Source organism: Barbatula barbatula (assembly GCF_947034865.1).
Source record: "Barbatula barbatula genome assembly, chromosome: 23".
NCBI lineage: Eukaryota > Metazoa > Chordata > Actinopteri > Cypriniformes > Nemacheilidae > Barbatula > Barbatula barbatula.
Genome location: NC_136786.1, coordinates 15576029 through 15797651, shown reverse-complemented (window position 1 = coordinate 15797651; position 221623 = coordinate 15576029). Strand labels below are relative to the sequence as shown.

At 38.5% G+C, this 221623-nt stretch overlaps 20 protein-coding genes across 40 annotated transcripts; 12 read left to right on the top strand and 8 right to left on the bottom strand.

Annotated features, from left to right (window-relative positions):
• Window positions 1-4985: 4985 nt before the first annotated feature.
• On the top strand, window positions 4986-17270 carry LOC306912140 (uncharacterized protein; the record flags this gene model as incomplete). Its single annotated transcript, XM_079488008.1, has 8 exons — window positions 4986-5214; window positions 6807-6907; window positions 8325-8912; window positions 10613-10669; window positions 13208-13246; window positions 13529-13585; window positions 14462-14680; window positions 17242-17270. The coding sequence occupies exons 2-8, from the start codon at window positions 6808-6810 to the stop codon at window positions 17268-17270; spliced, it is 1089 nt and encodes a 362-aa protein (XP_079344134.1). The 5' UTR covers window positions 4986-5214; window position 6807.
• Window positions 17271-22284: 5014 nt separating this feature from the next.
• On the top strand, window positions 22285-30049 carry LOC306889024 (uncharacterized protein). The gene is made up of 14 exons (XM_079447679.1): window positions 22285-24647; window positions 25207-25429; window positions 25518-25674; window positions 25783-25941; window positions 26020-26139; window positions 26223-26268; window positions 26359-26465; window positions 27391-27515; window positions 27863-28134; window positions 28215-28314; window positions 28532-28815; window positions 28959-29060; window positions 29176-29292; window positions 29409-30049. The coding sequence occupies exons 1-14, from the start codon at window positions 22319-22321 to the stop codon at window positions 29507-29509; spliced, it is 4242 nt and encodes a 1413-aa protein (XP_079303805.1). The 5' UTR covers window positions 22285-22318; the 3' UTR covers window positions 29510-30049.
• On the bottom strand, window positions 29541-34588 carry LOC306889025 (gamma-aminobutyric acid receptor subunit rho-3). Its single transcript, XM_079447680.1, has 9 exons — window positions 34203-34588; window positions 33146-33258; window positions 32335-32402; window positions 31946-32169; window positions 31765-31847; window positions 31307-31444; window positions 31061-31213; window positions 30767-30975; window positions 29541-30322 (listed from the first exon to the last, which is right to left on the bottom strand). The coding sequence occupies exons 1-9, from the start codon at window positions 34340-34342 to the stop codon at window positions 30020-30022; spliced, it is 1431 nt and encodes a 476-aa protein (XP_079303806.1). The 5' UTR covers window positions 34343-34588; the 3' UTR covers window positions 29541-30019.
• Window positions 34589-36180: 1592 nt separating this feature from the next.
• hhla2b.1 (HERV-H LTR-associating 2b, tandem duplicate 1) lies at window positions 36181-40018 on the top strand. Of its 2 annotated transcripts, none has more exons than XM_079487705.1 (8): window positions 36181-36268; window positions 36741-36834; window positions 37571-37879; window positions 37960-38247; window positions 38424-38732; window positions 38960-39064; window positions 39133-39195; window positions 39303-40018. In XM_079487705.1, exons 2-8 carry the CDS (start codon window positions 36756-36758, stop codon window positions 39368-39370), a joined length of 1221 nt encoding a protein of 406 aa, XP_079343831.1. In that variant the 5' UTR covers window positions 36181-36268; window positions 36741-36755; the 3' UTR covers window positions 39371-40018. The 2 variants fall into 2 exon arrangements, with proteins under 2 accessions (XP_079343831.1, XP_079343830.1); XM_079487704.1 differs by having other exon boundaries at window positions 36191-36268; window positions 38427-38732; window positions 39270-40018.
• Window positions 40019-40856: 838 nt separating this feature from the next.
• On the top strand, window positions 40857-46405 carry hhla2b.2 (HERV-H LTR-associating 2b, tandem duplicate 2). Its single transcript, XM_079447621.1, has 7 exons — window positions 40857-41106; window positions 42275-42580; window positions 42750-43016; window positions 43111-43371; window positions 43462-43731; window positions 43842-43957; window positions 44132-46405. The coding sequence occupies exons 1-7, from the start codon at window positions 41046-41048 to the stop codon at window positions 44228-44230; spliced, it is 1380 nt and encodes a 459-aa protein (XP_079303747.1). The 5' UTR covers window positions 40857-41045; the 3' UTR covers window positions 44231-46405.
• A 2191-nt stretch (window positions 46406-48596) lies between these two features.
• ttll6 (tubulin tyrosine ligase-like family, member 6) lies at window positions 48597-56469 on the top strand. The gene is made up of 14 exons (XM_079447649.1): window positions 48597-48675; window positions 49669-49839; window positions 50281-50318; window positions 50862-50980; window positions 51071-51201; window positions 51283-51439; window positions 51563-51706; window positions 51907-51992; window positions 52084-52309; window positions 52412-52779; window positions 54912-55062; window positions 55248-55487; window positions 55578-55860; window positions 55944-56469. The coding sequence occupies exons 2-14, from the start codon at window positions 49670-49672 to the stop codon at window positions 56186-56188; spliced, it is 2358 nt and encodes a 785-aa protein (XP_079303775.1). The 5' UTR covers window positions 48597-48675; window position 49669; the 3' UTR covers window positions 56189-56469.
• Window positions 56470-56740: 271 nt separating this feature from the next.
• cip2a (cellular inhibitor of PP2A) lies at window positions 56741-66352 on the bottom strand. Of its 2 annotated transcripts, none has more exons than XM_079447313.1 (21): window positions 65921-66352; window positions 65550-65697; window positions 65343-65455; window positions 64290-64384; window positions 63638-63734; window positions 63435-63557; window positions 63128-63273; window positions 62967-63042; window positions 62614-62841; window positions 62352-62514; window positions 62081-62213; window positions 61885-61984; window positions 61242-61360; window positions 60805-60985; window positions 58572-58646; window positions 58378-58488; window positions 58066-58262; window positions 57862-57975; window positions 57705-57787; window positions 57458-57576; window positions 56741-57330 (listed from the first exon to the last, which is right to left on the bottom strand). In XM_079447313.1, exons 1-21 carry the CDS (start codon window positions 66020-66022, stop codon window positions 57178-57180), a joined length of 2676 nt encoding a protein of 891 aa, XP_079303439.1. In that variant the 5' UTR covers window positions 66023-66352; the 3' UTR covers window positions 56741-57177. The 2 variants fall into 2 exon arrangements, with proteins under 2 accessions (XP_079303439.1, XP_079303440.1); XM_079447314.1 differs by having other exon boundaries at window positions 56766-57330; window positions 58572-58640; window positions 65921-66336.
• A 669-nt stretch (window positions 66353-67021) lies between these two features.
• On the bottom strand, window positions 67022-70193 carry LOC306911961 (SH2 domain-containing protein 1B). The gene is made up of 4 exons (XM_079487694.1): window positions 69855-70193; window positions 68396-68459; window positions 67941-68121; window positions 67022-67765 (listed from the first exon to the last, which is right to left on the bottom strand). Exons 1-4 carry the CDS (start codon window positions 69986-69988, stop codon window positions 67722-67724), a joined length of 423 nt encoding a protein of 140 aa, XP_079343820.1. The 5' UTR covers window positions 69989-70193; the 3' UTR covers window positions 67022-67721.
• A 286-nt stretch (window positions 70194-70479) lies between these two features.
• Window positions 70480-75521, top strand: plcxd2 (phosphatidylinositol-specific phospholipase C, X domain containing 2). The gene is made up of 4 exons (XM_079487693.1): window positions 70480-70926; window positions 71394-71860; window positions 73484-73725; window positions 74966-75521. Exons 1-4 carry the CDS (start codon window positions 70827-70829, stop codon window positions 75117-75119), a joined length of 963 nt encoding a protein of 320 aa, XP_079343819.1. The 5' UTR covers window positions 70480-70826; the 3' UTR covers window positions 75120-75521.
• Window positions 75522-78291: 2770 nt separating this feature from the next.
• On the top strand, window positions 78292-116578 carry phldb2b (pleckstrin homology-like domain, family B, member 2b). 11 transcript variants are annotated; one of them, XM_079488324.1, is made up of 21 exons: window positions 78292-78612; window positions 83489-83557; window positions 83767-83890; window positions 86697-86879; window positions 91056-91175; window positions 93028-94157; window positions 96845-97186; window positions 98889-99026; window positions 100264-100401; window positions 102372-102500; window positions 103215-103370; window positions 103508-103618; window positions 103991-104080; window positions 106510-106653; window positions 106948-107053; window positions 109071-109269; window positions 112065-112152; window positions 112792-112938; window positions 113033-113252; window positions 113339-113424; window positions 113848-116578. In XM_079488324.1, exons 1-21 carry the CDS (start codon window positions 78589-78591, stop codon window positions 113986-113988), a joined length of 3885 nt encoding a protein of 1294 aa, XP_079344450.1. In that variant the 5' UTR covers window positions 78292-78588; the 3' UTR covers window positions 113989-116578. The 11 variants fall into 11 exon arrangements, with proteins under 11 accessions (XP_079344450.1, XP_079344454.1, XP_079344453.1 ...); XM_079488323.1 differs by having other exon boundaries at window positions 78369-78612; window positions 98886-99026; XM_079488328.1 differs by lacking the exon at window positions 102372-102500 and having other exon boundaries at window positions 78367-78612.
• Window positions 116579-121812: 5234 nt separating this feature from the next.
• Window positions 121813-125078, bottom strand: amer2 (APC membrane recruitment protein 2). Its single transcript, XM_079487738.1, has one exon. It carries the CDS (start codon window positions 124938-124940, stop codon window positions 122988-122990), a length of 1953 nt encoding a protein of 650 aa, XP_079343864.1. The 5' UTR covers window positions 124941-125078; the 3' UTR covers window positions 121813-122987.
• A 3581-nt stretch (window positions 125079-128659) lies between these two features.
• On the bottom strand, window positions 128660-136432 carry mtmr6 (myotubularin related protein 6). The gene is made up of 14 exons (XM_079447787.1): window positions 135905-136432; window positions 134413-134532; window positions 132787-132949; window positions 132420-132577; window positions 132220-132348; window positions 132010-132144; window positions 131798-131930; window positions 131597-131706; window positions 131385-131510; window positions 131214-131263; window positions 130930-131130; window positions 130677-130811; window positions 130469-130595; window positions 128660-130174 (listed from the first exon to the last, which is right to left on the bottom strand). Exons 1-14 carry the CDS (start codon window positions 135926-135928, stop codon window positions 129854-129856), a joined length of 1932 nt encoding a protein of 643 aa, XP_079303913.1. The 5' UTR covers window positions 135929-136432; the 3' UTR covers window positions 128660-129853.
• Window positions 136433-136591: 159 nt separating this feature from the next.
• On the top strand, window positions 136592-146854 carry nup58 (nucleoporin 58). Of its 3 annotated transcripts, XM_079487774.1 has the most exons (15): window positions 136595-136667; window positions 136789-136963; window positions 137250-137410; window positions 137880-137912; window positions 138020-138289; window positions 138390-138552; window positions 138649-138714; window positions 140627-140801; window positions 140873-140952; window positions 141055-141173; window positions 141289-141371; window positions 141535-141736; window positions 145178-145261; window positions 145481-145576; window positions 145860-146654. In XM_079487774.1, exons 2-15 carry the CDS (start codon window positions 136881-136883, stop codon window positions 146027-146029), a joined length of 1785 nt encoding a protein of 594 aa, XP_079343900.1. In that variant the 5' UTR covers window positions 136595-136667; window positions 136789-136880; the 3' UTR covers window positions 146030-146654. The 3 variants fall into 3 exon arrangements, with proteins under 3 accessions (XP_079343901.1, XP_079343900.1, XP_079343902.1); XM_079487775.1 differs by lacking the exon at window positions 145481-145576 and having other exon boundaries at window positions 136592-136667; window positions 145860-146854; XM_079487776.1 differs by lacking the exons at window positions 145178-145261; window positions 145481-145576.
• Window positions 146855-148048: 1194 nt separating this feature from the next.
• zdhhc20b (zDHHC palmitoyltransferase 20b) lies at window positions 148049-158529 on the top strand. 2 transcript variants are annotated; one of them, XM_079487831.1, is made up of 14 exons: window positions 148049-148210; window positions 148694-148720; window positions 149193-149287; window positions 149504-149624; window positions 150055-150124; window positions 150229-150261; window positions 150676-150796; window positions 153759-153794; window positions 153972-154104; window positions 154958-155084; window positions 155946-156035; window positions 156147-156262; window positions 156360-156407; window positions 156492-158529. In XM_079487831.1, exons 1-13 carry the CDS (start codon window positions 148093-148095, stop codon window positions 156401-156403), a joined length of 1131 nt encoding a protein of 376 aa, XP_079343957.1. In that variant the 5' UTR covers window positions 148049-148092; the 3' UTR covers window positions 156404-156407; window positions 156492-158529. The 2 variants fall into 2 exon arrangements, with proteins under 2 accessions (XP_079343957.1, XP_079343958.1); XM_079487832.1 differs by lacking the exon at window positions 153759-153794 and having other exon boundaries at window positions 148052-148210.
• A 1019-nt stretch (window positions 158530-159548) lies between these two features.
• slc51a (solute carrier family 51 member A) lies at window positions 159549-167073 on the top strand. Of its 2 annotated transcripts, XR_013788278.1 has the most exons (9): window positions 159549-159791; window positions 160704-160855; window positions 162587-162660; window positions 163482-163640; window positions 164300-164411; window positions 164501-164647; window positions 164750-164855; window positions 164998-165313; window positions 166047-167061. XR_013788278.1 is itself a non-coding variant. In XM_079487580.1 (8 exons), exons 1-8 carry the CDS (start codon window positions 159710-159712, stop codon window positions 165150-165152), a joined length of 987 nt encoding a protein of 328 aa, XP_079343706.1. In that variant the 5' UTR covers window positions 159549-159709; the 3' UTR covers window positions 165153-167073. The 2 variants fall into 2 exon arrangements, 1 of the variants encoding a protein (XP_079343706.1); XM_079487580.1 differs by having other exon boundaries at window positions 164998-167073.
• Window positions 167074-167545: 472 nt separating this feature from the next.
• On the top strand, window positions 167546-172925 carry pdk3a (pyruvate dehydrogenase kinase, isozyme 3a). Its single transcript, XM_079447759.1, has 11 exons — window positions 167546-167893; window positions 168829-168970; window positions 169055-169126; window positions 169533-169717; window positions 169809-169898; window positions 169995-170084; window positions 170223-170299; window positions 170432-170533; window positions 170620-170727; window positions 170821-170934; window positions 171012-172925. Exons 1-11 carry the CDS (start codon window positions 167791-167793, stop codon window positions 171153-171155), a joined length of 1227 nt encoding a protein of 408 aa, XP_079303885.1. The 5' UTR covers window positions 167546-167790; the 3' UTR covers window positions 171156-172925.
• Window positions 172926-173941: 1016 nt separating this feature from the next.
• pcyt1ba (phosphate cytidylyltransferase 1B, choline a) lies at window positions 173942-179528 on the bottom strand. 4 transcript variants are annotated; one of them, XM_079447761.1, is made up of 8 exons: window positions 179337-179528; window positions 177291-177390; window positions 176289-176405; window positions 176045-176196; window positions 175888-175966; window positions 175667-175809; window positions 175385-175573; window positions 173942-175063 (listed from the first exon to the last, which is right to left on the bottom strand). In XM_079447761.1, the coding sequence occupies exons 1-8, from the start codon at window positions 179373-179375 to the stop codon at window positions 174851-174853; spliced, it is 1032 nt and encodes a 343-aa protein (XP_079303887.1). In that variant the 5' UTR covers window positions 179376-179528; the 3' UTR covers window positions 173942-174850. The 4 variants fall into 4 exon arrangements, with proteins under 4 accessions (XP_079303887.1, XP_079303889.1, XP_079303888.1 ...); XM_079447763.1 differs by having other exon boundaries at window positions 175667-175782; XM_079447762.1 differs by having other exon boundaries at window positions 173980-175060; window positions 179337-179495.
• A 1660-nt stretch (window positions 179529-181188) lies between these two features.
• On the top strand, window positions 181189-202781 carry crhb (corticotropin releasing hormone b). Of its 2 annotated transcripts, XM_079447706.1 has the most exons (3): window positions 181189-181385; window positions 191197-191344; window positions 201846-202781. In XM_079447706.1, exon 3 carries the CDS (start codon window positions 201868-201870, stop codon window positions 202351-202353), a length of 486 nt encoding a protein of 161 aa, XP_079303832.1. In that variant the 5' UTR covers window positions 181189-181385; window positions 191197-191344; window positions 201846-201867; the 3' UTR covers window positions 202354-202781. The 2 variants fall into 2 exon arrangements, with proteins under 2 accessions (XP_079303832.1, XP_079303831.1); XM_079447705.1 differs by lacking the exons at window positions 181189-181385; window positions 191197-191344 and adding an exon at window positions 201433-201533.
• Window positions 202782-203984: 1203 nt separating this feature from the next.
• trim55b (tripartite motif containing 55b) lies at window positions 203985-212672 on the bottom strand. The gene is made up of 8 exons (XM_079487632.1): window positions 212339-212672; window positions 211155-211324; window positions 208917-209094; window positions 208671-208766; window positions 207242-207475; window positions 205032-205054; window positions 204824-204948; window positions 203985-204509 (listed from the first exon to the last, which is right to left on the bottom strand). The coding sequence occupies exons 1-8, from the start codon at window positions 212456-212458 to the stop codon at window positions 204343-204345; spliced, it is 1113 nt and encodes a 370-aa protein (XP_079343758.1). The 5' UTR covers window positions 212459-212672; the 3' UTR covers window positions 203985-204342.
• A 1036-nt stretch (window positions 212673-213708) lies between these two features.
• dnajc5b (DnaJ (Hsp40) homolog, subfamily C, member 5 beta) lies at window positions 213709-217776 on the bottom strand (the record flags this gene model as incomplete). The annotated part of the gene is made up of 4 exons (XM_079487829.1): window positions 213709-214005; window positions 214875-215049; window positions 215367-215580; window positions 217670-217776. 4 exons carry the CDS (start codon window positions 217774-217776, stop codon window positions 213920-213922), a joined length of 582 nt encoding a protein of 193 aa, XP_079343955.1. The 3' UTR covers window positions 213709-213919.
• Between the last annotated feature and the right edge of the window lie 3847 nt (window positions 217777-221623).

The window sequence follows — 221623 nt, the reverse complement described above, 5'->3', positions numbered from 1 at the left end:
TCACACAAAATGTCTCAGTATCATTGTAATTAGGAATGCACCGATATATACATTTTGGCCGATAACCACTAATCCTTTAACATTGGAAGCCGATAACCGATATTTTGGCCAATATACAGTATCTAAATATTAATTTTAAATTCCCAAAGCCTGAAATTGATTGAATTATCATGACAAAAAGATAATCCTGTACTGTATTTTAACTGCGTGCAGCTGAAGAAATTTAACCATAGGACAGTATTTATCCTTTATCGGCTACAATATCTCGGCTTAAATTTGTATTATCGGCCGATATAATGACATTAAAAATGACCATTTATCGTCCGATACTGATATGGACAAAAATGTATTGTGCATCCCTAATTGTAATGCACGGTGAGCCTATAATTTAACAAGGCATTAGACCTAGCAGCTCTATTCATATCTGCTGATAGCCATGAGCTTAATGCACCTGAAGTCAGCTTTTCTCAGAGAGAAACCAGATGTAGATGTTTTAATGAGAACATATATTTGTCTCTGGGGATGTAGTGGTATTAAAACATTGAAAGGTTCAGGACAGAATCATCCATTATCATTTCACCACTGACCGTGGTGGTCACCTCCCCCACCCTGACCGTGTCTCAGAGGTATTAAAGGCTGATATAAGGAAGATAAAAATGGGAAGAAGAAAAGAATGAACAGAATGGGGGGAGGAAAAGAGATACAGGGAAGCTTGACAGGTTGATATGCGGTGCAGTGCTTCCATGGTAACCCTGATCACAGTTTAGTTGCATTGTGTGTGTATGGTTTCCCACTCCCTCAAGTTCAGTATGGCTGGTTAACAAATACATTTGGAGCTTAATCTTTCCCAGGATTTTAACCTCGCTTCTAAAAATGTTGAAAATCACCTTGTCACAGACAACACTTCTTATCAATATGCATGAGCCAGAAGCCCTGCGTTTTCCTTCTTTTGCCCTCTGTGTATGAGAGGCTTTAAGAAAGGGCATATACTGTAGAGAGACTGAGAACAGCGGAGAGAGGGAGATGAGAGAGAAGGAAAGCACCGGAAAAGAGCAATTGGTTGAAAAAAGCCACTTATTTTTCACATTCTCCTCAGCCAGGAGACAACAGATGTCAAATCAATCAAACAGATGTCAATCAATCTCACTGTATATCGTCAGTAGTTCTTGTTAACCCAAGTCTGCAAATGTGTGTTTTTGGTCTCTGTTTTTTCAAGTGCATAAGTGAAGTGTCGATGTCGGGGCTGACAGGTTTCTAGAGACATACAATCTGTGTCTGTCTACATTATATGTGAAACTGCTACGTGACATACATTCAAGAGATATTTTATTTTTAATGTAACGTTAAGTGCAATGGGATGGGATGTTGGGCCAGTCAGATTTCACAGTGGGCAGGGTAAGCCAGTGCAATGTTGCAGAAATACAGTATAAACATAGTGGCAAACTTCCCTTTCACTTGTTGTACTATAGGTCAGGACAACTTTTATTGTGTCATGCTTGGTTAGGGCACGGTTTGAAACCAAGTGTATTTCTGATGTCTGCTAGGCAGAATAGAACATTATTGCAAAGTGTCAGATGTCTGGTTGTAATGTTTTCAGCAAATTCATAGGCGTGTTTTGGTATCTCACAAACGGACTGAATCTTTGATTGATGTCAATACAGATCTCCCACTGATCTCAATCAAGCTCTCTGAATGTATCCTTTTTGTTGTGCACTTTCAGTCCCTAATAGCACTTCTCTTGAATGGGTTATAATCATTCACCAAATCTTCGGATGCATCTGAAAAATCTGCCAGTTTGTCTGTCCGTCTCTCCACTGTCTGTCTATCCTTCTGTTTTGTCTGGGTATACTGAACCGGTCTCGACTGCATTTGAAAGTGTGTGCCCTTTAAGAAAAATATCATGAATATGATTGACAAACGAGAATGACGTTCATCTGCTTATCTTTAACCTGTCCTCGTTCTTGTCAGTTCTGCTGGATACGAACATTCGATGCAAACTCCTTCTCATACCTTTGCTTTCATACCGATACACTCAGGCTTGCATCATTTCAGTTTGTTTGCACACCTCCACTGTATAATTCAGTCCAGATATAATTGCTGTGAAGCAGTATTGGCACCAGGCCCTTTGATGATGTCAAAAGCCAGTGGAAAGACTGAACAAAAAAGAATCCACCCACACTGGCTTGCACGCACATACACACACACACATACACACCCAGCAAAAGAGTACAAGCATTCTAACTGATATGCCTCTGGTGGAGATGATTGTTGCTTTTTTATCTGTTTCTATGAATTTCAGATGAATAAAAATTAAAAGAGGGTAAAACTTAAAGAGAACGGCTCTGTTTGTGTTGTAGCACTTGTTTGTGTCATGAAAGGGGTTTAAATGTTCAGTCAGTAAACAGGACCAATTGCCCTAGGTCTAGATTCTAAATTGCATCCTGCTGCCATCTCGTGGCGAATTTTATTACATGACAGATTTGAAGAAGCAGATTTGTTAATGGAGAAATACACATAAGCATGAGACTTTGTGTGGTTTAACCAGACCAAAGAAAAACCAAAGCAACACACATAGACTAGAAGAGAGTGGGGACTGAATTGAAATACACTCACACAGTGTGACATGAACGGCAACCTCCACACATTAAGAGCGCTCAGGTTCTCAGAGGACTTCTTTAGTGTAGAGAGCTGTGAAAATTGCTTGGCTGTCATTGCCATTAGTAAAGGGTTCATTACGGCAGCGGTGAGGGCCATCGGAGCAACATCATGACTGTGTGTATGTGTCTGCTAAACAATCCTTTGGGGAAAAATGGTCTCCTGAAGATGAGACAAACAATTCCCGTAGGGACATTTAGGATGTTTTAATTTCCACGACTATATAAACAAAGTAAACAATGCTTTTAAAAAACATTTTAGTTAGGGTTTGGGTTAATTTAAAGTAATTATATTGATCTACTGTATGTATAACAACAAAACAATTTTAGCCAAGAAAATGTTTGCATTTGCACAAAGAGACACCAAGATGGGAACAAATATATCAAAAAACAGTATTGCATTTCACATGACACAATGTCTTCTGCCACCGGCGGTCACGCAGAGGCTGTGGACAAAACAGGGTGGGATCTATTCAGAAACACAGAAACTGATCATGAGCAGAGATTATATTAGAAAAATGCGTTCAGGGGTGTGCCACTATAACCACAGTAACATAATGCCGACTGTGCAGCTGAATTTTTTACAGCTTACAGTATTTAATATTTCCATCAAACAATCCAAGGAGAAAAATACATGGGACACTCTACAAGAAAAGACATATAGTAAATAGATAGGGAGGTGAGAAATGCATCAGCACTCTGTGTTTTTACTTTTTTCAGGTGTCATTCATCTCCATCAGGATGAAGTTATAAGATACCTATTCAATACTCAAGCTTTTGTATATACAGTGGTTTTCCAAAGTCTTAAACTACATTGGAAATGCAGGATTATAAATCCAATTTACACCGGTCTAAAGTAGTAGGTTTTTGGATTTAATTTAATTTAATGCAAACAATATTTCTAAGGAAATCTTAAGGAAATCTGTGACCTTGATCATTTTAAATCTATTGTACAAACATACAGGCTCTGTGGAAAATTCTCAAGCTTGTGGTTCATCAGGTTTTGCACAGAGTAATATGAAGTCCCTGTCAGCCCCATATAAAGAAAAACAGTAATGGAAAAAGGAGATATATCAAATGCTTATAAGCCTGATGTTTTAATTTAATGTCCTGGTAAGATATTGTGTAATATTGACCAAATTATTCATGATGAAAACCTGTATTAAATAAGGGAAATGCATTTGTGCAAAAAAATCTACAAATAATTAAACATAACTGGCAAGCAAACAATCTAACTATGAAGATGCTGAAACACAAGTATGCCAATAGACATAAAAGGGGCCTTTAGGCATCCACGCCCTGCATAAAAGAAAAGATGATCCACTCTGTGTGTAAGGGTCATTTTTGGATCTTTTGTTCGTCTGTGTGTGTGACCTATGGAGAGTTAAAGAGATGTTAAACCGGTCTGCAATCTGCACATCATTTATATCCATTTTCACCCACACAGCCCTGTTTATTATTATGCCGGATGCGACCATAACTATGTTCATATCATTATTCAAAGAGTTTACCTAAAATGCAAACTCATTTTTAAATAAGTGAATAGCAGCTTAAATTTCAGTCTGTTGCCTCAAACAAAGCTATCGTATGATCTCAGAAGTTCATGAACCTATATGATACTTGTATATGATACTTTCATGGTGGTTTTGAAAACAGACAACTCAAGTTCTTGTTCACTTTCATGATGATATAAAAACAATTTGTTTTATACAAACATAACAATAAGTAAATTATAAATGTGTTGGGCAAATGATTTCGTCACACAGACTTTATTTCTAAACAAACTGTGTGTAAAGATCCTCCTTAATAAAAGCAATTGGCTCTAGCTAAGTCATGGAACATGTGAGCTGTCCATGTGACATAATCGTCAGTCTCAACATGCGAAGGTGTCTCACCCTAACTAAGAACCCTGAGAGGCAGACACAAGGCAGCCACAGATGGGCACGATTTCCCTCCACTGACATGACGCCGAGGGTCCAGGAAAAGTCTGACTCCACATCCTGGTCCCCGTTGAGCCTGAAAAAAAGAACAGGTGCCACTAAATCCCTTTTAATTGAGTTACCATAGTAATAGACAATAAGAGTGGTTATTTAAACACAGGAATACCATCAAACGAACAGTTATCTGAGGTCTTTATATAATTTTCATTCAGGACCATTTGGGAATCCAACAAATATACAAGAAAAACATTTACACAGTTGGCGAACAGGCTAGAGTTTAGTTATGTAGATTCATAACAAAGTTAATTGTTTTCTGAAATGTAACAAGTCCCAAAGTGAACAGAAGGCGTGACATCCTCTTGTTGCTACACTAATTTACTCACAATAATGGGAGTGTCGCAGCAATTTTCCTAGAGTACTTTTTCTAAACCTGACACTGCGTTTGCTTTATTGTTTTTCGTTACCTGTTTGTGGAAGTTCTTGAATGCTAAAGCCTAGATCGTCCAGCAACTGTTTAGCGGGATTTATTTGATGCGAAGTGTCTTAATGGAGTTAGGAACGCAAGGAGAGGCTCGGATTTAGGATGTGCTCACGCGCATCACGCGGCGCGACGGCATCAGGTGAGCGTGAGATCATACATTCAGAAATGTATATTGCACGAGCTAGATAAGACAAGTTACATGTGTATGCGTTTTATAATCAAGTTTTATCACAAATGGCAGAAATACATTTGTAAGCTGGGTAGAAATACACATAGGCTACAGAGCCCGAGACATTTAGCCTACATTCTGGCAGCTACACAAGTTAGACGAGTTACGTTGAATACATAGAACATTTAAGAGTTGAGCTCAGAAGAACGAAAACATTTAGAAAAGCAGACAGACAGACAGACAAAGCCTATACATACACATAAAAATATCGACAGATGGATAAATACATGCATCACATGCATCCATTCATAGACGGGCAGGAGGAAATATAGACATATAGACAGATATGTGGCTGCTGTTTCTCAGAAATGAAATTTGCATTGTTACCCCCACATGGAAGGAAATAAAAGAATATTGAAATATCAAAAGGCTAGTTCAGTTTTATGTAAACTGCCTTTAAAAAAAGACATACAAATGTCTAAAGATTAAAAGCAAATCTGGTCCAACCTGCTTGCATACCAGAAATGACAATGCTGTATTTATTTTTGAACTCTACTTGAATAGTTTGGTTTGCCTGTTTTATTTATTTAGACTAACCTTGATTTTTACACAGAATGATTACAGATTTTTACTGGATACATATAGGACCACTAGATCTGTGCATTCACAATGGGTAGTTGACAAATAAACCGTAACTGTGTCCTATGGTGTGACAGCAAAAATACTTTTTTAGAAAAACACTATAAGGAATCTCTCTTGCTATTGTATATGATAGATATTAATATTAATACAATAATATATTATGAGCTGTTTGTTTTTAAGTTTTTGCTATGTCACACCATAGGACACATGTACAGTAGGTTATATTGGTCAAATCTTAATGTAAAATTTTGCAGATGCTTTAATGCAAAGTGACTTACACATAAGGCAAACAAAGAAGCAATCACATTAGCAAAAAGGAATGTGCAAGAACATTGTTTCCTCGAGTCGGTTTGCAAACTATTTGTATATCTTTTTGCATAACTTTCCACAAAACTCTATAAATGGTAGTACTATAGTCATGCAAAATATGTTAGCATGTATCATTATTGTGTTATGGTAAGGAACCTGAACCCTTGTTTATAAATGCTTTGGTTTCAACGCAAATTACTTACAGCTGACTTTTATTAGAGGTTCCAGGGAGCTAATGAATATTTAAGCTTAATATTTTCATATTTCAAAGGGTTTGCTTTATTTTGTATTTTCTTTAGAAATATGGAATTCCAGTGCTGTCAAGATGAAATATGTACTGTATATGTGTATCTATATAAATATTTGTTTTATATTATAATCACATTTTCATCCGCATATTGCTCGTTCAATATTAAGTATAATAAGTAAGGACCAGAAAAACATCTGTTTTAGGGAAAGGAGACTTGAAGCTCATGCATGCATGGAGTTGTAAGGCTATATAGTGGTGGGCCGTTTTAACCTTAAGCAGCCCTCAATGTTTCACCCTGTTATTGTATTAGATCAAAAACATGTTATTTTTCTGTTTAATTTTCTTTCTGCTTTTTTTCAAGGATGCTTGACAAGAACAGCAAGCACCTAAGTGGACAATATAGAAAGTCCACACATCACTTTTTCTGGTTCTTTATTCTCTGGCTTCACGTCTTACCTCAAGGTTGGTACACAATAATACTATGCTGTAAAATATTACACTGGACATGGCATTGCAACTTTCAAAGAAATACACCAAAAATAGAATTTTATATAAAAACAGGAGCAGAATATACACAAAAAATAAGCATAAATACCAAAAGATTAAAATATGGCAATGTGATGTTCATTAACGATCAACTGAGACAAAAATAGATAGAGATTTCCCATGCTAATAGCTTCCTTAATGAACCTTTAATATTGCTTTACATAATTTAGCCAATATCTCCTGTTCCTCAAAAGCGCACATCATTTTAAACATGGTTCTGTCCTGTTACTGTACACACGTTTTCCCCCCAGAACAACCTCCAGGAAGTTGCATTGCTGACAAGCAGACTGGTTTTGTGTGCAATATCAGGCGGGAAAAGACTGAATTGTGCTGTACTGAGACTGTATAGTACATACTGTACATCCATGTACTCCATTATATTTAAAGATGAACAAAGAATCGATGAAGTGGGAGATAAGAAAACTATAGTTTGGCTGAGAATTTGTCCTAAAACAGGGCAACTGCTCGCTAGCACTTCTGTAAATTCTGACTTACTGAATGACTGAATAATTTATGGTTTAATATTATATAAAATATAACATTTACTAATTATCTTTAAAGACAAAACGATATTGTAGAATGGATTAAATGTAAAACTGTCTTTTTTTCTTGTTGAGGATCCTATTTTACTGTGACCCCCAACATGTAACTCGAGATCTGAAAATGTATACTGTAAGTGTCATTGCATGAACAAAATATAAAACCAAATGAGTTCAGTTGAAGGAAAGATTGAATCATTTGAATGAAATCATAATTCAAATGTCAAATGCAATGAAATGCATACATTTGTAATATTGTCAAATATTATTTAAAGCCACTGTATGTGCATTTTCAAATAAGTTAAAGTTCAGTTTCCAAAGTTTGACAGAACTTACGTTTTTACTCTTAAGTACATTTTAAGTATATCTACTTTTACTCCACTGCATTTCATATATTCATAGTTTTATATTAAAATCAAGATTATAATAGTAAGAAAGTGGAGATGCACCGATATGTACATTTTGGCAGATACTTGATCATTCTTTAACAATGGAAGCCAATAACTGATATATGGGACAATAGATGATCTCAATGTTAATATACATTTTTCTGAGCCTGAAACAAAGGCAAAAGATGAGAACTGGACTAAAGAAAAGGCTTTATAATGTAGTGAGGTAAAACTTTTCCAAATTGGAAACACTAATAAAGTACAGATTCTTAAGAAAAGTTTCATGTTGATTTAAATAATGTGGTATCAAAATGAAATGCTCATTGGTTTTCTCCTTTTAAACATATGCTTTAAGGACTACTAGACCTTTTTATGTGTAAATAAAATTTTCATCTCTTTTCAAAGTGAATGGCGTCTTTATGTCTGACACCAAAGCCGTCCTTCAAGGATGTGATGACTACTGGACTTTCCAGTCACAGGTGCATATTCCTGTGCTCTTTCATACAACAGTATGTGTGGACGTACGGGTTCTTTCCCCAGGCACATGGACTGCATTTAGCTATGTGTCGGCCCCTGCAACCCGCTACGAACTAGCACTTCAGGGTGATGGAAACTCCCTGTATGCCTGGCTGTTGGGTGTACGGCATCAGTTCCCCGTCCAGCTCATCCCTCTCCGCTGGTACCACCTATGCCTGCGATGGGACTCCCCTCACAAAAGCTTTAGCCTAACAATAAGGGGCCACCCGGAAGTGTATCAGCGCACCGCCATCGCTCGTGCAATCCCCCCCTCCGGGCGGCTTCTGCTCGGCTGTCAGCTGAAAAAGGCCTCCCCTGGCGTCAACATGGGCACGGTGGAGCTCTACCTGTTCCGCATATGGGACGATGTGGGGGAGCACCAGGCCTGCGAGGATGGCTCGGTGGTTGGCTGGGATTCGCAGTTTTGGACCGTCACACGATCCCAGGCCAGAGTCCAAGATTATACTCTGCAATGTGGTGAGTACTAGAGGAATGTAGTACATGCAGAGCTTCAAGCTTGTCCAACTGGTAGTGGATCGCACGGTAGGGTTGAAAATAGCAACGATAATATGCACAATTACCTTTATAACCCATAAAAAGCCTGCAGTACTTTCTTTGAACCAAACAGTTCTTGGACCCATTGAGTCCCATGGTAGGAAAACTTGCTTTATACATTTCTTTGTTCTGTTGAACACAAAAGAAGATATTTTGAAGAATGTAGTAAACCAAACAGTTCTGGGGAACTTTTGACTACCATTGCCATTTTTCCTACTATGCTGGTCAATGAAGGCCAAGAACTGTTTGGTTACAAGCATTCTTCCAAATATCTTCTCTGTGTTCAATCAAACAAGAGAAATATAGAAATGTCTATAGGTTTGTAGAGTTAGTCATTCATGACAGAATTTAAATTTTTGGGTGAACTATTCCTTTAAATAAACACCCACAATTAGGTTTCACCAGATGCTAAACTCAATAATGCTGCACTTTGATAATGTAGAAAGTAGTTCATTGTCATTATTTTCAGTACAAATAAAATTCTTCAGAGATAAATTAGGATTAATATAGATTAACAGAAACAGAAAATAACAGAAAATGTTGTTAGATTATGTGACCCTCTCTTTAAAATCCAGGCTAAAGTGTCACTAATATAATTCTGAGATTAGGAGCATCAGTTTAATCAAAATCAATAAAATTACTTATATATGGGAATACACTCGAAAATATAATGCAATATATTGAATAATACATTTCAATATATTGAAATCGAGTTCTTATATTTTTCAATATAGTGGCAATTCCTTATTTGTTATTCAATATATAGTAATATTGCTGTAGCTATTGCTATCAATATTATCAGTGTATTATTCTCTATATAAATCCTTTTTAAATATATTTAAATATTAAATGTTATTTGTAATAACAGTTCATATATAGGAAAACATATTTTCTTTGGGTGAGGTCACTGATTTCAATATTTAGAATGGTTTTACTCTAGTCAATTTTAACAGTCAAGATATAAATGTAATTTTTTCAGAGAATGTTGTTTACATTATGAAGGATGATATTATAGAAAAAATTACTAGTTGGATTTTCAAAGGCAGGGTCACACACAGTTTGTTCAGACACAATGTGTAGACAAGAATTCTTCCGAGACATACTGTACACTCCCTGTAAAGTGTACAAGATCACGGAAGCCATAACCTAGAACTTCAGAAGTATCTGATATTCAGTACTATTTGATAGAGTAAAGAGAATGCTAAAACACCCCAGACTGTGTGCAAATAAACAACGCTGTAAGCATGATGTTGATGAATGATACATTCGGTGTGCATGTTAGCTCATTTACTAATTTAAACTCTTTTATTTTTAAAACTTTTATGAAATGCATGAACAAACTAGATTAAGATTAAGTCAGTAACCTTGTCTGTTCCTTGCATTAAAATATTTCAAACATCTGGATTTATTTTAAATGATGGATTTAGTTGAAATTGGAATACCTCTCTCTCTATTTTTTTAACACAAACAAGAGAGCTTTGCTATTGAGACCCTATCCAAGTTAAAACAACTTAAATGATCATCAAGATCAGATCAACTTTTTGATGCAGGGTACAAAAAGGTCTGTAGTATTTACACTCTCTCTGTGCATGCCAATTCTGTTTCTATATTTCATCTTCTAGGCCTAAAGCATCTGCGTAAGAAACGCAATGCAAATGAGACTACGCCGAATTACATCAGTAAGTGTATTGTTTTGCAAGTGTGACTTCGCTTCACTCATAGTTATAGTGTGGTGTTGGGTAATTCAATTCAATTTTATTTATATAGCACTTTTCACAATGTGCATTGTTCCAAAGCAGCTTTACAGGAGAAAATAAGAAAAACTGACAAACACAAAAAAATTCAAACACAGCATTAATTAACAAGTTAAATTATTCTAGTAAATAATATCTAATAAATGCAGTCTCCCGTTGGTTTATTTTGTATATTTTGCGAATGCTTGGTTGAAAAGATGTGTCTTTAATCTAGTTTTAAATTGGGCGAGTGTGTCTGATCCTCAAATAGTGTCGGGAAGGCTATTCCAGAGTTAAGGTGCTACGTATGAGAAAGCTGGACACCCTTTGGTGGATTTAGATATTCTAGGTGTCAAAAGTCCTGAGTTTTGATATCTTAGAGAGCGTGATGGGTTGTAGTGTGATAGAAGCTAGAAGAAAGCTGTTTTTGTGACATTTGAGATGAGATTTTGAAATGACAGGTTGTTGTCAAATATAACGCCTAGATCTTTTACTGTATTTGTTGAAGTACAGCCTTTCAACTTGCAGGTTATAATCTGAAATATTCGGTTTACGTGTCTTTGGTCCTATAAGTAATATTTCTGTTGTATAAAAATGTTAAAGAAGGAAATTACAAGTCATGCAATGTTTTATATCTTCGTTGCACAACGATAGCTGGGAGGATTCATCTGGTCTTGATGAGATATATAGCTGTGTATTATCTGCATAACAGTGGAAGCTATTTCCATATTTTCTTATAATGTTTTCAATGGGCAGCATGTATATGGAGAATAGCAAGGGTCCTAAAACCGATCCCTGAGGTAATCCATAATTTACTTGCGTTGGTTTTGACGACTCTCCATTTAAATAGACAAATTGATATCTGTATGATAAGTAAGATCTGATCCATTGTAGTGCCTGTCCCTCAATACCGGAATAATTGTGTAAGTGATCTAGAAGTATGTTATGGTCTACAGTATCGAACACAGCACCAAGGTCAAGCAGGACTAGGAGTGAGATGTTACCTTTATCTGATGCTATAAGCAGGTCTTTTGTAATTTTAACAAGCGCAGTTTCAGTACTATGATGCGATCTAAAGCCTGACTGAATGTCATTATTTTGTAAGAAAGAGCTTAACTGAGTGGACACTACTTTTCTAGAGTTGATAATGTTATGAATGTGCTCTTATAATAGTTTAGTTGGTATGGGGTCTAATAAGCAAGTTGTAGGTTTACATGTTGCAATAAGTTTAATTAAATCTTCCTGATTTATAGGTGAAATACACTGTAGCCTTTTTTTGGTGGCGAAGGTTGGTACTAATTCATAGGACAGACATGGAGGTTGAGTTTTCACTATTTTGTCTCGTATGTTTTAGATTTTCTCTGTAAAAAAAGGTCATAAATACATTGCTACCAAGGTGCGGCGGAATAACCAGGTCAGATGATGTCTGTTTATTTGTAAATTTTGCAACTGTACTAAATAAAAGCCTTGGATTGTTTTTGTTAGTTTCAATGAGGTTACGGAGGTGCTCAGCCTTTGCTGCTCTTAGTGTCTTAGTGGCTCTTGCTACTCTCTTTCCACTAAATTTTAAAGACCTTTAATTGGGTCTGTTTCCATTTGCGCTCCAGTTTACTTGTTTTCTCTTTAAATGAGCGAGTGGTGCTACTGTGCCATGGTGCTCATTAATCTTTGAATTAATCTTTTGTATTGGAGAAAATAGTGGCCAATTTGCTGTTCATGTCATCGAGCGATTCTTTATTATTGGTATGGTTATTAAAGGAGTCAGATCTGGCAAGCTCTTTGCAAACTAATATCTTTAGCAGTCGAAATAATTGTCCTACCAGGTTGATAATGAGTTAAACGGTTGATTCCTGCAGTGAATTTAGTTATCTAATATTAAGTAGGCCGAACTTTATGAATTGGTATTGATCGTTTATTACATTGTCTTCAGGTTTAATCACGATCAGTTTTTTATTCTCTGACTTTTGTAGTTAATTTTTGTAGTATTATTGGGGGGGACAGATACGGTCTCTATGCATTAGGAAGCAGTGACATTTATAACAATTGAGTGGGAGGAACACAGACTATGGTCCAAGTTTTGACTTAAAAATTGATTTACAAATATGACGTGTCACCTTCCACTCTGCATTCTTTAAACGTCACTGTTGTTTTGTTTGTGATCTCAAGGCACGCTGCACTTAAAAGACATCTTTACACTCTTTGACGCAAAGAGATGTTTTAAATTCCAGAGGTGGTACGTAATCGTGCAGAAAATTAGGAATGTGTTCAAGATTAACGTATTAACACATCAAGATACAAATCATTGTGTAGACAGGAGTCACTCTACTAAACTTTTGTTCATTTTGTTCATCGTTTGTTCATTGTTTGTGTCCTTTCAATTTAGTGACATATCAGTATTTGTGTGTTTCTCTTTCCTACACTTTTCAATAGTGCGGATGCTAAGGTTTAAAGGTTAAAGCTGAAAATCTCTTTATGTATCCTCAGGGTCAGATGCCAGTCAAAACATTTCCCCGACGTCTAAAAGTAAGTGAACATGATCTGTACATTACCAGAGACTGTTATGTTATTTTTTTACGTCTTTCAGTTAATAAAAAAGTACATTCATTATTAACAATATTGACATAAATAAAAAGAGAAAAGCCTTGAGATTAAGATTTAACATTGTTTTGGCATGTAAATAAACATGGCATTGAATAGACCTAGCATTTTGTATCTTTAAATGTCAATATAAATATATATTTTTTGGTAAAATTATATTTTTTACATTCAATAAAATATATAATATATGTATACTTTATCCCAAAGGTCCACTTTTCTCTGCTTTGGGATCAATTATAACCAACACACTTAGAGTTCTCCAAGGTCAGTTAACAGCTTTAAAATGCCAATAAATTTCAAAAGACTGAATGTGAGGTCCTACAATTATCCGAAGTACAGTAGGACGCTCACTTTATATTATATTGGTATTGATATTATAATAACGTTATATATAAATAATATGCAATAATATGTTTTATCATAATTTGTTATATAACAATAATAGTAAGAAGAATAATGTTTTATCATATTTGTATTTTTAATGCTACGGTCAATAAAATATTAATTTTATTTAATATCTGTATATCACCCATATCGAAATTACAACATTCTGTCCTAGATGACATCAGAGAAGGAAAATATACATATTACATTACAAATATATAGAGTTACATTATATTTTAAGATGGCTTTTAATTTACTTTTTAATATTATTGTATGTAAAGTACAGCCACTTTAAAAGGCACTATATACTAATTAAATATGATTATTTTAATATTTTTCAGTGTTACTATAGTGACTTTAAGCTAGATGATGCAGTAAAAAAACTAATTTCGATTTGTTTCTGTAATACAGAAAATTCCACCTCAAATCCTCCTAGAAGTACCTCTATTAGTACAGTCACCCTTCCACCTCAGGGTCACATCACAAACACAACCTCTGCTTCACAGTCACAAGCCAGAACCACCCTAAATTCTTCCCAAGTCAATGTAGTGGCTTACTCAACCCCAAGCACTTCTGAACCCATTACAACACGTACTACACCCGCAGTAAATCAACAAACACAAACTCCCCTCACAAAAACTACCACCCCAGACGAAACCATCACAATCCCACCTCATGCTCTGATTGGCTCAACTGTAAATACCACAACCATTACGTCACACAATGGTTATTTCAATATCACATTGCCAACTACAGACTCGCCATTCTCCAACCAAACCATCCGGCCTACCCATAACACATCTGCCCCGACGCTTTCAAGCCCTGCCATCAACGGCATCGCCTCTTCTTCTAATCCTACCTCTGAACCGACCAATCAGACAGTGGCAAACCTTAGCGCAATGCCTACTGTCAAGGCTCAAGTAGCCAATCAGTCAGCAGTTCTCCGGAAAAAGCGGTCCACTACATTAATCACAGGTACCGCCATTATCACTACGTTCTGATTATGTCTTTTTTCATCTTCTTTCGAAAAAGACAAATGGCTTCTATTTCTGTGATAATTACAGGATATTAAATTAAACTCCTTACCTTCATTTTCTCATTCTGCCACATGTTATATAATTTATACATTACATAATTAATGGGTTTTTTCGCATTGATGTGTCTTTTCATTCATTTCAGAGTCATTTGTGGTGTCGTGTAACTTTTCTCAGTATTGCTCTGGTCAATGTAAGAAAGATTTCTTTTTACACAAAGCGTAATTTAAGATTCAATGTGGAGATTCCTTGGGAAGTGAAATATTTATTTTCTCAATTCACAGCTGCATACTACTTGATGCCTGTGGAAGCGACTGGGTCTAATGTAACTGAAGATATAAAAAAATGGGTAATCAAAAAAAGTATTTGTTCTTTTTTTTACCGCTAAACATCCTTAGGCTTTTTACATAATTAAAAGACATCCATCTTTTGTTATCAGATCTGTATTTCAGGAGGTGTGTGTCCTTCTAAATAGTCTAAATAAAGATTTTATCGCTTAGAGTACCTTCTCACAGAAAGTATAGCTGAGATTTAAACCCTAATACTTGGAACAAGAAGTCAGATTCTTTCCCCCTCACTACATTGTATGTTCAATTACATTGTTCTGTGAAGTAAAAACACTAAAGAACTGTATGATGCACTCAGTTTTCAGATCTTTTTAAAACCTGCTTTGAAAATGATACTGCACTATGCCAAGCATTTATGGTAAGTATATTAGCAATTCAATAATAGTTCTGTGCTGATATTTGCTGTAGTCAAGCTTGGAATAATTTTATTTTCTATTATACAGAATGCTGATGTTCAATGTCAGGACAATTTGAACATAAAGTAAGTCAAAACTGAATCTCTAAAATACTTAACAATAAGTAGATCGCATGTTACCACCAACTACTGCAATCTTTCTCACAGGCGGACTAACTGCACTGTGCTGCTAAAATTGAGCCAACCTGAGAATACTTGCAAACTCTATAAACTGGTGGAAAGCAGGTCTAGAGGCACCTTTCTTGAAATACGCCTTCTGGGAGATGTGGAGAGAGTGGGTGAGTAACAACTTCTGACCTGAGACGTTAACATTGACAGACTCATGGGTGATGTCAATCTTGTTATGTAATTATTAAAAAAATGATGTATAATGTAATATCAAGTACATATGCCTGTTTTTTCATATAAATAAGTGTGTTTATTACAGTTTTAGAAATATGCACTGATTGATCTTACACAACTTTGTTTGTTAATTAAACTAAAACCTAGAGTTAAAGTTGGTGTTAAACGTACAAATTAATTTGATCTGATAGAGTTAAATGTTTTAGAGTCACACAAACCAACTAATACATAGAACTATCACAAATTCACCCAATCCATTGCCAATGCTTACTGTTTGTGCTGTTGTTGTCACAGTGAAATGATGTCACTTCCTGCAGGATGATGTCACTGAGAAACTAGCTTGCGTTATAGGAATATTACAAGAATGCTATAGTTTTCTTTAAAAGTCACTCTACTGAATCCAAAAATATGTTTACATCCAGTTTTCAGTTTAGTGCTGTGTATACTTTAAGACATAAATGATAATTAGAAATAGAAGAATATACATTAACAGAGTAGACAAACAAACTCACATAGATATTTCTCAGCATTTCTTATTAATACCTTGTTGGAAACAGGAAAAACTAATGTATGATTTTATATTTTAATAATCATAGTTTTTTAAAAAAAACAATCATTTTGGTTTATTTACAGAAAAGGGCCTCTGCGTGGATCAAAATATTTTAGCCCCTGGTGGAGGTTTTGTGCACTGCACATCTTCTATGTCTTCCGACGAAGTCTGCCAAAACCAAGGAACTGTCAATGCCACATGGTAAAAGTTGCTAGTCGTCTCAATCTCAACACACTCTTATAGACTTGTTTGACTGTATTGTAGACTATAAATGTACTTTACTGTTTTTCATTAGCTATTATGGAGAGAATGTCTTCATCCCTAATGATTTACCAATCCTGCAGAACCAATCTTGCAATGGTGAGAATGTTTTCAGATTATTACTCTAAATATCACAACTGAATCCTATAGTCTATAAATGTTCTCCAGCAGATACTGTATACATACTGTCATCACATTTTTGTTTCTTACAAAAATAAATGTTTGCTTTTAGCTGAAATCCAGCAACAATGTGAATGTCACGCATCTGTAGACAACAGTAAGTGTTACACAATGCTGTTTTCATGTATCATATCATGAATGCAAATATTTGAAACAAGACTCACCCGCCCACCTCCTCTGTGTCGTTTAGAGGAATATTTTGCCCTTCGTTTGAATATTTCGAGCCCGGACGTGAATTTCACGTCTATTCAAAACATGGTGAGTGTATGAGAAGACTTTGCAGACAAAAACAGGAATAAAATTGAGGCGCACTGTAATTCAAAAGAAAGTCATTCAATAAGTAGAAAATAACGAAACATTTAATTTAGTTATTTGTCTTTGTCTGTTTTTTCTTTCTGTTCCAATAGGTTTTAGGGTGGAGCTCTCCCTGCACTGAATCCAGCGTATCAGGGTATGTCTGCTATTCCGTAATAAAATAAGACATTTTTCTAGATACATTTAAGAGACATTTTACTTGACTTATTCATGTGTGAAAGTTGTAGTGCATTTATCATGCCATCATTTTTTATGGCACATCATGTTCCATTCCCGTAGGTGTCATCCTATTGTATCCCAGTTTTATCAGGTAAGCATATATTTATCTGTTGTTTTCAATAAACTAATCTTGTAACAAGTAGGTGTGATTGTTCTAAAGGCTATGTTTGATTTTCTACAGGGAATGAACCTGGAATGTTTTGGTGAAGGAGCAAGGTATGATGCACCGTGACTGTGTGTGCTTCTGTAAGCAGGAATGTATTTGACTAACTACTCTATTGTTCCTCAGGCTCTACACCTGCATGTTAACTGTAGAGCTATCGCAACAGGTAGATGTGTGTACTGTAAGCGCTGCCATGGCCGTTCTTTGGAACGACAGCACCAGCATCATTTTTGACGGGCCTGTTCATAAAACAGGTGAGTGTTTTGAACTATGTTTCCTACAATTACACCTCATCCATGTGTTTGGAATAACAAAATGTGTTGTTTGTCTCCTGTACAGCTATATGTCGATTGTCCGCTGATTCTATAAACATACCTTTAAATTCTACATTTACTTGGGCCTATGTAAATATGAGTGCCAGCCAGATCAACAATGTCAAAAACCAGCTGACATGGTAGGTGGTGTATTCAATCAAATCAACATTTCTGTTAAGTTTGGTATAATCGGCTAAATCTACTTCATTGAATAATTGTTATTTGTTCCACAGTAAACAGGGTCAGACGTTTGCAGTTCTTTTGAATGAGACTTGTGAGGTCCCTAACTCTAAACCCTACACTACCCCATCTGTTCCTCCCAGCACAACCACAGAGAGCAAAGCTACATCTATAAATATCACATTTCCATCCATAACTACTACAGATAGGTCATTGAACAGCCATACCAACATCACACCCAGCACTGCCCACTCACAGCATACTTCTGATACACCAGTGAACACAACAGTCTCAGTATCCAATATTAGCTTCACACCCATTAACAGTACAGACGCTCAAACAAACACATTGTCACTCAATACAACAGGCTTGCCATTCATTCAGTCTGTCACACCGCCCACTACATCAGCCACACATAGAAATACACCAGGCACACTGGAAAATGCAACTCTAACACCACACTATATATCAGTCCCACTGGTGAATACAGTCACACCACCTGATACAACAGCCACAACTTTAAATTCAAAAGAAACACAGTTTAATACAACTGGCAGAGCACTCATTGCAACTATCACAACACATAGTACAACAAATACAAACGAAACATTATTACCTACAACAGCCACACAACTCAATATAAAGGTCACAACACTCAATACAACTATCACAAGACTCAATACAACAGTCCCCACACTCAATCCAACAGCCACACCAACAAATACAATTAGCACAACACTCAATGCAACAATCAGACCAACCAATGCAACTATCACATCAACCAATGCAACAGTCACACCAACCAACACAACATTCACAACACTCAATGCAACAGACACACTTTTGAAAACAACATCTGTACATTCAGTCAGTACAACTATCACAACAGTCAATACAACAGTTACAACACACCATGCAACAGACACACTTCTAAATTCAACAGTCACACCAACCAACACAACAGTTACAACACTCAATGCAACAGTTACACCAACCAATCCAACTATCACAACAATCAATGCAACAGTCACACCAACCAAGGAAACAGTCACAACACTCAATGCAACAAACACAATCTTAAATACAACATTTACACAAACCAATACAACTATCACAACACTCAATACAACAGTTACAACAAACAATGCAACAAACACACTTCTAAAAACAACAGTCACACCAACCCATGCAAAAACCACAAAACTGAATACAACAATAGAAACACTCTTAAAAACAACATCCATTAATCCACTTAGTTCAAATATCACAACACTCAATACAACAGACACAGCACTCACTGCAACAAACACAATGTTAAGTTCAACAGTCACACCAACCAATGAAACAGTCACAACACTCCATGCAACAAACACAATCTTAAATACAACATTTACACAAACCAATACAACAGTAGACACGTTGTTAAGTACAACAGTCACACCAACCAATGCAACTATCACAACACTCAATACAATAGTTACAACACACAATGCAACACACACACTTCAAAATTCAAGAGTCACACCAACCAATACAACAGTTACAACACTCAATGCAACAGTTACACCAACCAATCCAACTATCACAACAATCAATGCAACAGTCACACCAACCAATGAAACAGTCACTACACTCAATGCAACAAACACAATCTTAAATACAACATTTACACAAACCAATACAACTATCACAACACTCAATACAACAGTTACAACAAACAATGCAACAAACACACTTCTAAAAACAACAGTCACACCAACCCATGCAAAAACCACAACACTGAATACAACAATAGACACACTCTTAAAAACAACAGCCATACCAACCAATGCAAATATCACAACACTCAATACAACAGTTACAACACACAATGCAACAAACACACTTCTAAATTCAACAGTCACACCAACCAATACAACAGTTACAGCACTCAATGCAACAGTTACACCAATCAATACAACTATCACAACAATCAATGCAACAGTCGCACCAACCAATGAAATAGTGACAACACTCAATGCAACAGATACAGTGTCAAGTACAACAGTCACACCAACCAATACAACAGTAACAACACTCAATGCAACAAACATAGTCAAGCTGTTAAATACAACAGTCACACCAACACATTCAACTAATACAACACACAATGCAACAGACACACTTCTTAATACAACACTCACAACCCTCCCTGCAACAAACACAGTGTTAGTTACAACCGTCACACCAAAAAATACAACTGTTGTCGCGCAGTTAAATACAACAGTCACAGCAGTCACTGCAACAAACACAATGTTAAGTTCACTAGTCACACCAACCAATACAACAGTTGCACCAACCAATCCAATAGAAACAACACTCAATGCAACAAACACAGTATTAAGTACAACAGTCACACCAACCGATACAACAGTAGTCACGCTGTTAAAAACAACAGTCACAACAACAAATTCAACAAATACAACACTCAATACAACAGACGCACTGTTAAACACAACATCCGTCTCCCCACTCAGTTCAACTATCACAACACTCAATACAACAATTACAACACACAATGCAACAGACACAATGTTTAGTACAACAGTCACACCAACCAATACAACAGTAGTCACACTGTTAAATACAACAGTCACACCAACAGATTCAACTAATACAACACTCAATACAACCAACGCACTGTTAAACAAAACATCCATCCCCCCACTCAGTTCAGCAGTCATAACACTCAATACAACAAATACAGCACACAATGCAACAAACACACTTCTAAATTCAACAGTCACAACCCTCCCGGCAACAACACTCAACGCAACAAACACAGTGTTAAATACAACAGTCCAACCAACCAATACAACAGTAACAACACTCAATGCAAAAAACACAATGTTAAATACAACAGTCACACCAACAAATTCAACCATCACAACACTCAATACAACAGACACAGCACTCACTGCAACAAACACAATGTTAAGTTCAATAGTCACACCAACCAATACAGCAGTCGCACCAACCAATGCAACAGTAACAAAACACAATCCAACAAACACAGTGTTAGGTACAACAGTCACACGAACCAATACAACAGTAAATACACTCAATGCAACAAAGACAATGTTAAGTACAACATTCCCACCAACCAATACAACAGAAACAACACTCAACGCAACAAACACAATGTTAAGTACAACAGTCCCACCAACCAGTACAACAGATGCACCAACCAATGCAATAGTCACAACACTCAATGCAACAAACACAATGTTAAGTACAACAGTCCCACCAACTAATACAACAGTAACAACACTCAATGCAACAAACACAATGTTAAGTACAACGGCCCCACCAACTAATACAACAGAAACAACACTCAACGCAACAAACACAATGTTAAGTACAACAGTCCCACCAAACAGTACAACAGGTGCACCAACCAATGCAATAGTCACAACACTCAACGCAACACACACAATGTTAAGTACAACAGTCCCACCAACCAGTACAACAGATGCACCAACCAATGCAATAGTAACAACACTCAATGCAACAAACACAATGTTAAGTACAACAGTCCCACCAACCAATACAACAGATGCACCAACCAATGCAATAGTCACAACACTCAATGCAACAAACACAATGTTAAGTACAACAGTCCCACCAACCAGTACAACAGATGCACCAACCAATGCAATAGTAACAACACTCAATGCAACAAACACAATGTTAAGTACAACAGTCCCACCAACCAATACAACAGTAAAAACACTCAATGCAACAAACACAATGTTAAGTACAACAGTCCCATCAACCAATACAACAGGAACAACTCTCAACGCAACAAACACAATGTTGAGTACAACAGTCCCACCAACCAGTACAACAGATGCACCAACCAATGCAATAGTAACAACACTCAATGCAACAAACACAATGTTAAGTACAACAGTCCCACCAACCAATACAACAGTAACAACACTCAATGCAACAAACACAGTGTTAAATACAACAGTCCCACCAACCAGTACAACAGATGCACCAACCAATTCAACAGTAACAACACTCAATGCAACAAACACAATGTTAAGTACAACGGTCCCACGAACCAATACAACAGTAACAACACTCAATGCAACAAACACAATGTTAAGTACAACAGTCCCACCAACCAATACAACAGAAACAACACTCAACGCAACAAACACAATGTTAAGTACAACAGTCCCACCAAACAGTACAACAGATGCACCAACCAATGCAATAGTCACAACACTCAATGCAACAAACACAATGTTAAGTACAACAGTCCCACCAACCAATACAACAGTAGCAACACTCAATGCAACAAACACAATGTTAAGTACAACAGTCCCACCAACCAATACAACAGAAACAACACTCAACGCAACAAACACAATGTTAAGTACAACAGTCCCACCAACCAGTACAACAGATGCACCAACCAATGCAATAGTCACAACAATCAATGCAACAAACACAATGTTAAGTACAACAGTCCCACCAACCAATACAACAGTAACTACACTCAATGCAACAAACACAATGTTAAGTACAACAGTCCCACCAACCAATACAACAGAAACAACACTCAACGCAACAAACACAATGTTAAGTACAACAGTCCCACCAAACAGTACAACAGATGCACCAACCAATGCAATAGTCACAACACTCAATGCAACAAACACAATGTTAAGTACAACAGTCACACCAACCAATACAACAGTAGCAACACTCAATGCAACAAACACAATGTTAAGTACAACAGTCCCACCAACCAATACAACAGAAACAACACTCAACGCAACAAACACAATGTTAAGTACAACAGTCCCACCAACCAGTACAACAGATGCACCAACCAATGCAATAGTCACAACACTCAACGCAACAAACACAATGTTAAGTACAACAGTCCCACCAACCAGTACAACAGAAACAACACTCAACGCAACGAACACAATGTTAAGTACAACAGTCCCACCAACCAGTACGACAGTAACAACACTCAATGCAACAAACACAATGTTAAGAACAACAGTCCCACCAACCAGTACAACAGGTGCACCAACCAATGCAATAGTCACAACACTCAATTCAACAAACACAATGTTAAGTACAACAGTCCCACCAACCAATACAACAGAAACAACACTTAACGCAACAAACACAACGTTAAGTACAACAGTCCCACCAACCAGTACAACAGTAACAACACTCAATGCAACAAACACAATGTTAAGTACAACAGTCCCACCAAACAGTACAACAGATGCACCAACCATGGCAATAGTCACAACACTCAATGCAACAAACACAATGTTAAGTACAACAGTCCCACCAACCAATACAACAGTAGCAACACTCAATGCAACAAACACAGTGTTAAGTACAACAGTCCCACCAACCAATACAACAGAAACAACACTCAACGCAACAAACACAATGTTAAGTACAACAGTCCCACCAAACAGTACAACAGATGCACCAACCAATGCAATAGTCACAACACTCAATGCAACAAACACAATGTTAAGTACAACAGTCCCACCAACCAATACAACAGTAGCAACACTCAATGCAACAAACACAATGTTAAGTACAACAGTCCCACCAACCAATACAACAGTAGCAACACTCAATGCAACAAACACAGTGTTAAGTACAACAGTCACACCAACCAATGCAACTATCACTGCACTCAGTTCAACACTCACAACACTCAATACAACAGTAACAATACTCAGTACAACTACCAAACCACTAAATACAACACTAAATACAACAGCCTCACCAATCAATGTAGGGGAATCACAGACAACACAACCTTTTCAGGATACAACCAAATTCATTACAATGTTTCCAGTCAACACAATGCAATCTCTGGATGGTTCTACTTTTGACACCACAGATGCTGAAAATAGTTCCCCTGAGGTAACAACAACATATACACCCAAATTCAACACCACAACACATATTCCTAATTTCACCACTTTCAATACAGCGACATCTTATTCTGATACAACAACCCCTCAGTTTAACACAACACAACCAAGTACAACGCACCTTCCAAGTACAACCCTGTTCACCAATGGGACTGATGTTGACCATAGTTTCAACACAACCTCCAACAACACATCAGAAATGAATACAACATCACCTCCTGCAGTTAATACAAAACAGTCAAACACAACAGAGTCATACATCACCACCTTCCAAACACCAATAAACAGTTCCAGAGCGCCAACTGATTACATATCAGAAAATATTACAACAGTCAGTCGCCACAATGCAACACAGTTAAACAACACAACAGAAAAAAATGAACATACAGTCAACACAACCACAACAATCCACCCCATCATCATTTCCCATAACACAACAGCAGATTCTGCCGCTGTTACCAATGACAGTAAAGCTCACACTGCTGTTCCAGCTACACAGCCAAGCTCTCCTCACAACAGCTCCAATTCATCAATAACAGCTTTACCTGTCCATCACATTACACAAACAACCAGCGGAGGAAATTCAACAGCAAACAACACAAAGCCTGTGGATCCTGCTTTGCCAACCACTGTTGCCTCGGCAACAACTTTAGGTTTGAAAAAATTTAGATGATTTATTCACCATCATGTCATTCAAAACACTTATCACTTTCCTTCTGTGGAACAAAATAAGATATTTTGAGAAATGTTCATTTGGAAGTCAATGATGGCCAATGTTGTTAGGTTACCAAAATTCTCCAAAACATGTTCGTTTGTGTGAAGAAGAAAGAAAGTAATACGGGTTTAAATTGATAAGTGATTAAATGATGACAAAATTTTCTTTTTGGGTGAACTATCCCTTTAGCAGCATAGAAATAAATCAAACAATACACATATTGACCTTTCAAACCACGTTTTGTCTGACACCAAAATGTAATGTTTTCCAAACCTTTTTATTGCTTACTATGAAAGCACAGCTAGTGTTCAATAAAGGTTTGATGGAAACTTTGTGTGTGGTTAACGTTCTATAAGCTGTGAATACATTGATATGTGTAGAAAAATTCACGTGTGCCAGGATACGACTTTACATATTAATTCCTTAAAATGGTAACGAGATTGTTGCATTTGCACATGGTATCTAAAAGACTAACATTTACTTTCTTTTTTTTCCAGTAAAATTAACAACTGAAAATCCAGGTGCAGTGGCTACAGATCTTCTGGATCAAACAAAAGATGTGTCATCTTTAAACTCGACTCAAGTGAATAATTTGGTCAACCAGCTTGAGAATCTGCTCCTTGCACCCAATATTAGTCTGAACGTGGGCCGGGCGTTGCTGTCCGTCATCAACAACCTGCTAAACGGCTCTGCAAATACTCTGGCGTCCTCCTCCAACCGGTAAGTCACATGCGTAACACAAGCATTCATGGTTTTGTAGCTTAAACAGACAATTCAAATATTAATATTTGGCTGTGGTGTTTTTCAGATTAATCAAAGTTGTGGATAGTCTGGCTCTGAAACTGGTGATTCGAGACCAGACAGAAAACATTGCGTTTGAATCACTTGCATTGACTGTAACCAAAGCTGATGGCACTAACTTCAAGACAACATCATTTTCGATCACAGATCCCTTAAACCCACAGGTAATGACTATTGAAATTATGTGCAACTGCTTTGCATTTGTGGAATGTTTGGGAAGTGCCAAACACGTCAAATAAGTAAACCTCAACATTTCTTGCATGTTTTCGCAGGTGACCAAAGGTTCTCAGAGAGACACAAGAGCAGCAAGTTCCTCTCCTCTCGCCAAAATAACACTGCCAGCTTCCCTAACAGAAAACCTCTCTACAGAACAAGAAAAGATGGCCTCCAGAATTCAGTTCACATTCTTTCAGAAAAGCACATTTTTTCAGGTACACAAAGTCGATTTCAAAGCAAAAATTGCCCTGGTTCAGACTTTATTTCATTTTCTTAATTTTTTGTTCCTACAGGATAAAGTGAATAAGCACATTCTAAACAGCCACATTTTGGGCTCTAGTGTGGCTAACCTTTCCATCAAAAACCTGAAGGAGAATGTCGAGTTTACTCTGAGAAATAAGGAGCCTGTAGCGGTGTGTTCACTATTTTTTTTACATTTTGTCATTGTTTACTAAAACCGGTTTGATTTTTGACTTTCTTAACTCCTTTCCCACAGGGGAACTATGTAGCTTCATGTGTGTTTTGGAACTTTGAAACAAATGGTGAGATGAGATTACTCCCTGTCATTAAGATCATTGAATATAATTCTGTGTATGGTGGGACCTAACTGTGATGCGTTTCGGCTTTTCTAGGAGGTTCAGGAGGATGGAGTTCTGATGGCTGTTTTGTCAAGAACAGCAGTACTGAGAATGAGACCGTCTGCAGCTGTAATCACCTAACCAGTTTTGCTGTGTTATTAGTAAGTGTGCTTACAATTAAAATTCTTGTCAGAAATGTCTAATCATTCTTTTATTAAACGTCTCGCTGGAATGCTTGATTCCGATTGGCCAGTCGTGACATTTGCAGGTTCGTGATTCCCGGATGACAACCTCTCAAAACTAATAACACACGGTAACCCGGATGCAGCAAATCATTTTGAAAGGTTTTTTGGTCAAATTTAATATAAATATATTTTAATAACATACATGACATTATATTTACAAATGATTAAACCAAATTGCCTGTTCGTGACTTTAGAAAGGGAAAAATGAGCTAATAAAATGTAGAGTTATTTTCTCATGGGGCAAGTAGCCGTGCACTAAGCGTGAAATTGTATAAACAGCCAGCGAAATAAGCCTCAGATGTCACAAAGTCATCCAGCAATGTGAAAGACTTGACAGCATAACAAGACACATGAAAACTGTGATATTCAGGTTATCAAATAAAAAAGTAATCTTTGAACTTTTCCTAAAAACATGTACAAATAGTACTGTTGTATTGCTTGAAAGTGAATATGAACTTGTTTTTATTGCAGTATTTAAGGTTTGAAAAAAACTCATATAGAGCATCTTTTCTGTTATTCTGACCTGTTTCTCCAGTATTCATTTTTATTAAATACATGCAAATATTTGACACCTTTATACTTTGTAAACACTGTATAATGATAACATATCTTACAACATTTCCCTAACTTTTCATTTTCAGCATATTTAATATTTTTCCTTCTGCTTCTACTTTAAGTCACTCTTGCAATTTTAACCAAACTTTATTTACAAACTTTATTATACGCTAGATTATGTTACTTCTAGTTCGCAGGAACTGAATGAAACTATTTTACACTGGGATTGTTATCAAGTGCATTTATTCTTTCTTGTAAATTGGCATCTTTTTCTATTTGTTTGAAGGATATTAGTCGGCAAGGCCAAAGTGACCGTGTGCAGGCCACAATCCTAACATTCATCACTTACATCGGCTGTGGAATCTCTGCTATCTTCATCGCAATTACTCTACTCACCTACCTCGGGTTTGAGTAAGCCTTCCTTAATGATGACTGATCTTGAAGACCTCAAAAAGATCTATAAAATACAGCACGGACATTATACAAAGCATATACAGTACATCCAGTGGTTAAGTTAAATAAACACATAGTTGTTCATTTTAGATTTTAGGTGTATTGTTTTTCCTAATGGCTGGACCGATTTTTCCCATTTGTGTATATAGATGCTCACCAAATGATATTTATATTCAGATTCGTAAACAGCAAAATTAGTTGTAAATGATCCTTCAACACATATATTGTGGGTCTAAAAAATCTCTATAATTTTTTGTTTTATGCAAAATGAACACACATCAACCAAGTCCTCACTATGTTCACAGGAAAATCCGCCGTGACATCCCCTCAAAGATCTTGATTCATCTGTGTTTCGCTCTGCTCTTTCTGAACCTGGTGTTCCTGGTGGACTCGTGGCTGGCTCTGTATCCGAATGCCGTAGGCCTGTGCATTTCCACTGGATTTTTCCTGCACTACTTCCTGTTGGTCTCTTTCACCTGGATGGGTCTGGAGGCTTTCCATATGTACCTGGCCATCGTCAAGGTCTTCAACAACTACATGACCAGATACATGCTTAAGTTTTCCTTGGCGGGATGGGGTGAGTTCAGCTGTGTGGTTTGAGGTTGTTAAATTGGTCTGACTAGACGATTGTTGATTTAATTCATTGATGTGTTGCAGGAATCCCATTGATTGTTGTGATCATCGTGATTGCGATAAACAAGGACAACTACGGCATTGTGCATTATGGGAAATATGTGGATGGAACAACAGATGATTTGTAAGTAAATGGTGTATTAATGATAATATTTTACAATAACAGCTTCATTTACATTAGTTAATAGATTACATACAGTGTAACCAAGAAAGTTTGATTTTGAATATGTTTTAGTAAATATGAACATGTACAGTACTTAGATTAATAAATGCTGTAAACATATTGATCATTATTAAGCAATATATCGTAGTTTCAGTAAAACTACAATTGTCCCTCACAGCTGTTGGTTGACAAACGACATGGCGTTCTACGTGGCTGTGGTGTCGTATTTTGCCGTGATATTTGTGTGGAACATGTCCATGTTCGTGGTGGTGATGGTGCATCTGATACGAATCAAGCGGCAAAATCCCCACAATAATTTGTACCGGAGCGGGTTGCAAGAACTGCGGAGCATTGCGGGACTCACGTTCCTGCTGGGTCTCACCTGGGGCTTCGGCTTCTTTGCGTGGGGACCCGTCAACTTGCCTTTCACGTATCTTTTTTCCATCTTAAATTCCCTGCAGGGTGAGAACTTTTCAAAGTAGAAAATATATCAACATTAACATTATTATCATATTTTCCGTTTTGACTACGCAGAAGCACTAAACACTGGCTACTTGACCTTTCAAGTAATATCCGATTTCTCTTTCACGTTTTCTTTCACTCAGGCTTTTTTATTTTCGTGTTCCACTGCGCGCTAAAGGAAAATGTCCGTAAACAGTGGAGAATGTACCTCTGCTGCGGCAGATTACGATTGGCTGAAAACTCAGGTATTACCAAACCAAAGCATGTCACTGTTTTTAGATTAGACACAGATTTGTCATTTTACAGTGCTATAATTTGTTAGTTTACAATGCCTAAAACCTCTTAACTGTTTGTCTGCAGACTGGAGTCGAACGCTGACACCCAACCAGCATACTACGAAATACACAGATTCAGAGCGAACCAGCGCCCCCCGCAGTTCAGTGAGCAGCGATGAATCCGTGCAACCCAACGGCATCGGTCAGTTTTAATGGAATTGCTCATCTTTTAAAATCTCTCAGTTCAGTAACAAAAATGACTTTCTGTTTGCACTACATGTCATATTTTAACGTATGGTTGTGTATGTGACATTACAGGCACACTGATGGATGAAAATTTTATCACGTTTGGGGAATCGAACGATGTGATTCACAACGAGATGAACAGTCGACTCCGATCACGACTCAGATCTGCATAGTGTTCAGAGAGGAACAGGGAATCATTGGGGTGACGAACAATAGAAGAAGATTTTATTATCTAGCTATGCTGCTCTGAACTGTCCACAGGAAAATGGATAGCAAGAGCAGGACCAATGGGAGCCATGGTCAAAAATATTCCATATTCCTGGGGAGTGTCGAAATGTAACATTGGATCCCTTTCCTTTAGTTCAAGGGATTTATTAAAGGACTTCTGTATATTTTCAAAAGACAGTATTAAAAACCTCATCTTCACTACTGTATATGAAGGAAGTCACCTTAAACCTTTTTTTATATTTTACTTTTAGCGTCTTAGCCAAAGTTTATCATATGCATTATTGTATTTTGATACATTTTATTGTTGCCAATCACAAGTCTTTTATGGTTCTGTAAGTTAGAATATGAGATTCTAAAATTAAGAATTTATAATAAATTATTTTCATTCATTTAAAAAAATGTCTTGTTGCTCAAATTCAAAGGGAATTTTTATGGATGTTGAATTGTTCTCTCGTTCAAGAGTAGATGCTCCAATAAATGATATTAAAGAACATGTACGTCACAGGAAAGAATATTCTAGAGTAGGAGTCTATCTTGTAACTGTTGCTCATGATATGGTTGACACTTTGGCGAATGGATCGTCGGCGACGGAGGCGTGTGCCCATGATACGAGGTAGGTCTGGTACGGCAGAGTTCAGGGATGTCATGCACGGGTCAGAGTTCAGATCGGACATTGGAGGGAACGTGCTGAGCTCTATGTCTGTGTCGTGGAAACAGCCGTCATACGCCATGGCCTGAGATGCATCGAATTCTGACAGCTGTAACAAAGACACAAATAATTCACTTAAAAAAAACACTTTCAAAGAAAACTCACATATATTTTTCTATAAGATGAGAGCCGACAATGCTGACAAGTGGATTGGCAAAAAGCACTATAAAATTACGATTAAAACTCTTAGAAGACTTGAGAATACAACAAACCTGAAATACTTTCCCTAGAGCTCTTTTGTTCATTTTGGCTGGTAACTTATTTTTTAGCGCTATAGAAACTCATACACTGCTGTAATAACATGAGAGAGTAAACAGACCTATGAATGAATGTTTCCATTTCTTTTAGAGATTAACATTGCAATATCTGATCGACAGGGGGCAGCATTTTAAAGAGCCAAGCTTTATGACACTTTCCATTGCATACAGACAAAAAATCACAAAACTAAAAACATATGGTGTAAATGTAAGTCTAAAGTCAATGAACTGTTAACCTCAGGATCTCTTATCTTTAACTGCTTAAGTTTCTTCATCTCCTCCTTGGTGGTGAAGTAGTTGACAGCGGCGTACTCGATGACCGAAAGAAACACAAACAGGAAGCTGGTCCACAAATAGATGTCTACGGCTTTCACATACGACACCTGAGGCATGGATGCTGACACTCCGGTTATTATGGTGGACATTGTCAACACAGTAGTGATGCCTAGATGTAGAAATACACGCTTTAAAAAGAGCTTAGCATTGCTCTCACTGGTGCATGCGCTCGTATTTGAACAGGTGTTGCATACCAAGTGAGACACGGGCTGGTACCGCCCGCCTGTCGATCCAAAAAGACACCCAAGAGAGCACCACCATCAGCATTGTGGGAAAGTATGTTTGAAGCATAAAGAAGAATATGTGTCGTCTCAGGATGAAGTTGATGTATAGTCTGTTGTACCAGCCTGACAAAAACACACAATGTGTGATCATCTGAAACAGATATGACAAAGATATCAGTGACTGCCAATATAAAAGAGACAGAATACTGTATGTACCTGTACTGCTGTACATTGCCAGACCATGAGACGGATGAAATTCTTCAATGAAGAATTGAGAGAGAGCAATCTCATCTGTTCTTAAAGAGTCATTGCCGTTTTTCCAGTACAACATGAGGTCATTCTCATTATATGCATCTGAGGGCAATAAGGGCATAACGTTCAATTATTAATATTAATAATGAATAAATAATAAGAAATAATACAACAATAAAATGTATAAAATAATAATATGAAACTATAGGCACTTAAAATAGAAGTAAATGGGGTCAAATAGTTAGATGGATTAAAAGCACAAATTGAAATCAACAATATCTTTGGTATGAATCATTATTATCACAAATGATGTCAATACAGTGCAAATTTGGTTGAACCGGAAAATGTATTTAATGCGATCCAAACTAAATGTACCCAAACCAAATAATACACAAGAACTGAACTCTAAGGTGGACACGCACAGCTCTCCAGCTCCAGGGAACAGTTCTGAGTATCCAACGGGAATCTACTAAAATCCATCGAACAAAGAGCCGTAACAGTTATCCTAAAATAGAGAGAATATTCAACAATAAAATCCACAGCCGCAGCAGGAATAGCGCTTGCATACATGCATCATACGGTACAATCAAAAGAAGCATCTACCTGACGCTGTAGAGGATGTTTCCATCTGGATAAACCCTTAGCATGATGTTCTCCATGGTAGTGTCGTGGATGACGGAACGCTTGGAGTGGACGAAGAACACATCCGGCTTCCAGATCTTCTTCACCAGGCGCCCATCAAATGTGCGGCTGAGATTGTTAGTGGAGGGAAAAGCCAGCCGCTCATCCTTCCAATAATGCCGCAGGTACAGGGTCATGGTGAAGTCCTGAGAGATACATTTTTGACCTTATAGAATATTATGATGGCCGGTTGGCATTTTAGTGCAAATATGATTTGTTATTGCTTCCACAGAATATGCATTCGAGCAATACATTTATTTAGCACTATACTGTATGTGTAGTCCGACAGTATATGCAGAAAAAACATTTACCATGTTCACTTCAGAGATGCTGTCTATGCTTTCCACCTGCACATCAATGCCCACGGGGATGGCAGACCCTGCAGAGCAGAAAACAAAACACACAGCCGGTATGTTCAGGATAACAGCAATGCCTTTGAAATCCACTTAGATGAAAACAGCCTCCACTGCTCCTACAGAGAGGGCATATGGAGTCCAAAATGCTTCCTCTAATCCTGTTTGTCCCATCATTGACTAACAGTGGTGTGCTGAAGGATGCTATTCAAAACCTAAATGGATCTTTAAACCTTCAAACTGCAGAAAAGGAACCTAGGCTCTCTATCAATACAACATTTGCAGAGTTGATCGGCAACAATGCAACAACGCATGCTGTCATGAGGTTGCCACACACAGGTTTGCTATTCACAAGTATATCTAAAAGACGCAAAGTTTTCAGATTGATGTTGTTTAAATCCATATGTGGAAATGACTTGTTGTTATAAATGTCCATGCATGACTTGCACATGCCAATTTCTGCATTCTGACCTAAAACCTTGCACTTTTCCATCTGTTTTATCAGGCCAGGCATGTAAACCAGATTACAATCCACGAAGCGTGTGTGTGTCCCCAACACTCATGACTAATTTGTGTTTTGTACAATCTGGGTCACGTCCGAATTTAGGACTACCCCAGCCCTTTTTCCCAGAGCAGAGAGATGAACCCCCTGTCAGTAGTGGTACGGCCCATCTAATCAGGTTTATTAAAAAGAACGCTCTAATTATGATTGTATGGAATGAGAATGGAATTGTTAAATGGAGCAAATAAATAGCAAATAAATCGTGACCTCCAAATCCAGGCCGCATGGCAAAGTCGTGATCTTCGATCCTCAGCAGCTGTTCTGTTTTGATCAGAAGAGACTTTGTGCTGTCCTTCCTCTTTAGTTTGTAGTCCATTCGCCTGAACGGAAGAAAAAAGAGCCAGAGGGAACAACACATAAGACTTTATAATGGCATACGAGGGCCTCCAATTGGGACACTTTAAAAACTATTGTACATGCATGTCATTTCAAACCTGTATGACTTTCTTTCTTCTGCAGAACAAAAAAATAAAGTTATTTTGAAGAATGTTGTAAACTGGCACCCATTCACTTGAATTGGTTTTGGTGTCCATACAGTAGAAGTGAATGGGTGCCGGCGCTGTCCGGTTACCAACATTCTTCAAAACATCTTCTTTTGTGTTCTGCGGAAGAAAGAAAGTCGTACAGGTTTGAAAAAACTGACTTTGTTTCACAGGCTGTGATGCATGCAGGGTAATTGCTGAATGAATGCCACCTTGGTGATATCCATTAAACACATGGTGTGTGCAAAATAAAGCAAACATTCAAGGTTAATTTAAACCAATAGTTTGTCCATTTCACCCAACCACCCATACGAGTAATAATTCTTCATACACCTTCATGTAAGCGTTTTCATGCATAACTTAACGTGACTTATGTAACCAGACAATACTTGATTGCTTATTGACAAGCACATGCAATAGCAAACCTCAAATGAAATGCTTTTATCCAATCCCACCACATGTTCTCATCATACAAATGACATAAAAATGCTTTATTTTAATTCAACATTCCATTCCTACTTATGTATATTTACATCTGTACATCTACCATCCAGATGACAAACCTCCAAAGTGTTTATGCAAGAAATCACAAAACTGTGCATTCATTTTCTTTACCAAACTGTAACACAATATATAGACCATGCACATTGGATTTACATTAACACATATGACAGATGCTTTTATTCAAAGCTACTTATCCTTCTATATTTTTAATCAGTATAAAAAGAATGTAATCTGATAACTGTAATTAAATGCTTAGTTACTCCTTTGAATTTTCTTACCCTCTAAATTTGTGTTTGGCATGCTCGCCAAGGTAAACATCCTTGTTTTTCTTGCGTTCAGGATACCGGTTTTCGAGCAGGGTGACGGGCCACAGGCAGGCGAGACACAGCACCCTGAAGACCAACAAGACCAACTTCATGACCAGGTATGAGAACGGAACATCTGACTTTCTTCCTCAGGATCTCTGTGTCCTGTCAGGGTGGTCCAAAAATCTTCCACAGAACCAAAGGGGACTTTTCTTGAGTGCTGGCCATGCCCAGCAAACCTCATCTGAGAGGATGCTGGGATATGTGGAGAAGATCCTGTTGACCTCTGCAGAGTCTTCTGTCAGTGTGTATTACAGCATATATCCAGCGTCCATCACTGTGTTCTTCATTCCTGTGTGCATGTGTGCAAGGACATGTGTCGGGGTAGTATCAAACCACGTCAACACGCTGTGACGTGCTCTCATCCAAACATAAATCAATAGGAATTTTTACTTACAGTAATAAAAGAATGGCATTAATTCCTCGCAAATCCTCTTATCTGCTGCTGGTAAAATCTTCTAACCTACACAGAGGGCTGGGAGCATCTCTAATCAGGATTTCCACAGAGCAGAAGCTTTGAGCTTGTTTCTCTATACAGAAAATACCTTCACACCTTCACATCGTCCTGACCAATACATCTATATTGTTGCACTTCAAATATAAACTGTTTGTAACATAGAGGTCAAAGAGTAATCGTGTCCTTAAACAGATCTAGTCTACCAGAAAAGATTTGTGAATCATATCAGCACACGAAGATTTAAGGGTGAATGTTCTTAGCTGCCAAAACATCTCTGTTGTTCACAGATCGGCGGGTCATTTTGGCGAAACGCTGTTTTGGCATCATCTGATGTTCTAGTTTCATTTAGATGCATCATTAGTTATTATTATAAAAAGCTCTGGGGGACAAACCGATCAAATCACATTAACACAATCAATTACATTACAGAAAGGCTGAGAGAGGCGGGTGAAGTGCAGCGAAAGATACGGAGAGAGAAAAATGATTAACCAATCACTGCGTCCCCTCCCTGTGTCCAGTAATCCCAGTGCATTTCATAATCTGGTGGATTACGGCACATACCAGATACACGAGCTTCATCATCACAGATACTGAACATGTGGTCTAACCAACCACATCACATAAAGAAACATAACATATCATAGACAACCAGAGAGATAACATTGTTTTATAAATGTATATAGCCGATCCTACAGGAACAAATTACCCTTAACCTCAGTGAAAATGTAAAGATGTATAAGAATAATATTTATCTATTTAAAAAATATTAAAACATTTATATTTAGCATTTTGAGGCAGTGCTTGTGTTTGATAGATGGCAATGAGGGCTTTTAAGACCTTTGGTACAGAGATCAAAATTTGACATGCAAAACATCACCTCTACATGTTATATTAATGTTTATATTTATTTTTATATATTATATTCAATATTTTGTATTATATTATATTAGATATATTTTTTACCAACATCATTTTTTATAAAACCTAACACTGGTGGTGCAAACTACAGAAAGGAATCATGTGAGCTGAGTCATTATCAAAAACAATGCTTCAACAATGTGTCAGCTGAAAAAAAACATAAACAGGAAAAATCTAAACCAGTCACCCAAATCAGATAAAAAATAGATGACCAAATTAAGCTCTTGTCTAACATTCAGGTTTTTTTACATAAAAACATTCTATATGTTACATCTTCTTAATGCGATACATTTAATATTCTCTTATTTATTTTAGAAGGAAATACAAAACTGTTAATCTTTGCAAATTTTCATTATTTGTGAAAGGGAAATGAATGTGGGCCGCTGGGTTGGCTGGGAACCGGGTCTGAGATCCATGGTTGTTTATGGTATATTACAGATTTAAAATCAAATCCTAAACTCCACCTCTTATCAAGGTGTGTGAAGTGTGTAACAGCCAAACTGTCTAGACGACGCTGATACTTTGAAGGTATTTCAAAATAAACTTGCCAGTCTAGTCATCGTTGACACTCAGAAGAGACCTCCATTCACAATTACACACATGAGTAAGTCAGTCTTTTGTATTATATCGACAATAATAGATTTAGACAGCATGATTCCATCTCTAACTCTATTAATAAACCAAGGGCGGAATGTAAAAAGAGAGCATTAGTGACTGAAACAGAAACAGAAACAATATATGTTTGAATTAGATAATGTTCATTGTGGTGGTGTGTTTCTAGGTGTGCAGGTTAGTTTGATAAAGTTGCATGACTTAGAATTTTCATGGGCAGAAATCTTTTCATCAGCAGTTTTTCATAATAGTTTGGCGCTTTATCAACAAGATTCTTCTTTCCAAAGAAAAACACATTTTATTCTAAATAGTTAAAATTTAAGTGTAATGTATCAATTATATGTTAAATGATTACACTTTAAGCTTTAGGTAAATGGAGCATCTATGCTATAATGACAAATATTATTAAAAAGAAACCTATTTGATGAAAGTTTCATACGTTTTGCATAATGTTTCTTCTGCAGTTGAGTTCTTTCAAGATGTCCATGGCAAGACAGTATTCATGGATTTTCCTATTACGGATGTGCATTTTGGTTTGTGCAAATGGGAAAACTCCAGGTAAGAGTGATGGAACATGGTTTGCTTTGCTTGCGAAGTACATTGCTGAGACTAAGAGTCATTCATCTGTGTAGCTTGAGACAAAATGTATATAGAACTGTAAGGGATAGTTCACCCTCCCAAAGCTGTTTTTACAAACCAGTATGACTTTTTTTCTGTAACATCTACTGTACAGTATATGAACACAAACCCGCTGAGACAATTGTCTTAATATCTTCTTTTGTGTTCCACAGAAGAAAGAGTCAGATAGAGGTTTTGAACGACATGACAGTAAATAATTGATGAAAGAATTTTGTAATTTTGGTGGACCTGCATTTCCTAATGCATTGGCATTGGTATTTATACCCACGTTTATTTCCAAAGGGATCAAATTAGACAATATACAGGGATTCACTAAAATTACTTACTCTGCCTTAAAAAATGGCTGTTTGACTGTTTTTATTGCATTTTAACCTATGACACAAATAGTTCACTTTGATGTGCTCAAAGATTGGTTCAACAACACAATACAGATTTTGGTCTTTTCATGCACGTGGTATCTGTAAAACTGACCTAGATTTGACATAACCCATCTAAAAAATTTAAGATGAGACAAGATGAGAAATATGTTACACCTTGAGTTCCTTTTAAGGAAACATTCAGAGTTTTCTTTTGATGACTTTCGCCAAATAGAAAGCGCTTCTCTAAGATCTCTATAAAGCAAATCAATAACATTTTCTGTTCACCACACCTCTAGATGTCCAGGTAACCTGCATATTCTCAGAAGACTGCATTCTTCCATGCCTCTTTGAACCAGTTGGAGATGAGATCATATACTGGTTCAGACAGAATGTTTTGATCCACACTTTCACACAAGAAAGTGGCTTTCCGGACCAGCCGAACAAACTCTACTCTGAGAGAACGTCACTTTCTAATGACACGATTCCCTTTGGTAACGCTTCTTTATATATTCAAAAAAGCGGCCCTCGAGATAGAGGGAGATACAGGTGTCTTGTCACAAGCAGTCAAGAGACGAGTGAGCACTCCATCACGGTTAAAGTAAAAGGTGGGCCTTTGTTGTTTTGATCTTGTAGATGATTTCAAAACACCACAACAGCCAAACACACTCGCTGTTTGTCTTTCTAGCCCCTATCGAGTCGTTAAAAATGGAGACGATATGGCTCAGCGGTTACGAGGAAGTCAAATGCTCTGTCCGAGATGTCTATCCCGCTCCTCGCGTAACACTGTTCACTGAGCCGCCTGTTCTCCCTCACGGCCTTCAAACTGACACCCGCAAAACTGCCGACAAGCAGGGCCTATACACAGTAGAGAGTAAAATCAGAAAGCTGGAAGATCAGGCCGATCTAACCTATATCTGTCTGGTTCAATCATTCTACGGGTCTCAGATATGGAGGACATCGCTGCAGGAAAAAGGTTTGATCTCTTACTTTCATAAACGCCTGAACACGTTACGTGGTATTTCATCATCGTTATTACTTGACATTGCATCATGACATCGTTCACATCACCCCCACAACATAATCTACTACTATAATTCTTGTTTAATGTTAAAATGGTACCTAGTTACCAAGCAATGTTCAATCTTATAGCAGAAATGTACAGCGTGGAGGGTAAGGACTTCATCATCCCGTGCGTTGCTCCATGGAGTCTGGACAACTTTACACTGACATGGTCATTCAGCAAAGAACATCAAAAGTCATCAGTCATCTACACATATGACAGCATCGCACACCTGAGCTTTAGTGTTTGGGAGGAGAGGATTCGGCTTGTGCAGAATGGCTCGCTACAGCTACGCAACCCAATGAGAACGGAGCACACAGGCGTTTACACATGCGTCCTGTCTTCCTTCCAGACTAAACATGTGGTCCACACTAGAGTCAACATCATTCCAATGACTGGTAAGAGCACAGTATACTCTAAATCAGCAAGTATTTAAAATATACTTGTATTGGTTTGTTAGAGATACAAATGATTGTCAATTTGCCTAATTGTTATTTGCATATTAAAAGCTTCATTAAAATCTCTTTGTGAAGAAGTAAACAGTATGTCTTCCTATTCATTTCCAACCAGCAAACAGATATTGCTGCTTAATTAAGTGTTAAAACGTCTCATTTCTGACCTTCAGCTAAAAGGCTGCCCAAGAACTCTCCCCAGTGGATTAATGCTGCTATAGTCACAGGCCTGACTGTCACTGCTGTTTTAGTGGTCATAGCGATTGTGAAATGCAAAGGTATGGATTATCTCACCAAAACGCACATTTATTCGTAAAATGAATTGTCATACTGTACCTTTTTTTAGCAGTCTGCAGGACATGGTCAACTAAGACCCATGAGGAGGCTACAGAGATGCACCCAATGAGAGGTCTCACATGTCTATTGTGTTAACAGTTACTATAGTCATCATAATATAAATAACAGCTCATCTTATTCCATCAGATTCACAGATATCGCTGCCCTGTTCTTTCACAGATGCAAACAGTGGAGATGCTTCAGAGATCATCTGCTTATCAGAAGAGACAGAAAGAAGGCAAACATGACATGATGGAGAGTAAGCAGTGGAATAGTTTGGTTTAGTGCAGAGGTGCCCAAAGTTGGCCCGCTGCGACTTTTATTTTGGCCCGAGATGCCATATATGACAAGAGTTGAAAAACATTTAAATTTAGTCATTTAGCAGACGGTTTTATGCAAAGCGACTTACAGATGAGGAAAATTTGGAAGCAATTACAACAACAAAGTACATAAGTGCATCAAAACTAGTCCATTAAAGCCTAGCACATAATCAAAGCTAAGAATAGTGGGGTTAGTATTTTATTTTTATTATTTTTTTGAATTATTTTTTTGAATTATTTTTTTGAATTATTTTTTTGAATTATTTTTTTGAATTATTTTTTTGAATAATTTTTTTGAATTATTTTTTTGAATAAGAAGAATGAAAGGGAAAAGAATTAGGTGAAATTAATCAGCAAGTACATAGGTCTGTGAAGATGGTGCAGACCCGGTGGTGGTCTTGTAGGCCATGAACTTTATGCGGGCGGCAACAGGGTGCCAATGTAACGTTCACATCTCAGCTTTCCTATAATATTGCCCATTTTATGTGCAGTCAATAATCATATTTAGTTTGTATTTACTCCAGTGATATCAGCTGTATTATTTTATATATTTGTCAATAAAGCTAATCGTTTTGCAAATCACAGAGTAATGTATTTACTTTATGAAATGCTTAGAAGTCAAAAATAAATTGGTAAAAAAACTTTATATATATTATACAGTTTGGTATAACTGCACAGATTTTCTGGCCCACCGTCCCCAGTCAAATGAAATTTTTGGGCACCAGCAATACGTTTCTCGTTTCATGACGCCAGCACGTATCTCGGCCAGATTGCGTTCGTTACTAGGCAACATGGATGCGCGAACACACGGAAAATGACGTATCTCGGCCACCGTACCTTCGTTACTAGGTAACCAACAATATCGCGCGAACACACGTCGTGATGGAGAAGGTAAATTGGAAGAAAGCTCGTCTAACATTTTAGGCTAGAAGATTTAATATATAGCCCATCGTATACATATTGATGCAGTCAAAACATTATCTGAAAACTAAGGGAAATGTTAAAGGATATGGGAAGGAATGAAGATGTATTTAAAATGATATACTGTATTAATAGTCTTTCTAGTTACATTAATAATGCTACATGTAATTTGTGCTGGGTAATTATGAACAATGGGTAAAGTTGGGGGGCGGGGCTCCATTAGGGCTCCTCCCCTAACCGCATTCGATCTCACTCCAAGCTGTTGATAAAACTTGAGAACCCTGCTAAGGCTGTAAGTTATTGTGAATTATTGATGTAAAGCAATGCATTGTTTTGATCTTGTACAGTGATCTTCAGTTACACATTAAGATGCCAACAATGGGTATCCGTTTAATAATATGCTTATGGTATTTTATCGTGTCTATGGAGAGAACATGTAAAAAACACTTAATAAAATGAAATGACACAAATGTAGCAGTAGGTGGCAGAAAACGTCACAAGGATACTTCATGAATTTGCAATGTAGTCTCAACCTTTGGAATGAGCAACAAGTTCAACAAGTTAATCTTGACGACAATATGTTGTTCAGCTGACTAAATGGTTTTCATATTAAAATGAAAGCAAAGGTTGTCATTACCAACATACAAACAACTGCCTCTCTAAGACTTTTATTTATTTGACTATGAAGCTGGCAACAAGGACTTTAAACTTTCTGGCGATCCTTCCTTTGATTCTGAGTAAAGGTAAGAAACAGAAACATCTGCTATTACATATCTGAAAGATACAGTTCAAGTCTACAGGGGATTATTATACCTATATGTGACACATCTTTCAAACCTAAGTAAGACATATATTCACTATGGTTAACTTTTTAAATGTAACTGAAAAAGTACATATAAGTACACATAGGTTTGTTAATGACATGGAATAATCAGGTTTGAAGGGATACTTCATCCAAAAAATAGTATAATAATGACTTAGTATCTCATAATAATGACTTAGTATCTCATAATAATGACTTAGTATCTCATAATAATGACTTAGAATCTCATAATAGTGACTTAGTATCTCATAATAATGACTTAGTATCTCATAATAATGACTTAGTATCTCATAATAATGACTTAGTATCTCATAATAATGACTTAGTATCTTATAATAATGAGAAACTTTTTTGAGATACTTAAGTCATTATTATGAGATACTAAGTCATTATTATGAGATACTAAGTCATTATTATGACTTACTAAGTCGAAATTTCGACTTAGTTTCTCATTATTTTGACATACTTAAGTCATTATTATGAGATACTAATTCAAAAAATATTCCCAACCCTGGCGGAAACGGGCTTCCATACATTTGAGTTGTTCTTAATCTGTATACATTTCTTCGTAAACACAGAAAAATTGTAGGAAAAATTACGTAATCATTTTTTTTGTTCTTTCGAACACAAAATATGAAATTTTTAAGAATGTAGGACAGCAAACAGTTCTGGGGCACTTTTGCCTACCATTGTTTTTTTGGGTGAAGTATCCCTATAAAGATATTACAGCAAGTGAGAGGATGTCAGAAAAATGTACATATTGAAACAGTAAGCTATACAGAACGGATTTTAGGCTGTCAGGGAGTTTTTCTCTAGTACAACAATTTTGACTAATGTTTGCCAACATCACTATCAGCTGACAGTCACACTGCCCTTTGATACAGCAAGTAGATTATTGCACACAGCTTGAATTTTGCTACAGATTTCACATGATGTTTTTAAACGCCAAGGGCATTTTCAATTTACTTTCAGTTTAATTTTAACACACAAAAAAAGGAAACTGTGTGTCGGAAGGGTGGCCTTTAGCTCTGCATGACACCATTTAAGCTTTCAAACTTGTACTGTAATCCAGATTTCTTTCTTTACAGAAATTGCTATCACTTGTTTTTACTCTGAGGATTGTGTGTTACCATGTCAATCAACATACCACAACATCATTCACTGGTACAAGGGGTTAAAAGCAGTGCATTCATTCTATCAGGGCAAAGACCAACTGTCGTATCAGGATAAAGAATACAAGGGCAGAACATCACTGCCCATACCATCTAAAATCAGTGAAGGCAATGTATCACTCTTGTTAAAACACACGGGAATCCAAGATGAAGGGAAATACAAGTGTTACGCTGCAAGCGACACATTAAATGAAGAGAATTTTGTAGATGTCTCTGTAGAAGGTGAGAAACAATACACCCTTTACACTTTGAAACAATCATATATCTTTTACTTTCACTACTTTAACAGCAGTGTAAAAAATGCACTGGTATAGATGGTTTCAAAGCAACAACATAATCAAATAATCATAAAAGGCGTGTGACCGTGTTTGTTGTTTTCCTTTTGTTAAAGCACCTGTAAAATCAGTGGATATCACAATAAGAAATGACACAGTCACCTGCAGCACCACTGGAGTTTATCCAGAACCAACCGTGTTGTGGTCCTCAGACCCCCCCGCAAAGAACCCACCGTACACATATCACAATAAAACAGACGAAAGACTGTTGGCGGTGACCAGCGAACTTAAAATAGGCAGCACCAATGACGTCTACACATATAACTGCTCAATAAAAAATACAAACGACAAGACCCTTTATACAGCTAGTCTGAAACAGCAAGGTAAGTCAGGGACTGCAAAATTCATCAGCCGTGGTGTTCGTTCATCTGAGCACATTTAAGTAATATTGGACTGTGAAATGTTCTGTGGTTTCAGAAATCTCTGTGGAAGATGAGGTAATACTACCATGTCCATTCACCAAGAACAACTCCTTCATCTTCACCTTTTCCACCACTGTTCTGAGTTACGACAGTAAAAACTCTAAACAACAAATCCATGATGAGTGGAAGGACAAAGTGAACTTTTCACCTGAAGATGGGACAGTCCAACTTCATAATCTGAATAGAGACCAGATGCTAACCTACACTTGTAAGACAACTACAGCCCAATATATAACCACTAAACAAATATTACAAGGTAAGCAGCATATCATTATAATGTTATCTGTTGTTTTTAGTACCTGAAAGCACAACAAATGTGAGATATTTGCCATTTCAAAACCTACAGGGAATGAAGATACTTTCAAATGCCCAGTAACTAAGGATCAATACTACAATATCACCTTGGTTTTTGACACTACTGTACTGGACTATGACAGCCAAACTCTTAAAAAAACGATTCTTGACAAATGGACGAAGAAGATTACATTTCCATCAGAAGACAGTGGAGCTGTCCAACTCTCTGATCTCAACCAGAAACAGCATTCAGGAACATACACCTGTGAGAGCAGTACAGCTCATACTAGATACATCATACACACCAAAGTAACACTAAAAGGTAAAACAATTTCTAGAAACAATCTAAGACACCAGTGAAAATTAAAAAAATATATTTGAAATGGTCTTGACATTTAAGTCATCATTGAACGGTATTTTTTTTACATACAGGTGTGAGAGCTCATGCAACTTTGGCAATTGTCATCCCTCTCCTTCTAGCTACATTTGTGACAATAATGGTCATAATTTATGTCAAAAAAAAAGAACTTTCCTGTTATAAGAAAAAGGTGCGTTTAAATTCTCTGTTGTTTGTGACATGTATCTAAATGCATAATTTTGAATAATAACTTTACACCGTTCACAGACCCAGGGAAGAGAAGTATGGATGCAAACTAATGAACTAATGATTTGACTTTTAAACTAGACTGTCTATAATAATGTCTTGATGTTTCTTCGTACAGCCAGCTGACATAAATTCACCACCAAAGACTAATCCTGAAAATGAAAACCTAACGGCTCAACCGATCTCCAAAGATTCCAATGGCACACAAGTAATGTAATTTATCTAAGGAAGACATCTAAGGAAGTCTACAGTGTTACGGAAAGGAGTGAAAAAACTACATTTACAAACTCTGCAGTACAGTGTGTGAATAGTCTTGAGGATGAAATAACAAGGAATTCCAGCACCTAATTTTTTGTATTTATATTAAATAAGAACAACGAGGACTGGAGACAAAGTTGACAACTGTTTTCCAGAGGAACCAGTGAGACTATTCAAGTGGTACTAATGTTCTTGTAGTTTCGAGCCTGTGGGCATGATTGTCTCTACTGCACATGACTGAGTGACCAAGTGTTGGATTCTCTTCAGCTCCTTCCTTGATTCTCCAGACCATCAAATGCCACAGCAAGTTTCCTAACCTCCAAGCCTTGAGGTCTAAGAATGTTTTATTCCCTGGTGAAGGACTTTATTTTTTTTCTTTTGACATTCTTTACCTTGGTGGATAATTCAGATTCCTGTCATGTTCCTCGTTGTTGAGCCTGTGAGACTGTGAGACTGTAAGCCCGGAACGTAAACCAGTTTGAGAACATGCCACTCAACAACAACAGAAACATCGCTTACAGTTCACTTCTTAAAATGAAGTTTATAATCTCTAAAAATGATTTACGTTTAAGACCATAACACTTAAACTTAATTTCAACACAACATTGGTTATGATGAGCACATTATGGAATTTATGATGTCTTCATCTGATGCACAAATCCGATCTGTTTTTAGTTTAACCTGTATGTTTTTTACTTTGAAAAACAAAAACAGGAGATTTTGTGTTATTTATATAGAGATTATGTGACTCAATATGTTAGTATTCTTGTGTTTGTACTAGTTTTTATTCTGTTTAATCTGTTTTTTTTAGCAATGAAGGATCAATGTCTGGCAGGGTCATAATTTTAGTGCTGCTACATTCACATTCCGTATAGTGCTAGAGAACACAAAATGAAACAATGAAATGATTATTGATAGTGTCATAAAAGACGAAAGACCTTGAACCTGACATAAACCTATAAAAATACCTTTACAAAAAATTACGATGATGTATTGTGACAAATATTTTAAACAAGTCCAGCTGGATTACCGTGTTTTCGATTGAATGAAAAAGAACAATGAAAAAATGTCGCCTGAAGTTTCGCTTTAGGTGTTACATTTCTGAAATGAAAATCTTTAGACATTTACTAAACTGGAAGTGTATTATGTTTATTCGATACTAGGAAAATTGTTTACAAGAATGTGTTCAAAACTGTGATACGGAACAGACTTCTTAAATAAGTTCTTATGTGTTGAAACTTGAACTTACACACTAGCCAGAAATCAGTATCGCTGAACTGGTCGGTACAGTTGGGTTCCCTTTTCTGTGCCTGGTTAAATTTACTACTAAATCCTGATGGACTTCATCTTTCGTGTACTCTTGCCAAGTGGATCCCAGATCCAGTACTTGGGACACCCCTTCAAGAATGTTGGAGATGTCTCCCTAAATAACACACTAACCAGCTGATGAGTTGAGTCAGGCGTTTTATATAAGGAGAGATCTAAAACACTCGGGTCTGCATTTGGGATTGTTTTTGTTTTTAAATTTTCTTATTTTAACATTTGTCAACACATTCTCAAGAGCAATACAGCTTTTAAGATTGTGCGGCTAAAAACCTGAACTGATAAGAAACAGCCAGCCTGGTTTACATTCAGAGGCCCGGTTTCACATTAAGCATTAATAGCTTATTCTATGCCTTAGTTAAATTAGGATATAAAAGTCATATTATCAAACAAACTATATTATTTATAAAATTTCTATATATTATAGCCTAAGGTTTGGATCAACAGAACTTTTCATTTTGGTTGAAATATCCCTTTAAGCCTTTGAATATAGTCTATGAAACAGGGCTAGGAAGTCTAAACACGCACGAATTGAAGGTGTGGTTTCATGCTTTAAACAGTGAATCATTTCAACACTGTGATTGTCCTTGTGTGTCTTAGGGAGTTGAGTTCAAGGAAGACGAATTTCTTAATAACTATTACACCATAAAGAGTCATGCAAAAGCCTGAATTGCGCAGCATGTCAGTTTGATGAAACTTGATGAAATATATAATGAAAATATTATTGAAAAGCAGTTTGAATTTGGTGCCTACAGTTGAAAAAACAATTATAGGGATACTTCACCCAAAAATGAAGATTCTATCATCATTTACTCACCTTCGAGACGTGTCAAATCTGTATAGATGTTTTGTTCTGATGTACAGAGAAAGATATGTGGAAGAATGCTTATAACCAAACAGACCTTCCCCCATAATATGAAGAATTACTTTTTTTGTTCTGTTGAACACAGAAGACGACATTTTGAAGAATGAAGGACAGCAAACAGTTCTGGGGCACTATTGACTACCACTGTTTTTTTCATACACAATGGGGGATTTTACGGACTTGTCCCTGGATCACTGCTTTGAATTGATGAGGGTATTGGGCTCCCTTCCCAATGCAAGATTATAAATCCTACAAATTTTGCAGTACAAAATCCTTCCTGATGGACTTTTGTCGTGTACTGTTGTCATTTTGTTCTGTATGAACAACGGAATTTATGGTGGGGTTTTCCCTTTAATCCGTGAATAATTTCAACAACATGATTAACTGACGATAAAGGCCATTATAGAAAATGTATTATAGAAATGTTTGTCTAGGGAGGTAAACACTACGATAACGAAGTTGAGTTCAAGGAATAAATGACACAATAAACACTCACTGACTCACAGTTTGACTATAAAATATGACTGTAAAAAACTAAAATTAGCATTAAAACGCTATTGCGTCATTGGCGACCTCTGGTACCGAATCAAATGTTTCACATTGCAAAATTTAGGACTGCATCTAACGAATCTGCATAAAATACATTTCAGATCATTCATGGGCGCCCTCTGGTGGTCTTAACATTTAAATCGTCATTGAACTGTATTTCGTTTTGTACACTACCGGTGTGAGAGCTCAGTTGGCGATCTTTTGCCATTTGTATTGCTCATTCTCGGCTAGCAGTTTATTTTCTTTTTTTTACACAATCATGCATTTGGCCAACTCATTTTAGTCTATACTCGTCTTTAATGCGCTTGTTGGTATCGAACTCACGACCTTGCGTTGCTAGCCCAGTTTAGGAACATTGTTTTTTTTCTCTAAACATGTACGTTAACAATCATTTTAGAATATGTAGGTTTTGTTTTGCTGTGTTTTATGTGGTAAATCCGACACGAGCCATGAATCACATACCGTAGGACTGATGAGCCAAAAGCCAGAACCAATCAGATACCGCGTACAGTGAGACGCACAGCTCTATGTTCGCTCTTCAATATGTGTTGCTAGCACTTGGCAACGCTGTGGGCACGTGAATCCCGCTGTTATTTCTAAGGAACCATGAAAATCCACGATCCTGCCTCTCGCTGACACCCCACGTTGTGATAATAACAGAAACAGGTGTGTGTTTTATTTTTCTTGACTCAAAAGCACAGCATCGCTAAGCATGTTTGTGTATTTTTGGCTTAGCTAGCTGGCTGACCCGTTGAGAAGCGTCCTGTTGCCATGGCAATTGTAAAGGGAAAGTCGTGCGCTGACGAAATCAGATATACGCCAAATGAAATTAACCTGGTTTGCAAAGCTTGAGGTTTTATTATCTATTAATGATTTTTAACATTTAAAAAATGACCGCAAGGACAGTTCGATGTTTTTAGGAGGCTTAATGTTTGTACAGTTTCAGTGATAATAAATTTACTTCAATGTCGGTAGAAATAAACGGTAGTTTATGGATAGTTTGAATCGAAAGCCTATTGCATTCAATTTTTAATTATATTTTAATGGTATTACATACCCTTTTGTTTTGTGTGTGATTATAAACATTTCAATTTTTCAATTTTTGTGAATGTCGTATATAAATTGTATATTAATTATTACTAATCAGTCGAATTTTGTTTTAAAGCTGTTTTAGAAAATATATCTCATAGTAGGCCTAATAGTAGAAGGTTATTAATTAATAATTAAATGTGAAGTTTGTTACATACATCTTTTGATTCTCAATAGCATCATTTGAACACGTACATGGTTTTACAAAACCGCACACTTTTGTTAATATATATTTGCGTCGTTGTTCCAGCAACCAAACCTCTTTTCTCATCACTTTTGATAATAGGGGATTATTTTACTCCTCTGATTCTTACTCGCCTCCCGGCCTTTATTTTTGTGTATCAGGTTAAGCTCTCCTGTGTTTCTAATAGGTCACTTGATCTTAAGGTTTCAGTGTGTCAGTATGTAAGTGTATATCCGAGTTTGTCCTTCCACCACAGAAGAGGTACATTTGTTTCTTTTTGTCAGGGATTACGTGCCAGTCCCCAGATAGATATCTCACAGTAGGGAGGATGATAGCCGTCTGCTGGACAGCCAAAGCTAAGTGGTGTGGACTGGAGCATTTTCCATCTTAGAAGGTAACCATAGTTTTGTATTATTAATATCAGTAAATGCATTAATTAACATGAACTAACAGTGAGCAATATAGCTTGTATTAATCTTTGTTAATGTTAATACAATTATCATGTTAGTTCATGATCCAGTATCTAATGTTAACAGTTAAACATTTGTTTTTAAAAATGTATGAGTAAATGCTAATATTAACATTGTTACGAACTTTAATGATCAATAACATTTAGTTATTAATATTGCTGAAGTAGTGGAAGAAGCAGAAAAGACCAGGCACATCAAGCAATAAAGTCAGGAAATGTATTTATTTTCAGAAAAGCCGTATTATTAAACAGTGCGTGTGAGCAATATACAATGCATTATTTGCAAAGCAACAATAAAGAATAATAGAATAAATTAAAGCGACACTTTGTAGTTTTTCAACTTATGAATAATGTCTGAAAAAATCTTTCAGTGGTAGAACAATTCTTAACCGGACAAATTGTACAGTCAACTCTCTCTCAAACTCTCAGCATAGAGTATGGATATTACAGAATCAAGTGTTGATTTCACACATTCACAACAAAGGGTACAAACGCTAAACACAGGTTACAACTTAAATCAAATGCTGTAAAATGAATTGTTAGTTCATATTTGCTACAGCATTAACTAATGTCAAAACAAATACAACCTTATTGTAAAGTGTTACCATGTCAATGCTGTGACGTGACTATGAGTACGCTGTCTGTCATAATATTTTATCCTTGGTCTGTTTAGAATGTAATGTTGTTGAAAAGTAGCGTACTCATCCGTGGAGGGTGACGAGGACAGAAACATGATGCCAAGCTTTAACATGTTGCCCTTTACCAGTGGAACCACCGATATAGCCGATCGAGTTTCCCGTAGGGCATGTGACATGACACAATATTAGATTGTTATGCTCATGAGTCCTTGAACAAAGCCATATAACTGAATCTAGAAGCCTCTTAAATCGCTGTCTTCATTAAACATTTATGTCTCAGAATGGAGACACCAACAGAGAACCCAATGAGGTGCCTGGCAGGTGAAGCGTACCGGTGTGAGCCTGAGGCAGGTGTGGAGGGTGAGGGCTGGGGAAGTGACTCTAATGCACAGCCCTGCAACACACCAATCCCCTTATGTGCAGTAAACAAGAAGAAAAAGAAAAGAAAGAAGTAAGCCATCTATGTTTTGCTGTTTACTGTATTTGTGTACATATGTTTATGGTTTGGGTAAAGTGTCTTAAAGGGACAGTTCACCCAAATTGAAAATGATTTTTTTCATTTAGTTACCCTCATGTCATTCGATGACTTTCAAAAGAATATATTTTGAAGAATGTTGGTAATCACACAAAACTGGCCTCCATTGACTATAGACACAAAACCACTGAAACATTTCTCAAAATATCTTCTTTTGTGTTCCACGGAAGAAAAATCACATACAGGCTTTGAACAACATAAGGGTGAATAAGTGCTGACAGAATATTTATTTCTCGGTGAATTATCCTTTTAATAGTATTATCATCTCTTTAAGATTTCTAGAAGATAACAAGAGACTTTTAAATTTTTTGAACGATGCACAGGTCTGTCTCTTGGTTCTCTTTTTTCTTTCAGATGACTGTGGATAAATCTGACCAACTGCAAATATGAAAGTGGTGAGTTTTGTATTTTCACATTTTTGCATATTTCCGCCAAGATTACTAAACATACTAATAAAATACCCTACTCAACTCAAACATCATTGTCTATTTAAAGTGATACTTCAGCCATGAATCTAAATTTCCCCATGTTTTACTCACCCTTCAGGCATTTTAAGAGAATATGACTTTCTTGAAGAATAATGCAAGTTATAATGCCACGTATTCTTTTACTTCTAAGCGGTAAAACAATTTTTTGAAGCTCCGAAAAGTGCATCCATCGATCAGAGAACGGCTTGACATGGCTACAGGGTCTAAACCAAGGTATTCTGAAGCAAATTGATAGCATTGGCGATATGGATATTCTCTGAGCTTAAAAAAATTGCTCCCATTCACTCCCATTCTACCGCTTCAAAGTATTATTATTTTGACTGCATTATTCTTCGAGAATAAAACCATATTCAGTTAAGATGCCTTGAGGATGAGTAAAACATGGGAAATCTTTGATTCATAGCTGAAGTACTGCTTTAACAGCACACTCAACTCAACCTTTTTTTGAAGTGCGCCGCGCTGCACGCAGATATGGGCTGCGAGAAGCTGTGGAGGGAGAGGACTGGACCTTGTTTTGGACCGACTGCTCGGTCTCACTAGACAGGGTCATGGATATGATGCGTTACCAGGTAATTTACTGTCAAGTATCACAAGTCTCCCATTTAGTGCTCTTGCCTCTTTTAAAATGTTAACAAGATGCTTACATTGCTCTTTCACAGAAAATCAATCATTTTCCTGGCATGAATGAAATCTGCAGAAAGGACCTGCTTGCACGAAACATGAACCGTATGTTGAAACTCTTTCCAAAGGAGTACAACATTTTTCCCCGCACGTGGTGCCTTCCTGCAGAGTGAGTCTTAACATTCAGCTGTAGAATGAAATCACAATGTGACTTTATAGTGGGTGTTAAAAAACTCGCTATGTGTTTCAGCTATAGTGATTTTCTAGCATACACCAGAGCCAAAAAGCACAAAACTTACATTTGTAAGCCAGACTCAGGTTGCCAAGGTCGTGGTATCTATCTTACCAAGTCAAGCAAGGACATTCGGCCCGGAGAACATATGATCTGTCAGGTGTACATATCTAAGGTAACACAACTACATCACAATTATAGCCACCAACACAATTGTTAAAGCGTATAGTTATTAATTATGCACTTTTATCATAAAGACACTAATAAAATCCATTGTGACTTATCTTTGTTTCTTTAGCCGTTCATCGTCGATGGCTTCAAGTTCGACCTGCGTATTTATGTGCTAGTGACCAACTGTGACCCTTTCCGTGTCTTTATGTACAATGAGGGACTGGTCCGATTTTGCACAACTCAATACAATGAACCCAATGGCGGCAATTTGGTAAAGAGGCAGAAACTTACAAATGTTATTATATATATATATATATATATATATATATACACAGTTAATAATAAAGTGATTATAGTTATAAGTTATTAAAATAATTAAATATTAAAAATGCTTAATATTACTTTTCGAGAAATACTCAGACTACAAATTAAAGTTCATCTTTTCCTTTTCTTTGTGTATCTTGTTTTCAGGAGGATGTTTGCATGCACTTAACTAACTACGCAATCAACAAACACAGTGAAAACTTTGTACGAGATGAAGATACGGGCAGCAAACGGTAATTTATATGTTCCCAAAGATGTTCTAAAATTGTATTGTAACTAAACTAGGATTCTGTATGAACAAAAAATGTACTAATTTCTATTCAGAAAACTCTCCACCTTTAAGAAGCACATGGAAGCCTTGAATTACGATACAGAGAAAATGTGGACAGACATCGAGGAAGTCATCATAAAGACACTAATATCGGCTCATCCCATTCTCAAACACAATTACCACACATGCTTTCCCAACCATGCATCAGGCAGTGCCTGCTTTGAGATTCTGGGCTTTGATGTGCTACTGGACCATCGATTTAAACCTTGGCTTCTTGAGGTTCAGACCCATTTTGTTTCATAGCCTTAATAGCCATCGGATAATTACATCTAAACCTACATAATTTGGATTCATGAAATAGCACATACTTTGTGTGTTTAGGTCAACCATTCCCCCAGCTTCACCACAGACTCCCGTCTGGACCGGGAGGTAAAGGACGACCTGCTTTATGACACTTTGGTGCTGATTAACCTGGGAGCTTGTGACCGCAGGAAGATCACAGAGGAGGAGAGACGCAGGGTCAAAGAGAGACTCCAGCAGAACCGTTCTAGAGAAGCCAGGAGCGAGGAGCTTCGACAGTCGCAGGCCGCTAGTATGGAGCAGATGCAGAGATACGAGGCCAAACACATGGGCGGATTTCGACGGATCTTTCCTCGAGAGGGAGAGGAGAAATACGACAAGTATTTTCAGCACAGCGGCTCTCTCTTCCAGGAGACTGCAGCCTCCAAAGCCAGGGAGGAGTGTGCCAGGTTGCATACAATATACAAGTGGCAAAAAAGTGATGTCCGAAGGCATATACATATTTGCTTCAAATGCTCTTGAGGTTTGATAAAACAACGCGGTGTATGGTATGGTACAACTTGACTTCTTGAGGTTCAGAACCATTTTGTTTCATAGCCTTTATAGCCATAACCTTATTACATCTAAACCTACATAATTTGGATAGTGTGTTTAGGTCAACCATTCCCCCAGCTATAATATCCAAAGGTCCGTGTCTATTGCCATGTCAATCAGTGACTCCTCCAATTCAATGGGCAATTCAATGGGCATTCCTGTCACTGTAAAAGGGTTTCCTTCTGTTACAGACATGTGTAATGGAGGCCAGCAATAAAGAGAAAGCAGCTGTGCCGAGTAAACCTCACTCCCCAACCAATAGACGTGCTCTAGTGACAGACTTTAATGGCTCCAGGGTCAAAGAGAGACTCCAGCAGTTTAGCCTCCTCAGCACCCAACTCCCATGCCCGACCGACACCGGTTCGAGGCCCGTACAGAGTGGGGTGGGTAGGACCAGTTACACATGGCTTGATTTTCAGGGAATTACTTAAGGAATTGCATTTCCATTTCACTTAAACCCTGACGTAAAATTGATATGCGCATGCCTGGTAGGACAATCTGAAGGGTAGGAGGAAATCTCTCAAATTGTAAAGGAAATCGTCCAGTAACGGGAAAGCATCAAAGTTATCATAGTCCAAGTGAACTCGCCATAATAACAATTTTCTGATCCATCCTTCAATTTTATCAGAAAGAGTAAAAAGCGATGTATTTTTTGCCCTGAAGTCCTGCATTCGGATCATTAAGTCAGCTAGCGAGGCCAGAACAGCAAGCCATTTTTCATCAGAAAATGTTGAAGCTAGCTTTGAGTTTTCTTCAAAAGAAAGACCCGTGTATCTTCTTGGAGCCCATGGAGTCGACTGAGAACTTCTTTTCTTCTGGAAAGCCAACGCACTTCACTATACTGTATGAAACAGCAGCTGCTGGTGTTCTGTGCCCATCTCTTGACAGAGAACTTTGAAAGTCTGTGTGCTTGTTATGCTCGTTTTTATCTTGTTGACTGCCCGAATGGCTTCATCCATCATTCGTAAACCTAAATAGTGTGATTTCCCAAATCCAGTGAGAGATCATGAACGCTGCATGAAGAGCCATCTCATTCACTGTAGCGGCTTTCTGTAGTATTAATTTTTGACCACGTAGCTCCTGTAGTTTTCGCTGAAAAAAACTCAATCGATTTTGACTGCAGTGATTCGTGGTTAGTTGTCAATTGTCTTAGCATCTTGGAAGGTTTAAGACTTTCCGTTGTTAACACCTGCAACTGGCCTTCTTTCCTTTAAATTCAGTTTCAGATGGACACATTTTTTGTCAGCACCAATTAAAAACCACTCCATGTCTAATTTGCAGTCCAGCTATAAATTGCTAAGCCCATGTGGCGTAAGTACTTCCAATAGAGTTCATTAATTGACGTCACAGTGCATTGAATGTTGCGACAACTTGGGAGTATGGCCCGATTCACATTTTGCGTCTTTTGCACGCTCCAGCAACCATATCACCCTGTAGCCCAAGACTGGTTGCCCACTGGAGCTAAGCATTGCTGAGGCTGGTCAGTACCTTAATGGGAGACCTGCTGGGAAAACTAGGTTGCTGCTGGAAGAGGTGTTAGTGAGGCCAGCAGGGGGTGCTCACCCTGTGGTCTGTGTGGGTCCTCATGTACCAGTAAAGTGACGAGGACACTATAGTGTCAAAAAGCACAGTATTTTCTTAATAAAAGTCTACCTGCGGCTTCCCCCCCGCTACCGATTTGCGCCCCTCATACAGGTTAAGAACAGTGTATCCAGGAAAACGTGTTTATTCTTATAGTCAACAAATGCTTTAAAAATCAAAACGCTCACAGGAAATAAACTAATGCTACATGCATATAACAATTTTAATTTGTAATTATGATATTATTAGTTAAAAGAATAATGCATCCTAAATAAAGTGTTTGAATAAATAGTCAAGATACCAATTGTCCAAAATTGGACATCACTTTTGTACAGCCACTACTGTATTTTAAATGTATTTCACTGAATACTGAAATTAAGACAGTTTAAATGTGAAATCTGTGTAGGCAGCAGTTGCAGGAACTTCGTCTGAAGCAGGAGCAGAAGGAATGGGAAAAGAAAGGCTCACGGAAGCGAAATCTTCAAGGTGAATCTGCTGGAGAAAGAGTAAAACCAAGACGGATTCAGGCTCAGCCCACAAACCTGAACCCAAATTCAGTGAGTGCCCGCATATATAACACAAGAGATTATTATTGTTATATTTACTTAAATTGCTAAATGTGTCTTCTAAGTATCTTTGACCAAACATGTAGTTCCATAGACCTACCACTAGAGAGAGAGGCTGTTGTCCATATTTGAACTGTAAGAAATTCCCTGTGGTGTGGTCTGATTCTTTTCTCCAGCTACCTGCTATGCTCGAGCATCCCACCCTGAAAGGAGAGACAACTGTTGCTCTTGACCTATCAGAGGAAGAGGAGGCAGAGAGAGTTGGTGAGCTTCACCAACGAGAAACCCTGCTGCTGAACATGGGTGTGGTTAACCAGGTCCGCCAGCTACTTCAAAGTGCCAATCACACTTCTGAACCTATCAACTACTCGCATGAACAAACCAGGTTTCCTTCGCACTTTAGACAAGACAACAAGGTACAATAAAGGTTTTCTGAGTCGCCCCATGTACATACAGTATAACATATATCCTGCTTGTCAAAACCAAATGGTTCTGCATTTCTCCAGCTGGACCCTTTTGCAGAGATGTCATGGAGGCAGAAGAACATCTGCACTATGATGCAACAGCAGGTATCTACGAAAGCCAAAACGTCCCTGCAGTATGTGCATTCCCAGATCGTGCACAACCGAAAGCCTTGGCCCTCTCTGGAACAAGGGCGGCTCCAGCCGGTCCATACTGAAAAAGGTGCTTTAAAACACTGTACAACCGAGATGTCAGCATCGAATGAAGAGCAGCGGCCATCTGCCTGTCTAACAAAACCTGCGAGTGCCCAGCGAATACCTTGGACAAGTGAATATCCTAGTCTTTCAAGATCTCTGTCTTGAATTTAATATCATAATTGAATAACACACTTCTCTTGTTCTGCTTAACAGTGAATGGCTCTTGTGCATGGCGTCAGGGCAGTTTGAGCTCCTCTTTGGCTGAGTCGAAAGCCAGAGCGGCTATGTTAGGAGTGCCTCCGCTCATTCCAGGGCGACTACAGGGTCCCACGATGTCCCGTGACCCCAAAGCTCTTTACATCATTTCCACCCCTGCGACTCTTGTCCCAAGGCCGCATCCCTCGCATACACTCCGGAAGGGCTCTCGCAGAGTCTCCCAGCAGGAGCACAGCCACTGACGCAGGACTACATAAAGATATGCTCAGCATTACATATGTGAAATCTGAATCCACTGTGTTCCATAATGAAAATGTTAAGTTACTCAAGCCATTTCTAATTTTTATGATTCTTTTCCTCATGATTTACATTAACAAGGTGTTAATATCAAATTTTGGAATGGTCCCTGCTGTAGATGTTTTAGCCTTAGACTGTTTTTATGTCCTCCCACTTTATATAGCTTTTGTAAGCTGATATTTTTGTCACAATGCCAATGTAAATATTAAAAATGGTATTTTAACAGTAACTCTTGTTCTGTACTTTACAGATTTGAGAGATTCTATATGATATTATTTATATCAGCTTAACCAGATATAACAGAGGAAAGGCAGCAAAAATAAAAGAAAGAAAACATTTGCTGCAAATCTGCTTCTTACCAAAGAAACTCAAATCTGTAAGGAGTGAAGTTTTTCAGGTTTCATTCAACTTTAGCACATAAATTGTACTTTATACTTTAATAGCACATAAATTGTACTTTATACAAAGTTATTGGGAAACATTTAGCTAAGATCAATAACATAAAACCTGAAATAAAAAATTACCTCAATATTTTTATTTACGGTATGAATTACAGTATTAAAACAAATTAAATTTAATTATAGAGACAATGCATCATCATAAAGGAGAAGCAACTATTGTTTATTAAACAAAAGAGGAGAGAACGTTAGTGCCATTGGCGACCTCTGGTGCCCAACGTTGAAATAATAATGAACACAACAAGATACAAAAATGACATCCACAGTGAATCTGCTTAAAAATTAATTTCAGATAATAAATGGTCACTAAATTTAAAAGAAATCCTAATGTTTTGTGTTCTAAAGGCATTCATTCATTAATACATCAATATTTAACAGACACAAAGTTCACACAGTACAGTAACCACAGATAAAATAAGTTATTTCATTGCAGCTAATAATTAAAAATATTTAATGGGTTTTCATTGATGTGTGTGTCACAGAGAAAGGTTGGCAGTGACGTCACCCTTGAGCTTCCCGCTGCTAAGACTGTGTATCATTTGGATCATTTGTGTGTGTTTGCTCAGCTCTTCCTCCAGCTTTCCCAGCTTGGCTTCTACCTGCGACTTCTGCAGCTCCAGAGAGGAAGCCTGTGAGATGGGTCAGCATGAAATACACAGGATCAGCAGACGAGATGACAGATAAACTAACTGTTAAATACCTTGGACCTTTGTCATTTCTGCTCAAAATTTCAAAGATGAAACACATTCATCTCACCTTGATGCTGATCTCTTTCCTGGCTTGCTCGGTCTTGTTAAGCTCTTTCTTGAGGATAGTGACGTTCTCCTCCAGCTCATAGATCTGCTCGTTCTGGCTCCTCAGCTCATTCTGAAGACCTGTTACAGAACAGCAAAACAATTAAAAACAATACATTCTATTTTTATTGTATTTTAAATGTATGATTAATTGACTAACAATATAATGACTATGCAGATCTCGACTCCACATGAAACTGTTTTCTCACCTGCTAAATTTCTCTCTTTCTCAAGCACGTCTGACTTGAGATCCTTTATCTGCTTTTCCTTTTCTGCCACCTCAGCAAGAGTTCTGAGAGAAGACGAAAAATCTGATGTTTACAAGTTCACTGAATACTTAACACAGCTACAGATTTATTCACTGACCTCTCCTGTTGCATTTTGAGACCCTCATTAGTCTTTTTTAGACTCTCAGCCTGCTGGGTAAGAGAGATATGGGCGGCCTGCAGTTCTTTCAGCATCCCTTCACTCTTGTCATACCTGATTGATCAGTCACATACACAAAAGTGTCTAGGATTCGTGTCTTAAATGTGCATATCTGGAATGCATATACTAATGTGATATACTGACCTAATTAGCAGCTGGTTGTATGTTCCCTTCAGCTCCTGGTGTTGATCGGCGACTGCCTGCAGACGGCCGTTGTGTTGCAGGAGCTGCTGGCTGTCAGACTTCAGTCTCTCCACTTCCAGCAGCTGTTCACTCAACACCGACTGTAAATCCTCCTTCTTCCTCTCAGTGTCTTTGAGTAGAGATGCCAGCTTACGTGCCTAGACCAGGGAATGAGGTCGGCAAATATATGAGAAGACAATGTTAAACATAAATGTAAATGTTGCAAAAAAGTGTGTGAACTCAGCTACTGTCTGGAGTGTGTGGGTTTGTAACCTCAGATTCAGCTTGAGCTCTCTGGCAGCGGTATTGTGCGATGAGTCGATCAGCTTGCGACAGAGCAAGCGCTTTGGCCTCCAAAAGGTCCTGCAGATGGCTCTCTTTACACTAAACAGACACAAGAACACTCTCAAAATAACACGTGTATTTCACACCTTAACAGGAAGTTGTTCAATGTGTCGGCCACTCACAGCTAGCGCAGAAAGCTTCTGCTCATAAACATCAATGATCTCTGACATGTGCACATCCTTGACCTTGTCCTGTAACTGCAACACTACAATGTTAGTAACACATAGGGTTGGGTACCGTTCACTTTTCAGCCGGTACCAATACGGTACCTGGAATTTGGTGCCGGTATCAAACTACCTTTTTTTGGTACTTTACTCTCTTGTAATAAAAAACATTTATTTCAGTGAAAAGAAAGTCCAAACCTCTCAATTTCAACATTTTGTTGAAATTTTACACAAAAGACTATAGAAATCACTACAGCATTATTATTACTACCAGCATATTCTACAACCCCAAAACAGAAAAAGTTGGGACATTGTGTAAAATGTAAATAAAAACAAAATGTAATAATCTGCAAATCTCATAAATTCATATTTAGTTGCCAAACGGGTACAGACAACATATGAAATGTTGAAAAAGAAAAAAAAGACTATTTCATGGAAAATATAGGCACATTTGTAATGTGATGCCTGCAACACCTTTCAAAAAAAGTTGGGACGGAGGGTAGATTTTGGGCTATAATGAGGTAAAACATTTTTTAACGATGTGATTTGAAATAGTTGATGTCAACAGGTGATTGTAGTCATGATTTGGTATAAAACCAGCACCCAGGAAAGGCCTAGTCCTTTAGCAGCAAGTTTGCCAAGAAACACGTGAGAAAATTATTGAAAAGTTTAAAAAAAGTATTTCTCAAAGACAGATAGGAAGAGATTTGAATATTTCGTCCTCTACGGTATTCAACATCATTAAAAGATTCAAGGAATCTGGTGCAATTTCAGTGCGTAAAGGCCAAGGGCGCAAGCCTAAGCTGAACTCCCGTGACCTCCGTGCCCTAAAACGGCACTGTATCAAGAATCGTCATTCTTCCATAGCTGATATAACCACATGGGCTCAGAATTACTTTGACAAACCTTTGTCAAGCAGCACAATACGAAACTACATCCACAAATGCCACTTCAAACTTTACTGTGCCAAAAGGAAGCCTTATCTTAACAGTGTCCATAAGCGCCGTCGACGTGTCTGGGCTCGGAGACATCTAGAATGGACCATGACACAGTGGAAACGTGTATTATGGTCAGATGAATCAGTTTTTGAGGTTTTTTTTGGAAAAAATGGACGTCGGGTGATCCGGACCAAAGTTGAAAAGGACCATCCAGACTGTTATCAGCAACAAGTACAGAAACCAGGGTCTGTCATGGTCTGGGGTTGCGTCAGTGCCACTGGCAAGGGTAACTTGCACTTCTGTGATGGCACCATTAATGCTGAGAAGTACATAAAGATTTTAGAGCAACATATGCTGCCTTCAAGACGACGCCTCTTCCAGCGACGGCCATGCATATTTCAACAGGATAATGCAAAGCCACATTCTGCACGCCTTACAAAGGCATGGCTGCGAAAGAACAGGGTGCGGGTGCTGGACTGGCCTGCCTGCAGTCCTGATCTGTCTCCAATAGAAAATGTGTGGCGCATTTTGAAGCGTAAAATGCGACAACGAAGACCTCATACTGTTGCACACCTCAAGACATGTTTACAGGAAGAATGGGACAAAATTCCACCTGAAACATTAAATCACTTGGTGTCTTCTGTCCCTAGACGTCTTTTGAGTGTTGTGAAAGGAAATGGCAATGTTACAAAGTGGTAGATGTTTTACTGTCCCAACTTTTTTTGGAATATGTTGCAAGACTCAAAATGCATATATGTGTTTATTTTGAAGAGACAATAAAAATAATCTTGTAAAACATCAGACAAAGGTTAGTCTAAAGTTTCTAAGTGCAATACACACCAAAAAGGGTTTTCAGATCACTGTTTTCAGTTTTAATTTTAATTTAAGACTTTGTCCCAACTTTTTCTGTTTTGGGGTTGTAGTTCCTGATCACACACTTAATCATTTATTTATGCAGTGTGATAATGTAAATGTGGATCAGTCTCCTGCTGCGATGTTTCCAGCTTCAAACTGCACCTTGACAGCCTCACTGCTCTAATCTGTTACAAATAACTTTATCTCTCGACTTTCTTTCATTGGTGGACAGAAAAGCAGCTAAACAAACTTAAATGTTCAGCGCAGTGTTAATTTGTGTAGTAACACAACACAAATAAACTCTCTGCAACAAAAATAAAAGCTGTTGCACAGTTGCGTTTGAGTGTCACACTGGAGGCATAAACTAAATGAATGTGCAAGTAGATAAATGCCGTCACCTCCGCTCCATTCTGAAGTTTCTCAATGAGGCTGTCGATACTGTAAGCAGAGCCAGATTCGGCAGGGGCTGCAAGAAAATTCTTTCCAGTTAAAGTCACGTCTTCGATCGCAGGGATCCGGACTGAAAATTCAGCCTCCCTCTGCCGGTACGCATTATTAGCAGCGATGCTGTCTCCCAAACTTAAGATAAGAGCAGCAGAGGATCAATTAATTAGAGCTCAGAAATAAGGGAATCTGTGAAGTATGAACTTGTCTACAAACCAATAAGACTTCAGATGTATTTAAAATAATAATTCAAACAAAACCCTGTTATAAGCTAGGGCCAAGGCTATTCGTCATCACAATGACCACTAATAAAATGAACAAAAAGCTTTGAGCAACAGTTTGAATTACACCTATGGTTAAAACACAATGGTGATGTTTTCTCTTGACTCACATTACGGATGGGAAATCAGGTAGTGGGGCTGCTTCAAAGAGTATGTGCAGTGCAACCTGCACATGATCTCTGCAGTTAGAGGTCATTCCCAAGGACAGAGGCGTCACCATGCGCTGGTCCTGCACCAATGAGAGGACAAAAGGAAGGAAGAGGTCACAAAAGGAAGCGCTGCGAATACCACGTCCCCAAGTTCTGCTTTACATTGCTAAATACAGCTATGTTCTGAAATGGCACCCATTTTTATGACTTGCACCCACAGTTTGTGATAGAGCACTGCTGTGGGATTAAATTACTCTGTAATGCACATAAACTTGCCTCGAGAGGGTTTCTGGCACTTCGCAGTGTCATCTATGTGCAGTTTTGGATTCATTTTATACTACACAATCTATGATCTTTATGGTGTCATGTCGCATCTTTAATTTTAGTCTACATCTTTCGTTTATTTATTTCGTCTTTCATCTAAAGAGTCACTGCCTCTGTGGTTATAGACGTTGTTCTGTGCTTCCGTGACAAGAGGCTCGCCTCTTGGTATTCATGCTGTGCGGTTAGTCCACTATATGAACAGGACAACACATCTGACACCTCTTAATATGGTTACAAACCCTGTGTAATAATGGTAGTAAGTGCAGCATGGATCATGTACCTGTAGGATCCTGTAGAAGGAAGTCTCCATGTCTGGCATCTGTTGTCTGAGGTGGCTCATCAGTTCTAGAGTCTTCAACACCACTTCAGAAAACACCTGACTGCAACAACACAAATATACAACAAAACCATGTCAAGCAGACAAGATTTCGGGGGCTGGGTTACTCACACAGCTCACGTAACCCATTTGATTTTACCTGAGATGGTAGTTGGATGTGGATCCGGTAAAATCCTGAGTGCAGGAAAGCAAAAGTTCCACCTGTGAAATACACACCTCGGGACTCAGACGCTGGGACAACAGCAGCCTCAATGAATCACCTTTACATAACAGTAAAACAGTCAAGGATATCTACGCCATTACAATAGGCAGAATCAGACAGTTTCACACAAGTAAATGTTTATTTAATTGACCACTATATTTTTTCTTGAAGATATTTTCAGATTATTTGCATTAGCAGTTAAGGATATCTAGCAAGAGATCGACGACACGTCCTGCACGCAGACAGTGCTTTTTTAACAGCTGTTCAGTTCCTTCCGTCGAGTCTGGAGACTGCATCAAAACCAGCACCTCCTGGAGGAGCATCTCTGTGAACGACTGAGCCGAGCTTGACAGAGAGGAATCGATCACCTCCTGGAGGTACAGAGGACCAATTTTTATGAACTACAAGGTCAAAAAGACATTAACCGAACTTAATTGTGGGACAGGCAACAAAACATTGAGACAGCATACTTCAAAAAGCTCAGCCAGCAGAGACAAAGCCTGCGTGTAACACTGCTCCGGTCCATCAAGTGGTGATGTAGCCCAATGAACGAGCGCTAGGCTTGGCTCGGACCCTCTGGTCTGGACACCTTTGCTGGCACCGGGCTGGAGTCTGGGGGCTGGAGGTCGGAGCACAGCCTCGCAGACGAGCTTGCGTAGTATTGGGACCGAGCACAAAGACACCAGTAATTCCATAACCTGCATAGAGAATTTATGAGACCAAAAATAAGCATAATTTCCATTTCCTGTGATCTGACCCATGACCCAAACATGTTATAGAAAGGCTTGATTAAATGGTTTTGTACCTTCTGAAAGTGTCTCACCTTTGATGCGGTATCAGGGTCTTTGCCATGTAGCAGCCCAAGTACCTCAGACAAGCAAACAGAGAGATGTTTATACCTAGGGTGAAAAAGAGCACTTTAAAGAGTGCAGTAAGAAACAATCTGTATTTACACAGCACCCTAAAATTCCCATACGGCCATACTTGGTTAGGTAATCTGCGATTTTGGGGTTTTTCAGAAGATCCACTAATAAATCCACTGCATAATTTCTGGTTAGCGTTCCATTCCCATTGACAGTTATATTGAAGATGAGCTGAAATGTCTGGTGGATGTTCTTTGCATTAAACAGCTGCAGACGAAAGACCACACAGTAATGCAACCTCAATACCACCAGTGGAACACATGTACAGGCCAAGTTTCCAGCCACAACTAAGAAAACAAATGACAAAGCCAACCTAGATAAGCACTTTGTGTGAAAGAATTTAAACATGCACACCACTCATTACATACCTTCTGTCCAACCTCTTCATTAAGAGTGAGACTGGATAATATAGACAGCGCAAACACCACCACGGTCAGACAGTTATGACCGAGGAAATTAATCAAAGCTCTGTAGAAAGCCTTCACATTATTCTGCGAAATAAGACGGGTGGACAGTTAATTATTTAAACTGCAAACATAAACACATATTGAATAAATCTCTTCTTCAGTACCTGAGATTTGATGTGTGACTGCACAGATATGTCGTGTCGACAGAGGTTGGCCATCAAGCCCAAGCAAGCCTTTACAATGTCATCATTATTTGACTGGCTAAAGAAAAGAAAAAAAACGTTTTATTTGTACAAATTCATAAAACAGAATACAAATAAAATACACAAAATGCTAAAGCAAGAATAATTTAATAGGTACTGTTCTTTTCTTGTCTTTGTATCTACAGCTAGAAAAAGGGGCCAACATAATAAAGGTGCACTTTAACCATAATGGTTTCTAGCAGCCATATTTGAAAGCCAGCCCAATCCCCTGAGCGTGTTAACTGTGTTTTAGTTTACTGTTGAGGTTTTCTTTTACCCCACCCCTCTGCTTCTCACTTCGTTATATTTCCTTTCAATGAGGTTTTAAAATGTGTTACATTTTATGAAAACCTGACCGCTCAAATATTTTGATAATATCCACCTGTGATTTGTGCATTACATAACTCGAATCAATATACTGTATATAGCATAATACAGCATGTGCAACCACCTTTCCTTTTACCAAAAAGACATTTGCAAATCCATAAACACATTACATCTGTATTTCATCAACATAAGAACCCCATAGTTAAACATTGGCAGAGAAAAGGAAACTGAATGTTGTGAGTCTTACACATGTTCCATTAAGAAGCTGATGAGTTCATGGATATGAGAGGCACAGTGCAGAGTCCTCGCGCTGTAGGTAAGTCGCTGCAGCACATTGAGGCACTGAGAAGACAGATGTTAGTCACATCATCAGGAAAGACCGTTTAGATATATGCCACTACACAAATGAAATAAGTGATATAACAATATATTAGTTACTGGGAACAAATACATCAATTTAACTAAATCAATTTACACACTAGAAATAAATGGCCAATATTTGTATTGGGTTTTTTAACACCATGCTTGAAATAAATAAATTGCAATCAATTCAATCAATCCTTATTAAAAGTACTCTTTAAATGTTAATTTAAAAACTTGTTTTGACACATTAAAAACAATAACTCAAAAATTATCAACATATACAAACTAGACCGAACCTAACCAAAAACGCAATACCTTCAAGCAGAAGGAGGCAGTTTCCTACACAGGGATCATTTCAAGTCTGGACTAGGCCTTAGTTAAATTAGGATATTTAAGTTGTTATCAAAACATAGTTTACCAAAAATTCCATTACTGATGTCCATCTTAAGACAAAACAATCGCACTAATATATGTGAAGGGGTGCTAGCAATGTCAAGGTCATGGGTTCGATCTCCAGGGGATTGTACATAGTCAGAAACAAATTTATAATGCAATACAATGCAAGTCGCTTTGGATAAGAGCGTCTGCCAAATGCATAAATGTGTCAGTGCAATTTGTTTTTGATCAAAACACCTTTAACATTTAAGTTAGTCTAGGACTAGGCCCTGTCCGGGAACCCCCCCCCCCCCCCATACTGTACATGGGCAGTTGACAAATAAACCTTAGCAAAACAATTATTATTATCATTTTTATATTATATAAAATAGCTTAAGAGATATTTTTCTTCATTATTAATTTTTTTGGTAAATTTTTGCATGTCACACCATAGAACACACGTGCGGTTTATTTGTCAACTACCCACATGCTGTAGTGTTTCTGTCAGCAACGTGAGATCGAATCCAGCTTGCGTGATGACAACGGAGTCCCAGGTTCTTACCTGCAGCACAAGAGGCTCTTCTGGGGTGCTTCTGTTGCAGTAAATGATGCCTGCCAGAGTGCTGGTAAAGTTATAACTGCTGTGAAGAGCCTCTTTTGCCTCACCATCGGAAGCTAGTAAACCACAAATTAATGTACATTAGTAAAATTAGTTAATTGTGATTGCTTCTCGTTTTTGCACCGGCTTAATAACTTAAGGTTTGAATACCAAACGGGGCCAGCAGAGATATGATGGTCCCCGTCAATGTGTGACTGGAGTTTGGATCTCCAGCTACTTCCATGAGTCCACTGAGACACTCACTGGGCAGCACCTGACCTGAGAACAGCAGTCCACCACACTTCAGTCCAGACACATCCTGTGGAAATAAAAAACACGAATACAATAGAAATATATTACATTTTATTCTCCAACCTCATGCAATAGTGTCGCTACTTCTAACCTGTTGTTTTATATAAGGTTTACAAACATTCAGACAAATTGTTTTATGCATTAACTAGAAATGTTCTTGACTTTTTGGGGTATTTTCTAGTATCTTATTGCTGTTTTAAGAAACAAAGAAAAGGTTCACTTTCACTCACTTCAATGCGTTTCTGCAGCTGTGCGGCGTTTAAACCGCCTCTGTTGTTTCTGTACTGACGGATGGCCAACAGAAGAGACTTCAGACAGGTCGATACATCCATCTTCACATCCAAGAACGACTTATGACAGGTGTTAATAAGAATAAATAAATATGGTCGTTTTCTAAAGTAATTTAATGAAAGGCTTTGTAAACACAAGCTATGCTAGTTTGACAGTGACAACGCTACTAACGTTCTTATAAACAACGAATAAACAGTATGCTCTGGCGTTCATTTTTCTTCAAATATTTCGTTGACTAATACGTTCATTATTTTTTAACGCATGTAATAGTATTTAAGTTGTATATAAATCAAGTTTAGCTTCGCAACGTCCCGGTACAACAGCAACTTCCTCCCGCTTACACTTCGAATTGGTGGAAGAGTTCACTATTCAACGGGGGTGGAGGGAACGTAGTTAATGTTTACAAAAGTGTAAATATTTACATTTGTATTATATAACACAATTATGTTTATAGTTACCTAATATATTACATATTAAGTTGGTGTTTGGCTTATTGCTTTAGTTTACAGTATTAATTTATAGTTATTGGCGAAACTACACCCCCCTCCAAAAATGACTTGGAACCACAATTCAACGTGCCTACGTCACACTCGGAAAGCGTATACATTTTTAGTGTACCCTTTTTAAAAATACATTTACATTTGATTTCAGTGGTTTAATGCCTTTTATTTAAAATTAATAACAAGAGTAATTTTGATGACGGGTCACTAGTAAAAACACACGGACGTAATATTTGTGTAGGAACAAAGTGTCCGTGATAAGAAAATACATAAATAATACATGACGTAAGTTTCTCTAACTGAGACAGAATTGTTTTCAATGCATACAACGATGTGTCACATTATGCTAATGTTATAAAAGTCGGAAAATGTCTGGTTTTAAGATTAGATCAATTTTATCCATGACGTCATGTACCAAGCTCTACCCACATGAAAATACCAAAACCAAAAAAAATCTATATACCAACACCACATCTATTTGTATTTTTACTAAAACACTAACAAAATATCTTGCATTATCAAGAAAGCAAATTCATGAAAACAAATTTCATAGCACTTTAATATACTGACAAAATACAGATAACATGCACACACAAGAATTGTTAGTCAAATTTACAAAATGTACAAATGTTCATGTTCTCTCAAAAATGTTTTTTTTATTCTTACTGGTTAATCCCATTTCCCAGTTAAAATGTTACATTAGTCCTTTTCTCAGCCGTGGTAAATGACTGCCTAATTCTCATTAATGTGATTAAGCATGAACATGACCATGTCCTGTTGTTACATTGTCCTTCCATGACTGTTGTTAAAATGTCATACTGTAGGTCAAGGAACATTCAGGGCATTCGTGGGTCACAAACTGCGCCTATATGTACTGTATAAAACAGCAGTGCCCAAACAGAATTCCATTCTGATGCAGATGACCCGTTAACACTGTGATATTTAAGTCAAAGAATCAGTTATGTAGTTCACTTTAAATTCATATAATACAACATCATTAGTTCGAGTGCAACTGCATGAAAGCCTATGCCACAAAAATGAAAAGAGCAACAAACAAATATGGACCATGTGCATTCGGATACAAAGTTTGGCCATGTTATTCGGTATTATGTGTGACTGGTATTTTACAAGTAAAAATACCTTTGACAAGTTACTTGTCTGAACAGCACATTTGTATATCTACCATTAAAGTTAGTACTTTGTTACATTACTTTGTGGAAATAAAGCTATTACAAATAAATCAATTTGGAAGAACAACAACATAATCCCCGGAGCACTCCACATCTAGAAGAAAAAAAATAGTTCATGTGAGGAAAGTTTTGGTCCAACATCATTCACAAGCATTAAAATCAAATGATGTGGTTATTTCTAATTGGCTGCTTCCATCTTATTTGTGACAGCTCATGTTAACGTTACATTAAGTCCATACTCCACTTCAATCATTAGAATTCATACTCACTTTCATAGTCATTTTCCTCATCGGGCACAATGGGTTCTGCACATTGCTGAGGCTGTTCTTGGAAACTTTTTATTTTCAATGAACGGCACAAGTGTGTTGCTAACCCTTGATTTCTCTGTTTATAATGCCGAATAAGTTCTCTCAATGATTTGAAAAACTTTTCTTCTACTCCTGAACTTGTCTGTTAAAACAAAAGGTAGGAGGGCATTTTAATGACTTCTGTTTGCATATTTATCGATTATTCAATCGATTAGATGCAGTGAATCAGAAGAACACGTATTAGATGCAGTAAATGTGTTAGAACCAGGGTCAAAAAGTAACCTATCATTAAAAACCAAATCATAGGAATATAACTAAATATGAACATGTGTTGCAGTTCCGGTAAATTTAGGCCCCTGTTTAAAACCTGGTTTTAAAATGGTGTAACTGAATGTGTATTGTTGAGTATGACCCACCTGTAAAGTAAAGTATCCAGTGTGGGTTTGTAGGATCCTGTAAGTATAAATCACTTTTTGTTTGCTGTAAAGAAAAAAATTATTAAATGTTAGGACATACAGTCCCATCAGTTTAAAAATGTAACAAAATATTGGTTTTCAGAATTAAACCTTGAGATTACAAACAGAAAAAAAGAGAATTAAAGTTATTATGAATTGCTTACTCAAAACTGTTTGATCGGGATAAAAAAGATTAACGGAATATGTCTGTTGACTTTTAGCTCATGCTGGCAATAAATAACATTTTAAAGTGTTGTTAAAATAGAACGGAAATGCCATAATGATGGTGCTGTCCTTTTTACAAAGAGTCAAATGACATCGGTCAACATTTTAAACTGTGCGTTTTAACCGCTTTTAAAAAGGGAACAAAAATGTTATGTGTTATGTTTATGCGTTCTTTGCAGAATTAACCGTACTGCCCCTCAATCAGGCATGGACATTACATCAAATTGATCCAAATACAAATGTGCATATAGCACTTGATTGAAATGATAATGATTTTTATTAAGTGTGGTCAAAGTCTATGTAGATAACTGAGAGACTGACACGTGTATGTTGGTGTCTATGCGTACATCATTACTCTCTGACGTTGTGCACATTCTGTTTATGGTCACATATTTGCCGCTATATGTGTTTTGCTACAGGCCGCATGATAATATCTTCATTAAAACCTATGCTACCACCACTATCTCATAAGATCTTGATTCTTGAAGGCAACGGCTGCATGATTCAGCTCTTTATGATCAAACTATGGCCTACTACTTTAGGTGCTCTTTCTATCATAAACAAATCATAACTTAGGGTTGCAATAGAATACAATATCACCACAAGCTATAGAATTCAGTAATAAATTAAAGTACGCACAGTCAGGTATGTTTCTTTATGTGTAAAAACCTTTCTGCGTATTGTTAAAAAACGTACTGCAACATAAAACGTCTACAGCAAATAAATATCTTGCAAGCTTCGTAGATTCTATCAGAGCTGGTGGTGGTGTGATAGAAACAGAGTTTAAGACGATCTCAGTTCATTCATTTGTTTAATTCAAGACATTGTTTTGAATCAGATGCTATTGCTCCAGCTTGAGTTACGGCAAATGGAAAATACACATTTTGTGACAACATGCATTGTAAATATAATTAAAGCTAAAGTAACCATAGTTCTTTTTGTCATAATAAACACAAACTGCCTATATTTACTCTATTTTCCCACGTCAGTAGTATTTGTACTTAAACTATGTTAATACAAATGTAATAAAAAGTCACTCTTGCTACACTAAATTAATTGGAGAAAAATTTGTGTCGCAGCCAAATAAATAAAAAATGCACACCTTTTTCGTAACATGTTTAAAATATGAATCTTTCGAAATATTTTCTTGACGCATACATCCTTAAGCACCTGTAAGTGTAAAAAACATACTCACTACACACATAGGCAGGAAGCTCCCTGGATGGTCTCACTATCACGGATGAGGTATGTCCCATCCTTTCCTTTCTTGCTCAGTAACTCCTCGCATCTCTGCTTGGTTATGGGTCCATGATACGACGGATGGTCCATGTTTCACATCGCACGATTGAGGAACTCGTTGTCACTGCTGGTGAATCGATTAAGCCTTCCGCAAGTCCACAAGTAACACTCGACCGGTCTGCTGGTACGTGGTGGAGTTTTCCTTGATGCCCACACTCAGAAATTATGATACACCTTCAAACACTTTTGGTATATTTTCCATCTCTGAATAACGACGCGAGGCTTGCACGCGTGCCCAACTAATTTCACACAGGAAGTCAGTTTGTGTGCGCGAGCGTTGGTCTGTCTGCTAGTGATGGTCAAAGGAAATGTGAACGTCATCTTTAGGTTTGCGACAATGCACACTGCAATTGTTTAATCGCTTTTTGTAGATTTAAAATGATTTTGCATTTAAAAGTCATTATTAGTTTTATTTTGCATAAATATTTCTATTTGTCCCATTTCATCTATTCACCGCTGTAAATGTCACATTCTCGGTGTGCTCATCATTAGTCATAGCATAGGTTAAGGTGCACATCTCCGTGCTGGCACTGGCAGTACTGAAGTGTACCGTCACCTGTCTAGAGAGGGCGGGGGTAATCGCCCAGGCCAATACAGTTAAAACTCCATTGGGATGCATGGAGGAGGATGTAAGGATTGTTAATTCGGTTTAAGAAGATTAACTTTGTAGAAGTGTTCGCGCTCCGTCTGCCCCCAGATCCAGTAATACCAGTCGGTCTAATATCGATTAAAGCATCGTTATCTTGATTTAAGTCGCTGTTATGGTTTCGCGAAGAGTAAAAAGCGACGCTGGATCGGCCTGGCCTGGATCGGTGTTGAATTGGCATCGTGCATTTTAACTGTGACACAAATATCTTCGCATCGCGACATGAAGACGCGACCTACAGGCAACACCTCTAACGGCGATTGGATGGGCTCCCTGTGTCCTGCGCTTACATCAATGCCGCTTAAGCACCTGGCTGTCCCTGGTGAGAGTGATTTGACCGAGTACGATGATAGTTTGTATTGGTTAGGGGACAAATGAATTGATAAGTAATACTGTTTTTATGTATGAAGAGTTTGGTTCCAAAATGAGAAAAAAACACCTCTGTTGCAATTAATATCAATTAAACTGCAGTCGGTTTTTTTTGTTTACATGATAACTAAAACAATGAAGCTAAGGTTAGGTTTTGTGCCTTAAGTGACACACATGGGGTGGATTCCCAGTCAGAGATTAGACTAGTCCTAGACTAAAATAAATGTAAGAGCTGCCCAAATGTAAAACAACTTGCACTGACATATCTTAACACCACAAAGGACCTTTTGAACTATTGATATATATTGTAAACCAAACAGGGTATTTAATGTGTTTGTGCCCATCTAAAAAGCATATTTAATGCCATTATTTCCTAGTTGTACATACCAAAGGAACTTCCTGCTTCTTTCTGTGTTTTAGGGTCTCACGATTCTTTTAGCTTCTGGGTGGATGAGCAAGCTCCAGTCGGCCCAGACCAAAAGGCATATGTTAAACACCTGGCTGCAGTGTTCCGTTTTCTGGCCAAGAAGGTGATGAAAAAATGGTCCATGACCCAGAACCTTACCTTCAGGGAACAGCTTGAGGGTGGGATTCGCTATTTTGACCTACGTGTATCTTCCAAACCAGGAGAACCAGGCCATGAGATATACTTTATTCACGGTCTGTTTGGACACAAAGTACGCGACGGGCTTTGTGACATTAACAATTTTCTGACAGCACACAGGAAAGAGGTTGTTTTTCTGGACTTTAATCACCATTATGCCATGAGCGAGGAGCATCATCGCTACTTGATCAGCATGCTGAGGGAGGTGTTTGGCCACAAGCTCTGCAAGATTGACGTGGTGGAGGAAATCACTCTGAATTACCTGTGGGAGAACAGGTACCAGGTGAGCTCAGGGTGTCATTATGTGTAGATTTTAGTCAGAATTGAGAATGAGCATCATGGGCAACTGGCAGGGTACTCCCCTTGGATGGCCAGTCCATTGAAGGGCTACATAAACATATTCCCGTATATCGATACATGCATTTATGACATATAATTTCATTCTAAATTATTTATTTTGTTGAAATATCACTCCCATAAAGTGAGATGTCCCGATTTATTCTATTTTCTGTGAAAAGCTATTATGAAAGTTAGTGCCCTTTAGATATAAGGAACTGTGATGTTTATTGTGTAAACTGTTCTTTGAAAATGAATTCCGGACTTGATCGCAGCTATAAACAGTCATACTGAAACCAGTATAGCGTGTTGAAAAACATCTCTTTAAAACATTATTTTCCTACTACTAATACAGAAAAAGTATAAAGATCTCGCCAATAAGAAGGACAAAAAATGAGTTTGCTGTGATGCTGATGGAATCAGGACTCAGGAAAACACAAATCAGCCAATTTAAAATGCGTTTTTATCTAAATATTTACCTTGGGTATCTCTACTTTTACTCAAGTACATGGTTTTTGTACTTCGTCCACCACTGCTACTAAGCATACCCGTAAAAAGGATATTAAGGTGCCATATTTCGACTTGGAAAGGCTGGAAACATGTACAGGTCATTTCCAGAGTTTAAAGTTCAATATATTGAGCATCCAGAAGTCCAAAATTTAGAAATTAAAGACCCACTTAAGTACCTTGAATTCTGTAACTTTGTTTGATTTATTGATGTAATATCCTCTGAAACAGGACATTTGGAGACATATTGAGGGGCTCCTGCCCTTTAAAATAGCCATAAGTGAGACACACACTAGATTCTGTAGATTCTGTAGTGCTTTTGATTGCTCAGCACAATTTGATGAGAAGCTGAAGTGCAGAATGATGTCATCAAAATTGTTGATCAATTTTGGTGAAAGTGAAAGAAGTTTTTTATGCTTTTATCTTGTAATTTTGAATTTTAAACCAGTGTGATTCAAAACATTCTGAAAATTCAGGATTCCTTACGGTCCACATATACATTCTAAAAGTCAAAATACTTCAATTTTGATCGTATGGAAACGTTAAACCTTTTAATCTGTTGTGAACTGTGAACATTGTTTTTCTGTTAACCAAAGATTTGATCTAATGTAACTCTTAAAGCCCTACGAATAGCAAAAAGCTCACATCCTGTCCACACGAACATGCGTGTTTTCTATACTGCAGCTTTTTATATGCGGTTTGGCCCTTCGTTCACACGCAGTGTGTCAAACGCAGTTCCTGTACCACATTTGTTTTAATTTTTACTAACTTCGATTTCAGTGTTGTCGCTTAGACTGTGAAACCGGAGATCTGGCATATGACATAAGAATGTGTGCCGCTATCTCCTTTGTCTGACGTCAGATTCCAGGCTTCTGATCGGCCAACTCGGTTTTATAGTTAGGCTTATATGGCCACCTGTTGGTTTGGTATGTTTTTGATAGCGCTTTATGGTGTGTTTTGGCAGGGGGGGGGTTAAACGAAGAAGGAAAAACCCTGTTTATAAAAATACCAGTGTACGTGTGAATTAGGCCTTAGTCTTTCAAGTTTGTGTTTGCTTTCACAGGTCCTGGTGTTCTACCACCATCCATCTGCTGAGGGATGCCCTCTGATGTGGCCTGGTAGTAAAATGCCTGCTCCCTGGGCCAATACCACAGACACCAGCAAGCTAATCCAGTTCCTGGAGACCACGCTGGGTGAAAGAGCCCAGTATGGAAGCTTTCATGTGTCTCAGGCCATTCTAACACCACGTGTCAAGACTATAGCCAGAGGCCTAGTGCGGGGGCTACGGAACTACCTCGTGGAGAGGTGGGTGTTTGATTATTTGCTATACGAGCTGTTGTTTAGAAGACTTTAAGACCTGTGTGTGCTATACTCTATCTGGACATCTGGGTGAAGTTTCGAAAAGTAAGTGAATAAATAATGAACCACTAGGTGGCAGATTTGTTTCAGATAGAGGTTCTTGGTCTCATTGGCCTTTCCATATTTGAGAGACCCCCCTCCCAAATATAAATGGGATGTTTAGGACACACATAGTGTAATCTATCACAGTAGTTGCTCGTGAAATGTCATGATAGGATATAAAACTATTCAAAATGTAATCAAACAACTTCAATAAATCGAATGAATGAGAGAAGATCCTTTATACTAATTCACCCTTGAGCCCCGTTAATTCACAAATAGTGATGTGGTTTATTTTATTATGCAGACACACACGCTTTGTGAAAGTTTGAGAATGTGTTTAGCATGCCTATTCTTGGCTGTTTATTTGTACATATAAAGCATATTCTCCATCCCTTATCCTACCCAATACCGAAACCTAACAACTACTTTACTAATAATTAATAAGCAACAAATTTATTGGGGGCAAAGAAGTTAATGTTTAATAGCGAGAATTGCCCCATGCTGACGTATGACCTAAAACTTTATCTAACATAAGCATAGAAAGGAATCAAATATGTACTTTATGCAGACAGGAAATCTACATAATATATACTGCAGAAATTAAACTAATTTGTGGTGTGTCTAAGCGGACATCCTACTAAGAATGCAGTATCAGAGGAAGCCGTTTAAATCCGCCCGAGTGTGGAAATGGGATTGTTTATTATTCCAGGCTAAACGCAGTCTGAGCGTCTCATTTCCTGGTTTTGTCCAGGCATGGCGCTGTTATGGATGACTGTGTGGAAGTTATTTCTAGTCACGGCTGATTCTGCTTAAACCAACACATGGTAATAGTTAAACAGTTTGTTGCAGATGTGTTAAGTGATCATTTTGTCAAGCGCATGACTGAACATTTTGTGCATTTGTCAGATTTTCTTATTTGCAGTGCATGCATGCTATACATTTAGCATTTTCTGTGAATCAAACCAATGGCCTTGTGAGATTGCTTTCCGTTAGACAGTAACGCATAGGAGAAAGTGGCACTGGTTGCTGGTCAGACTCGAAGTTTCAGCACCTCCACATGAGCAATGTGTGAAGGTCGCGTGTGCTAACCACTGCACCGTGGATGTTGTTTTTGATTGTGTATAATGCTCTGCCTCTGTCACAGGAACCTTCCAACAATAATGACGTGGGTGGAGGCACAGAAGCCCGGCGTTAATGGAGTCAATATCATCACCTCAGACTTTGTGGAGCTTGTGGACTTTGCCAACACAGTCATTAGACTAAATAATCTCCTCCTTCAGGATTGGAAAGGCAAATAATATTCTCAGTGATTTTAAAGCATCGGTCCTATTGGATTATCAACAAAGGCTGAAGATGTGATGGCCATCAAGACCAGCAATCTCACACAACATTATGGGATATGTAAATGCTTTCAGGATCACTATCAACATAATTACTGTATGCTACATGGAAGCTGATTCTTTTGACCGTATGGGCTCCGAATGTACAGTGTTTTTATTTTTATCTACACAGCCTTTAGTGCCATCAGACTGACATCAGTGAGCTGCTAATATCAATAGAAATTCCAAAAATGATAAGGATGTTATTTTCTATAGCAAATACGTCTGCATTTAAATGTGTTTGCTTGTAATTATTTATTGTTATTTATTATATTTTAAAGTATGTTTTAATAAACATTAAAGTTTATTTTGAGAGATTCTATATCTTATATGGTTAAGCATGTTAACAAGACAAGGGGCAATGTTTTTTCTTGGACTATGTTAGCTTAGGGTTTTCACATGTTTTCATGGAAAACCTGGACATATCAGGAAATTTTACTTTTGTTTTCGAGCCTAGAAATTTCTCAAGAAAAGGAAAGAATTAATTTGAGTTGGGATTTCTTTTATAAAAAGTCCATATCTAGTGATCCAGTAAATTGTATGTTTTAACAATGACTATTGTTGCTTTCCTCATGTGACCCCGGAGTTTCCAGTCTTTGTGTTTTTCTCAGTGAAGACGTGGAGCACGGTAACAGCAGGAAGCTCTTTTTGACAGCTAGTGTGATTCAATTAGTCATTTCTATACTTTGTGTTTACTCCTGTCTGAACTTTAAAAAGATATCACCAATTCTACAATGTATATATGTAACAATGAACATATTTTTATCTATATATTTTTGGGGGGATTTTGGATGAAATATGACCAGGACGTTTTGTTGTCTTGGAATTCTTAAGATTCTGTTTGACATTATGGACAAAGTTATTTGCATAGTCTCTGACAACTTACAGGTTTTTATACTATGTGATGTTTATGTTGTGTACATTTTATGACTTTATTTAGAAAACAAAAAGGTTTTATAGTCAAATGGAATGCACAAACAATGATGCTCGATATCTCAGAACTGCTCAGAATGCAGAACCTTACATTTCCAAGGCGACGGTATTCATTACAGTTTTGTGTAATTCACCCCAAATAGGCCAAAAAGGTTTTGAATGAATTTTTTTTATAGTCTTGCTTTTCAGAACTAAATATGCTGTTACCAGTATTCACAAACACAATGTGAGGTATACATCAAGAGGCCTGCAGACTGATTATTTCAGACCTGTTGTTGTGTTCATTCTGATGGCTGTTTTCGGGGGTCTTCGGGATTGGAAATGCATTAGATAATTAAGACCATGTGAAAGAATCTACACAGTGCATTTGCAACAAATTAAGAAATAAGTATGTGCCAAAGCACAAAGAGGAATGTAGGAAGAGAGATTTATTCTACATAGTTTTCTAAATATTTTGTTGGAGACTCGACTGCTTTCACAAAGCAAGACTTTTAATTGCAGTTCACAGCAGCACTTAAAACCGAAAGACAAAAGTCATAAAACTTAAAACACATTTCTTACAAATAGATTTTAAGTGTACAATTTAATATTGTTATGTTCATTCCATGAAAATTGCGCCAGTGTTTTTTTAAAGACCTTAATAACCAAATTCCTTCTCTCCATGCCTTCTTTCACGCCCTGGGCTCTCCCATTCTACACTCCCACTCTACTTGTCATTGTGCTTGCAGCCAAGGTTTCAGATTGTGAAGGAATGTTAGGGGTTGTTTGTTCACGTCCCCAAAATGCAGTAGCTTAAAGTATATAGAGGGACACTAGCTGCGCTGTAATTTCACACCATTGTGGCCATGTGGGTATGAACCGCTAGAGAGGACATTGGTCAGTGTTTCCTCTGACTTCCATGATGCTCGTAGCTTCTGTCTCGTTTGAGATTCCTGCTGGGTTCAGCATAGTCCACTCCAGGCCAATGGGCATCTCTAAGCTCTCCAAAAGTCATCCTGCTCTCCATTCTTTTTGTTTGTCCAGCTCATTAGCGCGTAATGATGCGATTCTAAAGCGTTTTTTAGACAAATAAAAATATGGATGCAAGAAGCATCCTGCCATGTGTCATGCCAACTAAGTGTGTGCATGGATTTGTTTTCTGCGATGAAGAAAACTTCATGAGCGTGCGCGGCAGCATCCTGTTTACCAAAAGAACTGAACCACACCTTTAATCAAAAACTGGATGCATACAGCGGTGGTGAGGGAAAGTGTTCCAAACAACTCAAACTGTGCATGAAGGTTTATGGTCTATGCATGTTGATGAATCATTGCCATTGACTTTTGTCAATGTCACTTTTATTTATATATCACTATTAAACACAATCACGGGTTGACCAATGTGCTGCACAATAAAATCATTTCAATTACAAACAGTAAAACAATTACAAAAAGAAACAGTAAAAAGTTCTCAATGACAAAATGCCAAATCAAAACGGTATGTTTTCAACATTGATTTAAAAACAGAAGATGGAGATCTGATAAAGGGGCAGAGAATTCTACAATCTGGGGCGGCGACTGAGAATGTGTGGTCTCCCCAGCATTTTAACTTCGACTTTGGGACGCTTTTTATCCATCTGGTTGTGTTTGTCGCTTTTTATGTTTAGTTATTCTGTTTTTCATTTTATTTTAGAGTGTCTATGAGGTCTTGTTAGAGAAATATAAACCAATCCCTGTTACTTTTAGTCACTAATATATCGAACAAGGGGGTATAAACAATTTGGAAAGTAGGCTATTTGGGTGGGGGATCTTTGTCCTTCAAATCACACATTCTAATGGTTTCCATTACAAATTAACCATCAGATGTTTAAAATTAAAACCAACAACTCTTTATAAAGTTATTATACATTTTATACATCAGGGCCTTATTCACGGAGCCTACCCAATGCCATTAATAGAACCCAACACATTACAAGCAGGGGCAGACACACTTTTTGTTTCGAGAATTCCTATCATAACCATTACATCTATATTTATATTTCTTTAATGCTTTTTACAGTTTTCCCAGCAGGGTGTGAAGTTACGACGACAAGTAAATAATGATTTAAAAGTGTCTGGTAATTTAGTGCATCCGTTCCAGCTCTTCATTTTGATGTAGGTGTCAACCAGTGCTGTTGGTTTCGTTCTCCACGCGCCGGCGGCTCCAGTGCGCATGCGTGCGTCAGAGCGCTGTCTCGTTCCAGCTGTGGCGCATTCCACAGCACAGCGGAGTCGCCGCTGGCCAAGTGCGACAGGACAGCGCCTTTTCTCACCGAAAATCCACAGGAATAGTTTCTTGTCCCTCATTTTAATGTAACTTTCGGCTCAAACTTTTAAGGCATAAGAAACAAACTATTTGTTTGTACTTTGGAAAGCGCACGGGATATCTGAAGGGGAGTTTCGCACCTTTAGACAGTTTCTCAGTAACTGCCTATTGAAAATGACAGAATTCCTCTCGGCAATGGTGAGACTTTTTATAATCTTTTTAAAGAATGTCAACATTGAATTTTTTTGGATAAAATAGAAACCTAACATATCTTTTTTAAATATATCTCAGAATCTTTTTTTAATTTACTGAAAATTACTTAAAAATACTGGTTTGGTCACACTTGTTATCTCAATTCATCATCTTAATTATTAAGTCTTGGTGCAGGTTTTGGCATGACGGTATGTGTTGAATTCGTCAAGGGCATTGAATCAAAACTCTGACATCATAAAAGAAACATAAAAAATCACACACAATAAGAAGGACTTGGATGAAAATAGTTTCTCAGAACTCTCTAACAAATGATCAACACTAAACCGAGCAAACAATATAGTTTGTTTGACTAACTGTGCCACAGAAAAATGTAAATAGAACATTTGGAAAAGACAACGGTGAGTGCGAAGTGACTGCTCATAGCAATTTTATGACACAACAGGTAGCAAACCAAGACTGCATTTCACCATCAAAACAGATGTTGATATTGTCTCTCCATAACACATAATTGTGATGGATTATATAGATGTGCACATAAAACCAGCAATTATTGCATGAGTCACTGAGAGAGGATTAAAGGAAGATAACATGTAGACAGACACATAGACTGACATGCCAACAAAGAGAGAGGAGATACGATGCTATTGAAGCATGCTGTGGATCCAAAACACTGCCGTCACTCAACTCACAATCAGACTCAGGTGAGAAACCTGTGAACCTGACTCACTGAGCTCTTACTGGAGGACAGGAGTGAAATCATAAGAGTGCAGATGTTCCCTGGAAAACACCAAAGACATAGTGAGGGATGATTTGTCAAACTGTGTCTCAAAAACAAATAGAATCAGGTAACAAATGAAAAAGAGGTAGTTCCTGACCATAGATTCTTCAGTAGTGAAAGATATTGACCTTTTGCTTAAATTACTTTGCGAATAATGGTCATTTTCATTCCAAAGCGCTGTTAAAATAACGTTACGTAAATTTTCATGGTCTAATGTGGATTTCCTTATGGTTCTTATTCCTGCAGCTAGATCCAGCTGTAACAACATTCCTCAGTCTTTCATTTGTTAACATCGGAATTTGGGGCTAATGATTCAAAAGCTCTTAAAATGTCTTTTTAGACAGCTGCGAAATCACACATTATAATGATCCAGGGGAATAATTAATTCAACTCATTAGGTCTTTACTTAAAATACAAAATAAACAGAAGGCACCTTTGCCCCAGGGTTACACATTTCTAATTGCGGTCTGTATTGTTATTTTTAAACAGATCAGATCCCTATAATGCTGCTTAATGATTTCGGTGGTCTAAGTGTAGAGTCTAAACCCCCCAAAAAGGATGAAACTCAGAACAGAGGCTGGTCAGTCTACCTAAAAGATCTTGTGTCCAGAAGAAGAGGCTGTTTCAACCGAGCTGCATGCCATGGAGAGAACCCCATATTAATATGAGATCCAGTCACAATGAGATCATTGTCACATGTTTGGATCAAATAAGCAGTGCTGCTTTGCCACCTTTGAGAGATCAGATGAGCTTTCTATGCTGCTATTGTTGAGTACAAAAGTGTGACCTTCACAGAATGACTCCACCAAAAATGCCATAGCATCTCTTTAACATGACACCATGATTCAAAGTCTGCACAAAGCATTTATTTGGGATTGTTTTACCATTTTATTTTAAAAGTCAAATTTATTGTCTTAAACATGAATTAAAATAGCTAATAGCAATACGGTTTAAAAAAATGTTGGCAGAGACGTTGGCGTGAGTATTTCATTCCGCTCTGTTCATGGTCCATATGTAGGGAAGAAGATGAACCCAGCCATCACAACCAGGATCAGTCTACGCCAAATGCATTTGTAAATGACCTAGAAAGCGAGCGTGTTTGGGCCAGTGTTTGTGTTATATCTGATGGGTAAGGAATGAAAACAGGGGGAGACCTTTTTTTAAAAAGCCCTTTTTTAAATCTCCCATCCGTCTACTAAAATGCTAACCCTGTGTAGGGCTGTCATCGCCCGTCCTACATCTCTGGGTGACTTCATGTGTGATATGAATGTTCAATACACACCTCTTTGATTGTTCCATCGGCATTACAGCTGAGCTGGTGTTGTCTAATGACCTCCCACATCAAGTCTTGTGAAAAGCACAAGGACTCAAAAGCCCTTTGTCAAATTCTGGCCTGGTTCTTTCTGTCTTCTCATAAAGGTTCACTAGAAAAATGCATTTTTCCTTGTGTTGACATTTGTCCGATTGAAACAGGGAGTTCTGGCAGGATGCATTGAAGTTTAAATAGGCTTTAGATTCATTTAGTTATTTTGCTAGACTCTAAAAAGTAAACGTGCTAATGAAATATATTTTTTATAATGTTGTTTTAACATTATTGCAAGAACTGTTTTGATAAGTTTGAGAGAACTTTTAGAGAATATTAGTCAAAGTCCTGAGAACATTCCCTGTTAGAAATTTTCCACTATGTGAAAAGTAGATTCCATACATTCTCTATACCGTTTATCTCAATGAGGTTGTGTGTGGGGGTAGGAAATTAAATTGTACTCATAAAATATTTGCTAAAAGAAACCTGTTTCGATTACACTTGCATATATGCGTGCCTTAAAGCTAACAGTCATGGTCCAAGTTTCGAATTTATGTCAACTTCAGACTCTTTGATTCTCTCTCTCTCTCTCTCTCTCTCTCTCTCTTTCTTTCTTTCTTTTTCTCTTGCCGTGTTTTCTTTCTTTCATCTTTATGGGCTCATAAAACGAATGCTGTTTTCAAACACTCTTTCCCCCCTCCATCATCAACCAAACAATTGATATTCTTCCCTCATGTAAACAAGCCACAAGGTTTATCAAGAGTTTATCCTCTTTCTTTGTTTGCTGTAGATGTCTGAACAAGCCTAAACTGTAAAATTTTTACCTGAATAAAGAGGTCTAGAAGTTTGTAATGTGAAAGCAGCAAGTCCGCCCTCAAACCCAGAGTTACCCACATACAGATATAAGAGCGGATTGGAAAGAAAAGTGCCTGAGTGGAATGTAGCAGGTATTCTCTTCCTGGGATGACATACCCAAGTAGATCTCAAAAGCATAACATTGAAACATGCCTGCTGGAACACGCCTGTCTACCTGTCAGCAAGGAGGTCAGTTTGAGGTGACGAAGGGGTTCATGGTTCATGTGCAGTTAGCTGAGCAATAAAATAGTTCATGTTAAAGTGCCCCATTGGGTAGAACATGTATATTTGTAAATCATAACAACATATTTGGTCAATTATACATTACGTTTTGAAATAAGGAAAGTAAACACATTTCAAGACGTCTGTTTTGATAACACTATTAGAACTAGTTTCAGATATATAAAGACTATAAAGAAGATGGATGGATTCATAGTATTATATACTGCATTAATATTTTTTAGGGTACTGAATGCATGTTTCTATATGTATTGTTCCTGTTCTGTTGTAATATAGTATCGTCATTGTTATGGGTGCACTTGAGTATTGACTTGTGTATCGGAAAAGGGTATGGAACAGGAGTGACTTCATTCAGGAAGGGCTTTTGTATCTGAGGAAATGGAAACCATGTGAGCCGGCAATGATCACATGATGACAAATGATAAAAGAATAAATGCTGCTTAAAACTTATTATAACTTACTGTATATCAAAGATGAATTTTAACAAAATGTTGGGAGTTGACTTTCAGAATTACCTTTTTGTATTACTTAACAAAAGGAAATTCTTAAAAAGATTGAATGAAAAGGTTTGTTTGCATGAGCTGGTTGATATTTTGATTTAAATGCAATGAAAGTAATAGATTTTATATGAGCCTTTGATGTCCAAAAAAGTTTTGGGGCCTCTGTATATGGGTGTGTTGGGTTGGCTGCAATGTATTTGGGGCCCTCTCTGTGGTAAGTGCTAACTTTGGGCTGGTTGGACCAAAGCAAGCAACATTTCATCTCCCCTACATCCCCCCTGGCATGGTATGCCAAACACTCCCAAAGATTCGTGGGAAATTGTAGGCATGGAACATTCCCGCCTTTTCCTCCTACTCTCTATTTTTCTCCTTTGGAATGGTTTTCACACACATTCCAACCTATGTTACGCGTGGCTGGGAGATTAGAGAGTGTGAGTTGATCACTCTGATGTTTATGGCCCTCAGGGTTATGTTTGTGAGTGTCTTTGTGGCCACTCTTGTTACTGGGGTATCCTTAAACAAAATACTCTCTTAAACTGATTTCACTCGTGTTAAGACTAGAAATGATACATCCAACAGTTGTTTGAGAATATGGGCTTCATGTGATATAAACCTTTGATGGGTTACAGTTAATATCTGGGAGACTTTTTATAAACACTTTGCAGAAGCAGTGGCTGAAACTTTTTCGTGTGTTGCTCAGTACTTCTATACGCTTCATTTTTACGTATAATATCTGTATTTAGATCATTCGACATGATTTTATGGAGCCTTAAACCTTGGGAAAATTCTGTCATTATTTACACGCCCTCTTGTCATCTAAACCTGTATGAATTTCTTTCTGCTTCAAAACACAAAAGAAGATATTTTGAAAAATGTTGGCTTGCCCCATTGACTTTTGGGGACCAATGGTATTTGGTTACCAACATTTTTCAAAATATCTTCTTTTGTGTTATTTTTGAGAAAGAAAATCACACCGGCTTAAAATGACAACAAGTTGAGTAAATAATGACAGAATTTTCATTTTGAAAGTGAACTATTCCTTTAAAAGTCTATACTTAATGATTTATTTAATTCATTTTATATATGTTATATTTCAAAGTATGTAAAGGTCCATGATTAATGTATTTATTGTCATATAATGTGTATGTGTCAATATGTGTGCTTTGCTCCTATTATGTGGTACAGGACACAAAGACAAACTGCCCACCTAATGTCCTCAAACCAGAGTCAGATCAAAGTCTTGATCCTCCTAAGGTGAGTGCACCTTCCTTCAGCTTTTGTTTTCCCCCTTGAAGTGATACTTCACCCAAAAATGAACATTCTGTCATCATTTACTAACCTTCGAGTTGTTCCAAATCTGTATGAATTTCTTTGTTCGGGTGAACCAAGAGAACGATAATTGGAAGAATGCTTATAACCAGAAAGATCTTGCCCCCCTAAATCTGAACCTTCTGTTGCTTCAGAGCCCGCCCCTGGATTGGATCGACACGGGAAAAGCTCTGAAGGTACAAACAACCACCCCTCACCTGGTCAGCCTTGGTAGCGGAAGACTCAGTGTTGCCATTACACTGTTACCTTTGAAGGAGGGTAAGTGCTCTTTTCTGCCTCATCATTTGTCTCCTGGGCCCAGTTGCATAAACTTAGACTTAACAACTAGTCTCATTGACTAGCAAGTAGTTTGGACTAATCTGTCTTACTTTTCAATTCCAAACTATCTTTTTATGCAACTGATTTAAAGAAGTTATGACTCTTGAAGAAAGTAACTTCTAAGACTAGTCATGCAACCGCCCTCTAAGCTCTCTTCATCACACACAAAAACCCAGATAGCTACGAACAAGCCCGCGCACAAAGAATCAACCCTCTATCTTTGTGGATCTGTCTATGTGTCTGCCTTCATGAACAGTGGATACGTGTTGAGTCTATTGGAAAGGCTGACTTGGGCCGTATGCCTGCAGAGGTTGAATGCAGGTTGACTAAGGATGATCTAAAGAAAGAGGACAGAAGGAGGATTTTGTGGTGTAAACATTCCAAAGACCGGATCCCATGTGTGGCTTTAATCTTTACCTTAAAGGAATAGTGCACCACAAATGAAACAATAGCCTTGTGTCATTGCAAACCCATATTTTGTCATTTTTCTTCCGATGATAAATACAGCAACAGTTCATAGACAGTTTGTAGACAGACCACGGCTGTCAATTATACGAATAAAAAGTAAAATTGGAGTTTCAAATCTCAGATGTGGTATTTATCATTTTAAAGGAGCTGTTCTGTCAATTCTGAGCTTTCCTGTAGCTCAGTGGTAAGAGCATGGCGTTAACAATGCAAGGTTGTGGGTTTGATCCCAGGGGATTGCACATACCTATGTATAAAAGTATAGGATAATGCAATGTAATGTAAGTTGCTTTTTATAAAAGCGTCTGCCAAATACATAAATGTAATGTAATGTTAATGTCCTCATTTACTCACCCTCTTGTCATTTCAAAACCTGTAAAAATAACACAAGAGTTATTTTGAAGAATGTTGGTAACCGGTCGATGGCTGTTCAGAATTACATATTATCAGTGTGTTTTAATTTTAATTACATATTATCAGTGTGTTTTTATTTTAAAATTAACACATGTGTTAGGCATTATCAGTGCTGTAGTACTTTTTTCTGTAGTCTCGGACTTGTCTTGGACTCGTTGGTATCTGCACTCAGACTTGGTCATTGGTCAGGTTCTAGTTGGTCTCGACCGAGTCCGGTGATTATTTTTCTCCTTTTAAACAAAACTCTTGATGAAGCATGCTTGTTGTGATCTAAAAACAGGTGACCCGAAAACTGTTGCAACCGATTCTTGACTCGAAATCGAGAGCTGCTCGTGCTCATCGGTTTCGTCCAAATTAAACCGAAAGTTTTCCTGACACACTTAAACACCAGTTCTCATCATACAAACCTCATCAATAGTAAGTATCATCAAACTAATTCAGATAAATAGTTCAACAGCAACAGAATGAATTTTGTACTATGATGTTACCCAGTATGCATTGCAGCATGAAGCTTTCTTTTGTTGATTGTCACTATAGTTGAGTTTCACACTCTGATTGTTGAGTTCTGATTGATTCAGCAAATTTCCATATTTTTTTCTGTCAATTGGCAGCCCAGAATGTGATTGTTACACTACAATAAAAAGACTCAAAATCTGAAGTTGCACTTATGTGAAATTGCTATGCCCAAAGTCAATAAAATGACCTAATTCGATCCGCTTTTTGACCATTTCAAATAAAGCCTGTGATCTTAAAGATCTGAGATCTGAAGATTTTAGGTTTGTTGAAATGACACATTCAATCTACACACATACACACACAATTTCCTCCAACTTCTCACCGCTCTTATCATGTCACCTTGGTGACATTAGAATGCAATCTGACAATGGTGCAGGAAGTGCACAGTGATAGGACATGAAGTCAACTTCCTGCTGGTGGGGCCAAGAAGTAAAGACACACAAGTATTACAGTAACAATTAAATTTAAAGGTTCAGTGTTTGAGATTTAGAGGCATCTAGTGGTGAGGTTGCGAATTGCAACCAACAGCTCATTCCACACCTAAGATGTCATCACGTTTTCGCTTCTTTCATTCTGAGGTTATAAAATCAAACTTTGTGAGGTCTTTACAAACCTCTAAAGACGTATATTATATTGCATTTCTGTCAATAAATCCTCCAAAAAACTACACACAGCAATTAAAACAGTGGAATTGTATTGTATAAACAAGTGAGCCAGAAGAAGTCAGAGCAGAATGGATATCTAAAACATAAGTGTATACTGAACACTGAATATTTTTTATATGTCCTAAAAGCAATAAAAACAAAAGGAAGCTAATCATGTGGTTATCATAGTTCATGTGAAAGAGTTAACATTGCCTGTGTATCACTGACCACTCCGAAATCCTTTTAAAGTTTATATTTTCATCAGAATTCAATTTAAAAGCCCCCAGGCAGTAAAGACGGAAAAGCCCCGCAGTTGTTCAGGATTCATAAGCATTGAATGGACTTGTCAGCTGTACCAACAGCAGAACAATATGTAGAGATTAACTGATTTAAACATAGTAAAACATCCCACAGGCATTTAGTAGTCTTCCATTTTTTTGGCCTGTTTCAGACCAGCAATGCATAACCGTGACACAACCGTTGAATTTAAACTTTTAGCTGATTGCTTTAAGCGGAACGCTTTTTGTTACATAACTGCATCTTAATACAGACAATAAAGTGATTTCTGAGTTAAGTGTAAACTGTGAATCATAAAAATAACTATTATAGTACATGAATTTGTGTTTTGCTTGCCGTTCGAAAAAGGTCTTACAGCCAAATTCAAATTAGCTTCCAAGTGCTTAATGTTTAATCACTTTGTGTTGAAGGAGTGACATGCATTGGCCGTGATGATGCTCATGTACCTCAGGACATCACTATCGAGGGACCTGGAATTGAGGCGGAACACTGCAAAATCGAGAACAAAGGAGGGATTGTCACTCTTGACCCCTGCGGACACATGTGTTCACTCGACGGCGTTCCTGTCACCAGACCCACACCACTTACACAAGGTAACCACAACATGAGTTCAGAAGGAGACCCTAATGTCTAAGCTGTGTGCAAATGCATTTTTCACATAGAAACATTGCAGATGAAAATATTATTGTTAAGTAATTGGTAAAGTTTGTGCTATCCGTCTATAAAAAACTAGGTGATAACAAGCATCGAGTGGTAGAGGTTTGTGAGAATGAAGTGTGTTATGTACTGGAAATACATAGGCTAGTATCTTTTTCTTGCCAGATTTTGGTTTTGGACGTCATGCAGAGTTTAATCGGTGTGGTTTGGATCTTTATTCAATGTGATGCTGTGACTCAAAGATTCCACTAGCGGTAGAGTGAGCTACGGAGCTCAGATTAGGGTTGACCGAATTTCTGCCCCAAGGTTGTATTTTCCCATAATGCCTGCATTCTTTAACCCCACCATGCTCCTTAACAAACCATCAATCATTTTCTTTGCTTATTCGCGAGTGTTCTTTCACTATCTTGGTAGGAGTGATCCGGATACACATTTACCAGACTTATTTATCCTGACACTATTCAGACATGAAATGCAAATATTGACGGTGTGAAAGGGATTTAGATGTGTCAACAGAGAGCAATGCAAATGAAGACAACTTTCTTTTAGTTTTTAAGGCTTTTTGAAATCTCAGAGCTCGACACATCTAAACTTCAGAAAGAGCCACACGATGGTGAATACAGAGAACAACATTGACTGTGAAATTATATTTTTGAGGCTAACCTCCCTAGTTTGGGTCAGATAGATCAAAGCTGAATACACGGCTGCTATAGCAGCTCTAATCTGTTTGGCTGACTTTCATGAACGAAACACGTTTTACAGTTTGCTGGAAAACAAAGTCATGTTTACTGTAAACTATATTTTCTCTTTCCTTCCTTTTTTGATATTTGTCACGTTGTGAAACTTTACGTGATTGGCAAATACTCTGACTGGGTTCATTTTGTATATATGACTAGTCTGGTGCATAACCGCATTTAATGTACAATCTGCTCTTAGCGAATATATACATTCTATAACTACCTTTAAACTCATCATATCGGAACCAGACTCAGATTAAAATCTGACCCCTCATTGTCTTCATCCTAAAGCATTTTATTGATCAAAACTGGAGAAGATTGTGCTGACACCACGATGATGTGGACGTCCGAAAAAAGGATTGTTCAAGAGGGAGCATTGATTTTAGTCTCAAAGTTGCACAATATATTACTCAATGATGGAATCCTGCACAGGGAACAAACATACTAAAGTTCATTGTGTTTTTAATATTTGTATTGAATTAATCTACGCCGTTTATTTTCCACAAATGATTCTATAGAGTTTGTTTCAGGGTACATGGACAAAAATGAAGGGTGTTAAATCATCCCCTTTCCAAATCTTTACATTAACGTACAGACTAAATTTAGAGTTGTTCACTGAACTCTAAAGCAGTAAATTAAAAGTGACTTGCTTTAGAAAAAATAAACAATGAGTTAGGGAGCATTTCTCTCCCTTGCTGTACTTGAGAATGTATAGCGTGTGTCACAGCACCACCCCTTTAGGTTGGGTTAGGAACGTTTGCTTCTCATTCATTGACATCAGAAGAGGAGGAAAGTGAAGCGGTCGCGTCGGAGTTTATCGCACTGTGAAACGCTCGCGCGTCACGGGTCATGGCTTTCTGCGTGAAAGAGGACTTCGCTCAGTGGGAGTCTTCTGAAAGGTTTGTTTATACAGACGTATTTTCAGACGCGTATCCATAGATATGTCAACTTCGTTAGACGTTTACTCATCTACACTGCATGCAAAAGACGCGACACCATACAGTCACCGACAACTGAAAGCGGGTTGTGTCGGGGTGAAGATGAAAATCGTGTTTTTTATCAGTGTAACGAGGTATGCTTTAGATCTGTATGGTTTTAAACAAGGCGATGGGTTATTATTCATGGATTTACACGTCGAGATGTATTGGTTGAGGACAGTAGCCTATATGCGACAGTATGTCGTGGGATAATTCGTTTTATATTAAATTTATTATTTTTATTATCAATCAATAAAAAACAAATGACGATATGCTCCATGCCGGGAGTGAGAAAGCTATGATTAAAATATGATGTAATATCAATAAGACAGAAGGAACGGAATGTTGAAGTTTAAATGCTGTTTATACATGCCAAGTGCATACATTATAATGGGCTTTCTCTGCAGATTGCTAATGCTTTTAAGATTGTTGGTCTATTCTTGCACGTTATTCAACACTTGAACTGTGACCATAAGGCATGCCAAGTCAATGTGCAATGAGTTTTCTATTATTGATCAGATAACGTTTAAACATATTTATATTAAGATCAACCATTTATATTTCTCTCTCCAATTTATAGCTTTAAACAGAAATACTAAATGCAGACGATTGTTTCCTTGTGGTGCTGGGTTAATCCAATAATTTAAGCAGGGAACTGAGCATAAACTAACATGCACATTTAATTATGTGATCAAAGGGATCTTATTTTTAATCTGATCTTGACTTTAAAAGAGAGAGTTTATAAGAAGAGGCAGCTGTGTTTGTGGATTCATGTGTGAGATGAAATGGCAGGAAAGGACTTGCTACATGTGTAAACTCTTTTGTTAAAGTCTGTTTGTAGCATTTTTATTGACCTACACACATGCATTTCACTTGGAAAAACTCTATTAAATGGCAGAAAATGCATCACATGCAGCCATATGCATTTGCATTGATATCATGAACCGGTGAATTTATTTAGGATTTTAGCTTTAGGGGCACAGCTTTGCAGACTAAACACTTATCACGGTTGGCTATGAGCGTGCATTTGCGCACGTGCATGCCTGTTTATGCTTGGGAACTGCAGTGCTTTTGTCTGGATGTGTTTTTCCTACAGTAAGCGTGTTGACTGACTCAGGGTTATTTTCTGGCATATTGCGTCCATCTGTTGTTATGAAATCAGGACTTCTTCTGACTCAATTTTGCCGTGTCCATTCTGTAACTTCAGAAACCTGGCAATGCTTTTGAACAATGCTTTTGCCAGTGTACCGAACTCTGGAATGTGTGGGACAGATTTAGGAGACCGAATGTCAGAGGGTTGGCATGTTAATGACACGCAAGACTTACGTTCACTCAACAGTGGGCACCGAAACACGAATGTTGGCCAGGCACGGATGTTTGAGGAACTTTTTGCCTTTTATAGTGTATTCTTTCAGTGAGTTAGACAATTTATTATGCATTGAGATAGACTATTACACAACTGGGTAGAGATATTGCTTTGTTTCAATGCCAATGTCCCGGCTCAAGTGTTGAAATGGAGCGATTCGTTTATGTACAGTTCTCACAAATCCCCGTTTTTAATAGAGTTGTTTTCCTCCTAAAGCTCAGACTGACTCTGTCTGATGATTTTACATCCTCTTTTGGTTCATCCAGCAAAAAAGACCGTTCATGCGAATATTTTGTTTTGTTTTACTGAGGAAGATAAAGTTTTCCTAAGTGAGCTGTTATTCAGCTTCCAGCGAGTTTCCAGGCTCACGTCCATCCATCGCTCTGTGGTCTCTGATTTCAGATTAGTGGAAAGAGCAAAGCCTCACAAGACCTGGTGCTCAAGAGACAATGAGGGGTAATTGATGTTCAAGCCACTTTTATGGTGACATAAGCTTTTCTTATTTACTTTGATTGACAGACGTAAGTGGTATTATGTGGATGAAAGATTTTGTATTTAAATGAATCAGGAACAGACGTTATTTTTTTAAGAGAAAACATCCTGTTCCACATCTTAAGGGGCTAGTTCACTCAAAAATGAGGGTCTGTCATAATTTACTCACTCTTGTGTTGTTCCAAACCCACATGACTCATTTTTGTGAGGCACACAAGACAGATTGTTAGGGACTGACAGCCGCAGTCACCATTCACTTTAATAGTTTTTTTCCTTATAATGAAACTAAATGGTGACTGAGACTGGTAGTTCTTAAAGGGATAGTTCACCCAAAAATGAAAATTCTGTCATCATTTACCCTCTTGTCATTTTAAACCTGTGTGACTTTCTTTCTTCAGCAGAACACAAAAGAAGATCATTTCAACATAAAAAAGTCCTGAAATCTCTTGATATCTTCTTACTGAGTTGTAGTGTGAGAAATTAAATTGACTCATTTTAATATTCAAAACGGTATGCGTGTTTCTACTCCTCTCTCTTTAGGTTACACTCTCTGTCTGGGTAAATCCTACATCTTTCGTTTTAACCATCCAGAGGAGGCTAACCGAATGAAAAGCATGCTGCCTCAGAAGAGCCCTGTTTCTCCACTGGTGTACAGCACAGGTAACTTCTCCCTACCCTCCTCCATCCACTTATCCCTTTGTTGCTATCATCTTCCCTTCACTCACTTCTCCTCTTTTTAAGTTGTATCAATCTTTTGGTCTAACACCCGCAAACCCCCTCGGGAGGTGATCTCTCCACTGATCTCCTCTCATCTTTCCTGCACACGCACACACCTGGCCCATATCCCTACAACAAACCAACTTAAAAGGGGATTTGGTGTGTGTAATATATTTCAGTTTTCTGTCACAATTATTTTACGGTCGCCCGCAATACGATCCTCAAAGCTTTCGATGTAACAGAACCCTTTTAAGGATATTGAACGTCTATTGCCTTGAAGACCTTAGCGAGATTAATACATATAAACTTAGGCTCCAAAGTATGACTAAGTAAATCCACCTCATCTCGTGGAATGTATGATCTGTACACAGATGTGAGTTGGATTATCTCTGTGAGTTGATTGAATGTTTTGATTGAGGTGTAGATAGTGAGGCATAAATCACCCCCTACACACACATGCACCCTCGACACACATTTTGTGTTGCTAGACAGCAGGGAAGAACCTTAACATAAACAAATGGGAATCCACTCACTGTGGTGGGTACAGAGGAAACCTGGGAAAAGCACACACACCCACTCTTGTCCAACTCAAATAGTGTGCTCACTATGATGCTGTTGTGTAGTTTAACCCTTACTAGTTTGTATACTGGAGTGTGGTATGACCAGGTCAGTTGTTTTGACCTCTTATGCAGCTTTTGTGTACTTTTGATCCCTGAAAGCCTCAGCTCTCATTTATTGTAAATGTATGGATGAGCAGCTAGTAACCTACAGTTCTCGACACTATTGTGTTACACGAGGAAAAGAAAGTAAAACAGATAACAACGTGTAAATACTGACAGAAGTGTTGTTATTTTGTGAACAATTCTTTTAAGATCTTGCATGTATTAGTTAGGTATCCATAAAATGTGACTCTTGCCTGTAAATGGATAGCCAGACACTTTCTCCCACCCATTTATGGTCAAAGAGTATGTGCCTGTGTGAACATACATGCCCTTCCCCACACCGTCCTTATGATATATATTTTCCAGTTTCTGCTTTTTTTCTTGACACGAGAGGTTCGTCTGTGATTTATACTTGGCATGTGCAGGTTAATGTCTTTTATGAGGGTTTATGTCAGTCATCTGAAAAGGAATTTTCTTTGATCTGCGCTCTCCTGGCACGTGGCAGAGTGTCTCATCGATAGACCGGAGAGATGAGGTGTGTGTGTTTGAGGGAGTGTTAAACAGATGTGAAGACCCCAAAACCTAGAACCCAGGACCAAACTATGTGCAGGAATTGTATATATTTATCGTTTAGTAATGTCTGTGTAGCGGAGGTTGCGAATGTTTTCTACTGTATAAAAGGTTTACCCCATTTTTCACTCTTAAGTGTTTTCATAGCACGTTTGTGTAACTTTGGACTTACTTGGACTTTGGACTCACTCACAGTCAGTTTCTATTTTCAGAAAATGTCTTCATTGTTTGTGTTGGCTTCAGAACTGCTTAGAATATATAAATGGATAGACAGGCAGACAAAAATCCCGGAGAGAAAACATTTTTGTTCTGAATTGTTGTAAGTCAGATGTGTCTCAGGTATATCCGTCAGAGCTTCCTCCGCTGCTGCAAATCATTAAAACTATTTAATTGGCTAACATTGGCTCAGTAGACAGTTATATAACTTCTTGTAACCACTTACTCATGTTTTTATTTGCCTGACATACTACTATTACTATATACTATACACACTACAACTACTATTACCAAACTCCACTAAACATTTTCCCCAACCGATTATTGTAATATTTTTGCTTTTTCAGATTATCTGAAATTTAGCAGTGACTTTAGTCACTGCCTAGGTGGAACCAGCACTAGAGGGATGCGCTCCGTCTCCGAGCTGCGTGATTTGATGGACACTTTACAGAAAAAGAAACAGGCCCTGGAGAACAGCTTGCGAGCCAATGGTGACTCAAGCCCCTCCTACTTCAGCATGACACAGTCTCCACCCACCACGCCCAATCTGTTGTCACCCGTCACTACCTCGTCCCCAATATCATCCTATCAGGAGCAAGCCAGGCGGTTGTATAACTCAGAACGGCCACCACTGGGAACCAAAGTTCCAGTCCATGCACCTAAAAGTATGCCTCCATCTCCCCGCCGTTCCGATCCCAGAGAGCGAGACACCTCAATTCCTCACTCCCGTCCCATGATGCGCAACCAATCTCAGGACAGTCTTCTCAACAGTATGTCGGAGAGTCGCCGTACCGCAACCTCAGGTTCTGTGCTCTCAAGTTCTCTTCCCCCCACACCAGGGGGCGGAAGTGGGGCAGCCAGCATGCCCTCCAGTCCCCGCCTGGCTCGCAAATTGTATACCCCAGACATGAGCCCCAATGGAGGACTCGATCCTACTCCACGACAAAGGAAGTATTCCGCTGGGTCGCTTACAGGCATGAGCTCACATAGCCGCTCCTTACCACGCCTCTATCGACCTGCCGATAGCCAGCTCACCCTTCCCTTGACCTACCGATCACAAGACGGCCACTCTTCTCGCCAAGCTGGCATCCCTGAAGCCAACCACCTGAACGGTCATTCCGAGGTGGTTTGCATTTCCCTGTCCACCAAACCTGGGGCCAAACACACCATGGCCCCTCCTGATGTCACCATGACCTCAGAAGAGACCACTAGTCCTCGGCAGGCCAAGAAGGTTAGTTTGACGTCTGTCAGCTCCTGTTCCGATTTGGATCAGCAAAGTCTACGTGGTCCCTCCCCGGCTCTGGAGTTTAGTTTCGGGGAGAGGAGGCAGTCATTCGGGAAGGCTGGGATTGGACCGCATGGAGGCTTCCGGGACAGGAAGGGCAGCATCAGCTCTCTGAGTGGAAAAGAAGAACTTCAAGACTATCATCAAAGACAGAGAGACGAAAGACTGCGAGAACAAGAAGTGGAGAGGCTGGTGAGACATTTTTAGTTTTTCATTATCACTTTTTATTGGGTCTTTAAAACTTAGCACATTGTTTTTTCTTTCATGACCCTGTTATCTTTTGCCATGAGGGATATCAAGCTAGGGCTGGTGACTTTTCATCCCCTTTTGCATTATGGGATTTTGTGGTATCTTAGATACAAATCCAAATGAATCTTTCTGCTAAACTTGGAGTGCTCAGTCAGTTCCCTATACAGTTTTACAACAGTGATACACACTACACTAATCCCAAACCTAGGAAGTTTTGGGGGATAAAGATGGAATGGTGCCCCTTGCATTCCACTCAGTCATAACCCACAGAAATGCCCCTCTCGTTCTCTGTCGTGGATGTGGTGAAAGACCCAAACAGAGGTGTGGCTGCCTAACAGTCCTATTAATAGACGGGTTGACAGCCCAGAACCACATTCACTTTAATTGAACTCTGCCTCCCAAACACACTCTCTGGGAGGCCTCCTACAGCTGCTGATGATCCTGGCAGGCTGCCCACGCTAACATCCTCCATTCTTGCTTCTTAGCTGCTCTCCACGAGGTTCAATTGAAAGTCAACAGTGCTTTTGTACACTGTGGTCAGGAGAGGCCACCTGTGTCACCGCCCTGCTGGGCACAGGCCAGACCATCAGCGTATGCTGCACTCATTTATTACTTATCACCAGCCTGTAGCTGTGGTACTCCTTACAAAGTAAAATACAGGCTTGGATGAACTGAAAGCCAAACCACTACAGGTGGATAAGTTTACAGACAAATACAGGCTTTTCCGAAAGTCTGGAATTTCAAAACACTCCCAGTGAAGCGTGTTACTATGAAAGTCAGTGCTCGTGTCCAAAAAACACACATTAGCTGTGTTCCAGAAACTAAAGAGATGCTTTGTTGTCTACTGGCAACTTGAACTGAAGCATCGTAACCAAAAGAAAAGCTTGCAATTCATTTGTTTTGACTTTCCAATTACTGATTCCAATTATTGTAAGTTCGGCATAATTACTTTACAAAGAAAGCAATTCCACAATGCACTGTGACAAGCTCAATAAAAAAGTTTGGTAACTCTTTAAAATAAGGTTGTATTAACAAACATGAGCTAAAAACTAGCGATACAACTTTTAGTTAATTGTGCATTAACCTTTAAAGTGAAGTGAAAGTGATGATGTTGTGTGTAAATTTTTGGAGGATGTATGACATAAATGCAATATAATATCCATAACTATATCTTCAGAGGTTTATAAAGACCTTACATAAGGAAAAGTCATGTTACCTTAGAATTAGCCATTTCTATCCACCTATACATGGGTCCCCTTACATGGAATTTGCCCCTAAATGGACAAACTGCTCTAGCGTATTTCGTAAATATTTTATTACCTTCAGCAAAGAAGCAAAAAAAGTGTCAACATCTTAGTTCTGTGTCAGTCACGCCATGCTTTTAAAGAGAGGGTGAATTGAGCCTTTGGTTCCAATTCACAGCCTCACCACTAGATGCTGATGAAATTCATACACAGAATATTTAATTTTAAACCAAATATAGTTTTCGCTGAGCTTGTCACAGAAGAAATTATCCCTTCAGTCTTACTGCCTGAATTACATGCTGTTTGTGTCCCAATATGGTGTTATAGAGTGCTGTTGACCTTGAATTGATATAGATAGGATTGTTTACATTGTCAGTATTCTTCATATCAACGGGGGGAGCCAATGACAAGGTTTACCCTCGGCCATGCACTGGCATGGAGGTGGGGCAGCCATGAGTTTCAGCGGACGGATTAAATCACACTGCTGCTATTCGTATGTCTTCTCCTGCCCAGTGCCGTCAGTGGTTTTAATGGGTCATAACGGGTTTTAACGGTTCATTCCGTGCCCAGATTCTGAGATCTGTCTTTCCTTTGAGTCTGTTGAGTGCATTTGTTTTGTAATTTGTCTTTAATTGATTGGGAAATGTAACCTGGCATCGTGTTATTGGGGATGAATGTGTCTTCTGTTCCTGTGGGCTGGAGGTCACCATGTGCACTTTGACCTCTGTTTCTGATAACATGGTGAGTACAGCTGAAAATTCGATCAGTGGATCATGGCTCATGCAAATTTGAGGCTTATAAGCTGTTTTGTGGATCATGTTTACATTTACGAGGAAATGCTCCCCTGTGGATATTATTACTGTTAAATTTTGCGCTACAAAGCGGGTAGGAAGAAAAATTCACAGTTATCTGAACCTGAGATATCTTTTTTCAAGGCTTTGGATTGACTGGTGTGAGTGTTCTTATGCATTTCAATGTCTGATGATAAATGCAGGGCTTCCTTAAAGCCAAATTCATTCCCGGGTGAACCAGTGCTGCCTCCCACACCAGATCTGTTTTTGGATTTATACACCTGGACAGACTAGGGATTTCAGTCGGTTTCATTGTCTTTTTAACATGCACATGTACTGGTTGGATTCAATGTTGAGACGCTGCTTGCTTTGCGCTGCACATGGGCTATTAGAATGAGATGTTTGTTACTTGGCAAAGGGTTTGTGACATGTGGACATGCTCAGAACTGCTGAAGGTAAATCTGTGTGTATTTCAAAGTTGAGGATTGTTTCCAAATGTATTAGAGCGCACAGCTGCATGTCTGCATTCAAAATTTTGATCTTGAATGATGTATGTATGCAAATTTAAATGTTCTTTTGGCTCTTGAATTCACAGGAACGTCAGCGTTTGGAGACTATCCTGAGTCTGTGCTCAGAATTGGGACGTGCGGAGCAGAACAAAACCGGCTCTGCCGTCACAGACTTGGAGAAAATCAACAAGGAGCTGGAAAAATTACAAGTGTCAGATGACGAGTCTACGTTTTCAGATTCTGCCAGTCTTTCAGCTAGCTTTTCTACTGAGAATGACTACGGGTCCAAAACCAGGGAGTCCCAGGCTAGTGAGGAGAGACGGGTACGGCAGCGCCGGATCAGTGGACAGAGAGAAATTAGGGCAGAGTCATCAAGTGTGTTTTGCTCCGTCCCCACACCTTCTACTCGGCTGATACGGACAAACAAGGTAATTGTTATGTTTAAAAAATGGTTCACCAATGTGGATTTGTCTGATGACAAATCATTTACACAAAATTGTCATAACAGGAAAATTGAAGTTATAAATCTATTAACCGTTTTAAAAACCACAATACATTTTCTAAACTGAAGTTAAAGGGATAGTTCACCTAAAAATATAAATGATCTCATCAGTTATTCACTTGTTTCATTCAAAACTTGTATATGACTTTTGAGAAAGGTCTCACTGGATTTGAATCCATACAAAGGAAGTTAATGGGGTCCAGTGTTGTTTTTGAAACCAACGTTCTTTAAAATCTATTCTTTTGTGTTTAATAATAAGAAAAAGTCTTTGGAATGACATGAGGATGTGTAAATGATGAAAATATGTTCAGTTTTGGGTGAACAAACCCTTTAAGAAGACTTTTATTCACTTGTGGAACTGACTAATCTCTGCTGATCAGGTGACCTCCAGCGTGACTCCGACAGGCTGTTCTCCAGTATAGCTTAATGCCGGGAGTCTTTTCCCACATGCAATATGCCTTTAATCTTGTTAGGTAATTGAATCGTTCGTAAAGCCTGACCGTTTCCTTACTGCAAATTCCTGTGACCTTATAAGAGTTTCCCACCCTTCCTTGGCATGCACAACCACACGCATGCACTTTAATCCACAAAGGAATGGTGCTGTCTTCCCTTCTTCTCATGAATGGAATAATGCACGTGAGAAATAATTCTGTTAAACTAATGTGCAAACTGACTATTAACATTTTTTTTACCTGTTGGTTGGTGGGATTATTCACTCATTATTCACCCTCATGTCATTCAATATGTGATTTATACATATGATTCAATATATGACTCTCTCTTCTGTGAAAACCAAAAGAAGATATTTTGGGAAATGGTTTTGTGTCCATACACAAAAGTTAAAGTCAACGGTGGCCAATGTTAAAAAAAATGGTTCAAAATATCTTCTTTTGTGCTCTGCTATAGACAAAAAGTCATAAAAGTTTAGAATCACATAAGGGTAAATGATGAAAATAAATTCTGTTAAATTTTTATTCCCAACAATGAAACTGTGTGGAGACAACCCAGAAATGTGCCTCATCCATAACATAAACTGAGATGAGGTGATATAAACATCACAGTCCAAATATAGAAGAGTCACACGCATTGTAATTGGTTGATTCAAACTCTCACACACTCCATACCATGTGCCACACAATGGACAAATAGCTTTCTTTCTTTCTTTCTTTCATCCACGTGGAACCCAGTCACAGATAACGGTTTGCTTCTGAAACTCAAAACAAGGAGACCGGCTTCAACGGATATTAAATTTAAGGAAATCTAGGTAGTAGCAACCCCTCTGTTCCTCGGAGTGTCCGTTGGACACATTCATCACTGTAATTTCATTCAGTGAATTCTGGGTCAGTGCTGCTGCCAGAAGGGGGTGTGTTCACGCTGTATTTACTGCTTTGAAACTTTATATTTTTAATAGTATTTTAAATTAAGTGTTTTAAAATAAGTCAAAACACCCAGCATCCACAGACGTTAGCTATCAGCCTTACCGTTATCAGTTTACCTTTGAGAAAAATGTAAGTATTTATTATTGATAAGTATTTCCCACTTTGGCTGTGACATATTCACAATAGCACAGTATCTCATAGAACTTTGATTTAGTTGCATGCTTTCTTACATTATGACGTCCCTAGCAGGCACCTGAGGACAATGCACAGCTGAAGCTGGAAGTGAGACGTATCGAGGAGGAAAGAATCCAGGTCTTGAATAATATGGATGAATTGGAGCTGAAGATCAAAGACCTGGACAACCAGATGGAGGAGTCCATCAGAGAGGTAGGTCAGAGAGGGAGGGGGAGATTTCATGGATGGTGGGATAAGTTGAGAGAGGGATGTAGTCACGTGTTTGTGTGGGAGAGCGCATGTGGAAGAGTGATCAGGAACTGTGATGCAGACCACAGCAAGATGAGAAGGTGCCAAGATATCGGTCTTTCTTTGTCAGTTTTTGACCACAAACACACGTTCTTCTGTATTTATAAGTACAATGTTCCTAACAGGCCGTTACCAGACTGTTTTCAACAGAATATGCAAAAAATTATGCGTCCGTCTGTTTACACGGAAAAGGTGTTTCAGGGTACTGAAAACGCTAACTTTTGAAAATGGATCTCAACGTGCAACTTTTTTAAAACGCAGCCATTTTCGTATCCATGTAAACTGCAACTGGGAACTTTCTGAAAACGATGATGTCACTTACATGCGTATAACACGCTCAGTCACACGAGTATAGCCAATATGCTGGCTTCCAGTACTGTGAGCTCTTGCTGCTCAACTATGTATTAACGTTTTCCCAGCAAAATGTGGATTCGCTGCTCCAATAAGACCCAGCGGAGACACACTATTTACATTCGTCAGACTTTAATCACATATATACGTCGACCAACGGTGTTTAAAAGCACTTTTGGCTTATAACTGTGCATGTGCCAAGGCACGTCCTGTTCCTTTACACAACAATATCACCGTCCACTGGCCTGGCGTGTATACTGCAGCGTTTTTATCTGTTTTCCTAGATCCATGTAAACGCAGACCGTTTTGATTACCCTGTCATGTTTACGTGAAACTTTTCAAAAACGCAAAGAAAAAACGTTTCCATTTTCAGCATGTAAACGTGGCTTAAAAGGACAATGTCATTGTATATTAGAGTGAAAGTGAGTAATGGCTCTGTTGATGTCGAAGCTTGAACTCTCCATCACTTGAATTAATGGTACGTAAGCTGGTCATCTGCCAGCAGTTCCTCTTTACTGTTAATTCAGCTGTTCCATTAGACTTTTATTCAACAAACTAGAGCTGTTCCATGGTAGTTTTATGAGCTTGGGGCTTTCAGGAGTTTTATGAGCTCAGACTCTTTTTATTTGAGGCACCTTCTAGGTGGTCCAGAACATCACTGGTTGCCACAATGTTATTGAATTTTATACGGTAGCTGCGGTTAGTGTTTGTTGTGCTCACAATTGAAAAAGCTAAGCAATTAAATTAAAACGTCAGATAAGATGAAGCATTAGTGTGTCTGTATGTTTAGCTGGATGTGGAGCACGCTCTGTTGGAGGGTGAACAGGATTCAGAGACCGCTCAACTGCAGCAGGAGAGAGATGCTTTGGAGAAACTTAAGGACAAGATGGCTGACATCGAAAACAAAGCACAGGCGGAAAAATCTCAGGTATGTCGATTCTGTGTACAAGTGTCTGCATATTACCTATGCAGTCTGCATATATTTTTAATAAGAAACTTTCTTATACAACACTTATAAACAGGCCCACTACTAGGCTGGCTCGACTGGGTGTGCATTGCATGTATCATTTTTTAAAAATGTCTGTGATTAAATGGACAGATTATTATTTAATAGATAATACAAATAAGTATTGAGTAAGTATTTAAAAATAAGTATTTCAGTTTTAATTATTTTAATTGTCAGCCGGATATTTTTGGAGAGGCTCAAGATCAATCTGGAGGGGCAATTCGCCCATAGCCCCCCAGACCTAGCATTGCTTATAAATATGGGTACAAATATTATAGTTTACAAAAAGAAATGCTTATTGCGGGCACATTTTTTATTTACATAACAATAGCAGAGGGTTCCTTTTGGACCCTACATATGAAATGAAAAGGGGAAAAATATGTTTATTTGCTCTCACACACACATGGACGAACGTCCTGGCAGCATCTCGGTGTGTGTCACAGTAGATAATCCCAGGTCTGCTCTAAATACACCACCTCTGCTAAACTGAGTGTATCCACAAACTCTGTTGATGTAAGGGATTTCTAAGCTAGCAGGTTGTGGAAAGTCTGTCATCTGCATCCACATGGGTCAAGTTCAGACTTCCGGCTTCTTGCATTTCAGCCTGGCAGCTGCAGTGACACACGATTCTAAATCTCAAAGGTCGTTTTAGAGGTGTTAACTCTTGTGAAGATTGGTTGCTTTGCTTCTATGTTACGGATGTTTCTGGATTTAGAATGTGATTGGACGAGCCATGTTCAAAGTTGGTGTGAATTAGTCGATATAAGCACACCTGTGACCATACATCAATTCTGTTTCAAAGTCTAGTGAGTTTACCGAACGTGTTAAAGCATCAGGCGACACAAAAACTGTTCCATGTATAAATTAAGGTCGAAGGTAGTCAAATGAGGCTGCCTTCTAAAATACCTTGCCATTTATTTTATGAATAAGGCAATCCTAGAATGCATTACACAAACAGGCGGTAGACAGTAAGGTGACTATGTTTTGTAATGTAATGCATTCGATTTAGTATATTTGATCAACCACAAGCATCTAGACTAGATTTGATGGACTGAATTGTTATTTGTGACTATTAATAAATATATTTATTGAACATTGTGGTTTCGTATCATATTGCTTTTATAAACCTATGGCAATTTCACAACAACAGGTTGGGCACTATGAATCGCACTTTATTTTTTTCCAAATGGTTGTTGATTTTTTAGATTCTGTGTTTTTAATACAACAGTTATATATTTGCCAACATGAATAAATGCTGTTGTATGCTGGAAAGGCAAGTATTACAGTACACTGTAGTAAAATTAATGAATAAAGTGTTTTTGGACATTACTATAGTAAATATACAAAAGTTTATCAAGTTTATCATATTTACTAATTTAATACCACAAACCCCTATATTATACTATACTATACATTACACATTATATATATACTAGAGTATATAGTTCACAATAGGAGGTACAGTGTATTAAAATAAAGTATTTTATATTTGTGTCTTTATTTGTTCAAGTTCACTGGACTTTTATTTTGGCGCGTTGTTGGGAACACAATTATTTCGTTAATCAATAAATTTTATTGTGTGTTTGACGATATCGTTTCTTAAATGAAATAAAAGGAATGCTGAATATTCAGGTATACTGAACTTTTCCAATTAGGAATAGTATGGATGATCAAGATATTGTTGCAATTACGCAATGATATCAGTTCAAACTGTCATCGTGTCCTGCTGATCAAAGAGAGTCATTCATGTTCTCCATTAATCCAACACTTTCCATCATGTTCTACATACCCTCCCGCTGACCCGTTGCAGTAACTAACCCCGCCCATCCCACCTGCTCCAGCGCTAACCCTTCTCTCCTGTCTTCCTGCATCCTGTCCACGCGCGTGTGAAGGACAAAGTCAAGCTAGATGCGGAGCGCGTAAAGTTAGAGCGCCTGGTGTATCTGCTAGCAGAGCAGAAGACTCATTTGGACACCTGCCCTGAAGCCCTGAAAGAGCAACTTCAGCTGGAGTTCAGCAGGGTCAGTACTCGCACACAGCCTTCGTCTTTCTCTTCCTCCTAACCAAGTCCTTCTCTTCTGTGCTTGCTTCCATCTCACCTCCGTCCGTCTTTTTCGCTTGCATCACATGCATTTCATTATTGAATGTATTTCAACGCATTATCTTCAAAAAGCATGTCTTGCCTGACTTTAGATTTGAACTCACAAAATGATGAGTTCCTTAGTCATTTTTCACCATGAGGACAGAACAAAATAATGTGAATTTCTTATAATGTTCTTTAATGCGACAAGGTCATTTTGAGGAAATAATAGGGTTAGTTAAAGCTGTCGGCTTTGAAGCGTGAAGTAGGCTGGCTTTTTATGTAAGTGTGTGGAATGCCTGCAGGGTTTCTTTAGGTTGCTGAAGGTCATGTTATGTTAGTGTTGACATGATTGATCTAAAGGTCAGCGGTCACGGGGGAAAGTTGTGCAGTTCAAGCGTTGTCTGGCATGTGGTGGCTCTGGCATGTTTATGACTGTGATTGGCCCGATTCCAGCCGTTAAATCTTAACCCTCATCTCTATCCCAAGGGAGGGTGGAGGAGCTGAGAACATTTGGTGTTGAAGAAGTGGGGGTGCTGGTGTCTTTGATGCTAGTTAAACCTTGGGGAGCTGACTTCACTTCCTTAGCTGGTGCACAGTCCGCTTTGAACATTTGAACACAGCACAAACGTAGACCTTTATATTTGTGTATTAGGATGCAGAGACGCTGGAGGTGGAGACCAAGCGTTTTGAAGATCTTGAGTTTCAACAGCTGGAACGAGAGAGTCGTCAGGATGAGGAGAAGGAGACACAGACTCAGCATATTCTCAGGGAGATCGCTGAATTTCAGCGCAGCACCGTCACGAGCAAGGTGGGTTATTTGCTTGCGTATGCACACAGTATTATCGACACAATACGCATTGAGGTGTGATCTGATGATTGTAGGAAATGATGTTGGTTGACAGGCCATATGAAAATAATTGTGAAAAAAATGTGTGATGTCATCAGGAAAGGCTCCTGGCCCTGAAGAAGCAATGCACACAGATTTCCCAGCAGGCTGAAAGGGACAAAGAAAACTTCCTGAAGGAAAAGAGTAATCTTCAGATGATGCTACTTCGGGTATGACCTTAGTCTTTATTTGATCTTGTATAGATGGTTTTAGCAGCAACAACATAAGCGTTATGTGGGCCAAACTTCCGGTAGACCTCTGCAAAGAATCAATAACTGTTGAGTTGTTTTTATTTTATTTAATACAATAAAATATTAATATAAAGTCATATTAATTTAAATATCAAATCAATTGTTTTGTTATATGATAACCAAACACAAACCGGAAGTTGATGAAACCGTTTATAGTGATATTGTCTGCCAAGTGCGTAAATGTAATAAATTCATGCTGTATGTTTTGGCTGCAACATTATTTTTCATCATTTATAATTGTTAGTTTTCCGGATCATTTATTGTATAACACAAATCGGTTTTGTTTTCCAGGAAAAGGAGAATCTCGTCAGCCTTGAGAAGAGATATTCAGAGCTCACCGGGACACTTGGATTCCCTGTCAGTCCCAGCAGTATGAAGGAGGTGAGCAATATGAAAGCTGTCAATCTCAAATCATGTCCTCTCAGTGTCTGTAGTCATTCTTTTGTCTTGACATGAACTACAACATTGTCCTCTCTTGGATCACACATGAGGACAACCATGTGTGGCAACCCCAAATGATCACCATCACGATAGAAATGAGACTACATTGAAATGTGTTCCTGCAACACTCACACAGCTTGCAGTCTGGAAGTCTGTAGTCGCTGAGGGTTGTTTGTGTTAGCCCAGTCGTTTCCTTAATCTGGAAACGGGTCTGTTTCCCTGTATTCCAGAACTGCATCCAATTGGCTGACGTGTGTCTGCCTCATTGCGAATTTAGCCATGCCCACAAAACCCTGTCTGCCCTTCCTGCCGACCTGCTGATGTTTTCTTCCCTTCTTTCCTCTCTTTCTATCAAAAACGCAGAGGTAACGCAGTAGCTTTGTGCACGCAACGAAATGTCGTTAATTTCCTGCTTTCCAAAATATCTCCTAACATGCTGATCCACTGGGCTGTTGTGGTATTAATATTAAAAATAACATACTAATAATTTCCTATATGAGAGCAATAAGCCTCAAGAAGCAGTGGGTTACAGTGCATTTTATTACAGCTGGGGCGTTGTGGCACGACGCGAAGCGGTTATTCCATATGCATGGCAAGATTTCATAAAATAAAGTAAATAAAAGGATATTTAGTCTATGTAATGCGGTCAGACATTATAAATTGGGGGTATTTTATAACGGATTAGAACTCAGCTCAGCCAATTAGAATCGAGGACCAGAACTGACCGTTTTATAATACTTTTGCTTTAAAGATAATGTGTGTGGTTTCTGCACTACTTTTAACACGTCACAAAAATTGCTTGCATCTTTTCAATATGAGCTTTTCTTTTATTTGATCATCCCCTAAACATTTACTGTTTTATAATATGAATTTACACTTATTTATTTGCTTATTAATAATTATTTTTAACCCACTTGAATGTATTTCTGTTTCTTCACCCCCTCATCTCCCCCATTTTCAAATGGTTTGTTCCACAGGGTTATGTTACAGTCACTGAGATCAATGAACTGTACTCTCAACTGGGAGTAGAGCCCACCCCTGCCCCTCTCCCTAACCAAGCCCAGCTCTCCCCTGACGCCCCTGCCATAGGGAATGAGCCCAGCCCTGACCCCAGTCCTGCAGAGAGCACTGCACCGCCAGGAGAGGCTGAGGTGTGTGTGATCAGGATGGTTTATGTATGTTGGCCATTGGAAATACAGGAAATATGAAGCATAATGTCATGTTACATGGTCGCTGTGGGGTTTGGTTCTTTGCTCTCCTCAGGTTCTTTGGTTCAAGCTCTTTCTCTTGGTATTTTTTATATTGATACTTCTTTACAGGAACAGTTCATCCAAAATGAAAATTCTTTCATCGTACTCCTTTTCACACCATTCCAGGTGTATGTGTTCCTTTCTTCAGTCGAACTCAAACAAAAACATTTAAATAAAATATTTTCTCATTTTATGTCTATGTACAGGACCTGTTGAACATGTTGAAAATACAAAATGCATGTATATCCATTATAAAAGCTGACATTAAAGTAATTCACATGACTTCAGTGGACTAACAAATGTCTTCTGGAGCGAAACGATAGATGTGTGAGAGAACAATCCCATTTTTTTATTCTCTAAACTTTTTTTTAACAAACATCAAATTCAAATACAGCAGGAAGTCGATAACCTAAAATTCTCGTCGGTTCTTCCGTGTCTCGTGACGAAATGTACAATAACTGGTCACAAGAACAATTGAAGTTTCGCTATACACACGTAAAGTGACCGATATTTTATCAAATAAATTGTTTAGTTAAAGAAAAGTCGACATACGCACTACCATTCAAAACACTTGACTGAAATGTTTCTTATGATTTAAAAAGTTAACCTGAAGTTGTATTCTTACTGTAAATAAAGAGCTACTGGGGGTGAAGAGTCAAGAAGCGAGTACGATTTTGCAAATGATGGCTATTTTGAAGGTGCTAAAATACAATTCCATGAGTTACAGTTGTGTCCCTAGGTTTGATGAGTTAGCTATTATTGTCATTTTGGCTAAACTATTGCTCACTACTATAGCCCTTTTCTGCCTTACTTCCTGACCTTCACTCTTAATTTTCATACCGTCTTCCTCTCTCTGCCAAAGCTCCTTCCCCCTTCCTGTTCACTTCTTCCCTCTGCTCCTCCATTCTCTTCCACCGCATGCTCTCGTCCCAACATCAAACCTCCCTCTGTGCACTGGCCCGAGGACATAGCGACCTTCCTCAGCCCCTCTCCTTCTCCTCCTCCTCTTCCTGCCAAAAAACTGCGTCGGTACAGGCAGGTAAACCTTGCGTGTAGGCCTGCGTGTGTACAAATGAGCACAAGTCATGAGCTGCTCACCTTTTACATTTTGTTCCGTAGCATTTCCGCACCTTGGAGGAAAGGAAGCGGTATGGTAAGGAGAGCGGAGCTCATTTGAGTGACACTCTTCCTAGGAAGAAGACCCATCCCACTGTAACACCGCAGTTCACATGTGCAACACTTGGTCGGAACATACCCTCAAAAGTAAGCATACACGCATTTATACCCAAAGTAGAGCTTATCATTATTCATGCTGTAGTTAATAAAACAAACTTTGTTTATTCATTTATGTGAATCACTTTTACTTCAAACTATCTATTTCAAAGAATCATTTCAAAGTGATTCATTTGCATCATAACTTAAAATGGTCCACCAGAGCTTTGTTTTTAAACGCTTTCACATGTTTGACAAAATAGTACTTTTCTGTAATTGTTTGTTTTTGTTAGTGGTCATTGTTGTTGTGTAATAAAAGCAATGACAGCATCTTCTTGTGTTCAGTCTCATTCACCGTTAACTCAAAGCTCCAGCTGTGGAAGTGTGTTGAATCGAGGTCTCGCCGTCTCTCCTAAAGAGACACAAGTTGAAACGCACCGCCTGCACAAGGGTAAGGCTCTCCACCTCTCTGTTAAAAATATACAGTGTTATTATGTGGGTTTAAATGATCAAAAATAGTGCTTTTGAGGTTTACGGATTTAAGTTAATCTTGAATGACTTTCTCCCTGCAGGCAGATGTAAGAAAGGTAGGGCATTTTGTAAGATATTTCAGCCTGCAGTAGTTTATTGTAGATGTGCCTGTTATATAATGTCAGGGGTTCCTCATTGGCAAAGAATGTCCTTGTCCGGGGGACATTTATTGCCTCCTTCATTGGCCGTGGACCTAACTGATGTCATCAGTCTTACTAAAATGGGAAAACTTTTTTATTTTACTTATTGCATGGTTTTAGTCATTAATGCATTTTTGTCGTTTTGATAATTTAATGTTCTCTGTTCTGCATGATTTGGTGTTTGTGTTCGCTTTTGTTCTTCCTATTTGTTGTGAAGTGGTGACGTAAGGAATACCGTTTCCGAGCCCAAGCGTCTATTCATGTCAAGCGGGGCTAAAGTTAAACATCTGTTAAAGAGCACCGTTTACTCACATCGCATGTTAAAGCGGAGCCTTTATTAACTCACAGTATACACTACAGTCTCCAGGCTTACGGAATCTCCAAAATCAATATTTGAATAAATTATGAAAAATTAATCGCTGACTGGCCATGTGGGATTTCGTTACGAAGATAAAGGAGTGTATGTAAGCATTTTTTGTTGTTTGGCTAGATCATCTTATTGAGCGTTCGGACGCTGAAACAGTTTATGACCTTCCATATATGGTGGTACTTTATCAGTCATTTACTTAGAATAACTTTACTGCATTACATTTTAAATCATAGCTTTTTAAATATATGTATTAAAGGTAAGAAATGTAAGAGGTGTGGATTTATGAGTAAAACTTTGCTTTATGATGTAATAGGTCCTTTTTTATAAGGTTACTCATTTAAAGTTGTAACCATGTTTTTTTGTGAATTGACCCATCAATTTTCCACCTGCGCGATGTCATCAAGTACACAAACAATTTAATAATAATTGTGGTTCCTGTGATTTAAACACACTATGGTTTAACTGAAGTAACCAAGGTTATTTCGTAAGGTTACAGTAAATAAGGCAGTGATTGAGGGGATTGTCATTTTTAAATGTTTTTTTAACCCTGCATGCATCACTGGTCACTGGGTTTAAGTGATTTCTCTGTTTGTGTGGTAACTGTAGTCATTGCCTTAGGCTCCTTCCACCAGCAAAACAAAGTTATAGTGAATCATCTGCCTCTAAGGCCTTGTTGCTGTTGTCCAATAGGAGGTGTTTATCCCATCTGGGTGGAAACTTTGTTTGCATTTATTTGTTTGGTGAAGATAGTGGAAGAATGCCGGGAAGACAGGCAATTCATTCATTTAGTTTTTGACAAACATCAACGTCCATCTCAACCAGAGTCAGGTTTAAAATGGGCTTTTTTATTTCCAGCTTTGGTCTTGAATACAACAAAGCTTGAACACCATGTAAACTTAACTAAAGTAGATGAAAAGTGGTCTGTGCTTTTTTGTGTTGTCTGGTGGTAGATCTGTATGTCCCTCGTGTAGCATCATCAGAAAGGGGCGTGTCTGTGATTCTGCTCGCTGTTGTTGATGTTAAGTGGAGTCTCACATCCGCTCAATTATCTATAGTCATTTTGACTACTTAAGCTCCACATCTCCAGAAGAAAACTCATATGTACCCGTCCATCTGTGGTTCTGGATGTTCTTAGCGCTTATTCCAGCGTCTGGAATAAAGTTTTCTCTGACGTACTGTCAGGATATCATTGCACGCTGGCTGGTCTTTGTGAGCAGGGTAAGGGGCCTCAGGGTGCCCTGACCACTGATCGCCCAGCGGTCACCGAGCTGGGCGGCAGGATTGAAGAAGCAACTCCTGGGGGTGATGCGGCACTCTCAGGTAAAGCCCAGAATAGCCCTGAAAGAGGAAGGAGAGCTTGATATTAATGGTGGATCCCATAGTGTTAATTATTGCTGAATTCTTCATTTCTTTGGTCGGTTTAACAGGACACAGTCAGCAGCACATCGGAGAGGACCACAGAACAAGGACGAGTAACCTAAGCGGCCGTGCTTCCTCTCAAACCAATGTTTATCTCGACACCTTCGGTTACCAAGACAACAGCCGTGCCTTTGACACGCTGAGTGTGGACAGCTCAGACAGCATGGACACTAGCATCTCCGCCTGCTCACCTGACAATGTGTCCAGGTGAGGCTGATTTTTCTAATATTCCTTTATTACACAAAATCAGATGCATAAATGCAAATATGGAGTTGTCATTTAGAAAAACAGTTCTTACTATTATACAGCAGTGGCCAAAAATAATGTGCGGGTGAGCATATTTGTACGAAAAGTTTGGTTCCAAAATGAGATAACTCCGTCAAAACATTTAAAAAATGATGTTTTGTATTATGTTATCATGTACTTATTGTGTTAGTTAGCTGTATTTTTTAAATCAAAACAAACTTTTGATTGATATGAATTGGAATGCACAATAAAAAAAGGTTATCGAAGAGTTATCTCATGTTGGGTTAGATTAAAAAATGGACAAACACCAACAATTATTTGTCAAAAAGACAAACTACAGCATATCAGCGAATGTGGGTTTTATTTGAATTGAAAAAAATGATTAAGAACAACAAGCTCATAGTAAATAAACTAAATGCAATTGACTACAATGATACATTTTATTAATAATTGTTGATCTTGTGAAGTTATTTTGTATCCATTTTCTGAGGCCTTGACTCTGTAAGGTTTGTTTTAATGTTTAAGCGTCTTTACATTTTTCTTGATGTTGCACTTCAGTTTACATTCAAAGTTCCGACAAGAATACAAAGGTTTTAGTCCATTCAATTATATGTTAAAATAAAAAGAGAAATTGTACATTTTCCGAAGCTGCTCATCACTTTTGGCTATGACTTTATATTTAGGTGTTGCTACAGTACATGTGTATACTTACATTTTAAACAAGGCAACTCATTTTCTTTAAGGGGTAAACAAACCCAAAATGTGCTTTTAAATCACTAAAACGTGTGAGTGTATGTTTCTAGATCTACAGCTTACAGATGGTCATGTCAAATCACCGTGATACTTACACATGTGACTTCCATAACCCAAAATATCTCCAAAGCTCCGTTTGTAGTTCAAGCCAAAAATTCCATGTGTGGTGCCAAAAGAAAAACATATTGACGAGTGCACCAAAAAGAAAAGAATACAGGTATAAACTGAGCATCTAAAATCTATGAACCATTTCTGAGAGCTCGGCTGTTGGTTACCATAAACCTTAACTGTGCCTTAGAGTGATAAGTTGAAGACATGAGTGACTGTGACAGATAAGGCCAAAAGATCATTTCTCAGGGCAGTGGACGTGTGTTTACGCTGCGTGTGTCTGAGCTGGAGGCGATGGGCCGTGATTGTGTAATACGAGTGGGTTGCTTAAATAATGTGAGTTCTGAGGGGCCCGGGAAGGCCGGTGCGCACCCCCTCCTCAGCTCCAGGGACGAATCCACTCAGATTACAACAGGAACATTTAGAGGAAACAGATTCTGGTTTTTTTTCCCCCGAGTTTGAATGTAATCAACTGCAGAGCGCGGGTTCGGGAGCTTTGTGTGGTATGTTTCGCTACTCTCTCCTGGTTTTTCCAGTTCTGGATGTTCTAGTGCGGGAATGACCACTGTACATCTTCAGCATCACCGGTAAGAGATGATAAGGATGAAATGATCCGAAGGTGTGATTGGTACAGGACACACTGAGAGGAGAGATGACTAATAGAGATGGAAACAAGGAGACCAGATGTTACTGCAGTTTGTGAGCTGGTTGGGTGGAAGGTTGGGAAGGAATGGAGATAGAAAAAGATGGGAAGATCGAATGGAGTATCTTCTATATGACATACAAGTAATATCTGGAATAGGTCATGTCTGCGTTGTGTTGAATTCACTCATGTGGATTTTGCTGTTGTTATGATGCTGGGAATTATTTATTTCAGTGACTGGGGATATTTTCTTTACTTTGACTTGTATATGTATGGCATGATTGAAATGTGTTTTAAAACCAACAAAATAATTCTTGTAAGCTTTTAAAGCTTTTTTTGGTACTGACTGCATGTTTATTGTCATGCATGAAGCAATGTGTCATTAATGATTGACAGCTGACCAACAAATTGAAACCCTCCTACTTCAGTCTTGGGCTTTGAGAGAACAGGAGATGCTGTAGAAAAAGTCAAATAAATCAGTTGCGATGCTTGAAAACTCATTCTTATAACCGTCACGATGATGTCATTGTAATATTTGAAAACTGAATTGTGATTGGTCCGGCTTTCATTATTTATATACAGCATTGTAATGAGTGGTCTTTCGTTTGCCTACCCAACCATGATTGGTCTTTTCTTTTTTTACATACTTTTTAACGGTTCATAGCCACAACAACACCCCCAAAACTTCAATGTTATATGTTGGCTCTTCGATTTACTCAAAATGTGACATGCATTAATGTCTAAAACTTTTCCTGCACTAAAAGCAGTTTCAGTTTGAGCTAAAAAAGCCGTCATTCACTTGAAAGCTTATCGTTGGAGAGCATCTTCTGGTTTTCGGAATGTCCATAATGCCAATTGAAGCTGTATGATGACTATATGTTCTTTTCAGGGGTTAAGGGAAAATTGTAGTTGTAGATGAAGGAGGGGCCGGTCAGATCTATTCCACGTGTTCTGTTTGAAGTCTATATGGAAAGCATCAGTGTCAAGATTGTGTGCTGGGCTCTCAGGCTCTTTCTGCCCGGACTGTTAATTCATTCCAGTACCGGACAACTTTATTGGTACCTTCTGTGTTCTTTACAGCATGTATACATACATGCTCATGCCCGTACAACATGTTTACGTTCGCATGTCTCCAGTGTAAACTAAGTGTAATGGTATTTTAGTGCCTGGCTGAGGGGTGTGGCATTAGATTGTGGGAGGTCTGCCATAAACGAGAACAATTTAACTGTTTATCTTGTGTTATTTTTGGTAGTGCCAGCACCAACGTTTCGAAGATGGAGGAGATGGAACGTCTTCTTAGAGAGGCTCAGGCCGACAGAAACAAGCTTCTGGAACACAGGGTATGCAAAAACCTTCAGTCTTAAAATACAGACGGTCAGAGGTTGACAAGGAGTCAGGGCAAAAATATATATTTCAAATGCTTTTTTTTTTTCAGTATGAAGAAATGTTTTCTGTTCCCGAACCAGTCTACAGTAGTTTGGGGTTTAATGCCTGTATAGACACTTAAATTGTCGTTTCACATATTCATGGGATCAATGTGACCAAATTTTGACTTCATATTATGAGTTATTTTTCAAAACAGGTTAACGTTAATAGGCAATGTGTATATGGTTGAACAAAATGTGTTTATGAAAGAAAACAGCCCCTGAAAACCAGTTCCAGAGAGGAATTTGGCTCTTAATAAAGCTTCATATTTTTTATACTTGTTCAGTCCATAAAACCAAAGGATGAATGAACCACATATGGTACCAAGCTTCTTGGATCTCAAACTGCTTGTTTACTGTGTTTTGAGTTTCTCAGTCAGTCATAAACTGAAGCAAATTTGGCTTGAAATAAAAGAACATTGTGGGTAATGTGCCGTTCTTCCTGTTTCTGATGTTTTTCATGGGAGTTTGTGCTGAAACGCACCAATTGTCCAGCCTTAAAAGAAACTTTGAATCATTGAGTATTCACAAAGAACGGTGTAATTTATCTAACAGGAGAGAGAGATGGAAAACAAGAGTCGAGCTCTTGAGGAGGAGAAGAGACGACGAGAGGAGCTTGAAAAGAGATTGCAGGAAGAAACCAGCAGGAGGCAGAAACTCATTGAGAGAGAGGTGAAACTTCGTGAGAAACAGCGAGCACAGGTGAGAGCTACACATACGTAATCACTATTGTTTATACGTGGGATTTTCAGATTGTGACATGCTTGTTGACTGACTCGTGACCTTTCACTCTCAGTCTCGTCCGCTGACACGCTACCTACCAGTAAGAAAAGATGACTTCGACCTTCGCGCCCACATCGATTCGGCCGGCCACAACACAGAGACCTGTTTCCACATCTCCATCACAGAGAAAACGTGCAGGGGCTTTCTCATAAAGATGGGTGGCAAAATCAAAACCTGGAAGAAGCGCTGGTTTGTCTTTGACCGCAACCGCAGGACGTTGTCTTACTATGCAGGTTAGCAAAACCTTAAACATTAAACAGTTACTATTTAAAATGTATGCAAATGACATAAGGCTGACTTTTTATTGAATTCTTTTCAGATAAACATGAGGCCAAACTAAAAGGAGTAATTTATTTCCAAGCCATAGAGGAAGTCTATTATGACCATTTAAAGAGTGCCCACAAGGTAGCAAAAGTGCTTTTCTTTGGTTATAATTATGGACGGTTTCATCATGCGCTGGCTTAAAATTAAACATTAATATTAATATTTTATTGCATATTAATTGTATTAAATTAAATTAAAACTACTCAACAGATACTGATTCTTTGTGGAGGTCAACCAGAAGCTATGTTTGGGCCACATAACGTATGTTTATCTTGCTGATGCTGGAACCGTCTAGAAGATGCTTTTGCAACACTTACTGTAGCTTACATGTTTGGCTTAGATCAGATTAAACTTTTTTGTCATCGTGCAAAGTTCACGAATGAAAAACAGACTGATATACAATGCAATACAGTAGGCCTACAGATAGTGTTTCAGCATAAGAATGTGTTCCAGTGCTGCCCCCTAGAGGCCACCTTGTCATTTCTTTTGCATCTCTGTCCACAGAGTCCAAACCCTTCTTTAACATTCAGTGTCAAGACTCATGATCGTGTGTACTACATGGTGGCCCCCTCTCCAGAAGCCATGAGAATCTGGATGGATGTTATCGTGACAGGGGCGGAGGGATACACACACTTCATGATTTAGACGTTTTTCAACGTAGAGGAACGTGTGCAGCACGTGGATTAAAACCAAGAGACTTATTCCACACTCTTTCGTTTGCCGGCTTTAGTATTGGCCACTTAACGCTGGACTGATTTTATATGTTGCCATAAGTCTGTTCTTATCTTTTATGATATATTTTAACCTGTTCTCACTCCACCGAGTGTCCTACCCAGCTGCCTTAGTACTTTTTTACCCAACTTGAACTTTCACTTGGCAGACCAGAGGACGGAGCACATATCTTATAATTACAAATGCAAGTGTGTGTCTTGTACATTTTTTCTCTGTCTGCGTGTGTATAAAGAGAGCAAACTGTGTTATATGATATTCGGTGCCAATGTGCCACGTTGCGTGTGGTCTGTTGTTAGCTTGTGTACAGAGCCTCAGGGACACACACTTTATATCCATAAACAGTTGTCAGCTGTTATGCCAAAGATGAGAACACACTGTTCACATGATGTGGAGAGTTTATGTATACTGTAGATGCATATGGTTGTAGTGCCTTCATTTTTGTGTTAAGATGATATTCCTTTATACTCGATTTGATACTCAGAGTTGCTATACGACATGCAGAGATGTTGTTATATTAAAGATGTCCTGAATTTGTGTTTGTTAGCTGTTTTAACGCTGCAATTATTCATTATAGCAGTATACAGTAACAGTTAAGCTGACTAAAATTCAAGTATTTCACTCCCAAGGTTAAAAACAACTTTCTTTGTTAAATTTGAGCACACAGAAGCCCTGTTTTTCCATATGTTTTATATATATTTTCATGTTTTAATCGGTGAATCATTTCAATGTGGAGTGTATTTAGTGCTTTTTGGCCCATTTTCAGGCTTAAATTACTTCTATTTGGTCTGCAGAAAATAGTCCGTAAGCACCACATGTGCCAGATTTCATCAGACACCATTAAACAATGGCAATTTGGTAAATATTGGTTAAGATTTTCATTTTCAGGTTCAACCTTTATAACAACTCAAACTGGATTTAAACTAGCTTCATTACGACCAGCAGGGGGCGACACCTGTATGATATTTATACGCTCCACAAACCTTATCTGTGGTATATTTTTAAAGAAACTACTTTGTTCATACTCCCGTTTGACAAGTATTTATACTTTACCGTGCATGCGACTTTATTTTTGCATGCAGCAAAATAAAGCAAATGTATATTGTTATTTTGATTCATGTGCATTTATCCATTTGGTCATGTTATCCCTCCTCAGGCAAACGAGTTTAAACACGAAATCAAACAAAGGATTTGAGTATGGAGAGTAGATTTAAGAGCAGACACGCATAAAGCAGATGGATTATTTACACATGCATTATCATGTAAACATCCCCCGATCACATGACGTGCGTGTTTGTACCGTGAACCCTACAGGCATGTTCTCATTTTTGCATTTGTTCTTGTCTGAATTTGAATAGGCCTACTGCATAACATTATTCGTGTTATGACTTCTGTTCTATGTTTTTTGACGTTTTTATTGAAGCATGCATAAGGATTTAAGTCCACTTTCACAGAGAGGTGTTTGAACCAAATCAAACATCCCGATCCCGCTGTCCTATAGAGCAGTCCATCATCTTCCTCTTTTGTCCCCCTAATTTCTCATCATCTCTTGTGGTAAAATCGTAATGCATCCTGCAACGAGGTGCATGCAGACCCACTTGTGCGCGTCTCTCAGCATAATAAATGAACGCATTGAACACAGCCTCGTATATTAACTGGGGAAGCAGCGATTGTACCCCATGATGTGAGGCGGTGTCCTGTCAATTTAGAGATAATTGATGTCGGGGAAAATCAGTCTCAAACACATTTATGCGGTGCTGTCAGTCCTCAGAGAATACACATACGGATATGTCATTTTCTTTAAGGGTGATCCCAAGGGAATTTGGAGCCACGTCATCCCCTCTCGCCCTTGGGCCCCTATGGCAAGCCGAATTACCTTTTAATCACTAACGATACGAATTTTTTATATCAACAATTCAATTTTTTCTAGTGAAAACTGTAATTCTTGATATCACGAATAGTATTTCTACTGGTAACAATTGATATTTTTGATATCAGTAATTGCATTTTCACTAGTAAAAATCTAATTGTTGATATAAAAAATTAATACCCTGAGAATGATTAAAAGCTAATTCGGCTTGCCAAAAGAAATTATATTCTTTATATTAAGAATTATAGTTTTTACTAGTAAAAATGCAATTGTTGATATAAAAAATTCACATTGTGAAAATGCTTAAAAGCTAATTCGGCTCGCCATTCTGAGACAGGGATGATACATAAGAGAGAGACTCTTGGGGACTGAAACATACTGTAGGTTATGTGCACATGTGACGCAAATGTTTCGAAAGTAAATAAAATACAAACAACAGTGGCTTCCATTTAAAGCGTTCTGTAATGGTTTCGAAACTGTTTGTGCATGAATAGTAAGTGTATGACCTTAAAATGTAATCTGCTTTGTCAATTCAGTTGAGTTTATTTCAGTTTATCTTCTAGCTGTTAACACGGTAAAGCACAGTTTCCAGAGAAACTTGAACAAGTTTGTTTAATAAAACATATGTTTAAAGCTACCTGAGCTGTACAGCACATCCGTTTTGTTATTGTCAGTGCAACACATGTGCTCAGACCCCACCCCTTCACACAAAGCATGAATACATAATCCTGGACATTTGAGATAATGGGAGAATTGGAGATTTAGCTGAAGAAATAATATCTTAGGGATGCACGCGGTAATGACTCAACGTCAGGCATCCCAGCTGCTGTTACTGTTTGGTTGCTTGTGTCTAAACTGACTTCAGGCAGTTCATCTGCAAGTGAACTTGACCTCAAGCCATTGTGTCTGTGGCAGCCGTTTTGATGGGTTCACTCAATGGGGGAGGGGGCACATAGTGTACGTGTAGTGGTGGGGGGGTAATTTAGCTTCACCCTTTTTTGTGTTCATGGTGGTCCATACATGAGGGTATGGTGGGGGGGCCCAGCTGGTGTGTCCAGCTGCAGTGTCAGATAAGCCTTTTCCTGTCCCGTTGTGGTTTGATTGGTGTCTGCTGAGTGGCTCTGTGGAGACAGAGACAGGGCCAAGGTGTACCGCTCACACATAAACACATTTAGGACAAAGTACTCAGATTTTCTGCTCAAATCTGGTTTTGTTCACATTACTTTCTAATACGCTCCATATCAGATGCTGATGTAAACAGTAATGCTCTTACGCTGACCCGTATGTGCAAATATGTTGGGGTATTCGTCATCAAATTAGCAACACAATTGAATATAAACATTGCTCATATATGAAATTACAATGCAAACATGTTAACCCTTACAAAAAAGTAAATCCAAATGTTCTGTATAAAATAATAAATAATACAGTAAGTACACTTTTAGTCTACTTTCTTTGTTCTTCCCAGAAAAAAAATACATGTTAACTAGTTTAGTAGTTAAGGACTGTTAAGAACTGTTATGTTAAATTATACTAAACACTTTTAAGTCCCAAGTAATATTGAAGAAGTACACAAAAGACGATATTTTGTCGTCATGTTGTATTTGTCTTTATATTGGTGGACAATAATGTTTGTCTACCAACATTCTTCAAAATATCTTCTTGTGATCCAAACCTGAGTATTTAGTGTTATTTCACTGGAAACATTTGTGAATTTTCCTTTTTACACTGCGGTTCAAAAACAGATCCGTGTCACATGTAAAGTTAAAAATATCACGTACCGATGTGGGGCCTTTTGTAACTTGAATTCTTTTGTAATAATGTGATCTTACAGCTCCATGTGAGAGGCAGGGATGGCAAACGCAATTCTGACCAGTCATGAGTGAATTACGGCTCCACGGTTTATTTAAATTAATTAAACCCGGCCAGGGATCCATCACTGACATTAATACGGTTTCGGTTGTCAAAGGAACATCACATAATGTCTACAATCATCCTTGTGAAATGATGGTTTAGCATAATCAGATTGAGATGAATTGTTTGGACTTTCTCTTGAATATTTCCTGTGCGTCGCTTCGGAGCAAGATGTAACCTTGTTAAGTTGGCAAGGCACATCAGGCTAAGTGATGCCGTATTGATCAATTGGATTTTAAAATTTAACTTCCTCTAGAGACTTTTTCCAATCAACTTCACGCTTGAATTCAGCCCGTGGTTGAGTGGCTGCAGTGTATTAGCGGCTAGACCATATGTGACACAAGACACAGATCAACAAACACGGCTGAGGTTTTAGGGAATAGTTCACCCAAAAATGGAAAATCAGCCATCATGTACATGTGTTTCAAGACTTCTTTTGAACACAAACAGAAAGACTTTATGTATACAATGAACACCCTGGCAACCCTAAAAAACAGTTCAGATCTGTAAGCTATACAGCAGCGGGAAAAAATAAAATACTTTATCACACTTTTTATTGAATCAGCATAGATGTATTGTGGCAATGTGAAAGACTGATATGCAGCATGAAAAGACATGAATACTGTGATAAAAATAATACGGTTATCACATAAAAATATATATTTTTAAATTATTGCACGAATATTAACTGTTGAATTGTTTAAAAGTGAACACGAACTTTGCAGTATTTAAGGTCGGCAAATACAGAGCATATTTTCTGTTATTTTGATTTTCCGCAAATAAATGTAAATAGAACTTTTTTTTTTAAACGAAAATGATAATTTTACCTAAACACATACCTATAAATACAATAGTTAATTCAGAAAAACTGAGAATATTTTCAAAATGGTCTCTTCATTTTTTTTGTGGCTGTATATTTATGTAATATATATTTATATAACATGTATATTTATACGTTATGTAAACAACATTTCAAATTGTGATTCCTCTACTGTTTTCCAAGGATGAAATATGATAATGAACTTGAAATTTTGTATTTTTAAGTGAGCTATTCCTTTAAGACAAAATGCAAACTCACTAAACAACGTAAGCTACTTTGTTCGTCCTGTTTCAGAAAGGGAAGACCTTGTTTCCACCACTCAGCTGGAATGAATTATACATGTAAAGTTTGTGATGTGAATTTATTATTGATGCTGATGGAATAGCAATAATGAAACAAACTCGGGAAGACACAACAGCTCCAAGGAAGGAAATGACATCCTCCTTTGGGGCAAGAATTTTGGAGTTCCTACAAGCTGTAAAAATATGAAGGCCGTCACACATCATACTATTTTGCATCATGAGAAGGAAACTAGAGGGTGTGTTATCCTCCCATGCCTGCAGCAAATCAAATAGTGCAAGTGTAGGAAATGTGATTTGACACTCGCAAGCAAGTGTGCATGTATTTGCACGAACTCACACTGCACCATTCTCACTCCAATCAGTGTCTCACGTACCCCACTCCCCCAGCCCCACCTCCACTTCCCATTGGATGACCTACTGAAGTTGCCATGGAGATTTGTGTACCAGGGCAAGAGTGTGAAATGAAGGGTGCAGATTTTGAATGGCCAAACCCCTGTAATATAATTTCATAAGCACACAAACACTCACATAAACTTCCAATCACGCAATGCTGGTTGTTATTCCAAATTTCTTCTCTTCTTCTATTGGAATTTCCTCTGGATGATGAGCGGAAATCGAACGGAAACAGAGGAAGCAGAGAACCTAAGAGATATTAAAGGTCTATGCTTTTTCTGTATCAGGTTATCCGTCAACTAAAAGCATCGGACAGGAAAAAAGGGAGTGCATTTCATCCAGGCACTTAAAGTACGAGACAAAAGTTCGGTCTTGGAAAGCAGGCGAACACTTGGGAAGTTTTAAGCAGCGGCTTTCAGTATCCCCTAGAGATGAAGGAAAAGTGTTTCTGTAAGGAACAAAACAGAACGTTGGGGTTTTAAAGCTGAAGTGTGTCATTTTGATGATGTTATAATGCATTCTTGATTCCAAGCTTAATATGCAGAGACAACTAGAAGACACATTGAATTTTCAGTAAGCGACATTCTCTTGTACTATCAATATACATTGCTCAGAATGAGCACCAAAGTGAGAACAATATGCTGAAAACAATTATTTTATTTTTGGTGTTAATATAATGTCATCTCTAGCTCTGCTTCCGTGGAAATGGGGCCACGCTGGACCCGGACTCTGGGAACCTGGCGGAGAGAAAGGGGTATAAGAAAATATCCAATGAGATTTGTCTCTTATCTTGAAAGTGTTTTTTGCATCCTGTTTATTTTGTTGTGTGCGTGTGTGTGTGTGTGTGAGTGAGTGAGTGAGTGAGTGAGTGAGTGAGTGAGTAAAAAAGGGAAATGGAAACAAACACTCAAAAACTGGACGCAGTGTGATAAGTGGGGTCTATTTAGCAGAGGCTCCGCTTGGGTGGAATTATTGAATTTGATTACAGAAAACAGAGAGAATATACACAAGAGTGCATTTATACAAACAAATGAAAGAGAGAGAGAGAAAGAGCCCTCTGTTTCATGACTGAGTAGAGGACTGTCTCAACTAACCCCCAAATGTCAAACGGCAGTATGAAGTGATAAATGCAGCGTTTGTGATCTACATTTGTGGGCTGTTGTATAAGAACATGCGTGTATCCTTAAAAGTTAAATAATTCAGAGAGAGACAATGTTTAAACACAAGACAGTAGGACAGCAACCACACAAAACTGCAAAATGATTTTTTTTTTATTCAAACAAATAAAGAAAACATCTAATATGTGTTTAATACACTGTATCTTTCTCCTGTCTGCCCGTCTCACATCAGAGAGCATGGTTAGTGAATTGCCACATTAATGATTCTGTCTCCTGTGTTGGTGTTGGACTAGATTCTGAGCTTATTAAACAGGCCCTCTGAGCCCCTGCGGGAGTCAATCCGCAGCGAGAACCCTATAGAGTTTACCATCCTGCTCCCAGGTGTGATGAGAGGCTAATGAGAATATGAGCTCAGGGCTCAGCGGGTTAAACCGCCCCCTTCTATCAACCACATGCAAACTAGATAGATAGACAGTCAGATAGATTTTGTTTACCTCTCATCCTCTCACTTCGATCATTTCCTCTCTCTCTCATTCACAGAATCGGGTCTTTAAAAACTAGGCCACCCAACCATTAGTCACACATACACTTACTCATACTTAGCTCTCCTTATGCATACAGCAGTAATGTGAATTTCTCTGGTGCCCTTCACACAGATAAAGCACATTTAACAGGGTAATGCCAGATGACCCAATTACAACACAGTTACGCGTTACACAGTAATATAAATCCGCACAAGCACACTGAAACACACAACCAGTTTTCTCCTGTTTGGGGATGATATCAGAGGGTTATGGTGTTACATAAGAAGTCATACTGCAGCGAGAGCTGTTCAGGAGTAAATGTTGTTCACTGCACCATTACTATGGGACTGCACCAAATCCCCCTTAAAGAGGCACGCACGCGCACACACACACACACACACACACACGCATGCACACACACGTCTCCTTCCACATGTCGTTAATGAACAAGCACTAAATCGAGCACAGCTCTTATCTGGATTCCCTCCACACACTCATTTCTTTTACACCCACATCATAAACAGATGTATGACAATGAAAGCCCATAATTCTCCTCCAAAGTAAACACCTCCCTTTGTCACCCGGATTCAGATGTAGCCTCATGCTGTTCGTCTTCCTCATGGGAGGATTAAATCACAGTTAGGCAAACTGCGACTGGCTGCTAAAAGGCAACCGCGATGCTCTTTGCATCCTTGCAATTAAAACAGCTAACATCTGAGCCCAGCAAAGCTGCCCCATGGCCCACTCAGTGTGTGTGTGCATGCGTCTGTGTGTAAAATGATGCAAACACACTAGGATGGACGTCCACACAGAGTGTGATTTTATTCATTAAATAAAGAACAATTCGAAGAAAGGGAGCAATTGCTTCATGAAGACAAAATGACAACTTACAAATAAAATTGATAGGGTTTTTATAAAAACAGAGTATAAAATATGTTACTGACGTAATAGTGGATCAACCCCAGTGCCCGAAAATCCTTTATATACTGTAGAAGTCCAGTCCAAATCTGAGCCGAATATTGGAAGACAGTTAACTCATGATATACAGTATGTGGGCTTCTTCCTATCTCCTTTATTTAAAGAGCTGCGTAGAGTGATGTCATGCTACATTCAAAAACATAATCCGGCTCATGTATATCCAGTTTGTGAGAGTATTACAAATTTCTGAGAAGTGGGATTCTCGTTATCCATTTTTTTTCTATAAGTTGTACTTACCAAAAGACAAAACAAGCAGTGCACACATATCCACAGTGAGGTCACAGGGAGGTCCTTATTTTATATAAAAGAGTAAGAAATGTGAAGGTTCAGTAATAAGAAACGTCCTCATACCAATATGAAGTCACGTTGTAGGATTATGATACAAAAAAGTGTCTTAAACAAAAGGTGTTCCCTGATCCAGTTTGAATGTGCAAGTCCATGCAGCTTTTGTTTAGGTGTGTCAGAAGTGCTCGGTTTGGCTTCATCTTCCGCAGTTCTCCAAATTCCTAGTATGTTGTAAAGTCTTGGAGAGATGAAGATTGCAGCTGCATTTTACACAGTGCTAAGGGCTTATGGGACGAATGAGCCAGAAATTCCCACAGTTGCTTATTTAAATGGAAGGGAACCTTGTAAGGAACTTCTCCATGTAAGCTTTTTAAAAATGTTACACATTCTTAGGATAAGCATTCTCACCATATTAAGCCCTTTTTTTCCCAAAGGCTGGTAAGCAATGTAAAAAACATCAAGCTTAGTTTACTAAGAATGTCATGTGTTACATATCTACATAAGTGTCCGTTAACTGTATGCGTAACACGTGACACATCTCAAAAAATAGTTTAAAAGAAAGTTATGATCAGTAAAAACGTAGTCCTTGCTAACTGGGTGAAATCAAAGTGAAAGTTCATATTTAGCTTCATATCAAAAACATTTGTTTTGGCCTAAAGCTCTAGGTGAAATATTTGTTTGTCTGAAACATCTGATGGCTCTCCAGGCTGTCTACTTCCTGCTTTGTGTGCCGGTGGTGTTCTTGTTGCCAGAGCGACGGACAGGAACCTTAGAGACGGGGATTCGTGTGCGTTGTGGGGCATCTGTCTTTTTAGAGGGTGTGTTTGAAGTGGAAGACAGTGCTCCTTGGCTTGAAGAGTGGGAAGGAGGCGTTTGTCTCACGCTAATGGGGATCTTGGAATCTCGAGGTAGGCTTGTGCTGCCCTTCATGGACCGGAAGGAGGAAGTAGAGGAAGGTGAGCATTTCTGGGAGGCCAAGTTCGTCTTTAGATCCCCTGTGGATTTTGTAGGTGAGCTTACATCATCATCTGACCCAGTGACACTGGGGCTGTCAGGATCGTAGAGGTCATAGAGTGCATCTCCAGAGCAGCTGTCCCTCAAAAGGCCATCCAGACGAAGGAAGCTGCTATCCTCGTCTTCCGGTCCTGGTGTTGGAGAGTCCCAGTAACCTTCATCACTGGGTGGGGCATCCTGGAGTTCTTTTTCAACAGGTGGAGGGGAAGGACGTGTTGGCAATGGTTTTCCTATCTTACTACAACCACTCACAGGGATCTTACTTAGGCCAAGTGCCTTCACTGGGGGCTGCCTCTTCTCCGGCCGCACTGGCGCATGATGCAGGACAGACTCTGCACGACGTGGGGCTGGTGAGTCTTCACCTTTCTGGGGCAACATGTGCCATAGCCCCTGCATGTCTGCATCATCGACACCCTCAGGACTAGCCATCTCTTCTCCTCCACCCATGTAGGCAACAACCCCACTGCCCTGTGGCTTTTTAGGGGGTGCACGTGCTCTTTGGTGGGCTGGCATGTAGCAAGAAGCTTGTATGGGTGTGATGCTACTGACCTGAGGAGGGAGTGGGGGCTTGGCGGGGGAGCATCTTTCAGAGTTCGTCCCAGCTCCACTTATCCTGTGACCCACAAAGCCGCCACTGCTGCTACCTGTTCCATTGCTCGTGGTACTTCCTCCATTCCCAGATTCCTCTTCTGGGTCAGCGATGATGTCACCACAGCCCGTTAAAGAATCAAAACTTTTCAGAGAAGTGACATCAGTGAACATGGAGCATAACCGATCGACAGATTGTTCTGACGGTGGGTCAGCAGTACTGTGTTCCATAGGAGGGGTCAAAGCGCAGGTTGGAATAGATGACAGGTGGGTCGAATCACAGTTTTTTTCATGCTGGAGCACCCCTGCCTGGATCCGTAGGGGAGAAGGAGCCGGAGACTCCTCCGGAAGTTGTTCTGAAAGAGAAAGACTACACTTGCCACAGTCCACTTCGTTTGTACCTTGCAATTCCTCCACGGACGTTCCCCGCCATTTCCCAGAATCCTCTGGGAGACTACTCTCCTCAAACATTTGCGGTAGGGGCTCGAGAGTAAGAGTCATGTCCTTCTCTGTTTTCATGTTGTCAGAGCACGAAAGCATTGGCTCTTCCTCCTTTACCTCCTTGGCCACATCCTGCACCTCACCTGAGTAATCTTGAGCCTGCGGCTTCCGGCGCCAACGCATACTGCTAAACAGTCCCTTCAGCCCACGTCCACGCCGTCCTACCGTGGCAGACCCATCTCCTGCACGGCTGCTGCTACGCCGCAGTAGAGAGAAGAAGCTGAAAGACTTGGTGATGGAGCTGCGGAGGGGGGCGGTGGACACACCATCTGGCGTTCCGGCGTGGAGCTGGTCACTGCTGGCAGATTCCTCTTTCCTGTGGCCATCAAGCTCCGTGGCAGTGTCTGTTATTAAGCCATCATGGGTTTTGCTCCTAACAAGCTCCAGTGGCTTGCCAGCGGCTTTATCGGTCCCTTCTCCTTTGTTCCTGACTGAGAAGATGCTCGGCATGCTGCTGCCGGACTTACGCTTGCCGAATAGCTTGAAGGCAGCTTTGTTAAGCTTTCCCGGTGGCTGGGGGTCACACAGAGGTGGTTCACTGCATTCAGTTTGTACATCCATGTCTGCAGCTACGTCTGCTAGTGCCTTTCTAAAGCACTGTTGTTCTTACTTGGTTCTTGCCCCTTTATTTTGCCCTGTCTGTAGCTGCTTCTTGCTCTCTGCTTCTGTTGCTGCCTTCGCTTGTTCGTGTTCTCTTGCTCTTTCTCTCTCACTCACAGTCTCTATGGTAACTAGGAGGGTTAAGCAGCTTTCGTCAGCGCTGGAGGCACGCCAGTGCTTTTCTCTCCGCCCCCTCAGCTCGTCCCCTTCATACACACATACACACCCTCATCCCCCACGCTGCAAACATCACATATCCCTCTGTTGTTTCTACCTCAATTATTCTCTCTTGCCTTAGTGAATAGGAATGTGATATGCATCTATCTGCGGGCTTCAAAGAATGTGTGTATTGCGCCGTGTCATTGTCATCGCCATCATGTCTATGTGTGTGTGTAACAGATAAAGAGTCTATGTCTGGAAGTTTTTGCGTCATTTGGTTATCTTTTGACTCTGTAATAGATCACCAATGTTGCAATGGCATTTAAGATTTGTTTAGAAATGCATTAGGGAAAAAACACAACGAAAATTAAAATAAGCCAATGAAAATCCCCTTCAGATAAGACGAAAACATGGACTTGAATCATTGCTGTAGAGTTCAGATTTAGGATTTAGGCAAAAGCTGCTGACTGGAGAAATTACAAGTATGAAGACATAATGCGGGTTAAGCTAAACATTTTACTCTGAAATGTAAAAAAAAGGCTGATGAAAATTAAATGAGATTAGATGAACTCACGCTGGTGGCCCTCACCTGTTCCGGACCGTCTGGAGTGCTTGATCGTGTTCAATTTACCCCTCAATAACTCGCAGTCCATCTGCCTCCAGCATATGGGCTCAGGGGGACTCTTGTTACCACACTCCTCAACTGTTAAAAAAAAGCCATTGGTTTAACACTCTAAGTGTGTGAAATAGTAGCTCAACAACTGAAAGCCTTTTCTTTTTATAGTGGTTTAACACACACTTTTACATTTGGTGAATAACCTTGTGTGCTTTGAATGACAAAACCCTTTGATGTGGTGGAGATGGACAGGGGTATCTACGCTGTTTTGAGCAATAAATTCCAATGACTGTTTAAGTTCTTACAGAATAAATATTTATATGCAAATATATTAAAATCCTGTCATAGAAGTTCCACTCCCAAAGAGCAAAATTTAGCAGATATCAGTATATTTAACAACTAAGTAGGTACAAACATTATATAGATTTACTGTAGTATGACCTGGAAAGAATTGTATTAATATCTACCCTGACATTTTTATTTGATAATTTCCACTCTGACAATGAGAACGCTAAATAGAATACAAACAACTGTATGGGTTGAATGTCTCTACCATTTTTCTTCTTGTTTTGTCTATCTTTCAGCCTGATAACAAATTTTGGTTCCCAGAACGTTCCCAAAACTTTCTTTTTTGTTCCCACAACTTTGTTTTTTAGGTTTATCTTTGATTATCCAGGAAAGTTTTCTCAACAGATATTTTGGCTAATGTTAGTTTTTGGTTCCTTGAACAACCAATGTGCAGACTAAAAACTAATGTCAAGGGAACATTCTTTGTACGATGGGTACACTTTTTTGAATAAGAACAGATAAAACAGCCTGAAATCTCTAGTACTGTAGATATGCCCGCTGGCTCCTCATTTCGATTTGGACATATCGGCCTCCTCTTCCAGCTCAGTGACATGAAACAATGTCTACATTTACACAATGAGCAGGGGGCTTCGCCCTGAGCATACAATGTGTCTATGTGTGTGTTTGTGCGTGTGAAGGTAAGCTATCATGCAACCATTTCAACAAGGTCGAGTCTCTGAATCATCTTTGGTTTCAGGTCTTCTGTGCTGTACCAAAACTCCTCAGTTGTGTTTGCCACTACTGTCAGCAGCTGTGGGGCACACCGGGTGGAATGTGTCACCCCGCCTATTGTTTCCTTGGGTCATTTTGGGTCTGCGCAATTTTTTTCCACTATCTGGGCCATGAGGGGCTTTCTTTGTTTGAGAGTACGGGACGAAAATGAAGCAGAACCATATGAGGAAAGTTGGAGACCAACAGGAAGAAACAGAAAGAGAAAGAAATAGAGAACTTAAAGGTCTTCACTGTAAACTCGATTGCGAGTCTGCAGTTGTGTTTTTTAGGCTCCACCTCGGTGCTCACATCTTTTTCCCCTAGTGTGACATTCCTGTTGCTGCCAAGGACAGAACTCCTGAAAAGCAAACTGGGACACTTAGAATAGGATAGGGCTGTACTGTTTGTGAATAAGGGCGTGTTGTCTAGGTTGTACAATGCTTGTTTCTCCCCATTATCTTCAAACTGAAAGAGCACAGGTGCGTGCAAACTCTTCAGTTTGTCAATGGCAGACTACATCAGAGACACCAATCAAAGACAAATATTCTCATGAACCGTGGCATAATGCAGTTGCCCCTAAAATAGATTTCAAAGAGAGCTCTCAAACTGTTCAATATTCCCACACGGATGTTTAACATATGCAATTAAATACACAGGATAGTTGCTGTCTTGTCATTAATTATCAGAAAGCTAAATGGGGCTGGGTATATGTGTTTATAGGGGTCTGAGAAGCATTACCCACTTTACCCAATAACATTTCTCCAGTGTAACGTAGTTTATTCAAAAATATAGTTATTACCATTATTGCGACAACTGTAATGTAATAATAAATTAATATGGGGTTTCTATCAAATCTATTAATCTCCATAAATCAAAGCCTGTGGAATAGCTGTGCCATTTTAATATCTCGTGTGTGTCTGTGTGTGTGTATAGACCCATTTACTCCCCAGCCACAATTTCATATTCTTGTAATGAGTGCTAAGAAGCTTTGTGTTGAATTCATTCAGACTGTGGATATATTTTCTTGCACGTGTCACTGTAAAAACAGCCCTGACTTACAGAGGCCACAGGTTTTAAATCATCATTCATTGCGGATTAGAATGAGATTTAAGTTTTACAAATAAACAATACAAATAATTGAATTACAAAAATCCTTTATAAATAAGAAGGTACAAAATGACATTTAACTCTCAAACCATATAAAATGTTGGATTTAAAAATAATGTAAAATAATCTGCTGGTAACAGTAGCAATGTAGGCAGAAACTGTAATTACTCTGCGGTACATTTATACGAAGGTAAATTTATGTAAATTATCGTAGTCACTGTGTTATAATCAACATTTGAGGGGGATAATCTCCGGTTTTCCATGTTATGTTATGTGTGTAACGGCAAACCTGAAATACAGAACAAAAAACATCCACACACATCAAAACACATTCAGCCTTTGTTGCTTGGTGCGTTTAGTTGCTTATTGTAAGTATGAGTACTGAAATTCATCAGATAGACACATTTCACACTTAAACCCTTTTCAGACTCAACACTGGATTTTGGGTTTGTAGATTTTCATATACTTCATCATGCGGTCGCCTGGGGCCATATTCATAGGGATTAGTGTTAATTCCCATTTCTTCTGGTGATCCTCTTCCAGCCAGTAATACAGATCTCAGGGGTCCGTGACCCGATAATTACTCTTTAAAACATGCTTACAAACACAAGATGGTTCATGGGTGAATATTTAAATCTGTCAGCCTGCCAGAGACAGGACCTGTGAAAAACATTGCTAGATTTCCAAAGAAAGAACTACCTTTAAGGCACCACCAAATATCTTCTTTTGTGCTTTGAAGAAAAAAGACAGACAGGTTTGAAATTACACGATGACAGAATATACATTTTTGAGTGATCTATCCCTTTAAGTGCATGCTTTTATCAGAACATTTCCCCCAGTGGAGTATCTGATACCTTAAAGATACAGAATAATGGACTTTAAAGTATTCGATTTACCTAGATGCCAACAAGCATTTCACAACAAAGGGATCTGTGATTATAAGACACTTTTGACATGATATGTGTCCCTCTACAGGTATTCCCCGGTAACCATCGATAGCTTAGTATCGATAGTTCACAATATTACCAACAGAACGTTTATAACCATATCAAAAAAAGATTTAAATACGTGGGATTCAAATAAGGAAGTTATTTGGACCAGTAATAACATGTTGAAAAGCGGTCTATAGTGTGAGCACATTGGAGCCTTGAGGTAATTTGGCTAGTCTGCCTCTGCCAAACCAATTTAAATCCCATACAGAGACCCCCTAGACAAATAGCAAAAATAAAATCATTATTATAACCCATAATTAAATTAAGGGGCCATTTGTTCTATACGTTCAGTTGGTCATTTTGTATGTGACATTGACAAATTGCTGTAGATTGTCTTTTAGATTGAAACCCTTAATGATTTATTGTTAGCTCATATAATCACCTATAAGGAAATATGACCCCTGACCTGCTGTATGACATCACATTAACCTCTTGAGTTCCTTCTTATCGATGAGACCGCACATGGAGCACCTTTGTGTTGGCAACAGCTACAGTCATCCTTCATTTTGAAGACCATCCATCTTCATATTGTCCCTCACTCCCCAAATAACAGTAAGTGAGAAAGGTGGTATAAAATAGCCCTATACGTGTCACAAAGACTCACAAGTGGTTTTCCTCTTGGTTTAATTTTGCTTTTTAGTGCTATTACCATCTTTTAAAAAAATGAGCAAAAGAAACAGCCAAAAAGAAGCTTTTCAAAATGTAAATGACAGATATAACATTTCAATAGACAGATATAACAATGAATTTACATGAAAGGATCCTCCTCTCAATTTCTTTTTTTCTTTAGATGTCGTACATGTTAAGCTCACGCAAGTGCAGTCCTATCATAGAGTAAACACGCACGCGCTAGCAACTAACTTCACCTTTCTTCAACTGAATATACAAATCAGAATTCTTTTCCAGTCCTCCGAGATTCTTTGTTTTCCAAAGTTTTGTCTTTAGAAGGTCATCCTGGCCACTCCGAACTCCAAGGTGACCACGGCTGGCTCACTCTTAGAACCAAATGATCCTGGCAGCTCCATGTAGCCATTCTCTGTGGCACTGCTGCCCTCTACAGTCCGTTCACCGCCAGTACTGATCGGAACATCCTCCCTGGCCTCCTCTGCAAACACCTCCTCGTCTTCCTCCCGCTGCACCTCTTTCCTACTGAGAAGAGGCGCTCCCAGGATGAGAGATTGAGGTCGGGGAGGGAGACTGCGCTCTCTTGGAGGCGTTTGGGGCCTTAGAGGAGAGGTGCTCACCCCGAACTTCTGGAGCTTCTGTGAAAACGAACAAAAACCAGGAGAGGATGATTGTTTCAGATGGACGAAGAAACAAATGGCGGAGCGAGAATACTTTATATTCTTATACAACAACATTATAATGAATTTTAACTCATCTTAAAAACTTTCATTCATTCGTTTCAAATTAAATATAGCATCTACTCTGACCAAGGTCTTTTGAGTCCTGAGGGAAGACTCTCGAACACAAAACATCCATGACTAATGGAAGAAGTTAGCCTTTAATGTTTATCCATTAACCCAGAAGTTAACAAATTCTTGAGGTAAACTTACAGCCTTTAAGGCTTGCACTGTCCCCTCGAGTTCTCGGTTGCTTTCTTTCAAGGTGAGGATGTGTTTGAGAATGTACTGTCGAGGGTGCATGGAACGGTCATACTGGTGGTACATGTTCCTCCAAAACCTGCAACACAAATCACTGAATTAAAACCTCGCCGCCTGAAGAAATCGTGTTTTATAATGAGAGATGGATGGGCATCTGTACTTGAAGTGGTAGGCTTGAGTCGAAGGAACCAAAACCGGGTGTGATTCGGCAAAGCGCGAGCTGTATATGGGGTTCAGGTAGTTCTGCTTCTCACTTCGAAGGTGAGCCCATAGAGAATATGTTCTTTCCTTCAACCTGTTATCACACACAAAAGCATTATGTCATCTTGGAGATGTTTTTTATTTAGCATTGAAGATTATAAAAGTCAACAAAATCGAGAAATAAGTGCAAAATCGAGAAAACAGATACTCACTGCAGGTCCTCTCTCTGCCGCTGACTGTTTCCGAGAAAGTTGCCGAACTGGCACGAGTGCACATGCTCGTGGATCTGAATGAGGAACCACTCGCTAAACTCGAAGGCCTGAGGAAACTGTTCAGTCAGGTGCCACACGCACTCCAGAAACTGGGTAAAGATGGGCGACACCTCTTTAGAGTCACCGTCCAACTGATCGCACCTGCAGGGAAGCGTTCAACATGAATGTCCTTCCAATAACAGGGTCATGAACCTAACAGAGAACATCTGTGATAAAATACCAACCTGTCTGCAAACTTGTGTCCGAAAGAGATCCAGTCTTTCTCAATAAGTACCTACAAACAACATTAGAAGAAGACATTAAGAGATTAATTCTAATGTCAGCTCACTAATACAGCCGCCAGTCAAACTTTCCTGCACATTACAACCAAAATTTGTTTGATTTGAGTCTCTTACCATAAAGCCTTTAATAGTGCGATAGTAAGGATCCATCAACAGAGAGCCCAGTGCGCAGACCTGAGCCGTACGGTCCCATCCATCCGAGCAGTGCACTAGAACACTGGCGCCCTCTACAGTTACAGCCTGTGCCAGTATAAAAACATATTGATAAAATGATTTCTGTTGAAATCAGCCATTAGCATTAAAACCAAACCGAAACGGAGTTTCACCTTGGCGAGGAATATGGCTGCATCCATGACGGCTTTGATATGACGCAACCATCCACTGTTTTCCAATCCAACCATGTAATCTGTCATAGACAGGGATCGTGTTCCTACCACTGCGAGGGGCATAAAGATAACCAGAAAGTGACCAAGGTGTTAAAAATCTAATACAATTTAACAAATGAGAATCCAACATGTGTCTCAGACCTTCCAGGAGCTTCTGCAAACTTCCTCTCATCACATGGATGTTCTCAATGCCCACAAACTGGAAGCGGATGTTAGAGTAGTTGTCCTCGTTCTCATAGCCTTTCCCTGCCGCACGGTTCGCCAGCGCGTTCAACTACCAATAAAAAGCAAATGTGGTTTTGGAAACATGAACGTGAACAGAGAAACGTCTTAAAAAAACACTGATAGGCTACCTTAGGCCGCGTGTCCATCACATAAATGCATCGATTGTTGTGATTGGCCTTACTGATGGCCTGAAGCATGTGCTCATCTTCCAAACAGCGAGCGCTGAAGCCAGAGAGAGGCTGACTGCACCGACAAACTGCCGCCTGCCCCAAAAAAAGTGAAATCCCAATGAGATGTTATTTGAGTTCTTAACAAAAAAGGTCCTCTTTGAGTCTTACCTTCTTCTCCTGGTAAAAATATGTGAGGACAGGAAAGCGGCCTTTGCTTCTGAACTTTGAGCTTCCGACAATGATGGGTTTACTGGCCATAATGGGTACGTATAAATCTCTGGGATATGTCTCACACACCTAAACACACCAAAACATATCAAATATATATTTGTATTTCAGAAACAAATGCCTTATCCTTTCCATCATACCTTATAGTCCCTGTTAACATCTGTCAGTTGCCACTGGTCACATGGCACTCCCATACGCTCAAACTCAGCCCTGAGGTCTATAAGCTGCCACCCCTCCTCTCTCTGTTGGTCATTCTGCTTTGGGTTGTAGGAGAACGCGTACAGCTCATCATACGACACTGGAAAAAATTTACTCCGTAACTTTTCAAGGTGATAACGAAAGTCAGAGCATTTAAATGGCCATCTGGAGTTTAGGACTGACACACACGTCCCTGACCTCGTGCCAACTAAATATGACCACAATATGCCGCCCAACCACAGGATGGGAAAGACCGCATTAACTCCCTCCTCTGTGACTTTCAGGAAACTTCTTGAAGATTTTACCCACCTGGTCTCAGAAGCCTAAACAGAGAGCTGTAGATATCATGGCAGTCACGTTCTCGGGGAATGACGAAGTGGACAACCCGGAAATTGCGACATTGAATGAGGAGCGGACAGCCGCTTGTCGTGAGGGAGAGCTTTTCCACAGAGGCGATGTGGTGATGCAGAATCTAAAAGCATACACGTTAAGATTATTCATTCAGATGAGCTAGTGCCGACCTCAAATGACACTTATGGCATAAAATAAGTTTCATTACAGTTTAAATTAACATAATAGATCTTTAGATCAACGCAAAAAAATATCTTCATTGTTTTTTGTGTCCATACAATGGAAGTCAACAGGGACTAATGTAGTCTGATTACCAACATTCCCCAAAATATCTTCTATGTTCCATGGATGGAAGAAATGGTGACATCAATGTTGGAGTGAGCTATTCCTTTAAGATGTGAACATGTATGGGATTTGCAAGGACGTGATCAAGGGAATTCAATAAACACATGATTACCATATTCAATTAACTACACTGCACTTTTCGGAAAGTTCAGGAAGGAAATTAAAATGCGCATGTATCTGCATTTTCCACTGGCACGGTGACTCCTTTTGTCTTAGTTATCATTGATTACTGAGGTGTGCACATAATGCATAATGCATAGTGAGCAGAAGGAGATTCTGCGTGAGAGTGTAAAAATACAAATTCAGAATTTATTTTGATCGGGTCCCAGGCTTATTTATGTACAGGATGAGCTAGATTTTTACGAGAACTAAGACAGGGCCAAGGTGTTCCAAAAATCTGGGTGCCCCTGTAAAAATCGAAGATTCATTTATCCATTTTTAAATTGACATTTTCTGAAGAAAATTCTTCAAATCCTTTAAGAAACAATGTGGAGATTTTAGTGGCATCTAGTGGTGACGTTGCAAATTGCAACCAAAGGTTCACTCCTCCGCTCCCCCTCCCTTTTGAAGCACTACGACATCTGACAGAGGACAAACATGTAGTCAGGTTTGGCGATAACATATTATCTACTAAACACTCCGTAGAACAGTTTGTCAATTTAGGGATACTATAGAAACATCCATGTAAAGGGGACCCGGGTGTATGTAGAAAGAAAGGTAATAAAAAAAAACACTTCATTGTGTAAGGTCTCTATGCACCTCTGAAGACATAGTTGTGTAAATTATATTGCATTTCTGTCAATAGATCCTCCAAAAAATGACACACTGGTCCTTTAAGCCTATGAGCATAAGGAATAGACCTGCGTGCCTTTTCAAACAGTACTAACATGAGTATATTAGAATATAAAACCTGTGACCACTGACATCATCTGTGATTAACATCACACTTGCACACTTAAAAGATCACTGGACTTTAAACGTGGCAGATGATGCCTTCAGTTATTTGGGTCATTGGTATTCATGTCTTCTCCTGGCCTTCCCTACACTCTCGTATTCACTTGGCCTCCAGGGTGAGCAATGCCGATATTGTTGCTGCGGAAACCTGTCTACAGCTAACGTGAGAAACTAGTAAACTTATTCTCAAAGTATAATTCAATCTTGCTAACAAATTTGGTGACATAATGGTCCTCAGGGTTGGTTGATACATCTAAACACGATTTTGAGGAGATGTTCATATACCCATATCTCTTGAGCGCTGGCGGAGTTGCTCTCCGCAAAGATCAGATGTGTGGCTGTCAAATGCAGGGTTCCAGTGGTGGACTTGTTGCTAAAGCGATCCAGCAGCTTCACCTGTTCTACCTGAAAATAAAAACACAACCTTGTCATTGAGAAAATATATGATATCTGAGTAAGAGGGCATTTTATGTTTGAATTGTGGAAAAGTCTATGAGAATTCCAAAGTGAAATCTTCAAGGCACTTCCGATGTTCACAACCATATTTAAAGAAAGACGAACGCATTATAACAATAACAAAGAAAAACACTACGAAATATCTTGATTTCGTTTAGTCATCTTGAGCCCCTGTGGACGTTTTTAAAGCCCCCTAGTAGGCCCATGTCCTCTGGTTGAGAAACACTGGCCTAATGAAATGGCATAGATTAAATTGCATCACTATTTAAACACAACCCAATTCCAAACACATCATCTTGTCAACATGAAGAGAAGAATTAGATATTTGTACATAGTGCAAAATAAATGCTGTTGCAACTTGCAAGCACACAATGCTTCACTATTAAAATAAATATAATATAACATCCATCAGTGTTGGTGAACTAAAAGGCTTTATTGTACACTTATCATACTCATTGGTAAGGCAGTAGGTGTTACTACATTACCAACTATATCGTACCATTTACCAAAAACAGACATCATAGACATTTACATGTAATTCTATATAGGCCTATTACACTATTTGTTTTTCGCAGTAGCTGGAATATGCAAACACACTTACTGTGACCGACGTCAAGTCAAAACAAACAGCTTATTTATTTTATAATAAGATTTGCTTAGTGGGGTTAATTCAGACCACAGCAACAGTGCAACCAAACCTAATTCAGATATGCCTAGAAAACAAATTCAACAGTGAACTCATTCAAATATCATCAGCAGCAGAGAATTTGACAAAGAGATCAATTTTATTCATTCTTATGGGGGTCTAACTGAGAGTTCCCGGCTGCCCCCTTAATTTAACCTAATAACACTGCATGATTTATAAGTGTTATGAATTGTTACAAGTTACAGGCCTTTATCACGTCACAACAAACAAGGCCGAATAAACAATAATAGACAAGGCGGTTGAAGTAGCTTTTACATCTCTCTGGTCTGATCAGACAACATCAAATTGTAAAATCTGGCAAAAAAGGCCCAATGATGCAAAGGCAATCCCGATATCCCAATCAAAATGGCCCCAAAGGCGAAAATAAAGCACCATGTTCGGATCACTGGCAACAGAATCAAGCGTTAAGATCAACGTCCAACTGACTCATACACCACTAGATGACATTCATATAAACGGCGTTCACACTTTGAGAAGCACGTCGTATTTTAAAACACGTAAAGATAGGAATCATTTTGCAGGAAGAAACGTTCTGGTGACTTTTAAGTCATGACAGATCTTGTCACAATACGGCAGATTTTGCAGAATTCTTGTATTTGCTCATTCAGTTTCTACCTTTGGTGTGCGGATGTGCTCCATGATGCCGCTATTTGAGCGTCTTTGGCACAGGGGACGGGTGACAGTGTCCTAAACAGATGCTTTCAGACATCGGATGAATAAATGAAGAATAAAACCGTTTCCGATTAAAGCCACGTTCAAAACAACACCTCTTCCATTAGCGGCTGTTCTACTCTGCACTTCCTGCTTGGGGCGTGTCTGCGTGGAAAACAGACCGGTGTGTGCTGGGACATGTAGTTCTTATCAGTCGACCTATATGGTCTCTTTTCGTTACATTTCACTTGACTGACTTTTAAGTAACAATCCATTAATATATAGTAGAACACGTAAATCAACACATAAATTATGTATTCCACCTCATGCACCGATCAAAGCTACTCGAGATCGGATCGCTCTCGCGATTACATGCAAAGTCAACGCAACGACGCGCATTGACGCGAACTCGCGGCGCGATTGATGCGTTCTTCCGCGCAAGTTGAACATTTTCAACTCGAGCTATTAATTCAATCGAAGAGTATTCGCATCACTCACGCGAAAATACCCACGAGAAATAAAGAGCGAGGAACGCGATTGCTCGCGTTTGGTGTGAACACAGCATTACTTTGATGCCATACTCCGAGCAGACTGCGCAGACCGCATCAGCTCAAACGGAAATGTATTTTCTAAGCCGATAGGTGGCAATACAGCGCCACCGATATTATTTAAATCTCTACTGTAAAACCAGGAGAACCGAAGAAGAGATTGTGCGCGGAAACAAGGGGTAAAGGCATTATAAGCAATTAGATTCTAATAACGTATTTATAATGTTTTAAGTAAGACAAATTGTGTACACTTTGATTTTCAAATGTACTTTTTAAATATCAATCATTTGTGCTTTTCAGTTAATATGCTATTGTCGTAAGTAGCGTGTTTTGGGCCTCCACGAGGTCGGATCCGCTCCGCTTGGTTCTCCACACCATCACGTTTTGGAAACATGTCTTTTAACTTCGGTACAACTACCCTCGGCGCCGCCGCGACCAACACTGGCGGGGGATTTGCATTTGGTGCCGCGAACAGGTAAGTTATGACGAAACGGCAGATCGTGCCACATTACCAGTTCAGTTTTACTTCCAACGTGATGCTGTGGCAAACTTATCTTAAACACCGGAGCGTGTCCCTGTTGAATAAAGCAATACAACTGACAGGTGTTTACATTTTACCATTTAAACCGCCATAACAAATTTTTTATGTTTGATGTTTTGTTTTTACTACAGTAGGATCTTATTGTGTTATTGGTTCCTTATTCACAGACACGCATCATTCATGGTTTACATTTGTATGCTAATTGTATGTTCTTTCCCAGTACCCCAGCTGCTGCAGGCACGGGTGGATTCACGTCCGGAGGTTTTGGCACAGCCACCTCCACACCGGCCGCCACCAATACCACCTCCACACTAGGATTTGGGTCCAGTTTATTTGCACAGAAACCAGCAACTGGATTGAATTTTAACACATCTGCCTCGGGTACATGACTGTCGTTATGAATTTAAATAATATGATTTATCTTGTCTGATTTGGTAACTGATGGCTGGAATACACTACAAGGCTTTTAATATCTGAACAGATTTTTAGACATCAAACACTTGCAGACTTTTCCAAAGTTTCAGGTAGAAACCCACTGATCAAATCTGCAGACTGGCACAGACTATATGCAACAAGTCCAGAATAAAATCTGAGCAAAATCTGAGCAAAACTCTTGTAGTGTATTTGACCCTTTAGTGGATGAAAACATTTTCTTTTCTAAATGGGACGGTTCACCCAAAAATGTCTGTGCTCATCAGAACCAAGTAATTTATGGTATGAAGTTACAGGAGGGTAAGTCCTGTAATTTTTGGGTGAACTATCACTTTAAAGTTGTATAATGATTTATGACATCATATTTTATAAATATATATATTCATAATATAAAGTGACATTTCTTTACCACCTCCAGGAGCTGCCCCACCATCTACTGGCCTTACTTTAGGTAAACCGTTTTTTAGCTATTTTTTGTGTGTGTCTCTGTGAAGTCTATCATTTTGGATAAAAGCAGCATAGTTTTGGTTCACGTTTTGTTTGTTTGTCTGTTTGCAGGGAGTCTTACAACCTCGACTGCTGCTACCACTGGGTTCAGTCTGGGCTTTGGGAAGCCAGCAGCCTCCGCAGCACCTTTCTCTCTGACCACCACGACCTCCGCACCTGCAGGCACAGGCCTGACTCTGGGATCCGTCCTGACCTCCACAGCCCCTCAGACCAGCAACAGCGGCTTCGCCTTTAACTTGGGAAGCACGGCCCCTACTTCCTCTGCTCCTCCCTCTGGGTTTTCCTTTGGTTCCGGTCTCTTCTCCAACTCCGCAGCAACAGGTCACCTTCAGTTTTTTTAGCGACTAAGCTTAACTCTCATGTTTAAACATAAGTTTGCTATCTGTTTACATGCATTGACAATGTGATTGTTGTGATACAGGTTTGGGACAGTCTACACTTGGTGTGGGTTTGAGTCTGGGTGGTTTGGTCTCTGCTTCTGTTCCTGCCAGCTCTGCTCATGTGCCCAGTCTTGGATTGGGTGGTGTTGACTTTAGCACTTCTTCTGACAAAAATACTGACAAGTCATCAAGCACCAGACCAGAGTAAGATCCACAGCTTATGTAGAAATAGGATGTAATGAAATTAACTTTAAAGTTGCTTTATCCTTATTATGTTTTGTATGTCTTTGTTCTTTATAGGGACAGTAAAGCTCTTAAAGATGAAAACCTACCAGCTCCGATATGTCAAGATGTGGATCATTTTCAGTAAGTGCTATTTAAAGAAAACTATTATATTTAGGGTTTCGAGCACGAAGTGCTGAAAACCTTTTGTTTTTGTAGTGATTTTTATTCTTATTATTTTTCCGCCTTAAAACGCGTCGCCCAAACCGTAAGTCGTAGAAACTCGAGACTTTGTCAGTTGGTTGTATCTGTGCAGGTTACTCAGATACAGTGAACCAGGAAAATCGGCCCATAGGTGGCGCTATAGCGATGGCCAATGCGTTTGGGCTCAATGCTCGTAAACAGGATGTCCCGGTAATTTGCATTTTATGCAAAAAAATTAATAATGAACTAGTCCCTGGATTTTTGCCCGATCGGAACCAAACCAACGCTGATGAATTCTGTGGAGTGTGAATGTAAATATTAATTGAAAAAAAGTTGAAATTTCGATTCAGCGTCGCGAGGGGGCATCAAAACATCAAAACCGGAAGTAGCCAGTTTCACTAAAATGACCATAACTCGTGAACCGTTTGAGCTATCTTCACGGGGTTTAGACCGTATGTGTAGACCCTCAGTCCGGGGTCACAGTAAAAAAGACTCTGTGTTTGGCCACTAGGTGGCGCTATAATAGCAAAGAACTCGAAAAAGGCTATAACTACGCAACCGTTTGCCCGATCGACTTATTATTTGGTGTTGTGTGTCTTTGTGTTATGCACCATGACTGTATAAAAGGACTTTGGCGTTTCTCAAAAAACATGGCCGCCATCGGCCAATGAATTTTGAGCACTCATTAGACAGGGTTAACGGGGGCCGATCGAATCGACACTCGTAGGGCTTGTTCGACTCGTGGTCCTGAAGGTCTGTAAGAAATATCATTCGGCCACTGGGGGCGAAAAAACGTTTTTGGAGTGCATAAACAATTGTATATCACGTGACATTTGACACATACTCAAACTATTTACATCATATGATAGCTCTTCTTATTCTGAACAACTTTGCCTCTGGACAAATCTGTCGATCAAACGGATCGTGAGTTATGGCTGATAATGTCAAAAACCTACTTTCGCGAACTAGTCCTTGGTTTTTCAACTGATCAGAACCAAACCAATGCAGATGACTTCTGTGGAGTGTGAATGTAAATAATCATTAAAAAAAGTTGACATTTATATTCATACACGGTAGGGGGGGCCAAAAACGGAACTGGGCGGAGCCTATGACACGGACGTTGTTAGAGAAGGGTTTGAGAGCTTCACAGGGCTTTAAACATATGTGTAGACCATCGCTCTGAGCTCACGGAAAAAATAACACTGTGATTGGACACTAGGTGGTGCTATAACATGAACAATGGCACTAAATACTATAATTATGCAGCGGTTATACATCTACAGGCTCTGATACGCTTTGAAAATAAACGTCTCGGCCCAGGAATGTCAGACTTCTTGAGTTTGAAAGCACCTTCTCTTCAATTTAAAAGCCAACAACAATGAAAATCGGATACTCATTAACGAATTGTCCAAATTATTTGATAGTCAGAAAAATAACATTCTTGTAGTATACGTGCATGTTTCTGAAAGCATGCATAGTTTCTATGAGTTGATACCTGTCATTTTTCTGTGCGTGTGTGTGGGATCCTTCATGTGTGTGTTGAGGTGTGACCCCCTAACCTGTTCATGAATGCATGACTGCTTTTGACTGCCTTAAACCTCGAAACCTGCTAAATGCTGCTTGCAGCTTTAATTATATTAAGTATGCTGTTTTTTCTATCTCATCTTTGTTGGCCACAAAAGATGATGATTTATTTGTGTAAGATAATTTTGGGACTATAACACCATAAAAGTTTATCCAAACTTTGTGTGTCAAATATTCCACTATCGCAAAAATCTGCTTTTGTAATGCAGGTTTGGAACAGCATGATAAATGACATTGCTTTAATATTTGTAACGCTGTCTCTCCACAGAAAATTTGTTAAAGAGCAGAAGCATGTGCAAGAGGAGATCAGTCGGATGTCCTCTAAGGCCATTCTCAAAGTGCAGGAGGATATCAATACCCTCCGACAGCTTCTCTCTGTCTGTGCCAGCGGCCTGCAGAGAAATTCACTATCCATAGACAAATTAAAGATGGAAACGTCTCAGGTTAGACAAGTCTTTGAAATTGGTTCTTTTAGACATGTTTCAATCTTCTGAACACGTTTTCTTGCATACAGGAATTGAAGAATGCAGACATCGCGTTCTGCACTCAGAAGACCCCACCTGGACTCCAACATGAGAATACAGTCCCATCTGAGTAAGTGGCTGGTTTTAAATGTCTGCTGTAACAAACTCATCAACCATCTTATAAGCAAAGCTACCTGCTTGTCATATTAATGTGCCGTCTCTCTCGCTCCAGTTATTTCTGTGCCCTAGTGGAACAGTTTGAAGTGCAGTTACAGCAGTACCGTCAGCAGATCGAGGAACTGGAGAATCATCTGACCACCCAGAGCAGCGGCTCACACATCACCCCTCAAGGTTTTAATCCACTTCCTCCAAAACAGATTAAACTCTACTCTTTGGCTCACACATATAATGGAAAAAGTTCTTCTAGGCTCTTGATGTGTTTGTTGTGATGTGGTTTGTCATGTAGATTTGTCCCTGGCCATGCAGAAACTCTACCAGACGTTTGTTGCTCTTGCTGCACAGTTGCAGGGGGTTCATGAGAATGTTAAGGTAAGTCCAGAGCATCTCCACATTCTAAACTAGAATATAACACACTTTAGTAAACTTTGTTAAAGATAATTTCTTTTGTTCAAAATGACATGAGACTACACTGGCAACATATTACCTGTATTTAAAGTGCTATGGTGACCTGACATCCTCTTGTTCCTTGTAGACCTTAAAGCATCGATTCCTGAGCTACCGACGAGTCTTCCTGGACGACTCCACCGACGTGTTCGAGTTGAGACGCGCAGCCAGTAAGAAGTGGCAGAGCTCTCCTCACGTCACCACAGGCCCCGCCCCCTTCGGCAGCGTTCCCAACGCAGCGGCCGTTGCCATGGCTGCCACTCTCACTCAGCAGCAGCAGCCGGCTCCAGGTCTGACCGCCTTCAAGTTCTAGACCTTTAGACTGATAGGATAAAAAATGAATGAATAGAAAGGCAGATAGTTCACAAATAAACTGTAAATTCAGTCAGTGCCATGTCTGTTTTAAGTTTTCTGTTCTTTTTATTTTCTAAACTTGTCTCTTATTGAGATACGGAGAAACAGGGTTTTCTAACATCTCTGTCATGTCACTCCACATGTGCCATCTAATGTTTTGAGATTTTAGATGCTGGCTGCCCTGCCCAATTTCCGCCTCCTGTTTTCTCCTTTTTCTTTCATTAAGAAGAAAAAACATATGGTGCTGTATGGTGACAGACCACAGATTTAAATCTATGGTGAAAAACACTGGCTGAATATCTTGGGCACATTTCAGGTCAAGATTTCCATTAGATGCGCGTTTGTCGTCTTGAAGATTTGAAGTGGTCTGTTAGTTTTTCGAAGGAGGGGCCTCCTGTTTTAGCTCTGATTTTCATTGGCTTGTTTATGGATTAGCGAGTTTTAATGATGAATGTAGGGTTTGATCTTTGATATTCTGGTGGCACTGATGTAGCGGTCACTACTAACACCTAACACTTCAGAATAGACTCATGTCTGCTGAAACCTTATGTATATGGGCTAAATCGCTTTTACTGTTGTTTCCGTGTCTCGCATTTCTTATACAAATAATCTGCTTAACATACTGTCCTTTATCATAGACATGGATGTTAACGGAGTAGTTCACTTCATAATTTGCCCCCATTCCCTTTCCATAGTAAATTTTGTTCCTACTATGGAAAGTCAATTGGGGCGAATTTTAAAGTGAACAAGTGCCAACAAACATTTTGGTACACATTTAACTATTGAGGACAAGGCTTTTGTGAGTGATATGTTGTTCTTAAGTGGTGATTTTAGATTTTTTTCACTAGGGATGAACATATGCTACAAAAAATTGGTTTTCAGGAATTGTATTAGTTTAGTGTTTACTAAACCGTAGTTCTTTTTTTAGAAATCATCATAATCGCTCGTTTTAATGTCTCAAAAAGCTTCACATTGGAGCCCTCTAATCTTAATTGCTATCAGTTTGCGTAAGTCCTAAATAGACAGAACAATAATTTTTCTTCCATAAGAACATGTTTTTTTCCTCACAATGTGTGTTTTACAGTATTTAGGGATTTTTAGTCTTACAATCCGGAGATTTTGTTGGGTGATTGAATGACAATGGCTTGCCGTTTTATTCCAAAATATATTTTGTCTTCAATTTTGGTGTTTGCATATACATGAATAGATATGTTTATATATTTATGTGGAAAATGTGTAAGCTACTGACTTGGAAGCTGTACACACAAGGTCATTTACTGTATTTCATAAGACGTATCTCGGTAAATACAAGACAGTATTTGTGTCTTTATCGAAGGTTTCCATGCTTTGGTAACATCCTTCATCCGTCTGTAACCATGGTTGCATTTGTGGTTTCCATGGAGACGAGCTGGCGATAACAGCAACTAGGAGGTGTGGGAAATTAAGATGTATTTAATTTGAAGTGTAGTGCTTTCGTCCGTTTGTAAGAATCCTCACGTATTGTGTTCGGATATTTTTTATTCGTAATGCAATATATAAGAGTTGACATCATAAGGGCTTTTAATGGGATTTACAAAAATTTGACAATTATCAGTTACAAACTTGACTGTTCACATTCGTTTGGCATTTTGTTGATTTCCAATGTTTATCAGGTTTTTTTTTACAGTAATACAATATTTTTAAGAGTGGGTTATGATTGTGCCGTTGTGCCTAAGAAAGTCTAGGCTGTTGTGGGTGCTTTTGCATAAAACATAAATTGTAAATATGTAGTGCGCTAAACCAATGGCATGGCTTATTTAGTTGCACAGTATATATACACACTTTCACTCGCTAGTTGTGAATTCAAAGCATTGCCTCTTAGAATCAGTATGTTCACAACTGGCTACATTGCAGTAACAGCTGCTGAGAATGAAAATGATGTACACATACATTTGTAACTTATTCTTTTTTAAGGGCTAAAGTGTTTAGGTCTTTAGTTTGAGTACACATGCTGCTTTAGGGGACTCGAGGGTCCATTGTGAAGGATTGTGCCAAACTTCAGTATTCAAAAGTGCATGCTGTCTTTTTGGTGGCTCAAAGCTGCCATGCTTGTATTCCTTTTCCTACCATGGCTGATTAAAAAATACATCTTCCCCTTTCAGGAAAGATCTTTTGATGGCTGTAATACCTCAGAGAATTAGCTGTATGCATTAAAAACAGCCACATGGTCATCCAGTATATAGACCTAGAGTAAAGAACATTGCAAATCTCTTATTCCTACAAGCCTTGTTTTGCTTTAATCACAGATCTATTATACAAACGTATAATCTTACTGCATGTCATGTTTTTAAAACACGCTTGTAGAAACCTGTGGCTTCTGTGTGTTGGTACAAAGCTCTTATTATGCAGAATGTCTGTTTATAGACATGTCTGGTTCTTAGTATACATTTTCATTCCTTGAAACACATATGGGGCTTAGTGTTTGTTTGTTTAAGAATAGTTAGTAAATTTTAAAATCTAACTTATAATTTAATTTTTATGTTCAGATGATGCTTGTGATGCATATATACTGGTGTGCCTTTGATCTAGATACGTCATTTAGTTACCCATTGTTTGAAATGCATTTTAATGCAGGTTGGCTTTAATCTTAAATCGCTTTGAACCGTGTTAATGCCATAGCTACTAGGAATCGGTTTGTCCAATTGTTTGTCATGTTTAATGTAATTTGAGTTGACAATAAATCAGTTTTTTAAAAGAAAAGCCCTTGTCTTTGTTTCTTTTTGACTGATTATTTTTTAGATTTTTCTATTAATTGGATAACACTACAAATTTGAGATGCTGATGTCTTCGTATGTCACATCTCGACATTTAAAAACAAATTGCAAATAAATTTTAAACCAGCTAAAAGGAAACGAGACAGGAGCACATTTTATGGATTCAGGAATAGCCAACATCTTTAGTATATATTTTTTTTAAGTAACTTCTGTCCCATGCTAAATGACTTAGTTTAAAAAGCATTAGTGTCAAGGTAAGTGTATAACAGAATACAAGTTAGTTGGTAAAAAATAAAGGTGAAGAATGCAGCCGATATTTGGCATATAAGAAACAAACTTTTTAATTATTGCATTATATTTGGTGGACTACATACAACGTGGAAATGAGAAGTAACTTCAAAGATGATGCTATGGCTTTTTACAGGCCTAATGCAGCTCTTTTGTCTTCATAAAAAAACTGAGCCATCTCTCACTAAGCACAGTGTTTAAAATGCTTCAAGAGCATTTGCTTCTTATCAGCCTTCTTTTAACCAGCCTTTTAGTATGCGTCTGATATTTGAGAGAGACTTTGTGAGCTATAGTGTGCATGAGAGTAAGTTCCTGTGCTCTCTCTCTCTGTCCCAGGACCACAAGTGCCCCTGGGGGGCAGTTTTGGCACTTCCTTTTCATCGGGTATTGGCACAAGCATGGGCACATCCAGCCTTGGAGGTACTTCCTGTATTATACCTGTATTCAGACTTTCTGTCGTTGCAGTCTTAAAAGGAAATGTTCTCTAAACAGTCAAATTAATTTTCATTGATGACTTTCTAATTTATAAATATATAACTCATCATTTCCTGCCCCTCATTCCCCCGCCCTGTAACTGGGAGGTTAACTTTGGTGTATATTTAGTCTCGGCACCTAAATGCCCCCTCTGTCTCTTGGCAGCATTTGGTAGCGGCCCTGGGTTTGGGGGTGTGGCAACAGGAGGTTTGTCGTTTGGGTTTTCCTCTAGCAAGCCATCTGGAGGGAGCCTGAGCGCAGGTGTGTTCCCTAGCACCCTCCTCCATTTTCCCTCTATTCATCAATACTAACCATTATTTAGCACTTCCCAACTATTCTAAATAGCCTTTTGTCCCATAATCCCTCAGTGTATGGCTGGCTTGACTTTTAAAGGGCATAGGTGGCATAGGTTGTGTAACAGTTCTGCATTTGTAAATTGTTAACAGCTGTTGCATGCTGCTTGTGTGTTAGTTATGCTTGTGTGTATCGCCAAAAATGTAGTTAACGTTTTACAACCAGCGTTTACACTTCTTTTCTTTCTCAGGGTTTGGAACTTCTAACACCTCAGGCTTTAACTTCAGTAACCCAGGCATCAATGCATCGGCTGGGCTGACCTTCGGTGTGTCCAACACACAGACACCGGGGTTTGGGACTGGAGGACCCCTGTTACAGCTCAAAAAGCCCCCTGCGGGTAACAAGAGGGGCAAGAGATAAAACAACATGTTGGTATGAGGGTTAAGGGAAATGTCACGAGGTAAAGATGATGTACGTCTCAGAACTTTATTTTTATATATATATATATGTGTCTGTGTATATATATATTTTCTCTTTAGGATGCCATTAAAGGGATATTTGAGATGGTTCTATTTGCTTTTCCTTTTACCCTAGTGACTGTGCTGTGTTCCCTGTTTTTGTTTACCATTAACTGTGGTTAAACGATCCTACACTGATATTTTTTGTTAGAACGAAAGATTGTAAGTATAGCTGACGTGACCCGTGTCAGACGAGTTGCATAAGATCTAACGTATGTTGTCATGCACAGATTTCAATGTAGACGCTTTTGGTATTAATGCTACGTGTGAACTGAGTTACCTGTGTGTTTGTGGCTTTATTTTCAACCACATATTCTGTGATTGTAAACGTCATCACATTAAAATGTCATTTGTATTTGCTAAATTGTACCAAATAGATGTCAATTTGTATAAGAATGTTTCGTTTGTAAAGCCTAAGCCATCTTTGTTTCTGTCTGTTTTCATTACCAAATAGTAAGAGTTTCTATACTTAAACAAGTATTTTTCAAAATGACAGAGGTGTTTGTTATTAAAAGACAGCGACCATTATGTCACGTGTGTCATTTTTATTTTCCAAATCCTTTGTGTTTTGTAATTGTGCGTCCCTTTTGACTTTAACTGTATCAAACACTGGCACATATCACATTTAGGACTTGTGTATCTAATCTATATTCATCAAAAAAATCAAGTTTCTTTTATTTTATTTTTATTCAAAGAAATCTTTGAAAGAAGCAATATTATACATATCACACAAAGAGGGAAAAAAGATTGATAAATAATAATAAATAATAAAGAAAAAAAAATACAGAAAATAACAGCAAGTATTCTCCTCTTTCCTATGGACACATCCTAAATCCACAAAAAAATATATATATATATATAAATATTTAAACAAAAGACCATTCATAAAAATAGACGGATATTAAATTGAAAAAAACGTCTGTATACATTTTAACAACTTTACATTTTTTTGGTTGTTTATGAGCAAAAGAGATTTTTTAAGTTCTCCATTTCTAACAAAAATAAATTCCAGTTAAGTGCAGATTTTACAAACTTTTGTTTATGAATATAATATTTGCCATGTAAAATATAGAAATTCACCACGTAATCAAACATTTTACATTCATTGGTATATGAACATATAATATCTTTAAGAGATAACATATAAACAATATATTTATGGGCAAATAAAAAGGAGCTTACGTCAGACCAGAATTTAAGGGTTACAGGACCGTAATAAAATAAATGGGCCAAGTTTTCCTACTGCATATTACAAAAAGAACACGTATCACCAATGTCCATAAATTTAGATAATTCATGTAAATTAATATAGTCTAGTAGACATACGTGTTATGTTCCTTATTGGCTTCTGTAAACGCCATTGGATGGATTATTTTACGTATTTAGATTAAATGGATAGATATATTAGCCTATATAGACCCATACTAATCAATTACTACATTTAAAGTTAACTAGTATTATCAGATTTTAATTAAAGAAACGACACAAACCGTCTTTGACAATACTACTGACCTCAGATCGAAACACGGTAAGGTAAATAGACATGATACAGCAATGAATCGCAAAATGGAGTTTGGAGGAAACAGAAGATTTGCAGTCGATAAAAATACTTTATTACACATGTAACCAAAATCATCTATGTTCATGTAACAACTCTATTATTTTGGATTGGCGACCACATAAACACATCGTTATGGTAACGTAAGCAACATTTAAAAACATAAAACAGATCGCCGTGAAAGGTTAAACTATGTAACGTTAGTTGTGCCGCCGCCGCCGTCCAGGGACCTAATTAATATTCATGAGCATCCACTCGTAATTGGCCAACATAGTGGCGCCTACTCAGTAACGTCTGCACTTTAGCAAATCAGTACGTTCGACTTCATTAATATTCATAGGCACGTCTTCCAGGGCTGCAAATCCCACCCTTCCCGTCTTTTGTAGTCAAGGAAGGAAGGAAGAAAGATGGCGCCTACACATGTACTGAGATGCTGCCAGAGGGGTCTGGCGTGGATACCGGTGATATTTATCGCCTTAGTGGTGTGTTGGTCTTACTACGCTTACGTGGTGGAGCTTTGTCTAAGTAAGTCCGAATTGTTATGGATATATCTGGGCGACACGTGCCAGCCGGAAGTCATTGAACTGGAACGTCAGCGAATGATCTGTTTTCACGAGCTGGCTTATTAGCGCTTATTGATGATAATTTTGACTGAAAACAAACTCGAAATAAAAAGGTGTATGGTTTCGGTGTCATTTTAGTGCACTGTGTGGCCTGTGTAAGGGGGCTGACTACGTTATTTGTATGGTTTACAGCTGATTCCGGTTCAGTATGCAAATATAGTGTTTACAGTTTACGTCATCCAGCTTCAACAAGAAAACCAATCAAATGGTTTCTTAACGTGTTTCCACTGTCATTATACACATAAATGATATATAACGTTATGACTATGTACATTTGAGTCATTTTAGATGACTTTATAGTCACTCCTGGTGTTTATGTACATGTGTGAACGGTGTTCATATGTCACACGGGTGCCATTGATCATGTTTCTTTTCTGTTCCTCAGTTACTATTCCCAACACTGGGGAAAAAAGTGAGTAAACCCTTAACTCCTTAATATTCTGCTAAACTTTATACCGGTTGTGTTTGTGCCGACTGCGGGATGTCCTATCACAAAAGACCGCATTAGTAATCAAACAGTGATCGATTTATACTTGGGCGGCTTCTCTTGGCTTTAAAGTGATAGTTCGCCCTCAGGTTGTTCCAAATCTGTATAAAGTAATTTGTTCTGATGAACACCGAGGAAGATATTTGTAAGAATGTCAGTAAACAGATCTCGTCCCCCATTCACTGCCGTAGTAGGGGGATGAAATACTATGGGAGTCAATGGGGGATTAGATCTGTTTGTTTACCGACAATCTTCAAAATATATTCCTCTGTGTTTAGCCGAACTAATACATTTATACAGGTTTGGAACCTGTATAACCACATTCTGAGGTCTAGTAATGATGACACTAGTTTTGGGTGAACTATCCCTTTAATCAGTCTCTCTCTCTTCCATGCAGTCTTCTACCTGGTTGTCTTTCACCTGTCGTTCATCATGTTTGTGTGGTCCTACTGGAAAACCATCTTCACAAGACCGGCCAATCCTTCCAAAGAGGTACAGAAAGTATATTACCAACAATTGTGCATTGTTTATTCATGCAGCACACCGTGACATCACAGATGTTCTGACATTATACATTTATTTATTTTTTGCTTCTATGGAATTATAAATATTTGTGTACAAAACAGCTTTACCCTTTATTGTGGTTTAAACAGACAAGCTTTTTGTACACTGGTTTGTCACATATGAAGTTTATGTATTGTTTTTCAGTTCTGTTTACCCAAAACTGAGAAGGAGCAGTATGAAAAGGAACAACGTCCAGAGACCCAGCAGGAGATCCTGAGGAGAGTGGCCAGCACTCTGCCGCTTTACACCCGCACAGGGGCTGGAGGTCAGAAACACCTTCAAACATCTGAGATAATAACCCATTAACCTGTTCTTCATCTTCTAAATTACCAGACGTTGGCACAGATTGAGTATAGCAGCCCTGATCAACTTCAGTATGTGTGTACAAATAAGGTCTTTAAAAGATCTTTATCAGCTAGTGGCAAGCTTTTGATAGAGCGACACTATCACTGATGGATTTACCACTATCGAGTTATGGAGTGTCGTGCGTATAAACGTCTAGTTGAAATATTGATAATTCCTCACAAAAAATCTATGATGCTCCGCAGCTGTTTTACTCCACCTGCTTCTGATTTTCTGTCTATAACTTTAAATGAAATGTCATCCTGTGCTACCACAAATCTAATCTTGTGGGAGTGCAGATCACAGTTTTTATCGCTTCATATTCATAAGTTCACTTCTTTGTGGTCTTTTAGCAATCCGTTACTGTGACCGCTGCCAATTGATCAAACCAGACAGATGTCATCATTGTTCTGCATGTGACATGTAAGTTTCCCTAAGTTACGTGACATCTTTTTTATCGGTTTTGCGAATGTTTGTTTTCCCTAACATTGGTTTGATTTTATTACATGATTTACATTTTTCAACAGGTGTGTACTGAAGATGGATCATCATTGTCCGTGGTAAGTGAGATGTGTGTTATTGATATTAAGGTTTTGATTAGTTGTAGAAAGTGCTGGGTAAGTTACCAGTTACTAGTTACATATTTAATAGTGTAATTAGATTACTCTACAAATGAATCTCTCCAAAAAGTATTTCATTACTTATTATTACTAATTACCTCCTATATCCTACATCAACCTTGATTAGAATTGATTCAAGGATGGACATGAAATGGCTTATTTAATTCATTCAAGGTATTACAAATGTGAGAAGGATACATTGAAGTATACATTTTAAAGTTAGACTTATATACAATAGTGGAACAAGGGAAAAGTAATTAAATGACAGTAGCTAATTACTCAGTAACTAGTCACACCCAACACTGGTTTTTGAACACCGTGCTCACTTCTCTATTCCCCCTTTTCTATCCACAGGGTGAATAACTGTGTGGGTTTCTCCAACTACAAGTTCTTCATTCTGTTCCTGACGTACTCCCTTATTTACTGCTTATTCATAGCCGCATCTGTACTCCAATACTTCATAAAGTTCTGGACTGTGAGTAGATCTCCCTATAGTTTTGTTTGAGTGTTTCCGTCAACATAAACAAGTTCGCTGCCATTTTTTGTGTGGTATAAAGATACATTTGGATGGACATGTGATCTAATATAGATCAGTGGTTTCCTGTCTGCATTTCCTCCGCTATATGACTCGCAGGTCATATATTGGTCTGTTCAATGTCATTTTAACCATCATTTCCCAACATCCCGTCTGCTTCCACTTGATCTTTCTTCTGCGCTCGTCCTTCCATTTTCACACACTCTCATTTCTACACTTGTTTGAAATTTTAATAGTGCCTTAAGTGTCACACAAAAGAAGATATTTGGAGAAATGTCTCTGTGGTTTGGTGCCTACACACAGGGGTGCACATAACTGGTACGCAGGTACGCTTGCGCCACAAAAATCAGGAATGCGTAATGCCACTTGTGTTACTACGCGCCTTTGCGTACTTGACCGATATTCTCATCTAACCTTACACATGACATGTTGGTTGTCAACTACTGTCAGATATGTCCAGACAGCAACAGACATTAAGCAGCTTCTTTGGCGTTTCGCCACCAACAAAGAAAAGCCAACTGGAGCCAGAGCCGAAGAAAATACTTTTTTCGGAAAAATGGCTCCAAGATGTGCAGTGGCTTGAAGCTAACGATGAGCGCACTGAAATGTGGTGCAAGATTTGCCACTCAAATCCACATCTAGCAGACAAAACAGGTGCGTTTTATAAAGGCTCAAAGAATTTCAACCATCCTTTATTTGACAAACATGAAAAGAGCAAGGAGCACACGAATGTGGCGCAAGCCATTGCTTATAAACAAGCTAGCCGAGAAGAAATGTCCAGTCGCCCACTTGCCAGATGGCGAGACAAGCTGAATGAAGAACAGCGGCAAGCTCTGTTTAATATTTTTCTCCTCGCCTTCCATAAAGCTAAACACGCACGTCCCATGTCTTCCTATTCTGAGGATGTTCCTTTACTGAAGCGGCTAGGAGTAAATGTCGGAGGTGCATATCATTCACGTGAAGGGGGCACACGGATCATGCAGAGCATCGCTCACACCATCAGCGGGGAGTTACGAGCCAAGTTGCAGACTGCTGAATTTTGGGGGCTGCTTTTTGATGGATCGGGGGACATCACAAAAACTGAGCAGGAAATTGTTTACATTGTGTCTTGTTACCAGCAACGGAGAGTTTACTTCGGACTTTATTGGACTGATTGAATTGGGTGCTGAGCGAACCGCGCAGGCCATAACAGACGGACTTGTGAAACTTTTCCAGGACACAGGCTTGGATGACTGGACAACAAAGTTGGTCGCTGTGTGCACAGACGGGGCTGCTGTCAACGTCGGTATATACAACGGCGTTGTGCCAAAGCTCCGGCAACTTGCTGCGGTTGGAGACTCCCTTGTACACATTCTGTGCACCGCGCACACACTGGAGAATTGCGCAAAATCAGCTGATCGCAATGTTCCCTACTGTGAGACATTTAATCGCTCTGTGGTCAAGCTGCTGCAGTTTTATTTACAAAAAGGTGGAGCAAAAAAAACTGCTGCACTGAAGAAGCTATGTGAAGAAAATGGGATCTCCTTTGTGAAACTGGGTAAGTTTCATAATATCAGATGGTCTGCATGGAGGCATGAAACACTGTTAAAAATATCAAGACTATTGCCAGCCATTAAAATGCAACTGGCTACGAGTGATAACAGTGACTTGCAGCATATCTGCACAGAGCGTTTTCGGTGCTTTCTGTCAGACATGCTTGACATTGGAAACATTTTGAAGACCACAACCATTAGGATTCAGAAGGAAAAGCTGACCATTGGAGAATGTAAGGATGAACTCATGGTGGCCATTGGACAGTTCACACTTCTGCTTGATGGTGAAAGCCACAGGGCACACACTGTTTCTAATGCGGATGCGGACAGAGACAAGACACACTTACTCAGGGGGTTAATTGAAGAGTTTGAAATCAGATATGACTCCCTCAAGTCATGTGATCATTTCTTAGTATTTGATCCTTCAACATGGCCTCAGGAAATACAAGACCTCCACAGTTTTGGAAACACAACAGTTTGCAGCAAGAAATATGAGGCCACCTTGCAACTTGACAAAGATACCACTGTGACAGAATGGATGCGCTTAAAGCAGGCAGGAAAACGCCTGGGAGCCTCTTCTGTGTATGACTTGGTCCAAATAGTAAATACAAGTAACCCAGATGCTTACTCCAACATCAACACGGTGGTTAAGCTGTCTCTTACACTGCCTTTAAGCAGTGCAGATTGTGAGAGGGGATTCTCACATCTCAACATAATAAAAACCAAGTACAGATCTCGTCTGTCACATGCTCGTCTCTCAGCCCTAATGCACATTCACCTGTCAAAGCAGACCACAGAGACATTTGACCCAAAGCCTGCTGTTGACCTGTGGATGGAGACAGCTAATAGGAGGCTCAATCAAGGACAGAGAGGTGCATCTGCAGCATCTTCATCATCTACCATGCAGGAAGCTGAAGCAGAGGACAGTAGGGGCGACACTGAAGAGGACAGTGAGGAAGACTGCACTTATTAAGACCACGCTACATATGGGGTGAGTACCAGACACCATCTGCTGGTACTCACCTGAGTAACTCACTGAAAAAGTTATGTGCACCCCTGCCTATACAGTACAGTGGAAGTCAATGGGGGGCACAGTGTTTTTTGATTACCGGCATGCTTCAAAATACCTTTTTTTGGTATGTTGCAGAATCATTTAGCATAGTATGCTCAATGTAGTTGTAACCTTGACAACACTGTATTTAGAGTCGCTGTTACATTAAAACACAGTCAATGTGAACTGCATTGTGTTGCCATTACACTTCAGCGCCATGCTACTCTTGCATGTGGTGTGAAACAGCCCTTTAAGACTTTGAAATCTCTCCTGTCTGGTCTCCATCTCCTGTCTAACAGTCGTCTCTGTTTGCACAAAGCTTTGCCGGAGGAAATCGGCAGAGAATTGTCCAAAGGTAATCCCTCACAGTGTTGTGTTCAATAAACATGTCGATGTTAGTGGAAGGTTACAGTCAGAATGTTTTTGTTGTCTTAACTCTTTGTGACCCTGGTCCGACATGTTACGGTCGGCCATGTCTTGCCCATTGTTGATCCTTGTCTCACAACCTTTTTTTCTCTCCCCATTCTCTCAGACTGACCTGCCAGAGTCTCAAGCCAAATTCCATGTCTTGTTTCTCTTTTTTGTGGCGGCCATGTTCTGCATCAGCATTCTTTCACTCTTCACTTACCACTTGTGGCTTGTGGGAAAAAACAGGTCCACCATAGGTAACACACCAGACCATACTTTTGTCCACGTGTAGAATTCATGTTTCTAGTAAAGCTAGAAGCTGAAGTGGTCATGCTTTTAGAAGATTTGTACTGAGCTTGCTCATTGTTAACATAGCAACACTTGTGGAATTGATGTGATTAAAGCTGGGCTGACACTACGGGACTGTGAGACTACTTGAATTGCTATGGCGCTTACACTACACAAAAAGGTTTCTTGTCATCCTTAATTCTCTTGTTGTAGCAGCACGCACACTACACAACACAACGCAGACAAAGTGCGATAAGAACAAGACCTTGGTCAAGGAGCAGATGCGGCCAACAGAGAAAACACCTCCCACATCGCACAATCTTCTAGTTAGATGGTGGATGGCATTGGCAAACGAGTTGATGGTGATACGGTGTTTACGCCATCCACTGGAATGGCGCCTGAAACATTAAAGGGTTTCCATATTCTGTTATATAGACTTGCTTAAGGATAGTTTAAAATAGCTTAAAAGTCTGTTATATTTCGTTGCTGACCTGCTTATACTTAAATATTTTCTGAACCTGGAACGAGCACTGATCATAGACATTGGTAATCCTTCGTCGACAGAAAAATCACATAGTGTGAGCTTGCCATAAAACGGACCTTGTTTAGATTTGTGTAAGTGACCTGGGAATTCACATGTTCTTGTGTTGACCAAGTCATTTATTCAAATTTCCAGCTTGTTTATCCCTCAGCCCCTGGTAAACAGGATTTCGTCTACCTTAAAAGACAGATAACTCTAGTCATCAATGATCAATTATTTCATGTTTTCATAATTATGTTTATGTATTTTAACCCTCTTCTGGTTTGTTCTTTTATATTCAGAAGCATTTAGAGCTCCTGTCTTCAGAAACGGCCCTGATAAAAATGGATTTTCCCTGGGCTTCAGCAAGAACATTGCTCAGGTGTTTGGAGACCAGAAAAAATATTGGCTACTTCCTGTCTTCACCAGGTGAGTTGGTTGTCGAAAGTTTTTATAGTAGTGGTGCAAATATTACATATCAACTAAACTGATGCTCATACGTGTTTGAACAAACCCTTGATCTCAAGTGGGAATGCAGCGAAATGAAAATTCTTGGCCGAAGCCAAATAAAAATGAAACACTTGGCCGAATACAGAACACTGAACATGGCTTTGCACATTTGTTCTGTTTATTAATAAAAACAATTCACTATTGCATAAACTGAAAGATCAAATTGTGCTTTTTATATTTTGTCTTGCTTTTCAATAAATATATATATATGTTGTGTATATATAAAATAAAATTGAACAAAACAAGTTTAATTAAAGAAATTGACCCCCCCTCCCTTCTTGAATAGCCTATATTAGGCCCATAGTTGACTGCTGAAAGAATATACTGTACTCTGTACCCCTACACCAAACACTTCATTCAAAAGTGTAATTCAACATTATAAGATAAACATCTATTTTAGCAAGCAATTCTGACCGACAAACATTTCAGTTCACATCTCTCCACCAAACTCTGCCAACAAAATCTGACTGTTCTCTTTGACAAGCTGTTTATCCCTAATCTAAATCAAGTATTGAAATAACATCGCCACATCTTGTTCAAATATGTTTTGTGTTATATGAACCAGTGATATTAGCCCAAATCACTCTTGTTTAGATAACAATAGTATCGATTATACATTAAAAGCCATATCTGGGAGGATGAGCGTATCATATTGATTTAGGGAATAGGCTCTTATGCAACCATCTTGGGACTCGGCACTCGGATTTGAATGAGCAAACGTCACTCACATTTTATACATGTATTGAAAATTCTTTTTTAATCTGTTTGTGTCTGTTATAGTCAGGGAGACGGATTCTCCTTTCCCACACGGTTGGTGACTGATCCAGAGCAGCACACTGAATGTCTTCAGCCTGTGGGGCTGGATAAAGGGTGAGCGTTTCCACTTGTCACCTCCAGGGGTCTGTTTGCATAACCAACTTCCATACAAGTAGATTTAGGAGTAGTTCTATAACTAATGACTCTTTCTGTTCTTGCCCTTAGTGTTGTTGATGGATGCGAAGAGCAACCCGACCCTCCAAGTGAATTGCAAAACAGTCTACTCGCCAATGATTACCACAGTGAAGATCATCACAAAGAGACCGAAGTTTTAAAGTCTGGTATGTTTCGTATAAACTTCACCAAACTTCATTGTGCTTCATTACAGCAGAGGGAACTTAAAAACATCTGAAAATTAACCTTCGTCCTGCTTTTCAGATGAAAGTGAGGCCGTTACTATCTCCATCGACAGCGAGTCATAGCCAGGTAAGATCGCTTTCCATAAGCACTGATTGGTGAAGTTTGACTTTGGTGTATGCGTAACCACGATTTTGTCATTTTCCTTTTTAGGATTGAAGCTGGAGAAGGGTCCCGTGCCTTTGACTCCCAATACTGGGGAGTGTTGATGAGAATCACAGCCATCAAAGCTGTTGCCTTAAACCTTTTTTGCTCGGAAACCCTTTCGTTTGCCCATTGCTTAAAGACGGTCTTTTACATCAAGTCTGTACAGTTGCTCTAAGTCCCCGACCATCTCTAGCAGCATCCCTCTTGCAACTAAGAGATTTGCACGTTCATCTCTTTGCATATGTTTTTTGCACAGCATACTGTTGCAACACAAACAGCACAGACCTACACGACATGCAGATTCCTCAACGGTGCGTGTGAAGCTGATTTCTAGAAATACACTGAACAATTGCTGAAACAACCTCTCTTTATGTTGGGGCCAGTACAAATACGGACATGATGAATTCTTATGGATCTATATGGAGTAAAAGGTCTGATGGCATCAAGATGGCTCATTTGCACTTTTGATGGCTCATTTTTGGCATGTTTCCCTTTTGTACACTCCATTTCAATCTTCTTTTTTTATATTATAAATGCACCTGTTCACAAAGTGCAACAGAGTGTGACCAGACGGAGGATGTCTACAAAAGACTGAAACTATCCTTGTTGTGTTTTCTCAAGCTGCTCCATTTTGAGTGGTGGCCTATTTTGTCCTGTCTCAAGTGATTCTGGTGTGAAATGTTGGTCAGTTTACATATGCCAAATATAAGGGCTTAATACCAGAGCTCTGAGCTTCACAGAAGTGTTTACAAAATGTTAGTAATACCTCTCTGCTTCTGCAGTGTAGCCAGTGTCACATTGAAAACCAAATGAAATTTTGGTGTGAAGCCCACTAATCTTTTCTAAGTTCCTCCTGCAGTTACAGAAGTGTCCAGCAGGCGGCACTTATAAATTCAGTGTCCTTGAGTCATAGGTATCACCAGACGGTACATCAATCTCAATTTTCAAAGTATTGTGTTTTGTACTGTTCTTTTTTCTATACGTAAATGTTAATAGCTTTTCTTGGATTCCTTAGATTCAAAATATAATTTTTTAAACACGTTTTTTGGCAAACTGTTAGTGATATGGTCCTCTTTTTGTGTTTGTTTGTTGTAAATTATCTTTGGTGAAATTCAGTCCAGCGTGGAACGCGGTGTTTAAAAATTGTGCCCGTCTGCCGTGACTTGTAGTGTGATTTTAATTGGAAACAGATGTTTGGAAACCTGATGTTTATGTGTTACCAAGTGAACCGCAGTGATTGCTGCCTTATGTGCTTTGTGTTGTGAAGTTTCTAAAGAACTGCCTTGACAATTTGAGAAAAGCAGAATTGAGGTTCTAGAGAGCTTTATGAGGATGTGGAAAGAGGAAAACAAGTAAACATAATGGCATCTCTTAGCATCTAAAATCTGACCTATGATTTTTAAGGTGCTTTTGTTCTTAAAAATATTTGTGACTGTTTATGTTCTGGGAAAATGTTGATTCTTGATTCCTCGTAGGTTCATCCCTGTCAGGACAGTCGTGCTGCTGCTAAAGATTGCAGCAAGGTCAAGATATTTCAATGTGAAATTGTATAGCTGTTTTTTATGAATGCACCTAGTGGTACCGAAAGGTTTAAAGATATGTTTAGTTTATTGTTCTTTTGGAAAGTGTTCTTAAACTAATTATACAACCTTTACATTTTACCATGTATATATATATACAGATATTTTGTTGATGCATGGCCCTGAACCCATTTTTGGTTTATTTACTGCAATTCATTACCTCTTTCATCACCTTTTATACTATAGGAGTAAACATGAAGCCATAATATAAAAGAACTATTGCAGTCCTTTTTATTATTTTCATATTTCTGTTACACACGAACAAAACCATGAGCTTTACTGCATGTCAAGTACAATTAACTTGATGTGCACCTGGAGGTTATAGATTTTGTTTAATAACATCTTTTAAAAAATGTTACAGATAAAGTTAACAGAATGGCATATTTTATAATTTAAACATTGATATTTTGTGATTGAGCTAAATGCTTATATGTAAGATGTAACAATAAATGTTCTTTTATAGCAAACTGTGTCTGCATTTATAGTGGATGTGTATGTACTTGTTTCAAGGGCTGGTTTTTACCCTGAACTCTGCCCGGCACATTAGCACCGAGGACGTTCAACTCTTGGATGTCACATGTTAAATAGTCCTCTCTCACACTCCTCTTTTTGGTTAATCAATATTTCTTTGTAAAGGTGTATATGGTTATTGTCAGTCTTTTGTGAACTTTGAACATTTTAAGCTTGTAACCCTTCCAGTGACACGGTGTCCATTTTAAGGTTTCTTAAGGAATATCCTTTCTAAGACGTACAGAGAAATGAAAATGCTGGAAACCATTTGACTTTAAAATTGCATATACAGACGATTTCAAAGCTTATAACTGAATGTATCCCAGATCATTTATAACCATATGACTGATACTTTCTAGTGGTATCTAACTGGGAAGGATGAGACTGATCAGAGACGTAAGACATTGCACTTTGGAAGCCTCATCAGTAGCAAAATATACATGAATTATTTCCTTTGGATACAAATATTGGCTTTCTAAGAATGTTGGTGCCTAATAATTAAATAATAATATTTATCAGAAGTGAACTAACAAAACAAATGAGCAAAATAGTATTATTGACTTTAATTACAGCCTTTGGTGACATTAGATTAAAGGACTTTTAAAGTATTTTACAGTCTTCCACAATTTACGTCATCATTTGTATGCAAGATAATGGAAACCACCACAAATCTGCATAAATCTACATATACATTTGTAGCATCAATAATACAGTGTAAAATGCGTTTAGTTTTTTATTGTTGTCTTTTCTCGTTATTTACCTATAATTTCATATAATTCATTAATAAGGTTCTGCCTGTTTATTGTAGAATATAGCGATATGTATAACAATAAAACGTAACAATAAACGTGCGTACCCACTGCTCGTTATTTACTTACGTTTTACGCTGTGTGCCTTCTGTGAGCGCGACTCTATTGCGCAAGCGCAGTGCGGTCACGATCCGTCAGTGGACCCCAATGAATGGGCGGCACTTAGACAAGTGCTGACTCCGAGGCATTCCACTACACAGACAACCTTATTGTCTCACAGAGTTTACCAAAGACAAGTTTAGTTTCTCTTCATGACTGCCGGGGAGAGCAGTGAGCTCCCGGGATTATAGTTTGCTTCGGGTCTTGTAGTAATTGAACAGGCGTTATGAAGATGGACGGGACCAATCGCACTCTGTTTGATCCGAAATGCAGAGAACCTGCTCCTTTGGCGATCGATGTTATTATGCGTAAGTTACTTTTTGTATCATTTTACTCAAACGCTGCTACTTATGTCTATTTTCCTAAATCTAAACATGAGTTTCGTTTTGGTATTAAGATTATATTTAAAACAGGTCTATACAGTTATATCTTTAATTTATGGTACAACATTGATAACTCATTAACCCTAAAATACTTTGTTACTGTAGTTAACTACAGTTATAATAAAGACAGTGATCAAGGAAAGACATTTTATTAGTCGGAAAAGTTATTTAGAAATATAGTAGTTTAATAGGAACTATGTTTTATATGCGCATCTTTTGTGAGAGTAAAATGTAATGTTTATCCCTGTATAGTCTACACAATGATCTAGCTACTACAGTCAAATGTGTCACAATTCTGTGACCTTGTGGTCTTTCGCACCGGATATAATAAAGATTTGAGTCTAGATAAAAGGGCTATATATATATATATATATATATATATATATATATATATATATATATATATATATATATATATATATACATACTGTGTATATATACTGTATATATTAAATATATTATATGATATACAACTGTTATACATTTGTATACTAGCTGTCTCGAAAAGAAAGCTTGTACAAGTTATCAGCCTCAGTTAAGTGCATTGATTTGATTTGCTTACTAAGTCATGCAGATAAGAGATGATTATATTGTTACAGCGGTCAGTGCACCTTGACTTGAGTTTGGCACACTACAGAAATGGAAGTAATCTGAATCATTTCCAAGCATCTGCATCCTGAATCTGTCGTTCTTTATGTCAAACGTATTCCTCCTAAAATTCACTTTGCCGTAAAGAACATTTACATTTTAGACCCCAGCTTGAGTAGGTTTCTAATGTTAAATAATGACTTGCTCAACTGAGGAGTGTTAATGATGTCAAGTGTTTTTGTTCTTCAGAGTTGGACGTCTTTGGCATAGTGCTCTTCTCGGTCCTGACCTTCATGGCCACAGTGTCCATGCTGATCTTCATTGAAGAATGCATCTATATCTATAAGAAAGTGCCTCCAAATAAAAAAACTGAAATCATCTGGGTAACCGGAGCGGCACCGGTGAGCATTGTTGCATTTTTATCTGTTCTATTTTGTCGATTTGTAAATATTCAGTTGTGTTTAAAATAATGGCAGTGTGTTTAAAAAAAGTGCGCTCAAAATCCTTATAATAACTTTTATTTCAATACACAAATGCATTGGTAACATTGCACGTTCTAATAGTAGTGTCTTACAAAGAACATTTATTTTATCAAATTCTTGAAGATTTTGCGTTCTTGTGAAGCACTGAGCTAATATTTAGTTGTATAGCCATGGTTTCTGAGAACTGCTACACATATGTGTTGCATGGAGGTGCAACTTCTGGCACATGTGAAGAGGTTTTCCAGGCCGGGACGATTTCTTGGTTTTGCCTCAGAAACAGCGTTTCTGATGTCACCCCACAAGTTTTCGATTGGATTATGGTCTGGAGATTGGGCTGGCCACTTCATAACGTTAATCTTGCTTGCTTACTTACTTTGGGGTCGTTGTCTTGTTGAAACACCCATTTCAAGGGCATTTCCTCTTCGTCATAAGGCAACATGACCTCTTTGATCCATGAATCCCGGAATCCGAGGCTTATAACATAGGCCCAACACCATAGTATTTAAAAACATCCCCATATCAGTGTACTGTGGCTTGAATTCAGGTGGTCGTCTGATGACCCCTAGACCCAAGAAGAACAATCTTGCTTTCATCAGTCCACAAAATATTGCGCCATTTTCTTTAGGCCAGTCAATGTGTTATTTGGCAAATTGTAACCTCTTCAGCACGTGTTGTTTTTTCACTGACTTTGCGGAGCTCCTTGCAGATAGCTTGGCTTCACATAGGCGTCTTCTAATTAAGTAAGTAAGTAAGTAATTTTATTGCCATATCAACAACAGTTGATTGGAATTTGTCTTAGTGCCACTCCAGTTAAAAAGGCAATACATATACATACACATAACATACAGTACATAAAAATAAAAAAATAAAAAAAAAAACCGTAATTGTTACAGTACTCACAGGTAACATCAGACTTTCTTTGAGTCTTTGCCATTTTGGCAAATTTCCGATCCATTCGAATGGTAGTTTTCCATTTTCTTCCACTTCTTTTAGATATTTCCCTCTCCTTTCAAATACGCTGTTCTTCTGAACCATGTCTGGATTGTTTACAGAAAGAAATGCACAGTACAACATTTGCTGCCTTGGTCATTAAATAAGGCCACTTGTTTGACACCAGTTTTTTCACAGAATGATTTACCTCTCTAATTGAACTCCACACTGTTATTATTTTGAACACGCCCTTTTCAATTAATGATTCAATTACGCAGAATTAGCAGCATGCATGACATGATTATTGGGTTTTCTATTACTCTACTTCACCTACTAGTAAAATATTTGCCATATAGAAATATTATTTCTACCGAAAACAGTGACTGAAATAGTTAGTGTTGTTTGACTGCTTTTATGTTGAACATAACTGTACATTGTTTGTATACATTTTATATTCCTGTATGTCTGAATGCATCGATCATTCATTTGTCTTATTTGTCTGTTTATCATCATATTGCATGTGACTTTTACCCTCCTGGATTCCTGTATTTAAAAAATAAGATCTGATTAGAGCTGACATGAGAAATCTGAGCTTTATCTGTATTGCACCCGTTTTGGCAGAAACTGAGGAAGTGGTTTAGTGAGTCATTTCTAGCATCATTGCGTAGGTGAGTATGCTCAAGATCGAACTTTGACAACATTACGTTTTTCTTTTCTTAGGTCATTGGCACTATGTCTTGTTTGGGCATGTGGATTCCAAAGGCCACAATGTTCTGCGACATGACGTCAGCCACGTGAGTTTATTGTTAATGGAACAAAGCTGTCAATTATTAATAATTGTAATCAAAATGAATTAGGGCTTTTATATAGTCCTCATTAATCATAATATTTGCATATGCCAATACATTTTTACAAATGGTGACTTCATGTATCATTGAACTCAAAGGGAAAATTATCTTATCATTTATTTACCCTCATGTCCTTCACCTGTATATGATTTTTTTTCTTCTGTACTGCAGAAGAAAACATCATATAGGTTTGCAATGACATGAGAGTGGGTAAACCACAACATTTTTGGGTGAACAAACGTTCATTCCTTGAAGCTATTGAGTAGTCCTCAGCGCTGAGTTTTGTTTCAATACAGATCTAATGGCAAACTCTTATGAGGCAGCTTATTCATATACTATTGTACAAATCTTCTTTGTGCACTTTAGTAAATTCATAAGCTTAGGGCAAGCGCTTCATTTCAGCACATTTTTTTTGTATGATTTACATAATTTAATAAAATTTTAAATCGAATTCAAACAACATGCATTTTCTGTGATACCAGGTTGGTTTGTCAGTTTGCTCACGGTAGACTTAGAAAGTCTTACACTTCATTGCACTGTTGTGGTCAAAGTAAACATGCTTTTGGAAGCATGAAGGCTTTCAGAGTTCCTCTTTAATGCTCTGATTGTTTTCCAAAAACATGAGAAATCTGCCTCCACTCCCACACAGACACAGAAGAAATAAGCGTCCACTGCAGCTAAGAATTGCGCCAAGACAAAAAACACATCTTTACTGTTAGAACAAGAAAGAGTAACAGATCAATGACACTTCTCATTTTATTTGGCAGATATTTCGCAATTGTGATCTTCAAGTTTCTGATTCTCATGATTGAAGAGGTCGGAGGGGATGACGCGTTTCTGAAGCGCTTTGAGAAAAAAACATTAAAGATCAGCACAGGACCCTGCTGCTGTTGCTGCCCGTGCCTGCCAAACGCTTCCATCACACCGTAAGAGACCTTATTTAAACTGGCACATGCTGCCAGACCCATTTTAAAAGAACGTCATTTCTTAATTTACTGTAGAAAATATGACTGATTCGTGCCTGTGCAAACATGTCCGCACAAAGCTAGAGTGTGGTGAATGTTGTCGAAGACTTCACCACCAAGTGTGATTCTGATCCCGACTTTTAATATTAAAAAAGTAATGAGCCAAATAAATCATACCTGTCTCATAATGCATCAAAATATATATGCCTAGTAATAAGTGGTAAGATATTTGCAACTGTATTTGACATATTATACTTAAGTTGTACATCAGTTCTCCATATCTGTAACTGGTCAGTCCAAATGCACCTCTGGCCATTCAACTCTTCTGCAAACATTGAATTTAGATTATGCTACAACATAACCTGAAAACAGGCCCCTCAGGGCCATTGCACCCTTTGGGAATCTGGATAAATGGAGCCTTTTTGGACGCCTCCAAGAACCGTTGGCTTATAATCAGTGTTATGCAAGACTTTCATTATCAAACTCAGCTGTTTTAAAGAGTCTAATTAGATCTTTCTTTGGGGTCTGTGGATGTGATTATGTGAAAAGAATTTGAACATCCATTTATTCTGTACATGCCCTATCACATTTAATTTTGGTATCTGTGTGTTGCTTTTTAGGCGAAATCTGTTCATGTTGAAATTGGGGTCCTTCCAGTTTGCTCTGTCAAAACTGGTCTTGACCATCTTTTCCATTGTGCTATGGACAAATGGTAACTTCAATACAGCTGAAGTAAGTATGGCTTTATTTTGTTAAGGTTAGCCTCTTTTTTTCTTTTAGAAAATTAGAATTGTGAATTATACCTTTTCTCTTGTCTGCAGGTGGCTATGAACGGTGGAGCCATATGGATAAACTCATTTATCGGAGTTCTCACTATTATAGCACTGTGGCCTGTTGCTATCCTTTTTATACACTTGAAAGAGTCATTACGTATCCTTAAAATCGTCCCTAAATATGCCATGTATCAGGTTTGTGATTTCACTTGTTTTATGTTTTAATTCATAACACTTGTCTTCAACATATTTTTAATTAATATCATTTATGATTCAATGATTATATTTTCCCCACAGATGGTGCTGATTCTCAGTCAGTTGCAGACGGCCATCATCAACATATTGGCAATGAACGGCACTATTGCCTGCGCGCCACCCTATACTTCCCAGGCCCGTGGATACTGTGAGCACCTTTATATTGCTAAACCATGGAATTGGGTGGTGAAAGTCCAATTAATGGATCTTGTTTTGGAACATTTTATAATACAGTTTAATCTTCCAAACTTTTCTGGCTCTTTAACATTACCTTCACTTTGTTTTGACAGTAATGAGTCAACAACTGTTGATCGTGGAGATGTTCATCATCACGTTAGTGACCCGCCTTTTATACAGACGTCAGTACGACCCATTACCAGAAGAGGATGGTGAGGAGGAGATAAAGAAAACCTTAACATCAAAAAATACTCTGGAGAATGCATGAGAAGAACAGACTGTTGAGTGTGTGAATGGTTAGTTTTCTTTATATGGATGTGTCTGGTTGTATCTGCCAAACCTATTTTTATTGACGTTTATGTGGATTACAGAAATAATTATATTGACTTAAAGGGATACTTTAATAGCAAATCAAAATTTCCCCATGTTGTACTCAACCTCAAGGCATCCTAACCGAATATGGTTGTTAACTTTTTGAACATTTACATTTAGTAATTTAGCAGACGCTTTTATCCAAAGCGACTTACAAAGAGTTCGGGGAGCAATAAGCGATATGTCATACAAAGAGCAATAGTACAATAGGTGCTAATACAAAGTTACTAGTTTCAACAAAAGCTAGACCACTACCTGTTGAGAGAAGAGGGTCAGTGTGTTTTTTTTCCATTTGTCTGTCAAGTATTCGCCAAAGAGATGTGTTTTAAGTAGTTTTTTGAAGGTAGTGAGAGATGTGGTAGACCGCATTGGGTAGAACGTTCCACCAGGAAGGAGCTGTGAAGGAGAATTGAGCTCCAAAGTGCTTTAGAAGCTCCAAAAAGTGCATCCATCAATCAAAGAACAAAGGCTTCTTCTAATTGATTTTTTTTAGAAATATCCATATTGAGATCAATATTAAAGTTGATGTCTAGCTTCCTTCATCTCTCGAATGCGCGTGAACAAGAGGCTTGTTTTTCCAGCAGATGACGCAGGTAAGTTAAGGTGACGAACGCTGCATTTTTTGTTTTGTTCCAATAGGACAGCATCTACTCTGGCGGGAGCTTTCATCACCGTTATTTGCCAGAAAAACAAGCCTCTTGTTCAATTTCTACATCTTGGAAGTGAAATGATACGTGGTATTATAACTCAGACTGCATTATTCTTCAAGAAGAAAACCATGTTCGGTTAGGATGCCTTGAGGGTGAGTAAAACATGGGGAAATTTTGATTTGCTAGTAAAGTATCCCTTTAATGTAGAAATGATACATTAAGTATAAAGTGCACTACAACATCAGAGTGACAAGAACGACAGATTGTTGAACAGCCTTTCAGGAATTTTACTCGAAAGGACAACGAACCCTTGAAAATTCCTGACTCATGGTTCTGATAAACTGAGATAAAGTCATGTATATGGTTTAATGATATAGGCTACATAAAGACTTTTAGAATTGTTAAAAGGTCAGATAGGATTTTTTTGTTATTTTGTAAGTATATTGTCTATTTTGTCCAACAATGATGTAAAAGGCAACACAATAAATGCCTTATTTTCATGCTTAGAGACGAGACGCTAAGATATCTTGTTTTATTGCTTCTATGCCAGCAAGATTAAACTAAACTTTTTGGGGGTAATAACATCTGCTACATATAAATCTAAAATATGTTGAAGACTGGCACAAATTTTTCTTCGGGACTTTTTGACTGTCTGTAATCTATTGATGGGGTTGTTTTGGAAATGGGGTGAGCATAAACATTCCCAGACACTGGAAATTTAACAAATTGTCTTGACTACAAACAGATGGAGTGAAGTGTCTTGGCTTTGGAAAAGAGAGTCAGTTATATAAGGTGTTTTGAATGTGCATGAAAGGTGAAGGAAACAGCAACATTTTTCAAATTGACAGCGAGGTGATGAACAGATTAGGAAAATATTTAATAATGAGCCAAGATGTTGTTTCCCCTCTTATTTACACGTTTTATTAAAGGTGAATTTAAAAGTTTGGGTATTTCATGCATGCTTTGAGAATGTCCAGGAGAATGACTTCATAACATCACCACAGAAGAGGACCAACAAATATGAATAACAAGTAAAAAAAAGTAAATCGAAATCAATGTATCCTTTATTTCCTATGAGTATTTGCTATATCCATATCTCCAAATGAAAATGCGGTCAAAAACCTGGAATCGCATATTAAAAATGTGCACACTTTTATTTTGTCTGTGAGGCTGCGTCAAGGTGTGATTGTGTGCGCGACATCATTGGCTAATTTAAAACAAACTTCCAATCAGATTTCAGAGGCGGAACCACAATGTCGTCTCAATCCTTGTGTTTGTTATATCTCGGGAGAAATAATTTACGCAAATTCTTCGGTGTGTAGACATTATCACGTTTGTATTTGAATAGTATGAGGTCTTTGGTACAGACCTGATGACCAATTTAATTTGCAAGCAATTCGAGTTTTATTTTTTTCATTACTCTCATAATTATTATTATTAAAATTACTATAACTATTATTATATTTTACGTCAAACGATATATATAATGTATATAAACAAAATGCATACATTCTTTAAAAAAAAACATGCGCACTGTTTAGCAACCTTACTGCCAACACATGACAGGCGTTGTATTCCGGTATAAGAATTGGCCAATCGCAAAGCACCATTTATTTTCTATCCAATCAAAATCCCCGCTGGTGGAAGCATGCTCGGTTGTGCGTTCACTTTTGTGTACGTGCTGTTTAGCGCAGCAATAAATGTTTCTCCTTGATCGTTCAGGAAAGCCTATACACTCACATAATGTAATGTCCTCATATATAGGACATATATATTCCCGAATCGGACGCTGAATTCTTTGGACGACGCTTCTGCAATGATCCTAATTTAAAGAGATATTTGTTTCATAAACAGTCTCGGTCGTTGCACAGTCTTCCCATCACAATGAGACTTTACTCGTATCTCCTGACGAACCATTTACAAAAGATAGAATATTATTCACGGTTTTCACCATCGCCTCTGTCAATCAAACAGTTTCTGGAGTTTGGTAAGTGCGAGGTCACCCATCATACGTATGAACGCTGTTGCTGCGGCTCGTTTCAATGGTTTACATGGGGTTAAAATGTCCTGTTTATGTTCTTTGTGTGATGTTTGGTATTTGAAATGCGACACATTTGTGATATGGTAAACAAAACCGTAAATGGTAAAGATTGTAAACACTTGACATTTTGTAATGAATCTCTCATGGGTCGTTTTTTAAAGTCTATACATTATTTTCAAGATTACAAAATGAGTTCAGAGGTTGCTAAACTAGATAATATATATATTTTGGACATGTTTGGTGACGGTCTCCCGTCTGTATGGAAAAGCCTTGTCAACTGTCAGTCTTACGTCATGAGTTCATTTGCATAGAGAACAGTCAATAAAGTTAATTATTTATTAAACAGTTCTGCGTTCGAAGTACTTTAATACGTGGAAAAGGCTTTTTACACAAATTTATGTGGACAAATAAATCTTGGTATGTCATACAGTATCTTGGACCTCTGATATTGACTCATCTGTTGAGATCTTTCTGGATTTATAGTTTATTTTGAGCATTTTTTATTAAAAAGTGGAATTATGAAATTGAAATAATTTAATAATTAAGAATACCTACGGTACAGAATGAGGTAATAACAGGGTTATGTAGCTCAAGAATCCCATGCAATGGAATTAGGATGCATTTCTTGAAGGCCCTATAAATTACTTTGTATAAAAGCATCTGCCGAATGCATATTTGTCAATGTTATGCCCTGTTCTCTCCAAGAGTGAATGTGTTGCCAAAAAATATGTTTCTCATTCAGCCGTTCTGGCTCACTGCTGGTGTATCAGTTTTCATGTAAGGATGACTTGATTTTTCATCACGTTCCCATTACTAAAGAAGCCCCCCTTCTCATTTTTTGCTGTTTCAACCACGTTTGTTCTCGGTTTCTGTATTTGCAGGCAGGGATAATGCGTGCGAGAAGACGTCATACATGTTCCTACGGAAAGAGCTTCCGGTGCGTCTGGCGAACACAATGAGAGAGGTGAACCTACTGCCGGATAAACTGCTCAGTCAACCTTCAGTCAAACTGGTGCAGAAATGGTGAGTTCAGACGACATGAAAGTGGAAGATACACAAACCGCATGGAAACACGTACAGATTATTTGGTGACATATTTCTATGCAGGTACCTGCAAAGCTTTTTAGAGCTGCTGGAATTTGAAAACAGGAAGCCAGAACACTCGCATGACCTGAATGAGTGAGTGGGACATTTTTCAACCCTTTAATATTCATTGCTTCATATATACCTATGGTGTATATAGGGAGTGTTTGATTTACACGTATTGTTCCTCATGCTCTGCTGGTTTCTGTGTAGAATGTTATGGTGTATTTTCATGTGAGCTGAATTCAAGCCAGATTTGAGAACAGAGAAATAAGATAGTAATGCTGATAGTGGAACCAAAACACTTTCATGCTTAGCAAATGGAAAATAAATCCTACCCACATGAACTTTCCCATATACGCTTCTATAATATTTAGACTTTCTATATTTTAGACTTTTTAGACGGTTCAGAATCAACAGTGAGTTTATATATACAATGTAAAGATTGACCAAGCAATATTTTTTGTGATTAAATCCTGTTTATCAACCCATTTCTTTGCAGCTTCCTCGCGATCCTTATTGACATAAGAAACAGACACAACGATGTCGTTCCGACGATGGCCCAGGGCGTGATCGAGTATAAGGAGAAGTTTGGCTTCGACCCTTTTGTCAGCTCCAACATCCAGTACTTTTTGGACCGCTTCTACACAAACCGAATCTCCTTTCGCATGCTCATCAACCAGCACAGTATGTCACTAAATAAGGAAGTATTGTGCATACTGGATCATGTTTTTGCTTTTTTTAAGCATCTGCCCAATTGCTTTTCTATAAATTACAGCTCTTCTCTTTGGCAATGACATAAATCCAGCTCATCCCAAACACATTGGCAGTATTGATCCCAACTGCAATGTGGCCGAGGTCGTGACTGGTAAGTTGTTTTCCGCTTCAAATTCGTTCTGGCTCATAGAAAAACTATCTTTTATTTTTGTTTGTATTTGGTGATCAAGCTCTATTTGGTTTTCAGATGCGTACGAGACCGCCAAGATGGTCTGTGAGCAATATTACTCAGCTGCCCCGGATTTGAAAATAGAAGAATTCAATGATGCATTTGCTTGTAATTCAAATCTTGCTTCACTATTTTAAGTTGTTAGTGTATTTATATTGTTTACCATTATTTTTGTATTGTTTCAAATAAATTTCTGGCATGATTATTAACTTAAAACTGTGTAAATATTTAACTTTCTTTACATAGCCAAGGCTCCTAAAAAACCCATCCAAGCTGTTTATGTTCCTTCCCATCTATTCCACATGCTGTTTGAATTGTTTAAGGTACGTTTTCATCATTTTTTTATTTGATCTGAATACCGGCACGAGACCATTGCATTCAATCTATTATGCACGTCGTATTTTTATCTCTTAAGCCTCTTAGGTGTTACTAGAACAACTTTTGTGTGCTTTCAGAACGCAATGCGGGCCACAAATGAACTTCACGAGGACAGTGAGGAGGGTCTTCCCCCTATAAAAGCAAAAGTGACCCTGGGGAAGGAAGATCTCTCTGTGAAGGTCAGTTTCTCTGTGAATCATGTTCTTTGTAAACATTGAGACACTGCACGGCTTGATCCTGATCTTTCTGTGTTTTTCTATCACAGATCAGTGATAGAGGAGGAGGTGTGCCCTTACGGAAGATTGACAGGTTGTTTAACTACACCTACTCGACTGCACCGACACCAAGTTTAGACTCCAAGCGAGTGCCATTGGTGAGGAGAAACAGTCCTTTAGAATTCTCAGGATATGAGCACGTTGTAGATCTCCCATTGTGTATTGTTTATGCAATCTCTATGCTTCTTTAGGCTGGTTTTGGACATGGCTTGCCGATATCAAGACTGTATGCTCGCTACTTTCAAGGAGACCTGAAGTTGTACTCAATGGAAGGGGTGGGCACAGATGCTGTCATCTATCTGAAGGTATCTAAATTTTGCACAATCGGCCTTTGTTTCTGTGTCTCCTTGTTTACTAATTGATTTGAATGACTCCTGACCAGGCTCTCTCTAGTGAATCTTTCGAGCGTCTACCCGTCTTCAACAAATCTGCTTGGCGGCACTACCAAGCAGGCCCTGGAGCCGATGACTGGAGCAACCCCAGCAAAGAACCCCGAGATACCTCCAAATACAAGGCCAAAAGATGAATGCACTCCCCCCAGTGTAGCAAAATTCCCACCGCACCCATTCCAGACCATCTCAGTTTTAACCTAGCATATCTGTTGCCACGGCAACACCACATCAAAGCCACGTGTTCTATTCTTGTTAGCATTTCCAGAGCAGAACATGTGATGTAATTGTCATTCATTTTCTGCTCCTATCTTCTTTGCACAGCTACAAATTTAGCATATAGAGCCCCCTTATGGTGTCTTCCAGGAGAGTGTAGAGATTGGGCAAACTCACCAGTGTGTCAGATGCACGGTTTAGTTGTGCCACACAGTAGAGCCCCTGTTTTATTTTCGAAAAAAGAATCGAGGAGGGTGAGATGGTTGAAACAAAGACCATTTCTTACACTGCCATTCAGAAGGGGTTGTCCACCGTTTCCATGGATACCAATGCAATTTTCTTGGCAGTGAAAATGGCGTACTATGTTAAAAGGATTTACATGCTGGGTGAATCTTATGAAACCTGTCACAGCGTTAGCGCCATTCTGCATTGTTTTTTTTGTATTGCACAGCAGTGCATTGTGATTTTCATGTCAGTTATCGTTCTTAAAAACGTCACGCATGTTTCAATTATCCACATGCAAATGCATAACTCATCTTTACGAACCCTGAAGAATGCACTTTTGAACAAAATCTAAATAGTTCAGTACTATTTATTTATTTATTGATCCCCATTTATTTTAAGCTCTTTTGCATTAGTGTGCTGATGTTGTTTTGGCAATGTTCCTTAGAAGTAGAGTTGCATTAGAAGAAGTGACGGTGAGAACTGAATGCAGAACACATGCACCAGAATAGTCTATCATAGCATAAATAATGCTAGCTATGAACAATTTCTTTATTTTAAGAAAGCAGATCCTGCTTTGATGATACTTTGGCCCTGGTTAGTGACATTTATTAGATAATTATAAAGAAGTTTCGTAAGACCATTGTGTTGTAATAGTTCTGTTTAATTTCTTACAGATTAAGATTTTTAGTTGAGGATTTATTTAAATTCTTTTACACCACTACGTCTCAGACATTCCTTTTAATGAAGTGTCCTTGCTTATGTGCTGAAAGAATGTTTTCCAGAGTCTTGAAATAGCTTAACAGCATGGAGGTGTTTTAGGGCAATAACTCTTGGAAGGGGGGATTGGATGAATTACAGAGCAGTTTGTCTGGTTTACAGGAACAGCTATTACAAATTTAATTTACTCTGTATGTGTCTCATTTTGTTTTAGTACTTCAAAAAATACCTAAAATACTTCGTGATTCTTTTGTACTTACATATATTTCTGTAATTTGGTAAGTTTTGCCCTTTGTTCGAAAATGTCCTTTTGAATTTTAGTGCATTTTACTGCAATATTGCTGGGTAAATATATTGAAACCTGTCAAAATAATCTGATTTTACCAAAAAGGAAACTGTTGGAAAGTATGTGCATACAGAAAGTTACAGCATTACAGTAATACAAAGTGAGTGTGCTAAATCATTCACAAACTGCACGTGTTAATTATTTTATGAAAATTAACATGTTTAAACATTTTTTTTATCATTTTGAAATCCTTTTTAATTGGGATTTTTCTACCAGAGATTCACCACCTTCATTTTTGCACCTCTATTGTTTAATACAGGCTGTATTAAACATATGTATCTCTATGTAATGCTGTACATCTGTTATTCAATGCTGTTTTACGGTAGTACCTTACTTTTCCATTTGTTGTTGAAATATAGATTTCAGTATTTATTTTAAAAGTTTATTAAATTATTTTCTAGTTGATGTGTGTTTATAGTGTGTGTATTACATCTATGAAGAAAGCACTTTGAACTCCAAGTTATCCTGGAACACATAAAGAAAACCAGACCCGTTTACCTAGACAGAAATGTTGGTCCTTATGAGATGATATGTTCACTGTGTCATGCAAAAATTGCATCTGATAAACAAGCTTTCTTGACAGAACAGGCAACATGTGTTTGTGATAAAATGTTTTTGTTAGTTTTTTTACCTTGCAAGTAAAAAACCAGTGGCTGATAAATCGTGTTTTGAGTGTGCAACGCAGTGTCTACACCGGACGCGACCCGACAAACGGCTTGTTCTTAATGGGTTTGTTATGGCGCATCGCGACTCACAGAGCATGGATGAAAGAAATAATCTGATTAGTACCACCTTGGGGTGTGTATTATTAACTTTTCAATAATTGAACGGACCGGAGTCGATTATTTCGTTTATATGGTGATATAAATGATTTATTTCTCGCATTGTTTCTATCATCAGCAGTAAAAAAAGTCACTAAACCTACGAGTACGTGTATCAAATTATATTCGTTATCAGTTGGAAGCAGCATGAAGAGGAAAACGAACCCTTATATTTCTTTCTAGTTTTTAAATGCTTTGTTTATCGCATTGAAACTGCACACGTTTCCGTGTTGTTTAAACTTTGCGAAGTGACATGGAACTGTAATGCGGTCAGCAGACCTGGAACACCTTCATAGGTGTGCATTTTACTGAAAGTTAATGCACTCCTATAGACCGTTTGTCGACCAATCAGATTGAAGCGTTCAACAGTCCCGCGGTATAGTGGGTTCAAATGCGTTGTTGGCGTGATGCCACGGCGTGTGGTGTAGACACGGCGTAAAACTCATGTGTTAGCTGATTTTGAAACTATTGAACCAGACTAAAATCATTACAATGAGGGTATTGATCTGTAAAATTCCATCTGAAGTACCAATAAAAAAGCAAATAAAAAGTTACTCCATTACCATTTGTGTCATTTGAAGAAAGGTAAATCCCAGTTGACCCATGTTATTATTTATTATTTTATTATTATTATTTACATTTTGAATTGAAACAAACTATTATACAAAAAAAGAAACAATTTCAAGTTTTTACAGAGTGGATATTAAGTAACTTGATGTGAATGTTGCATACATATAATGACATAACTAGACAATACAGAAGGTTTAACACACAGTAATGTGAAGTAGCTAGTATCTTTTTGACTGGATGATTTGTGTCATACGTTTTAGCTCTATATTTAAGGCTGCAGTAACACACAAGACAAACAGGTTAATGACAACTAAATATTCATGCATAAAAAGCGCAGCAAGTGCTAGCGGTGTCCTCATCTGCGCTTCTGCATTGACACACAGTCATGAGGTGGATCAGACATGACACGAAAACAATAGACAGAAAAAGGTGTAGTTATGCAGTTCCAATGTCAGTCCTGAGCAATAGACGACCGAATCATTCGTATAGTCATTGTCTGCTTATTAATAGATTCATATTTTTCTAAACTTTTGTGGAACTTCGGCACAAAACGTGCTTCACTGTCCACTCACAATGCGATTGAACCAGGCAGTAAACGCACTGGATAACCTTTGCCATAAATAATTAATGGCATTTTCAGTCTTTAATGCTAAAAAAGCTTTCTATGCAAATTAGGATCATTTTTGTACGTTTTGTTATAATAAAGTGAGCGCAAAAACTACAGACAGCTGTCACAGGTGTAACTCCTGTTTTGATTTAACTTCCATCTTCTGTCTGTGTCAAGGATAGAAAGGAGCTGCAATGGCATTAAAAAATTTGTAGGCCGACGTGTACACGTTCACGTTTGTGTGGACTGCCAGTTCCAGTGTGTTATTGTGTAGGTGGGTGTGTTAAGATAAATTGCAATCTATTAAATAAGCGTGTGATGGTCAATCCCTCATTTCTCATCCTCGTCGCCTTCGCTCATGCTGCTGATGGAGGCCGAAGCACCTTTCGGGGAGGAGGGCGGTGAGGTTCTGGGCATGGCCCAGCGGGAGGGGGGTGATGGAGAGCGTGATGGAGAAAAATCTCTCGGGGGGCTGCTGCTGGGTGAGCAGTGAGGGGAGAAAGCTTGGATCATTCGACCACTGCGATCCTGAAACATCTGCTTCTGGTGAGAAACAATATTTGTTGGTCAGACGTTTTTCAAACGACATTTTCAGTCAAAACTTGAAATAGAAATCTGTTTATATATTATAAAAACACTGATATCCAGACGATTGTCAGAACGTTTTGGTTGTGAGGACAAGAAGACGTTTTTTGGAGAGACAACGTACTTTGTAGAATATCAAAGGAATGGCTTTTTTATAGAACATAACCTTGAAAAACACAAACTCAAGACATGATGTCAAATCAAAAGACGCTTGTGGAGCCACAAAGAAGCTTTATGGAGCCCCCCTCACGTGCACCTTCCCATAAGTCCTGGGCTTACCCATGTTCCATCTGGACCGAAGAGCTCCAAGAAGTTGCCGATAAACTCTCGCGATTTCTCTTCCCACTTCTGAATGAGATCATGGCTCTTCTCCTCCACTTTGTAGACAAAATGTTTGGACTTCTCTTCTACTGTCCGCACTTTTTCTTTCATCCTGTCCACCTGATTCTGCAGACGGTACTTCTTCTCCTGTCCAAAACCAGTTCGTAATCACAAAGCGCTTCTTACTAAGCTTACTTCATCTAAAAGCACATTATTTAAATACTTTATTTGTTGACTTACATTGATATAACTAACATTTAGATCCTTTGCTGAATAGCCCCTCTGCAAGTTGCGCCTGGCGTACACATCATAGTCTCTCACTATCCGGGTTATCAGGTCGGACGTTGAGATCCCTTCTGTCCTTTTAGTGGGCACAAACATACCTGAGACACTCACACATGTTAGACGCATCTTAAACATAGACATACACATGCTCTCGAGGGATGACCATTGTTCTTTACCTGCCTCCTTAATATGCTTGTATACATCCTCAGATCCAGCAGAGGAGTATGGGATATCATCGTGCGCTACAAAGTCAATCTGGAAACGAACTGAAGGGGTTAACCAGAGGGAATTGTGGGTAATGGTACATTATTTTGTACGCACAAAACAACTGACCTTATGTTTTTCTAAAAATTCTTGCGTCAGAGTCCAGGGTGCGTCATGCAAAACCTCATCGACATAGCGACAGTGTCTCAAAGCTTCATATCGCTCGTCTTCCGTCATTACTGTGAAGCCCTTGTACTTGTGAGTGAGCTCATCACTGCATACTTCACATGCACACATAGACATTTTTGTCTATATTAATAAAGAATATTTTATGAAATATAGGAAATGTGTGAATGAGTGTGTTTGTTCGTACCTCCAACTATTAGATAAGCATTAGGGAACAGATTCTTAGCCTGCATCAGGGCACGGGCGTGACCCGAATGGAAAAGATCAAAGATCCCATCAGCATAGATTCGCACCGGTCTGTCCACTGTAAATTAAATTTGAGACACATTCAGACACCCCCCGACAGATCTTATAGTATTATTATAGTATTCAGAGTTATAATATTGTCTGAGCCATAGACTACCTACAGCATATTTGCTGAACATCTGATGTGTATTGTATGTATTAGTAAAATACACTTAAGCTAATACAATGAATGCTTTTAAGGATTAAATAATAACTAAATTTACCAGGTTAGTGTTATTAACCAAGACAAAATATTCCTATTAGCCATAAACTCATGTGAGAATCTGGGTCACTGAACGAAAAAAAACAGGGAATCCCTGAATCTCAGAGGGTCCACACTCTGAGGAGGGCTGTCCTACCAGAACTCCTTTCCCATCACTCAAAAGAGGATTTGTTGACAGAAATGCGATATAATATACATAACTATGTATTCAGAGGTGTATTAAGACCTACATAATGAAGAGTTATGTTTTTATTACCTTAGAATGAGCTGTTTCTATTTACATACACCGCAGGTCCCCTTACATGGAATTCACCATGTTATTTCTACAGTAGCCCTAAATGGACAAACTGCTCCACGGAGCGTGTTTTGTAAATACGTCATAGAAAACGTGATGACATCTTAGTCCTGTGCAGCACCTGTAGTGCTTTGAAAGGAAGGGTGGAGTGAGCCGTTGGTTGCAATTCGCAACCTCACCACTAGATAAATTTATTATACTGGACCTTTAACATTTAAAGAGATTTTAGTGTACAAATAAATACTGCTTATATAATAGTTTAGTTTGTTTCTTTGTGTATGTAAAACAGCCATGAATCATATTTGTTATTAGACACCTTGGTGTGATGTTTGTTTTTAATATGTGAAATTGGAGAAGAGTACATATGTATGGCGGGACAGACTGACCGGGTGTTCCGAGTCTTGCTTGGTCTATCGTAAGCTTCTCATGTGGTGCCTGACACTCACAACTCGTCTCTGTTGTAAATATGGCTGGTTCTGTAAGAGTCTGGAGAGAAGATGGAAAAATCCATTTGAGAGAAGTAACAAGACATAAACAGACACTGCAGGTTCCTGAACTCAAATAAAACACTTCAATAGGTCGACATTATGTGGCCATGATAACCTTATTACCTTTCTAAAGAAACGTTTCCGTATTTGTACTAATAGAGGTTATTATCTGATGTATTGATTCCCAGTCTGTATACTGTAACAGCCTCTTTACGCTGGATATCGATTTTCCAGGAGAAAGTTCCCTGATGCCACCAGTCTAAAGACAGATTGTGCTCCAAAGTAACACAGGTTGGCGGAGACACTGATATATATAACATACTTTATTAATAATAAATTATTAAATCAAATTAAAATACTATCTGATGTAAGAATCTACTGCTTATTTGTATACAAAATGTCTTATTGTATAGGCTATTTAATGGCTTACGTAAAACATATGAAAAACAATGTGTGAAACAGCAGAACTGTAAAAGTTGGTAAAACAGAAATATAACAGTTTTTTTCCAACAAATGATGTAGTTAATAAAACATTTATAAAATCATAACAATTAAAACATCACAGCATGACATTTTTTTAAATGTTGCCAATATCACCATAAGGAAACCTTAATTTATTCAATAGCAAACAATATAGCTTATAAAAATAAGAGCCGCTGAAAAACTTAAGAGTTCCAAATGTCCATTTAATTCATTTCATTTATTCAGCATGTCAAGAGTATTGTGGCCATTCCAGTCCAGAGTCTGTGTTGAATTTCAATAAAAAGTGGCATGAAGTTATCCAACAGCAGACTGACAGCAAGACATATGTACAACTGTGATAAAAATGTTTTTATTACTAATGCATAAATACATAAATATGTTGTATTGCTTAAAATGGAACATGAACTTGTTTTTCTTTGTGGTATTTTCTGTCATTTCTGAAAACTTCTACAATTTATATTGTCTGCAAATAAATGCAAATATATATTTTTTTCTTTTATTTGGGAGAAATATTGTGTGTAGTTCACAGAATTAAACCAAACAATAATTTATCTAAACACATACCTATAAATAGTACACAGAAAATTTGAAACTAATTTTCAAATGGTCTCTGTCTATTCCCCGGCAGTATATTTATAAAAATCAGGTAAATATTCCAATTTCAAACTTCTTTCTTCGATGTTGCCCTTTTAAAAACTACCCAGACGACTTTGTATCCAAAAGTACAAAAAGCTATTTTGTGCAAACCTAACTGCTATCTAAAACCCTTATTTATTTTAACCTTGCATCGACCTTTGGGAAATCAAACAATAGTGACCATCTGTTCAGGAAATGTCCAATGAGAGTACCTTCCTGTTTGTCAACAGAAAACATACCCAGCAGGCACATATGATATGCATTTACATTTCCAATGAGACCCACTTCACATCATAGATTTTGTGTTACAGTGTCATGTAGGAGTGAGGTTTAATTACTCATTGGAGGATCATGTCCACGGAGCTCCGAAAAGGAGCAACACATGATTCATTCCCATAGCAACGGAAGCAGGTGATCAGAGGATGCTGGGGACTTTTCCCAGAATCCTGCACAAGGTGAGAAGGAAGAACAGCACGGAAGGACAGACTGGAGACAAATGCAATCAGGATGCTGCCTGTAACGTTAGCTTTGCACCAGCCTCGTGCATTGGCTGTGACCCTTTAAAACAACGTCTGGTAGACGCCGAGGATTAAAAGAGACAATAGCAGCATCGTTATTTGGCATTGCGGAAGCTTACACACAGTCTACAAGACTAATCCTAACTACTAAAGCCAAATGTGTGAGCCAAACCATCACAAAAAGACATTGTAGTGCATAGAATGAAAACCTCAATGATATGAAACAATGGTCCAGCACCCTCCCACATATCATTCGCTTTTTATGCTACCACACAGATGATCTCTACAACAAATACAGCCATCTCACCGTTCGCGGCAGTGGACAGGTATGTTCAAGCTCCTCCATAATTTTAGGAGGGTCCAAACCGAGCAGGATGTGACTCCACCTAAAACCTCTACCTGACTCAGCATCAGTTTTGAAACCTAGCTATTAGCCGATCCTCTGTTAGGGATGCTCTACTCCAGCGAACCTGCATCTACATCCCGCCCACTCTATCGCGTCTCCTTCACAGCCACTCCCATCAAAGCCCGCCCCTCCATGGCCCCTCCTCCAAACGAGTCCGCCTATTGGAAGAGATCGAGGCTAACACGTCCCGCCCTCGGCCGCGCCCACACCGAGGACCGTTTTCACTAAATGCACGTTTGTTGCTAGAATTGATATACAGCTACGGCCGGTGGTGATGCTATAAAATGACAATAAATTACATTAGCTATTGCCTACACCTACCCTAAATCCAACATTACAATAAAAAAATAATTAACTGTTATCAGCGTTACAAATATTATGCAGAATTAAAGTGCGCATGCCCAGTGGAGGTAGCTGAGTCCCTTCAAGCCAAAACATAAATGCATACCACAACAACAACCAGGAAGAGAGCCTGCTGGTAAGGGCGATGGCAAGTCTAGAGAAGTCCAATCAGCACTCACTCCCCTCTGTCTAATTTACATAGGAGGCGTGTGATTGGCTGAGCCGGCTGTAGGACCATCGATGTGGACCCACTGATTAGCATTCATTGACGTTCGTTCTATTAAAGTCCCCGTGAACCGGAAGTTGTTTTTTTTTTTACTTCTGTATTTTGACCCATTTCCGAGTGAAATGTAATTGTGATTGAGAATAGATAACGTGGCTTTCGAATTTCTATGCGATTTGATTGGATGTTTAAACAGCCATTGCATTTTAAAATAAAAAAAATGGAACTGGCAGCAGACTGACAACTGAAGGGAAGCCGTCTAACACACGTCATTTAAGATGGCTATTCATTACAGGAATGAAGCGCATTTTTTAGATTTTAACTAAAGATTATGAGGGCACACACATTTTAAAAAGAGAAAGACCCACATTGATAATCATATTTATATTAAACGCTTTCATAAAAAATAGGCATTTTAATTTCACTGAGACTTTAATCATTGTGTGGAATTGCAAAGCCTCGCTGAAAAAGATGCATCGTTACACAAACACAGAAATGCACATAAGTTTAGACGGAACGTGCACACAAAACGTGGATTTCGTGTCAAAAGTAGTGATTGTAAAATAAAAGTACCTTATTTAATTTAATTACAGCTGGCAAAATACAAGATGGCATCACAATTGATGGTTATACATGGTAAATATGATGCCATACATGGCATTTGTATGAAAGTAATCCTAAATTCGAATAATGACGTCCACTTGATCTCACCATTGTAATATATCCATGGCGTAATTACATAATATAGTTATTTTCTATTTTTGTGACTTGTATGATGGGTGATTTATACGTTCCGCTTTGTATTGCCTAATTTTGTCCCTTTGAGTTTCATTTATTATCCACTCGGTGGCGCCATAGCGTCAATTTTAGTTTGTGTGCTTGACGTGGTGTGATTATTTTTAAGGGAAAACAAATTAGTTTCTTAAGTAGATGAATATTTTTTATGTCTAACCAATAGACAAAGGAAAAGCCCCATACGTTGTTGCTCAATAAGTTATTAAAATAAGCAAAGGTATTTTAAGTTCATTGTTGGTTAAACATAATAATAAAATACTTAATAATAATAAAAATAACAGGTTCTTTGATAACCGGTTTTCGTGACAATTTCTTGTGTGTACTTCCTGTGAGTGCCGCTGCTTATAATTATTTCAGTCAGGCAAAGAACCAAAGAGCATTGAAGAATCCCTTGAGACTGCGATGCGGTCCAGGAGAGGTGGCAGGAGATTTGAGAACTACTTTGTGTTTCCTGTGAGCTTCTCTCCTCATCAGCATGAAGACCGAGTATCATTTTCCTCTTTGACTTGGGCGTATGTACTTTTGACTACCATCTCCCGAGAGACCCGGAGGCCGTACCGCGAATAACATTTCCATCGGCAGAGCTTGAGGTAATAGATTATCCTCTGCCGCCTTGTGAAGCAGCTGCTCTCCGGCTCAAAAAGGTTATCAGTCTGTGTCATAATCAAATAGGGAATAAACAGGAAGATCATTTACAGGGAGAAGAGACCATTTCCTCCAAGACTTTGAGGGGTTCTGAAAAATCAAGACCTTATTTTCGACGCAATTGCGTTGTGACATAAGTGTGCTGATTCAATGTTCAGATTATTCTCCCTCGCTCACTGAGACTCCCCTAGGTCTTTTTGACGTAATTTGCTAAAGTAACCTCGCAAGTCCTTTCACACTGGTCTCAAACATTTCGAAAACAAATTAATTTCTCATTTAGAGATGTACAGTAATGCGCTGAGAGAGACAACGCGGTCTCGTGCGCTTCATAAACCATTTCAATGGCGTCCACGTCACACAAAACAGACACACGAGACATTTTAAGGACCCTTACGATGCTTTTTAATGCACACAATGGAAGTGAACATCGATTCATCGAATGAGGGGCATAGTCACGGGAGTGTCGTATGAAGTGAATCGTACAAAAACGAACGATTTTCGGACGAAGCAATATAAGGAAACCACGCCCCTAAGTTCAACCTGGCGGGTACCATACAGATGAGATCGTGTGAGCGCGATTTCGCTTTCCCCTTACGAATAGCGTAAATGATGTTGCTCACTTACATTTAAGCCTAGTGTGTTTCTTTTAAAGCAAATTAACTTTTTATTTAACCTAAAATATTTCTCTTCAATAACGCTGTGAGACATTCATATCGCAGCAAGGAAGGAGGAAGCCGATGTCATGATGATGCTATTCATTCTGACGTGCTTGTCAACCATACAGAGCTTTGAGAACAAATTCCCATTGTTTTGTCAGACCTGTGTATAGCAATTCAGGCAATATATTTAGGGCGAAGCCGTGAATCCAAAGGGCTGTCTCAGTTTGAAGAGCTCTGCTGGGTGGTCCGCAATCGCACATGGCAGAGTTGATATGGCTGTAAGTCACAGCAAGCAGTAATAGGAATAGATTAATTAACTCGACAACAAGGCCGCAGCAAGAGCAATTTTCTGACTTTAAGGCCCTGATCAAACATGTAACGAAAATACAGTCGAATTATGACAGACGTCTGGCTTGCGGTATCTAAACATTAAGATATGAACAGCCACAACCATATTATTATTTACTATAGATAGCCTAGCTGCCTCCAGGTATAAAGAATCTTGTTACGGCGCTGTGTTTCTGCATTTAACAATGTCAACAGATCACCAATTGGCATAATTTTATTTTGAGCACCACTAATTTGATCTGGTATTGAAGCCTGTAAGTGTGGCATTTGACAGCTATGGATCATATGAGAATAGAAATGACGCTCTCATGAACGCCTGCAAGGGAAGTGATGGTAAGTATTTTAATGAGAGGTGAGCGCTGTTGCTCGAAACAAGCTTGAGTGCCATTTAAAGTTTTTTTTTATAAGAAGTCACAAACTCAGGGGCTTTTGTTTATGCACTCAGAGGAAGATTACTCTGATGTGACTTCACGGAGTTCTCATCTAAGTATCAACTTTGTCTCAGAGGTTTCTTTGAAAAGGAAGAATTAAATAGACAAAAATGAGATCATATACATCTAATTCACAGACAAGTAATCGTTTACTTACCCGGTTGTCATTTTAAACCTGTGTGATTTTCTTTCTTCTGCAAAACACAAAAGAAGATATTTTGAAAAATGTTGACGACCAAAAACCGTTGGACCCCATGACGTATTTTTGTGTTACCAACATTTCTAAAATATCTTATTTTCTGTTTTTGCAGAAGAATGAAAGTCAAACAGGTTCAGAACAAGTTTGCGCATGTAATTGTTGCTTAATCATTGTGCAAAATTATAACAAAAAACATTTACGTTTACCCCTAGGCTTCCCAAGCATAGTGTCATTTCTTTGACGTATCATGGTAGTAAAGTTAAGTTGTGTAGTTTGGAAGGGAAGACGGAGCATCTTTGCGAATGCACATAGCGGAAGGTCACGCTGTCATTGTGTTGGTGTTGGGAATGATCAGACTCTCCCTGTAACACTTTCTGACTGGTTAGACCTCTGGTGATCCATGATTCATGGGTAAGTTGAAGGTAAGCTTGTTATGTCTTTACACTTTACAGGGAGATTACTGTTGACCCGTCACAATCAGAGGGCATGATGGGCAGAGACCTGAAACAAACAAAAGGGCAATGATTTCATGCCCATCTGACTTAATCCAAGTGACCATTCGGCAAAAGACGCTCGGTTGGTTGTGTTCTTGTGCAGTGTTATGTAAACTTAACAGACACACTTTGGGGGTTGGAAGCTTCCGATTATACAGAATAAGATGGAATCACATGGGATTGAAATCTGTGTCAGGATGTCCAAAACAAACGTTTGCGTTGAGTTCACAGACAAGGATTTCCTGCTGATCGTATCACATTTCTATGCTTGGGGAAACAAAATAATGTTCTAAAATGAACAGTTCACCCAAAAATGAAAATTCTGTCATCATTTACATTATTTACCCTCGAGTTGTTCAAAATCTGTATAAACTTCTTTGTTCTGGTGAACACAAAGAATTTGGAAGAATGCTTGTAACCAAACAGTTCTTGGCCACTATTGACCATAGTAGGAACAATTGCTTTATACATTTCTGTGTTCTGTTGAACACAAAATAAGATTTTAAAGATAGAATGTAAAGCAAACGGTTCTGGGGCACTTTTGACTACCATTGCCATTTTTGCTACTATGGTAGTCAATGGTGGCCAAGAACTGTTTGGTTACAAGCATTCTTCCAAATATCTTTCCCTTTGCTCAACAGAATCAAATTTACACAGATTTGGAATAAATCGAGTGTGAGTAAATGATGAGAGAATTTTTACTTTTGAGTCAACCGTCCCTTCAAAAAAGAGCTACAATCATTTATTTTGTGAAATAATAGATTAGTTGTGGTCATTTCTGGGGAAACATTTGAAAAAACGTTTGCTTAATGTTTTCTTTTAAAAAACAGATTTTCTGAAATTTGATCACATGGTTTAAATAGAGGTAATTATTCTTAGTATTTCGTTATGTTTACATTTACATTGCTGTTTTATATTCACCACTTGCTAGCTTCAGTACGTTCACTTTCACATCATAGGCTATAACGTGTGTGTTTTACAGCACCTGCTTCTTCCCACGTTCAGATCTAAGATTCAAGAGACTCTGACCGCATTTGGCTGTCTAACATTCTGTACAATCTGGCCGGTATCCTAGAAAATCCCAGCATGCGAGCTTGCGCCCTTGAAATCGCATTCCAAGGAATACTTTTTCATCCATCAATATAGTGCTTCTAGCTGAAAGTCCTGCACGCCATGCTGTGACCAAGTCCAAAAACATTAAACATAGAGGTCGCTCCCCATCCCTTCCCAAAGCCCACCAACTCTTCCTACAAGGGCCTTAATTAAAAATCACTGACATCATTCTCCTACACTTACTAGCGTGAGATTTTAGCCACGAGACATACTTGCACTTTCCTCTGTTCTCAAACAACACAAATCAAACACTCTGACTAATCTTCACAGTGTCAATAACGCTGAGAAATCTGGACTATTATTACCCAAGCCTGTCAAACAGCTAGGGGCTAAACAAATTTTATATTCTCATAATCTGAGCCAGAGAACAAAACAAAACGTAAATAACAAGTATGCAAATATTTGCTGCTGAGAGCACAGCCCACAAAAGTTCCCTTTTAACATCCTGAACCAAACAGGTCATAAAGCTCTCATTATTAATGCCTGATGATGAAGTTTCATTAAACAGAAAGGTGAAAAAAGGGAATATGTACTGGTCATTTTCTCTCGCTTTTGTAATTTACAGACCTTTTTATTAACGTAACTTAGTCAAAATTGTAAGATACAGCTGTCAAACATCAATACAGACTACAGATCAACTACATGGCCTATACAGTATATGCACAAAGGTCTAATATAACAAAAAAAGCTATCTGATAGAATTAGTACCTAAACCTAATCTGATTTTACAGCCAATACACATGATAAACTGATGCAACCAAACCGGTTTGTGCACAATTGTATTTGATATGTCCATCTAATGTTTTTTAAAGCCTTTTAAAAAATTTGAGACCAAACCTGATTTATGTCTAACTAATATCCATCTGGGCCAGCTGCAAAAGATTTAGACCTCAAGTAATCATGCAAAGAGGCTGTTTTAACTTGGTGATATGGTGCGGGGTGTGTTAAATGTAAAAAAAATTAATTGGTCATCAGCAAACCCTCTTCTGACACTATGTGAACTGACAGACTAAGACCGCTGGGAACAAGCACATCCAAAAGAAATTACTTCTCACCAAATCTGCATTTGACAAGTGACAAATTAGCCTTTTGAGAGATGTTCTAAGGCCATTACGGCGTTTCGCGTATCCCGAGGGGACACTCTGACGTTTACCCCACGCTCCGACTTTGTGCAAAGTCGCATTAAACACGGAGACAACTTGATTGCGACTTTTCATTTTTAGCCATCCTCAAGAAAAACACTCTTTTCATAGAGGAGCAACCTTTGAGGATTCGAAAAAGTGCTGCGTTTCAACACTTGTCAGACCATCTGTTAATACGTGTTGACTTCAAAGTGACTAATACGATAAAAAGAGTTTTTTTAATCAATGTGCGAAAAACCACATCAACAGCTAATTTAAGACGGAAGCCCCTAAGGAGCTTGTTTGAGTCCAAAAAACGTTAACCCTTTACAAGAAAGAGTTATTTTAACACACTGACCGGGCTTATTAAACAAGCAGCATATTTCTCACAACTCCCACACAGCCGGTTTTTGGCAACATGGACCAGCAACACCCCACAAATGCGATGCTGTGACAAACCTGACCTTTTTCAGTTGCTGTATTCTCTACCTGATGTCAAACATACTCCTGCCCACATTTAACCCATTTGATATCTATTAAGGGTTTTTATGAAGTATACAGTTGATATTAGTGTTTAGAATTAAGTCAGAATCGCAGAAATTGTCCAATGACTGTCACTTAGCAAGTGTTGATGTCGCACTTTGGTGTCACCTGTGATGGCGCCAAATATTGCTGGCAGTATAATGTAAGGTTAAATACTCTCGGCTGAGTCAAACCGCCACATTTGCTAAATTGCTGAACCGTTACTTTCGTCGAGAGTTTAAGCTCATGAACTGTGTAAAATCCAGGGCCACTCTGGTTTGTCATGAATAATTGAGATTATATGGATGCGAGACAGCGTGTTATGCAAAGGACACCTTCGAATAAACTCATATATCACAATTAGATTACAGAGCGGAAACCAGACGTTGGACACAGAGAGCTTTACTTTTAAGAAACATGTAGCTGGTAATGCATCACGCTGAAATCTAAAATTAGTTCAATATCATACATTATTTTATTAACTGTGGTTCCTTGTTGAAGCAAGGCAGTGATAAAAAAGCCGTAAAGTGATTTAAACAGTGGTTGAGCCTCTTACAGAATGTCGGGGAAAATACATATAAAAGCAACACTTTCACCCATTTGTATTCATATAAGTAGTGCTATTCATATCATATTAGTTTTATTATTTTTATCACACAGTATAATAACATCATTTTCATTAAACTATATACTGCATGTGACTCCTCCAGACCACCAGAGGTCACTGTCTCCTAAAATCTGACTGTTAATAAAATTAAAGGTAAACATTTTTTACACAAACAATAGACTGCAGGGTGATGATGTACGTCTGGTAAAATCTCAGCCGGCTAAGTGACTTCCGTTCTCATAAGGAGGTCATTTGTCACCAAAGGTGCGTCCCAAAACGCGCAATTATGCACTATTCTACACCATTTTGTAGTATAAATAGTGCGAGTAGTGCGTTCACATTGAAAATTCTCAAAAAGAGAAGTGCACTTTAAGTACCCGGATGACACTTTTCAACTGAAAATATGAAGTGTGGAACTGTGGACACTTCACGCACTCAGCGGTCGCAGCTTCGCTTATATAGCGGAAAGGAGGCGGCGCTATCAGAAGCCGCTCGAGAAAAATACTCCTGATAACGCTTTAATCTGACGATGAAAATAATGCTGGGCAAAACAGATTAAAACTACATTAAATGTACAAGTTTGTTCACACCTGTAAAGCTTTTCTGCAAGGCATTATTGTAAAAACTGCTTAAAATGATAAAAAATTACCAAAGGCCTAGTCTTTGCTTAAGATCACATTTACATTTAGGCATTTGGCCGCTTACATTGCATTATCCTATACATTTTAAATAGGTATCTGCAATCCCCTGGGATCGAACCCACTACCTTCTCTTACCACTGAGCTACAGGAAAGATAATCACTCTCTGTGAAACCGCCCCGTAGTGTTTGGTTAATTTGACTCATGTCATTGAGCGTTGGTGCATCTTGAGTGTAAACATTATTCCATTGTTCATGCGTTTGTCTTGTTTTTAATATCACTCCGCAGGACGACGTCCAGAGATACGGAAGGGATAATGCGGTCAAGCCTCTCTCTCAGATTTACACTTTGCCATTTAAATAAGACGCTTACAGCTTTTTACAGTAGATATGGTGTTTTCGCAGGAAGATTTTTTCAGATTAACATGAAATCATGAAGCCGTAATTTGTTCCAGATTAACAAAATTAGAGTTAGATTGATTTGCATTAGATAACCTCCAATGAGCCTGCTGTTGCATTAAATCTTCAAAACGAGGAGGTTCTTTAAAGATGAGGGAATGAAAGTAAAAAAGGATGTGACAGAATATTTATCTATTTTTCTAAGAATCTGTCTTTCTGTTTTGGTTTTAGAAAGACATAATGCGTCTTTTTGTGTGTGTCCCATGTCTTTGGTCCTAGTCCAGAAAAGTTTGAGAAGCCCAGCTCTAGAATAATTGGTTGGCATTTACAACTCCGACAATTGGCTCAAAAACAGTTGTGTCCAAAACTGTACTACTAGAGGATGGGGTCTTACACCAACACATCATCTGCCAATGAAAGGAATGGAAATGCAAATGGTTTGAGCCTATTTTATCCAGGCAATATACATTTGTAGACATTTACATCTGTTATGGTGTCTAATAATGTAAGGTAATTGCAATTAACGTAACTGTAAAGACCTCCTCAAAGAGACTGGGGTTGTTCCAGTATTTCTTTGTATCTCTTGTGCACTTACATTCTTCAGGCTAATAAACAGTTGAACTAATTTCTAGGTGATGTCGCAGTGGATGGCAGGTGACGTTTTGAGAGTGATTAATGGTCTGTCAGGGGTTCAGGAGCGAATGTGCTGAAGGCTGAGATATCTGATTTGATTTGCATATCTTTTCCAAATGAAAGCTGGCGAGTCATTGGTTTGAAGAGTGATAAGGCATTTTGTGTGTCCAAATCCTGTTGTACATTATATAAATTATTATGAGCACATGGGAATGCCGCCCCAGTAGGAGCAGGTTTACATAGTCAACAAGCACTAGAGGTGCTTGGCAGGCCACAGGCAACACGTGGTTGATTTCTCTTTTGCTTCCGCTACCTTGGATATAAGCTAAATGTGATTCAACTTTGCGTTAAAATAAACAGCCCACAGCTGGGTAACGGACCCTGTGTGGTTTTTATGTTGTGATAGTGTTTATCCATAAAATGTTATGATTATATATGTGTAGAATTACCCCAAAATGAAAACAGTCTGAACTTTACAGTAATTGTAATTGCATGGAAAACAATGTCCAGCTATTATTAAAGTTATTATAAATTCTCATGTTGTTCTCATGGGATTAAAAAGTAATATGGGCACAACCCACAAGATATATTCTTACTCTTCTTTTAACAATTGCGTTTCCTAAAGATGAACAACAATGCGCATACAGCCCAGTAGTCCTATATCAGTATAAAGCAATATACGGTTGCGAACACAATGTGAATCACTGCGTCTCTTGGCCATGAGTCATGACTTCTGATATTGTGTTGCTGAGTTCCCTCAATATTGCCAATGGAATCATTTGTGGTAAAGCTCACTGAACGGAAATAATCATGGGAAATCCACAACCTACTATTTAATAACTCTAGAGCATCATACAACTGGATGTACACTGTAACAGAACTCTCAAAACGTATAGCTGCTAACAGCGTGGCTCCTTTAAATAGTGTGGTAAACCCACAAAAAAGGTCTCAAAATCTCAATTGTTTGACAGGGACAGTGCACTTTGCACCTAAAGGGATAGTTCACCCAAAATGAAAATTCTCATCATTCAAGCAACCTCCAGTTGTTCCAAACCTGCTTACATTGCTGTGCTCTGTTGAACAAAATGAGATACTTTGAAGAATGAGAAACCAAACGTCAAAAGTCAGTTGTGCCCCAGAACTGTTTGGTGACAAACTTCTTCCAAATATCTTTTTTTGGTGATCAACATAACAAAGCTACATTTATACAAGTTTGGAACAACTGGAGGGTGAGTAAATAATGACAACATTTTAATTATCGGGTGAACTATCCCTTTAAATGGAAACTTGTTTAAGGTTTCTATTTTTTCACAAACTCGTCCTGAAAAACACTCCCTAGTTATCTTCAATTTCTTTCTAAGAAGAACTATATGTTAAGAGTTGCAAAGGAACTACAAATCTGACATTTTAATATGAACTAATCAGCTTTTTCAGTCATTCTTTATTTTTGTTTAAGGCTATTGAAATAATGTAATTGCTCTTTATTAAAAAAAATTATATTTTGTTTTTATTCCTATCCTTATTAAGTTTTCTGCGCAACAACCACTTGAGCACTGTGAACACAAATCTAATCGTTTAGCAGACTCTTTAACTATTTCATTTAGTTATATGTATTGGAAAACTGGATTGTGTTTTTCTGTTTGTATTATAAAGTTACATATATGGCACATAAAACAAATGCAGCATAATGATGCTGGCACACATACTCTTTCCTGAGGGCAAGAAAATGCAGAGGTGTTTCTTCTCTCATGGGCATTTAAACAAAGCTATACGATTCTTTGGCATACATATTTGGACACATGAAATAGGAATTTAACACGCTTTATGAATGAAATACAAAAAACCTTCTCAGAACCGTTAGATGTGAGTTCAGTGCGTAGAATGTGTTTATTTAAAATGGAGTGTTTTTCTATCGAATATGTAATTATTTTAATCAATTAATTAATAAAATAAGGACCTCTGTCAACTAAATTTAACAATTAAACAAAACTTGAGTTGGAACAATAAATATAAATGAAGTTACACTTTTCATTGGAATGCCAAAGATTATTTATTAATAAAAACTAAGAAGCATCAGAAGTGTTCATGTTCTCCAATCACTTTTATAAAAGCCCATAAAATCAAAATGTTTCGATGTATGTCCAACATGTCATCATTTTCAAGATTGCATAAATAGTTCAGGTACTTCTAATTCTTCTGAGGTGCAACACACAGATGAGATGATCAATGTTCTTTACTGCGTGCTGTGACATGTTTGCTGTAAATGCAATAAACTTCATTAATTGCTCTAATGAACTGCTAATGTGTAGTGTGAAAATACAATTAGAACAAAACAGACTTTGTTTTTACAGCAACATCTTGCAGTCATTACTCAGTAATAAGATAAACCGATACAATAATGCTCAAAGCGTGCGCTTTAGAAGGAACACTGGATCTCCTGAGACGCTGGCAGCATTCTAAATTTTTAGACACGTCAAAAGAAAATTCAATTCGCTGTATTTATTCCCTTCATTTTAAAAGACTTGTGGAAATCCTTTTTAGCGAATCGACATTTATATTGATTCACACTGCCACATTCTTTCCTCATTGCAGAGAGAACATCAAACTCCTCTTTTCCCATCTTGATGTTAAAAGTTGGAAGGAGGCCTGGAGAGGGGAGACTCTTTAAGCGCAGACTATAAAGATGTGTGCCGGTCCCTTGAGAGAGGCTGACTCATCCAACGAGTGCACACGAGAGCCTGTAAGTAATGTAACGATAAATCCCATGCACAATTCGCCTTTTCACCATGCCCATGAACAAGATGTCAGCTTTGTTGATTGCAATCACTTACACCGATGACTTGTATCAACAAGTGAAAAATAAACAGTACACTTAATGCCGAGCAACGTCTTGCCCTCTCTGTTTGATGGTCATAAAGAAAGCTTTTTCCCTGAGAGGTTTCTATTTGATTTATGCTTGGAATGAATTGACGCCTGACCCTGTATCCTTAGGAATCTACAATGTTTAATTAAGTAAATTCAGAGGTGTCGATAGATGTCATGCATTGAGTTTGAATTGAGTATGTGATCAATTTCCAAAACTAAATGTTGTCAATTCCAAAAACACATTTTGACTTTCCCCGCATGATTAAAACGTGATTTCTGGTGCACAAAAGGAGCGTCGCATTCTTTTTAAGCACAATTGGAAAGTTTAATGATGGTGATAAATTAACAGGCTGAATCAAACTGATTGATGGGTACAATCCTGCGATGATCCATTCAATCTGAGATTCACAGGAAAAGCTCAAAGGATCAACCTTAGAGCTAATGAACACCAATTAGTGCTTTATATATGACTTTGCTTTGCCTTTGTTTAGCTTAACTTAGCCCTTCCTGATGAAAAAAGCACAGCCATGTGTTAAGATACCCACATAATGATGCAGATGGAGAAGACCGGGGAGACCTTTTCACACACCAATTAGACAATTCTTTAATGGCACTGTTCTATCATGAATACTTTTTTAGTCCTCCTTGGTTATCTATAGCGAGGGAAACTTTTGCTGGAGGTAATTATTTCGGGAGGTTATTAAACTTGTATGCTGCCCTGTGGCGATTTCTAAAATTCCATTTTTTAACTAACCGCGTTTGCTGAATGGCCTTATGGTGGGGGCGTCCCTGTGCGGCGTAGCGTGATGCCTTGATTATCTGCTCTGGGGGATGCGAACTTAAAGCGCACCCATCGAAAGACTAAATTGGCCTGATTATGCAAATAACACTATGATGAAGCACGCTTTCTTTTAAAGCATGTTTGACTGATACATCCTCGTGTCAATGTCGTGTGCCACTTTTGTTTTGAAAGTAAAATTCTCGGTTGCTCACAAACCAAGTACGTTTACTGGAAACGAGACGATAACGGTATCTTTTTTTTAAACATACACATTGAAACCTGCTTTCAAACTTTTGAAAATGCTGTTGTCTAGATGAAAAGTCAAAACCATCAGTTGACATATGGTTGAAACATAACTAGAGTGTTGTCAATTCTTAAGCAAAATACCCATTTTGACTAAAATGGTTTAAAAATATATGTAATTTAAGTGTCACTATCCTACTTTTACATTCATTCATTTTTTACAAATATCGTGATACAACCGTAACCGCGCATTGAATAGTGAGCTTAGAATAACGTTACACACCTAAAAACAGTGTTGTATTAACGCCACGTGATGCATGTTGACCATCTCCCACAATCCTTGTCTGTATTCAACAGAATGGAAAATACACATAATCACGTGAAGCAAATGGAATACACAATAAGTAGAGGATGTTATGCGCAGTCGTATGTGTGTGTTTGTGAAGGGGCAGTGTCAGGCCAGGGCTTGACGCTCTCTGAGTGGTCACTGAAGAAAAGGCCACAAATCATTGATTGTGTGTCACTGAAACATGATCAAAGATCGGCCAGAAATATTCCGGTGGGACCGAATGCCCTATTTAGAGAAGCCCCCAAATGAGTTGAGGGGAAGAGATGCGTCCCTTTTGCTCAGCGATAAAAATGAGGGGAGTATGTGATGCTCATGTTTTAGTTAAGCTGGGCTGTTACTACCTGACCTGACCCGTAGTGTAGTAATGTTAATTATTCATGTTAAATAATGTATTTTACTTACAGTAAATACAATCAGTGAATTTTATAACCACATTTCTGTTTACATACATTCTGTTTACATTATATATATATCTGCATTACATTATATTATATAGATCTGCAATTAAATCAATTATACACCGATGAACTGATCTATCAATATGAAATATTGTATAGTTTTTAAACATTATACTGGAATGATCACATATGTTCAGCAAAATTATGAAAACAACGAAAGCAAGAAAACCAGCCATCTTGACACACAAGCGCTAAACATATTTTGTACCAAGAGGCATTTTTAAACAGTGCTGCTTCTGCACGTGTTGTCAAACTGCCAGCTGGGTCACGACTTGCGTCTGAAGAAAAAACTTGATTCATAATTGTTTGTTGCATTGTTTTCCTCTAAACAATCCTTTTGTGTCCAAAGGTGTAAAGAATTAGCTTGCATTAATTTCAGGGGTTTCTTTTGGTATCCGGTTATACTTGGTCGTGACAGCACATTTACATTTTGCTAAGCATATGTTGCTTTATCCCTCGATTCACTAAAGAAATTATGCAAATCAAATAACAGAGAAAACACGTCCAAAATATCGGTGCTGAATTCAATTTGCATGTTCTCTGCTGGGTTGTGAAGGATGCCGCTTTCCCAGGGCAGTAGTAGTGCAACATTAATTGTGCCAGACAGATAGGCTAGCGCTCACTTTTGTCAAGACGGCACATTCTATAATAAGCCTCATTTGCAAATAAAGATGTGCAGGTTTGTGCTGAAAACAATGACAATTGCTTCATTTGAATTCTCAGCAGTGCGGCGCTATTTCTGCACATTTAGCACCTGCTTAAACTGGATTGTAGGTGTTTTGGGAATAAGATGGTTTTTGTTCTGAAATGCTGCACTCTGTTTAGCTTATGTGCAACACGATATCTCCGCATAAAGATGTCAGTACAGTTGACTAAAATGTTTGATTGATTTTCATGCGATACGCAAACTCTTCTTGTGAGGGCTACTCATGTCGTGTCGTATCATATCATATCAAATGATGTCATAGTCAAGTGAAGAAGGCATTTTTAGACCTTGCAAATCGCAGGGGCCGAAGTGACAGATAAAAATAAAAGGCATGGATCTAACACTGTCAGTGACAGGTACTCAGAATGAAAGATGTAACCAGAGAGGGACAGGTGCAATGAAGCATGATGTTCCTAACAGAATATCTATGCCTCAACATCATCTCAAGGTGAATCAACTACCCAGACTTGAAAGGGCAAGCAATGGAGAGTGCGAGGACGTTGAATTTGGACATTGTGCGAAGATTTGTAGATTACTTAATATAGTGTGCATTCACAAACATGTTATATATAATATATATATATATGTATATATATATTTATACTGTATAAAGAATAGAAAAACAAGCAGTGTTGCAAACAAAGTCACTTTTGAATTTAACTTCAGCCTCACTGCTTATTGGGTAAGCTAGTTTGGAAACAAATGTGCAGCGTTACAATTTACAAATGATGTCAAAATTCTGTATTTACAAATCTGTGTTTATATAAGTTTATGATTAAGTACAGTATGTATTAAAGGAGCAATGTGCAGATGTTAGCGGTATCTCCCCCTCCCTTTCGAAGCACTAACTGTGTGTTCACATTGTGTGCGAATGAGGCGTCAAGCGAGTGATTTACATGTTAAGTCAATGCAAAGACGCGATTGCGGCGCGAATAGCGTGAATGAGGCGGCGTGAATGACGCGAATAGCTCGAATGACGCGAATCGCGCGAGTTGAAAAATCTGAACTTTGGCGAAAATTCGCGCCGCGTTAACCAATCAGGAGCCTGTTCTAGTAGTGACGTAGACGACGTAGCGAGCAGAGACAGAAATACAAAATGGAGGACAAGCTCATAATCTCTGTTTGTGGACACCCCGGAGCTTTACGATGCTTGTTCCTACTTTTATAAAAACAGGGATAAAGGATCTTGCTTGGAAGAAAGTGAGTGAGGAGGTCGGAGAATCTGGTAAATTGTAAAAACACTCTTAACTCAATTTGAGTTATATAGACATATTGAAACTACAAAGTAGCTAAAGGCGGTAGAATGATCTTATTTGCCTTATTTTACAACTATGTTTCCTGCTAAAGCCCCTCCCATGACGCGAATTTCACGCGCGAATGAAGCGAATTTCACGTGCGAATGAAGCGAGTAAACACAAAATGTTCAAGCGTCCAACTACTCGCGAATAGCGCGTTTTTTACGCCTCATTCGCGCTCGATGTGAACACACAGTAAGGCAACTGACAAAGGACAAACATGTTGTCACGTCTCAGTGTATGTAGAAATTGCTCATTCTATGGTAATAAAAACATAATGCTTTATTATGTATTATTTATACACCCCTGAAGACATGGGCTGTGTCTCAATCAGCTCCTGAGGTCGTGAATAAGTATATGGTGTACACCGGTTCGGGCATAAGGACCCTGGCTAGTTTCACATTGGGACACTGTTCGCTTATTTTCCTGTGATGTGATAATTCACAGCTGGTAATTATCAACTACAGGCAAAACAAACAATTTTTTTAATAATGGTTGTAATATATGAACATATGCTACATATGCGTACACAAATTTGGTCTAATATTTAACTAAACTATAATGTATATTATGTTTCCTGTCTGTTTACACATTAAATAAATTAAAGGTTTGTCTTTTCAAAAGTTCAGTCGTGTTTTCATGAAGTTTATTGAGTTGGCTTGTACAATTTCGGTTAAATGGCTTCCAAAAATGTCACGTCATTTTCGGTAAGAAAACGTAGTGAGCATCGATGCTCTCGGGCCTTTGGCATTGCATTGTGGGAATTGTTAGGGAACGGACGTAATTAGTGCACTTGAAGAATGTAGCTATAGTGTAGAGACAGCCCTTAAAACGGCCTGACAAGGAAGCTGATTGAGACACTCATAGTTATGAATATTATATTGCACTTAAAAAAATTACACACCGGATCTTTAAATTGTTAACAGTCTGAGGTTATACAGACCCCATTTTAATTGACATGAGACTTTAGATTCGTTTGAAACAGATTATTTTCATGTCGTGTTAATGTTATGTTAGAACAGTTTGTCTATTACAACTGTTGGAACTTGGACTGAAACCTTTTTTTTCCTAAATATTCAAGGAAATTTAAAAACTGCTTTTTTTAAAGAATTAAATACAGTGTTGTCAAAGTTGACATCGTCTTTTTGATCAATTTTTATTGGTTAAATGTTTGCAAAAAAGCATGTGACCAATAGCACCAATGACCAATAATAATGATTTATGATAATAATTTAGGTTTCACAGGTTTCAGTCCGACAGCAACGGTGTCTGTTCATTCTCACGTTTGAAGGGAATGGCACTTGTGTCTGCTTTAAGACAAAATAAACCATATTTTTGGACAGTGTCAAATATGCAGTGTGAATTGATTTGACACATGAATGGTCACAATGAACGATATTCAATAGCTGAGATCTTGACTGTGAGCTGGATGTAGCTAAGACAACCTGTAAAACATATACAACTCCTACTTTACAAAAGCACAATGCTTAAAATACCACAAAGGCTTCAGAATTCAAGACTAAAAGTAGACAGCAGATTGCATTGATATTAGCTGTTGTAAAATAACACATTTCTTAATGAGCAGCCCTGTGGGTGGCAGTACAACAGATTCAACCTTTGAATTTACATCCAAGGAAATCTTTGTTCCTTTTGTACAATTATAGACATCCCTACTCAAAATAACTAAATAAATAAATATAACAAAGGTTTCCGTGTCAGAGCAAACTTCTTATCATTGATATATTCAACATTAATCAAATAATCTAGCTAGGCATACGAGATCTTCTCTAATCTCCTCTCGCTCTGAGTGGGAAATGAAACCAGATGTTCCATTCCACCTATGACGCTGTGTGTGATCTTGGTTACTGCTTCGGTGAGATTCCGAATATCGGGGCCTGAAGGAGAGAGAGCAGCCCTCAGTGCCCTGACCCCATCTGCGTATCCTGACAGCTAAGAGCTTCTTGTATTTTAAGAGAACTCTTGCTAGCCTCCATGAAATGTCCAAATATAGCAGATTTTGCACGCACGTAAAGGACAGACACTTGATGGGGTTGCTGTAACGTGTTTTTGGAGCACTTTGTTTTCATAACCTTCCACAGGACTATAATCCTGGGTGACATTTAGGTACCCATGAGCAATTGGATTTTAACAAGCTTATTAAAACCTATAGGGTACAGCTAATGAATTTAGACGTGTCGGACAGACAATAAACTTTAGACAGTATTTGCATTATAATTCAAATCATTTTGGATGAAAGATTTAAGGAAGTAAAGACGTTTTTTTCTGATTTTGAAAGACATTTTTACGAAACATAAAAAAAAGAATTGGTCTTAGCGTTCATTGCACGGTGAAGTAGCAGATAACAAATTCAGATTTAATCACACTCATGTCTTTTAGAAACCTGTATTTGAGTCTTTCTACTGTGGAACACAAAAGAAGATATTTTGAGAAATGTCTCGGTGGTTTTATGTCCATACAATGGAAGTCAACGGACTTTAAAATATCTTCTTTTGTGTTCTGTAAGTAGCTCAAGCAGGTTTGGAATGACATGAGAATAAGAAGATGGTGAAAGAATTGTAATTGTTGTGTGAACTAATATGTGTCCCAGGAAGACAAAACAAGTTTAGTTTAGTTACTTGTGATCAAGGTCAATGTAATACTTTAGTTGTACATTATGTCAAGAAAAATGTAAAACATGTTAGGAGATTATAAATACAATACAATGGGGTAAAGAACAATGTCACCATGGTATCCGAGTATGTATTTATTTACTTTACTGAATTTTTTTTTACCGTGAAAGAACAGGAATCTAGACGCAGATCATTTTTCCGTCAAAACTGTGTTGTCAATTCACCTAAAACAGCTGACTCTTTCACCTGACATCAGTGGGGGTCTTTGAACATCCAAGTATAGCGTTTATAAACTTCACTGCATGCATTAATATGCAGCTTAAAACCAGGAGGGAGCCAATATTGTGACTTCACAGAATTCAATTAAAGACACCAATTCATATCACCAAACACCCCATTGAGAAGACAGATGAGCCTTTCTATCGAGTCAGACCACAGTCTATTTGAAGCTGATCAGCAGGTTCTTTGGGCGTCTTTAAACTCATTTATAGCACTGACAATCTTTATTGATATCTCCTCTCAGTTGACCTGAATAGACTCCTGAAAACCATGTGAAGCCTAATGGCGTCATTATGGTTAGCGCTGGCGTAATCCGCTGCAATTACAAAGGGGCAAGTGAAGCATTTTACGGCAATGAGAAGAGCAAATGAGTTAAAGAGACCAATGAACTTTAAGTGCTACTCTTTTCAGGAGCGAGACTTAATAACGTGTTGTTCTTGTCTTTAGAGCACCTGGTAAACATATTGATTTGACACATCATATGCTTTGTGATATTATTAGTCACACGGTGGAAAACTACACCTATGGATTCATTGTGTCTCGCCTAATAGACATTGATTTGATTCGTTGTGACATCAGTGACCACGAGCGAATGTGCGAATTTGCGGCGTGGTGGTACGTTGGATTTGTGTCAGAAAGAAGCCGCATCTCGTGATGGGACTTGACACCAGGCCCGAAGGGAAGAGTTAAATTGCTGTGGGAAAACCCTTAGGCTTGCGACCTTGGCGTTTGTTTGAAGGCTTCGTAAGTTTAATCAAAATGAAAACTCCCGCGCAGAGAGGAAATAAGAAATCACTTTAAAAATAAATGAATGGCAGGAATTGTTTCTCTGATTTAGTCCAATTTCTAGAATCATTATGGAGGGCTGCGCTTTGCGGGGCGAATATAATAATTATTAATTTATAGAATGAATCATTCGAGTAGATTAGGGGCTACAGTAGGTGCTTTGTGGGGCTCGAAATAGAACAAAGATGTCTGCCGCCTTCCTCATCTGTCAGCTTTATCATCGATGGATGCAGTCATTATCCATAATAACATTATTCTTGAGATGAATCCACTGTTAACCGACAGCTCTTATTTTTTCCCATCCCACATATTGTAAATGTAATGGCAATTTCCACAAATACTGTACATATTGGTGTACCATTACTATTTTAAAGCATTAGAGGCACATAATTCTGCTTTTGTTCTGGGAGTTTTTACAGGACACATTTAAGCTAGTTCAAATGCATCTAAGTACTTTATCCTTCACATATATATCAATTTACACTCTAAATAATGCTGGGTTCTTTTCTGTTGTAAAATGAACCTATGCTCGGTTGCTTTAACAGATTGTTGGGTCAAATCTAAACTTTTTTCGGGATAATATATCCCAACTGCTGGGTTCGTTCCTTTTTGACCCTATGCTGGTTTGAAAATAACCAAACATTTGTGTAGGGATTTGGGCCTGTCATATCTTCCAGAGTTTATGCTGCATTCACGTGCTCTCGGAAATCCGAAGAATTTGAGAAATTTCCATGTCATGATTCCGAGCTGGATGTGTTCAGGTGCTTTTTTATTTGGTTTTCAACCGTGAATCCTACTTTATAGTTTTACTAGTCGTCAGCTTGCTGACTATTCTGCAATATTGGTGAAATACATGCTATTTTCGCAGTGTATAAAACATACAGTATGCTTCAAATGGTTATTCATTTATGTAAATATGTACTCCTTTTACGACAAGACAAGGCAATGAAGCTGTTGCCGAAAAACGAATAAATCATATCTGTCACAGCAGAAATCCTTCTCCCATCCGCCATGTTGATTGTATAAGGCCGGTCCATCTCTGGAACTTCACGAAACACGTCATCAGAGCAATTGCAATTTTTCACCTCGGTAACTCATATTTCACGATAATTCCGAGAGCACGTGAAGGCAGCATTAAACCCATTCCACAATATCCAGCAATTGAAGGTGTACAGTTTTATGTCATTTTTTTTAATAAAAACAATGAGCAATATTAACAATGAGCAATATTTTCTTGCTCATACCACCCTGCATGTTTTACTTCAAAATCGAAAAACGTACTTTTTAGGTTACTTTAACACAACCACGAGCATCATTTGGACCTTCGGTTTGACCTCTTGATGCTGACATTCAGCATTTCCTTTCACCATGACAAAAGACTTCATTTTTGATCTCGAGACTCTGAAGTCCATGAGAATATTTTTGGAAGGTGCTTGGTTTCTTTAAAACACACACACAAAAACAGCAAGGCAATATTTTCATTAATATTGATCTGTTTAAAAACACATACCATCTGATTCACACACAAGTGAATATTGTCGGAAAACCGATCGGGGCGAAGTCTGATTGCCATTCTGAAAGCAGGTGTGAGGGGACTCGAGCCAAGTGCTCCATCTCCCACTCTCCCTCTTGAGTGGCTGGGTGGGTCAGCACTTGACAGCAGTGACTGCAGATGTGACGATGTCCTGCCGCTGTGCATGTGTAATCAAGGGGACCCAAAGCTCTGTTTGTGCTTTCTGGATAAGACACCCACTAGAACATAACCCGAAGTTCACCACGCCTGCGTGACTACAACCGCAAGAACTGAAAAACAAAAGCTGTTGCACATGATGCAGATTTGTGACATAATTTACATTTATTTTAAGGTGTGAACAACCCAGTGCACCAAAGAATTGATTTTTGCAATTACATCACTTTAAAATGCATCTCTGGTAATTTAGAGATGAATATGAAATTGAGGGAAGAGTAACAGTCAATTAAAAACCTTAAGTGGAACACAACTCATTTTGGTTTTGGTGGTTCTGGCCGTACTATGAAGTAAAGATTCATAATGAAATTAAACAAAGTTTTGCCCATGATATCATTTAATCCATTTTATGGATGGCTTTAAAGGAATTAATAAGATTGTCAATTATTTTAGGACTAAAATCATAAATATGCACAAAATGGGAGTAGGGGACAGAACATCAATATAAAGGATTAAATAACTTCGCGTTTGCATCTCACATGGAGGTCTCGCAAGGACTCGCACACATACGCACTCGAGGACACACACATGCACACCCCTCGATGACTCATTCAAACAAGAAAATTCTTCACTTACGTTCATTCAAGTCAACTCTCCCTCTCCTCTGCGCAGACGCAGGACACTAGATGCGTGACACTTGTCGCTGACCGTGCCTATATAAATGCCAACTCCAGGCTTTCTTTGAAGAAGTCCTTAAACTAAAGAACTTGATAGGCGACAACTGGAAGACAGCCGCATCTCGCAAAGTTCACAAACGATCCAGGGATAACACAAATTACGCACACCACAGGTACGCAACATCTCTAGAATAAGTCAGTCAATGTTTTATTCGTAAATTGCAGCACTGGTCATTTTTATTTGAATTGGGCTGTTTTACTATAGAACATATTTTTGCGCATCTTGGTATAAGCATCCAAATATCCAACTTTAACTCGCGCGTATCTGTCGATTTAGAAATGTGCAATTATGCAGTTTAAACGCATATGTAGTCATTGTGCTTTAAATTACTTCTGTCACGAATTGGTTTTAGCCCCAAAGCCAGTGCGCAAAACAATTGGTCAGAAGTGGAATCGTGCGCATAATTTACTCACTTCTCCCACAGATTCCTCTCGTCACTTTTTGACATGAAGCTTAATGTTTTCGTCACCACCGTGGCTCTGCTCGTTGCCTTTCCACCACCATATGAATGTAGAGCCATCGACAGCTTCAACCAGCCAGCCACAGACCCAGATGGAGAGCGACAGTCACCTCCGCTTTTGGCACGTTTGGGAGAGGAGTACTTCATCCAGCTCGGTAACAGAAACCAGAATTCAGCCCGGTCCTCCCCAGACGACTATTCCGAGACATCCCAGTATCCAAAACGAGCACTGCAGCTCCAGTTAACCCAGCGTCTGTTAGAGGGAAAAGTTGGAAACATCGGCCGCTGGAATGGCAATTACGCGCTTCGCGCGCTCGACTCTGGGGAGAGGGAGCGCAGGTCGGAGGAGCCGCCGATTTCTCTGGACCTGACCTTTCATCTGCTCCGAGAAGTACTAGAGATGGCCAGAGCCGAACAAATGGCCCAGCAAGCTCACAGCAACCGCAAAATGATGGAAATATTCGGGAAGTAACCACGAGATCCATGTACCAAAGATATTTTTACATTTAGCACAAACATAAATATTCTGTACCATAGTGCTGCTTTTCCATCATGATCTATTTATACCGGTGATTTATTTATTTGTAGATATTCCAATGGAGACCAATAGAGTAGGTGTGTATGGTCATGATTCAAATTGCGCAAAACTGTCATGAATCTCCATCCATGTTATTGTATAAGTGATCATTCAGACCTGTAGATGATACGAAACGGTTGTTTGAATTTCGTAAAAAAAGACAATATTTTCAAGTACTGCATTATTTTATCTGACAAACCTACGTTTCATTGTAACATACAGTACATTGTTCAAGTTTGTTAATAAACTAATGAGCAAGCATTCATTTTTGTTGTGCAAGAGAATGTCTTATATTTATATTTTTCAATAAAACTTTGAAAGCCAGTTTGACACACCTTGTCTAGATTATTGACGTATTAAATGGGATTTATGAGAAACTACTTAATCGACTTTATATTTGACAGTCATTACGTGTTGTTTTTCAGAAGTGTTGTTCACCCGTGTATGTTGCGGAGACAACTGACAACAATCTAATGTAGCTCACTTCTAATACTTAACAGTAACAATGCTTCCTTTCAAAAAGCACTTAGGTATTATATTTAATAATCCATTTATATTTATTATGCTTGAATTACAATGGCACAATTTAAAGTGTAAAAAATAAATGAAGAAAGAATATTCGACAGCGGCAACACCTTGTGAAGAGAAAATTAACAATATAATCAGTTTATATACAGTTATTAAACACACACACTTACACACGCATGACCTCTAAGTATATTGCAAATAAGATGCATTCTTCAAACAATATACTTGCTTAACCAGATGTTTGTCTCACTACCTATTTGACAGATGTAATTTAAAATTTAAAAGTGAGCTGTTTACATCTGTTCGGGTGGGACGGCATCTATCCCAAGAGATGATTCATGGTTGTTTGGCAAAAGGCTAGAGGAAGAAAACTGTCGACTTGTGTACTTCATGATTATCAATTGGATACAAACACCTTATTCTGATTAAGTATTGATGCCCACCAACATTTTATCTTTACAGCAACTGGATATATTTTATAGCCAAATCTTGGTTGCAGAGTTTACCCAAACATTTCCTACATTTAATGGGTAAGGCATATCTAAAACCTATTAATAATGTTCTGGTCAGACAAACCCCCCTTAAGTTAACCAGACACCAAGAACATTTCTTTCACTTGATCCTTTACTTTTTGTGGTAAAAGCCACAACACGTTGAGATTTGGGTTGAGCTCCCTGGGCCTAATCAAGTTGATTGTAGATATGATCTGTGTGAAGCCAGCCACAGAAGCACATCCTGTCACCCATCACCCTCCACTGGGCCAGAATATATGGATTACACAATGTCCTGGCATCATTATTTCAGCTCGACCATCAAGGAACTGTGAACAACACTTGTTACAGCGAATCGTGGAGATCACTTCCACAGCCTGCGGCGGCTGTTTCTCAAAGTAGGCATTGATACAGTACGTGATACAGGAGTGATGAAATGACCCAAAGCAACTGAACAGAATTTTACGCAACTGTTTTCACTCATTATTTCATGAAGATTTCTGTTCTGAAATTGAAACAAACACAGGTAGTCTTTTATTTGCCATTGACACTTAGAAATAAGAAATACAGGGACCATTTCAAGGGAATCATTCATAACTCAAATACCACACCGTGCCAATGGCTTTGCAAATACCACACGGAAACTCCCTACGCAGTAAACAACACCATAAATCTTGGAAGGATTTTTTAGTCAACTACATTTAAATTTAGTAATCTAGTGACTTTTAGGTTTGAGTAAAATAGTAACCACAGTCACTTATAGTTCTATAGGTATTCATGTGTTTCTGGTCAGGTTGCAAGGAGAAGAGGGGATCTATATTTGTAATTCCGGGTATGCGAAAATGATAAAAGTAAATGGTAGAAGTTAGGATGACGTGGCAAGTGTGTGTTTTTCCTGGGTTTGTGGAGGCAGAAGGGGATGTAGGGGTTCCTCCAAATTGCCCAGCGTGTCCGAACCTCCAGAGGCTGTCTGTTCTGCTCGGGCTCCTGTATCAGCTGCCACCTCCTCTTCATCCTCCTCTTCTTCATCCTCTGCAGTGTACAACACCATGAATGTTCAAAACTATGCAGAAGTCCCGATTCCATAACGCATTTAGAGTATCAACAACACAAATCTTTATTTAAGGCGGTTTGATTGAAAGTTGAACTGAAAGGGGAGGCTGGCTTGTCAACTGATTGCTCATTAACCCCAGTTAGGAACCATGCTTAAAAGATTATACAAGTTGCAAATGAGTCATTTCAAATCAGTTTTTTCGAATTTATTCATCAAGCAAACTTAACTTATAGGCAAACATGTTTATAGTTAAAGTTAAATCAGAGTTATGAGTATTTCAGGTGAGTTTTACCTCTGGTGAAGTCAATATTGCTTAGGGCCCTGCCCTCTCTCTTGAAGCTCACAGAATAATGATCCATGCTCTGGTAGCAACGCTCCACTCGCTGCAGGTGGGAGGTATTCGATGCCTCTGCAATCCTAAGAAACAAGAAATCTATTTGGTGTACGTTAAAAATAAAAATAAACTTAAGACACGTTCAATCTGCAAAATGTGCACTTACTTTTGCAACAGGGATTTGGCACTCTGTTTGGAATAAGGTAAAGAAAATTATTTTGCCAATTATATCAAAATATAACATTTTTATAGGTTTTGACTAATGAATTCATAAGCTTAACAGTTATTCATGATTACTGTTTAAGGCATGGCTTGACATTAATCATTGTCATGTTTGTCATTCACTTGTCTGAGTACAAATATTACTTTGTGTATTTTTACTTTTTTTACTACACAATAGAGGAATACGTTTCCACATAAATTACTTTATTATACTAAAGTGTTATTTACTATACTAAACTTCAGTAACATTTCTAGATACTATAGAGTTTTTGAACTTTACAATAGTATACTACGGTGTTTACTACAGTTTATCAATTTACTACAGGGGTACTAGGATAATACCGTTTTTTTGAGCGTTGAAGTCAACGGGACTTTTATTTTGATGGATCGTCGGGATGACGCTTGAGTTCTAGTGTGTTTGAGGATAGCGTTGCTTAGAGAGTTTATTTTACGAGCATTTAACCCTTTAAGGAACTTCTTGAGATGAATTTGAGATGTGTTTATGTCCTCATACAGTGCAGAGGCAGACAAATCCTCAACCATCATTAGTGTACAGCGCTGGATTGGTAATCGGCCATTTTCCTGTATTTTTACATCTCCAAAATGGGCTAGTTGCGTATTGATTAGCGTATTTATCGTGACGTATTTACAGTTAAAGAGTATTAATACAGTCATGATCAGCTGGCATTTGTATTCCATTCGTAGCTCCCGTTTTGGAAAGTGTGTGTAACGTTAGTGGTTTCACATCGAAAGAGGAAATTAATGCTTTAATGCTTTTCTTAGTCCCCCAATTTATACAGATTTGTGTTAACCACATGAGCATGGGCTAAATAGAAATTGGGGAGCGAATTAAAGTCTTTCCCCAGTTATATGGAGTTGTGTTGGATTGCTTGTAATTTCAGCAAATAATTGCGTGTTTTAGTCCCGGTTTCTTTCTTTCTCCTCAGCCATTTTGCTGCGTGTTTTACCACTCAGAGGAACGGGAAGAGGGCGTGTTCATGTGGGTTAGTGACGTCAATGCATACCCTCTATTTGTCGGCCCATGAGACACTTAATCAGCAGCCCATTGGCTCTTTTTAAATGACACTGGACGGAACCAATCACACAACTGTGAGAATACAGCGTCAGTGTGCAGCGCATGTCAAATAGGTATAAAGATCATGGAGAACAATCGTTAAGGAGGCGCGGGTAGACCCTTCAGACGAAAAATGTAAAGGTAGGTAAAGGTAGGTAAAGGTAGGTAAAGGTAGGTAAAGGTAGGTAAAGGTAGGTAAAGGTAGGTAAAGGTAGGTAAAGGTAGGTAAAGGTAGGTAAAGGTAGGTAAAGGTAGGTAAAGGTAAGTAAAGGTAAGTAAAGGTAAGTAAAGGTAAGTAAAGGTAAGTAAAGGTAAGTAAAGGTAAGTAAAGGTTTTATGCAGCAGCCCGACATTCATGATATAATAGAACCATAGATTCGGCATGCACAGAGAGGAGATTGGGAATGAGGAGACAGAGAAGGTAGTGCAGAGAGCCTGCCCTGCGGTAAGCAGAACCGCTTTCAAAACAGTGATACCGCTTGAAAAAACTGGGTCAAAAACACAAGTGATAGATAATCTGTTTGCAAAATATATGTGTGAATAATACATTTCCCATGCGTTTGGCAAGTGCATGAAACAGTGCTGCGTGTTTCGCGAAGTGCGATTATCGTTGTGCATGTTCGTGTGTGAGGTTAACTGATGACGCACCACAATTTATATTCGTTTTTGCGATTAAAACTTAAATCGATTTATCTTGAGCCTTTAGCGGGTTCACACCAAACATGAAAGTATGCGGTTTGCGGGATTAAATTACAAACAAAGCCAATGCAAAGACACAAACAGACGCGAACTCGCGCTAGGCGATGTGAATGACGCGAATCGGGCGGCGCGATTGTTATCAATGCGGTGCGCCATTGATTATTGTCACACAAACAAGCACAACGACGACAAACGCAGTTCACACAAAGATGCAGCTCTGTAATGCACCTATTCTTATTATTCTTGGCTCATACCGATTTTTTTCCTAGCACTGTTGTTTTGTCCGGTCGGGAAAGTAAAATTCCCTCTCACTTACAAAACATAAATCTGTCCCGGACAAGCGTTAATGTCGAGCCCTGGTTTAAAAAGTTAAATTAGACCTTTAAGAAAACAGCCATCTCAGGTTCATCAAACGTTTGAATTCCCGTTTCCATGATTTTGGTCATGGACTCCAGATGATCTCCGTAATTCTTCGTGAGGCCACGAATGTAGTTTAATTTCTCTTCCTCTTCGCTGGCCACTTTCAGGTTCATCTCTCTTTTCCGCTCCTCCAGGATGGCATACAAGTGGTCGAACTTTTCACACACCTGGGATTTCTGTCGCCTTCCATTTTCCTGTGAGGAGAATAGATGTTTACCTTTCTATTGGTAAATGACATGAATATGAATATTGAAAAATGTAAGTGAATATGAAACTAAAATATAAAATAAACCTTGCATGAATGACAATTAGACACAGAAACAGTCTCTGAATCCTCTGTAAAAATGTAACCTTTTTATAAATAATGGGGAAAATATGGCTGTTGACACACTTATAAATGTATCCTGTTGCCCAAGTTATTGTGGAACAAAATGATAAAAAATATGTTTTTCAATACAGTCACACACCTAGTCCCAAGCTAGCTAGTCTTATTGAATTATTCATTTATGTTACGCCCTATTTTGTCTCCAATTTATAATAAAAAAATACATCGCTCCTGTCCTTCTGAAACCTTGTATCTCCATATTTCATGACTTTTTTCCGTGACCTTTTTATAGTTCTTGTACAATTTTGTTGTGCGTATTATGGTGGGAATATTTATTTTTTGTATCGTCAATGTGTGTGTATATATATGATATATCAGTATATTGCAAATTAACTAAAACTGTACAAATTGTCACATATTTAAATTATTTTCCAATTGTCAATTCAAAAATTCTAGAAATTTGAGATGAAGCGATGATGGGTGACTATATTTTTTTATTCATCATGCTAAACTTCATAAAGAAACAGTAATAATAAAAGCGAAACACAACTTAATTTTTTTTTGTCATTGGGTGTTGCTAATATCTAACCATTAAAGGTATTAAAAGTGCTTGTTAACTTTGACAACACAGTATTATCATTTAAAAAGTACCATGTTTTCTCCAATTCCTGAAAAACAGCGCATTTGGACATCCAAGGTTTTGGAAGGACAGTGATGATATCAAAGCTTAAGCTTTACAACTTTCTTCTCTCCAATCGATAGTAACGCACACAGTGACTGTTTATTTCTCAAACCACATTCAACCTTCAACCTCACAAATGACTCCATCACATCAGACATATACTCAGGCGAAGCCGCTAATTTCGGCTCGCGTGTCAATCATTTAGCTCTCTGTGAAAGCAACTGTGAAGTCTGGAGAAGTCCAGCTTCCCGCCTGCCTGGCTTATCGATGCCAGAGCGTGTGTATCTTTGTCAGAGGAACCATTCTTGGTCTTTTCATCAATAATCCTGCGCTTATGTCAAGCTTAAGGAGGAGGGAGAAGCCCCCACATAAGGTTACTAACCTCTATGGTCCTGCAGGTCTCCTCCATCTGACTGATGATGCCTTGGATCCTGTCATTATTTCCCACCATCATTGCTATTCCATCCGTGAGCTCTGTCTGGAGATGGGAACGTGCGTGAGCATATTAACACACAACTGTAAAAAACAGCAGCTACATAGACCAACGCGCACACGCATTGACACGAACTGGGCACTTGTGTAGGTAAGCATAAATATGTATATGCTTCTGAAAGTGTGGCGGTTTTACCTTTTTTGTCTGGAACACACTGTTAATGGGAGCCACTTCACAGTCCTTATGAGAGCCAAACACTTTACACATAGAACAAGTGGGAACGCCGCAGTTCAGGCAGTAGATGTTGATTTTCTCGTCTTTATGGACCTCACACATTGGCTGGTCAACCTTGCTCTCAGGAGATGGTCTGCTGCTGTTACATTGACAATAAGAGATCAATGAGTGTCAAGGTCTGACATCTGAGGTTAAACAAAGCAGATTTATACTGTCTGAAACCACAGTCTGTCAAACAACTTATACGTTGTTATTTTATAGCAAATTAAATTGTATAGAGTTCTTGGTTATGTTAAATTAGTAACACTTTATAATAAGGTTGTATATATGGACATTAGTAAATGCATTCATTAACATGTACTAACAATGAGCCCAATTTGAGACATTATTGAGATCGGACAGAGGAGAGGTGCAACTGTCTGCTTTTCAGACAGAAAGATTAAGAAAAGCAAACAATTGAGATTTTACATTTAGTCATTTAGCAGTCGCTTTTATCCAAAGCGACTTACAGATGAGGAAACATTGGAAGCAATTATAACAACATAGGCAACAAAATACATAAGTGCATCAAACTAGTCCATTAAAGCCTAGCACAGTATAAAAAGCTAAGAATAGTGAGGTTAGTAATTTTATTTTATTTATTTTTTTAAAGAAGGAAAGGGAAGAGAATTAGGAAAAATCAATCAGCGACGTGTTGACGGAAGAGATGCGTTTTAGGCGTTTTTTAAAGATGGCAACTGAGTCTGCTGATCTTGTAGCAGCTGGTAGATCATTCTACTTGCGTAGAGTGCTCCGATAGGAAAGGTCTAATTTTCCTAATGTTGTAGAGGATGAATCTACAGGACCGGGTGGTGCTGGCAACATGACTTGTGAGGTTAAGCCGATCATCGATTACCACTCCCAGGTTTCTGGCTGTGCTGGACGGTGTAATCGTTGATGAGCCTAGTTGAATGGCAAGGTTGTGGTGAATCTTTGGGTTGGCCGGGATCACAAGCGGTTCCGTTTTTGCAAGGTTTAGCTGTAGGTGATGATCCTTCATCCAAAGCGAGATGTCACTCAGGCATGCCGCGATGCGAGCAGCGACCGTCGGATCGTCCGGTTGAAATGACAAGTAGAGTTGTGTGTCGTCGGCATAGCAGTGATAGGAGAAGCCATGCTTCTGAATGACTGAGTCGAGGGATGTCATGTAAATGGAGAAGAGTAGTGGTCCAAGCACTGAGCCCTGTGGCACCCCCGTGTTGAGCTGTTGGGACGCGGAGACCTCATCTCTCCAGGATACTCTGAATGACCTACCCGAGAGGTAGGACTCAAACCATTGCAACGCCATTCCAGAGACACCCATAGCACTGAGAGATGTCAAACAGGGCTGCGTTTCCCAACAACGTAGTCTCTTAGCACGCTACGAAGACTCTAAAGGTACAACCTAACTCCAGTTATACCTTTTCTAGGCGTGTTTCCCAAACTACACCTTTAGAGGGAGCAGTTGCACGGTGTACCGGTGCTACTGTAGCATCGCATATTCAAAATGGGTTCCTGATCTTTTGGAAATTTTTCAGATGAGGACAGTGCCACTTTATTGAAATACCTATAAGGTTAATAACGCCAGAAGGTCTGTGACTATGCCCAGGAGACTCATCACTGTCTGGTGTCGAACTAAAAATAAGGCTCCCGCTAGCTGACCATCATCCCAATCCTTTTGACCCGTCTGAGTAACAGGTCTTTGTAGTCACACTTTAAAACCCCAAGTGTATTGTACTGCACAGCCTTCCACTGAAACGCAAAGCCTTATAACACACAGTTTGCTCAAGAAGCTTTTTGGGCTCATGAATACAGTTAAATACATATGTGGGAAGCAAAAACTGACAAGGCGTTGGAGAACATCATCACTCAGCCTTGGGGAATTTCATTCTTAAAAGCAAGATGTCTGCTCTTGCCAGGAAATGAACATCTTCCAATCGTTGAATAAAAAGTGAATATGAAAAATATATTAACACAAAAGGTGCAGGATTATTACTATCAGTATAATGTAAAAGAAGCAAAGTTAGACATTTATAAAACTTATTCCTCTCAATTTTAATAGTGATTAAACTGTATGTCTTGAAACATGTCTCTCTGTTTAGTCAAGACATGAGGTTGCTCACATGGCATCTGGTTAAGCCATGTGAACAACCCATGTATTGTGAGATTTATTTATCTAACCTGATGTAGTCCTGTTTGTACATGTCGATGATGTTTTCCACCAGAAGATTTCTCTGCAGACCGTAGACTCCATGACGGTCCAGTATTACCTCATGCCTGCAGGACGGACACCTGAAACGGCCACCTGATGACACTGTTCCTCCTCTGGTCGGAAGGTATGGATTTGAAGCCTGCACGGGGACGGGATATTAAATGAATAAAACACATTTTTGTATGCATCACTGGGGACGAATTATTATATTATTACATCTGTAAAGGAGTCAAATGACATGGCTAAAACGAATATAATCGTTAGTTTTAGATGAACATCAATGTGTTTAAGGTTCAAAAACACTTTGCATGTTTGTATTTCATCTTTCCCCCGCCTCTCTGAAAAGCAGTCATATTTTTACAAAGTTCATCTCTGAAAAGCGAAGCGTGCTGTGATTGGCCAGTTAACCAGTGCATGGGGTTAGTCATCATCAAGTTCCAAAGCACTTGTACTGACAGGTACGCCCACCTTACTTGCGTTTAAAGGTGGGTGGTTTTAAGTCATACCACTAACTGATGTCGATATTTGGGGGTGTGGTCACACAAGGCGTTTCAGGCACATCTGCAGAGCATTCGCTGATACAATGCATCTTTTGTTCCGATACTTTAATTTTACTAATTTTACTTTATTATTATACTAAAATTTAATTTTACATGTCTAATACACGCATGGGGAACTTATAACACACCAAAGACACAGAAAAACACGTATTCGTGCCATATGACCCCTTTAAAAGATTCACTGAGTGGGTTAAATGCAAAGGACGGGAGGCATGGTGTTTCAACATAGGGTTACATGTACAGGTTATTCTGGTGAAATAAAAACATAAATGAAGAATAAAGCCAAAACATGAAATCCATGTATGTTGACTGAGTAATCCACTATTTTGTTTAGGGGAGGGGTCAAAATGACGTTGGATGAATAATGTCAAAACGTTTACGGAGGGACGTTTCCAAAATTCTATTGATTTGATACGTAATGATGCCAAATAAAATGTGAGTGGCCCAAAACATCATTTTGATAACCGATATAACACAATATATGAAAAATAACCATGTAGGCCACAGTGGAAACGTGCATTTGTAATTTTGTAAATACGCGTTTTATTGTTATAAATTGTTGTGACGACAAACACGAAATGTCGAAACGGTACCTGGTAAATGTCATTAGCACATTTCCGGCAGAGATTGTGTTGACAAGGAAGAATCACAACGGGTTTCGTGAACATTTCCAGACAAATGGGACAAATGAGCTGCTTCTCCAAGCTGTCCATCTTGATTCAACTGAAGACTGAAATGAGATCGTTTCGGAGTGAAAAATTTAAGTTGTTGCACGCGGGTGGAATCAGGCCCTCGCCAGTGCCCAACTGTGTGTGTGTGTGTGTGTGTGTGTGTTCTTTCTATAATGAGGTAACTTATGGCAAAGGCCCACTATCTGTGTGCGCTGTTTTTAGAAAGACTCACGTCAGGGATGCCATGTTTACGTGCCCATATATGAAATTGATAGCCTGCGTATCTCCTGATGAATACAGGACGATTAGAGAAAGTCACAGCACCTAAATTCGGTTTTACCATAAGATGAATGAGTTTTTTTTTTATATGAATTTGTAGTTGTCACGTTAGATTTAAGATGTAAGATAAGCATCAAAGCTGCTTTTGTGTATTAGCCGACGTTCTGCGTTTTAGCATACACTTAAAAAGATACATATCAACATAAACGTGTTTTTGCAATGTATGTTATTGTAACTGTGACGAAACACTTTTTCTCAAAATAGGCAAGTGGAAAAGAGATTGGAGAATGCGGGCATCGATCCCGCTACCTCTCGCATGCTAAGCGAGCGCTCTACCATTTGAGCTAATTCCCCATTGACGAAGCTTGGCCCCCACATCGGTTTTTCACGATAGCAGGATATATTGTATATACAATTTAATATTTGTACGCGTATCAACCGTTTTTTATGACGTTGGCGTTATGCTAAGTTAGCTCTTATTTTGTTACATTGACCATCTTTTTTGTCTTTAGCTTAAACTATCTCTTATTAAAAGAACGGATTTTACATGTTAAACTGTTTTTCGGTTCATTTATTGTATCTTAGGTAACAATTGTAACAACAAAAACATTTCTTTGTATTCTCTGCCTTTATTGCTTCTCATATGTTGACTGTAATCTTTAGCGCAATGTTATTATACGTTATTAACGTACATATATCTCCTAAATACAACATTCTGTAGGTATAATCTCCTTCGATAGCTCAGTTGGTAGAGCGGAGGACTGTAGAGGTCTCGCTGTAATCCTTAGGTCGCTGGTTCGAATCCGGCTCGAAGGAAGATCTTTTGTTTGTTTTTGGAATGCTGTAATATCGTGTTTTATGTGTTATGCGTAAGTTTGCGATATTGTTTATGTGCAAACATGTCTGTAACATTACGAAGATATCGAGCCTATATATTGGAGTACAAATACAATGTTTTAATAAAATGTGTTATCTAAAAACTTCTGAATTCAATGTTGTGTTTTATGTTTATTAATACACAGAAAAACGTTCCATCGTTCTTGTTGCACATAAAACATAAGCATAGAATAATATCTGTTATTTACAAACAGCATGGCCAAACACAGTTTAAGAGGTTGAGTATTTTCTTTTTTATATTCCTCAGCTGTATATTGTAAAAGACATCCAAACATATCCATATATCTAAATAGAATTTTATAACATCCATCTCATCTTGTGTTGCATTTAGGTGTACGTTCTATGTCCATCACCAATCAGCTGGGTCTTCTCGCTAGCATTGGTTGGCTGAAGCACAATCGGAGTGTCGCCATCTGGGAAACCAAAATCACACAAGAGAGGTCACAAATGATCAATGTGGAAAATACAAGAGGTTACTTTGTCTAATGTCTTTCCATTTCACACTCCTAATTGAACGTCCCGCTGAAATATAAATTGTTTTAATACGCTCCAAGGACGTCCCAGCAATCTGCTGTTGGCCTGCCCCTGCTGGCTGCACTTTCATGACCTCATTGAGCCTCCAAGTTTTACTGGTTTGAAGGGCAGCCCACTGGCTCACAAGGTTTTCTTGCTGTTCTGTGCCAGGATAGTTTTTGATCTAAGACCATGCGGGGATGACATTGACGTCTTAAATGATTCTGTTTCATTTAATTGTTTCAAGTTCTTCTGATTGTTTAGATGACAGCATGTTAACTTCAGTAAACAAGGCAAACTTAGATTCGTCCACGATGTGTTTTTAAATGAACTACTGTCCGTTATGTGGAAAATATCATATAAATTGTAGTTCTTGTCGTAGCACCCTGCATTGCGTACAAGTGTACGTAAGAAAATTGTTTATTTTTGTTGTGAGAATGCTATAAAAAACTAGTATTCAAACACACTCTGAGAAATGACTCAGACTGTAATTATCACTTTTGTGAGGGACTGCAACAGAAGATGTAAAAAACCTCCTACAGCTCACTGGCAGAAGAGCAGCATATTATATCCAAACATCTGGCTCAGAAGTATCAAATCTGTTTATTTTTGTAAGCAGAAAACGTATGTTTCTTGAACCGCACGAAGTGTTCCTTGCGATTAGCCAAAATCTTTGACATTTAAGCATTTTCTGCTTTTTGTAATACAAAATAAAACTAAATAGTTTTGTATCAGGTCAGCAGTGTTGTCATAGTGTTATGTGGTTTACCCCTCTCGTTGTCGGTGCGAATCTGCTCCTCTAGGTCTTCTGGGGACACGTAGGATTCGGGGTCCTCTTCTCCAGGTGTGTGGGGTTTGCACTTTCCGCAACAGCAGTTGAAACAGCAGCACAGACAACAACAGAAATAGCAACCTGTCAGCAAGCCGCAAATGGCAAACAGACCCTACAAATGAGAATCAGACAAAGGCTTTAGTTTAGATTCAGAATAAGTTGAAACACAAGAATACAGTTACATATTTGAGTCTATATTCATATTGATTGTAGAGTACAGCCTGTATTGCATATCAAATTCTACGTTTAAGTTATTTTTTATATAACATTACACGCAGCTGTATGTGATTATTTGTCTTCAAATAAAAACGAATGAAAAGTGGCGATCACATTTGAAAGCCGTTTATTTTTCCATTTCAAGTGTATAAAAAGACAATATAATAATTATAATAAAGACAAAAAATAAAAGAGAGAAATAAAATACTGCACCTTAGCCCACCAGCTGGAGAGCATGAAATACGTGTTCACATTCTCTTCCCCAAACTGCTGTGACACATACAGGCCCAAAGAGCCGTACTTGTCGTAAATGTTCCTTTTGGTGCTGTCAGACAGAACAGCGTGTGCATTGTTGAGCTCTTTGAATTTGTCGGTGGCGTCTGGGTTCTCTGGGTTCTTGTCAGGATGATATTTCAAAGCAAGCTTCCTAAAATGCGAGGAAGAACATTCTTGGTCAATAGAAAAGCTTAATAGGAAAACTTAGGCTATACATTTTTTTGACAAAACTTAGACAAAAGTTGTTCCGATTACACATGTTCCGTTTGATATAAGCATCTGTGGTATATGAATGTACTTTCATGACCCCAGATATGTTTTTATCTACACAAAATCTCTGAAAGAATGCACATTCACTCCACGACTGTGAGCAACGAGTGACCTGAAGTGGCATTCAAAAATAATAATTTTTAAGAAACAAAAATAGGCCTCAAACGCTGTGAGAACAGACTCATTAACGTGTTTAAAATGTTGCCTGTCTGTTTGATGATGTCCGCGGGGTGTGATCTTTAGCGGCTAGCTGTCTTGTGCGCACACGGCTTGACCTGTCTGAGTCGGCAAGACCGCAGATCCCATTAGTGCCTCCAGTAGTTCCTCAGCACACGAGGGTGGCGAAGAGAGGAACGTCACCAAGTTTGACATTTTTCCCATTAGAACCAGCCGCGCATTGCAAATGTCTGCGTGTCTGATTCAGTTCGGGTCTGCTCAAAATGAATGTCAGCATGTTCGAACTCGATCTTCTCGTGCAGCACTGCAGTTCAGCTGACACTTAATGATGTTGTGAAACGTTATATCCCTCTATATGTTCAAGATGGTAGTTGATCAATCTGAGTTACCGAACTTGATATTATCAAGATCTCAGAACATGTTTGATGTTATGGGTTCGATTTCGGTAAAGCCTAAATGAACACCTTGAATGCGCTTTAGGCCTATGTCACTTTGGATAAAAGGCCTTGAAAGCAGTTTGATGCTAAATTTATAGTTACCAACAGCTGATGACGGAAAGCTAATAGCACAGCCCCATAGTCTGTATAATTTATGATCTTTTTTGCAGCTCAACCAAAAACTGTAATTTCTTATTAACAATTTATAATGCTCCGAGCATGCTTGCTTGTTAATTTTTGATTAAGCCAATGGCGTCTGCAAGAGTTGTGATGATTATATATTCATTAACCACAAACAAGTGCTGTTAAAATGCTAACCATTTAAATGCTTTCTCGAACAGCGTGTAAATGAAAGCAATTAGAAAATATCACCGTTGGAACATCGGCATGGCGTTTGGAATTAGCTTGTCTAATGAAGTTCTACTTCATGTTTTAAGTTGCACATTCATTTCAAGAGAAATCAGAGAACGAGACACGTTTTTTGTTGACAGAGCAAAATAGTTCAATAAAATAGTATGCATTTGTTTACACTTATTTTTAATAGTGATTATTTTAAATGAATGTAACTTTTTTTATCTTCCGTCCCAGGGTGTTGTGTTGTATAACACATTGTGCAGGTTTCAACCAACAGACATGGGTGACCACATTATGATGTCATATGGCGTCCTGAAGGCAAGCCGTGCACGTTCCACTCTATTATCCAAGTTAAAGGGATCCTCCACCCAAAAAGGACAATTCTGTCACTAATTACTCATCCTCTAGTTGTTCCAAACATGTAGCAATTTCTTTGTTCGGTTAACAACAACTAGAGATATTTGGGAAAATTGATGGCAACCAACAGTTCGGAAGCACCAGTGACTGCCATAGAAACAATTATAATGGTAGTCAAAAGTGCCCCAGTACTGTTTGTTTTCCTACATTCCTCAAATCTATTATTTGGTGTTCAAGAGAACCAAAACACTACTAAACAAATGTTCTTACTATGGCAGTCAATGCTGCTTCAGAACTTACATTTTTGGTCGGAGTATCCCTTTAAAGTGAGTAATCGTTCATGCACACACACATACACGCATCGTACACCCATGAACATGCAGGATTCTTTCATCATTCCTGATCCCAGTAAAATAAGGTATGCCATCTGTTGGGCATAATTAATATTTTAGTTTCGTGGAAGTCATATTATATTCATGTAGCTCTTCAGCTGAAGGCTGAGATTATAAAAGAACGAGTCGCCGTTTTGCACTTTCTTCATCATGGGCTCCCTCGTTCACCCTAGAGGCCTTTCTGCAAATAGTATCTTTGCAGATACCGATTGCGAAGCTTCGATGGGAAAACCGTATGTGAATCACCCCTTACCTGTAGGACCTCTTGATGTCATCATAGGTACAGTTTCTGTCAAGACCAAGTACTTGGTAAAGAGCCTCTCCGGATGTGGACAGTGCACGTTGCCTTTGTTCAGTCATGATCTTAAACAAAGAATCAAAAGAAACATCAATGAATTGCAAGATACGGGTACAATCAGGTTCTCCTGAAAATAAAGGTGGTTTATAGGGTTCTTCACAACGGCCTTTTATAAACTGTGGAACTGTTCTCCACTACAAAGTGCGATTTGTGCAACAAAAAGCTTCTCAACCATACCATACTTTATTTTTGCAGTGTGTGGGATCCAAGAATGACGTTTTGTTTGCGTTTTTAATGTCACTCTTTCCACATAGACCAAGGCACTGTGTTTTGTTATCAACAATAACTTGTTTTACAAAGGTTTACAAGCAATCCCCCATTTGTAAGACATGATATCCACTTATCGGTGGTCTTTTGACATGGATTCTTTGAAAACCTCCACACCCCCAACGCCTGAATAATTCCATCATTTGTAATGAGCCTTCATTGAATATTAAATACTTCTAAAAATTATACAGCCTGTCTGGAGGTTTACATTTGCTGACTGCTGAAAAATGAGAGGTTAAAATGGGTATCACTGGATCAATACACTAAATCACACAGAAGGTTCTTAGTTATCTTACCTGTTTAAGAGAAGAGACTCCAAAGTTTAGTCCAACCCCAGTGCAGATAGACAGGCTAATGGAGTCAGGTTCCTTCTGTGATGGTGAGTAGATTACGGAGGAGATTAATTATACATGCTAGTCATGAGTTCAGGTAACGTTAGGCCAGTTTAACATGGTTACCAGCAAGGTTCCTTAGGTTTCAGGAGCCAGTGGTGCTTGTGCAACAGAGGTTGAAGCTTTGGTGGAGAATGTTTGGTGACCGCTAACCGGTGTCCACAGACGGAGGTTATCTGCCACGACTGACATTCAAACCTGGATGAGAGAATGCGTGAAAGATGAAATGTCATGTTTCATGATTAAGCTTTAGTTGTCTGGTAGACTCTTACATTAAGTGGGTCCATCTAGAAACAATGTGATTGAGGAAATTTCTCACTGATGCAAAGTCACCATCTTGTGTTTTCCTTTTGTAACTACAATCAATTTTCAACTGCAATCTATTTTCAACGTTGGGGTGTTCATTGTAAAGATTTGTTATTGAACAAAATGTCATAAAATCCAGAGGAATAATGTATTTCTTAGATGTTTCATTTAAATCTCAGATGTAACAAATAAAAGAACTAATGCAATAAAAGTATGTAGCTGTAATTGTGGATTGTATATAGATAAAATAATCAGGATTATAAATATTAAAGATTCTGGATTTGTGCAAATTTCATCAATTAAACTCATATTGAAATATTTTATAATGTTGACTTCGAGCTCAGTTTGTGACATTTTCTATATCTTAAATCCTTGTGAGAATTATGTTTTTATATCTGAGGCTCAGTTTCAATTCGCTCTCGATTTAATATCATTCATTACAGATCTCGTCTTTCTTATGATGAATACAGACTTGCTTGATGTACGTCACAAGGAAGTTTTCTTTATTTCAAAATGAACTTGAGAACACCCATGCATAAACTCAGACGTCATTGTTGACACTTCCAGTTATTGATTAACATAATACAGTATTTTGCAACAAGGAAACAATGCTTACATGACTTTCTGTCACTGATGTATCCTAAGTATTACAACAATGATAAGCAATGCTTGAACCAAAATGTTGTTATCCTTTAACTTTAGTAACCTTTCGGTTCATTTTACGATTACGAGTAACAGTGAGAAGAAAATGTAGCACTTACCTTGTTTTACCACAAGATGGCAATTGAGGATCTTTTATTCTGGCGGAGGTTGAGGAAAAGCCTGTATACTGTATGCCTATACTGTATGTAGTTCATAATCTGCAACACACTTTTATAATGTCATCACAGTGCAAAATTATAGCATATCAAATGATTTCACAGTGATATATGTATCTAAATTATGCATAGAATAAAAAAATATATATTATATTTGTTTACGCATAGACAGATAGAACAATGTGTATGTGATGCAGAAACAACAGGGAAGTCGCCAGTGACTGCTCAGTCCTGCGGGTTTGATCCGCCACTGACGTCAGCCGGCAGTATCAATTACACTCCCCTTGTTTCCTGATGACTGGTGCATGGTGCAGGTTGGATTGCAAGTGGATACATGGTGTCTCGAGGGGAATTAGCAGGTGTGCTGCTCGCAACCCCTCATCATTGACTCCCCAGGAGGCTGTTCCTGCAAAGCACGTCTGCCTGGGGAACGGCATTTGTGGCAAACTAAGCCTTAGAAACAAACCATTAATGAAATGATTGCCACTCAGTCAGGAAATGCGAGACTCCCAGATGAGCAGCACGCTGGGCCACCAGTGGTGACAATGAACTGGGAGCAGTCCTTGAAATTTGATTTGAACAGTGTTACAGATGTGCATATATATATATATATATAAATGACCAGACAAAAATATCTGGTCATTCCTAATGCTAACCTTGCCAACTATGGATGCGCACTTTACGGTGTATTGCTATACCAATGCACATAATTGGTTCAATCACACTGGTAAAATATAGGTACAGTAGAAATATCAAAACACTTTTATACATCGCACACAATTTATAACATAAAGAAATAGGCTAACTCCAAAAAGAAAGCTTTTTGCACAGATCTATTAAAACATTCTCACGTATACGTGGTAAAGCTCTTTTTTTGGCTGCGTTTTGGTAGGATGCCGAGAAACGGATTAGGATTGCATGGCGAGGGGTTTGGTTCAGCAGAATTGTATTGTGAGCTGTGGGGAGGGGGTGGGAGGGTGCAATTATACTCACCACTGGCATATAGCCTCTGTTGCCATGGCACAGTTCACTATTGTCCCCCTGGTCTCTAGAAACTCAAGTTAAAACATTTGCTAACACAGCAAAGCTTTACGACTTGACTTGAAATGACCCGAAGAGCGGATTTACCTCACATATACAAATTTTCTTATTATAATACAGATGCAGGTACTATCAAAATGTGCACTAGTTTCACGATCACATACAGTAGGCCTAGATTCAATTAATGCATTTGATCGGAATGTGTTTCTTGGGTTCAAAGCCACAACCTTACAACGTAATGTACTACTTGTTGAGCTACAGGGACACACGCCTCTAACATACAACCATTTCCTTCTTAGATGAATTGTATGAACCTTAACAGGAACTTCCAGAATAAGGAATTTTAGTTGGAAAACTGAACATGACAATACATCCACTGAACACTGTGGGTGTTACCTGGAGCGTTGAAACCTATATTGTGTAATTTCTGGGTTGTTTTGAGATGATTTGATGATGTTTTCACATGCAAAGTGCAGTATTATATACCACAGTTATAATCTACCTGTTTTAGTATTAAGAAGTATTCATAGGAACATTAGAATATGTGGGAGTATTAGTAATATAATCAGAAACCACATTTAACCAAAGAAGAATGACTAAGACTATGCAGTTGCAATGATTTAAGGGCTATGATCAGCATACTAAGCCATAATCAAGTATCATTTATTTACATTGATCAAACATATATAATTACACTTATGATTTAGGGGCACAACACTGTTTTATCCTCACTAATTATATACTCACACTTATGGTTTAAGAGCACAGCATTTTAAAAATTCAGGGTTGTCTAAAAGCGTATGACCACTCCACATTGAATTGAAGCAGCATGCGTATACAGGAGGCCTGAGGCATTAAAACCATTAAAGATCCCTAATGTGACGATCAGTATACCAGTTTAATGACTTTACAGCCACAGGGACATCAAATGTATGCACGAGGTACAGTTTTAAGCATGAGTTTCATTTTTTAACAAACATGTCTTATGAACATTGAAACGATGTATACAATGGGCATTGTGTTTA

What these genes read in the sequence shown, in the direction of transcription:
- crhb (XM_079447706.1), top strand. Translation starts at nt 201,868, where the DNA reads ATGAAGCTTAATGTTTTCGTCACCACCGTGGCTCTGCTCGTTGCCTTT.
- amer2 (XM_079487738.1), bottom strand. Translation starts at nt 124,940, where the DNA reads ATGGATGTACAAACTGAATGCAGTGAACCACCTCTGTGTGACCCCCAG.
- phldb2b (XM_079488319.1), top strand. Translation starts at nt 83,423, where the DNA reads ATGTATTTATTGTCATATAATGTGTATGTGTCAATATGTGTGCTTTGC. An exon ending in ACTGTTACCTTTGAAGGAGG is followed by an intron (nt 83,891 to 86,696) that starts GTAAGTGCTCTT and finishes TTTGTGTTGAAG; the next exon opens with GAGTGACATGCATTGGCCGT. An exon ending in AACAAGAAGTGGAGAGGCTG is followed by an intron (nt 94,158 to 96,844) that starts GTGAGACATTTT and finishes TTGAATTCACAG; the next exon opens with GAACGTCAGCGTTTGGAGAC.
- cip2a (XM_079447313.1), bottom strand. Translation starts at nt 66,022, where the DNA reads ATGGATGTATCGACCTGTCTGAAGTCTCTTCTGTTGGCCATCCGTCAG. An exon ending in AAGAGCCTCTTGTGCTGCAG is followed by an intron (nt 64,385 to 65,342) that starts GTAAGAACCTGG and finishes CTGTCTTCTCAG; the next exon opens with TGCCTCAATGTGCTGCAGCG. An exon ending in AGCTTCTTAATGGAACATGT is followed by an intron (nt 63,735 to 64,289) that starts GTAAGACTCACA and finishes TCTTTTCTTTAG; the next exon opens with CCAGTCAAATAATGATGACA.
- mtmr6 (XM_079447787.1), bottom strand. Translation starts at nt 135,928, where the DNA reads ATGGAGCACATCCGCACACCAAAG. An exon ending in CAGCCATATTCCTCGCCAAG is followed by an intron (nt 131,511 to 131,596) that starts GTGAAACTCCGT and finishes ATACTGGCACAG; the next exon opens with GCTGTAACTGTAGAGGGCGC. An exon ending in ACTCAAGCCTACCACTTCAA is followed by an intron (nt 130,596 to 130,676) that starts GTACAGATGCCC and finishes TTTGTGTTGCAG; the next exon opens with GTTTTGGAGGAACATGTACC.
- hhla2b.1 (XM_079487704.1), top strand. Translation starts at nt 36,756, where the DNA reads ATGTCCATGGCAAGACAGTATTCATGGATTTTCCTATTACGGATGTGC. An exon ending in GACATCGCTGCAGGAAAAAG is followed by an intron (nt 38,248 to 38,426) that starts GTTTGATCTCTT and finishes ATCTTATAGCAG; the next exon opens with AAATGTACAGCGTGGAGGGT. An exon ending in AGCGATTGTGAAATGCAAAG is followed by an intron (nt 39,065 to 39,132) that starts GTATGGATTATC and finishes ACCTTTTTTTAG; the next exon opens with CAGTCTGCAGGACATGGTCA.
- trim55b (XM_079487632.1), bottom strand. Translation starts at nt 212,458, where the DNA reads ATGGACAGCTTGGAGAAGCAGCTCATTTGTCCCATTTGTCTGGAAATG. An exon ending in GTGTGTTCCAGACAAAAAAG is followed by an intron (nt 208,767 to 208,916) that starts GTAAAACCGCCA and finishes TCCCATCTCCAG; the next exon opens with ACAGAGCTCACGGATGGAAT. An exon ending in CAATATTGACTTCACCAGAG is followed by an intron (nt 204,510 to 204,823) that starts GTAAAACTCACC and finishes TGTACACTGCAG; the next exon opens with AGGATGAAGAAGAGGAGGAT.
- slc51a (XM_079487580.1), top strand. Translation starts at nt 159,710, where the DNA reads ATGAAGATGGACGGGACCAATCGCACTCTGTTTGATCCGAAATGCAGA. An exon ending in GGCGATCGATGTTATTATGC is followed by an intron (nt 159,792 to 160,703) that starts GTAAGTTACTTT and finishes TTTGTTCTTCAG; the next exon opens with AGTTGGACGTCTTTGGCATA. An exon ending in CTAAATATGCCATGTATCAG is followed by an intron (nt 164,648 to 164,749) that starts GTTTGTGATTTC and finishes TTTTCCCCACAG; the next exon opens with ATGGTGCTGATTCTCAGTCA.
- nup58 (XM_079487774.1), top strand. Translation starts at nt 136,881, where the DNA reads ATGTCTTTTAACTTCGGTACAACTACCCTCGGCGCCGCCGCGACCAAC. An exon ending in GGGTTCATGAGAATGTTAAG is followed by an intron (nt 141,372 to 141,534) that starts GTAAGTCCAGAG and finishes TGTTCCTTGTAG; the next exon opens with ACCTTAAAGCATCGATTCCT. An exon ending in GCAGCAGCAGCCGGCTCCAG is followed by an intron (nt 141,737 to 145,177) that starts GTCTGACCGCCT and finishes TCTCTGTCCCAG; the next exon opens with GACCACAAGTGCCCCTGGGG.
- hhla2b.2 (XM_079447621.1), top strand. Translation starts at nt 41,046, where the DNA reads ATGAAGCTGGCAACAAGGACTTTAAACTTTCTGGCGATCCTTCCTTTG. An exon ending in CACTAAACAAATATTACAAG is followed by an intron (nt 43,372 to 43,461) that starts GTAAGCAGCATA and finishes CAAAACCTACAG; the next exon opens with GGAATGAAGATACTTTCAAA. An exon ending in TTTCCTGTTATAAGAAAAAG is followed by an intron (nt 43,958 to 44,131) that starts GTGCGTTTAAAT and finishes TTCTTCGTACAG; the next exon opens with CCAGCTGACATAAATTCACC.
- LOC306889025 (XM_079447680.1), bottom strand. Translation starts at nt 34,342, where the DNA reads ATGAAGTTGGTCTTGTTGGTCTTCAGGGTGCTGTGTCTCGCCTGCCTG. An exon ending in GCCAAACACAAATTTAGAGG is followed by an intron (nt 33,259 to 34,202) that starts GTAAGAAAATTC and finishes TCTTCCGTTCAG; the next exon opens with GCGAATGGACTACAAACTAA. An exon ending in CATGCGGCCTGGATTTGGAG is followed by an intron (nt 32,403 to 33,145) that starts GTCACGATTTAT and finishes TCTGCTCTGCAG; the next exon opens with GGTCTGCCATCCCCGTGGGC.
- pdk3a (XM_079447759.1), top strand. Translation starts at nt 167,791, where the DNA reads ATGAGACTTTACTCGTATCTCCTGACGAACCATTTACAAAAGATAGAA. An exon ending in CAAACAGTTTCTGGAGTTTG is followed by an intron (nt 167,894 to 168,828) that starts GTAAGTGCGAGG and finishes CTGTATTTGCAG; the next exon opens with GCAGGGATAATGCGTGCGAG. An exon ending in ACTCCAAGCGAGTGCCATTG is followed by an intron (nt 170,728 to 170,820) that starts GTGAGGAGAAAC and finishes ATGCTTCTTTAG; the next exon opens with GCTGGTTTTGGACATGGCTT.
- LOC306911961 (XM_079487694.1), bottom strand. Translation starts at nt 69,988, where the DNA reads ATGGACCATCCGTCGTATCATGGACCCATAACCAAGCAGAGATGCGAG. An exon ending in GCTTCCTGCCTATGTGTGTA is followed by an intron (nt 68,460 to 69,854) that starts GTGAGTATGTTT and finishes TTTTCTTTACAG; the next exon opens with CAAACAAAAAGTGATTTATA. An exon ending in TGAGGAAAATGACTATGAAA is followed by an intron (nt 67,766 to 67,940) that starts GTGAGTATGAAT and finishes TTTTTCTTCTAG; the next exon opens with ATGTGGAGTGCTCCGGGGAT.
- zdhhc20b (XM_079487831.1), top strand. Translation starts at nt 148,093, where the DNA reads ATGGCGCCTACACATGTACTGAGATGCTGCCAGAGGGGTCTGGCGTGG. An exon ending in ACTTCATAAAGTTCTGGACT is followed by an intron (nt 150,797 to 153,758) that starts GTGAGTAGATCT and finishes GTTTGCACAAAG; the next exon opens with CTTTGCCGGAGGAAATCGGC. An exon ending in CGGCAGAGAATTGTCCAAAG is followed by an intron (nt 153,795 to 153,971) that starts GTAATCCCTCAC and finishes CCATTCTCTCAG; the next exon opens with ACTGACCTGCCAGAGTCTCA.
- ttll6 (XM_079447649.1), top strand. Translation starts at nt 49,670, where the DNA reads ATGGAGACACCAACAGAGAACCCAATGAGGTGCCTGGCAGGTGAAGCG. An exon ending in GAAGATACGGGCAGCAAACG is followed by an intron (nt 51,993 to 52,083) that starts GTAATTTATATG and finishes ATTTCTATTCAG; the next exon opens with AAAACTCTCCACCTTTAAGA. An exon ending in CCAGCGAATACCTTGGACAA is followed by an intron (nt 55,861 to 55,943) that starts GTGAATATCCTA and finishes TCTGCTTAACAG; the next exon opens with TGAATGGCTCTTGTGCATGG.
- plcxd2 (XM_079487693.1), top strand. Translation starts at nt 70,827, where the DNA reads ATGAAGACGCGACCTACAGGCAACACCTCTAACGGCGATTGGATGGGC. An exon ending in TAAGCACCTGGCTGTCCCTG is followed by an intron (nt 70,927 to 71,393) that starts GTGAGAGTGATT and finishes TCTGTGTTTTAG; the next exon opens with GGTCTCACGATTCTTTTAGC. An exon ending in TGTGGGAGAACAGGTACCAG is followed by an intron (nt 71,861 to 73,483) that starts GTGAGCTCAGGG and finishes TTGCTTTCACAG; the next exon opens with GTCCTGGTGTTCTACCACCA.
- pcyt1ba (XM_079447760.1), bottom strand. Translation starts at nt 179,375, where the DNA reads ATGGAGGAGCTTGAACATACCTGTCCACTGCCGCGAACG. An exon ending in AATTTTTAGAAAAACATAAG is followed by an intron (nt 175,967 to 176,044) that starts GTCAGTTGTTTT and finishes GTTCGTTTCCAG; the next exon opens with ATTGACTTTGTAGCGCACGA. An exon ending in TCGGTCCAGATGGAACATGG is followed by an intron (nt 175,064 to 175,384) that starts GTAAGCCCAGGA and finishes GTTTCTCACCAG; the next exon opens with AAGCAGATGTTTCAGGATCG.
- LOC306889024 (XM_079447679.1), top strand. Translation starts at nt 22,319, where the DNA reads ATGTTAAGTACAACAGTCCCACCAACCAATACAACAGTAGCAACACTC. An exon ending in GATGGAACAACAGATGATTT is followed by an intron (nt 28,315 to 28,531) that starts GTAAGTAAATGG and finishes TGTCCCTCACAG; the next exon opens with CTGTTGGTTGACAAACGACA. An exon ending in CATCTTAAATTCCCTGCAGG is followed by an intron (nt 28,816 to 28,958) that starts GTGAGAACTTTT and finishes TCTTTCACTCAG; the next exon opens with GCTTTTTTATTTTCGTGTTC.